The sequence below is a fragment of the Buteo buteo genome, chromosome 6 (genome assembly GCF_964188355.1).
Source record: "Buteo buteo chromosome 6, bButBut1.hap1.1, whole genome shotgun sequence".
Classification (NCBI taxonomy): Eukaryota; Metazoa; Chordata; class Aves; order Accipitriformes; family Accipitridae; genus Buteo; species Buteo buteo.
In genome coordinates this window covers 28,612,188-28,888,569 of record NC_134176.1, presented here as the reverse complement: position 1 = coordinate 28,888,569, position 276,382 = coordinate 28,612,188, and the positions used below count along the sequence as shown (strand labels likewise).

The following is a 276,382-nucleotide window of genomic DNA, read 5'->3' as shown; positions in this document are numbered from 1 at the left end:
AACTGTGGGGAAATTAAGATCTTAATATTTGCTCAGGTTTGTATGAGGATATACGACAAAAGTTGAAGGAAAAAAACTGAGCTCCGATTCTCTGTGCATTCCTTTAGACTGATTTATTTAGGGTGCAGGTAGTGAATTTAACAGACACTTGCTATAATTAAACCGCTCTGAAGCTAATATTTATTTAGGGGAACAGATTCTATATGCAATGTACTTTGGGATTTTGGCTGTCACCTATCTGGTTTTGAGGCTTTGAGCAGTGCCAGAAACAATGTTGAGGCTGGATGGAGCCAGTAGAGAAATCCATCAACAGGAATGTTTCTGGGAAGCAATTCCCCTTGCTCCTTCAAAGGTTCTGGGTGAGGGGAAAAGACTGAAAAAAACTAAGTGAAGGTGAAGAAAAATGCATTTTTGTTTTGCTGCAATTGAGGAGGTTTCAGCCTCAGCAGCTAAAAGGGAGATGATGAAGTTCTGGGGGAGGAGACACTGAAGAGAAAGGGAAGATTACCAGGCATTTTTAGCTGTTGGGTAGACATGAAAGTCTTGGAAGAATGCCAAGCTAATATGACTTAGCTTGTTACCTTCATTCCTCTGCCGTGCTATTCCTGTCTTGGCTTTAATTACTCCAAAATTCTCTTCGATTTTTTTTTTTTTTTTGAGAGCTTTGGGGAAAGCCTCATAAGTCATCAGAAACTGGGATTATTTAATTTTTTTCTTTTTGCTTTACAGTTAAAGCCCCTGGAGTGTCTATTTTTCAAGTTCATTGTAGTAAAGGAGATGCAATTCTGTGTTTGGTGGTTTTAATAAAAGATCATGGTAACCTTATGTGATGACTGAGTTGAGATTTAAATGTATTGTGAATTGTTGACGTTACAAAGCTTCCTGAATTTCCATTGGTGTCTCCAAATTTCAGCTTCCCTCATGTCAGATAGTGTAGTATAGATGATAAGATGAAGCCACCCTTGCTTCTGGTTTTGGGTTGGTTATCTGAGAATTCTGTGTGGTTTTGTGCAACAATTGGCAGAGCAAATGCTAATGGCACATTTGGAAAGGTCTGTGTTGTTCCAAGTGAGAGCTGAGTTTCTGAAACTTCCTAGGACCTTTCTTCCTAATACTCCAGTTGTATAACAACCTGGAATTTTGAGTAGACTTAACTCATTTACTCTGCCATAAAATATAATCCACTGATACTTTATTCTTCATCAGCTTTAGTTATGTACATAAAACTTCACTAATGACTTGTTGAACAAAAATTAAAAGGAGGGTGACAATCAGGAAGCCATATGACTAGAACACATTTGCATAGTATTTAGTATTAAAACTCCCTGCAACACCTTTAATTCTAAATTTTGGAGCTTTTGTATGTGATTGTATAACTTGGGTGGTGGTTCTGAGAGCAACGGGTATTTGTTCATACCTTATGCTTTTGCAACGCAGAACATCCCATCTTGTGTTCAGAGGTGATGAAATAAGCCATCTACAATGTGTTACCTGGGAATGTTGCATCTTTTTTTTTTTTTAATAAGCAAAATTGCACCAACTGAAATGCCATTTTTGCTAGTAGTTTGTCCTGTAGTGAAAATTTGTGGTTCTCTTTTCATACTAATGATGGGGATTTTTTTTTTTTTCAGTCAAAGCTTTTTAAGATAAGGAAGCTACGCAGATGGGGATACCTGACCTAGTGGGAAAACCCCATGTATTAGACGTACACATGATCACATTCCTCACACCCTGGAGCAGACAGCACCTGCAACCAAATTGTACCAGCCACATCTGGTGTTGAACTGTGCCTGGTATCACCTGCTGTTCCAAACCTGGCACTTGCAGAGAAACTAGAGTATGCATGATATGATCTTAACACTTCTGGGTTGGGTAGAGCTTATCAAGAGTGATACCAGACCTGGGCTCACTCCATATATTTGTGGTTTGTTGTGCCAGTGCTGAAGACTCTGGTAGATGCAGTTACAGTGTGAATGCATGAGTAGTTAAGCAGGAATAGGATCAAGTCTTACTTGCATACTAAACCAAGAACAGTGTTTGCCGTAACTGTGTCTGTGTTTCATTCCCAGTGCTCTCTATTTGTGGTGTAGAGTGTAAGGATGCAAATGCCAAGTACATGCAGTCAGCTTAGGTAAATCAGTATTTATTGGACTCTGTGAAAAGCATCTGGATTTCTTATGAGCAACCCCCCCATGCCCCAAGGGCGCCCCAGAAGCAATAATGGCATGTGTTACAGACAGAAATGACTTAACAGGGAATCTTAACATAAATAGTCTGTGGGTTATCAGGAGCTGTCTGCATATTCATCCTGGAACCAAAAGATGTTAAGGCAGGCAGTAATGAACCTCTCCAGGATTTCAGATACTTCAGTGCAACATGTGGTACTGAATCAACTTATAATGCACGTGCACAATGTTAGACCATAGATTTTCACTATAAAGCCTCCAGTGATGACAATCTAAGTGCAGTGAGGTAGATGGGTAGTTCAGGTGGAGTGAGTACATGTAGATATATTACAGCAATTTTAATGACATGGAATGATACGCTGCATTATTTTCTACTTTGTCTGTCCTGTTTCTCATTAAGCCAATGTCCAGGTGTACCAAATAAGAAATATTTTGGTTCAGTGCACATTGTTGGAAGTAAGATCAAAGAACTAGATCTGTAGCTTGCTGGCATTTGAAGAAAAAAAAAAATTAACTTTCCCTTTTTTTTTTCCCCTGACACAAAAGCAAAGTCTGCTATTTTGAGTTCTGGAAAATAGCAGCCTTGTTGGCTCCTGAGAACAAGTTTTGTGAAGCGTATCCATGACAGTATTCATGTTTTCTTCTAGAAAAAAAAACCCTACACTACCAGGATAATAATGGTAGGAGCATTGCTTTTCATTTTGTAATCAGTGATGTTTTTTCAGATGGGAAGTTCTTAAATTGTCATAGCTTGTTCCAGCCAGTTCTTGCTAGTAACAATTTGTTCTGTTCTCTTGTTTTGCTGTAACCCAAACTATTTGGAAACAATGCAAGACATCCTGTAGTGCAGGATCAGTTGGAACAGTCAACTTAAACCTCTCATGCCCAAACTAAAACAAGGATCATCACATGCTTGTGCAAAACCGCTTAAAATAGCGTCTGAATTTTGTTTATCATGATTCTCATGTTAAAAAAAAAAACCAAAACAAAACACTATCTCCTGTCCTTTGTATTCTCTCTGTACAGATAAACTTGTATTTCTTAACTGAGGTTTTTGACAGTCATTTATTAGCAGTATTTGCTGCTGTTCACCGAGCTTTTCTTAGTAATCTTTTCGCTAGTAGTAGTCTCACCTGTGTCACCATCATGTATGAAAATTCTGTGCTGCAATGTTAAGTATGGGAACTGTAATGTACTTGACTGTAAACCTGGTGAATAAATAGACCCAGCATATCACTAAGTCAAAATCCAGCTAACTGCATTTGGCAAAACTGAATCATCTACAAAGTGTGTTCTTCCATTTTTGGGGTTAGCATTTTTCTCCTGGTTCTTTTTAGAACCTGTTAACTGTAGCTGAGCTTCCTGGTGCTGCAGTTGCACTACGTGGCCTTGCTGTGCAGCTCGTTGTGGCTTAGCTGATACATACATCGAACCATAAGCCTCTGGAATAAAGATTCCTAGCTATGGCTTTAGCAGCGTAGTATGCAGTGCAGATTAAGACACACAAGCCAAGGTGTAATTTTTTTCCCAGCAAATTGTATCTGCTTTCTCTCCCAGAAAACTGCCTCTTTTGACACTCACTGGCATAGACAGTTGTGAACATAAGGTATTTAATCCTTTATGGGATTCCTTTAGACTAGAAAGCTACCCTCTCTCAAGTTAGAGTGTCAAACTTAGTAGTTGCAGGTGGAGAAACACAGCATGAATGTGCATGGACTGGGATTGTGTGATCAGGAATAGGGTTGCCTTTCAGTGATGTCTGATGTTGCTGTGATGTTTACCAGGTACACTTGCTCTCCTCCCTGTTTTGATCCCAGCTCTGTCTGCTCTCTCTCTTCAGCCAGCACTGGTGCTCATTTACATTTGTAATGAGCCGTTCTGTTTACTAAACTGGTGGAAAACATTGGGTTTTTTGTTCAGTTCTGTTGGATTAGTGACCTGAATCGGCTCACTGTAGGATCAAATTGTCCATAGTGCTGGTGTAAAGGAGGGAAGAGGGAAATGGGATTGCAATGCCTCTAGTTTAAGCTGCTGTGGAAACGACAGCCTGCATCACCAGAGGAACAGGAGTATCCATGGCTCATTGTCCCCTTAACTACCCTTTGACTTAAACCAATATCATGACACTGGGTCCACCAAAGTGGTATTTGCCTCTGTCAGCAGGTGACACAAGCCTTCATCTGAGCAGCATCAAGACTACCCCGTCTAGTCTGAAGGTTGCTTTGGGGACAGTGCTGTTACAGCAGCTCCTCCCTGGTTCCTCTGCCCCTGTACCCACTGTGTAGCCCAGCAATTTCCAGGGCTACCCAGGGAACCTGACTTGGAAACAAGTCTATGTTTTAAAAAATAAAATTAAATCGACAAAATCGCTCCAGAGAGGTAGCATTAGCTCAGTTTGGACACTGGTTTAACCTTGATCCTGGTCCTGCCGTAGTCGTACCAGTCTCAGTGGCAGCGCGGGACAGGAGCCATACACAGGGTCTGGTTAAACCAGTGGTGCAGCTGGTAGGAGCGGCAGTCAAAATCCTCCCTTGTAAGAAATATTTCCCTCAGGGAGAGGGACGATATCAGTTCTCTGAATCTGCCAAAGCCTCCTTTCTGGAATCTAACTGGAGGCTGGCATGGCCAGGTGGGCAGGGGGTCTCTCTGGGCAGCGCAGCTTTAGGGTGTTTAGGAAGGCAGAACTTCCAAGAAAGTGTCAAGAAAACCTGCAGCAAGTTGGCTGCCAAAGGGGACAGCTGCCTTGGGTTGGGTTTTAGCACATGTGGGATGGGCAGCGTTTCTTTCCTTCCCTTTTCCATCGGTGTCCCTTAAACCCTTGTAGCTGGGCTCACCTTTAGGGTGTTGTGAAGAAATGTATTTGCATTGAATGTTGGCCTAGGTTCAGTTAACAGCATTTGGAAATGCCTGGCTGACAGAAAAAAACATTTCTCACCTAAGGATGTGGTGAACCTTGAAAACAGGCTACCAGGTTAGCTAAGTTACTCACTACCCCCGAAGGTAACAGGATGTGCCTGAAAAAAGGCTGGAGGGTTGCTGTCGAGGCTGTTCGCAGAAGGGACGGGAGAGAAAGGAGGATTTTCAGAGATGACTGGGAAGGCTGCCTGACTTGCCGCGAGGTAGTGGCATGTTGCCTGAACCCTCAGTCTCCAGTGGATTTCTCAGCCTGTAGCTCCTGGTTGCTCTGCCTCGTGGGTGTATGCGCACATGAAAAGTTTGTTGAATACTTGCTAGAAGATTAGGTGAGGATAGTCCCTGCTCTTATCTCCAGAAGAAGTTTTCATTACTAACATCTCTCACCTAGTAACAAACCAAGTAAATAAAGTACAAAATAGTGTAAGATTAACTTTGTAAGTGCAAAAATAGTTGTATCCCTTGGGTGACAACAGTACTCACCAGGAAGTAATTTTTTAAACTTTTTTTTCCTACTTTGAGTACTTTGCACTGACGCCTACATCTTTCTCACTCCAATGCAGGAAGCAGACCTGAGCTCTTGTGTAGGTAGTTCAGTGGGGGACATCTGCCTAAAGCACAGTAACAGTCGATAAATTCAAAGGCAGGCGTTACAAAGATGAGCTGCAAAATAAGTCTGGAGGGGGGAAAAAAAACCAAACAGATGTTGTGAATGTCCTGGCATCCAGGGTAAGGGTTTCGATGGTCTGAAAAAGGGCATAAGGTTGTGCAGAAAAGGAAGATAACAAAAAGAATTTAGTGATAAGTAGCATTACAAGTGGTCTATATTACAAGAATGAAGTAGCAAAGGTCCTTCCCCTTCAATTTTAAGAGGGGGATTCAGTTATTAATAGAGAAAAAGAGGATAAAATGGATTTTTCTGCTCTCTGATGCTAGACCTATCGTCAAATGAAAGCACATGCAATGTATTCAGAAGAACGACTGAGAAACTGCTTCTGTTGATGAAGCACATATTTGCAAAATGATGTTACAGCCCTTATTTCAAATGCAGATAATAATGAGTATGTGATGCTTTCCCACTTTGGTAGCAAATCAGAACACATACCATCACACACACCAACACATACCAATACATGAACACTTGTGCTTTGGAACAAGAATCAACGTGTGTGGATAGATACATGCTGTGATCCAGCTCTGCCGGGAGTGTGGAGCTTTCAAAAGAGCTGGCAAGGCCAAAGTGTGCTGCAAGAGCAGAGCGGGCAAAGGGGCTCGTTTCAGCTTCTGGGCTCAGGTTCATGACGTTTGGCTCTTGGCGTGAACAGGCTGGGGCACAGGTTCACAGCGTCTTTACCAGATCCAAGTCAGAAACGGCTGCCTTCGGTCACTGCGTGGTCCCACGCCATCCCTTGTGCCAGCAATGGCAACCAAGCGGTCGCAGGCTGACCCGGTTCAGGGAGTCCATCGGGGCCAGTACTCGTCCCTCCTTCACTGCAGGATGGACTCTCGTCTGGTTCAGCTCACTGACTCACCACACAGTCGCATGAGCTCCAGTGCTTGTAGAAGGGAGAGGAAAAGATCTTGTGGAAACAGGGAGGCTAGGACCCAGTTTAGCACAGGCTGATGTTTTATCATCCTGTCAGACTGCAAAAAGCACACCCCTCGATTTGGTTGTGCCACATACTGTGGGTTGCCATGGTTATCTTGTGTTGGTATTTTAAACCGTTTTGAGATGGATTGTTACCTAGGAGAATAAACAATTGCTCTTTGCCAACTTCATGCACATCGCTAGCTCGTGGCACTCTCCAGCAGTAAAAGCACAGCCCTCCAGACGGCACTTCAGCCCGCTCTGCAGGTTCCTCACCCATTCACAGCCGTACAAAGCTTGTGAAACTCTTTATGCGTGTGAGTCTTTCAGTTTTGCGTAAAACGGGTGGTTGTAAGGGCTGGATTTAAGAGCTGCGGTTACTGCCTGGAATTGTTCCTGCTGGTGAAAAGCTCGAGCTCCCTCCCTCTGCTCTTGACAAATACCGTGGAGCTGCTGAGGCAGGTTAGCTGTGCTGGCTATGTTGTTGCCTGCTCTCCCGTAATGCCCTGCCTCTGATTTGCCTTCGGAAGGTTTGTTTAAAATAAGTAAATAAAATAAAGCAAAAATCTTAAAGTATGCCTATGCTGAAAGATACACATTTAACACAACTTGAGTATTTGCAATAACTGTGAACAAAACCTGGGCACTCAGTTTTGCACATCCGTTGATTTTTAGAGCTGGGAAAGAAAACAGCGTTGTCCTCAGGAAGCAGGGTCATGTGAGGATAGCTGAGCTCGAGAGGAAACCAGCCCAAGCACCACCGTGCTCTTGCGAGCCTTGTGCCACGAGCTGTGGGAGAGGATTCAGAACAGTGATTAAATATAGTTGCGGCAGAACCTGCTTGGCTTGTTTCAGCTGGATCTGTGCTTTAAAATTTTGATTAAAAATATCCTCGCACGGTGCAGTCTCGCCAATGATAGCAACAGGGCGGACGTGTCTCCACCAGGCTTTGAGTGCTGCCAGCTTACCTGCTGCAGGCAGCTCTGCCGGGCACGGGAGTTAGCTGGCTCCCGGGCAGCCACAGCGTTACACCTCGGGTGGCTTGGGAGGAGCCCTCTGCCGCTGCTAACAGTGAGAAATATTGCTGCCCTTCTTTCCTTCCTCTTCTTAATCATAAGTTATGATTATTCCAACCATTTTTAACATGTTTAGAGAGCAGTCTCATGCCAATCAACCAACTTCTATAAACTGCTCTTGTTTTCAAGTGTCTTTAAAACCTTAAAACACTCTTATGCTGAGGTCACAGGCATACTTTTTATTCTGAGAGAAGGGATCAGTGTTCTTTTTTGGAGACAAAAATGACAAGTTCTGCAGGAAGTAAGTTATACAATACCAGGATAAGGACAGTTTGAAATATGTCAAATCGGTGCTTGTCCTAGTCCTGTCCCCTCCAACTTCCATACATTTAGCAGTTAATTACTCTTCTACTGAACTGTAAACAGCAGAAAAATTTCAAGGCTATTTTCCCCACCCCCAGCCGCTCCGAGGCCCACCCTGAAAGAAGCAGTGAAAACCTGTGCTTGTTTTTGTTGATACCACACCTACAGCACAGGGCTCCACCCTGGAGGGAATTCCCACGCTCGGTAATTGCACCGCAGCACTACGGCCAAATATGCAACAAGCCCAAGACCTAACTTGATTGCAGGTCCTGTAAATAAAGTAGAAACCTATATGAATGTGCACGGCCTCTTCAGAGTCCTTTCCCCTCTGGAGGTTTTCTCTCCTGGTACCTTTGAATTTCCTGCAGCTAAGCCAAAGGGTATCTGCTCAGTGCAGAGAGATACCATGGGCTTTGCAGCTGGGGCAATGTGGTTTTTCTTTTCTTTTTTTTTTTTTTTTTACAAACTGAGTAATGGGGTTTCGTCTGCTAAGACTAGAGCGGTCTGCTCTATGCTTTTATCTCTTGTGGTCAGATGGGCAGTGACATCTTTCCGCCCAGGGGCTGTAGGTCAAACCTAACTGTGCTTGAAATACTACAATGCAGATAATGGCTTCACAGCAAAATTCCCTGCTGGGTTAGCTCCTGCATCTAAGATGAGTGCTTAAATTTGGGTGTTGGCCTCTTCAACAAGCTTTGTAAAAAGGCCTGCTAGGACCAAATTAGAAGACAAATTAAAGTCAGAGGGCGTGAGCGGCAAGGTGTTGCAGGCTGCGTGGGGACAGCACAGCTTATCTGTGCCCAGGCACGTACGCACCCCACCCCGCACTCCCCTCCGTGCCACGGAGTGTGACACGCTCCCACCACCCCACGGGGACCTGGGATGGGAGGGCGCTCAACCATCCCCGCTGCCCTGCGGCACAGCGGGACGGGAGATGCTGGGAAGGACCGGTGGGTGCGATGCTCGACTGGTGGGTGCGATGCTCGCTGCTGGGGAGCGGCTGCAGGCTGGCAGGGCATGGGTGTGGATGGAGCTCGGGGGTCAGTCCCACCCTCCCCAGGGTCACGCGTCAGTCCTAGCCCTGCCAGCAGCATTTTGTAGTGTCAGCGAGTCCACAAGTAAATGAAGCAGGAGGTAATTTGTGCATAATTTGTGTGTATCTTGCTGCTTACGGGGTCCCGCCTGGTCTGCGTGGGCCTGCCAGGTGATTGCCGTGTGCTGTCTGGGGTGGGGAAACTGCCACAGCTTCTACCGGGATCTGAGTTACTGGCTCAGCAAGGAGAAGTAAATGTACCAAAACTCCCTCTTGGTTTCCCTGTTCCCAGACTTCTCCTCCATTCAAAAGTACCATGTACAAAGGCAGCGTCACAGTCCGGGAAAACCCTGTCTTGCACAGTTTCCTTCCTCTTTTCTTCTTCCTAAAACGCAGTGGCTTTGTCATTACACAACTACACCGTGTCCTCTGAGCAAGGAAAGGCGAGAGCATGCCAGCGTCCCAGCCAGGGTGAGCCCTCCGTGCTGCTCCGTTCAGGACAGTCTCTGCAGACTCCCCTCCTCCTTTTATCCTCAATCACTTTGTCAGGAGAATAGACAGTGCCTCGGGGCACAGGCAGCTTTTAAAAACCACAAACTTTCTAACTTTTGGGGGCCAAAATGTTCCTGATTTTAAGCAGAGAAGGAGCGAGGGAAAACAGACTTGGTGTGCAAACAGAGGAGAAGAGGTGCTGTACAACCAGCACTAACAGAGTTTTTAACTTTAGTAGAAATATATTTTTCACAAAGAGGAAAATCCCTTCGAATCCTTCAAGCCCGATTAGTCAGCTACAGGGTCTGGAGAATTAGGGGCTATGAACACATCAAACCGCAAGCCTTCATTCTCCTTACCCTGCTGTCAGCAGGACAGGGACCAGGCTTGACCATGCACTATGTGAAATAGTTCACCCTGGTGAAGCGCATTTGCTCGTCTTCTGGAGGTCAGGGATTATTTACTGGCTGCTGAAGCGAAGCTGGTTTGGCCTCAGTGCTGATCACCTTCCTCTAGAAATCCCCCTGAGGAGAAGCTGAGTAAGCTGAACCAGTGGATGCTGAGGCCAGAGCAATGCTTTCCTCCTAAAGCAGCCGTTGCCACATACAACCAAGCAGAAGAAAAAAAAAAGACAAACAACCAAACAAAAAGCCATGGAAAAAAGGAAGAGAGGGAAAATGTGCCCAGGGAGATGTTCTGTCACCATGTGGGTCTCTTGCTGCGTTCAGCTGCGAGGCAAAGCTGGCTGAAAAAATGGGAGGAATATGCTTTTTTTTTTCACATAAGGACTGCAGCGTGTCCATCCTGCAGTTCCCGTGGGCTTGGTTTTCATCCTTTTTTCTAACTAACCAATCTGACTTTTAGATGTGTGTGTTTTCCGCCCCAGTCCTGCAGGCTTGCTGGAAACACCCTCAAGCATTTCCTCCTCCAGGCAAATGATCAGCAGGAGTGGGGGACACCCTAAGTGACACTTGGATTAGGAGAAGGCGTCTCAGCTTGTGACCAGAACCTCTGCTTCTGCAGGGCTTCAGAGAGCAGAGTGCTACAGAGGGGTTAAATGGGACTAGGATGGGGAATACAACTGATCGTCCCTGACCTTCCGATCAGCTTGTGGCCCTCTGAGTCCGTACACCCAGTGGAAATCAGGCCCTGACAGTGTTTTCCACCCGAACCACTATGAAAGTGGGTGACAAGAACCCTAGGGAAAGGGCTATTAGCCAGAAAGCGGCATAAGGCACCTTATGTGCCTTATTGTGCTGTGCGGGACTTTCCCCCACCCGCCTGGGGACACCTCGGCACGGTGGGCCACGGGAGCACCCCTGCCCCGGCCGGGCACCGCGGGCCCGCCGTAGGCCCGAGAGCGGCGGAGGGCACTGCCTGCCTGCGTTAGGGAACTGAGAGACGCTTTAATAAGACTCGTCAGGTGTGTGCCCTGTTTGCTTTGGTCTGGGTGATTCCCCGGAAAACCACAGTCCAGGCCAAACGGGTGGCTCGGCGCCGGCGCTGGCACAGCTCCACCGCCACAGCCTTCCACGGGAGCCGTGACAGCAGCCTCTCCCCCTGCTCCTGCAGCAGCTGGGCACCCCTAAAAGAAGAAAAGAGTGGGAGGACAGAAAGAGGATCCTCCCAGCTGCTCCCAAGCCCACCAGAAAGCCCTGCCTTCTCCCCAGCATGTCCTGTCAGGGACTCTCCCTGGCAGGCATGGAAAAGCGTCTTCCTTCCAAACCCAAGAACAGGAGTTCGTCTTTGCAAGTTACCACAGGAAACACTCTGCTTTCTGAGCAAAAACACTAAAAAAAAAGCATCTGCGTGGCACACCCATTTGCACTGAAATGCAGTACACCCAGCTAGAAATTGCATCGCCTTGATCCAGGGGTAATTTTGCTTTGAGGACAGCAATTTCAGGCAATGTCTCTGTATGTATCTCTCTGCCCTGATCTGCTTCGGTTGCCTGACAATTGCCTTCTCTCATCGCTCAGAGCTTCTGCAAGTTTCTGTGTTTCTGCCCCAAACCCTGGCCCTTGCTGAGAAGTTTTCCTAGGTTCTCACAGATGTTGTGGGTAATGTCATATAGTTACCATCCAAACCAGGGTTTGCCTGGCTGCCCCAAGGCAATTCCACACTGGCATCTGCTTTTTGCTCTTCCAAAGTGGGATCATCTCCCATTTCAGGGTTTGGATCTTTCCTCTCACAGCTCTTCTGCAGCACCTGTGCTCAGTGCAGCACGTCACCAGTTACAGTGACTTCAAGGCAAATCCACCCTGTAGCTCTCTGCCTTCTAAGGAAATGGAAGAAAGAAGGGCACTGACAGCTCAGCTACGGCATAAAGCGTCCATGAAGCAGAGAAGAAAGATCCGCTCAAACACGTGTCTTGCTGGCTTAGCTAATTAGAGTGGAAATAGCAAAACCCTCCTCGATGAGCGGTGGCAGGTCATGAGAGCTGAGTCACCAAGACACCTATCTGTCAGCAGGTGATTTGGGAAATGTCAGCCATCATCTCTCAGAGGACCCACGCATGTGATGGCACGTGCTGCTCACATTGCAGATGTTCAAAGGGGTCAGATTTAATTGAGCATGTTACTGAGGGGACAGAGGGTGGCCATCACACCACGATTAACACAAGAAGCAAAGGGACACCTGCATATACCACACTACAGATACTTTTACTTTCAGCGCTGGTTTTGTTTGTACAGCCTGGGTGTAGGCAGGAACCCCACCAAAACAAGTTTGCAAAAGGAACATTTCGTTTGTGGAAGGAACCTGGAATTTCCCAAGGTGAGAGCAGCGGGTTTAACTGATTGCGTTTCCATCGAGCAGCTGGCATCCTTTCCACTGCCCCACCTCAGCCTCCCTGCAGGCTGAGAAGGGCTCCAGCTCCTCTGGCTGACGGCCAGCCCCGGAGCTCAGTGCCCATCTGCCTGGTGGCCCGTTTTCAAGGTGAGCCCTTGTATGTGAGCAGAGGCAACACCTGCGTACCGGGACAGCCATGCCACTCGTCTCCTCTCCTCCCGGACGCGTGGTGGCCCTGGGGGCTGCAGGGGCTGGAGATTGATGCTGCCAGTTGCCACAGTCAAGCACTGAGAGCCAGCAGACTCTCCTAATTTTCTGTTTTCTCCGTTTCAACAGGGCAGACACTTGGTTGTGCAAGTTGCCATTTTCCCTGGCAGTTTCTCGTGGCAGCCCCACCTCCCAGCATGTCCAATGCCCATTTCCCCAGTGTCCTCCTGGCCTCGGCAGCTCCCTTGAGGGGGGCCCTCTCCTACCTCTGACCTGCTCTGTGCTCCCAGGCGTTTGCAGGCAGTCCTGCTGGCTTCTCCTGCTCATTCCCATGATAAGCCTTCAGGGGCCTCTCCGTCTTTTTATCCAGCAAGTGCAAAACTTCACCTCTCTGTTCCTCTGGGCTCAGCGAAAGCCTCTTTGCCTGCTGCGAGGAAGGGAGGTTGCTGCTGCCCACCCTAGTAATTTGGTGAATTTCTAGGAAGAGTTTCCTGCATGCATTGGGCCACAAGGACTTTTCTTCCTCCGGACCCAGCTCTGGAAGAGGTTTTCAGTCTCCCTGCTCTCACCTGCCCCTCCCACTGGAGGTTGCTCCCCCTCAGATGGCTGGTGGAGTAATTAGAGTGCAGTTCCCTGTGTTTGCTTCGGGCAAAATTATATAGGTTAATTTAAACCCGTCTAAGCCACCCTGGCTGGTTCTGTCTGAACTGAACTAGAGGAAAGCTCATGCAATGCTCTCTGCCAGCCTCAGTGCAGGTACCGCAGTGGCCAGGCGGACCAGGGTCATCAGCTTTTCCAGCAGCAAAGCTGGGGCTGAAGCAAGCCCTGTCCTGGTGTTGAGCTTCTCCCCGAGGGGCCAAAACCAACAAAACAGACCTGTGCTAAATGGAGCCGCTAGTCAGCCGGAAACACTGAGCACAGGTTCTGCCTGAAGATCTGCTTCCCTTAACACGCAGACTCTTGACTCAGCTGGGGCTGGCTGTTTCCTAGGGTCTGGTGCGAGCACCACCACCCTTTCACAGCCTTTCTCTTTCCCTCCTGCAATATGTGGAAGGCAACAGTCTCTCAGGGGAACATAATAAACTTCCAGCTAGGGCACCCACCCGGGAAATGGGTTTTTTGCTTCTCAGTCCAAGGGCAACCGGGCACATCTCCATGGAAGATAAGCCCAGCCCCCTGGCAGGAGAGCGAGCGAGAAGAGGGGGCACGCTGTCTCCATTCTTTCCCTAATGCCAGGGATTCAGGGCAGTGGCATAGAGTCAGTGCAAGAGTGTGGGATTAGGTTGCTCGGCCAGGAGGGAGGGAAGATCTAGCAGTCCTTCCTCCCAGGAGGGTGCATGCGATGTCCATCGAAGGGTCCTCGGGTGAGGCATCCACCCACGCAGACCCCCGGCTGCTCAGAGACTTCCAAGCCAAGCAGAGAGAAGCCACTCGTGAGTTGTACATACTGCAGGAGGTAAGGAGCTGCTGAACACAGGCTTTCCAGATGGCAGGTTTGGATACAGGCTTTCACAGCCTACCAGCACCCTCATTTAGGGTCTTAAATCTCTTCTGGGATCTGTGCCCAAGTGCCGATTTCCACTAGGCTACTGGAGAACAAGTAGTTTTTCCTGAAGCTGGGATGTAATAGCTACTGTATTTCTGTGGCACTTCAGATTACACTTCTGTAGGCCCTGCAGCCTAAGCTCCAGCTGGGATTGGATTATACTGCTTTTAATTCTCCTGCTGCTGGGTAGTTAAGATAGTCACCAACACAGGCAGAAGCATCTCCCTGCACAGTTGTGCACTGCCAGTTGCCAGGGAGCTCAAGCGATGGCAAAGTTATACCCCAGTGTTTCCAGCACTGGTCATGGCTGAAGACAACACACCAGACTGGAAGGACCTCTGGGTTGGTGATGTGGTGGCCTTATGAAGTGTCAAACACAGCCTGTTGCTCAACGAGCTGTTTTCTTCATGTAACCCAGTGCCCCTGACACAGCTTGAAATAGCCTGGCTAGCAAATAAATTGCAGTGCGGCAAGCAACGTGAGCAGCTCCCTCAGAGGCTCCGCGTGCGCCCAAGGCTGATCATCCGCGGCATAAATTATGGGTTTGCTCAACTCCGAGGATGAGGCTTCTGTTTTGCAGTATAAGAAAGCATGAGCTCAGATTGCCCTAAGCACAGCTTTGATACTCATGTTGTGCAAGTGCTCAGCAAGCATGTGCAGCTACTGCAGCGCCTGCCAGAGAGACATGCTGGGGCTGACGGAGAAGAGCAACCTTGGAAGCTGTCACGACATCCTGAATGCCGAGGATGTTGCAAAATCGCCTGCCGGGGGCTTCCCTGCTCGTGTAACTTCTGGCACCACCTTCCTGCAGAGTTGTCTCTGGTGGCCAATAGAGGTTGCCAGCTCCTGCAGCAAAGCTTCTAGGAACAGACTTGTTTATCCCCTTCAAGCTGCTAAATCCAACCAAACAAAACACAAGAGTTGAGTGAGTTGAGAAACCTACTTTGCACAGTAGCTTGTGTGACCAGAGTGCTGGCTGTCAGAAGCCAGGACTGGCCACAGCTGGCAGCCTCAGAGTGGTAGGGGGCTGGGAGAAAGAGGGAGAGCACTGAGATCAAAACAGCAAAAGCAAACCCTGGAAGCTCTGTCTCCTTGTAGGTAGCTCTGCAGCCTGGGTGGGTGCCTGTCTCCCAGCACTGGCATTACTATGGGGCTGGAGTGTGTCCCTACAGGTGTCCTGCCAAGAGCTGGAACTAGGTTGATGGCCTGTGGTTTAGGGAGGTGACTTTATTTGGGTGATAGAAGGGTTTGGGGGCGGGGGGATTCCCAGCTTTACATGTCACTTGAGTTTGGATGGCTGCAAACTCATGGCAACAGAAAAGCAAGCTGTACCAAAATTAATGATAAGCTACTCCACGCGCAGCCCTGGCTGCTGAATTAGTGGCAAGTTTCTGTCCAAACCAGGGCTCAGACCAGCTAGGAACGCTAACAGCCTGATGGCACGTGTGCGTGGGCACGTGGAGGGGGCCAGCAGGGCAGTGCACAGCTCCATCCTTGGCAAGTGATCTGCAGGGGAGGATTCCTCTGACCTTTTCCCTGGAGGAGATTGCTGAGCACAGACCAGTTACCCCATATCCGCGGCCTTCCTGGACATGCTTGCATTTCACCCTTGGAAATTTTGTCTGAGACAAAGCTGAGGACCTTGGCTGGCTGACATGGAGCAACCCCAGCAAAACAGCAGCTGTGACCAGTCACCTGAGTGTTTGGAAATCCTGGACTCTCAATTGCACAAGTGCAGCTGAAGTACGCCGGCTGTAATGCGCCAGTCGTCCCCTTGTGAGCGGAGATCCCACGCGTGCAACCTGCCGAGCTTACCGCACGCACGCAGCTTCTCTCAGCGCAGGCGCCTTTATTTCAGGCCAGGAAACCCCAAACAGAAATAGGGCAACCCCTGCCTACCCAAGCAGCTTGCTGGGATTTCTCCCTAGCAATGCACTGGGGTTTTTTTGCAGCAAACCATGACCTAGCCGGCTTGCGACAAGTTGCATGCTTTCCCTCACTGCAGAGTCCAAGCCTACTGCTCCGACCTGGCCCTTTTGGGCAGCTTGCAGAGGCAGCCCCGCAGCGTGCCCGGCTGCTGGCTGCAGAGGCAAGGGCTGCAGCTCCCGGTTGCTTTGGCAGGGAGACACGGCTGACGCGCTGGGCTGCCTGCCCCGGAAGATCTTAGCGTTTAGTTGGGCAGGAGCAGGCTGAAGCGGTGGAGGGAACGTTAGCGTGGAGTTCAGCTCCGGGCTCTTTAGCTGAGTATTACCTAATCCTTGCTCAAAGCATGTCCAGATAAAAAATGCTGGATTCTTCTAGCAAGATATCTATTCCTCTCCTGAGGGGCTGCACCCATGGGAGTTGTTGTTATGCATTTTCCAGTAGAAGAGAGAGGGGGCAAAACACTCCAGCTGTTTTCCCCTGCCCTCTCTCCTTCTATGCAGAGGGGGTTTCTGCTACCCAGTATAGCAGTGCCTCGGAGCAAGCCTCGCTCAGTTATCTGGCTGCAGAGGAGGGACAGTCTGCTGAGCCACGTGCTATCTGGGGTGTGCTCCTTTCTGCGTGCCTCAGATCGGGGGGGAAAAAGGAGAGGCCACGGAGAGCACTTCACAGCACAGCTCCACCATGACCTCTGATCCTGACTCACCACCTTCTCCCCGCCGCACTGGCCAGCCTGAGGCTGGAGGGGCACCTCTGGGCCTTGGCATTCCCCTTTGCTTGCGTAGGCAGCTCCTTGCTCCCTGTCCTGGGCACTGGACGTGCTCAGAGGACTCCGGCAAGCAGGCAGGCTTGTAAAAGTGAGGCAATGTAATGCCTATCATTGTCATGTTTATGCCTTTCCAAGGAGCTGGTCTTTTATCTCCCAGCACCACATCCTGCTGCCCTTATGCATCTGTACACACAGAAAAGTCCTCTGTAAGGAGGAAGTGGCTTGTTTGGAAAATATCCTGCAATTCACTCTGTCAGCCGGTCCTGGAAAACAGCTCTGCATGGCTCTGCACTTGCTGAGATGCGGTAAACAAATCTCCCAGGAGTAGCTTGAAAGAGAATGGGGCTTTGTTAGCAGATGCAGCTAAGTGCAGGGAAGAAGCACGCAGCAGGGACCCAAGATGGGAAGGAAACAGGAAGACCTGTCGCTGCTCTATGCATTTTACTCTCAGAGCAGCAGTTGTCTTCTCTATTTCCCTTAAAAGAAAGAAAAGGCAAAGATGATTCACGTCCCATTCCCCAGCTCAGCCTTGAAGCAGCGTTAGTGTGACTAAGGTCCTCGCTGCATCATTTCTTTCTCCATCTGATGCTGAGAAGGTGGTAGCACGGCAGGCTGTGATTAAGTGGAATTTCTCAATGTTGAAAGATGTTTGAGAATGGTCCCAGTGATTAATAAAATGACTTGAGGGGCCATAGGAAAATCTGATCCTATAAATTCTTTTCTGAAGAGCGCAAACCTTTTGAAAGTCCCATGTGTGAAAGCTTAGAGAAGGGCATTTGCATAGAGCGCCTGCCAGCAGGGCTGAGCAAAGGTGAAACCCGCTGGCATGGCAGGGCCCCTGCCCAGCAAGAAATCCTCCTGAATTTCCACGTAGCTCTGGTTACTGGGGTCCACAGCCTTTTACCTTACCTTATTGCACATCGCTGACAGAAGTCTGCTAATTTAGTAGAGCCTAAACCGAGGGAGGCCCAGTGCACAGGGGACAGTCCAAATCTTGGCTGTCCCAGCAGACATCAAAGCGGGTACATTTGCAGCTGGAAGCACCAACTGCTTTAACATCGTAGGTGCTGGTTTTACTGGTTCATATTCCTTGCAGCTCCACGGAGGAGGGGACTGGTAGCACATACTCTCAAGGCAGCTCCGCAAACACCTATTTAAAAGCAGTCCCTGCCCTGGGGAGCTTACAGCTCAAAGCTGAGGCAGAGATGCTGCGGGCCACAAGCCCAGCGCGGGCTGACTCCATGTCCTACGGCAGCATTTTGCCTCTGCTGGTTTGGGGTGCCCTAAGGTGCACGTGTAGGCTGCCCGGGCGAGGAGCAGCCGAGCTGCACGGGGTGGCAGTGGCTTTGCCCCAGTCACACACACGGTGAGCAGCAGGGATGGAGCCAGCCCCGGCCTTTGCCAGCCCGTGCCACTGTTGCTTTTAAGGAGGGGTGACGTTTTACTTTCTCATTATCCTCAGTGCTGTTAAGGAGCAGGCTGAGCCCTCCTATGCTGCAGCATAAACCACTATCTGTACCTCAGTTTTCCCCACTAGGGACTTACAGCATTCATACTACAAGTATTTTGAGAGGCTAATACCACATTCGGTCAGGCTCACTGCTGTTGTTGCAATTTCTGATTTAAATTGCTGGCTGTTTGCTAGCAAAAACATTTCCTTCCCTCTCCCTCATTCCTTTGGTATTGATCAGCCAGTTCTGTCCTGGCTTCTCGCTGGGAGGTTTTCTCCCGGGACATCTGCAGCCCCAGTTGGCACATGCTGGAAGCACACAGCTCTCGCGGAGGCCCCTCCTGGGGACTCTTAAAACCATGCCAGCAGCATATCTGACACTGCACATGAGATCTGTGAGGTGCTGTGCAAGGACAGAGGGCCCAACAGGTTGACAGCAAAAAGGAGATGCTCTGGATTTATGCAGAAGCAAGTTCATTAAGTGTGTGAATACAGCTGTGCGATTACAGCTGTGCAAGAAATAATTTAGCTGTCAGCAGTAAGAGCAGTAAGACACTGATGTAGCTGCTGCACTGCATCTGAGAAGAATCATCCTATCTGCAGCTTGATGCAACTCATGCTGCATGCACACAGTTCAAATAATTTCCTCTTTCCTCTGCATTTCTTGTAATGCCAAAGGCAGCTGTGCGTGTCGAGCTCTCACTTTTAAGAGCAGATCTTCAGTACGTATTTCGATCATGTGAGTAGGAGCCAAAAAACCCCCCAACTCTTGTTGATGGGATAAAAGGACTTACTTCCCAGCCACGAGAGCAGTCAGTCATTGCAGCAAGATCCTTGTCAATCATAAGTCAAACCCATGCAGTTCCCTTATCCCTGTGCTCAGGGACCACAGAGCTGAGCAGGTTCCCTGCTGAGGCCTTGATGTCTTGCAGATATTTGCATTTACCATCACTGCCTCTTTTTCTCACCACGGCTTCATAAAAAAAGGTAAAATGAAATCCCATGCAAAGCAGCTCAGTCACTCTGCACCAGCTTGCACTTTCCTTTCTGAAGAGCTCCTGGAGGCTCAGTTGAGAGGTGGTGAGTTCCTGCTCCATTCAGTGGAGGTTGAAAGCACATGATGCCTCTCTGCTTTAACTCTCTAAAGTGTGATATTTGCAGTGCTTGCTCTCATTTTAGAGAGTGCTTTGTTCTGATTGTCGTGACCGTTTACATCCACTGCTGGTGAGTTATGTCCTGAACTCTGGATTTCCACAGGCCAGGGGCAGATGGATGAGGTTAAGCGGGACCGTGCTCTGCATGCTTCAGTGATCTCACACGTCTTTGACTTCCTCCTGTGGTTTGCTGAAGCAGGTCCCCGATAGCTAACAGGATCGGGCTTGGGGTGCCAGGCACTGAAGTGCTGCAGGGACAGGGACATCTCCTGCTCCGACCACGACCTCTGATGTCGGGAGCACTTGTGCCCGATGGCCGGCCCCAGACGGGGACCGAGCTGCCACCAGGAGCAAACAGCAACCGCTTTGCATGTGTCACAGCGCTGCTCGTCGTGCTAAGTGGTGATAAAAAGTGATTAAAAAGTCTGCCCTATCATTAGGGCACACCTGCCTTTTAGTTCACCCTTAAAAAGGCCCCTTGCGATGGGGCCCAGCAGTGCTGCATCCTTCTTCGCCTCTGCTCTGGGCCAGGGTCATATCCAGCCTGGGCCAAAAGCTCTCAGTCTCCCTGCGGTGCCAGCGGGCAGACGCGGGGGAAGGGACACAGGATCACTTGTGCCGTGCCAGCACTCTGCACAGCAGCAGCATCTTCACCAGCACAGCATTCGCCTGTGCACCCCACCTCGGGTGGGATGCCTAAAGGGAGGCTACTCCCAAACGATTTCTTTGCTCTTCTCAGAGACAGGACTCGGATGCTCTGGAGACTGGAGGTGAAGATGATATTTCATGTGCCATTAAGCAAAACGATTAATAAGGCTCCATGGAGCTGTCTTTATCCTGTGCTTACAAGGAACATGCAATTTCTATTGACAGCGTTCAAGGGCCCAGCTGTAAACTCAGTGAAGCAGAACAGCTGCAAAGATAACATTTTTCTTATGGTGATGTTGAGAAGCCATGTGCAGTGGCATTTCATGACGAACGTGCTTACAACGCAAGGGACTTGCCTCCAGGAAGAGGACACACCGAGCTGCATTTGCTTTATTGCTGAATGAAAGCATCTGCGTGGGAAATACCTAACACTCCCTGGGTCATGTGCGTTGGCTTCACGCCTTGGGTTGAATCAGTCTCGAGACATGGGCTAGGTCATACACTTGCCACGGACTGATTTGCAGCCCCAAAACTTTGAGCGCAAGAGTGCTCTCGGGATCAATTTTGAAAATACCACCTCCCGTGAGCTGAGTTTTCTTCTTGGTATATTTAGAGCAGCCAAAAGATGGAGTCAATGGGTAGAGGCAATAGGATGTACCTCTGTGAGGGGGGTGGATGCTGTGATGGCAAGAGGCAGCCAAGCAGACCTGATGGAAGGCTGCTAGCTGTAAGGCTAATTGAAGACTTGCTCCTATGCAAGCATGAGGAGCTTAATAGATACGATATAGATGGCAGAGGGATGCAAATTTGGGGGTTGGCTTTTCAGAGACGACATGGCAAGCCCCAGGTCGGAGGTATGCCCAGTTCACATGACTCAGGAGAAGAGTGGGAGAGGAAATTCTGTTATGTTGCAACCACAAAAGCTTAGGAGAACAAATTTTTCAGGTGAGTGAGAAAACAAACACCTGAAGTTTCCAATGAGTAAGAAAAAATGAAATACATTCTTGTTTTCTGAGTCTACAAAAGTAATCTGTTTCAGTTGGGAAGTTCTCAATATTCTTTTAATCATACGATTTTTTTAAACAAGACATTGTTTCTAACAAAGCAGAGCAAAACATTTCCTTTGCAAAATGGAAAAAAATGGCTATTTTGAGTTATTCCACTTGTTCTTCAATTTGAAGCAGAAAATTTGGAGATATTGGCACTCACCAGTCTTTGTGAGAAATGTCTGTGGTCCTACTTGTGGCACAGAGCTGCCATGTGCTCTACTGAGATGCTCTTCTCTAATTTTGTGCAATGCATGGGTGCAGCTCAGTCCTCTTGTCTTCTGCTCCTCAGCATGGCTTTTTTTTAGGAAGAGGCTTCCCAGAGTACCACACCTTAGGAAGGCTTGGTCATGCTGCCGTGCACCTGGAACTGCTCATGGAAGGAAGCCAACTGCCAAGTAACCTGCGCCGTTTCCCTTTCCCGCTTTGCCCGGACTTCTGTGAAAAAAGAAATGAAGATTTATTGGTTCCTTACTCCACAAGTCCCTCAGATGCAGGAGCGGCTCACAGAGGGAAGGGGGTGACCTTGGAAGTCAGCTGTGTGCAGAAAGGAAACTGGCTTTATGTGCCATCACGCAGGGGGAGAAGGCAATCCGGGGCAGAAGTCCCAGCCTCTCCTGGACCTGCTCACCTCCCTCCCCCTGGACAGAGCCAGAGGGGACGATGCCGCGGGGGAAGCTTAAGCATTTCTGTGTGAAAAGTGCTACTGCTGGACTGTGAAGGGGACGAGTCCACCACCGACCTGGGGGACCTGCTGACCCGTGTCTGTTGCCGGCGGTGTCTCACCTAGCTTTTGCAGACCGGTCACACTGCTGCCATTTTCCTCTCTGCCTTCTTGCCGTTTCACAGTCGTTGAACATGCCCTCGTGCTGTTCGATCACCTGTTTAAACCTGGCCGACCGCGAGCAAAGCCTGCCAGCCTCCCACACTGCTGCTGGCTAACCCCTTTTCTGCCTGATTATTTCAGTTTCCACATGTTTGAGCTCTGTCCCACGAGGGTGATTGTGAAGGCAGGAGACATGGCAGTTTGTGAGCTTTCCCTCGCCGTGGTGGGGTGGTCCAACAGCTCGGCCCCACACGTTTCAGCCTGCTACTGCTGCTGGGGGTCAGGGCTGCAAGGACACGAACACGGAGAGGTCTGGGGTGGATGAACAGACGATGTTGCATGTTTTACTACAGCTGTAGTGTGCTGTTTGAGAGGAGGTGAAGGTCAAGTGTGCTCGGGGGAGAGTGGGTGGTGTGAATCCCCCTCCTCAGGAGGGTTTTCCCCAAGCCATGCTTGGCACAGGCCCGGGTAAGGAGCTTCCATGCAGATTGGGTGAGGGCTCGTTTGTTTGTTTGCTGGGACAAAACATCTCGGAGAAGCTGCTGCCAGGAGTCAGATCTAAGTTTTTAGATGAAATCCAGAAACATCAGCCTTGACGCACGCCGGAATGGAACCCATCCACCTAGAAAAAACTGAAAGAAGAGAGTCGCTTCATTCTGCGTGCCACACGGGCCAGGCAGCCATCCTTACCGACTCTCAGTCCTTCTCAGCTCAGCACACACGCTGTGTGACTGAGACATGGCATGTCCTTTTTCCACACAGAGAGGAAAAACACCACACGGGTCCTCCCATGCCACAGGAGCGAACACTACGGGCTCTCCTTTAACACCGGTCAGTGCTCCTCCGGGGGGGCTGCATCTCGCTCGACCCCTGGGCACTCCCCGGAGCAAACAAGGAGCATTACTGCAGTGGAGCGGCAGCGCTCACAGAGGTCTTCCATAGGGCCTTGGGAAACTCCCTCCTCCAAGCTACTGAAATTCAGGGGTAATAATTAACCGAGTTAAGTGTTGCACTGTAACTATAGCCGTGCGCCCTTCACGGGGTGCGTGCATGTTAAAAATAGTTGTGTTTTAAGGCTCTTTCTTGCAGGACTTTGCACACATTTGCTTGTATTTTGCTTTCAGCTGGAGGGATGAAGAGCTTCCCTTGAAAGATGTGCAGGAAAATGAATCTAAATTAGCTAAAACTGTGAATGGGAAAAGTATTTAAATTAAAGGGGTGCAGGCCTGTTTCTCTGGAGCAGGGAAGCCCCTGGGGCTGGCGATGGGCAGGCAGGAGGCTGCACTCCCGCTGCTGGAGAGGCGATGGAGCCCGGTGCCATAGCTCATGGCTGCTGTAAAGGGGTAAAAGTGCAGAAGGGAGTGAGTGGGGAAAACCCCAGCTCTCTTCTGACAGCGGCTGGAAAGTCCTGTTTGGAAAATTGGACAAGGAGACGGTCCTGGGAAAATCTGAGTGCTGGAGCAAGGGGAGGGACGGCAGCCAAACCTCCAGTGTGTTGGGGGGAGTCTCTGTTTCAACCCCTCTGGCGGCTTCTTACATTATGGCCTGACGGATCTGTCAGCATTTAAAGGGAGCCTTTTGGCCCTGATGTTAATGCTTCAGAGAGCTGTCTGAAGGGACGCGGAGGTGAGAGGTGCCAGAGCTGTGACAGGCGCTTGCTGGAGACAGGGGGAGGCTGTGCAGCGGCCATCCCGGGACCATGTGCTGTCCTGGCTGGTGTGAGGGGCCAGGTCTTCCCTGCTCCCTCGGGATCCCACGCAGCTCTCGTTCTCCAGCAAAGCACAGTGCTGGGAGCATGGCGATTCTGGAAAAGCCCATCCTCCACCCCCCTGAAGTGAGGGCGGGCTTTCACCCTGAGAGAGAGTCCTCCCTGCCATCCCTGCACTCTGTTCTGCAATTCTTTCTTCTAGGAACAACCAGATGCTTAATTATTTCCACAGCTCAGCTTCTGCAGAAAAATGATCTGTGCTGGGCCCCTGCCCAGACCAGAGTCCACCATCATCAAAGATTTTCCATTAAAACCAGTCACAAATGATGCTTGTCCTCCTCCTCGGATATCACAGTATCTTTCCTCAGGTTTTGTTGCTGGTTCCGCATTTTCCTTTCCTCACTCAACCATCTTGCTCATCCAGACCTGAACTGACGCTGTGGGGCAAAGGCAGCAGCAGTGAGGCTGCCACTTTTGGGGATGGATTAAGGGTCCCGCTGGCCTCACTGCCTTTTGGTGCCTCGAGTCCTGCTGGGGCAGGCAGGTAGATGTGCCCACCAGCTGGATGCAGGGCGCACGGTTGGTAAACACTGTCCGTTGGCCCCTCTCTGGCCCTGTAGTTCATCTTGGTGTGCAAAATGCTGAGTAGTCAATAGGGAGCCCCTTCCTAAAGTCAAAAGGCTGAAGGATGAGGAGGAGGACAGCAAGAGTTAAGGCCTCCAAGTTAGGGCTGTGGCCCCTCGTGATGTCCAAGCCCATCAGCAGGCAGGCGGGAGGGCAGCTCCTGGCACTGCCCGTCCCACCTCTCTCTGCTGAGGGAGCTGAGAGACCCACAGCTGTGTGTCAAACAGCCCACACAGCCCAAGCTGCGTGAGAGGAGCACGCGGCACCAAAACCCGAGAGCGGCAGAGCAAGCAGGCGAGGAGGGCGGTGAACGGTTTTTGCTCATGACTGCAAAGGTCAGGCTGGTGCTGGAGTGAGTGGGAGGATGGACCCCGCTCGTGCACCTCCCTAGGTGCAGGGCTGCCTTTGGACCTTGCTTTTAACAGTTTCCAAAGCTGCAGTGAATGGAAGAAAAAGGTTCTCACTTTACTGGGGGAAAATCAAGGCCCTGGGCTCTGCTCCCCACCATTGCCACCCTGGCAGCCTGCATTTTATCTGTCACCACCATAAGGGTCTTGAGAAGTCCAGGGCTGATGCTGAGTGAGCTGAAAGGCAGGAGAGCAGGGACTGAAGGTCGCCCCTGGGTTGTGGTGGGGCGAGGGAGGCCTGCAGGGAGCTGGAGCGCGAGGAGGAAGAGGAGGGTGTGGGAGGAAATGGGGAGTTCAGCTCTTTGTGAGCAATATAAGGAAATACGGGAATATCCCTGTGGGATTATCAAAGAAATTTACAAGCACGGGCAGTGGGGAAAGGCTAGAAACAAAAATGCAGCCTCATGCTGTGCAATGTCATGATGAGTGAATGAGTTCATGGTGAGCTGGTGTTGCAGGACAAGAGGGACGGGGGACCTGCGGGAAGGTGCTCACCCTGGAAGGGAGAAAAGAGCAGGCAGAGGTGGATATGGGTGCTGAGGGCAGTAAGAGTGGAGGGGCCAGGCATGGTACGAGCTGAGGAAAGGAAGGAGGCTAATGGAGAGAGGAAATTAAAACAGAACTTCACAGGACCTTGATCTGCAGCAGCGTGGTTGCTCTTGAAGCTTGCTGAGCCACCCAGGGCAGGTGGCAAAGGTGCTGAGAGAGAATTTTGAACCCTGGCCCAGTGCAGGGAAGCACCGGCAGGAGAACAAGCAAGAGCAAGCTAGTGCACTCTGCTAATAGCAGCTGTGGTGGCTGAATAAGGAAAAAGCGATGCTGGCAGAATAAATGCGTAAGGAGTTCTTGCTCTGAGTCCTACAAATGGGACCATGCAACATATCTGCCAGAGTGCCAAGAAGGTAGCATGAAGGCAGGTTATCACCAAAACCACTCCCAGAAGGTCTTTCTAAAGACATAGGTGTGGAAAAGCCAGAGACAGGGTGGACACACAGCAGTTAAGGGTGTTTGAAACTGGGGTTGTGGGGTGTGACCTACAGCGGACAATCTTGTTGTATCATCAAGTGAAGAGGCAAAGCTCTGCACTGAATGGCCCCACATTAGCAATGCAAAAATACACAACATGCCCTAACCTATTTTGCTAACAAACACATATTCTCACATTAATCTCCATCCTACCTGCTTTACCTGTGGTTTCTCTGCATACGATACTTGGTTACTTTTGCGTGGCTGGTAGAGGCGAACAGTAGCAAAACCAGCATGCCGTACCTGGGCAATGATTTGTTTAACTGCAAAACTTCCTTGTACAGTAAAGCATTTGCTTCATTTATTAAGACATTATAGAGTTCTTGCAAGACTGTAGCAGCACCTTCCCAAGATACTGTTTGTCTAAATGTTGCAATGGGCAGCAGAAAACTTACTGCTGCCTCCAAAACTACTCGACCAACCTGGTACTGCTGATAAGTGCACTTTCCTCCCTCCCTCTGGCCTTCGAATAAGAAGTATTTGCATTCAGATGTTATCTATTTAAATATTTGCATACCAGGTCCAGCCGTGTACCCAAGCACTTCCAGAACACGGATACCTATAGCTGGTGCATGCCTCTGCAGGACCTTGACAGCATTTCCAGCTCCCATTTTTTGCAGGGGGGGAAACTGAAGGGTAGCCAATGAGACGAACATTGCCTTTTCTACTCCCAGCCCTGGCGACATCGTGTTTAGTCAAGCAAGGCTGAAAGTCACTCAGGATTCTTTGCTGGCAAAAAACCTGTAGCAGCAGGTGGATAAACCGCCCAGTCCCCATCCCCAGCTCAGATTTAGTGGTCGTTTGGAGTGCAGGGTGAGTGCCCAAGAAGAAGAAGGGTTTGGCAGATTCTCACCCAGCCCCACACCTGGAAAACTTTGCAGGTTTGCAATGCAGGCCCTGTCTGCCAGAAGGAAGTTTCAGTGCATACACCTGGGCTATGCTCATGCAATGAGAGTGGAAGGGAAATAAAAATGACTCAGGATGACAAATTCATATAATCCTTTCCACAATGGCCTTTGGCTCCCATGCAAATTAGGAAGTATCCAGCCAGCTGTGGTACTCTTCCTCATACCAGAGAGCCCTCCTTAGAGCAGGTCATGGGTCAGGAACCCCTCAGGAGGAGCAGGGCAGAAAAGGGAGTGGGTGTTCCTGTACAACAGGGAGCCACGGCCTTCTCCAGTGGCCTGAGCTGGGCCAGGTGCCAGCAGCACAGAAGTCCCCTGGCCAACACTCTTGGCAGAGCTCAGTCCTGCGTCAGCAGCTCTGCTGCACCCCATCCCCGTCCAGGGGGTGATGGCACAGAAGGAATGAGGCACGGCCGCCCTTCACGCAACCCATCCTTTACGTGGTCACACACTGGGCTAAAACCTGTGGCTGGAATTAGTCCTGCACCGCAGCAGGCTGCCAACAGATAATCAGGTGCAGGTGCGGATTTGAGCAAAGTGATTCTGTCTGTCTGAATGCTGGAGAGAAGCACACAGGAATAACTGGAGCAGGTTAAAGCCACATCCTCCACCGCTGTGAATTCACCAAGGAGAGCTGTAGCTCCTGCAGCCGGGAAGGGGGGAGGCCCCACGCCTGAATTTCAGGGGCAGAGGGCAGCAGCACGTGCTCCCGGGCGTGTGCTCCTTCTTCCCGTGGAAAACCCCTTTGGAAAATCCGAAGGTGTCCGAGTTCAAACCGGAGCTGAGCCGGATGATAAATGAGAGGGCGAGCGGGTGCGGGGCTGCACTGCAAACCTCCAGCCTCCGCCGGCAAGTCCCAGCAAGAGCTGCCGCCGCGTATTGGAGCTGGAACGAAAGGTGCCACGAGGGCGGGCGGGTGGGTGCTGCCACAGGTGGCCTCAAAACCCCTCTCTAGCGGCTGGGTGGCCGGGTGCTTGGGTGACGGAGGGGGAATACCAGCCCCCCGACCTGCCTGCCGCAACGGGCGCAGGAAACGACGCCTACGTCTGCTTCCAAAATTAGCTGCAGCAGAAGGGCTGTGAGAGCTGTGAGCTGCTTAGATGTCTGACTGCTGTGGAGGTAAACCACCTAAAACCCCTGAGCCTGTGACCCTACCGGTCTACTAGGTGTTAAATGTTTCTTAAAAAGCGAACCAGGTGGATTCCCACGTATATCAGGATGACAAGGTGGGCAACGAACCATAACACAGACCAGGTACAGTAATATTTTTTTAATAAATACATATCTCACATGTACCAAAATAATTATAAACAAAAAATGTACAGTATTTACACAATATACAATTGCTAAAAAGTGTAGCAATTATGACACACATGGTGTGAAACACACAGTTTCCAATGCCCACAGTTAACATTATTGCTACTTTCTTCTAACAGTCAGGAGGTCACCAGTCCCTTGGTTTGACTCCTCCACCTGGGACACCCCACCAAGAGCAGCTGAGGCCAGTCAGTAAGGCCAGGGAGCACCACCAGCCCAACACAGATTAACACGCAGTCTCCGAGAAGATGGGGGGTTGGTATGAGCCTGCCTTGTCACGAGGCGACACGCATTCCTCGTGGTACTTAACGCCAGAAGATAGCTCTCTGTAACCAGCAGGTTGGATGTGTAGTCTTTGTAGGGCTGAGATGATTGGCTATGTGGCTTTTTATCAGGTGGTGTGAATAATCACAGATCTCTACTGATGTTACACATCCCACTCCTGTATTTAAACACAGGCCAGAACCTGGAACCGTCCTGTTACAATTACGTGCTCCTTGCTGGGCAGTGTAGTATTTCCCTCCTGGTTTTTCCCTTCGCATTGCGACTTTCTTTTTAAATGAAGAAAGTCAGTCCTTTTTCTATACATATGTACACAGTCACTTCTTTTCCCAGATAGCTCTGCTTTAAAATGCCAGCTGTCGTCCTCCAATAAGGCAGTCATCGTATATAAGCTGCAAGAAAAAACAAAAGGCTGTTAATGCAAAACTCTTACTGGGAGTATCGTATCCACTCTGGGATAACTGCCAAATTCTGCATGCCCTGACTTCAGCAGCATATAAAATTTCTACACCGAGGTGGTTTCATTTGCCATTTAGCAGCACTGAGAACATTAGAAAAACAAATGCTGGGGAGGAGAAAACCACCCATTAACTTGAATTTTATCTCACAAGGTTCTGTAGGTGTCAGCAACAGAACAGTGTTCAGACAACTGTGTTGCATGAAGCTAACCTCCGTTCCCTCATGTTATTTTTTACATTTTATTCTTAAATTTATTCTATTTATCTGCTCGCCCCAACTGCCATCTTGCTGATGGTTGATCACATAGCCTTACTTTATGGGCTATTTATAAATGTCTGTTATGCCTGTTATGCAGGTAAGGGGTCACTGGAGCGTGTCATCAGAGCAGCATCACCAAAAAAGAAAAACCTACAAAGGGCAAGATTTTCCCCTTCTCTTGAAAAGGTGCAAATAGCTACTTACTTCATCCTCTGTGAATTCAGGCTCCGATTCACTGCTCTCCTCGTCCTCACTTTCTGGCAACATCTGCAGGTCAGCTGTGGTCAGCTGCTTCAGCTGTTCCTGTATGCTGGAGTTGTCTCTTCCCCATGTGAGCTGATAGGGGGAATAGCCCTGGTAGGTCACTTTGTTCACGTCCGCCCCATGTTTCACCAGAAGCGACACCAGGTCTGAATTCTGCAGGTCGACAGCCAAATGTAGTGCCGTTCTGCCATTGCATGGCTCCTGCGTGAAAATAACAGAAGGTTTGGGACGTTAGGAGAGCCACTGCCAGTGCCAGACCTGTTGATTCTTACGACTACACAGCCCTGCTCGGTCAAATTCACAGCATACATTACATACCTGAGCATTTACATCTGCTCCCAAGGACAGCAAGTATTCAACAATAGCCAGGTATCCTTGAATAGATGCCAAATGGAGACACGTATGTCCTGCAAAACACAAATGAAGGGAAAATTTGGGTAAGTCTAACCTAATGCCCTATCATTCAGCTAAAGTCAAGACGATAGGACAGGATGGTATCTAAGTGTGCACTTCATCCATGACAAAAGGGTGTTTTCCAGAAGAGCTTTCCAGCTTCCAGTAAGTACGAATAACAGGGTTGGATTTTGGAAAGATTTCTTGGAGGCTTTATTCCAGTGTTTGACTGCAACTAACTGTAACCAAAAAAAAGGAGCACTGCAAAAGCACTCACTAAAAATGCAAAATTCAAAGCTGCGAGAGCCAATGATCAACAGTAAGGAGGCCTACGAGGCAGTGACATTTTAAAGAGGTCAAACACTGCTGTGTGCTTTGGGCTCCTCAACTCTCAAATGGGCATAATGATCCTTCTCCAGCCCCCTCGAGATCTTTGAGCTCTACGGGCCATCAACCCTGCCCTCAGTACAGCACACCGATATCGATGTACAACAGCGTGCCCGTACCGTTGTAGTTGGTTGCCTGCAGGACGGCAAGGAGGTGGTGCGGCTGGCAGTACTGCGTGAGGACGCTGACGCTCCTGAGGGAGCCCTGCTGGCAGGCAATATGCAGGGGGGTGTTTCCTCGGAAGTCCCTGAGTTCCAGGTCGCATCCGGCCTTCAGAAGATGCTCGGCAATTTCAGGCTGATCGGTGATCACTGCCAGGTGAAGAGGAGTCTGCAGGCAGAAGAGAAAACACAGACCCGTAAGTTACACTGCAAACTTGGCAGCAACATCTAGACAAGCAGACCCCTTGACCGCTCGGTGATTTGTTCCCCCAGTTAAAAACACACCCCCTAAACTCAGGTCTTTATGCGTCCCAGCATGTTGTATAGTTGCCCTTTAGTCTGGAAGTGATGAACTTAGGGCTCTCCGGACACCGAACAGTCAATCCATATGAAGGCTACAATTAACATCCCAGTAAAGAGGGATGCAACCCATTGCATCATATTTGAAAAATGCGGGTGTTAAATGCCACTCTCAGGGGAGAGGAAGCGTCGTACTAAGGCTGGCTGGAGCCAGCTGGGGACTTTCCTGAATGTAGGCTTTGATTTAAGTAGGCTTGACTTCATTGATTCCATCAATTAAAAAAAATTCTGAAAAGGACTTTTCTGGGTGGGAATTCCCCAGAGGGCTCCTGTGGGGGTGGCGGGGGCTGATCCGGCTTTGGGGCCGCAGAGGCGCAAGTACCTGGCTGAGGTTGTTCTGGAAGTTCAGGAAAGCGCGGTCCCCGGCCGCCTGCCGGATCACCTCCAGGCTCAGGGCTTTTTCCTCGTGAATAATCGCCAAGTGGAGAAAACTGCGGAGGGGGGGAGGGGAAACAAACATCAAAACCGGAGCGACGGCCGCTAGAACCCCCACGCGAGCCCCCCCCGAGGCGGGCGCGGGGCCGGCCCCGGGTCACGCGCGGGTGTCGCAAGCCGGGGCTTTCGGCGGCCGGGGCTTTCCACGCCCGCGGGAGCCGCCTCTCCCTGGCGCCCCTCCAGGGACTTTCCGCCCTCCCCGCCGCGCCGCGCCGCGGCCCGGCCCGGCGCCTCCCCGCCGGCAGCACATCCTGTCCCGTCCTCAGCCCGCCCCGTCCCCCCGCCGCGGCCGCGGCCGCGACCCCCGGCCCCCACTTACGTGTCTCCGTCCTCCGTCAGCTGCTGCGCCCAGGCGGGCGGCTCGCGGGGCTGCAGGCGTATGTCCTCCAGCTCCTTCACCAGCTGCCGGTACTCCTCCTCCTTCATGGAGTCCAAGCCGCTGTCGTGGCGGTCGTCGAGCGGGAAGCCGCCCGGGCGCTCCTTCTTGGCTTGCTCGTAGCCCTCCATCACCGGCGGCTCGACGAGGCGGCGGGCGCTGATCATGGCGGCAGGGCTGCGGCGACTGAGCGGCGGCGGCGGCGGCGCTCCGCATATACACCCGGGCGAGGGGATTTCTGCGGGGGAGGAGCCGCCGAGGACGGGAATTTCCAGCCACTCAAAGCCCGACCGACGGGTCTGGTCCTGCTCGGCGCCGCCGGCGGTGGCAGGGAGGGCGGACCGGCGCGGGCCGGCCCCTTCCCGCCCCTCCGCCGCCCCGGGAGGGGAGGGGAGAGCAGGGCAGAGCTCGGCCCGGCCCGGGAGGGGACTTGGCGTTTTTCCACGGCAGGGGGGAAGTACTCGCCTCCCTGGCGTCCCCGTCGGTACTTCCCTGCCGCGCCCCGGGCGGCTGCCCCTCGCCGGCTTTCCCGGGGGGCTTTCCCTGCTTTTCCCGGGGCTCCCGGCGCCCCCTCCCCGGCCCCGGCAGGGCAGCGGGTGTGCGCACCCCTGCGGGCTCCCGTTGCGCGCCGCGGGGCTCTTTGGCCCAGGGTCCCCTTGCCCGCTGCAGGGGTCCTCGCACGCTGAGGACCACCCGCCCTTGGTGGGCACTGCTGGCCGTGGTTGCGCCCCGCTCCCCCGGGGCCCCGACTTCCCACCAGCTTGCTCTTTGGTAAGAGGGGCTGCGGGTGTCTCAGGCCAGAGGGCCAGGCCGTAAGCACCCAAAGTGGTGGTCCTCACGCTCAACAGAAGCTCCCCCCCCCCACGCGAGGCGCGGCATAGCGCGACGGCTCTCCTCCACGGCCCTCAGCTGCGCAATGGCAGGTCTATTTTTGAGGCGTCGTTTTGAGGGCCGCTGAGGGGGGCTCCCCGAGGAGTCGTTGACCGGCGCTCCTTTGACGAGCAGGACCAGGCTTCGCAGCCATCCCAGGGCAGCCAGGTCGTGCTAAAAGTTCAGGGAACCAAACACCACCCAGGGCGACGCGGAGGCTGCGACTGCATCGGCACACGCGTCTGCCCGGCTGGTGCTTGGGGTGGGGGACCGCTTTTTGGAGAGAGTATCGCGCAGGACTGGTGTTGCGCTGTCACAGCACCTGCAAGCATGGAGGTGCTGCCTCAGCGTTCAGAGGGTTTCACGGCTCTGCTGTGGAAGTTTTCACTCCGTTTCAGTGCAGTGGGATCGGGAATGAACAGAATTCTGCACCACTCCTGTACAGCCAGTTCTGGTCCAGGAGTAAACAGGCCTCTCTTAAAAGGTACGTGTCCATAACGGAGCTAACCTTTTTAAGAAGAAATTACATCTTCTGCCATTAGTCTTACTTTCTCTGGCCATGCCTAATGATTCTTCTCTGCTCCTTTTTACTGCTGTCATGCCATCCGTGGGTAGTGAAAACTGGATAAATGTAGGCTCCCACATGGATAAAAGGCATTGTCTGCAGGGCTGACAGCGCTGAATTTTTCCCTGGTGAATTTTTGCGTCTACTTCTTAGATGTGGGGGATTCCCATGAAGAATTTTTCTTCTCTTGCAACTATTGCTGGCCTCGCTGAGTAACAGTGTCTGCACTTTTTCCCCTTTTGTCATTTTCCCATGGGATGGCATCCTTTTGAACAAGAACTTATGAGAAAATCCAAAGATGAAAGGGGGAGCCAGAGGAGAGGGTGAATGCCTGACTTTCTATGAGCAGATGTTCCTGATTTTCAGCCCAGCTGTGCCATTCCTGAACTTTATTATTCATCACTTGGCCTGGGACAACCCGGTGGTGCTTTTGGGCAGGTTTAGAAAAAAGCCATACAACTCCTTCTTTTATAGGTTAAGGGTTATGAAAGTTTTGCGAGCTTCTTGAAACGGTTTCCTCTTTTTAATGTAAATTGGCAGGGGAAATTTAATTAGCAAACGAGTCTCCTCCTACTTGCTTCCCTGCAAAAGAGGGAGAATGGGAGTTGGAAAGCAAGCTCCTGCTCTGACTAGCAGGGGAATCAAGCCCAGCCAGGACCACGCTGCCTCCGGTCGGAGTTTTGCTAGAACCATGCAGAAATTACACTTCAAAACTTCCCGTCCTCGCTGTAGTGGCTGGAAACAGAGTTGAGCAAAGCGAGTTCTTTGCCTCCTTCTGTAAGTGACCTCCAGCTGCTCTCACAGGCAAACGCGGGGCTATTTTTAGCAAGCATTTGCCAGCAGAAACCTCTTTTTGGAGGCATGCGAGGTGCTTTTCTTTTGTGTGCGTTTTAACTTGGCGGTACTGCAGCCAGTTGTAGGTGGCAGAAAGGAGATGGAAAATGTTTTCTGGATGGAAAGTTGCGCTGAGGCCAGCCCACTTCCTGCCCCAGGGAGATGCTGCCACCCCACAGCGGCTCCGCAGCCTGGCCCCAGGCGTCGTGGGGGGGCCCCAGACATGGGCCAGCACCCCTGGGTATTAGGCAACCAAAAGCGTGGATTGAGAAGGGATTCAGCCCTAAACCCTGATCCACATGTACGGCAGCAGCCAGCCGTGGATGTGGGGGCAAGTGGAACCCTCATTACCGTTAAAACAAATAAAGCCACTCTCTTCTCTGTAACTCCTCGCAGCTAACAAGGTTGTCGCACAATATTTGCCTAAAGGGACAGCCTATAGAAGATGGTATAAAGCAGAGGTTTTGAAACAGTGGTGAAGGTCATTGATGCTGCTTTTGTGCTACTGACGTACTGTCCTTTTTTGTGAAAATGAACACATTCTAGCAGTTCTTCTATACAATTTTCTACATGGTCCGCAAGAGGAAAAGAATAGAAAGAAACAAACTCAGCTTTTGGAAATACGGTTTTTGGATATAGGGTGGACCCTTTCACAACTCTTGGTTTCCTACGTGGCCACTCACGTGGGTGTTGCAGTTCTGGGAGGCTCAGACTTGTCCCCACGGTACAGAGCAGCCTACCTATCCAGGGACAGGGGTTAGCCCTGCTGAAACAGGAGCAAAACTTTATGAATGCTGCAGTCATCTGTGCCAAACTGACCCCTCTTTGTCTTCTTGTGTATTCTGGTTTAATACCTCTGCTATGTCTGCATTAATTTCACAGGAGTGTTTTTTATGCTCATCAGCCTGAGAGGGTGTTAACGTTCTCTGCATTTTTTTATTTGGGATTATGTTAGCAGTCTCCGCTGCCTGGTCCAGCAGGCACTTCAAGACCAAGGGACTACCTAAAAGTCACTCCAACAGTGTAAAAGGCTGTAACCTCAAGGGGTGGTTTTGCACCTGATACCTAAGGGCTAGATTTTGCAAAAGCCTCCTCCACTCCAGGTGCCCCGAGCACTCAATTGGCAGGGCTGTGGGGCTGCAGGGATGAGATGTTTGTTTTCATTCTACCTTGCAGAAAGCAGCTGGCAGGGCTCCGACAAGCAGCCTTGCGTGCCTGAATACTGAAAAGGGGCAGTAGGGTTTTAATCAGTTTTTAAAGTACATGAAAGATTCTCGTGCTGCTGCCTCCAGCAAACACATTAAACTGTAATTTCCTGATTGCCACACTAATCATGAGAACCGTCTAGTGGCCTAGTGCTGTCGCTGTGCTGCTGTTGATTTACCAGAGTTGGTCCCTCAACTTCATCCTTTTGTGATTGCTGCTGCAGATACCTATTAACTGTTTCCTCCCATTTAATCTCAAGGACTATGCATGGCGCTCAGTAAACGTCCGGGAAATGTAGTTCACAACATTCAGCAGGATCTTGGTCCGGGCTGTTAAAACCAAAAGCAAAGCAAATCAGTAAAGTAAACCTGCTCTCTGCATGTGTATGTGCACATGCAGATACCCCTTTGGAATAGGACTCCAGTTTATTGCTCCAAAAGTCTATGGACTTTGCTAGTGCGATGGAAGCCAGGGAACACTTAACATTGTCATTCTGATAACATTTTGCAATTAAAATCTGCCTATCTCAGGCTCCCATTTACAGCTGCTGTAGAGATAAGAAGCAGGCAGCTCCAAACAATTAGTCCAGTGGTAAACAAGAAAAACGTGTTTCCCTCCTGCTTTCTAATAATGACTGTTACTAATTTGAAAGCTTTAAAAAAATGGCCGAATGAGAAGAAGGAAGAAGTTAAGCAAAGTCCATTTTTGTCAGCTGGGATGAGGGGTGATGGTGTTACATGTGCCATGTGGCCTGTATCCCTTCCTCCTCAAACTTTTTCATCAGAGGCCATTATGGGACAGTCACATACTCCAAAAAGCGGTGTGGTGGATGCAATAGGAAGCATTTCTCCACCTTATTTGAACTGACATAATAGCCAAGCAAACAGTGCGGGGGGTAATTTTTGGCACGTGAAGCCAAGGTCCAAATTAGGGCATTTAAAATGCTACCCATGTCCCACAGATACAGAAATGGAGTTAACTAGGATATCCTGGCCAGAGTCTAATGGACCTAGATTTCTGGCTGGCTACACTAGTGTCTGTTTTTATTTTTAGACTGCAGCTTATTTTTGGCATCTCTTAAACTGATGTATTGCGTCCCTGGAAAGATCTGCATTTCTCTGCATGAACTGGGGGCTGTTTATATATCAATTGCTTGCATTTCTGGGGATCCTTAGGGATGAGGTGTACTATATCAATTTAAACTGCTTTTATTGTTATGCCTTAAGGGTAAATATAGGTCAAGTCATTTGAAATCGGCTATCACTTGGAAGACAAGTTTTCTCTGGTGCCATTCCCATTTCTCGTGTGGAAGTTTTGTTAAAGCATGTTGCTTGCAAAGCTTTAAGCTGATGCTGGCTGCCTGATGCAGCAAAGCTTGCTGCCAGATGTGTTCCGTGTAGGAAAGAAGAGACTTGAGCTGGGGGAAGAAAAGAGAAGCAGAGGCAGGACTCTTGAGCTTGTTGTACAACTTTCCCTTCAGCAATATGAATAAGGTTGCTCCCCACCAGTACAGCCCCCTCTGTGGTTGCAGACAAAGTGGAAGCACCTGACAGGAAAAATATGAACTGGGAGCACGCTAATAATTAAAAAGGGACTTTCCCCCTGCAGGCAGCTGTGACATTTGGTAATGTTACAGTCTCTACTTCTTCCCAGCAAGTAGGAATCTTGCAAAGGTGGAGAGAATGGCACGGTGGGACCATGCAGAAAACTGACCCGGTGAGAATTCGGGAGGGAGAGCTCTGCCTGGCAGAGGGTGAGCACGGGCAGCCAACGGGGCCATGCCGAGGAGGGAGCTGCTTTCCCTTCCATTTGGATTACGGATTGAGAAGGTCAAACTGGAGCTGGATACAAATTTCCCTGGGGTATTAGATGATATTTTGAGGAAACTAAAGACCTGAACTGAGTTACGCTGGGCTGTCCGAGCAGGTGGCTGCGCATGGGCAGTGAGAACCATCTGTTTCAGCACGTAGTTTGCTCTGAGCCTCCTTGTGTTCCTGTGCAACCCTCGTGCTTAAAGCTGGTGGGTGCAAATCATCCTGGATAAACATAAAAAGCCAGTACGCTGCTTCTCCATAAGCAGCGGGAGCCCACCGCCGTAGACAGGCACACAGCAAGCCTTAATTAGAAGCTGAACTGCGTGTGGGCCCAGGGATTTCCCTGGGGACGGATGTGGCAAACGCAGGGGCTAGTGCACTGAGTGCTGTGGCTGTGTGCCTGAGCTAGCAGGGGAGCTGCCAGGGGAGGAAGCAGGAAATACTAGACAATAGTGAGAGCATAACCCTGACAGAAAAAAGAAAAAACAACAGAAGATGAACTCTGGGCTGGGTGCTTCCTGAAAAAGCCCTGGGACTGCCAGCTGAGGGACTGGCTCGAGGTCGGTTCCTCCTGTGCACACCCTCTTTGGAGGAAGGCAGGCTCTCTGCTCCTTCTCCTGCTGACAGTCCTTCGGAGCCCCGATGCCCAGCAGACTGCATGGCTCTGGGAGGGGTAACCCCGATTTGCCACCCACAAATTGCCTGAGACTGACAACGGGTGTCAGCGGCAGCTGCTGCTGAGGTAGTGGTGCTAAGGGAGGCTTGGCTTTAAACGTTCAGTGCAAAACGCCCATCAGGGTGCTCCGGGGCACTGCTTGGGAGGTTCCTAAGGTTTTAACCTCATTTTTTTCTGGAGTGGTTGTGGGCTGTGCTTGGAGCTGGAGCACTGGCTGTGCCAGCGGGGAGTGTGTGCAGCGCTGCCCAGGGCTGGGTGTGCTGCTGGGGCCACGTACTGGTCCGGCCCATCCTTCCTCCACCCGTACAAATGGCTGTTGATGGGAGCAGGGCTGCAGTAGCGCCTGGGGTAGCTCAGTTATTCTCTGCAGGAGAGCGAGCTGAGAGAAGAGCTCCAAGGGACAGCAAAGAGCTAGGCTGCATTTATGGGGGTGTTAGGTGAGCTCTGATTTACAGACTGAGAAAGGCTAAAGGCAGGGATGTTAAGTGCAGATTCTTCCAAACTCCAAACATCCCATGCTTTGCATGCTCTGGGTATTGCCTGCACTCCCAGGACACAGGTTCTCCAGACCGGGTTATAATAAAATCCTCATTTCCTTGCACAGCTCTCGTTCCCTCTTATTCCTATTTATTTTCATGCAACCAACTGCTTACTCTGAGCACGACCACTCCCGCCCGGGGCAGGTGATGGCTGACGGCGAGTTTGGGGCCACCACGACTTGTGGGAGCCAGGGGATGAGCAGTGCCGCCCTGCAGGGTTGTTTCACCTCTGCCACTCGGGCCGGCGGTCAGAGTGTGGCCTTTCCTGCCCATCCTGCGGTACCCAAGCTGCACATAATAAACGGGAACTGGAAGCAACAGTGCGTCTTTCAGAGGGTGCCGGGGCCAGTGATTCATTACTGGAGCTGCACTGGGGAGGAAGGGGGAGCAGATGGAGATAGCACGCAGATTTTCCAGCCTGGACGGAGTTTAAATTTATCTCTCTCCAAGGCTGCATCTGTTCCTGGGATGATTTCCTGCTTAGTGTGTGCCTTTTTGGGCTCTGATTTCTTCACATTTCGTGGGCATTGTTTAATAACTTATGGCTGTGGTGTTTCCCAGACAGAAGTATTTCTCTGGGATAAGCTCGTGCCTTTCTTGGGCAGACAGTGTGTGCACAGGCAGTAAATTCAGTTCTTCTGCGAACTCCCTCTCCTGTGTGTGTGCCATGGTGATGTCTTGGAGGGCCTGTGCGCAGCATAGCCCCGAGGGCACGCGGTGCCAGCCTTCCCTAGATGTCTGGGAACCCTGGACAAATAGGGAAAAGGTAATCCTGGAGTTCTTCCCAGGCCAAATTTCTGAGCAGGGAAAAATATAACTTGCTTGGGAAAACCCTGACCTCTGGCAACACAGACTTAGGGCCACGGGTTTGGTTTTATGCTTGAGACAGGAATTTTCATGGAGGCTCTGAAACACATTTGTGGGAAAGCCAGTGAGGGAAGCGAGATGGGAGGGGGTGATTTTCCCCAGAGCACTGCAGAGAAGCCATATTGGTCCCTCTTTGAAACAAACTTTTGACAGTCACACTATTTAACTCTTCTTCTGCCTGCATCCACAGACTCGAACCCTTTTTTTGGGCTCTATCCCCTGCCTCCCAAAGCCCAGCATCCCACTATGGCCACCGCAGCTACCTCCTGTATCCTCATCAGCTGGCAGTTCTTTGCCCCTGCAGAGCTGGGAGGTAGAAGACATCACAGTCAAAGTATCCTCGTCTCCCAGGAGCCTACAGGAACCTGACCCCTTGCAGGACTCAGCTGGCTGTACTATTAACTTGTGTCTCACCCTCCATGTATACATACAGCAACACCCTGTCCATCACTTTGTATTTGTATCATCCCTTCTAAGGAGAGTCCGCACACCCCCACAGTTTCTGCTGTTCCTGTTGTGGTGGTGTCACTTGGTGTGTCTGTCTGTCCCACTGGCACTTCTGTGCTCTGACCTCTGCCCGGGAGAGCCTCCTGGTGCTGCTTGGCAAAGCTGTGTGCCCATGTAGTCTTGCACTTCTTTAAGACATGTGGGATGTGTGTGAGCAATCAGCTAGTGAGTAATGAACAGCAAAAGGGCACCTGTGGCTTGTGTGCATGAGATCCCCTTCCCCACCCTTCCTAGCGAGCAGCGTCAAGTCCCCGTCACCTCAAGGTCTCCCAGGCTGTGTGACCACGGAGGAGGCTGAGCCCTCCTGCGTGGGGCTAAGCGGCAGCTCCCAGCTCTCTGGGCTGGGGGTGCAGCCCTCCCTGCTCCCCTGTTGGTTGGGAACTACCTGCAGGTCTCTGTGACTCCTTCCATATGTTTGGCTTAGCTGATCTCAAATGACAACATATAGTAGGAGGAAAACCAGGCCAGATCACCCAGTTTCAGGCACAGCATGACTATATGAGACCTAGTCACACTCCTGTATCCCTTAGTACCTTCCCTCAGCTGCCTCATCTAGAGGTCTCTGATAAACATTGGTTTCATGCTACCAGTCCTGGGGAGCACAACAGTGGTCCAGGGAGACCTCGTACCTGGAGGAAGCTGTTGATCACAAGGAAGCTTGCGTGGGTACACTCTTGCTGCTGGAGCAGCAGGTACTGCTCCTTTGGGCTATTCGAGACAGCTCCAGGTGGGAAAACTTTAACATCAGCTCTGAGCTCTCTACATTGGCGTGGTGCTGTGCAGGCAGAACCTTACCTACGTCCCTCCGCATGTGGTGAGGGACGCCCGTGGGCAGATGCCCAGAGCTTGACCACTGCACGAGCCCTCCCATGTAGGCAGGCACTGCTGCGGGGCTGGGGCTCAGCCCCGCTGCCCCACTCCCCCAAACCCAGGCTGAGCCTCTCTGTGGAAGAGGAGGCAGGAGGGCAGCATAAGCGAGGTCTTTGCACATGGGGGCGAGGGTGGGGTGTGCTTAAGAGGGTGGAGGAGGAAATATCTCAGCTTACGTGGGCTGTTGCACTGCTGCCCTCACAGGTGGCACCCGCTCAAGCGGAGTTTGGAAAAACCCCACTTCAGCTTAGTTTAGCTCAGGTTTTTTTAACCCTGTTGGGGTGAGCTGCTGTAAGAAATCATCCCACGTATGATCAAGCACGCGTTGGCAGAGGCAGGAACAGTTCCCAAATGGTTCCTTTCCCAAGGACCATCCGGAGGCACCCAAATGTGCTGTCTTACAGGAAGGATGGAGCCTCTGGGAGGTGGATTGGGCAGACTGTCCTTGGGAGCCCAGCTGCACACTAGTTTCAGCTGCATCATCAAAGTGAGTCATTCAATAAAAACAATTAGCTGAAGAAATATCACTAAACAGTAATAATTATCCAAATGTCCTAGCATTGACCATTTAGATGACTAAATCCACACAATCAATTGTGTTAGTGAATGCTAATTCAAATCTAATAACGTTCTGGTTTATTTGATTATGTATAAAGAATTCACCTGCAGTGTTATGACAGGATGGGGCTGCGGAGCAGCTGGGTGCTTGGGCACCTGCCTGCCCTGTGGCCTCTGTGCACGTGTTGTCTCCGGGCTGCCAACAGCACACACAGTGTCCACCAGTCAGGCTGGGGAGCAGCAGAAGAGCAGGGCGATGACGTCTAGGGGCCCTTCGACTGGGCAGGCAGCAGCTTTCATGGGCTTCGGAGGGACTTGTGCCTGCACAGAAACGTGGTGTGGCCTCTCAGGAGAGGCTACGTTCTCCTTTCTGCCTCCTTGCCCGAAGGGTCTCACGGGGCTCTGAATCTCCTAAACTGGATGACTGGGCAAAATCACACAAGCACCAGAAATCCACATCATCTGCCTGAGAATAAAGGGGTATGGAGGGAACTCATGCTTAAAAACGACGATTACAGTTTCAGCCAAGAACAAGTCACACTCTTTAACTCATGTTGGAAATGGACCCTCTGGCACAGGCTTTTACTCTCTCCTCGTGTCCTCATCACTGTGGTACCTCAGCATTGGAGGCACACAGGTCTTCTCCGAAGTGCTTCGTGCTCTGGATGGACCGTGAAACATGGTCCATTTTATTACGTATGGACGTTGTTTTGTTTCATCTGGACACTGGCATCATGCTTGCCACCACAGTACCTGCATATCTAGAAATGATGGATGTTACAGATCCAGTGGGATTCAGGTTGGTGCTGGAATTGCCCTCAGTCTTCCCGCAAAGGTGCAGTGAGCTCCTCCGTCCCCGCTGCCAACAGACCTGCTCATCTTAGCTGATATCTGTGGGTGCTCGGAAGAGATGAATTCAGGAAAGCTTGGGTTTTATCAGTATTTCAAGAAAGGAATTGGCAAAGGTACCAAGAAGGCAGCTTGCCCTGAAAACTGATGTCTGCCGTGGTATTTTCACATCTCTGTAGAAATTGTTTATGTTCAGCTCTCCTCATGCTCTGCAAATGCAGGAAGGAGCGAGCGCGTCTGGCGTAGGGACCGGTGACGCACTTTCACAACACAGGGTGCCAGGGATGGCGGAAACCCGGCGCCTCTGAGGTCAGCGGCCGTCAGGCTGCGCTCACGCCTCTCACGCTGATGCCCCATCCGTTGAACCACGTTGTTCCCCTCGGGTGAAAAACAGCGCAGGCATCAACAAGGTGAATTTCTCCCGCTGCCCACTATCTGTTCTCACTATGACATTGCAGGGTTTTCTAAAAGGGGCTAAGACGCAGTGAATCACCACGACGTGCCGCAGCAGGACCGGCTCGGTCCCGCTTGCGCTCGACATCTGCAGCAGGTCTGGCAGCGGGGGCAGGAGCTGCCCCACTGAGGTGGGAACATTTGCCATCAGCTGAGGGAGCCTGGCTATGCTGTTGGTAGCACATGGGGGCAGCAGGAGCAGCCCTTGTACCGCAAGGACAGGGCTTCTCTGCCTGTCTGCTAGTATTAACGTTCATTTGCTCTCTGAGGCAGGCTGGGTTTATTTTTTTTTTTAGGTCATTCTGTGTAACATAATCATATTGGAGTAGAATTCTTCTACCTAATCAAATGAAACTTCATGTAGTTAGTTTGTCATTAGCATTTACTAACGAATGTGATTGTGAGGATTTAGTTTCTCACATGGTTAATAGGAAGGCATTTAGGTAATTACAGCTGTCTAGTGTCTTTCCACTGCTAATCGCTTTTACTGCCTGGTTCATTTTCAGACCAGCAAGTGAAACTCTGGCACGCATTTGCGCAGGGAAACTGCCCCTGCAGTTACATGTTGCTGTATCCCTGATACGTTGCTTTGTAGGTGTGAAGTCACTTCCCAGCTCCAACCTAAGTTTCATATGAACTTCAGAAAATCACAGCCTTGCTGTGATCCAGCTTTCCCACTTGGCTATGCCATGCCAGGTCATGTAGTCCAGCAGTCTCTCTCTGACACTGGCTAACTGGAGACACCTAGGGAAGAAAAAATATAAGCAGATAAATATGTAATGGCCCTGCTCCTCTGCTTTCAGAGCTTTAGGAGCTTCCCATGCACCTGTGTTTGGCAGCTACTTGTGGGTTTAGCTGCAGTGAATTTACCTAATCCCTTGCTGGGCCTCACCACATCTTTGGTCTCCACAATATCTTGTGACAATGAGATTTAACTATGCATGTACTGAAAAGAAAACTACACCAAAACTTCCTGGTGTTTGTTTTAAAACTACTAGGTGGTATTTTAATTGAGAAAAAGGAATACTTCTGTTATGCGAAACAGGGAATGAGATTTGTTCTTCACCTTTTTAGGCCACCTGTGATGTGACTGAGCTGTTACCACCCTCTGCTGTCTCCTTTCCAAGCTTCAGCTAGTCCTGCTTCTAACTTGGTTAGTTTTTTCTCATATGAGAGCCTTTCCATACCTGGTCACCTTTCACAGAACCTATTTTTTTCTGGCTATCTCTTTGATACAGGGTGCAAATTGTATTTAAGAAGGATTTATAGAAAGGTAAAATGATGTTTTCTGCTTTTTTGTGCATTTCTTCCTATTCATTCTGATAATTCTTTCTGCTGTTTTGCCCGCCATGGATCCCTGATCTCAAGTATCCACCATGGCTCTGAGATTTGTTTCCTCGTAAAAACAGTTAATTTAAAACCCGTGACATGTATAAATAGCTTTTCCCCCTCAGGTGCTGTGTAGTGCGTTTGTTAATGTGGAATTTAATGCAAAATCTGACTTCTTACTGCTCTGCTACATCACATTATGAAATATTTCGCACTTCTCAGCTGTAGTTTAATCTTTTCTGAATAATTCGGTATCAGCTGCAGCCTTTGCTGTTTTGCTTTTCACTCCGTTTACTAGATCACTTATGGATAAGGTAAAGAACTGGGGATTGTTTTCTTCGAAGACAAAAACTGGGGGAGGAAACGTCTATTATAGAAGCTAAGCGTAGTATGTTACAATGCTGATGATAATTCTCATAAACTTTTGTGTCATTGCTCTGTCCTTTGATAGCGATCTTGTTAGTAACAAACACTTCAGTAGCGGTTTGGGAGAGTACTGTCTTTTTAGGAGCTAAATGGGCGAAGGGTTTCCAGCCGGCAGGGGAGATTTCCGTACTGGTAAGATGAAGAGACCGAGGAGGAAGCTGTTTCTGGCAAATAATTAAATTAAAATTAAGATGTGTGCCCACTGGTCTGAGAGAGAGGAGTGCCCGTGTACCCTCAGAAAGTTTAGCCCCCCTCCCAGCCGTCGCTCCTCAGTTTAGTAGGGCTTAATTTCAAACGACAATTCTTGTATTTTCTCCTCACTTCCCCCTCGTCCTTTCCCGTTCGCTCCTGTGGCACGTTTGGTGCGGCACCCTCCGCCTCCGCCCGGCTCCCCCCGCCGTGCCGGTGCGGGGGAGAAGGGGAAGGGGAAAAGGGAAGGGAAGGGGAAGAAGGGTGCCGGTGCCGGCGCGGCCAGCCCCCAGCCCCGGCGCCCCGCCGGGAGGAGCCCGACCCCCGGCGCCGCCCGGCGGCCGCTGTCCCGGCGCCCCCCCGCCGCCCGGCGGCCGCCCCGGGGAGGTGCCGAGGGCGGTGCGGGGTTTCCCTCTAGCGGTGCCCGAGCCCGGCAGAAGACCGAAGCGGCCCCGCCGAGAGGCCCGGGCCGCTTTGCGGGAGCGGCGGGGCTTCAGAGCTCGCAAAACGCGTCTCGCCTTCAGTGACCGACCCACGGGGGTGGCGGGGTGTCTCCCCGCGCGTTGACCGCCACGGGGTGTCCCGAGCCCTCCTCGCACGCGTGGAGTCCTCGGGCGCTGTTGCGTTCGGTTCGACAACGGCACCGTTGGGCGCAGCCCGAGTCTGCCGGCCTTGGGCGCGGCCGAAAAGCCCGTTTCGGGGCGTCTGGGTCCGGACGCGCTGGGCTGCCGGGGCGTCGAGGTTGTTCGGTCACCGGATGCGTCTTTGGGCAGTGTGGCTCTCTCGCCCATTTGCTGGTACCTAGTATTGCAAGCGACAGACAGAAACTGAGGAGAATTGGTGAAAATACGCGTACTTTAAATCTCCAGGGAACAAAGTGTGAAACGTATCAGAACTGGGGTAAAATACCATGTATGGACAAGAAATTCTTCGCAAACAGGAACCAAAGGTGTTCTCTAGCCACTACGTGAACCTTCTAGTAAGCTCCTTCTCCACAGCTACTTGCAGGGCCTTCAAGCTTTCTAGAGATGTTCTGGGCCAGGGGATTTTCACACCCTTTGAAAACTATCCCACGTCTCAAGGCAGTTGAAAGCCAGTAGCTAAATCCTCCAGCTCCTCTTAGACCTGATGTAAATGCCACCAACACGTGTATTGCAGAGATCCCTAATGGCAAGAGCTCGGTGCGGTACGGAGCACGCTGGCTTGAGCCCAAAGGTGGGGGGGCCCTGCCTGCAGGGTGTCCTGCCCAAGGATGGGCTGCCCTACACCCCACCTTCCTGAGCAATTTGGAGTTACTCTGGGAAAGCATCATTACACGCCTGCTCCTCCCTGCCTATTGCCTGTGATTGCTAGAAAGCCCGATGCAGGTGTTTGTAACCTGTCCTGTGCACCATGAACCTCATCAGAGACATGGGAGGAGCAAGGAGCAGGACCTGCAGACCTCAGGCTCTAGGGCTGTTTGCATTAAATCGTTGCCTTGTGCCATTGTGTCACTGTATTTTGGAGCAAACCTCTCCCCTTGCTCAGCCTGACTGCACAGTCTCTTCTGAGACAAGCAATACTGTGGGCAGGGCAGGGCTTGAGGGAATGCCACCTCTTGCTGATCCACATTTGACCATCTTGGGACCCTCATGCTGGCAAAGTCACTTAGATTCTCTACTACTGCCCTTGTCCTCGCTTCCTCCATGTACTTTCCTGCTTGTCGTGGTTTAATCCCAGCTGGCAACTAAGCACCACGCAGCAGCTCACTCCCTACCTCCCCAAGTGGGATGGGGAAGAGAATCAGAGGAGTAAAAGTGAGAAAACCCATGGGTTGAGATAAAGACAGTTTAATAGGCAAAGCAAAACAAGGAATTAATTCCCTACTTCCCATGGGCAGGCAGGTGTTCAGCCATCTCCAGGAAAGCAGGGCTCCATCATGCGTAACGGTTACTTGGGAAGACAAAGACCTTCGCTCCAAACGCCCCCCCTCCCCTTCCTTCTTCTTCCCCCAGATTTTATTGCTAAGCATGACATCACATGGTCTGGAATACCCCTTGGGTCAGCTGGGGTCAGCTGTCCCGGCTGTGTCCCCTCCCAACTCCTTGTGCACCCCCAGCTTCCTCGCTGGTGGGGTGGGGTGAGGAGCAGAAAAGGCCTTGGCTCTGGGTAAGCACCGCTCAGCCAGAACAAAAACATCCCTGTGTTATCAATACTGTTTCCAGCACAAATCCAAAACTTAGCCCCATACTAGCTACTGTGAAGAAAATGAACTCTACCCCAGTCCAAACCAGCACACTGCTAACCTTCCATCTCCCTCTCTCAGTCCCTTCCTCAGCAGCTGCTAGAAGCCATTGAACGGCTGCACTCTTCTCATCAGCGTCTTGGTGCAGCTCCAGCTTCGTAACCCACCAGCTGCACTGACTGCTGAATTGCAAACCCTCTTTTTTGGTTTTCATGTGTATGTGCCATCTTGAAAATGGCATTTTGCAAGGATTGTCAAAAGCTCTCCCTAGTAAAGCTCCCTAAGTATGGTGCATCCTTCTTCATATCTGTTTTTCCTCTTCCCCTTCAGAAAGACTTCAGATCTGGGGAGACTATGTGGCACACTTCATTGATTTGGGCAGATGAATACGTGAAAAGATTATGTGGGTCTTCTGATGAGAAAAGGAAACATTGGTTTGTTCCTTGACATCTGGCAGGGGAAGCAGGTGATTCTTCTGATTATTGCTCTTAAAATTAAAAAGCTATTATGGGTACTTCAAAATGTTATTAGTGTGTTGAAGTAGTACTGTTGATAGTTAAAATAAATAATATTGATTAATTAGTGTTCATTAATGTTATATCTTTTAAATATTATTGTTACTATATTAAGTCTTGTAGGAACAGCTTTAAAGGTTCTTAATTGGCTTTTACTTAGGCAAAGCACCAGCATCAGGAATGGCAGAGCAATGACAGGCTGACATGCATCCAGCTCTAGGAGGGATGCAAGTGTGGGACTCGGGCAGAACTCGGACACTTTGGTTCAAAGCTGTGACAATGAGAACTGTCTCTCAGCGGCTGTCTGAGCCCAGCCTGAGGTCTGTGAATGCCACACTTTCATGTGGCAAAGGACTTCCACTGCTGAGAGTCCGATGCTTCAGCCCCCATGCAGACCCAAGGTTCTCCAGGATCATCAACCCATTATTCTGCAGAGCCTTGCTGGAGCGGCCTTGGGACACCGGGGGCAGCTGGTGCTTTCTTTGGAAACCACCTCTGCTCTCTTTTTTCACCAGGTCAGTGGTTAATGCACTGGGGACCTGGGTTGCATCCCTTCCTCCCGCTGTGTCTTGGGAGCACCCAGGCCGGTGGGTCTCCCATGCCTCACCTTTGGCACGGTGCTGCTTCGTGTAGACTCTTCAAAATTTCTTTTATTGTGGAAAAAAGAGCAACTGGGAAAACATTTAGGAAGAAGAGGTGGTGTCAGCTCCAGTCCCTGCTCATGGCTACCCAGTGGCTGCTTCATGGGAAAGACAAGCTCTTGCTGGAACAAGGCCTGCAGCCCTGGACACCCCTCTCCCCAGGTGAGCACTCCCTTTCCTTCATTGTCTTTCACAATCTCCTGAGGATGCTGAATGTTTACAAGAGGTCAAAAGTGAATAGATGGAAAAGCCAACCTATTAAATCTATTAAAAACAAAGCCACCACTCAGAAATTGCCTGAGCCAAAGACTGCTGGCAGTTGCAAGGGTATTCAGAGGAAATACCACTTTATGCCTTTCTGTTCCTGTACTTTTCCCCAAGCACCTGCTTTTGGTCACCGTAGGAGACAAAATACTAGGCTAGATGGGCTTTCAGCAAGCAAACAGGGTATTTTTATAAAAATATGTTTATAAAATATAAAATATATTTATATTTCTAAAGCTACACAGGCCTTTCTGTGCTGCCTTCTTGGTGGTGTGTTACAAAATCCCAAGTTTGTTGTGAACGAGTCTTTGGCGGTGATTCTAGTTGTATCAGAAAGCAAAAAAATTGACCAGATAATAAAGTAATGAAAGTAGCGTCATTAAGGTTGCATTAGAGGGAAGACAACGTCAAAATAAGGGGGCTTGTAATCTTAGGATTGTAACTTGTTGAAAATTCCCAATCTGATGCCCTCCTGTGTGTACTAGGAAATAGACTTACTTCACACAGTAATACTCTATTTTTAACATCGGGTCCCTCCCTTGCCCAGATCACAGAGTGGAGGGTGACTAGAGTCGAACGAGGAGGACAGGGTGAAGGAGAGGGTAGCTGGCGGAGTCCTGCCCCCTTCTGCCTGCAGGAGCTGGTGGGCAGGGAGAGGAGCTGCTGGTGACCACCGAGGATGGCTGCCCAGTGCCGTGAGACCCTGCTCCGGAGAGCCTGCTGGTGCGGGGCTGGGTGTCTTGAGTGAAACCACGTTTTGCAACAGAGGGCAGAGACAGCTCCTCGTTTCTGGGTGCTAACTGAGGGCACCTGGTGCTCAGTTGTAGAAATGTTTGTCCTCACCACACCTCTGGTCAGCTAAAGCTGTGCATGGCTGACAGCTCCACTTACTATCTAGTCAAATTTCTACTTCAGAGCCCAATTGTAAATTTCTTTTTCACAGGAAACAGGATTAACTCACAATAGATACAAGTACATATTTTGAAGGATGTATCTTTGTTTATAGAGTGTCCATGCAGTCATTTATAGTTAGGTACTTTAATATAAAAATAACACGAGAGAAAGTGTTTTGATGGTGACAGTGCTGATAGCCAAAATACTATCTAATGCTCTACGTGCAAGTACACGTATAGGCCATTCTTGCAAAATTGGATGTTTTGGTATAATCATTCTGCTGTTGTGATCAGATAATGTGTATACAGGTAGCTTGTCATGTTGCCAGCCTGATAAATCTGAGCAGATAGCAACTGATACTAAAGACGGTCTGTCCTCTGACATACAAGCACTGTTTGTGGTGTCTAATGCTGCAAAATTAAGCAACAATGGGTAGTCCCTCTGCCCAGGACCTCTCCAGCCTGGTGGGCAGATTTCCTGGCAGCTTTTGGCACCTGGAAGTGGATTCTGCTCCCTTAACCCCCAAATTTTCACGAGCCAACAAAGGTTCTTTGTTCCTGTCATCTTTCATAATATTTTGAGTTCCTTGTTTGAGTCTGGTAACACTTCCACTTACCTTAATAGTTACCTTCCTGCCTCAAACGTAACATTTTTTTGTTATTTTTCAGGGTAATATTTATCAGCTTTTCCCATCTCCCTCTCTTCTGCCTGGGGAGTCTTCCCTCACCAGTAGCACTGCTGGTCTTTGGGGTGAGGTTTGGGTTCAGGGGTGGGTTACGAGTGCCAAATGTCACTCGTGCCTGTACAGCTTCTTGGTCTGCAGTAAAACTAAGGGGGATTTCCTTTGGGACACCCTGGATGCGGAGCAAGACATGGAGATTAAATGTGGGTTCATCACGCCTAGACTGAGTTGCCTGTGGTCCCAACTGGGCCACAGGGAGACCAAAAAGACTGTCCAGAAGGTCTGGTTTAGGCTATGGTGAGTTGCCCCTGAAGGTGTCTGTCTCTCCACTGAATGTGGAAGGCATTTAACCAACTGATTTAGATTACACACCTATTTTTTAAGTGGCCTAACATTCGGTGACATGAGGAGGGACATCTGGACCTTATGTTCCTAGAGTTAGTTATTGTCACATGAAAGGTGCTTTTTTTATAAAAAAACCCCAAACAACAAAACCCTAACCGGTTTCATAATCTATTAAAGGATGGCTGAGAGCTAAGGAAAAGAGTGTATTTTTCTAATACGTTGCCATAGTTGTGCCTTGCCTGAAAAAAACAGTCACCGTGAAAAAAGACACCTGCAACTTGACATGAAAATTGCCTCCCAACAGTTAATGAAGATATCGCTTCCCTCTGTGATGAAGTTAAAATGTAATTAAAGTTATGTTGCTTTGGAAAACTTCATTGATGGTGTGCTGGGTAGAGGGAGGCAAGACTGCGGAGATGAAACGTACTGGAAATTAGCATGAGGTGTTATGCACTCACAGCAATCTTTCGCATGTCCTGGCAGTTTGTCATGAGAGTGTCTGTCGAAGGAGGTGATGCTTTGACTGTGATACGCAGCGTGAAAACATGCGATAAACAGGAAGGCTGGCGTGATGGGGAATTTTCCTGAGTATTGGGTCTATACTTAATGTAAGCAGATTTTTAGGAGGGGGGAAGTGTGTGTCAATAACTGTTGGCATCATTTATCTGTGTGGAAGCATGAGAGAACTTCTTTTCAAAGTGAGAAGAGATATTTCTAAAATAAAATCTTCTAAAAGATTATCTGCTCATATTTTGTCCCAACATGTCTAGAGGTTACAGTGGAGACTGCAGCAGAGAGAGTTAAGTTCTTCACTCTTTGTTTTTATTGTCCGTTCTTATAATTAAAATCACTGGAAACTGTCATTTAGCAGCAAATTTAAAATAAAAAGAACAAAACTTGCACAAAGTCCCCAAACAAAACAAAAAACCCTAGAGGTGTTGACACATCCTATCATCAGGTTTAGAAGGTAAGTACAAGAAAAACGATTGTTATCAGGTGTGAATTAACATATAGTGAGTTTGCTTGCAACTGAAGAAGGTGACAGATATAACATATGCATTAATAAAACTTCAAATGAAAGGTATGGCCGTCATTAGGGATGGTACTTAGAGAAATGCTATTGATTCCAGAAATTGAATTTAATTTGATGGCTTTTACTGTAATTAACGCAAGGGTTTGTACCAGCATAGATCTCTTAACATTATTATCTAAGGTGACAAATTATGAAATTAAATGTTCATTTAAGATGTAATTCAAATTTTCTAAAGGTTTTCTTGAGTCAATGGGTCTCAGTTAATTTCCTTAGAGCTAACAGACCTGATTTTTTTTATCCTGCCATTTTTCTGCCAATGATGGTACTCCTGATTTACATCAATGCTGCAATGAAGGCAACATATACAAAGGAAAAATTCACAGGTTCTGATGAGTTTTTGACAGCCCCTATTGCATATACTTTGCAAGCTTGAAAAGGTATTTCCTTTGTAGCATTAGATTTTAATGGTACTGAATGTAACGTGCACATACAATAACAGTAATTCACTTTCCTTGTGTTCGATCATTTACCTTGTCATATACCTGCTAGATTCAGGGTCTGGTTCTCTTCTCTTTTACACCTGTTTTACCCAGCGGCTGTTTATTTTGATGGAGTTACTCCTGATTTAGACCTGTGTATATGAATCTGTTATCTGAGAGAGGTAAATTAATGCTTTTAATCAAGACCACTCTTCTGCCTACCCATCAACATCAAAGCCTAGACATGCTATTAGTTATTGAGAAAGGAAGCATAGTGTGAGTAAGCAGCCCTCAGCTATCTCTGGCTCCCCATTACCAGAATTTTAGCACCATTACTTCAAAACCATGAATACTTTTATCCTCACAGTCACTTGGAAAGGCTATATATCCCCATTTTACAGACCAAAGACACAAAAGGATGCAGAATTTAGGCAGAAATTAGGTACCTACATCCAAATCTAATTCTCAAGACCACTTTGCCTAGCTGCTACCCAAAGTCACCCTACTTTGAAGGTGCCTCTGTTGTGGACACTGAAGTCCCACATACCTGAAGATTTCTTTCTGGCCATGCCTTGAAGGACCTCGGTCTTGCCAGAGCATAGCAGCTGCATGTCTAAGCTTTCCCCTGTCAGAGCCTGTGGCCTCAGCAGGACTTTCCCCACTGGAGGGTGAATCTGCCACCACGTACTCAGAGTGTGCTGAAACCCTCAAGGCAGATTTCACATTTAACACCAGTGGAATCGCTTTCTTTTTTTTCCTTCGCTTTTCCCAGATACAAAGAGCTCTGGCAGCCTTATCACTGGTCTTATATCTGGTAGTTGAATGAATAAGATCAGTCTTGCGGGATGTAGGTGTGATATCAGCAGACCCTCTGTTTGGGAGGATTCAGATCTGTCTCTGCATGCTTCCAGTTAACTGCCCAAGCCAAGGGTTAAAAAGGAGGACTTCCCAATTTACTGAGATCCACTTATCTCACTGAGGCCTGGTGAAGAAGATGTAGTGCACCCTCTCTGTCTCTGCATGCCATCATCTCAGGCGGAACCAGGCCACTGTGCTGAACTTGTTTCCTCAGAGGTGGGATAATAAATACTGGATTTTGTGCTAGATTCCCTGTGGTCTGGGCAAAATATTCCTGCAGGCAGCCCTGCTATGAGGTACTAGGTAGAACAACTGTTGGATGAAGAAGTAGGAGCCATTCCTGGAGCAGAGACTGGAACAGATGGCTAGGTTTTCCTCTGGTTGTCTTAGCCACTGAGCAACAGAGTTGATCTCCCCCTTCCCCCTTCTCTGTGAGTATTTAAATAACTCGAGAACAGTGACCTCATCTCTACAGAAGGAGTGGAGAGTGCCCCAACCTAAGGAAGGCTGGAAATTAAGATGTAGCAGCCTCAGCATTGCCCACTGGCCACCTTACGTGTTTCCCTGCTCCCTGTGATGGCAGCTGTGAACGTCGCTGCGCGTTGTCCTCAGCTCTCCGGGAGGTGCTGGGCGCTCGGGCGCGGGCTGTGCTACCTGCCAGGGGAAACTGACACCTGCGGGCTGGGTGACGAGCAGTAAGCCGGCACGGCGGCGGCCAGCTCCTCTCCGGGGTGCGGTGGGATTAAGGACCGGATTGAAATGGCACTGAGGCACTTAGAGACGAGACATCCAGCGGGATGGCGGGCCCGCCCGTCGGGGCCTGCCCCGCTCCCCAGACCCCTGATTAACGGAGGGGGCCCCGCTCCCCAGACCCCTGATTAACGGAGGGGGAATAACAAGAGCGGGGGGGCCTGGTCGGGGAGGCGAGGGGAAACCGGGGGGAGCGCGGCGGGGCCGCGGCCGGCAGCGGGGCCGGGCCCGAGGGCGTGGTCGAGGGCGTGGCCGGGCCCGAGGGCGTGGCCGGGCCCGGGGCGCGGCGGCAGCCCGGGCGGCGCCCGGCGGAGCTGTCCCGCCCCGCGGTGCTGAAACGCCTCGTAGTGACAGCGCCGCCGTGGCGGCTAATCCCGGCCCGGCCCCCGCCCTAATCACGGCCGCTCTCCAGCAGAGACCAGCGAGTACCGGGGACGAGAAGAGCAAGGGCCAATTAATTGTTTAAAATACACGGTCCCACGTGTAGACTGCAGTCCCTCTTTATTTGTCGGCTGATTATAGCTGTAATTGCTTTGCTATTTATCCGCGGAGCAGCTTCCCCCGTATTGAGGATAATGGCATTAGGAGGCCTTGTGAAGAATACTAATTACTTAAACCCAGAACCTGAAATTTCAGGTCTTAAAGGCAAATGGAGGAATTAATTAAAAAAGGAGATTGGAGCCAGGGTAGGCGGTTAAATGCACGGAGACAATACACGTGCTAGGCTGCTGACCTGAACAATGTTCCTTTCCAATGGCAATGGCAGAAGAGAAAATGGGGGAACAAATTGATATGCAATTCAGCTATAGATTTATTTTGAGACAGTTAGAAAAGTGCACCTCTATCAAAGCAAACATCGTGCTCCAACACTGTTGTAATGTGAATTGATGAAAAATTAGTAATAGTTACTCCCAAAAAAGAAAGAATTCTTTAAGCTTAAAAACTAAAAGATGAACTCTAATTTTACTTCTGCACGTGTAATTTGTTGGAGAAGTAATGAATAAAATTATAATTAATAATAATAAAGATAATAACAAGTTCCTATTAATGCCTATAAATATCTCTTCGTTAATCACATAATGACTAATAAAAACATTCAGAAAGTAGTTAAGAGAGATTTTTTTAAAAACCAAATGGCTAAGAAATATAATCCTACTGTACCTCAGTAATTGTTAAAGGAAGGACCCATTATCTTAATTATGTTTATGGAGCAAACATTATTTCAATGTGATAAAAGATGACATGGCACTAAAGGTAAAGCTACAGCAGATGTTACATGAGTAACAAGCCAATATGCCCACATTCTGGTAATTTCTTCCCTCCCTCCCCCCGATATGTTCTCATTAATCTGTGATTAATAAGATTTGAGTATAGTAAATGATGTTGATCTATTGTCTGTCTTTGTCCCACATCATAGAGAGAGCAATTTGTCAGCTCAGATTTTGTGTGACTACTTAATAGCAAAGACGGGGAGAGAAAAGATGCTAATCTTCTAATTGGCATCTATAGAGAAAGGTCTAAGAACACTGCCTGCCTGGAAATAGCTTGTGTGCAATTCCTATGCCTGCAAGGCTGAGGTGGACAGACAGCCGTACAATCCTGGGTGCCCATGGAAAAGGAACTGTATGTATCTATCACACAATCACCTGCTGTCCAAAGAGGGACTGGAGAGCAAGGCGTGCCATAGAAAAAGGTGCAATTGCTAACTCTTCAAAGTCTGTTATGTTTCAGCCTGTTACATGTCAAGGGAGTACTTCTTGACTGGCGTGACTTTAACAAAGACAGAAACCCTCCTCCTTCCCAGAGCAGAAAGAAGAACAAGGCGGGGGAGGAACAGGGGGCAGTGATGGAGACCAGAACAGACCTCTCACTGGGAAAATCGAAATCAATGGAGGGAACATAAAGTGCCCAAACACCTTTCCAGAGATGTCAGGTGAACAATGGCTTCATGCTAAGATGATGCCACTTAAAATTCAACTGACCTCCTTAGGTGCTAAGATTACCTAATAAAATGATTGACTCTCCCATAGGACAAAATACAAATAATTTCGCAATTAAGTCACTAGTCCCAATTCAGCAAAGCATGTAAGCCGCTGCTTAGAACTAAGCATGAGGACAAGTGCTTTGCCTTTCCCCCATCCCTGGGTGTCTATTTGATGTCCTCCAAAAGGTCAGAATCAAGATTTGTTTTTTGGGTGCAGTTGAGGAATGGATCCCTCTGGCACATCTACATCTCAGCAAAGTGCAGGTTTGTTTTGTGCGATGATTTCTTGAGTGGTGAATGTAGCTGAAGAGTTCCTCATTCAGTTTAACCACCAGAGCCATTCTGACAATACAACTATTTAAGGCAATGCAGTAACTCTCTAAAAATACCATTTTTTTGAGGACTTATGTCAGTTTTTTACTGGTGCAATTTAGGGCACTTTTCTGTGTGTAGTTTTATCAATCCAATGGGTGGAACCAGTAAATTGCATCGAAGAAGGGTGGGGCTAGTTAAACCAGCTTTGCCACTTGGAAGTTGTGCCAGGGGCCTGAGCATAAAGTTGTTTCTACCTATGTAACTCTTGAGTGGATATAACATAGAAAATCTCTACTGTCTCTGGTTTAATGCTAATGCATGTGAGCAGGATTTAATGGAAACTGATGAAGGATAAATATTGGATAAAGAGATGTTTCACTAGAGGAAGAATAAAACCACAGACACAATTGAATCTGATTTAAAATGGAGAATAGTGTAAGGAAAGGAGTTGATGGTGCGGAGGTTAAAAAAATGGCTCTCAGTAGTGTATATTTAAGTTTAAAATATTTACTGCCACATTTCACAGACAATCACATTGCTGTTTGAGGCCACCAGAATCCACTGCTCAGGTGTATGAACCAGTACTTCGGCATGTACAACAGCCGTTGTGGTGGCTGGGCTCTGCAGCGAAAAAGCTGTTGGGATTTGGAGAGCAGATGTGAGTCTAGGCAGGGACAAAGCAAATGGGGAAGTAGGGCAAATTGTCCCATCTTGTATATGAATTTACAAAAATAGAGCATTTCCCTGCTGCTTGGTGATGTTACTTGTGGGCACGCTGAGCACAATTATCACCAAGCACAGAGCCTAGCCCTTTTTCTGCCTTTGGCGGGGGGTGAGCACTGACATGTGTCCCCATTTCAGGCATGGCAGAGAGAACGCATCCAAACTGTCCCCATGGAAACACCCAAAACTTTCCCAGTGGAGCTCCCTAAACAGAGATGCTGGAGCTGTCCTGGATCTATTAATCCCACAATGGGGAGTGCAGTGCCAAAACCCTTGCCTAAACTGGGACCATGTGAATGAGCTGAAGTGTAGTAGTACATCCATGTTGGCATGCCTCTGTGCTCTAGCTTGTCTGTCTTTCAGAGAAAAGAAAATGTCCATCTTGCTTCTGAAAGTGAGCTCGTGCAGCACAATGCCAGGCTGTCAGGCAATGTAGGTTCGTGGTCTGAAGCTTGGGGCTCTGGTCTGATGAACTCTAATGGCACACTTGCTCTTCTGGACTGCTGCAGTAAAGCAAGGAAGGATTTCATCATCCAAAACTAGAAGGTCTTGGGGCATGCCCAGGACCAGGGTATGGCAGCTTTGGAAAATTGCAGGGTATCCTGGACCATCTGGTTGCCTCCACCACCCTCCTCAATTCCCTTCGTAGAGGAGAGAGGGGACCTGCAGCCTGGGTGGACTGTACTTGACCAGCCTGTTAACATGGAAGTTTTCTAGATTTCCCTGTAGTGGTCACTGGGAGAAGAGGGGAAGAACACACACCCCTTAACTCCAGCCTTCTGCCACCATTTGAAGGTTTCTTGGTGTCAGGATGTAGTGCCACAGAGATAAAGCCCTCCAAGACTGCACACATCTGTCTCTAGGCAGGCACTGCGCGAGGGCAGGGGAACCACAGGTAGCCAAAACAATAACCAGTAGTCATACATTCCTTTTTAGAGGTTAGGGTGCTTTATCCTGTCCAAGATACAATGAAAAATGTTCCAGATCACGGGGAGTTTCAGTCTAAATGCATACACTTAAGGTAAGCTCAAATCTCATGTAATACTTTTGCACAAATATACATTGTGGCCAAGTTCAAATACTGAAAATTCTAGTTATTTTTTAAAAATGAGGTTAGTTTTTATTTTTAAAATGCTCAGAGCTGTGAGAATGGGAAGGTTTGTTACTCCTGTAAGCAAGTAAGTAAGCAAAATGTCCCCAAATGCTTGCTCTGAGTAGAGCAGGAGGTGCTGGGAGGCTGCAGGTGGCTGTCTGTGATCTGGACTTTATCTGACAAAGTCCTCTGCATCAGGATGTGAATTTATTGCATCTGTCCATCAACACAGCTCATTACATGGAACTTGAACTTAAGCTGTCACATATTTTCCAATAGATTAATCTCTATCTAGCATGTGAAGTTGTTGTGAGCGCTATTTGTTATTTGATATTTCATGCTCTCAGCCTGTTCAAAAAGCTGCTGAGTTAAGGAAGATCAAAATGCAGAGTGACATTTCTCTTTAAAAAGCCATTATTACAGAAAGACTGCAGGACTGTTAAAATGTGAGAATACAGTGATAGTAGCGAGTGTTATAAAACTGTTATTTTAAAACATGACCTGCTTTCTGCCTGTCCCTTAATATCACTGTGCTTAGAGGGGGAAGGAGGCTGTATTTGAAGCAGTTATCTCCTAGGCAGGCAATAGCATCTGGTGATATTAAAATGTCATCAGTTGAAAATATATGCAACAGCATCAACCTCATTTGAATATGAAATGCAATGACAATCCAAGGCAGACAACTGCTTGTTTAGAGTGATATCTGAATCCAAAGGCTGGATCATCAATAATAGATTAAGGTTTTTTTGCTTGTTGTAAATTAGAGGTTGGATGGGTATTGTCATTTTGTTTTTTAATTATTTATCACATTAGCAAGGCTGGCTGTTACAAAACACCAGGCAGAGTAAAAATGTAAAATACGAAGTGAGAAGAATTAATTTTAAAATCTGACACTAGAATAAAGCTTCAAACCTCTGTATCAACTACACTGAAAATTAGATAGCAACATTCTGGTAGTTCTGTCAGTCAAATACAGAAGCAATTGTTAAGTGTTGATAGGCAGTGGATAGAAGGTGTAATCCACTGGGAAGGTTTTGATCCAAAATGAAACAGTTTTCTACCCCCGCTAGTCAGGCAGAAATCTAATTACTCTCTTTTGATCTCTATGGAGAGGTAAACCAAAGAGTTATAGGTTATGGACAGTTTTATTGATTTTTATCTCAGAAATCAACAAGTGCAGGCTTTACACTTTACACATACTTGCTTAGCTGGTGTTAGGATCAAATATTTCAAACTGGCTTTCCCTGCTACCAAGTCAATAAGCATTTTAGTTGTTTTGTTCAAGTTGTACTGTTGATGTTAATATTACAGAACTTTTTTACACTCAGAAGCTTTGGGGAAAAAGATAGCCAGGTTTATATTAGGGTGCTTTAAAGCAGAAGTCTAAACATGTGTTTTTCCATCTACTTGTTTTTTTCTTGCAAGACTGCATTGTTATATTATGGCTATAACTGGACAAGCATCTGTATTTTTAGCTCTGTGTGTGAGAAAAGGATCTGCATTGTAAAGGCAGCAGAACCAGAGTCTGAACAGGAAGGGTCTCTCAGTTTCTGGAGGTTTAGCATCCTTTCCATTGACAAGATAGAGAAGGATAACTGCGATGGAGCTGGTAACAACACCTAAAACTATTTCTGGAGTGCTCCCAAGATGTTTCTAAGGTAGTCCTGGAGTGCAAGGGTGGAGAAGGCTTTCTGTTTCTGGAGGTTGCAGTGTACCTTTGAGATAAACCAGACGCAAACTTCACCGCTTGTATTCTAGCACTGAAATATACCTTGGTCCTTTGTCCTTCCTCTGTGGGTGCAGACATTTCCACAAATACGTGCTCTCATCAACTGCCGTTTACAGAAATATTTAATCTCAGAAAAACCCCAACCTTTCTTCTCCAAGCTACTTACCATAAAACCTATGTAATTTTTCAGGGTGAGTTCAGACATGGGCCGAAATGATCAATGGAGAGGCAAGTCCTTGTTTTTCATGCAGACCCTCCATAGGCATTTTTGGTTAAGTTTAAATATATGGGAAAGATTTCACTGCTAGTCTTACCTAAGACCTTGGCATGCAATCATGTCCCCAGTTCAGCAAACAGGAGTTGTGCCATCAAGCTAAAAGATGTCAAGATTTCATGCCTGCTTTTTAGAGGTATAATTATTTGGAGTCTATTGTTGCTAATTACACATTTTCATGCAATCTAATTGGTCTTCAAGAATGTGCATCAAGTCAGGGTCTGCTTGTTCATGCACACAAAAAAGCCAGTCACTCACATTTAACTCCGCTGTCAGAGCCACAGGCACAGACACGGAGCCCGGGATGAGTGTAGCTTCGAGATTATTTTGATAGCTTCTCTTCTTCGTGTCCTGGGAGATAAGGCTGTTTCTCCCACAGCTGCATTTTTTCTTGAATGACTGACAACCCCTTTAGAGGAGATCAACCCCTTTTTGTGCCCTTTCACTCACTCGGAGGTTATCAGCTAAAACTGCACTCAGCATTCAATCACATCTTTCCCCTGTGGCCGTAACTCCTGTTAACACAATTAACCTTCTGATGGGAACATAAAATGAATCTAGGGAGGGAAAAAGAGCAGAAATACATTCCCATGTTAAGGATTAAATGGCCATAGTGCTTATAGCAGTGTTTTTTTACCTCTTTCTCTTCCACAACATTGTGTATAAGGGGCTATTAGCAGGAAGTTACCTGTCACAAAATTCTTCCTAGCAATCCCAGCAGCTTTTATTTTATAGGCAATTTTTTTACATTAAGGTTGATGGAAAGTATTATGGGACATAAAACTGGATCACCAATCAAATGAAAATTTCTCTTTGTTTGTGTTTTGGTTTGCTGACCCTCCCTCCAAAAAAAATCTAAATCTGAAAGATACTGATAGACAGCCAACATTTCCCGTTTTTTGGGGGGGACGGGGAGATGATGGGGACAAATAATATCTGTCTTCTTTTGGGTTGCTTTTTCTACGACAGTGTTTTGAAATGATAAGCAGAATCATTGTACGTTCATCTTTGTTTTCATTTACTGGCTGTGTTTCTGTCCTGAGCTCCGTATATCTCTGCATGTGTCCCCCCGGCTATGCTCTAGCATGTATCTACTCTAAGTGTGTTTTAGCCACAGTATTTTTGAGGTGTCTAAGTACACCCCCAACCCTCCTGAAGCTGGAACATGAATAGTCATTCAATTTTTCCCTTTTTATCCCCCTCGCTGCTCCATGGGTGGCTTGTTGTCCTGAAGAGCCGGAGGGCTGGGGTGGGCGCCAGCTGTGCCCCCTTGGGCACCACGCACAGGCTGCAGCCTGCGCCACCAAGGCTGCTGTGCAGGTCTGGTGCTGAATAAACCTCTGGTCTGGCTCTGGCTCTCACTCTGGTTAAACTGAGCAAGCTAATGCTCTGCCTCGTTTTCCTCTACAAAAATATCTGTGGAGGATTTTTCCTCAGTTTTAAGCACACCAAAGTCCCTGAGCGAAGAACTAGGCATGTATTTGAGCTGCTAAGGTAAAGCACTGGGAGGACACCCCCTTGGGTCCACTGACTCCCAGCAGTGAGGCTGAAGGTGGGACAGGGTTGGAAGGCACTTGTTCTCTGACCGACTGAGTCTCTACCCGCTCGGTGGTCAGGAGAAGGGCTTGGAGACACCGGGCCTCTGACTTCCTCAGGTCTTGCCTATTCTGAAGTGTTGTCCAGCAGCAGGTACTTGGTCCGTGCATGGTTTCAGTACTCCAGGTGTTTGCAGGACTCTGGGGTGAAACTTGTAACTGGACAAGGGATGGAAAATAAATATCACTTTCCTAGCATAGGCGTGTCCCCAGGCACAGATAGTCATTCAACTGAGGCAGCAGTTAAGTGAGATGAGGCCATTTTGTGTTTTCCTGTAAGATTACAATAATGCTGATTTTGACTCTACCCCATCTACCCCATGCATAAAATCAGTAAGCATCCAAGTCTAGCTGCTAACGGTGTGCCTGCACTCTTCCTTTGCTGGTTGAATTAGTTTTATGCAATGCCTCTGGTGACAGACTTAGGGAACTTGGATCATTGTAGCATCAGGTATCTAGCATGCAAGTGCCAAATTTGTATTTTCAGCATCCTTCACAGAAGTAGAGCTAATAGCTTAAATAGTTACTGAAGCAGGCAGGGAAAGAAAACAAGCCACTTTTTAATATCTGTAATTCTTACAGGTTTTTGTATGCTGTGCTGTAAGGAATAGGATTATAATGCACATTGTAAAAACAAATGGAGAAGGCAGAATAATTCCATTTTTGGGACAGACTTTAATAATGCCCAGTCTGATTTGCACATTGTTACATTTCCAAGTTTCTTCCTCACTTTCTTATTACAGCCCTGCTCTCCCAAGTAGGGGGCTAGGGGGTGATCTGCATGTGTGTGGACTTTCCAGTGTTGCTGCCGTAGATTTGGAAAAGTGTCGTGAGGTTAAAACTTACATTGAAAACCCCACAGTTAATAATGCTGGAATGTGTCCCTGGCAAAAGAAAAGAAAGTATTTGCAGCTAGACACAAGTGCCTTGTGCTGCTGAAGAAGTGCCAAGGGAGCGCTGTGAATCTGGCAGTTTGCAGATGAAGCAGCTATTGGGCTTGTAAGAGAAGAATGAGGAAACACAGTTGATGGGAAAAGGAAGATGCAAGAACATCAACTGTCAACCAGAGGTTGGGCTAATTTTCATTGTAGGTTTCTTTTCTCTATTTCATACCTCTTTTGTCTTCTCTTTTCAGTTCAGATCTGTTGGTTGGTTGCCTATCCTTGTCCTGAGAATTGATTGTTGCATCCATGGGAGATTGCTGGCACAAAGAAAACACAGTAATTAAAGTGAGGAAAGCTGATGTCAGGCTTGCTTCTCCCTTTCAAAGGAACTAAGAACTTCACCAGAAAACAGTTTTGTTTCAAAGCAAACTTCATTCCAGTGGATGCAATATCCATACTGACACAAATATGGTTTACTGTAGCTCTGTAGCAATGAAGGACAACTGTGGAGCTTCACAGTAGTGATCACCCTTAAGGTAAGGGTACAACAGAAGAATTCATATAAAAAGGCCAATAAAGGATGAGGCAAAGTTAAATAAGTTTGTGTCCCTGGCTCACTCCAGTATCCCTTGGCTTGCTTTTCACAAGAGATACCAGTCAGCTGTTGCCCTTCCCCACGCAACTGCCTCCAACTCAAGCATCCTCTTATGCGTTCCCGCTGCAGTATCTTTAGAGGACACAAAATCTGCATGCGTTTGGCAGGGTCGCAGGGAAGTAGCCACGAGGAGATGCGGTGTGTGTTGGGGCAAGTGTCGCACCCACGACATGGTGCAGAAGTGCTTTCTGCTGAGCTGAGCCAGCTGTGAAGCTCATAACCCAGCGTGCTGGTGGGCTGAGGGCAATGTTGGTAATTCAGGTTTTCCTGCTGGGGAGAGAGACATGAGTATAAACTGAATGGCGGTAAAAATGTGAATTCAGGACATACTAAGCAGTTCTTATCCTCCTGAAAGACATGTGTGCTGGGGTGTTATGTAAATCCTGAAAGGATACAGCTCTCAGCTCATCCCGTTGTTGAAAGTGATTAAGCCTCTGCGAGCGCTGGGTGCACAGGCATTACGGCTCAGCATCCAGAGGGGGATGCACCCGGGGTGACTTATGGTGTTTAAGGGCTTTATGCCTTCACTCAACACCTACAGCTGTTAGGATTTCTTTTGCTTGGTTTCTGGAGATGGCAGGACATATACTGTTAGTTTTGCCAGGTCCCATTGAGATGCAGAATATCATGGACTCTCTTTCTTTTCCTGGTTCCACACACAGATGTGCTACTGAAAAACAGTATTTGAGAGATGGCACTGTGTCTTTTCTGCTAAACCAGGTCACCTTTACACAAAGCAGCTACCACATATGTCCTCCTTCAGTGCCTGAGACCCACAGCTATATCAGGTGGATCTGTCACCAATCTTCTCCCAGAAGAGCCTTGCTATATTTTTCAGTCCATGGCACCTCAGATTACTTCTTCATGTAAAAGTTCAGTGTTGCGGTCCAGCCCCTGGGAATTACAGCATCTGAGCTGGCTCTGCAGTACCGGGGTGATGTGGTTATTAATCCTTCTGATAGGGCTGGAGCAGTCACTGTCTGGTGGAAGGGCCTGTGTGTTACTACATAATACATCAAACCTCCAGTGTGGCAGCTTCTTCCAAAGAGCAGATAAATTTTCCACTGCCCTGTGTGCCTCTGTGCAGGGCTCTGCCATCCTGTGTACCGGGGATCTACTCACCAGCATTGGGGGACTCAACCAAGAGAGGGCCAGGTTAGGTTTGATTATTCTGAAAAATGTGACCTGCTTAAGATGCCACTTAACACAACTGGGGTTTTTGTAAAGGAGTCTTCTCACACAGTTCTTGGAGAAAAGTAAAAGGGGCTTAACTGGGAAATAAACTGAAACAATTCTGTAATATAAATTATTCACTCCTCATCTTTTTCTGGTGAAGGTGCTGGGACAATCTCCTGCACCAGTGACTGTGGGAAAGCCATACCTCCACCCCGTCTTTTTATTATTTTTTTTTTCACTTGAGATGTACTCCTTTTGTTACAACTCCAGAGGATAACTGAGGCTGTATGGGTCTAGGCTGTCCACTGCTGTTTTACACTCTGCATTATCTGGTTTTGCTTATCTGAAGCTGAAGCTCAGAAAACAAAAAAAGAAAACATGGGAAGACGCTAACAAGGTTGAATCTGCTGTTTCAAAACATCTGCTATTCTCCATTTTTCTGGGCTTGTGCTTCCTATGCCTTTCCTTCCAGTAGGCATCTCGATGAAACAGAAGTAAAATCCATTGGTCTGCATTTCAGAAAGTAGTCTTTAAACTTTCAAACACAGTAGATATTTTCACCTGTATTTTCCATGCACAAAAACTGGATGTGGAACAATATCAGAGCAAAATTGGCTACAGCAATTTACAGTTCTTCTACTTTTTCAATTATCCATTTTTCCCCTTATTGAGATCTTATTCATTTTCATTTACTTCTGCAAAATCTTTTTTCCTGCTCGCAGTACCATTATACCTTCCCCCACTATTTCTTTGAAATTAAGTGCTTGGTTCTTTATCTTTTCATCATTAATTACCAATGTCTTTTTGACCTCTGCTTTGTAAGCTACCATGTCATATTTCTATTTCCTATCTTTTAGACTTGGTTTAGATATTCTTTTTCCTTTAACGACCTGCTCTGAATAGCTTTGTTCTTGTTTTTCAGTCAGTTCCCAGAATGGCCACACAGCTGAACCTTTGCCCTCCTCTCTTGTTTTTCATCTTGTCTCTATTATATCAATGGCCTAGTTAAAAATGTATTTTACAGCTCCCTGTGGGCAAGCCGCTCTCCGTTTTTATAATTATGCTGATTATAATCTATATAGGTATCTCAATAACCTTTTGCTATGATTGGGGGCCAGTTAGCACCTCTCTTTTGAGGGCCAGATGTATTTGGGTGTGAACAGATGTGGGTGCCACTGTAGGACTTGCAGTTTGGTTTGGGAGATGGGAATAACATGAACAGAAGCCACTCTATGAATGTTGGATTAGTGAAATGCTAGTTTAAAGGGCTGAGGATTTTTTCCTGTGGAAAGATTGTGAAATTTTTTTTGGCAAGCTCTTCAGTGAGATGGGTGACACTCTGGTAGTTCAGGAAGATTCAAACCTGTCCTTAGGTATCCAAATTATTTCTTGGGCTGGTTCCACATATATCATTTCACCATGCCTTAGAGTGGCATTTTCATTTGCTTCTTTCTTCAGAATCATTCCCAAAGTTTTTTATTTTGTAATTGAAAAAAATCAAATAGTTCGTAAATTATTTTCCTGTCTTTGCCAAATCTCCCATTAGCGTCAGCAGAGTCTCATTTAGCAAGCGAGGTTAGACTCTACCATCGCCTTTAAGTATTCCTTTCTTGGGGAGGGATGGCTAGGAAGGAAGGACAGCTGGTTTCTTCAAAACCGTGAGAGTGGCTGGGCCTTCTCGCTAAAATATATTTTATAAATGTGTAAAGGGAGACATGATAAATGCAGGCATTTGCTGTCATTTTGTTCTTTTAAATAAATAACTGAGTATAATGAGTCTCAGCCACAGAATGAACATAATGAACCTCCAAAAAAGATGTTGTCTGAGAGTAATATTTACCACTGAGGAAGGGATTGTTACAGAAACAAAAATTGTTTAGACGTTAGTGGGTGAGATAAGAATCTATTAAAGGAATTAAAAGCGAAGATGATTCATCACACATTTCTGCTTATTTGTAAGAGACACATGAAAGGCAGGGATTTCAAAACATTTGTATTAGAAAAACATCAATAACAAAGCCCCCTTATTTAATTTTTCAGTCTCTCAGGCTTCAAAAGAAGATGTGACTTTTCCACATTTGCCTTGAAAAACACACAGCACTGGAAACTAGCAAAGGCTCAGTTTGCTTTGCTGCATTTCGTTTTTAGATTGGTCACCTATACATTATATTTACACCATTTTCTTTGGTGCAAAAATCTAAGAACTGTTTTCATTGCATTGAGAGTCAGATTTCTGATACGTTTGAAAGGGGTGAAGTGTTTCTCCCAACGCTGCTGCCGAGGCTGCTGTGGCACGCCGAGGAAAGTCTGCCTCACCTCCTGCTCGGCCCTCACTCCTGCACCCGCTCCCCTTCTCCAGGCCACCTGCCGCCCTCCCTGCTAAGAAAATCGCTCTGTAACAGAGATCAACAGAGTCAATCAACTGTCTGTGTTTTGCTTTCCCCTGTCATTGGTATGAGACCGTTGCAATGGGTTGGTGTAAAGATTTAGGTTTGACAGGGCCATACTTTTATGAGGTTACGTGGGTACTGGAGCAAGGTCTCACAGCACAACTACGGTAGAAAATTTGTCTTAAAGTGTTTTTCATAGCAGAATATCGATAATATAATAAGATAATATAATAATACTGGATTTTTATGGGTATGTTTGCTATGGGGGATAATAGACAACACAGCAACAAAAGCAAGAAATAGAGAAAGAAGTGAAACCAAAAGAGAACGTGTAAATAAACAAGTAAGCTGTTAGCCAGTGCTGTGACCATGTGAGCTGTTGGAAGAAAACAGGAGTTACAGTTTAGCAAATCCCAATTCCTTTTGTTGTACGGCCCAAGTTTTGCCAACCAATATTCTGCTAGATGTGTCCTGTAAGTCGAGAATCTATTAAACAGCCTTTGAAAATGAACTGGCTTGTACCAGCTCCTGCTAATTTGGACGGGGCAGGGGGGTGTCAGTAAAATCCTGACGCGGTGGAAAGCGGCAATAATTTCCCCAGCATGGGAGTGGTATTTCAAGGACCAAACACACTTTTAAGGCTGAGCAGCAGTAAGGAAAGGCTGAGCCGGGGAGGAGAGGGAAGAGCTTGATTTGGCTGTTTCCCCCAGGGGAGCCGGAGCCGCCTGCCTGAGCATCACCGGGAAAAGCTGGAACGCCGCTCAACCGCTGCGGCTCCGCTGCCTTCCTCTGCCTCTGACTCAGCACAGCACACTGCTACAGACGTAGCATTAGGTCTAGCCCTACAGCTCGCTGGCTTTGAGGAAACCTGCGGCGCGTTCGGGAAAATGAAGCTGTGCTGAGTTCAGGGCCGCGGGGTCAGCGTCAAACTCCTGCCAGGCTTCTCCAGTCTGTCCACTGGGGTTCCGGGCCCCGTGCTCATTCCCCGAGGATGAGAAGGGTATTTGAGGCGGGAGGAGAGGGGACGGAAGGGGCAAGGAGGCCCTGCGATCTCGCATGGTCCTCTGAAAGGGGCTCTTGGCTCTAGGAAGGTGGGTAGAAAGTTAAGGGAGCTACATCTGCGTGTGGCGGTGCCCTCCCCGTTCCCCAAAACACCACGATCCCCTGCACGGGCTGGGTACAGCAGGCACTGAAACCTACTTTCTGAAGCTCAACTTTATGAAAAAAAGGAAGAAGAAAATCCCCATTCTGAGAATTAAGAAAAACTTTATCAGACTTGTTCATTTTAAAGGCAATTTTTCTCTTTACCCCACACCATTTAAAAATGCCAAACTGCATATTTGCTCCCACTTAAAAGTGCGACGAGCCTTGTAAACATAAATTGGGCACATTTCAATGCAAGAGCCGACCATTTTGCAGATTCGTAACTGTCCAAAGAAAAAAATGCCTTTAGGCTAAGAAATACCACACAGCTATAGGAGTCACTGCCTTGCTTGCTACAATGCTCAATGCTTATTTTAAGTCCTAACTACACTATTCTATATTGCTGTTTTCATTTCTGATACAGTTCTGCTTGTGTATCTTCCAACTGAACATACTGTGCTTCTGTTTAACTGTCTATTTATAGTCATAAGAGAAATAAACATATAAAATAAATGCATCTTGATGCATAGCTGTGCAGGAGTACAGATGTTTTATTAATGAAAATGAATCCAGCTTTTTGTAAGTCATGGCAGCAATATAACATATCATTGTTTGCTCCTCCGCTAGACGGTCCCTGCTGTTTTTACATAGAAATTCCTGTAATACTTAATGGACATCTGGAAGAATTCAGCCAATTAATCGAATTCACGCAGGAGCTAGGCTAATGGCTGTCTGAAAGGCAGATTACATTAAATCAAACTTGCAATATGAATGAAAGTACTTAATCATACATGCAACATTCATTAGACGCGGCACAGCAAGTGTTTTGATTACTTTAATGAAAGATCAGGTAAAGTGCATCAACTGAACAGATTGAAGAGACAGCATGCTTACAAATGTTTGATTATGTTGACTATCAACAGAAACAGTGCCAGTAATTTATAGCAAAACATATCTGGAGGAAGAGGAGGAGGATGGAGTCGGTGAACGTGGGAGGGGAAGTGAAATTTGGGCCTCGCCTCCAAGCACTTTAAATAGCGAGATAGTCAGGATAGCGAGACTTTAATCAAACATCACAAAAGAAGGAAAACATGTATTATTTGGAGAATCCTGTACGGCAACTGCTCGGGATCACTTATGTTTGCAGTACTTAATGCCCGATGCTGGTTTTGAGTCCCCTGTGTTTTGTCTGACTTCGGAGTAAACAGAGCTAAGTCCTAACCGGAAAAAATACTTTCAAAACAATGAGATGCTTGATTTTTTGGTCTGCAAAAGGTAATGATTTTGGCTGGGTGCTGCTCTTCCCCTCGGGCTGTGCTGGAGACCCCCTCCAGCCGCCCCTGCCCTCGCCCTCTGCGGCAGGCGCTGGCTCCCGGGGAGGAGGGCGCAGCTGGAGAGGAGCTTTGGCTGCAGATCGTCCGGAGGCACTGCCGCATCTTCCCTTCCCCGACCTCGTCAGCCAGCACAGCGTTTCGTCGTTGCCCCCCCGGTTGCCAATGGGTGTTGACCCACCGAATAAAGGGCCGAGTCTCCAGCCTGACGCGCTTGCCCAGAGCCAGGGCTGCAGCCTCCCACCTCTGAAGCTTCATGCACGATGGGCGTTTGCCAGGTCTCGTCTGGGGACGAGCGGGGTGACTGCCCTTAGAAGCCGGAGGTGCACTTTTGGAAAAGGGCAGCAGGTCTCTGGCTCAGCGCTGCCTTTTCTTTGTCCTCCTCCTTCCTATTCCCTGCATGGAGATGAATCGCCATTTCTTTTGGGAGCTGTCACCCTCCTTCTTGCTTTTGTGAGATGCAGTCACCGAGCTCAGATGTGGCTTATTTCATGGATCTTGCAGTTTTCCGGCTTGTTTCTTTAGGGTGCTGCCCTGCCCAGTTGTTTGTAGCCAGCCTTCTGTGTTGGTTTGCTCTCCTTCTCCCATTCCCTGCCACTGTTTTTCCTCATCACCGTTTCCGTGCTCCATCTGCCCCTTTGCAACTGTTGCTAATGATGATGGCTCCTATGCTGCCATCTGCTTTGCAGTGGCCAGTATGTACCTGCAAATTATTCCTCAATAATTCCTGCCGTTCCTTTGCATAGGCGAGCAAAGCTGCAGTAACATCCTTCTGGAAGGAGCTACCTGCAGCTCGGGCAGGAGAGGGAACTGGGAATTTGGTGGGACCTGAAGAAAATGGAGGGAGAAGTAGACAGGGTACTGTGGAGTGGGGATGTGAGAAATGTCTTGGGCAACAGCCCTGGGGAACTGCTTGTTGCCCCTCCGAGCCAGAGGAATTTTATGGAGGAAGCTGGCCTTGCCACAGCAGCATGAAAAAATTTGGGAGGGGGGGTGGGGGGAGAAGAAAAAGGTAAATATTTTCCTAAAGGCTTGGCTCCCTGCACTGCATCCCCACGGGGTCAGACATGCTCCAGCACCAGCACAAGAAGAGCAGGACAAAACGTGGCCATAATAAAGCATTTTGTGGCTGTGATTGACCTGGTCCTGCTCTCTGCTCTCCGCTCTCTGCTTTCCAAAAACCTCCCGGACTGAGAAAATGTGAATGAAATTAAGCAAGCAAACCACAGGTTTCTCTGTCCTGCCCGGACTTCACTGGAGGCAGGCACAGAGCTGCCCAGCCCCGCATGCAGCACAGGCGCGACTCAGGAGCTTCATTTCTCCCATCCTCCTGCTCTCTCATCCTCTCGTGTCTTCGGTTGTTGCTCTCTTTGCATGCAGAACTGTCCACCTATCTGCATGTACATCTGCAGGAGCGCAGCTGGGACTCGGCCTCGCTGAAAGCCACTATTGCTATTCATATAATTAATAACCATGACCTTTCTGTACAAGGAGTATCTTTTTCAGTGAATTACAACATATAATGATGTTTGTAGGAAACAGACTGCCGAGTATCTCATGCCAAAGGAAGCCAAAGCTTCCTATTTATGACATGGCGAGATCAATAAAGAACTCCATTACAGGCAAATTTGTCATGGCAAATGGCTTCAGCCTGTGGGGTACGAGCTGAAACCAGCTGAAATCTGTAATGAAATAACAAAAGTCATAATGGTCCCATCCCCAATGGATGACTTGTATGAGTTTGGGAATGTCGGGCTGCTCCCTGGAGAAGATCTGGTGTCCCCACAATGGGCTAATGCAGACAGAGGTGGGGAAAAGCCAATATGCAGGAGCGCTCATTTGGCCCTTACGCTGCTGCTGCTCACTTGGGGAGTAGCTGCAGCGTCACTTTCCTCCCAATATCAGCTTAGTGATGGCAGCGTGGCAACACCAACAGCATCACTTCATTTACAAAAAAGAGGAAGGCTGAATGTTTTTGTAGTGTCTTAAAGTCCCTTCAAATCCCTCTGGCCCGAGTACCTTCACAGAATAGTGTTTCCTACCTTCTCTTACAGAAAGCACTTTGTTAATATTTGAGCAATGAAGAAAACACAGCAGCTGTTAGCCTCGTTTTCCCCTTGAGGCCGATTGTCCTCAGGTAAAACAAAACACAATTAAGGTACCAGCAAGGTCAGTGATATTAGACAATCCATATCCTCACAATGCAGATATTTCCTTCAATGTCTGTCACCAGCATCAAATCCCCAACCGCAGCAAGATAATTGGCAGCCTCCTTCCAGGGGGAAGACGAAACGGCTTGTGCTGTCACCAAAACCAGCCTGGATTTTGTTTGCGTAAGTGCCGGAGCCTGGGGGTGGTATCGCTCATCTAGCTATATTGCTGGAGAGTCATGTATCAAGGACAGGCTTCTGAGGCGGCTTCTGTCTCCCTCCTATTTACTGCTCCCTTAATTACAAACCAGATGTCGGGGGGAAGATTTAAAAGTCAACTTTATTTGAAATTCTGAAATATAAAAAACTTGACCACAACAATTTTTTTTGTGGTGGGGAGGGGAAACATGAAGGAGAGAAATGTTCTTTAATCCTTTGCTTATAGTTATTTTCTATTTTATTTTTAACTCCTATTTTTTAAAGTTGCGGTTATTTTTCCTTTTATTAAGTGGCCAAAGGCATTTCTCTTTTTCCTTCTGCCCCCTCAGCCCCCAGAAGAGTTTTTAGGTTTTTCTCTGAGAACCAGACCTCACCCGAGACCTTTTCCCTCCCAGCCCAGATTGCTCTCATACATTCCTCTTGCTGTTTATGCCCCAAGACTGTTCAGAAACATCAAATGCAGCTGCCCGCTCGCTTAACGACGTTTTGTTTGGGGACCACATTACAGCTCCCCTCCAGCGGCCGCGCAGGCTCCCAGGTGTCAGGCAAGGAGACAGCGCTGGCCCGCAGGCTCTGCTGGAGACGCGGCTGGGGCTCGGAGCCATGGGACTCCTTCCTCGCAGCCAGAGATCACGGTCCGCAGGCGGTGCCTGGGCGTTCGGAGGGAGGAGGACCTGGATCAGGAGCTGCCGGTGCCGTGCTCTGGAGCCCTCCAGGCAATCGGATGGAGCATCCTCCAGAAGGCACCGGGAGCTCTCTGCTCCAACAGGGGAAAGTATCTGCAGGAACCTGAAGCCCGTCCTTGCTTTGGACGGTCCTCAAGAGGTTGATCCAGCCATCATTGAGTCCAATTGCTGGATCTTGATAAGGCTTGAATGGGTCTCCCAGGCTTATTTTAGCAGCACAGTTATTGACAAGGGTAGAAGTCCCTTCACATGAAACGGGAAGCTTCTGCCACGAGGGAGGCCGAGCAGCACCGTACCACTCTCGTTTCCATTCCCTACACATACCAGCATTCAACTCCAACCAGAAAGGAGGGAATGGTCTGAGGACGTAAGAGGAGGAACTGTGTCCTCTTGTTCTCACCCCTCCCTACCAGTTCCCCAGGAGTGCCCGTGTCCTTTCTGCTCACCAACTACCGCATTTTTCCACTAGAAGTTTGATTTCCTATTTACCGTGGGATTAACCCTTTGGTTAATCTAAGTTCATCTATGGATGACTCTCATACATGAGCAGCCAGTATGTTTGATCAAGTCTAACCTGATTTTATCAGACTGGAGGGAATGCAGCATATGGTCAGGAGCAATGGCATCGTTCAGTTTCTTGTTTAGGAAAGCCTCAACCTGAAATAAAGTTCCCCTGCTGTACGATGTGCAGATGGGCTTAAGAGCTGCACTCTCAGCTACGTGATGGGACTAATGGAATTTAATAAGTCAGTGGGGAAAAAAATCCAGCAAATTTCCACAAGATTTGGGGGTGTGTGTGCACAAAATTGTTAAATATCCTTATAAATTATCTGAATTTTCTAATGATAAAATTTTGGGACGGAGTGAAAGCCGAAAGCAAGAAGACAAACCCATGTAACCGTTTGGAAAGCTCAGAAGCTGCGAGAGCCGGGTATAATGACAGTCACCAGGGCTAAACTCACTTGTGAATGTGGGGAGGGAGGAGAAATAATCTACAATGACCCTGTGAGTGGGAGCCAGGGCACTGGGAGCAAGCACTGGAGCAGGGGCAGCCTAGAGAAAACAATATGGTTATTGACACAAATGAATCGCAAGGTGGCTGCAACAATTTCAATCCCAAGATAATTTTGCCAGTGTTTCTGTTACAGATCCGTGGGCACTGGCACATGCTAGAGCAAGGCCTATGATGGGATGATGGGTTCTACAGTTTTGGGTCCCACCTCAGAAACTGATAATAACCTGGAGGCAAGCGGAGAAGGCTACAGGAAGGCTGCACAGCGAGCGCGCTGTGGAGCGTGGGGCAGACGAACTCACCAAATCACGGGAAGAGCTGAGAAGTGCAGCAGAAGGAGCAGCGGGTGGGGAGGTGGCACAGCAATTCCACCTCTGCGACTTCAGCAGGGGACACTCTAAGCTACCTCCCCCCAGTCTTCCTGTGACCCCTGGGCCATCCCAGACCCAGAACAGTGAGGGCCTGAGGAAACTCCCTAACGCAACTCCAGCCTGCAGCTTTTACTGGAAAAATGTTTGGAGTCTCAGTAAATGCACTCAGTGCACCTGCTTTCCAGCGGGCACTTCACCTCCCACTGCACCTGCGTAGGAAAAGGCATCGTTGGGTTCCTCTGCCCTTAGGACAGAAGCTGAGCTGGACATTCCTACCACTAACTGCTTTTGCACCACGACAAAAGCAAATGAAACAATACTGGGAACGTTGCCTTCAAGGGGAAACCGAAAGAACTATTTACGTATCGCTTGAAGGAGCAGTATAAAACAGTGGCTCTGTAACCAGAGATCCAGTTGTTCAGTGAGAAATGTAGCTGGGAAGTCCCAGTTACAAAGGTCAACCCAAACGTTAGGCAAAAATCATGCAGCCAGTCAGCGGAGTGACCCAATTGCGCTGCAGCACGGCTCGTTGGTCCCAATTACAGCAGTTTGTACGAACAAAGGGTGATCTCTAGCCCGCAGCCTATAATCTAATCTAAAATTCAGTGCAACCGTGAAAACGGAGAAAAATGGGTGAGGAGAGTAATATAAAACATGACTAAGACTTCGCTAGGCAAATACAACCAGAGTACTTACACAGACAAGTGGCTGAGCATTTGGAGCAGGTGGGGCAAGTTCTGTTCTTGCGTGAAGGCTTCAAATCTTTCTTGCCACTTCTGGGAAGCCCCTCGATCTAGAGGGGCCGGTTCTCCCTTCCTCCCGGTGCCCTCTAATTCCTCCTGCTAGGGGCTGCTCCCAACGGGGCGAGTCCGACCGCGCTACCGCGGCGAGGGATGTCTGTCCCTGGGCAAGGGACGGAGGAGGGCTTTGGCGTGTTCATTTTCAACGGCACGCCATCTTGTGTATACCGCGAGCAGTAGGTCTGCGGGCAGGGGGGCACTGTCCTGCCTCCAAAACCGGGCTCGGGTGAATAAACGAGTGATCAAACGGGAGATGCTGGTAACGGGCGGCGGGGGCGGCGCGGCAGGTGCGCTACGTCCCCCGCTCAGACAACGGCGTTCCTGAAAAGGCGCCGAGGGCTTTGGCGACCAGAACTACCGCCTTGCTTCGGGGGCGCGCAAGCTGCCGCCAGGCTCACGGGCCCCCCAAACGGGCCGGGAGCCGCATCGGGGCGCGGTGCGTGGGGAGGTCGCGGCGATTTTGCGGTTTGTTGCACCGCCACTCGGTCTTGCCTCCCCCGGGCTGCCCGCCCGTGGGTGAAACTGCCAGGGGACCGCGGCCGCCGCCGCTCCACAGCTCGGCCATTTAGCGTTTTGAGCGGCGGTGGCAGTTCTGCTCTTGCGCTGGGAGCTCACCTGAACGCAGCATCTTTCTGGCTGCTTGGGGGAAAACTCCTGAAGCGGCGGTGCCGGAGGACGCAGCGGGCTCCCGGCTCTCGCCCCCTCCAGAGGAGAGCCACGCAGGCCGGCCCGGCGCCAGCGCCGGAGGACGCCTGCCGGCACAAGCGCCCGCGGCAGACGCTGCTGCCGGGACCCCCTGCCCCGGCCCGCCGCCTCGGACCCACGCTCCCGGTCCCACGCCTCGCGCAGTCCCGCCGTTTTCCGCCGCGCCGCGCCGCGGGGTGCGCTGCCGGGGACACGCCGCCCGCCGCCGCAGCCCGAGCGCGCCCGCCCCGCCGGTGGGGAGCCCCGGCCCGCCCGCCGCCGCCGCCGCCGCCGCCGCCTCCCCCCGCCGCCCGCGCCGGCCCCAACTCCTCATTGGCCGCCGCCGCCGGAGGGAGGATGACGCCCGGGCGGGAGCGGGCGCCGGGGGTATAAAGGCCGGGCGGGCCGGTGCCGCCGCGCTCCCGCCGCCCCGCCCCGCCATGCCGCGCGGCTTCCTCGTCAAGCGCAGCCGGCGCCCCGGCGGCTCCTACCGGGCGCGCCCGCGGGAGCGGGACCCGGACCGGGACCCGCCGCCCGCCCCGCCGCCGCCCCCGCCGCCCGCCGCCGGGGGCAGCCCCGCCGCCAGGCAGGGGGCGGACGAGGAGGAGGAGGAGGGCGAGGAGGAGGAGGAGGAGGGCGCCGCCGCCGCCGCTTGCCCCGCGACGTGGCCCCCCGGCGGCGGCGGCGGCGGCTGCGGCGGCCCCGGGCTCGCCCCGCCGGAGGGGCCGGCCGCCTGGGGGGCGGCCGGGCCCTGCAGCGCCGCGGGGCCGCGGGCGGCTCTCTTCGAGCGGTGCCTCAGCTCCCCCGCCTCCGCCGAGTCCTTCCCCCTGGCCGCCTCCTTCCCGCCGGCCGAGAAGCTGCTGCTGCAGCCCCGCACGCCGCTGCCCGCCCCGCCGCCGCCGCCGCCGCCGCCGCCGCCGGTGCCCGCGCTGAAGCGGCCGTCGCGGGCCAAGGCGCCGGCCAAGAAGGCCAAGGCCACGCGGAAGCTCAGCTTCGCCGACGAGGTGACCACCTCGCCCGTGCTGGGGCTGCGCATCAAGGAGGAGGGGCCCGAGGGCCGGCCGGGGCCGGGGCCGGGGCCGGGGCCGCCGGCGGGGCGCACGCCGCTGGGCGAGTTCATCTGCCAGCTGTGCAAGGAGCAGTACGCGGACCCGCTGGCGCTGGCCCAGCACCGCTGCTCCCGCATCGTGCGCGTCGAGTACCGCTGCCCCGAGTGCCACAAGATCTTCAGCTGCCCCGCCAACCTGGCCTCGCACCGCCGCTGGCACAAGCCGCGGCCCGGCCCCAGCGCCGACGGCTCCGCCGCCGCCGCCGCCGCCGCCCCGCCGGGCAAGGAGAACAGCCCCGAGCGGCGGCCCCGCGGCCCCGCCGCGCCCCCGCCGCCGCCGCCGCCCCGTCAGCACCGCGGCGGCGCGGACAGCGCCGGCGGCGCCCCGGCCCCCCCCGGCCCCGGCCCCGGCCCCGCTCCCGCTCCCGGCCCCGCGGGCGGCCCCGGCGGGGAGGCGTTCGCCTGCCCCTGCTGCCAGAAGCGGTTCCGGCGGCAGGCCTACCTCCGCAAGCACCTGGGCACCCACGGGGCGGCGCGGCCCGCCGCCTACGGCCCGCCGGAGCGCGGGCAGCTCGCCTTCGCCTGCCACCTCTGCGGCGCCCGCTTCCCCTCGGCGGACATCAGGGACAAGCACCGGCTGTGGCACGCCGTGCGGGAGGAGCTGCTGCTGCCGCCGCCGGCCGGGCCCCCCGAGGGCGGCGCGGCGGGCGGCGAGCGGCAGGGCTTCCCCTGCAAGCACTGCCCCGCCACCTTCTTCAGCGCGCCCGGCCTGGCGCGGCACGCCAGCAAGTGCCACCCGCCGGAGAGCAGGCAGGTCCTGCTGCTCCAGGTGCCCGTCCGGCCGGGCTGCTAGGCCGGCGGCCGCCCCCGATGGGATTGCTCCGGGAGCCCGGGCGAGCCGAGCCAGTCCCGTCCACGCTGTAATTCCTATGGAAAGTCGCGGCACCCGCGGCGACGCAGGCGGAGGAGCTTCCCGCGGACTCCCCCCTCCGCCCGCCCCGGCCCCCGCCGCCTACCCCGGCCGCTGGGTTGCGACGCTCGCCCCCGGCCCGGCCCGGCGGAGGGGTCGGCCGACGGGCGGGACCGCCGCCGCGGACCGTGCCGAGCCCCGCGCCGGGGGCAGGCGCGGCGCTGCCCGTCGGCGGCCGGGGGGCGGCCGGGGGGCGGCCGGGGGGGTGGGTACGGCCCCGGGCTGGCGGCGGCACGCCGGGAGCCGGGCCCCGCCGGCATCTGCCGGGATGCGGGCAGTGCCGGGCCGGGGGCGGGAGTCGGCCCACCGAAAGTACATCTTCCGTGGCTACTCTCGGATAGAAGTACAGCTGTATATACGATATTTAAAGAGAGGAATTATTTTTCGTGAGAAAGGGAGCCTGATCTAGTGACCTTGTTTTGATAGCCTTAGCCCCCCCAGCTTCAACACTTAAGTTATCGTGAGGTGTTTTGTTTGCTGTACTCTGTACTAAGATAGTCGAGAAGGTAAATGTTCATATTAAGTCAGTGTCGAGTCATATGATAGCTAGCAAAACGTATGGAAAATTAATCGTGCTGTCTGCTTAATTAAAATACCGGGTGTTGATCTTCTATAGCTAAGTACGCATCTCCCGCTTACTCTGTGTTTCTGTACCCTGGCGACCGGGCGGTAGGCAAAACGCGCGTCTCCGGCAGCTGCCCGTTCCAAAACCCGCTCCGCTCCGTTAGTGGCTTGTTAGTGCGGCACGGACAATAGCGAGAAGCGCAGCTGGGTCTCGCCAGGCCGGGCAGTGCGCGGCCCTGCCAGACCCCGCGTCGTGTTGCGGGCAGGCAGAGGGTCCCTGTCCGCAGCCGGCCTTCTTGGGCGGCCTCCGACCCCTCTCCCCCACAAGCTGTGCTGTTGATGTGAGCTCCTTCGAGTCTTGTGGCCAGCTGAAACTAGGACGTGAAACAGCCTTTGGGTATGTTGCTAAAGCGCAGATGACAGGCTACTTTCCTTCTCCCTAACGAGACCTACCTTTAGCAAAGCAACCTGCAGCGTGTATTCCCTGGCTTGAACAGCGGTCTGGCCAAATGCTTTGAAATACCATCAGATTTACCAGCTACTGACATTTCAGCCGGTATTTATTTATTTATTTAATTTCCCCAGGCAGGAGTGCTTGTGTCTAAATGGGATAGCAGATGAGGCCAAAAATAAGGGCAAGCAAATTCAAGAAAGGATTTAGAACAAAGCTCATGCCTTTCTTGAATTCAGCAGGGCAAAGAGGGTTGGCTGGTGACTTCTGAAGAACCGAGTTGATCCCAGCCCTAGTCTTCGTTCTAACTGTCTCAAATCAGCATGCAGAATATTTCAATCTTTTGATTAGCATCCCCTAAAGCAATTATTTATGTCGTTTTAGATTTTGTTACACACAACAAAAGATTCACGTGTATCACGCCCCAAGGCTGAAAGCAAGCGATAAGTGCTTTTTTTTAAATGTGCTTCACGGACTTTTTCGTTTTAGTTCCAGGACCTGGACAAATGAATTAATACAATATAACCTAAAGTAGCCAAGATTGGCTGTCCGATGCAGACGGCTAAACTCGCAGCTCGCTATTCTCATATGCCAGAAATAAAGCATGTTATTTTAAGTTGTGCATTTTTCCATCATTTGTTGGTAACAGAGACTTAGGTAAAAATGCCCCTTTTATGCAATTAAATGAGTTCTCCCTCCTCACAGTGACAACAGAGAAGGTCACTGTGTTTTTTTTAAAATCATCGCTCCCCTTTCTTCACTTGTGCAGTCAAAGACGAAGGGCTCTGGACCACAGAAACCCGATGATTATTAACTGCTCCTACAATTAGCACGCAAACAACCAGCCTGCAGGAGGGAACGTCCTGCGCTTTGCGTTACCTGTGGAGCTGCGTGTTTACTAGATCTGGGGAGAAGTTTTCTGTACGGCGTTCTTGTGATGGGTTGGGAAAAAGCTCCTAGGAACTTGTGTGTACTTTTTAATACAAATGAAAACTAAGCTGTGTATCGCACTTAACTGCTCCACTCATAATATGCTATTCTTCTATAAATTGGAGTAAGAATCTAATCACTGAGGTGAATGACTAATATACAAAAGGTGGTAAGAATAATTTTATTGTATTATTAAATAGCATGTCTTCTCTTCAACCATTACAAATTTGTAGATACTACATGAATGACAATACATAATCTATCTTTTTATTGTTGCCCATATGATATATTTACACATGCAGTTAGTACCGATGTCATGCTACATTTTGTTAACAGCATTTTGTTGTTTGCCAGACTCAAAATGTGAGCATTTCATCTTCTGTAGGAAAATGTCTCTGGGTGGGTGGAACACGTGTACTAATCTGCACTCACAGCGTTGGAATCGTCAGCATTTCAGGCCAGGCTCCTGGAGCATGTTCCCTTTTCTTCCCTAGTACATATCATCAGAGCAATGAATTTCTTTCAGGGAAGTGCTTTTTTTTTTTTTTCTCTTTTTAATGTAAGAAACAAGAATATACATCTAGATCCAGCAGCCCAGTGATAAAGGCTGAAAACCATGAAAACTCAATGGCATTTACTATTGATACCACTTGGAAAAGCAAACATTATAAAAATATTTGGAAGCCAAGCATAAGTAGAATTTCAGCACAGTGATTTTGTTTTCTGGCATAGATTATGGCATCACCTGCACGGTTATGAAATGATACGTTGCTCTGTGAAGAAAGAGTTGGTGCTACGAGCAAGTTATTTTGTTTGGACTCTGTAATGCTTGAAAGGCCGTTGAACTACTTTATTCTTAACATAAATAATCTGTACACATCCTGTGCATTAACATTGTGACATCTGACAAAGACTTTACAAATGCAACTTCAATTTAAAATTGTACATTCATTTTCAAATTGTACATAATTTCTTTCTTTGTTACAGAGAAAATTGCAATGGGGCACAATAAATATAGTGTAATCAAACTGCAGTCTCCAATTCCATATATGACTCAAGATCAATCAGAGTTAAAAATGACTACTGTTAAGATACTGTAATCATCCAGGAAGGTAAAAGGTGCAGAGGACAAACTGCACTGCAAAAAAAAAGAAAAAAAAACCCAGAGAAAAAAAAAACCTAAAAAAAAAAAAAAAGGCAGCCTGGAGTTTGATAAAAAAACCCAAAAGCTAAAATATTAAAGTAAAATTCCAGTGTCACTGTTTAAAATAAACATACAAGAAAAGGGGTAGGCAGGGGACGGGTGCACGCACATTAGAGACATTATCCTTTAACAGAAAGCGGTGAGTTGCTGTGGGAAGGGTGGCCGATTGCTGTTCCCTAGAAAGCTGCAGGCATCTCGCCACTTAGGACTTGTTGGCCGAGCCAGAGGAGCGGCGCAGTTTCATGGACATGCGGCTCTTGCTAGTCCGAGGAGACATTGGAGAGGCTAAGTCTGTTCCATCCACCTGTGCTGTTGCTGCTGCTGGAGGTTCTCCCGGCTGAGTCTCTGGGCAGAAGCCTGCAGAGGACAGCAAGAACCAGATGGGTCAGTGCCGCCTTCCGCGCTCGCAGCGCGGGATCTATTCACAAGGGGCAGAGAGGAATTTCAGTGCTGCTGTCACTCCCACAGCATCTCCTAGCCCTTTACCAGCTGTGGGTGATGGTACTGCACGTGGAGTTAGCCACTGCCACAAATCCACCTCTAGAGAAAAGGCGATGCCAGAAACCACTGAGCTACGGGACTGCAGAACCCCCTCGCTCTCGGCAACTGAGGCAGCACTGAAGTGGGCGACGTTCTCCCGCTAACCGGGAGAACAAACACCTCCAGTTCCCTCGCAGGGATGGGGAGTTGTTATTCAAATCACAACCCAGAAGAATCCAGTCTTTAATGAGAACGTGAAGGTTAACAGCTCATTGCGCATGAAGGGAGCTCTAGGAATGCAGCTGAAGAGGTGGAGTGAATCGGGGGCCGACTGGGAGAGCAAAACCTCTTCTCCCATCGCAACTTCAAAAGGCAAATTCCTACAGGGCCCACAAGGCAGAAGCTTGAACAGATCATACTAACTGGATGCACTATATGTTAATGTTTCTTTGTAAAAGGAACAAGATGAATTTGAGGTAACGGTATGTGGTTCATGAGCCCAGTGCCCAGAGCTACACTCCCGTGGGCCCCCAGTCCTCACTGCAAGAGGACAAGGCTTTTCCTTACAAACAGCCCGTCTCCAAATCTTCTTCCATAGAGACACAAAAGGAAAAGGAGAAAATACAAAATCAAAATTACATTCTCCTTCCCATGTACAGGAAATTAACACTATGAACTCACATCCACAAAACTGAACTGCATTTTAATTAGCCATTTACACAGACTGACAGCCTGATTGAACTCAGCTACCTCAGTCGCCACTGATCGCTTCTGACTCGTATAAATTATGGACAGAAGCTTAGTCCTGCAGAAGTCAATGGGGAAACCCCTGCTGACTTCGGTAAGCTAGAAATCACTTGCTCTTTCTTCCACATCATGTTATTACTGCTAATTCTTTAAAATAATAATGCAATAATCAGAACTGAAGATCTCTCTCCCTCAGTATACGTTTCATATATCAAGGGGTGCAAAAAACATTCAAAACTGATCATGATTTATTTTGAAAGGCTCTTCTAAAATCAAATGAGGTCATCAGGTAAGGAGTCTAAGAGTACATTTAAAATACATTGTCATAAAATTCTGCGATTTAGTGCCCTGGCTGTCCTCCTTGCCTGGTCCAGCACCTGCCTGCTCCAGAGGGATGGCACGGTACTTTCTATCTTTCTCAAACTGACACGACCCATCAAAGTGACTGGGAGGAGAAAGGGCTGTTATTTGTTCCCCAGCTGGTGACAGTAATTCTGTTCATGAACTAGGTACTTCATTGCCAAACAATCTGGAAAAGCATGATAATGCCTGACTCACTGTGCCTTGCAGAAAAAGGCACGCAGGGAAACATGCACTCTCATTCTCTGAAATTCTATCTTGTTCTAATTTTACAAGGAATTAAAGCATTTCAAATGGTGGAAGTTAGAGAATAGAAAATAACCGTTGTTGTTTTGCACAGCATACCATTCACAGCTAGCGTGAAAGACCTTCCGTTTCAAGCCTTTGCCCTTTACCTTGATGTGGCCAATGCTTTCTAGTGGAGGTTTTGGAAGGAGAAGAAATATCACAGCATTTCTTTCTTTGTTGAGAATGAAGAAGTGATGAGGAAGGAGGAGTGGAAAGAAGTGAGGAAGGGGGAGGAGAAAAGATAAAAGATAACAGGTGTGAGATATGAGACACGAACCGCAGAGATTGAAGGGTATTAACAGATGAGCACAGAAAAAGGAAATTCGAATTTCATTATGCAATTGCTGCTCATGCTACAGGTTAAAGAGAGTGATGAGTTAGTTATGTGCAATGAAGCAACAGCTCTGAAATCCGGCGTCATACTTACCAACTAAGCATTACAAGAAAAAAAAGGAAGAGAGAGAGAAAGAAAAGAATTCTATGACATTATCCAGATCCAGCAACCTTATTCATAGCAACTGAGATACATCCTAAACATTGTCTGAAATGCTTGCTTAAAGTCTGTGAAAACAGTTTAATACTCACACACATACACACAATCGAGAAAGAAAAACAAATGGCAACTCGATATATGGCTTCTGCTCCCCAGCTGTTTCACAGTATTAAGTGTGCTAAAATTATAGCCAGTCTCAACATGAGACTCCTGAAATCACGTAAAGAAGAAAAAAACAGAGTATTTAAGCTAGTTAGTCTGCATCAAAGGATCAAACCTTAGTGTGACATTTTATCACGGCTTGTCTCAAGCAAACCTTAACACCCCCCCCCCCCCCGTTATTTCAATTAAGGTGTTATTCTGGTCACATCTTAAAATTTTGTTTCTGATTCCTGCAGACAGAAGCACAGATTCACATGTAATCCCATTTTTTAAAGAAACTGACTTAGAGCTATTGAAGAACAGAAGTCATGTAACATGATTTTCACATCTGAACATATCACACCAGAAGAGTGAAGAATAATGGCACTTAAAATATATTCAAAGTCTGACAGCAATCAACAGACTGAGTAGTAACTAAATTTCTTTGGATTTTAGATAAGCATATATATCTCTATATACATACATACGCACATACACACATGTGGATATTAAATGTGGTATATAGAAATTCTTCAGGTTTTGTTTCCCCTTCACAGTTTTAAAATCTTCAGTGTAAAATGTTACTATCTTTATCTCTCTATGGAATGAAATATTTAGTTATCCAAAATATAAAAATAGGGTTAAATAAGGCAGCTTTATTGACAATTGACCTAGAATCAGACAGTCCTATAAAATAAACAAAATAGATGTGTTAGGATTTTTAAGAAGTTGAAAAATGTCAGGAAGTAATCCATATTTTTCATCTCGTAGGCCTTGACAAGTGACAAATACCATAGCCTGATGAGCTATGGTATTTTGGGGCCATAAGGTAAAGCTGTTTCAATTGCTTCTGAACAAGGAGGTGGATCAACAAAGTTGAAATGTGACACTTTCACACTCCATTGGAAAATTTTAGGATCTTCTACTAATATTGTGTTGGTTATTTGACTCAGAAATTAACTATTTAAATGTCACATGGAATCCTAACTACACACTGGAATCCTAACTACACACTGACTGAGTTAGAAGTGAGGTGAGGTGGAGGAATCCGGAGGTATCGTTAACACACGCGCTGCCATGACTCATCTCGCGCATCACTTCTGACTTTCAAAGAGGTGAAAAATTCACCAAGCAGAAGCCTGACAGGGTGCTGATGTTAGGACAGAGTGCTGCATAGTAAGACTATTCTCAGTGCTTCTGGCTTTATCACACCTTGTGGATCAACATGTTCCTGAGTGCCATCTCTGATAATTTGTGCATGTTGGTACATTTTGATCGTTTTTTAAGATACGTCAGTCGTACCTGTCCATCCTGCTCCCCCCCCGCCCCCCCAACCTGCAGGGAAGAGGGCAATCATTTTTGTACAGCTTGTGCCCTTTGCCACTCTTACAAATTCCAGTCCAAATACAGCCAAGCTGCCTGTCATGCTCAGCAGAACCTTGCTAGAGTCAAGTCAATTAAGCCTCTCACTAATTTTGGGAAACAAGGAAAGGAAGCAGAAAGTGCATGCAGAGAGAAGACTGCAAAAGCAGCTGCAAAGCAAGACGAGAAAGCGAGGAAGAGATGGTCTAAAGATCTGGAAGACTGGAACTGGGTAGGACAGAAAGAACTAAGAGCCAGACATGAGAAAGAACACAGCAAAAAAGATTCAGCTTATGGCAAAAGAGCAGCAGAGCCCATGTCCAGTGAAGAATGCTCTTCAGAATCTGGCTGGAAACGAGTGTTGGGTAAACCTGTTCCTCTCTGTCAACTATTACCTGTGAAATCCAGTGGCAAAATTCCCAATCTTTTCCACTAGTGGAGATTCAGGCAGAGGTAAGACAGCTTACTACCTATTATTGCCCTATCTCAGTCTGCAGGAGGTGGTGGTTGCAGTTTTGCCCATTAATCACGTGGCTGTTAATCAGTGTTAGAGAATTTCTCTTTTGCCCTATGCCTTAAAACAAAAATGGAAGGAATTACACAAGGAAAATGTTGTCACAAGACAATGATTTCATAAAGTCAAACATTCAAAAACTAGGAATTGTCAGGATTAAAATTTAATTTTGTCCCCTTGTGTGTATGCCTGGGATGCTTTTTAGTTGGACAATCATACTCTTTTTTTCAGTGGACCCATTTCATTAAATGTAGAAAGTTGATCCATTTGGGTTTCTAGCAGTCCACACTGAATTTACTGCCTCAAAGTGCTGAGGATCCTCAGCTTATTATCACCCAGGTGGTTGACTTAAGGAGAATAGTTCAGAAACACATAAGGTTTCCAATATGAAAGTTTTGGAAAATTTCAGTAAGTTTTGAGGTTTTTCTCTGATTTGGAATGAAAAAAAAAAATCTTCCTAAGTTTGGCCTGGAAAAGGGATAATGAGAAACTCCTCCCAGCAGAGATTAAGATGCAGACTGCTGAATTTGAGTTTTTCTTGTGCAAGGCTGAAGTATCGTGACCTCTACATTCCCCTGCTTCCTCGCCTGTCCGATGGCATCCCCACTTACTTTGGGAGTGGGGTGGCAGAATTGTTCTGAACACAGGGTTGAAAAATACAGGAATGATCGTTGGGATCAAAGTCTGATGCTTTTATCACAAGGAAAATACTACGACTAATGTAGAGAGGCCCCTTCTTTATAAGGTTTCCTGCACTGAGGTACTATTTTTAGTAGGAAGAGAGGGGAAAAAAAAGAAGATAGAGAAAAACGAAACCCAAGAAATCAGTACATTTTAAAGCTCAGAATCTTAGCATCATGGGGTCAATAAGCCCTTCAATATCATTAAGCTTACCATTGACAGTTCCCTCAATCCATTCTGATGTCACAGAAATCTGGTTTACTCAATAGCTGTATAGGAGGAGTTACTCTATTTAACAGAGTATCTGCAGTTACTCTATTCAACAGAGTCAGCACAAAGTAAAAAACACAGAGGCAACTGAATTATATTCTGTGATTAAGTGCAGGTAAATCTCAATTTTTTAAAATGTACACACCCACTATGCTAGTCAGGTTCCTAAACACGGGAACGTGGACTTGTCAGATATTTTGACAGGGTAAACTAAGTATCTAGATAAATCAGCAGCAGCCACAATCACACTGTATTGAAGAGCAACCACTGTAAGGAAGGAAATGGCTTTTGCTGAGGGCTGAGCCTTTGATAAAATATGTCAATCTGAGGAAACAGAGTTTGTTACCGAATGGCATGTTCTCTATTTGCTCTGATTATCATAGCTCAAATGAAAAAAAAAAGGCATGCTGAAACCAGCCAATGGGATCACAATAACAACAACAAAATTGCAACTCCTGGTAATGGGCTGTAGCAGCTTCACAGTTTCTACAGATCTTTCTTAGAAGAAGACATCGTATATAATATTTTAGAAAAATTAATCACAATCCAATTAAAGAATCAAGTCTATAGTATCTAAAATGTGGATTTTTTTTCTAGTCTCTTCTGCTCAATTATTTTTCATTAAAGAAAACAGACATAAATTAAATATTTTGTATTTAAAAAAAATAATTGTCGTGTATTTTTAGAAGCTGGTCAGAAATTTTCAGATGACATGGGTATGTTTGGCAGGCAGCCTGCAAGGTTTTGTCTGAGTCATCTTAGGGGCGATGAATGTGTGTGGATTCCCAGGCAGGACTCTAGTGCCACTCCTATGTGCAATCCTGGCACAATGCAGAGCTCTGTATCTATTTTTTCAAGAAATCTGCCTGTTGTAGGGACCCTGGAAACTTAGGGGTATCTATTTTTTTTAACAGAACCTCTGATGGACTCTTCCTTGGGATCACAGTCCGTCAAAGTTCTGGGTCATCCGTAGCCACCTCGCTCACAGGTCTGCCTTTGCTAGAACTGGAAACCAGTGGTTTCCAGGCTAACCCCAAGCCCTGGCGTAACCTTTCTGGCAGATGCCTGCAGCGTTAATTTATACCTGCCTCAGGCTTTAGAATTGGTGCCCTCCAGAGTCAGCTTGGAGGTAGATGCTGTGGTAGTACTCCAGGCACTCCGTCCTGGAGCTGAGTGCCAGAGCCCCAGGAGCCCCCAGGCGAGCAGGACTGCCAGAGCATCCCCAGCTTCCCTGGGCTGAAATGAAAGCTCAGAATCAGGCAGGTCTGGGGACAGGTCGTTAGACTCTGATGCATGTCCATCCTAGGAAGCTCCTGACTGCTCCTGACACCGATGTGTTGGTCAGTTCCACTGCACAGCGCAAGGTCCAGAAGAATGTGGCCCTCAGGACAGGACATCATGTTTCGTAGTACGTAAACACACACACGCATACATGCAGATGTGAAATACATCACCTCCTATTAATGAGGTTCCTGCAGAAAATTATTACATTTGATAGAAAGGCTAAGTCTAAAATCAAGTTTCTAAAAATCATAATATTTTTCCAGATCATGTCAGAGAATACCAAGTATGACTAGGACAATTTTTAAAGGAATACAGGAATTGCCACTGTAGAGCACCAAACTAGTACAGAGAAGCAGCTTTGTTTCACCCCAAAAGAATGAACTAGAGGACGAGGGCAGAACAATTTAGTCTGTAATGAGATTTCCAAAAGTGAATAGGCAGAACTGATACAAGTGCCCTAGAATATAGAATATACACTAGCCATACAAAAGTGTCTGGTGTTGAATACTTGCTGAGTGCATTAGGTAGGAAATGGGGCAAGGACTGGTATATCCCTGGTTATTGTTTTTATTGTTTCTAGTTACAGATTTTTCTTATTCAAATGTTTTCATACATTAAATTATGTTACTTTTTTAAAAATACTGATTTAATTAGTTTTAAGTTACTTTTAATTTTCTTTCCTTTTGGTCTTGACTATTTGCACTAGCATAACTATACCACTTATTATACCTTGAAACTGCACCTCACTTCTACTTATGGTTTATACTTTCAAGCGAAGGAGTCCCTACGTTTTAACCTCTCTGTCATTCTTTCTGTAGCCCTATCACAACGCTTCTATAATTTTAGAGTTTATTTCTGCATATTTTTGCAATTTAGAAATAAATTTTGAGATAACAACTTGCCAAATTATTCTTATAAAATTTATTTTATTTTGATTTACAGCTTTTCCACAGAAGCTTTTGGATTTTTTAGTCATTAAATAAAGGTTTTTGAACAAGGAATTTCAAGTGTTACACATTCTTCTTCTCCTTCTCTCCTATGTTATCACTGCAGAATGTCTTACAACATCAATGAAAGACAGTACAGGGTACAAAACACACCACTGCCATCCAGTACTACTTGTTCATGCTGAGAAACAAAGGTCAACACGATAAAGTGTTACTCATTCAACAACTGTCTCTATCATTAGTTACCTTAATCCCAGAACCAGTGTTAGTGCTTCATGCAGACCTGAGGTTAGTAAAAGACTAAAACTTTAAGAAGATGTAGTGGTCATTTCTCAATCAGTGTGAAATTCTTTTTAGTGTGAACAAGGGCAACAAGGAAAGTTCGCATACAATTTGGTTACAAGCTTAGTGCTCTAGTAAAAGTAAGAGGAACAAAGGGGTTTTTTGGACACTTTGTCTTACCTTCAGATAAACAGAACTGATATTTAATGATCTAAAAAGAGGGGAAATAAAATAATGAAATAATCATAAGGAGTTCAAGAAATTTCAGAACAGGAAGGCCTTGAGTTACTCATTTTCTTTTACCGATTTTCTCATTAGTAACTGAAAATGCAGTATCCTCTTATAAAACAGGTATTTTACTGGAAAGCAAAAATTACCTTAAAACCAACTTTGCAGCTAATAACCTGGAAACAAAACTGCTGACTGCAAGGCTCTCATATTTCCAATTTAAAACTTTACGTTCTAAAGATGTAATGAGCCTTAAAAAACTTTCTTATGAGGAAGGTGTACTAAGATTAAAGAACGTATCTACCTGAACCAGCCTAGATAAGGAGTACCAGGGCTTCCATGGAAACTTTATACAGGGGAACGTGATAAAATTCACTGTAAAAATACAGTGTCTGGTTGCTATATTAAAAGCAGCTTCCCAAATCTTAATGCCAGGCATTGGCTCATGATGTCAGGCAACAGAATAAAGATTTAAAGGCAACTTTGCCCGGGTTCTCCAATATGTACATATAGTCTCTCTGATTAATGGTAACTCTTAATGATGTGCAAAGGTCTGATTTTTTAGTCTTTATAAGTAAGGATACTGCATTTCAAGTAAGATTGTATAAAAACAGTTCTTTACTGTACTTCTTACCTGTCTCTGAGGGCAAATGATGGTAAGGTGCTGGACAGAAAACCTGAGCAGCAAAATCCTCAAATGTTGTAGGCTCTAGGTGATGTTGAACAATTGTTTGCAGGTATCGTGCTCTCTCCTCATAACTGGTTTAGCCAAGAATTAAGGATGAACTTATATTATGTACTATAACTGCTAAATATCAGTGCCTAGTAATTCAGAACCCTTGTTTTTGGCAAATACATATAATGTATTTCAGTGACTGTACACACACTTATTTTTAATTCTTTACATACCTATATTATCTGATACACTGAAGTAATATTAACCATAAGATTAAACACGATTCATGTAAACCTTATGGTTCAACTATCTTTTTTTTTCATGTCTGATGCAAAACTTTCTGAAAATTTTTTTTCAAACAGCAGCAACATAAATACTCTCTTTTAAGTAACTGATTTGCCTGTACTCTGGTCACAACTAAATATAAAAACATTACAATTTTTAAGAGGTATAGCATGAAAAATAACCTTAGCATTAACAAAATAAATGATTTTGCACTTTTCCATAACAAACTGCTTCCATAATCCCTAAACACACACACACACACACACACACACACACAGAGTTAAGATAAATACATAGTGAAATTTCAGTATTGGGAAAAACACCTCGTCAATTATGCTGTTAAAACAAGCAAGAATATTTGTAAAGAATCCGCAGGACCCTTAAATACTGGCTAACAGGGTGTCGGCAGGGCACTGACAGCAAAATACTGTACTTCTTCCTTTTCCCTGTGTTCTCCCTCTCTGATATTATTGACAAGAAACTGGTATCTTGAAGTGTTGTTGCTTTTGAAGAACCCTCTCCAGGCTTCTTGTTCCAGCAGGTCTGATTGTGCTGTTAGCACAGAGAGAGCGAGAAAAAGAGAGACTATTTCTGCTGTTCATGAAAGCAACTATGGAAAAGGCTGTCAAAATGTAGAGCAGCAGGCAGCAACATACAATTATCAAGAAAAACTACCATGCTGACTTCATGTCGTATAGTTCCTGAACTGAGAAATCAGTTAACCTTTTCTCTCACAACTTTCAAAGTCCTCCAGCTGGACTCAATATGTTGAATGAGGGAGACCTTCTCCAGTTATTTTATAGAACCGTAAAGCGATCAGAAATTCTCCCTGGCATTTATGCTTGTGCACACTCTTTTTTTCATATTTTACTTGTAGATAGCGAGATCATTTTCTCCTTACATAGTTCTGTTTTCCAAAAAAAAAACAAACCCAAAATAAAACCAACCAAAACCAAACCAAACCGAAACAAATCAGCATGCTGTGGAGGAATGCACTCCGAATCAGTTTCTTGAAGGTTCTTGGTTCTGATTTCAGGTTTGCTGCTCTTTTGGGGGGGAACTACCTTTCTGACTCAATTTCACCACCTGTGAAATGGGGATAATATTCATTGATTGCATCTTTTATCATTCCAAACATAACAACTGCATTACAAGTGATAAGTGTTTTTAATAGCAAGTGCTAACATTTATAATAAATAACAATATTATTTTCAGTTATGATAAGCAGTAAAATTCTCAGCCCCAAGTTAAAGCTGGAAACAATACCCTTCATCTTAGCTTCTAAAACTATACTTCAACAATTACAGAACTTTTCCTACAAAGCCCTTTTTCAGTTGCTTTCCATAAAATATTTACAGTAGATTTTGCAGTATATCTAAATATGAAAAAATGTATAGAGAATATATTATCTGAAAAGAACTTCTAGTGAATAAAATGATCTTGATCATATTTCGTTAGATCGCAACTTGGTTACATAGTGCAACTGGGAAACAATTTTCCCTCCAAAATCTGTGTTCCAGATTGTTTCTGGATCCTGAGACAGCTGAACCTCAGCAGAAGTCCCAGTCTGGAGAAGCTATGATAGAAGCACTAGGACAAGAGAAAATATAAAAATCTCCCATTGTAATGGTTCTTAGGTTGGGGGATAAACACAGTATTGAGCCTTAACAGAGGAGGGTAGTATAGCAGAGTTTTTAAGAGGCTATGTATAAGTGGTAGAGGATGAAACTGATGGTTGAAGTCTAAATAATACTACGTATCTCACAACTTGTTGAAAAGCACTTTTTTCATTGGGGGAGATTCACAGCTGCTGAATTTTCTGCAGTTAATAGAGTCCTTTGATTCACAGCAGTGCCCCTTGCACAAAAAATACTGGCCTTTGTGTATTACCAGAAACTAATTTTCTATTTGGCTGAAAAGGGAAAAATGGGGTTATTGCTTCTCCCTCCTACAGAGCTTTTCATTATGCCTGATGCACTCAACTTCTAAGCTCTTCTGAGAAAAAAAAATAACTGAAGAGGCAAGAGGTAGAAAAATGAGCTTGTTAGCACATTAGAAGTGAAGTATCTTGGTGGGCCCTAGAAATTCCCAGTGGTGTGTTAACTTATCACTCTATGCATGCTGGCACTGATAGTCTCCCAATTGATCACTCTCTTTTCGCACCAAAGGTGCTGCCAGGAAGCAAAGGCTGAAGGCCCACAGGAGAACAGGCTGCTATCAAAACAAGCTGTTTTTAAAAGTCTGCTTGAATGGGTAAAATGTTTCATGAAAAAGTAGGGTGGAGACACCTACCTGCTTTTAAAATGCTCTACTTTCAGAGGTCTCTAAAGGAAACCTTTTAGTTTATCCTATTCTATCCAAAGCTTATACACAAATAAGGCAAAATGAAGGAAAGTTACTGCTTTGAATGTGACAAGGACATTCCCATTCTCCAATCTAGGTACCTGTCTCCTAACCAAATAAAGTAGTCTTGACACAGATGCTGACTGAGGAGAATAATGATGTTTTCATTACACAGTGGAGAGGACATGCCTGTATCAGTTCTAGAAGTCTAATTCAAATGCACACTTGGTACACCCAGAGAAAAGTAATTCAGCTAGCCAGGTTGCCACTCGTCCTAACAATCCACAAAACCATCTGCAGCTTGTTAAAAACAGAACCCCGCTTAAAAACAAAACAAAAATCTGCTGCGAGCGCCAAGTCCAAAACTTGCCGTATTCTGCACTGGGAAATGACACTCTCTCCTCTGAAGAACTCCTTTTCTGTCTCAGAGCCTGAGTAGCTGAGATTGGGGTACTTTTGTCTTCTATTCACTTACACTTTGAGAACATTCTAGTATTTTAAAACTCAAAATTTGTACGCTTTTGTGGCTGAGATAATCTAGTTCTATGCTGTATCTGAATGCAACTATCTGCAAGAGTGACCATAAACCCATGGTAGTTAATTTCTACATTACTCCTAATAGGCTAGACATTTATTTCTTTAAAACGTGGCTCTCTAGGGAAGAGTTATTAGCACCTACAAATTGAGTGGCACATACAAACTCAATGGCAAGTAATAATAGGGCAATGCAAGCGGTATTCTTACTGTGAGTGGATGTTGCCACTGGCATCAGCAATTAAGATGGAATGGGAAGGATGCACGGAGAAACCAACAGAGAAAGACTGGCACAGAGAGTGACTAAACACTTAAAACAACAGTGTTGTGAGCTTTCTGCTTCTGAAGAAGGTGCTAACTAGAACAAAAGAGAACGGTTAAAAAGATAAGATATACATTAATTATACAGGCACTCAAATCTGTCAGCTAAAAACTTGCAGATATATAATCTGCAAAAAGCATAACAAAAAAATCTAATGACTTAATTATACTTTTTCAGAAGATATGGTTCTGAAAAATACAATCAGTACAAGAAAAAAATCAGGAATCGTACCTTTATAGGTCACTCAGGTTGTGGTCACTCACGTTGTAGTCACTCCAGCTAAAATGTCATTTGCATTACAATCCATTTTACTTGTTCTCTAAATCTGCAATTATTTCTATTAATACTGAAAATACTGTACTTTCCATTATTACTGTAAATACACAGGTTTTTTTAGACCTGTTGATTTGCATTTGGGAACAAGCACCAAAATCCTGGCTGTCAGATCACCTACTTTTGCTTAATCTGGCTGAAAAACAACATCTCATGTCTTGACCTAATAGCTCTCCATCACTCTTGATTGTATCACTTTCTTTTTTAACTCAAGTTCTTTTTATATTCCTATGGCAGAACACATCTACACCTTGCAGATTCTTTTTGCATAATCTAAGCTAAAACTTTTTCTAGCCGTCTACATGAATGAATTATGTAGGCTCTTACTTCACATCTCAGTTCCTGCCATGTCCTTTTCTCTGGCCTCAACAAATGAATTTTTACTCCTCCTTGTATCTACCTGGAGCATTGCAGAGCCCACTTTCTGAACATAGTGCTTAGATGGGGCATTCTGTGCAGATATCACCATCAGTCTGCCACTCCCTAGCGCAAATGCAGGCTACTTATTTTAACTTTATAGTCCATACTGATTTGATCAATTTTATCAAAATTACTCTTGCCTCCAGTCAGTTAACGCAGACGGTCACTCTCACCTTGACATTTTTGGACAGGTACTTTAGCACATTTTTCCCATGTGGCTTCTCATGCCTAGCACCAGGTCTTCGTAAGTGTCCACAAAACAATCCCCCTTCAAACTCTCCCCTTTGCTATAATGTTTATTGAAAAAGTAACAAGGAAAACACCTTGGAAGACTTAAGTCCGTTCTTGTGTAGGTCACATAACTATTTGTGCTGTCTACTATTGTTTCACATTTCCCTGAATTTTTTACCTGTCTTCAGTTTTGTATTTGGCTTTTTTACTTCTGGGGGACAAACAACATGTGTCTTGTGCTGTACTCCATCTCAGTATAATGAGACTGTGGTCTATGCGAAGGATATATATGTGCCACAGTAATACAAGCAAAACAGCTCTCCTGCTTGCATCTAAATAAAATGCTTTACAATAAATCTATCTAGTATTTTGCAGTTCAAGAATAGTGGATACATGATTACTATGTTACAATCATCCAGGGAATACTAATCCTAAAATGTCATTAATCTGAGGCAGAGAAAAAAATGAAGAAAAAGCAGTTTCAACATTGAGTAAAATTTCCAAGACTTTAATTAAGGATATGGCACTTCACAATTCTGTAATCTATTACTAGAGCATCTAAGTGCTAGATTCACAAAAGGGCTGGAGAAGAAATCCTTGTGCCTGCTCCGAAGACCATTTGATAACAAATGCTTCCTGAGCAGCGACTGGGATCCAGGGACTCTCCCCTCCCAGGAAAGTACCATAACCATTAGGCTACACCGATGAGCATGTACTTTCCCTGTGATTCAGAGGAGATCTTATTTTATGAAACAAAGAGCAATTTCAGCAATGAACAGAAGTCCCAATGGTTAGAACGGTCTTGTAAGAGGCAGGAGATGGGGCCTCACAATTGGAAACTGCTCTCTCATTTCCTGGCTGATTGATGTAACTAGGGAGTAATCTCCTGTTGTGTTTGTATGGGCTCTAATCCAGTGAGCAGACCTTCAAAACTCTTAGCATGGCTGCCCTGCAGGTCAGATGAGCAAAGAAATACCTACCTACTCATTGGATAAAGAGAGGCATGACCTGGGCATTTGGCTGTTCAGGTTACGGCAAGGACTTAGGCAGCTCTAGTGCGTGCTGATGCGGGCAGATCTCCAGGGAAGGGTGGCACTGAAAGCTTTAGATACCGGTGACCTTCAGAGGTATCCAAGGTTAGGCATTTGCTGCGTGGAGATTCTTAGCACCTATATTTTGGACTCAGGCACTTATAAGGCCAGTCGGGAGGAACTTGGGTCAGATCAACAGAGTAGTTATATGCCTAAATGCTCTCAAGACTTTTGGAAAAAAAAAAATACAGAAAATGCTTTATAAAACAGATTTCCTCAGCAGCTTCTGGAGGGAAGGATTATGCAGGGGAACCTACTCAGTGGCAGAAACTTCAAAAAGGGCTGAAGAGATGAACAGTTCATTAATACACTAAAACGGTGATGGAAATAATTGTAATGTTAGATCAACATTTCATTTGTTCAACAAAATTTAAAAGGAATGCATTTGTGAAGTACCTAAAGTCATCAATGGCAGAAACCGTATTTTTCCAAAAGTCAAAAGAAAGTATTCATCACTTCAGATACCACAATAAAATGTTATGCCTCAGCTTCCATTTTAGTTGATGACTTCAAGATGATGTCTGGACGATTTAAAATGCATCAAGATCACTACAGTTCAGGAAATACCCTAGAACTATGAAGTTCCAAGTTGCAAACTCAACAATGCTTCAGGCATTCCTACACCCCTACCAATGGGCTGGTCAAGTCCAGTAGACTGATAATACAACTTTTTTTTTCTTTTTTAGGAAAAGAAAAAATGTCAGAATTATAACAAAAGGACTCCCTTTGTGAAAGGGAGTAAAAACGTGGGCTTTTCACTCAATTTTTTTCCATCACTGTGCCTCTCATTCAGAAAAACTGAACAAAAATTGAAGTAAGACACTTCCATGAAAGTTTTATTCATAAGTCTTCCCTCCTGATGCTTATGTATTTATATATAGATGCACGCTGGTGTAGTATATCACAATATAACTGTATATTGGAATATGTGATCACAATACTGACGGTATGTAGTACCTGAGATTCTTTGATTCCAGTGCTAGGAAAAAGAGGAGGTTTTGATGATTGCCTAGAAATACCTCTTAGAAAAAAGCCAGAGAACGCATTTCTAAATAGCAGGATGGACTTTTTCAGGTTAAATTGTAAACTACTGTCAGAAATACATGTACAGCTGCATCCCTGGCAGTTCCAACTGTTAGCAAAATCATCTAAGAAGTCAATATATATTGATATGATTGTGGAGTGTATGACTTTGTCAGCCAGGCATTTGGAAAATAATTTAGACAAGCAGAAACCAAAGCACTGCTCCATCCTTAACTGGAAAATGAAAATCCTCCACCCAGAGATACTTGCTTGTAAGATCAATGGACCCTGCAAGAGGTTTTTTAATTGCATGTATACACTATTTATATAAATGAGATTAACAATATTTTAAGAAAAGCTACGTAAAATGGCACCCTCTTGTTTACTACATTTGCCCCCCCAAGCAAATTTAGAAGCACACCACTTCTTTTCTAGAAAAAACCCAGATTTGTAGTATTGTCAACATACAAAAATGCTTCCAGGATATTAAAGACCAAAGGAAACAAAGAAACGTGAGGCACAGTGAATGGCATATGTTGGTAGGACATTTTAAGTTTCCTGCTCTCCGGCCTGAAAAGGTGTGCAAACCCCACAGAATTAACTGCTACAGTTTGAGGCATGATGAAAGCATCAATTTTATTGGGCAGATTTTTCCTAGTAAATTACAATTCCTGACATCAAAATGTGAAAAGAGGACTGCCTCCTGTAAAAACATAACAAATACAGGCTAGGACCAAGGTTTTACGGAAGGTGAAAGGAAAAGTTAGCCATAGCAGAATTTGACTTCCTTCTAAAGGAAGACAGGACAAAACCCACACATCACAGAAATTGAAGTTTTTTCTGGGAAATCTCACTCTGAAAGAAGAGATTGTGCAGTGGTTGTCACAGCAGCTGAACTCATACTGAGTCACAGCAATTTGTACTCTTTGTTGGCTCTTAGAATTAAGGACGTAAGTCGGGCTGCTATTGATCCAGTGTTGGAAGCCCTGCAACTAGCTGCGCTTTGTATGTGGGTGGGTGATCAGTATCAACTGGCCACACTGAAAGGAACAGTTAAAGTTCTCTTATATTCTGAAAAGTGACTCTGCAGAAGTGGCATCACAGTGCTCCCTATTTATTGCATTTCAGTGACTTCCACATCAAGTTTGCCCAGTATACAAATAAAGAGATCTTTTTTTTTCCAGCTGCAACTTCTGTTTACTTAATTCAACTTGATATCTCAAAGTCAGCCTGGGTTCTTTTCTGTTTCTTAAATACTGCCAATATTGAAAACGGCATATAAATATTTTGTTCTGTGCATCTGTTTACACAGCTATTCTGTAAATGAAAGCAGCTTCTGCATATGCAATTGGAACTTAGCCACAACACTGATGATTCATAAAGCAGAATTCAGTTCATTCTCCTCATATCTGATGCAAGTTATTTAGGTGAAAGAGAAGAAAAAAAAATTACTATGCTTGACACTACTAAACAGGTGAAAGAATTAAAAATTTTATAGTCTTCTAAGGTGATTTTTTCTCTACTGAAACCATATTTTCAATACTAGTGACAGCACTTTTGCAGTAAAATGTAGCAATACATTTTCTTACTCATAAAAACAGAACATAAAACTCAGAGGAATCAAAGTTTTACTTTAGAAGTAAACTTTTATGTTGCATTTTGTAAAAACATTTTAAAACTGCAGAATGGATGCAGTGTTAATTATCCCAAATCACTGATTTTAGAAAGTAATGTATATGTGACAGTCTACTAATTAATGTAGATATATCATTAAAAAATGAAAATAAATATGAAAAATAAGTAACAGGCTAAGCCTGTGGAATTTAAGCAAACATAAAATGTAATATCTAGCATCTTTAATAAAAATCTTTTTCAACACAAGTTGTAACTGCAGAAGGTATTTCTGAGGCAATTTCTGAGGTATATTTCTCCATGAATAAGGGAATATATAATAGATAAATCCATACAAATTATAACTCCATCTTTGCAGATCTTGCAATTTGTTTCCAAAGCATATAGTTGCATCAATCTTTAAATGAATATAAAGAAAATTACTTTTCATTTTTTACACTACTGAAAAGTTGAATAAATCTGTGATAAATTAAAAGTTATCGGGCAAATTATAACAACACATACTTTTGCCATTTAGAGGCCTATTTCTTTAAGAGTACTAATCGCACAGCTAAAGGAGATTACTTTCAGTATATCTACCCTATGGTTAAATGGTTAAAAGTCCTGCAAGGTTAGCACAGGCTAGATAAAGTCACAGCCACTGAGCGTTTCCAAGTCAATGCTATTGCTTTCTGCCTAGTTTACCACCACAGTATATACTGAAAGGCATTGACTTCATCTGAATTTATATAAGAATCTTCATTTTTTGCAGTGTGAGCACTTTCAAAATTGCTAAATTACTGCAAGAAATTGTAACCGATGCTTACATTTTCATTGGAAACCCCAATAAATTTAACATTCTGCAACACTGTCCTTCTAAGAAAATCCTTGATATATTGTTTATTTTTATGTTGTTCCATCAGATCTTACAGCTAACTAAATTCTTCAGTGGTTTATAACATCATCTAGGAAGAAAAAGCTGTGATTCATCAGTGCAGACAAAGCTGGGCTTTAATCCATTCCTATAACCATATTGCCAAGTCTATATTGTTTACATTGCGTCTCAATTAAGAGACAGGCAGGACACCTGGTACTTCTTTATCTAAGTCCCACGGGCTGCCAGATGACTCAAAATCCATAACAGGTGCTAAGGCAGTGTGAGTGTAGCACCATTAACACAAGCTGGAATTGGATAAAATTTGGACTATGCTTAACCACTTAAAACACTCAATTATGAAATGAAAAATGTAACCACTCTGCACCAAGCTCCTTTACAAAAGGCACTTCTAAAGCTATGTAGAATCAAAGTGCAAGTGTAATGGACTTAACATAAATTTTAATTTTAGTATAAATATTCTCCAGAATTAAACTATATAAAAGCCAGCTATAGAGAGAAGTTGTGTAACCATATACAAACATATACTTACTGAATTGAATGAATTCTAATTCTGATCATCTGCTTAGGCAGCAAAAATGAAAAAACTGATGCTCAGACTTCTAGCAATTTCAAAGTTAAGGGAAAAAAATCTGCATTAACAATACTTTTTGAATTCTTCAACTCTGTAGAACCCAGAAGCTATTTTATTTTAAAGGACTTTGGCAAATGAAAGCATCTTATGGAAGGATTTTAAAACCGGCAAGGTTCAAGTGAAAAACTATATGATAAAAGATACTCCTTTGCACCAAAACATCTCACTGCAGAGCTCTTTTCAGCACTTTTTCAGCTAAGGTGACTGAACTAAGCATTAAGCTTAGACACTGACAGACACACCTCAGGAGAGAAAAAATGAGTATCAGAAATTTTACAGTGGACAATTACTTAAGAACTATCTGTATCTAAATGTGCAGTAATCCAATTAAGTTTCTATTTAATATTGTAATTATCAAGAACACAATATAGTGATTTTATTACCAGAGTAAGCAGTAACAAAGTACAGTAAACTGTCATTTAAGACAGTGTCACAGTATCTATGATAAGCAGCATATTGGCTTAAACTAATGCACTATATGCCTCTAGGGAACGACAGGCTCAGAGACTGGGTTTTAACATCAGAATCTACCCATTAATCTTGACTTAAATATAATCTACTCTGCAGTAAGAGGAAGAATGGGCATTCAATGAATTATCTGTTTGAAATATAGCAGGAGCATATTAACACAAACATATAGTAGAAAGTCTCAGTTTCGGTACCATGTATTGTGTATCGTTGGTTTTACAAACCCCGAACTGCATTTTAGCATGAAATTAAAAAGACAGTAAGATCAAATGGCTAGCAGTGTTGGGAGGACGAATACCTCAACACTGTAACAGACCGCTCCTTAACTTCACTGGCTGTGTGGTTAGAAGACCAGTGACAGTGTTTACAAACACCCCACTCCTCCATGTTGTAGTAACAGGCTACAGAGGTGAAAACGAAACAGTGAGGGAGGCGGTGCCGAAGCCCTTACGCGGGCAGAATTCCTACTCCAACTTCCAGGGAGGATTTGTCTTACTAACGTATCCACGACGGGAATCGATGACCCTACACGGTACGTTGTGCTAATTGTTCTGAAGCCCGTTACAGCCACCGCTGCTTCGGGCCCTCTCTGGAGCGATGCTCCTGCCGGCAGCGAGAACAGCTCGCGGGCAGCCGCTCGCCTGGCAGCGGCGGGTCTGCCGGAGGCGGCAGGGGCCAGCGGGGCAACAGGCCGAGGGGCTGAAGTTTAAGGGTGCTGCACCAAATGTGCCCACCAGAGCTGTTAAAGGTGTTGCGGTCATCACTTCAGCCCACAAACAATGTGGAACAGTATAGGCCAGGGGGAACTGCAGCCCCACATACTAACTCCTGGTTTTGGGAGGGGGATTTATCCTCACCCTGACACTCAGCTTTACAGCAGTTTTAACTCAAGTAATTAAGGCTGATGCGTGTAAAAATACAGAAGCAAAACTGGCTCTTTGCTCTCTGTTATCAGCATGAATGCTCAAGCCCACTCTTCATACATTCAAATGTTTAAACTTCTATCTTAAATACTTTCTCTCTGCATATATGGACATATTTATTGACGAGAGAAACAGTAAGGAAAACGCCTTTCATGAAGACATCACTACAAACTGTAAAATTACACAAATATGAACTTATATTAACAGTAAATATTGTCCAGCAAAAAGACTGCACATAAAGACATGTATTAATTTGCAACTCCACACTACACAGTAACAAAGAAAACTTCTCACATGAGAAATTTCATCATTAATTCCAATCTGTACTTTAATAAACTTTATGACTACCTTTCTTTTTTTCTTTCATAGTTGAAGAGAATGTTTTTTCTTTACCCTGGGTTGCTGCAGTACTGGTATGAGGTAATCTACTTAGAAGTCTCTTCAGAAGGCAGTAAAGTCGATTTTAAAAATGATTTTTAAAACTCGAAGACAGGCTTCTTCTATTTAAATGAAGAAAACAAGTATTAATTTTCAATTACTTCCCTCTTTCTTTATTTTGAAGGGCAATTAGTAAAGCAGCCCCTTCGCTCTCCTCCCTAGTGCTGTCAAGCTGTTGAGAGCAGTTTGCAGCACTACAATGGTACTATTGTGAACACAGCCTGGGCTTCCTTCCCACAGAGAGTTAAACGGGCAGTTCCTGCTGCCCGTGATTGGTGTCCAGCGAAACAATACTTAAGAGCCAGGTTTTATCAGTTCCACGCCAAAGAAGTGAAGCCAGGGAACCCAAGCCTTCATATCATGCTGAACCATATGCCAACCCTGCTGGCCCCAAAGGTTTATCACTAAGAATCAGGATCCATCATGTCCCCTGTGAAATTTCACTTCACATACCTTCTGTGAAATGCATGGCTTTGCTGAAAACTGACCTTTTTCCACAATTGGCAAGAACAGATGGATGGTAACTAGGGTTTGGCAAGCAGAAATTAAAAGATTTTCTAATAGCTTGCATTCTTCTATGTTTGGGAGGAGAAGCATTCAGGAGATAGATATATTTGTGATCAACAGATCTATTCAGGTGCAGTTAATCAGCAATTAAACTATTTTCTTAATGTCTAGAAAGTATATTGAGATTAATTTGATTGGTCAGGCTATGATTAGGACTCATGTCCTTCGGACTACCATATGGTAATTCCAATTACTGTAATACTAACTTTTAATCCTTGCTTTATGTTAGTTTATTCCATTTTTCTATTAAGTATGTGGCACATACAGAATAAACTATATACACACACATACCTCCTTTTTTGTTATAATTTTGACCTGTTTAATTTGTAAATATTGTTACATGAAGTATATTCCATCTCCAGCTAGATGTTTCCACATACTGACAGGTATTATATATAACCTCTTTTTTCAGTAACTGAAATACAGACCTGTAGGAGAACAAAGACAACCACTGTGCTAGTTTCTATTAATTTTTTTTTTTTTTTGGTACCTATCATCTTCTAATCCCTCTGTTGGCACTGGAAAGCACGTCCCAACTGTCTTGATTACCATATGCAGAATGATGCAGAAACAGTTTGCCAATATCTTATTCAACTCACCCGAAAACATCATTCTATCTCACAGACATTACTGTTTGTCAGTTTTGCTTGTTACAAATCATCTCCCACATTTCCCACCAATTTAAATATCAGAATCAACCATACACAATGGTATATACTTATTCTTTATATATACACAGCTTTTAGTGTCTTAACATACAAATCTTTCAAGTTGCTTGCAAGTCACTTATCTGTTATTAGAGGTGAATTTATGACTAGAAAAGGATCAAATCAATAAACAGTGCTGTCTTTTGTGACATAAAAATAGGGCTTAAGTAGTTCAAAAACATTTCTTTCTTTAAATCTTAGAAATGTCAGGAAAAATTGTTTAATCTTCCCTGCTTTTATTCACATACTTCTGAGAGCTATCAAAGAAATCTGTATGAATTTTAACACCTTAAGGGGGCAAGAGTCTTAACATTTTAACAAAGGGCTTTTGTTATCCAAAATGTTTATTAATTAATAAGGTTAAGTAGGTATTAACAAAAAACCTGTCATTTTGTGTTATGTACAAAGCAATCAACTCTGTGTAAGATTGAACTAGTTTATCTTTTCCATTGCAGTTTAAGGACTCCCAGCCTTCTCCCTGCAAATATTTGTTTAAAAGAGGGATCTATACACAACTGAAACACATTTTATAATGAAAGAGCGATTGCTCTACTAAATTCCAGCTTACAACATACAAAAATTTCCGACCTTAAAAAGATGCAGTAACAAAGAACTCCCCTCCCTCAAGCGATCTGTACTGACAGATCCAAATTCGGAAGTTCTAGGAGACTGATAAAGTATTGCACTGCTTTTCAGGGTAGCCCAGTGACATCCTTTTATTCTAAACCAGAATGCCACCAGCATAAGCCTGCCCATATTTTATACAGAAGTCAGGAGAACCAATACCCCCTCTTCAGATGGGTAAATTCGATTTATGAAAGAATGTAGAAGTAAAAGAACCTAGAATATATTTTTCTTAACAGCAGATTTGAGTCTTCCCCATAATTGTCTACAACATTAACAGAGCACTCAGCTCTTTCTAAGTGCAATTATTAGTAGAAAATGGTATTACTAGAGTCAATCAGTTTTGTCTGATTTGATATTTTGCTTCTTTACCACTTTCAAGAGTCTTATGCATTTCATTAGGGAAGAGTAACTAATAAATAAAGCTATGCTACTAATTAAAAGACAAGTTATAGATATCTTGCGATGATAACATTATTACCCTTAAACCCATGTGCTTACACTAGACCTCTTTAACAGGTGCTCCCAGCATCCTAGTTCATATCTGAAGACAGCCCATAAGAAGAGCTAGAGACAGAAGAGCTACCTGGAGTAGAGAAGGCAGGTTCTGTGGAATTAGAAGCAGGGCAATTACTGAAGAAAATATGTTTACCTGAACACGTGCAAATCCAGAAGTGCTGCTAAAGAAAAGTACGTATGTGTGTTTTGCAAAAAACCTCACAGACTATATACATGAAAATATACTACATTACAACATAGCTTTCAAGCCTCACACTTGATTTATTCCTCATATTAAAAAATGCATAAAACACAATTGAAATGATGTGCATGTCTACATGAAAATGCAGTAAAACCAGCAGCTTGGTACACACATCTGCAAGTATTTCTCCAGCAGTTATCTGAAGTGTCTATATGACAAACACTAAGGCAAGAGTTTAAAAACCTATCACAAATGTTGGTTCAATCAGTTGTCTCTAGTGGCTAAAATCAAAGGCATTTAGAGCAATGCTTTGGAATTATTCATTGCAAAACAATCCTATTCTTTCAACAGGTAACTAATAAACGATGGCTGAGAACAGGCTTGCACTACCCCTGAGGTCCAATTGTTACTCAGAACACTGCCTACTTTTGCTCCCTGGTGTTGCATTTTAACTCTAATTGCATGATCAAGCCAATAAATTGGACTCAGGGGACAAAAAAACCTTACAAAAATACCTACCCTGACAAAACCAGAGGTTGCAAGAAAATGCACTTCAAACAGGAGTGAGGCAAGACCAGACAAGCGAAGGAGAGGTATCAAGGCTTGAAAGACAGTCATTAATACTGACAGATTACTGTAATTCTGGCTGTCAAGGTGATCGATTTAAACAGCATATGCCAATCAATACTCTCCTCATTTACTGAGCAGCATGAGATATATAGTTAGGTAAGATGTCCCTAAGACAGGATTTCAAACCATACTTAACGAACATAAATAACACAATTTATGCTTTGGAATCTTAGCTGTTTTTTCATTTGGCCTTTTTTTAATTGGGCAAACTTCAGTGGGATGTTATCCATAGAAAAGTTACTTTAGATGATTCTATTACACCACATTGCCATTATGTATACAATTCCTTTACATGAGATATTTCAAACTGTACCAATTTTCCATAGAACATATTAAAATACTAATCTTGAGTATGAACATTCTTAAATGCAACAGTTGTTTAAGTACTGTGCATTTTTTTTTTTTTTTTTTTTTTTTTTTGCATTAGTGGTTTGCCATTCTGAGTACTTTAGCCATCCCTGGTTTACAAGAAACCAAATCTTCCTGGTATTTCCCCTGGAATTTTCCTTACAACAGTCTCTTATTGTTCAAATATACTTGTGACATCAGAGGAAAAAACATTAATTGGATGTATTAGTTCAGGGGAAAAGTTCTATAAAGATAATAAAAATAGCTATTACTGTCATTGCATACCTACAAGTAGACACACAGACACACGTGCGTGACTCCATACAGAGATATAAACCTTCCTCTTATATTTAAGTCTTCTTGTAATGCACAGAGAAACTGTTACATGATTCCTTGAAACTGAAATACCTGAACAGTCCATTAAAACAATCAGATATGTAAAAATGCCTTGGAGGTCTTCAGTGTTTCATGTTATACCATTATATGCAGCCATTTAATTAATCACACTTTGAATTATTAAAAGATCAAGTGAGTTGTCAGCAGAACTAGGATTTGGGAGAACAGCAAAACTGAGCAAGTCAAAGTACAGGAAAGACTGAACATCATATTCTGTATCTTATGATTCTTGCTTGAACTTGGAAAACAATTTCCGTTGCTAAACAGTAAAAGGGACTTCAGAAATAACTCTATTTTCTTCTGGAAAAAACAGCAGGGGTCATATGATGAACTCATCCATGGCTCTCACTTGAACTCATATCAGATAAGGCTATAATGGTATGATTCAGGGAAGGGATAAGCATTCACTGAAATCCTGAAATTTTCAATTATTTGTTGTAAAGCATATAGAGTAGTATCTAAAAAGTGTACCAATCATTATTTTTAATGTCTGTTTCTTCTCACTTGCGATGACAGAAAAATCAGTAACAGGTACGTTAAAACTGCATTAAATGTCCCATGTCAAAATTGTATTGCCAGAAATGTAGCAAAGTTTGCTGAGAATCTTGGCAAAAAAAATTCTAAACCAGAACATATTAGAAGAGCAATTATAATGGCATGGATTATTCCTTTCACTATACCAAAATTAATCAGTGGCACTGTGAAAAATGAATTCATAATGTATATTTAAGGAGAGAGAGTACGCCCCTTATGCCTTTTCCATTTGATACACAGTTATCATTGATGCAGTATCGCTGTATTCATTTTTTTCTTACAGATGCTCATGCATTATTGGACTTAGAGGAAATGAAACTGGCATTGCCAAAATCAGTGCTTTCCAGCTTTAACTTCTAAGTTTCTGTATTAGTGAGAAATCTCCAAAATCTTCATTTGAAAATGTAAATCATACAAATATTCTTAATTAAATGAGACAAATATGGCCAGAGAATCTGCAGAATAATACTCTTTGCTCACTAGATGTCATTAATAATGAGTGCTTTCTTTCTAAAGATAAGCTTTCCAATGTCTGCAATTCTATCTTGAAGCAGACAACGATGGTCAAGCAGGCACAACAAACAGCAACACTACCAGTTCCAATAAAACCCTTTCTTGGGGCAGTTGTGTATCACATCAAGTAAGAAAGCTTCTTCTGAGCTATGAGGTTTTAATACAGAAGAAACTTTTAACAAACCACTCAAATACATTATTTTATTCATAAAGAATTTACTGTCTTGTCAGATACCATATGGGGTTAATACTTCCCTTCTCTGGAAGACAGCTGTCTAAAAAGGTTAGCTACAATACATCAAGTACCAACTGCTTAGGAATACAATGTCAAAACAAGATAGGGGGATGTAAATTTTCCAGTTTTGATAAAAAAAGATTAACTTAGCCAATCTTTTATATTAAGATTTATTTTTTAATATTTTGTAGACAGAATAATTACAACAACATTATATTTTTGCTATTGAAATTCATCTGTTTCATATGACCAAAAAAAAGAAATCCCAAAAAAGAAATTCTTGGCATTAGGTCAAAGACTTCATAGATTATTATAAAGAACTGAAAATTATGCTATGATGATTATGGATAAAAGAGCCATCTATATTGCAGGTATTCTAAAATTTCAACAAATTTCAGGTTTAAAAGATGCTAAATAGGTTTTCTTACTGTGTGTCTAGCTACATATTAGGTAGCATCCTTTGGGAGTGGAATACTACGTAAGGCAGAAAGCATGGTGTCTGAGTTGCATCATCTGACGTGCAGATAGTTTGGAATAGTCGTTAACACTCCAAAATTTGTGGACAATGTGCAAAAAGTAACATTAGTTGTTTCACAATTGGAATTTCACTCCCACAAGGTTTCTACTATTTTTTCTGTTTTGTTGCAATAATTTTAACAACTGGAGGTGCCTACTACACCAAGGAAAGAACATTATCCTGGTGTACCTCTTGGCATCTGGTTAACATCTGTTGTTTATCCAGGAAGTTCGAGCAAAATTTTATATCAAGCCACTCTTTCTGTTGTTCAAAATATTTAGTATTGATCTATTTCCTACACAAGGCAGATTCTGAATTCAGAATGTGACAGTGCTTGCTCTGAGATGCAAGCTGTGAATAAAACTATTCCTATCAGGAATCTCAATGCAAATTAGTAAATAAAGACTATTTAACAATGCCCTAAATATTGGCTTCCTTATTCTACATCATAGCGAAAACAATTGTTCTCAACATTCAGTCCCGTTATTACACCTGCAGTTATGAGTCTTAAGAAGTTTTCCTAGCATACATGCAGCTGGAGTGTATTCAGGAGACAAGCATGTACTTCTTAAGACAAGGACAAATGCAATGAGAAGAAGAAACACATCAACTATGAGATAGAGAAGGGGGTACTGCTGTTTCATTAGCAAGAGAGTACAAGTATTTTGTCTGTGCTACCTGCTACTGTGTGCATGTATTGCGCCCATTGGTAAGGGGCTACTGTTACAAGACAGCCAGGCCACCAAAAGATAGTGAGGGACTGCAGAATCCTTGAAGGGGAAACTAAAGCAAATTCCACAAATCAATGCAGAAACTCCACCCAAAATGGCAATATTCTCTTCATGCAGCTGCAGCAATGAATACGTCAAGCATCAAGTTAAAGCAGGATACCTGCCATACGTGACTGATGTTTGCTGATAAATTTAGTAAATTTTTCATCTTAAAATACTACAGTACGGAAACATATCATTATAGTATTCTGAGCAAAGAGTAAAAACACAGAGCAGATGAAACCTTTAAAAATCATTAACAAAATCAAATCTTAAAAGTGTTTTGCTATCTAAGTTTGCTATCAGAAATGTCAAAATAATGTCAGAAAGAGGAAGGTGATTGACAGAATATGTCAAGCTCAGAAAGCTACTTCAGACGGTACAATACGTGCCTAAAGTCAGGGCAGACTATAAAAGGGAGATGAGCAGAATTTCCTGTATCCATGCAACCATTATTATACTATTCACACGTACTACCCATTGCCACATCGTGATTAACAGACTAGCGCAATAAGGGAAAAGTTGCAATCAAGTTACATGAAGAGGACTGAATATCCCTGCTGATTACAAATGACAGCTGATTTTTTCAGTCAGGTCTGCACTTAGAAAATGCACTAACTCAGAGTTCAGATAAGCCCTCCTTGGAAGTAGGAGCGCCAAACTCAGTGCCACTTTCTTCACATCCCATACACAAGCAAATCAACACAGTCCTAGTTTAATTAAGACTTCACTGTGATCCATCACCACAAAGATCCACAATGCAACGTTGTAAATATTCCTCAAAAATAGGTAAGCACAGACCTACATGTAATATCATCAACTCCACACTGAGTCAAAAGGTGCCCACCAAGTATTACACAGCACAGTGAAACGAACCACACACCTGCAGGCACAGAGACATCCTTACACTGATGCTGGCTTTGAAATTAAGTATTTCTGCTGGCCTACTGCAGTAAAAGGAGAGCTAATACAGAAGTGTAGGGCTTGAAAAGTGTTCTGGTTGACAGAAGTCTCAGGTATTCTTGTTCCCTCAAGATCCACATTCAACTGAATTTCTACTAACCATCATCAAAGTTCCTAATAAACTAACACTGCTCCAGTATATGAGATACTCCCAAATAAGTAAACAAAGATTAATTTCGAGCAGATCACTTCAGAATTCTCTTTCACTGACACCATTACAGTCCTGGACACATGGGAAGCCTTGATTATCAGCTTCACTTTTCCAGCTGGGTCTCTGCTTTTGGTGTACCTTCTAAAAATAGCTTTTCTGTTCCTTTTTTCTTCCCTCTTTGAATATAGTGTTTTTACCACTCTGAGCCCTCTTTTTCTTTGCTCCAGCAACACTCCAACACAAGGAAAGACTGCTTTGACCAATAAGTCCTGTCTTCCACAAAAGACATCAAGTCTGGCAGGTTCTCCAGAAAAGCTATTTAACCACAGACCACAATATACTCCTGCCCCCATGCCCTTCAGTCCACAACAAACTTAAAAGCCAATAGTGAACTGCTTCAGCCATAGCTAAAATATGTCAGAGGAAAAATGCAGGAGACACTAAAGACAATCCTTGATGTCTTCAATTCCCCGCTACTGCAGGAACATAATTAGATTCAATTTCCAAATATTCCTAGTTAACAGACCACGTCCATGTTACAGGAAACAGCCACCAGTCTTTGCCATTCCTGTACAAGGGGAGTTCCTTGTTGACCTCAAATCTGGCTGTGGGTTGAACACCAAGAGCATGTCCATGATGTTTTTAATCAAGAGTTACTTAAACCACTGAGAGCTAGGCAAACTTTGAAGTTTAACATTTTTTTGCTGCTCTCCACTGACACAACTGACTCCACCATAACCTAATTCAAGCCAGGGAAGTTTGTAGAGATTTTTCTAATGTCACGCCAAGCAAACAGCTTTTAAAGAACTGCCCACACCCCCATTTTAATTTTTAAAGTATTACACAAAACACTGATTATAAGATACTCCAAGCCAGGTGGAAGAAGAATTCCACCAACTACTTAAAGCCACTCTTTAACATCAGTGCTCAGTCAACTGGTGCTTCACAAGCCTACCAAGTGATGATATGAAACCCATCAACCAACAGTATCTCATATTAAATATATGTAATGTTTTCCAGTTATCACACTAACCATATTAGGAGACAAATATCAACATTTTAATGGAGGCCACATTATGCCATAAATGACATGCAGTGCTTTGATGCATATAAAAAGTACAATTTGGAGAACTCAAAAGTGAATGTGCAATATACAGCTCTTACGAACTGGCCAATTCCTAGACATTGAGCTGGCAAGCTATGTCCAAGGAATTTATTACAACCTCCACATTCTGTAAAGAAGTTTAAACATACAAGTTTGTGGGATTTTTTAAAACAGGAAACTTTTGGTACTAAAGTAAATTGTTTTCCAATTGCTCATCACTATACATCAATATAATGCTATAAGCCATCACTTTTCATAGTATAATGATGATAATACATTTTAAATCCTTTGATTAAGCCACTTGAGTAATGACAAAAAGATCGGACCTTTCCAAACATAAAAATACAATGAATCAACATCTGTCGTCTACAGAAATGGCACAAACGTCATTTAATGTGATCACATCAAACAACATCCATCATTCATCTGTAAATCCACTTCATCATATCTAATCCAAAACTCTTAAGTATTAACAGTCAGCCTTAGAAAAAACCCCAGTATTTTAGCAACAATCTATCACATGAGAAATACAAGTATCTACAGCTTGGGTGGCAATTAAGCACAGAATTTCTCTTGATCAAAATTTAAACTTACCTTTCAATTTATGAAATTAAAAAATAGTATGTTCTTGTTGATTTAACTAACAGGTATATAACAAAACTCAGTCTTAAGAAGGGGAGAGTTATAAGTGACTGACTTACCTTATGTTTTTTAATTTCTGGTTGGTAAATCTATTCTTCCAAGAGCAACCCTTTCAGAAAACTACAATTTCAGTTCCAACAACAACAAAAAAGAGGTAATATTTTCTGACATCTTTACAAAGACACTAACATCATTTTGACAAGAACTTTGTATTCTGAACTGAATAACAAAATCTGTATGACAAAAATGTAACAAATTTCTCATCTTGAAGGAAAGCAGCATTCATATCCTTCTTGGAACTAGATTAATACTGCATAAATACTTGAAAGATTATTAACACCATGACATTGCTATTTTAGAAAGTCTACTCACAAAATGGTCATTAAAATAATTTTGTTAACAAAAAGTGGTAAGTACATGTTATAAAACATTAGAAACAGGCAATTTTTCAGCACTGAATCTATTCTTCACTTAACTAAAAAAAGCTGGTCTTCACCTGAATACTACTCTATGGGTTTAAGTTTCCTAAAGGCACCATCACCATTAAAAAAAAAAAATTCCCAGTATTAATCTGACAAAAATATAAGATGACAGAAAACATGAAGATCATATCTGTAGAACTGTAAGGGAATGTATATGCCTTGGAAACCATTTGAGTGAAAGGATACAAGTTTTGGTATAATGGGATTAATGATTTCAATGCACGGCTTGCATTTATAGCTGTTGCACGAACCATAATAGGAAGAATTTTTCCATTCACAATAGCACCATCAAAGAGAGGACCAAAAAATGGAACCTGAATAAAAAATTAAGAAATTCAACATAAAGCAAGATCTTAGCTATAACTATTAGCAATCAACATTAACAATAGAGCACTCAAATATATCTTTTTTTTTTTCCCCCTCCTCATTGCTAGATAATCAGACCAGTTATTGTGCTCCATGACAGACTTTTTCTCTTGTAGAAATATACAGCCATATAACTGCTTGATATCCTTGGTAACTGATAACACAGCATTTGAAGAAAATTAAGCAACCATTTGAATACTATGTCTCATCAAAGCTTATTGCCAACATTTGCTGCCAAAATCCTAGGAACAGTCATGCATATGATGTTTATGAGGTTGAAAGGCTAGATGACAATATTGTAGGTGGTAGTAAGCAAAAGGAATAATTACTCAAATTTAAAAATAATATTTATCATGGCTTTAGATATAACATGTCCATAAGGATCAACTCAATGTGCAACTGTCATACAATTACTGGTGGACTGACCCTCACTTTCCATTTTCTTTTCTTCTTCTATCTGTTCTTCTTCCTTTCTATGATATCTGTACAAATGGATTGTAAGCACTTTACTGGAGGAATCTGTGGTGAAAGTTTGGCCTCTTTGAGCCTTAAGTGTAAAGCCTTATTTGTGAGATCAATAGAAAACCTTGATGTTTAGTATAGGTAGCAGCCCAAAGGTTTACAGAACAGATGGATCTTATGTTTTGGCATTACATTTTTCTCTAATCAATCATCATTTTGCAATTAAAAAGAAAAAGAAATTAAAGCATGTGAAGAACAAAGTTTGCGCATCAGGTCAGCAAAGGGAGCAGAGTGTACACTAAATTATTCTTCCTGCTAAGATGCAACCAATGCTGCAAAAGAATTTTAGGTCCCTGTATTATTTTTGCCATCAGTCATTTAATGTAGTTTTGAGAATACTGAAATCTGATGGAAGGCACTTCTTTTTTCACATACACGAACCTCTTGTTGGACTAACAACAATCCCTGCTCTCAGCAGTTTTATTTTTCCTTCTTAATCTCTGTACTTAAAGTAGTAAAAGAAAGAATATACTTATTAATTAAAAACATAAGTAACCCAGTAATAACAAGACCATGTACTGGGTATCATTTCACGCCTATCATCAGATAGAGGCAGTCATCGTATAGAGGGAATCAGATTTCTGTCATACCTCATTTATTAATATTAGTGCTTCTAGAAAAAAATTTAGTATTTAAAATATAGACATTCATGGCAAGTGACATCACATGCAGAAATTATGCAGTACATGACTCATGACTACTTTTACTTAGTCAGTGTTCGCTACCCTAAACCACTGTTTTAAGAACAGGGACAGCACACACATTTGAGGAACAGTCATTAGAGTCTGTGTTCATATGCCTAAGAGCTGAATGGTTTTGCTTTGCTGAATTAATCTCCAAATTCTTGTGTGGAGTCAAGGAGAAAGCGAAAACTAGCTTTGAGAAGAAGAAAGGGGAATATGACATGGATGAAGAAAGCTGGAGCAGGCTATTATTCAACTACCAGAGTCACATAACAAATTTGATAAAAAAAGTTTGCCAAGTTTACCTTAATATTTAAATGATTACACAGAATATTCTAGCTTTGTTCCCAGTTTATGATGTTAGCAGATATGCTTGACAGGGTCAGGCCTTTACAATTTCAAGTTACTGATTTTACTATGCATTGTACTCATTGAGCTCCTCCTCTTCCTCCTACCACCACTGCAACTGTCAATGTTAAAGACACATTGCCTTGTTGGATCAACCTATTATACCAAAACCTCAGATCCTAAACAAAACGCAGTTCATATTAAACATACCAAGGAAATGCAAAATTTAAAAAAAACCTTACCTCGGGCTTTTTCATGATCTGGATACTGAACATATGGTTTTTCATGGGATAGATAACTATAAGAACATCACCAAATTCTGTTGGAATTATTCCTCTTCTATAATCTCGAGTATGCTCTGACCAGACAATGTGTACTTCATCATTTCCTAAATGTCTCAGCTGGAAAAGCAGGGATAAAACCCCATCAGTTTAAATATATTCTATAGCCATACAGTTATACTAAATGCTCGTATTTCAAAAGGACAAACCCACTAAAAAGAAACGAAGAAAAATGAATAAAATAACCAAATTACACTATAGTTCTCTCACCATTTCAATGACAGTATTAGTTCACAGTATTGGTTTGTGCTATAAATTTTTATACATTGGTACCAACATCTATTTAAATTAACAGATATGTCAATATGTTTTCTACTGAAAGCTAAAATTTTATTGGTATTATCTCAAGAATGCAGAGTGATTCAATCTGATTTACTAAAATGCTTTCAAGATTACCATCACCAACAGGCAGCAAATTATTAAATTCTATACGAAATTTTAAAGTGTATGAATGAACATCTGTTTAAAAGCTACATATCTGAGCAGTCTTTAACCTCATCATTCTAGCCAAATTCTAAACTTGATACTACAAACAAAAAGCTATTAAAGTAGAATAGCTACTGCATTTTCCATAGCCCCCAGATTAACTAAACTAAATGCTCATTACCCATGAAACCTGTATAACTTCGTAAAAATAACACCCCACCACCCCAAAAAACTCTAAATGGCTCTTGATTTGGCTCATAATGGCCAGACAGGTTCCTCAAAAACCATGCTGTATCCTCAGTTGTAATCATACAACCAGATTAAGGAATATTTTGAACACTTTGGAATTATCTGCACTGCAGCTCCACAATGTTCCTTCTGCTAAACATTACCATCTGATAAATAAGTGTTAACATCATGGAGAGAGGCTTTACGTATAGTGATCAAATACATTCAGATTATTAAAAGTGAGTTTCTTTCCGGTAAGGGTGATTTCTGAAAATTCAAGCTGGAATCTCATTTTTTCCTCCTTGTGCATCACCAGTTACAGCTGACAATTGCCTTCACCCACAGTTTTCAGTTTGTTTGCACAGCTTTAGGTAGGTAGAATTTGTCAAACAATTGCCTTGATGTTATTCAAAGGACAGCACGGTGAACTGCTGTTAACAGGTAACATGCAGATACTAATCTGAGCACTTACAAGAAGTTATTGTATATAAAAAAGGCAACAATCTTCTGTACTCATTTTCAGAACATAACTGCACTTTAAATAAAAGCAAAACATATACACAGTCATCAGAGAAATTTCATTGCAAGTATTCACTTGTTTATATTACAAAACCTCCTGGAATGCTACCTTCATCTTATCTGAAGGCTTATACCTGTTGCCAGCAGCAGACTTTAAAAAGAAAAAAAAAAGGGGGGGGGGGGGGGAAGAAGCTGCCTCTGCTGTTCTCTGCTAGCTTTAAATTGCATCAGACTGAAAAACATTGGTTGCGTTTCTATAAGAAAAGGATTTTCTTCAGTGTTGGACTGGACAAAGGACAGATGGCACCAATACCCTACATCTTGTCTGATGCTCAACAAGTTGGTTGTTTTGCCTGGACTAGATCATACATACATCTAATCTACAATGACTGCAGTTCCTTTGAAGTGAGCTCTTCTTGCCTCTTTTGTAGAGGGCTCAATTATTTTGGACAACACTTAGGGATGCTCCTGTGCCAACTGTAAACCCAGCCCAACAAAAGAATTGGTTATAACAACATTCACTATGCTGAGTTTTATTTGACTAGATTAGAACAAAACCAGGCAGCAACCTGAATGATGTGCAACACGCAAACACCAGCTGCAGAAACCTTGGATGACGCTGAACAATGACGAACGTTGTAAAAGACAACTAACTGTGGAATTGTTCGGAGGGCCTGAACCTCTCCTACCTTCCTCGGTGAAGTGACAAACTATCTGCTGAAATATGACAATGACAGAAGGGTATGAGGGCCTGACGGGCCCGCACTTAGAAGCGAGTGAAGAGCTCAGGGAGGATGAGGCTGCCTAACCAAAGAGAAAACAAGAGGCAAATCAGTTTAGATATGAAATCTTGTGGAACGTGAAAAAACTACACGATCCTAGATTGAGGGAGAGACATCTGGTGCACTGACTGAACTGAACTCATTGAACTGACTGCCAAAAAGCAGAACTAGGACTGATACACCCTTCGCTGCACTGTGCTGTTCCTAATTCAGCAATATTGAACTATTTACTAGAAGAATTAGCCCTCCTTTATTTACCATCTTTGGACTCAAAGACGACAAACTCATACACTGTTAGAAAGAAGGGATGGTGACAGTGTACATGCCAAATAAACGGCTTTAAAATCCAAAGCAGAGAGAGTTTAGATAGTGCAGCTTCTTGAGGGCATCACTGCCTCTGAATTTCATTTATCAAAGGTTGCCCCTGTGCACCTGTTACTGATACCTGGAATAATCAGACAGGACATCAGCTCCTGCACTTCTGCGAAAGCTACCCAGACGGAGCATTACTACTGATGCACGTTTTCACATCAGATTGACATAGATTTTGGTGTGATAAAAGTGTATTGTGTGGTTATTTCAGGAGGAGGACTACTGACAAGGGACACATATTTTTGGATGCCAAGTGTACTGAAGCCATTAGTGACTTTTCTCTCCAATTTCAAAGTTTGCTTTATACCCCTCATAGAGGTGTAAGGATACATTCCAGGCTAAAAGCACTAACTTCATCAGAGGAAAAGGAAAATGAATCGGATTATTCCAAGGAGTTTCGAGTCCTGTCAGGTGTATTTCATCTCATGATTACTACCAAGAATGATTTGGCAAAGATCCAGTTTGAGTAAAGCGTAGAATGGCATCTCTGTGACATATAATGGATAGAGAGTCAAAATCAGTTGGTGCAGGTAGGTGGATGATGGTATGAGCTGTGAATGGTGGTTTATAACAAGCTGTAAGGTACTCAAGATCAAAAATATGATCAATGCTTTGTTTCCTTTATAGGAGGTGGAAGACTGACAAAAACAATAGACAAGTAAACAAGACTGGGTGTTGCTGATTTAATCTTTATGTTTGGAGAATAATTAAGTTCTGGATAAGTCATTCTGTTCCTTTTTCAAGAGTAGATCAGAAGAAGCTCTGACACTAACGTAGTGCTCCTTATTGCTTCTTTCAGATGGCCTCACCTTGGTCAGCAAGCAAAGCTTATGAGAAAGCTTGAATGCTGGTAACTTGACTCATCAACAACACTTGATTCATGGAAGAGATCCAATACCTGAAATTGCCTTGAAAAGCTTTCCAAGGTCTGCTACGTTTTGTATAGGTTGTATAGGTTTCTTTTTAGAAAGAAGAAATTCAGTTTTTCTTCTTCATTTTTCAGTTCCTTATTGAAGGAGCTTGAAATTGAGCAGTGCTCCATGACAAAGCTCTCCTGCAAGCACAGCAAACATTTGGAGAATACATCATTCACTGTAATTATTACACCACAGGAGAGCCAGAGCCCGACCTCTTTCAACTTTAATCTGGATTCTTTATGTCTTTGTATTGAATTGGAAGCATCCCAGAATTCAGTGTCCTGGACACAAGTGGGACTAAGATACTGAGCTACAACCACCTCCGCTCACTGAAACCTAAAGAACAGACAGCAACATGGTTTCCCAAGAAGAAGGTGCGGTCCCAATGTCATCGAACAGAATCAGATTTGGTGCACACAGAATGTGCAGGTGCCAAGACTGAAATCTGCGTCAATAGTTACTCAAAACTTACCACCACTTGGGTAAGCCACTACATCTTCACACTTATTTCCTGACCTTGTCCTCCTAAATTTACAACTTTGCATGTGCATACATCACAGCAAGCAAAACAAAGTGCAAATCCCTATTGCAGACGTAAGGCACAACAGTAATATAAATAATAAAAATCTCTAAAATAATGTTATACTTCACATAACCAGTAATACACTGTAGCTGAAACACCTGGAACTATAGGTTACACACCAATATCCTAAAACACTAAATACTGCCTAAATGCAGATCAAACTGCTCTAGAGAGTTTATTATCTAAGTATAAGGCAAGACACAAAATGGAGATGGACAAATGCAAAGGAACTGTAAAAAGGCATTAAAGATTAGAAAAATGTCTTTTATAGCAGCATTCTCCAAGAATGAAAGTGTCAAGGCCAGTGAAAGGAAGGTTCAGCAATCAAAACAACAGTTTAGGATATAGTTGAGAAATTTTAACTGTGTGTATGGAAAGGCTATGTTGCAAGAAGCGTTACGCAGAAAAAAGAACAGAGTCTTAAGCACAGACTGAATGTAAGAATCCAGAAAGTGGACCAAATTAAAGATGATTTCAGGCTATGGGCACAAGTGACAGGCACAATGGTCATGTTATCCGTGGTGATCCAGAAAGGTGGCAATGAGAAAGAGATTAAGAGCTCTGTTTTAGCCATTTTAAACCTGAGCTGTCGGGAAGACAGCCCTGAGGAGATGTCAGACACAAACAGATTTTTTTAGGCTTCCTTTGAAACTCTACTCCATTAAAACAAATATATAAAAATGACCGACTGTTAGGTTACCTGAAATTTCAAATTTAACTCAAAATACTTTAAAATATTCTTACTCTATAGCCATCATCATGTGTCAGCTCTCCTAATACATTTATGTTAACCGAATACAAAAGAAACGTGAAATAAATATAACCAGGAGGGATGATCAAATCTAATTTTGATACATTAGTGTCATATGCTGTACATGTTACAATAGCAGCCAGACTTAATACTAAGCTGCAGGCTATACTGAAATTTCCAAATGGCAGATTGTTCTAAGTGATACCAAGTATAATTGAAGTAATAAACGATAGTAAAAGCAAAGCACACTGTCAGGAAGAATTTAAGTATTTACTTTTTAAAATTAAATGAGTTAGGTTTGGAAAGGCAAGACAAGTGAAATAATGCAGGGCTCAATTTACAGAAAATTCCTTTTATTTATCTGTTGCATTAACCCTTGAACTCTTGCCAAAATTACTATAATTTCTAATACCCACTTACCTAAAGGAGGGAGAAAAAAGGCTATTATATTTTCTTATGATACAACAGCTAGCCCAAACTTCTTTCTTCTTCAAAAACGAAAGCGTTCATTATAAAATGAACAGAAGGAGCAGAAACATCTGAAGTAATGGCATAATGCAGCTACTTTTGCCCATTAAACGTAGGCAGCACTGCTGTCTACAGCATATGTACCCTCTAGTTTAATTTTTCACAAAACTTTGTTTCAAGAACTATGGTGTGTTTGTTTAGTTGGTTTTATTTTAAGCAACGTGTATTTAATTGTAACTCCAAAAAAATATTGTGCTGATAATTTACATTTATAAACCTTTGAGTTCCCAATACATGTCGATACTACATAAAAAAACTAGCTATAAATACTGGGAGCTATCTTTTACGTGGTTGCGACGATGTCACACATAATCTAGAATCATGTAATACACCCAAAGCCCAAAATGAATTAGTATTCCAATCTTTAACAACATTACTAGTTTTTATTTACACATCTTGCGTATAATATTCTCACCTACAATGCCTTCAGTCCTTTATCAGGCTAAGGAAGGAGGAGCTAGATAGGTGATAAACTGTAGGGGCACACACATAAGCTTTCTCACTCTCTGAACTGAGAGTCTTCACCAGTTTCATTTAATCCCGATATTGCCTTTGCAAATTTGTTCTTGTAAGGGTAGTGTAAATAGTTTTTACTCTAACCTTTAATTTTAAGAAAAACAAAATGGATTGCATTATGAGCATTAAATGCTTAATTTACTATTTGCAAATTAAATACCTATTTTATATATGCATTTCAACGTTAAGTTTCTTTACACATTCAGAAGATTTTCACCTGTTCTCCCTGAATTCATGTCTTTTCTTGCTGTTGTTCATGTCTTCAGAAACAAATGCTTCAGAGGTATCCAAGGCACTTAAAAGTTTTATTTACTACTCTGTAAGACTGATGGAAAATAAGTTTAAAATTGGCTTAGCCTCTGAAACAGCAGAATCTTGATTTTGCAGTGGCTCGACTGGCAGGAAGAAGTTTTGTTTTAATTTAATTTGATTTCCATTTATAAGATGAACCTATCATGCACCTCTAGGCACATTTACAATATAAAAACCAGCAGCAGTTCTAAGCCAACTACTGCAAGTTTGCTTGTTTTTCTCCCATTGAATGAAACAGACAAAGAAAGCACATGAAAGACCTGTAGAGAAGCTCAAAACTCAAGTTTCTCTGGAGGTCATGAACAGTACATGCACTCAGAACAATTACAACTCTTAGCACACACACGGCTCTTAAATGATTTTGAGGTCCCCTATAGTGTGTACGAGCTGGACAGCATCTCATAAAACGCATTCCTTTTGCTGATGTATTCAGTCTAAGCAGCAGGAGTAGTTGCAGAACTAGCAAAAGAATTAAGCCTGCTTTCCTACTTATGTCTCCTGATACCACTTGCTGGTTTCTCCCAAGATGAAAACTTCAGTTGATGCTTTTCTCAAGTTTGGGATGACTTTCATAGCATCTTTCTCTGGTGCTCGTTCCTTGATGTCTAATGCTTCTTCCCATGCAGTCATTACCTGCTGAGTAGGAGCACGGAGAGTCTCTCTCACTCTGTCTCCTTTCTTAGCCTATCTTCATTAAATATACATGAAATTAACACCTTTGAAATATCTCTCTATTAAATTTGATTGAAACGGGCCAAAAAGGTGTTAGGGAAGGGAGGAGAGACAAAAAGGCAGGCTCACAAGCCTCCATTCATGGGGAAACTGGGCTCAAAAAGAAGAACAAAAACCACACACTGAGGAAGAACAGGAAAATAAGTCGCACAAAAATAAAGTAGCTTGATTAAACAGCCCATCAGTAGCTGAACTACAAACATAATCCTAATCTTTCGATACACCTACATATCCATACAGACCTCAAATATTCCAAATTACTGACGAGTGAGATTGTGGGCAAAGGAGGAGAGAAACAGGCTTGCGGCAAGCTGGAGTTGTTAAAAAGTCCAGCTGACACTATTTTCACAAGCTAAATCACAGGAGGCCTGGACCAGCACTGAACCTTGCCTGGCAGGAACAGCTATATGTAGATTCAGGGTGGTCCTGGAAACAGACGTGAGATCTTGCCTATGTGTTCTGCTGAAGTCCATGGCATTTACAAATTATTAATTATTAATTAATTTTTACTGTGACCCATCTTCCCCCTTGTCAACACTCTTTAATGCTCTAATTCAAACAGATTATAAACAAACAATGTAAGGATAATTATAAGCTGTGTTTTATAAAACCAAGTTTCTGTGTAAAAAATACAAAAGCCAATCAACTTGGAAAAAAAAATATACACACTAGATATTCTAGTGTTCTACACTAGAACAACAGCAACAATCTTCTTTTAAAATTAGTTATTTTTGCTATTAAACCACTAACAACCTAAGTATTACCCTGGCTCTACTTCAGGAAATAAAGAACGGAAAGGATCCAGCACCATAGGCATACAAGAAAAAACATTTCTTAATTTAAAAAGAAAAGAAAAGAAAACAGCAAACAAACCAACCTAAGATGCAACAGTGAGAAGTCAGAACTCATAGTCAGTCTATAATAATAACAATAATATTTTTTTCTTCAAGTTGAACACAAAGAACAAAAAAGTCATTAATAATTGAAGCTTGCCAGAGGCATGGCTATTTCTCTCTTTACTAACTGTCTACTGTCTAATTTAATTACAAGTATTAAACTCCATGCTGAGGTCAACCAGCTTCAGTTCCTCCAATATTACACTTCAACCAGTGCTCATTAACGTGTCTACTGAATGGATTAACACATCTGAAGATGTATGTACGCAGGACAGGGGACAGTCTAATGATAGCCAATTGTTCATTTATAATAGGACACATGTTCAAGACTGTAACTTATTATCGTTAATGTGGAATTTATTAAATTCTAAAGAAAAAAATACCAATGCAGCAAACCATTTTTTTCTTAATGTGGCTATGAGAGATCATATCACCGTTGAGCATCTGTGCCTGCCCCAAGACAAAACACCTTATATACAATAAACATTGTTAAATTCTTTATATTTTTAACTTTTTAAAAGGTAAAATTATGTTAATAGCCAGCACATGACTCTGAAGAGAATAAAAAGTCATCTTAGAAAGTACTCACCACATATTTATTAATTGACATTTAAAGTCTCAAAGTACTACAACATCATTCAGATTTAATGCTTTTTCTTCTACACAAACCATTATCTCCCTGCATTTTTCACCAGTACACATGTGATCCTGCCAACAGCTGCAGTGATGGCAAAAATCACCAGTATGGCAAAATTAGAAATTGGTAGAGAATAATTCATATGGCTTAACCTACTTCAGTAAAATACCAACCATTAGCAGGTAAAGGTGTTATGATATTTGATGTTTTTTAGAAAAAGTTACTGGATTTTCTTTGACTCTAATTTCTCTGGGTTTATTACCAAAATAAAATCTGTTATTCAGAAACACCTACCTTTTTTGTTAAAGAGTCATCTGAATCAGAAGGCATTCTTGTTGAGACATGAAACATTACTTCTACTGTCGAGGTAGCAAAATATGGAGTGGTCAATCCAGTGCTTTTGTTTTTTTGCAGTCCTCCCATAAAGCCACAATGATTTGTGAGATTTACCTAGAAATAAAGCCCAGAAAGCGTTATGAGAAAAAAAAATTATCAGATGATAAATACATTCTTTACATTTTAAAATGCACTTTCAATTGAATTTTTAAAAGTGAAGATCCTTTTCACAACAGTACAGTTATGCCTTTCTAAAAGAGCTCAGACTGGCTGACTAGACTGGAAATCAAGTGCAGTGGCATTCCATATTCCATGGTCACCACAGATGCTGCTGGGAAGATGAGATTAGAGAAAAGGAAAGTTTGTGTGAATGAATATATACTGCATTATTCCCTGATCAGTTGACTGTAGTCACTTACATGCGCTTTTTGAATTTTTTAAAATTCTGTGATGCTATATCAGCCTTGACCTGAGCTCTGAAGAAACCCTGTATGGGAGCCAGACACTTTTAAATTGTCTTGTTACCTTCCATATATTTTCTTGAGAAATTTTCATTCTGTGAATATGAAAAAAATCACAGGAAACTAAATGATAATTTGTAAGTAAGTTTGTAAGTCTTAGTTCTATGGGAAATAGTTTGGCACTGAAATAAATAAGCATGCTTAATGTGCTATTTCAGTTTTACCATAGTGCCTAAAGAAAGTTATCTCTCAAACGTGAATATATTTAATCTCTGCCCACATGGGGTATTTTTCCTGTTTTGTTAAAGGATCCAGAATTTAATGTTAAGAGGTTAAAATATTAGATGTCTCATCATGGAATATTAATCCAAATTATCAACTCTTTAATCTAGCTAATAAAGGCTAAGAGAATTAACCCACTAAAGAAGGATATTTGAAAACACTGTGATTTTTTTTTTCTCCTGAAGAATCAGGAATGTGGTAAACAAGCATCTATGTTTGTGACAGCAGACTTCTAGCAGTTTTCCTCTGTTCCTGTGGAAAAGTCAGAGCCATTATCAAATAAGATGGACACTCATGTGGACATTCCTGATGAATGCAAGTTGCAAGAGGAACAGAAAACCTGCAGTTTCTTATGCAGCCACATCCAGCAGCAGGAACAATTCCTGTACTTCTGTGTGACAGTGCTGAGTTACAACTTTACAATGGAATTTAATCTTGTGTGGTCAGAAAGAAAGGATGCAAAAAAGGAAATCCTCAAAGTATCCAACTAGTGACTAAAGAGCTGCAGGCCCATCTAGATAATGGGGTGCATCATGGTATTTCTGACTGCTGGAAGAGACATGGAGTGGAGTGTGTGAACATATACACGCCTGCAGGGGAAGGCAGGAAGAAGGGAGCATGAGAGAAGCTGCTCATTTGTACTTTTTGGATTCCCAAGATTGAGCAAAGCTCAGACTTCAATGGACTTAACACTTTACAGGCTTACAAGGAAATCAAGATGTGTCCTAATCAGTTCATGAAAGCGAAGTAAAGGACTGTTCATTAAAGAATCATGTCTGCCTGCACAAACTTTCTTAAATTGAAAGAGTGTAAAATTAAATAGCTAGTATTGCTAATGAAATTAAACCAGAATTCTTGTCTGCATCCTACTTGCAAACCGGTGTATTTTAGTACCTGTGAGTAATGCTAAAGAGCCAAAGACTTATAATATTTAGAGGGATCTGTAATTTTCTGTGTAAACAAACTTAGGATAGAAATGTTTTAATAAATACCTCCCAGCCAAGACCAGCTACAAAATCCTCATAGGCTTGACTTCCTCCAGTATTTGTAAGAATGGAGTGTTTATCCTCTTGTCCCTCAGCAACATAAAACACTGCAATCTTGTGTGTCTCTCGGCTGTAAAACAGAGGATGGTCACTGCATGACAGTGCCTTTACTAATATGAAATCAAAATATGCAAACAGTACACACAGAACATGGCTTTTAAAACATTGAAAAAGACAGTGAAAGTAAAGTACAACTATAAGGCTTCCCTTTGAATACCTTCTCTATTTTCATATTCCCGTCCTGTCTTTTCTAGTCTGGTCTTCTCTAGAGCCTAAAGCTTTGCTATACATGAACAGTATTTACCCCTTTCATCACTTCTGAGATTTAGGATGGTGCTGGCAGTACCAATTGCTAATAGAATAGGTGGCCTTCTGAAAAGAGCAAAGCCTGTAACACAAGCATTATCGACACTGCACTGCCCATTAACAACAGTGCCTTGTGAATGCTGTGGCAAATGCAGCTTATGCAACTGATTGAAGAATCTTTAGGTACTATAGGAATGTCTTCTGTTCACAGATTGCTGTTAAATAGACACTGAAGCAGCTGAAAGCGGTTTCTCACACTTCTAAAGCCTCCGCTGGATTTTATTTCAACTTCTACAAAAACAATTCAAAGTTCTTAATTCTGTGCTGCAACTCCAACTAGAATTTCATCTCTTCAACTAACACTACTGGAAAACATATAAACAATTAGCTGAAGCTAAAATGTGATTTATCAAATATCTTTATCAAAACTTTGATATATCAAAGTTTTAAAACTATTTCATGTTATACATACAAATGTTCGCAATTTTAAGTTATTTTGGAGTTTCTTGCGTCTCATGGTATTCTACTTGTAGTTTAACTCTACAAATAACACCAATGTAACTTCAGTATAACACCAATAACTACAATACAGTGCAAAATGTATGAATAATTTACAAAACACTTTAAAAAAATAGTTCAATTCTCATATCTATTGAAATTAGAGCGATTTAAGTACAAGCACACTTAAAAGAAATAAGTAGGCAGCCATTAAAAGAATTTACCATTGTCTTGAGTCCAAATTTCGGAGTTCTCGAAGTAACTTCTCATTTTTCTTCAGGAGATGAAAGCTCCTTCTAAATAGAGAAATTTGTAACTCTCTTATCACCTGTTCACTGATAGATACAGAATGGTACAAGAACATTTCCAGGTCCATTCAAGAACAGTCAACAAATGCTTCTGCCTTTTCAATAGTTCTTTCGTATATAAAATATTAAGATATCTTTTAAAAAATATACAAGCAACTTTTTTACTGCAGGAAATCTTCTATATCCATTATGGCCCTGAGAACAACCTTTAATTCTTTCCACTTTCTTCTATCAACCTATTGGATCCAACTGAAATCAATCTTTTCTCTACAGAAGAACAGACAGAACTGCCTTTGATGCACATATAACCTGCACACTTTACTAGGCTAAAATGTATGTGCTTAGTGACAAAAAATGCTCTCATAATCCAGTGTCCTAGGAAGCTAGTGCATTGAACACAAAGCTTTTGCTATTCTGAATTGCAGAGGAGAGCAGAACATAGCTCACTAGTCACCCAGCCAGCTGTAACAATTTAAACAAAAACCAAAACAATATGTTAGAAAAAGAAAGGCACTTTTCATTTCTTTTAAACTGCGCTTAAGATGTTTCCCACAAAACAAAGTGGAATGAATTTAAGAGCAGTACTGTTCAAAACCAGACTTCCTTGAGGAATTAAAGACCCAAATAAGAAGGGTTAGAACACCAAAATTTTGTGGGATTCCAGTGATATCTCAGTGACACAGATTATTTTTGTTTTACAGGATATCTGTTTCCCTTCACAGTAAGAAACTATTTCTAGTACCCAATTTGACAGCTATGGCAAAAGAAGATTTCAGGAAGACCCTTAAATTCTAGGATGCTAATATTTGTACATACGCACATGTACATGCAGACATACACCTAATACACCCCCACAAAAATAATAGTGTAAACAGAGACATTACTTTTGTAACTGAAAGTGGCTTGTCTCCTGTTGTTCTAAACAATACCCAAACATTGCCAATGTTGAAATAAATAGTAGGGGACATATCTTTCTCGTTAGCTAACACAGATGCAATGCTTTGAGGCTGCATGCAAGCATGCTCTTAGCAGGCAAAGCAGCAGGACACTGTCCAGCATCACAATAGCTGAGAATATGACACTTTCAGAGTCTTATTCTGGCATAGAAAGGTAATGATTTTTTGCAGGAACATACATGGGAAGCAAAGAAAGCAAAAAAGATGCCTTCTTTATCCATGGTAGTACCCCTTAGTATAGTTGGTGAAAGGATTATTAGAAAAGATATCACTCTTGCAATTCACCTTCCAACACTGTTCTAAGGAAAGAATATAAATAGCAATAAAGGCAACAGGTTCCTCCTTTCTGTCTCTCTAAACGACAGGTTGAAATGCAGAAGAAAACTGCCATTTTCCCCATAGTTGCACATCCCCTCTCTTCTTTTGTTGGCTGGTGTGGAGTATTTTTGGCTTAACCCACCCTATGATCAACTATTATTATACGGTAAGAATAGCACAATTCCTTAAAAGAAAGTTCTTAAATTGTGAGTCTTTTCTACTTACCTTTTATCCCAAGAATTCATTCCCAGTATACTGAGAAGTAATCTGCAATAGTAAAATGCTGACTGGGGCTTTTGTGAGGTTGGCTCATCCTGCTCCATAGCCCTCATATTTAAATCATTGAAATGCTTTTCAACAAACTCCCTCTCTTCTGTGTGCTGTTTCAGAATTGCATTGATGACATCGTTCTCCTGCTTCTCTGAGATGCAGACTGGTTGAGGAGCAGGAATGTTGAGTGAGACACCAGTTCTCTGTAAGCATTCAGGGCTTGTAACACCTAAATACTGCAGGAGCTCATCAAGGGCATCTTCTTCATCCCTAATGGTATCCCACGTTGGTACAGTGTCTCTAAATTTCCTTTTTACTTGGAGTGTAATTCCATCCCTTGCAGATACATCCTCCACATACTCAAAAGATGAAAGAGCATCTTCTGTTTTATCTTGTTGAGATAATGAAAGTGCAAAAGATGTTTGTTGTGAAGATCCACATAAAGATGACGGTCCATACAAAATGGCTGAATCCCACGAGTATTTGCCAGATAGATCTCGCACTATAATTCTAACATTTGAATTAGCAGATGCAAGTCCAGCAGACAGTCCTCCCCCAGGCATGTCATCTTCTGCTTGGATTTGTATGCAAGACACCAGGGAAGTATTGTTTAACACAAAGAATTGAAGGTTTGGGTTCTCAAAAAGTTCAGGAGAAAGTTCAGGACTTTCACTGTATGGATTGTCGTTGTTTTCACACACTTGACTGGTTAGCATAGCAGGACCTCCGCTCATAGGATAGTGGCCTAAGTGGTTGACTAGATGTGTTATCACAGTACGAGCAGCAACAGAAATTAATCCTTGTTGCATGTGAGTTTTCACTGCAAGAGGAAGAACACAGGTTTTAAAAGAAGAGTTCAGAAAACAACACTGAGATTTATGTATTTCTTTTGGTCTCCTCTTCCTTGTGAGTATTAAACAGAGGATGGGCACTGCAAGGTTAGGATACAGCCAACTCAGTAATGCAAAATATGTATTTTGACGAACACTGGTCTCATATATAAATAGCATGAAAAATCGTAAGATAGTTGAAGAAGCATCTTCACTGTTTTACAGCCTACCATATAGTTTTGTAATCAGCACGGTTCCTCTAAAATACACAGTTTCTTAATCTAGTGAAAATAAATCTTAAACTGCTGATGAAGTAGAGATCATAATTGTGTTGTAAGAAGTCCATTTCCAACTGCAATGGATTTTTATATTTATACACATCATTACATTGTGAAAAACAAAGGAACATAGATGCACAAAAGCTCTAATCCATCTTAATTTCCCTGGGGAGCATACAGCTGCAGGTTAGGTTGAGAATAATACTGGATGATTTTAAAGTACCAGATCAAAGACCAGGCTATCTATACTGAACACAATCTAACAGTAGCAAAGTTTTCAAAAAGCAAATCTCATGCTCCTACTGCATTTTAAGAAGTTTCAGTCTGGAAAAACTTGGAGGGAGAAACAGAAGTTAACTGTGCCTATCTTACATGCCATTCATCTTGTGAGTTGCACTGGTATTTCAATACGCTTTTGCCTCCTCCTTCTTTGGTGCATACCTTCCACTTGCATGCAACGTTATCTGAATTCACAAGAGGTATTTCTTAATGTTTATACCACACGCTGCTGACTCAATACTTTATTGTTATTGGATTCTTCTATCAAATCCACTCTACATTACCCATGAAGTACTGAGCTGGTCAAAGTGATTCTGTCAGGCAAGACAACCCTCAACAGGCTGAGGGTACCCACTGAAGAACCCATACACAAAAGCATTACACTGTAGAAGATCATAGGTAGAAGAGAAAACAGAATCAATATGGCAAAGCACATATTTCTGCAGCCCCTCTCTTATAACAGGACTGGATGCCCTGAATTTGGGACTTACAAGGGGAAGATAAAGCAAGACTGTATTCCTCAGGATTACATCATATATTTTAAACTATATCAAACATTGAAAACTGCTGCAAACACTTCCCACCTTCTTTCTCACCAAAAATCCATCAAATTAAAATGTTCTGAACCACGTTAATTTTTCATTCAGTATTTACTGAGAAAATGTAACCTCTTGGACGTGTAAGTATGGTAGAATTAACTCATTTCCCTTTATGTGGTGTATTTATACACAATAAAAACTTATGTTTAATGAACAAATTTCTTTTTGCAGTTTAAGGTGTCTTAATTGGTTTAACTGGAAGAATAATGGCAGATTCATAATGTATACTGACTGTCATGACAGATCTTTAGTTTCTGAAGCACTGGATGCATTCTGCATCAGCAAAAATAAACAATTAATATATATTTGCCCCCCCCCCCCCCCCCCCCAAGGTTTGGGTAAAACACGTAAGAGACATTTAGGACTCTGGCTCTTCTCTACCTTTGGGGAGCACTAGATCTGAACTGCAAAAAGGGAAATATTTCATCCAGTTAATAGTTGGCAAAATCAACTTAATTTTTACACTATTCCAAAACTCAGATAAACTCAAATATTTTAATGAATTAATGCCTTGAAAACCAAGATAAAAAATTAGATATTATGTTTTTATTATCTATGATCTTCTTAATTTTTAAAATTTACAAACACAAAAACATTCAGTGAAGCTGAATTAAATGTCCAGATATTGATAGCATACAAGGAAATTAAGTTATAGTGCCATCTGCTGAAATACAAGAAGGAACTGTAAGCAAGTTTATACAAGACAAAGAGAAAATGAGTTGGATGCTTGGAGAATAATTTATCAGTGCAGTACTAACCAGCACCTGGACAATGCAGAGGCTGGCTCATCTTTGTCAGGATATTTATGCCAAGTGTTTAGCACTTGGCACTGCACAGATAAGTAAGGGAATATTCTTCTTGGGTTCCTAGGAGCAAAGACATGTGAGCTTCCCATTTGCCTGAACTCTCACACTGCGTAGGTTAATGCCTTCAGTTAAGTTCTGCTGAAAAACCTGAAGAAATGAGAGGGACCTGTTAGCATGTAAGTTATTACTATTACTGTCTTGTGGCAAACCCTAAAGATCTCAAACCTGACCATGGCTGTATTGTGTCTGTGCATAGATTTACTCCCTCAGGACCCTAAGGGAGATATGGAAAAGAAAGGTGATACAGTGATACAAAGAGTGGAACATCAAATTTAAATTTGGAAGGTCCATTCCCAGTCCTACCACAGTCTTTCTCTGAAGATTTTGGTCCTGAATTAAAATAAAAAATAAAAATAATTGGGATATAAATCTGTTATTGCCTCTTTTATAAAATGAGAACAGTACTTCTCACTGAGACTTCTCTCAGAATACAGTATTGTTGATCTAAAAATGACACAGAAAACTTAAATCAGAAGTATTAAGAGAAGCATACTGAAAAGTAAAAGGTAAGATGTAACCTGTTATGTCAAAATAAAATAAAGCAATCTTGAAACATTATTGCCACACAGCAAATCAGATTTTGGTGATGGTTTCCCTTAGCAAAAAAAAAAAACAAACCAAAAAACCAAAATCAACAACAAAAAAACCCAAACAAAACCCCAACTCTCCAAAGCCAGTATGTTTTTTGAAAATGTGATAATTTAAAATTAAATTAATGACTTAAAGGATACATATTAATAATTTGTTCCTAGAAGCACATCTCCTCAATGAGGAACAACCGGACATTCAATATATTAGAACTCTTAAAATGAGTATCTAAACCATGCTCTTGGTTTCTGGAGGGCAGATCGAAATATGCAATAATGCAAGCCATCACAGCTTTACAACAAATTCTACAAACTAAGTCATACCGTTACATATTAAAGCAGTCTAGCTGGCTGCTTTGCCAACTTGTCTTCCTGCGTGAACACATCTCTGCTCTCTTTACAATGGTACAGTCTTTTGCTTGGGCAATGTAATTTACACGTGTACACGATCATTTGGTAATTTACTAGAAGCATGTCATATTGGCTATTTTTCTCAGTCCCTGAAATTACCTCTTTTGTGGAAAGGCTGAAGGTCCATCACCACTAATTTGTATCAGTGGCATGAATGGAGGATTCCTGAATTTCCTTAAGATGTGTTGTTAATTCTTTAATTCAACTTTGGCTGAACAGCTTCTAAACAACTACAGTTATGTAGCAGAAGAAAAAAAGTAATGACTGAGGGCGGAATTTAACTCTCCACATCCTTTTAGCTACTTAAAGAAGGATGCACCTGTACAGACTGATTCATCTTAGTTAGAAGCCCAAACAGGAGAATGGGATGAATCACTTTCTGGAAACTCTTCTCTCTCTCCATTACATTTAGAGGGACCCTAAGAGAGTTCAGTTCAGCTTAGCTACCTGTATTTTACATTAGCTTAAGGAAGTCTCACTCCTGTCTAATTTTAAGCTTCAGGTGTAGAGAGATGCGGTTACAGAAAACCCACCTCTAGAATATCCCGTACAAAACACAAACTGTGCTAATCTGGATGTACCATGTATAAAGTATTTTTTTTTAAAGCGTACTTTTTGTCTCCTTTCAGTAAAATGGCAAACAGCAAAGCCTTAAAAGAAAAGTGCTTTATATTTCTGTTTTTTAAATAAAAGCTAAGACTAAACATCAGATGGGGGGAAACTTTCTCTTCAGAAATTGAAATACATTAGGGAAAATGATCGATCTATGCAAAAGAGTTTAAAATATGTTTGGAGAAATACGACAAATGGGGGAAATCCATGAAATGAATAATCGATAGACCACTGTATCTATGCAACGTAACTACTACCTTCCAATCACAACCATCTCTAACAGATTTGTGATCTAAGAAAAACAGGTTTCAAAATGTTTTTGCCCATAATTGCACAAAAAAAATCCCATAAAATATTATTTCCTTATGACTAGACTGTTCAATAGTCTGATTTTGCTATCTATTAATATTAGAAGATGTATAGCACTTCTTGTTTAATGCTACATATTTTCATGTAACCAGCTTCCCTGTTAATACAAGGGTCACAAAACCCCCTCAGTTTTACTTTTTCCTAAATGTTTGCATCATTTAATATAAACAAGGAAAAAGCTCTGAAGGAGAGGGTCCATTTTAATTCTCCCTCACATTTGTTTATGGTCCTGTAATGACAAGTAAAAGGCCAGAAGCAGGTAACCAGATCATGCCACAATGCAGTCCAAGTTAGCTTTTGCACATCTAAACCATACAGTGAATAGCTATAATGCTATACTATCCTTGGAGAAAGCAAGCCTCTGTCAGTGTGACACTGAATCCAGGCTAGTTAGGTGCAGTTAATTAGCACAGGCAGCACCTGTACGCCTGTACTGTAGCTAGAGGAAGCTGTTGTCGATACTAGCTAGAGGAACAGTTCATCAGCCTTCATGTAGACGAACCCTGTGTGTCCTTAGATGTATGAAAGCACCACAGACTTGCTGTCTGCAAGTTCTGATGATGCAAGAGAAGCTTCCTACTGATGTCTTTATTGTCAGCTGTTAAAAGTTCATTCTGTTTTAAAGATAACATTTTAATATACTTAACAATTTCAAAGTTATTCTTTGTGTATCTTATACTGCAATCTACCACTTTACCTGTAACCTGCAGAAAGGAGGACAAAGACAATTTCACAGATAATCCTAGGTGTAACAGATTCCTTGTGAGAGATAGCACTTGGAAAATTACGGAAACAGAGAGGGGAATAATCCTCTTCTCTCCCCAAATAGCCTGTTTCCAGAGGATTTAACAAATCTTTATAGCAGGGCTTGCTCCAGCCTCTCAAAAGATCCTGTCCCCACTACGCAGCTTATCACTGAAAGTCACGTATCTTCATAGTCTCATACCACATCATACTGTGGCCAAGTGTCCATAAAACTTGTGATGGATCTGACCTTGAACAATGAGAGGCATAACATGGTTATCACAATCACATCTATTAAACTGATCAAAAGCAGCCTGTCTTAAGAATTCTGGCGTTTCAGTAGTTTCAGCTTTGCTTGTGACCTAAGGAGAGTCTAGCAAACCCCACCCTGTCTTTGTAGAACTTCCCCGATTTCCCTACAACTGCTGTCGTGCCCATTTCCATTCCTTCATAAAAGATATCATGATAACACTTTTACTTTACTAAAAAAGAGGGTGACCCATTGGCATACTGCCCTGCAGCTAGCTTGTACTAATTGACCCCCTGTCTTGATCGAGTCCCAGACTTGTTATCCACTAAGTTTACTCCTCTCACTCCTCCAACAATGCCAGGGAGAACAGATGCTGTGTGATCAGTTAAGCACTGCCAATTTTATTCTCTGCCTGGTAATGTGGACTAGAAGTGCCAAGGTTGCAAGACCACGGTTGCATTATAATGCTGTAGTTTGCCAATTAAATTTCACGATCTGACTTACAATTCCAGAGCCCTGAAACTTTAAAAACATATGGGGCTTCTTTAATTCATCTGGAGAGATAAAAGGAACATCTGAAATTACTTTTATTTAGAAATTTAACAAGAAATCATAAAAGAACAGATCACATACGGAAATGCAAAATGAAGATATCGATGCTAAGGCTTTGTGCAACTACATTCATTCAAAGAGAAATCTATTCAGGGTTGTCTTTTCAGATTGTCAGATTAAACAAGCCACACGGCATTTGCTGCTAACCCATAATTACAGATTATTACAGAATACAAAAGATGCCAGGCATAAAAAGCTACTACAATACACTACACTGTAATGAACATGCAGTGGAAGTTAATTTTGGCAAATGCTTTAAATATTAGCTTTACATAATATGTGTAGGTGAGACTGTAATTAGGACAGAATGAATCCTTCGAAGCCTCTTTCATTCTGACCCACCAGATGATTACTTTTTACTAATAATACCACAGCCATTTGACAAAAAGCCAACTATAGTACCTTGCTTCATTCTTCAGTAAATTTAATAATTACAGCTCCTCCTGCCAATAGTTCTCAAATCAGACTTGTTCAATCCAATACTGAGCTTATTAGGGGACAGCTCTATGTTTAGAATTCTTTGGCCAAAAAAGTACTTGAGGATGATGAAGCATGCCTTAGACAAGGGCACAATGATTAGCCATTTTCTCTACATAAAAAACAGCACGTAGTCACTACAGACCACAAAATCACCTGCTGTTAGCACACAGCTGCTACAAAGAGCTTCTGCATTTATCTGGTTCTTAATACCTTTAAGGAAGCCTAAACGGAACAACTTAATATGGAGGGAGAATAGCACTACACGGAGTTTCTGGTATCAGTATTAATCTCATCTTTTTCAATTTTCTTCTCAATGTAGCCATTTGATATTTACTAGATACACTGCATAATACACACTGTTCCTCTGTAGCTTAGTTTCTTGATTCTTTATTTTTATTTTCAAGTTCTGAAGAAAATGTTCATTCCTGGGTCTCTTAAGGTTCTAAGCAGATGACAGAAAATTTCTCTCTTTTTAGGTAACTCTGTGGTTTTAAACAGTGTAAACAGATTGACAACAAATTAGGATAGGTTAAAAAAAAATTCAGAGAGCGCTTTCAATATTGCAAGCTCATATAGGAAAAAAATCCAGAATATTCTTAGAAAAAGGAGCAAAATTAAGGAAAAGATAAATTAATTTACTGCAAGTAAAATGAAAAGCAACATTTATCCATGTTGCAGTACTTAATGCTTTTTGCTGATACACAGAGCACAGAAGAATCCATATCAAATCAATCTTCATGTTGTTCAGAAGATACTTATTTCAGTTAATCGAACAATAATTGCTTAAAATTATGTTAGCTCATTCCATACTAATGGTTCTTACCTAGTGTCTAGGTATAATTTAAAACATGCTTTAGACTAACACTTCAATACTGGAAACCAAGATAAAATCTTTTTGAAAGAAAATATATTTAGGCAATTTGACAAACCTTCAGTGACTGGCTGAAGTTTAGAAGACCTCTCCGAGTCTGGAGAATGCAGTGGTTCTGGTTCCTTCAAGCTTTCTAAATGCATAAAAGGATCATAATCCACACATGCCAGATCAGAAAGGCTTAGAGGAAAATATTTAGGGTTGCTAAAACACTGAGACCCATAGACACATCCATGCAGAACCTAGAACAAAACCAGAATTTCATGACATTAACTAGTGAAATTTCTACTTGATAGATTTGTAAGAAATGAAGTTTATTTTTATTTAAATTTTTAAATTTATTTGTTAGAACCAGGCAGGCAGGACAAAATGTTGGAAAATTTTATATGCTTAATGTTTACAGAAACAAACGCTGGTCTGCAAAGAAAATTGTTAAAACAGCATCTACACTGAAGTGGAATTTAACAATGAAGAAACAAGAAACAAAACAAATCACTAAACTACCTTTATTTTTAGATCTCCTATCTTCTTTAATTATGTATGCTAGGTCTAAGCTGCTGGAGGTTTTAATCCCCTTCCCTTGCAAAAAAATACCTATCTTTGTTCTGTGTCCCTAAAGACAGTAATTACAACTTACTGCTTTTTACTTCACTTATTGCTAAATAAAATTGCTTGGTATATAAAGCTACACCCTCCTATCTTAAACATATAGCTGGTCTTCTACAACACAAACATCTGCTATCAATATAACATACAAAAAGGAACTTGGTTAAACATCACAAAATGTAAAACAAAATCAACAAAGAACAAGCAGTTACAGTAGCATGTACGAGAACTAAGATAGCACTCCACATTTCAGCAGTAGAATGGAGGTCAGCTTACATAAAACTTGCTGTCTTCACTTCCATGAAAACTGACACTACCTCCATGCATAGAAATTCTCATTTAGCGAATAAAGAAACAGGTACCTTATATATACAATTAAGAACAGATCTTTCAGTCTTATCATTTTCTGCTCCTGTAGTGTGAAGAGGCTGCAGCAAGGTCTTTAACGGCAAGGCCATTATCCAATCCAATAAGCACAGAAGTAAAGAAACCACCAACTGGAACAAACACTTTCAATTACAAATCAATTAAACCAGCACCTGCTACTTCACATTTATCACTGCATTTTACTTCTCTGTTTTACTTTTCTCAATTCAGTAGAGTCAACCTTCTGCAGTAATGGCAGGTCACACTTGTTTAAAAGCCACTGTATGTTCAAAACCTACGGCATCAGTAAAAACTTTGGCTACTGAGATGTTTAACAGAGACCATCCATACAACAATTTCTCATCATGGTCAGTCTGTGAGCAGATATCGTGCCTAAGAGGATACCCATGATTTTCCAAAATTGATTTGTAGGGCGCTGTTTTTAAAATGACAGATTACACAGGTACAAATTAAGGCTGATGCACTATTCTGCACATAAACGTCACTGTAATTGTATCAAGGATTACAAAAACCTGAACTATTTCAGCTGCATTTAGTGCTTTATAAATAACACAGAATTTCCTTCACAACATGTCAATAACACTATGTAGCATCAGGTACCATCTGAAATAAATCCAACTGCCTCCTGTATTGTAGGCTACTCAGTCAGCAAAAGAATCAACACCCTCTAGGGGATGTTTTTAAAGACTGTAGAACAGAATTAGATTAAGACACACATACACACCAAATTATTAATAACTTACTGGCTTCAAATAATTATTTTTATTTTTTAAAACTTAGCTGTGGCAGAGGAAACAATTCAGATAAATAGCTGCAAGATTCTCTAAAATATTTCCCAAGTTAAATAAAAGTCTTTCAAAGAAAATCCACTTAACTAATTTACTAATAAATAACATATAAACATCACACTCATTTCACAAAAAACATTACAACTTTGTCTCTCTGAGGCACCGTAGAATAAACCTAATGATGAAGGGCTCTGAGTATTTTTATATTAAACCAATTTTTAAGAAACCCATTAGGACTAAGTTTGTCGAAATAGGTAAGCCTATTTTTTGTATGATATTTGATGTAGAATGATCAGCATTAGTTCATGGGGAAACTTAGTGATTTATGGGAAGCATCTCAGGTGGAAAGGTGGCTAAGCTTGGCATATCACTGTAGTATACAACAGCCCCTGCCTCCTTGCAAGCAGAGAGGAAAGGCAAAACGGAGCTCTGGAAGCCAAAATGAGCAACAGGCGAATGCCAGCTCCTGTGGGAATGGGTAGCCCAGAATGACAGAGCTGCCAGTGACAAACTGCACCAAAGTGCCCAAGCTTAAATGACCATTGAGCCCCACAGTCCTAGAGAAAAGCCAAATAATTCAGAAGAGATACAGCTTTCAGGAGGTAGAAAGTACTACTGTATCAGGTGAAGAAGGAGCCTGTCTTAGCTAGGAGACCCAGGCCCACTGAAAATACAAAAGGATAGCAATCGTTTTGAAGGATGACAACAATCAAATTCATCTGAAGGTTACGGGCTATCTTGCTCAAGAATGTATTCACAATACAAAGTACAAAAAATCATGATCTTATAAATAATCTGAAAGGTATTCTCTACAAGTTGAGAATATATTTTCACTGTAAGACAAGTATGAAAAGTCTACATTACTGCTTGTAAGTACACTGAGGATAAGGAAGAAGACGACTTTCTAAATATTGAAAACAATCAATCAATCTCAATTAATTGTAAATGCATTTTTTCCTACAAAAACTTCAGAAATTCACTTGTATAAAGAATACTGCTGGAATTCTGAGAAGACTATACTGTATTACACTTAAAAAGCCGAATCCCTACTTTAAGGCACAGCTTAAATTTTATAACAATGCTATGTCACACACCTTTTTAATTAAACTGACACATTAAAAAGAAATGAAAAATATTTACCCTCTTGTCTTGTTCATAAGAGGAAGCTTCTGTACTGGGTAGTAGATGGGTAATAGTTGCTATCAGAATCTGGGGAAAATATAGCATAGTTTCTTTAAAAATGCTGTTTAAATATTTAAGTTTAAAATAAGTTTTTAAGCAGGTAAATGTGACACAAGACTAGATTCATGGTTAAATTCTATTAGAGTTATTTTGAGACAAACTACAGTATACCTTACGACTTTTTTTTTTTTTTTTTTAAGTAAAATCCTTTTAATTGAATTTCGTGGAAGACATTGAAGGAATATGTTCAGCTTGACTGACGTAGGTGCATTAAGGACAATGAAATTACACAGCTACTCCAAATATTCAGGCGTGAAGAGAACTTAACTCAAGACACTTGGTAGGGTGCAGGAAAGAGCCTGACGTGTTTGTGTATGGGGCTATTTGAGCTCCATTATTTCTTAGAACTACTAGAATTTGTAAACACCCTGCCTCTACTTAATCAACAATATGACTGCAGAAGAGCAGAGAAATACTTGCTATACCTCTTAAGAAGCTTCCACATGATTCCCTTTCCAGTTACCTGGGAGACCTCTATCTTTTCTCTGTGGTTCAGCCTCACAGAAGCCATACTCTACCTCCTCATTATTTAAAGTGTATTCAAAATAGTTATTTTTTTATTAATACTGAAACACTTTAATGCAAAGTATTTTGCATATGAATATGCAAAATACAATTGTAGATATGTATTTTAAATAATCACTTTCTCACTAAACTTCAATAAACATATTTGAAGATATTTAATATTTTAAAAAAATTGCATTTTATTGACAATATTCTCATGTAAACAATGACATAGCTCTACTGGAGAAAAAATAAGCCTAACATAGCCATTTTACATGTTAATATTGGAGTCAGCAAGTAAGTACAATGTGAACCCACACAATTAATGTTTCTACTAACTTAACATTTTGTGAAACAAACTTGTCAATATTCTGGTATTTTAATTTCAGTGAAATACATTTTACTGTTACATTTAACAGAATTAAAATTTTCAAATTTTTAAAAATTACTTACTTGAATAATTCTTAAAGGTGAATCAGCTTGATAGACTTGAAGTCTATGTACATAGTGTATCAGCATGTTCAGCATACTGCAGGCAACTTGGGCTACTGTTTTATTTGGAAACTAGAAAAGAGAACACAGCACAGTAACAATGACCACATTTCACATAACAGTACGTTAGGTGGTAAGGTGGTCAGGAATTTCGGTGATGGTTTTATACATATAGTTTATTGTGTACCTATTTATTGGAGGAACCAAATTAAATTTTACAAAATTTAAAAGGAATTAGTTTATAGTCATAATCAACTGTTAGCAGCTAACATCAAAGGTTTGGGACAGACAATTAGGGAGTTGCACGGAATGAGGGAAAGGGGAGAGGAGTCTCCTAACTAATTTCAGACCGGTTAGTACAGTATCATGAAGCCAGAAAGAATGAATTTGTTTTCTTGTTACCTTAATGTTTATGCATGTTAATGCATCACTGCAAAAAACCAAGGATCTCATTCTGAAATCAGAGGTCTTTGTTGAGAACCAAGGCAGGTGAACTGCTATGTATCCAAAATGCCAGGCATAGTACTAATAGCGAGACTAACTGTTCTCTATTTGTCAGTGACTGCTGCGTACAGCACTTGTCTGAATGGAAATGAATGCAGCTCGGCTTCTGTGCTTAATTCCTCTTTTCTCTGTTTTCTTTTAAAGGCAGGAGAACGTTGCTGCACTGAAGCCTGCCTTCAACAGTTACTAAAATATTTAAGTTACTGTGTTGGTCAAGGCAAAATGTACAATTAGTCCCCAGCCTTGGGAGTGGATGCACATGCTGCTGTATGCTCCTAAGTGGGAAAACAAAGAAATGAAGAGACAGGGATATGTTTCCTTCAATTATTAGTGCGCAGGACATGTAACTGAGGCTGCTTCTTTTGTTGCACTTGCCTTAAAACATTATGCTGTGCACCAAACAACAAGCACAAAGCGAATTTTACAAGTGAATTTTATTCATCTAGGACATGAAAATCCTACAAAGCTGTGCTAAATGCGAATCTGAGCAAAATGGTTACCAGCACAGCAAAACTACAGACTTGAGAAGGCAGCACAAACCACACAGAAGAAAAAATAACATGCAGCAGCCCCAAGAGAAGGATTTCAAATACATTCTTATTCAAGAAATTACTCTTGAATTCTTATTCAAGAATTACTCTTTACTGAAAACAACTTTTCCAAACCACAAATCTGATGAACCTCAAATCACTCAGAAGACAATTAGTTAATTCATGCTCTAATCATGACAAATCCTATTCTGTTTCTCTAATGAAGATGAGTGACATCAGAATTCCTGCATTATTAAAAGAATAGAAAAGTAGTTTACACGTTTTAACTTCACTTTACTTAGCAGTGAAGCTGTCACAGGTGTATGCTGCAAGGTGGCTAAGTGTCTACCTCTGAACTCAGAAAAGGGTAGTTATGTTGCCAAAATACTTAGATTTAATTTCTTGGCTTCTTAGACTGTTTCTTAATCAATCCAGTTCTAGTAACTTTTCAGGGCAGGGTACATCTCACAAACCTAAAAAAAAAAAAAGCTTTAAGAAAGCTGAAATGCCTGGGCAATGAAGCCTGAGCAGAAAATTACGGATTTCAGAATAAAATTTTTGGCAAAAATTTGAAGGTGGAAAATACACTTGAAGAAAACTCTGCCCTGGGCCAGCTTATCAAAGCAGAGCTTTTTTTTACATTTAAGGTCTTGAAAAGAAAAGGTACAAGCATAAGAAAAAGTATGGAGTACAAAGCTTTAATTAACATTTTTTGTGTTATCTATGTAAGCATAAAGAAGGACTATGAGCGGCTCTTACAAGCCAGCCACAGAGACAGAAACCAGAGTACACACGGCAGTTAATTCTTGTTCTGACTTTCCTTGTTTCTCAGTGGACGCAGTTTCATGTTATTGTTGGCTTTTAACTAAAACGTGGCAGGCATCTTACACCTTCAAGTCTTCCCAGAGCTTATGACAAGAACACCACTATTTTTTATCCCTCGTGAGACAGCCTCTCTCCATGCTGTGAAAGTACACTGTAAGAGCACAGTAAGCAGGGTACAGATTCTAATGTTCAAGCTCGACTGACAACCAAAAAAATTAAATGAAATTGAAAGCATAACAATTTGATTATAGAACTTGAGATCAAATCCAGATTGCTGGAAACATCCTTACAAGCTTGCAGGAAAACCCCAAAGTCACTGGAAAGGACAAAAGGGGTGGACAAACCAGAGCAGCTTAATAAGGAATATCCAGATTACTGAATTTAAGAAAAAATTACCTGAGAAAAAGGCCTGGAAACTTTTCAGAGTGTTTGAATAATCAGCTGTTTACTACTTAAAAACAGGGAGCTTTTTTTTTTTATTTTATTTTTTTTATTTAAGAGGATCATGAGAATCTAAAATGGTTTACACAAATCATTGAACCTCTATCTGTTGTCTGGTTGAAGAGAGTTTTTACTTTTCTTTTTAATTTAAGACAGGGTACAAAAGTCAGTGGAGACCTAAATTTAACAGAAAGGCTGAAGGGTATAAAGTAATGAATACAAATAAAGTTCAGAACTTGTGCACTCAAATTTTCAAGTCTTATTCATGGGAAGAGCACTGATTAGGAAGTTTTAAAATCAAGAATATGAGGATTGGCCCAAAGGGATCAAACCCTTCATCTGTTCCTTAAATCTATCCCAGCATGGTCAATATATCACATTTCAAATGAATGCACTGATACTTCAGAACAGACAGTTATAAAGCTGTGTGTCCTGGAAGGACATTTTCCTAAACCCTAGCAGAAACAGTGGATTTATGCTGAATAGCAAAACAATTCACCCATCTCAAGTCAGCTGCTTTGTTCTGACTTCTTGTCCAAGAACCTTCAGAGGTGGCACAAAGGCGGCTGTGCAATGCTACAAACATCTCACCTGTCATTTTCTATCTCTGGAAAATGCTGTGTGTTACAAAGCATAAGAATTCACTACTTCTATATGATTTTATATTTAGTAGTGTAACTGCGGACATAATTTTTTAAAAAGTTACTCAATGGAAAAAACAAACAAACAAACAACAACTTTCAATGAACCAGCACTTTGCCTGGTACCCAACTCTCAGGGTTTTTCTCAGAAGGGTAGTCTTACCATTACTTTTCATCTTTGCAAAGATCCTTTGCTTTCTGGATGTTACATCAGTAGTTTAACCTTGTCCGTACTTGCAAATAACCTATGTTTAGCACTCACGCATCTAAGCCTGCACAACACAATTTTGTGATGTATCTGCAGCATTTTTGAGAGGAGCGGGGGGTCTGGATGGCTGGTTAGGATCCTTTGTGCTCAGACTTCAGCAGAGGTTAATGCAGATATAGCAGTATCACCACACTGCTGGGAGAAGTGCTAGCTATATTCAGAGCTGGACGGCAGTTCTGAGTACACTTGTTTTTCAGAAATAGGCATGTAATTGTTGCTAACATTTCTACTCAATGTTATTTGCTCAATTGTACTTATCAGTAAGTTGGACTAGGACTATAGCTCCCTATTGATTCATTTCTCCTGAAAATAAGAAAATAATCCATTCTGGGAGTTCAAATCTCCGACTACTTGGAAGCCAGGAGATTGCTTAGGTAACAAATTAGAGCTCATTTGTTTCTCCCATGATATATTTATGAACTTTTCATTTCATGATTAAACTCGATTGTGAATGTATACCACTGCTCAGAACAGGAGAAAAGCCAACATGCTCTGGACACTTTTGCCAACATAAAGCAAAGTAGAAATATAAAGATCTTTGTCTTTTCATTCAAGAAGTAATTTATGTTTAATATAAATGAGATACAAATAATTGGTTTAATAAATACGTCAAAGAAAAGTAAGAGAAATCAGAGTGAATGTCAGGATTAAAAATAGTTCAAACTTTGATAGATTGCAGAAGTAAGATAAAAACAACATAATTTACCTAACACCAAACCTCCGCAGGAACTTGATAAAATGCACTATTTAAGGGATATTAAAAAGCAAGGGGAAAACCCTGGAAGAGAGTATTAGTGAAGCTGCAAAGGATGAATGTGATTTTGCAAAACAGGAAATTGCAATTTAGAGTCTAATACTAAAAGCCCTGCAGCTACCCATTTTAGACAGACCCAAATCCTGCTTCACAGGATGTGATTCGCTAAGACGCTTTTCAGATTCCCACTGCTGAAAAGAAAAGTTAGTCCCCAACATCTGACACAAGCCATGTATAATAGGTGTACACCCTGATTTTTATCAACATGTATATACAGAAAGACTAGACTATTCATTGAATTTTCATGTAAACAAAGAGCATGTAGAAAGGTTCTGAAAATAAATTGGGAAATATTTAAAAAGTTGAAGATATTGTTCATAAATATGCAAGTTTGCATAATGCTAGAAAATAATATGCTTTTTAATAATATTCTAATCATTGCATAAGATATGAACAAATATGAAAAAGATCTGAAAAAAGTAGGAAAACAAAAACACTCAAGGAAAAAAAAAAGCCAAAAAAAGTGCAGCTTTTTAACAGAGATGATGAAAGGAATATACTGTTGATATACTACCACCAATACAAAATCTTGTGACCAGAGTTCAAAACCAGTGAGACTAGTTTCAGAATAGTGTAAACTGTCATTCACAAAAGGAAAGGCAGACAAATGTCAGAAAATCTCTTCTATTCAGAAGCATCTTATAAGCATTGCACCACAATGAACTAGCTGTATCTGAGCAAGCTGCATTTCCAGGTGAGAATCACTGTGCATACTAGCTATGTTTAACAGATTCAATTAAAACAGCAAATACCAAAACAGTAAATCATCCTAGATTTCAAGAACCTAGTATTAAGTAGTTATACAGAATTGTATGGCGACTATCAGAGACTGTAAAGTTTTATCTTACAAATTAGTTTCAGAACCATTGTATTGAGTGCAGGTGGGAAGGTTTTGGTAGCAGGGGACTGCAGGTGTGGCCTCTGCGGGAAGGGACCAGGGACCCACTGCTGTTCTTCCTATGTTCTCCCCACTCCTGCTGGGGGTGGGTAAGCGAGCATTTGGCTGCTAGCCGGGCCCAACCCACAACACCCATTAAAATGGAAAAGTTAAATCTTTCTGAAAAATTGTAAAACTACCCAGTGTTGCAGCATGCTTCATAAAAAATGGGAAATACATTTAATGATAGCCACAAAAACAGGTGCTCTTTACTTCTCACCAAAATTAGAGGTCTCATTATTCTCTTTCAACAGGTAGTTTATTCACATAAACTTTGATGCCAACTCTTGACCTGTCTTTGGATGCAGATTTTTTCTAAGAGGTACTGGCCTGAATGACATGTCCTGGAATGAGCAGAGAAAAGCACTTTGCCACAGGAAATCAAACAGCCTCCACCGCTTCCATGCATGCAGCATAAGTACTCTACATCTCTATCTAAATATCTGACCAGAGCTGAGAAGCAATACTGCATAATGCAATGGCTCTCAAACTCAGAAGAGAACAGGCACAGAATGTAATGAGGACATGGGGATAATGGGATCTGGTTGGTGGAGGGAAGAAGAGGGCAGGTGAGCAAGAAGTACGAAAAGCTTTGGGAAACTTCTGCTTGTCCTTTGCATTTATCACCTTCCCACTTTCTTCCCTGTCCCCCTCTTACACTAAATGCTCTGCTCAGTCTGGTAGCCAAAGCGTACAAGGCAGCAATTTGGCTTGGGACAGGCTTTTTGCATATGATGGCAGATGGCTCACAAAACTGGGATCCCTTCCAGTTACCTCTCTACCCTGGCCTTTCCCTTTTGCAATGTGTCAGGAGAATGCACCATGGAGGCTTTAAGAGTACTATTAATCAGAGCTGGGGAACCCAGGATGCCAATTAGCGAGGAATGTGACTTCCCTCGGCATCCTTGTCTAGTCTAGACAGGAGACACAAATGCTGGAGAAGGAAAGACTCTGATGTTTCTGTACTCCAGTGTCTTTGTATGGATCTGTACTGGCTGTACATGGCAAGGTTTTGTAATGGAGAGGCTACAGGGGGGCCTCTGTGAGAAGAGGTTAGGGGCTGCCCCATGCCAGACACAGGAGCTTCCAGCCAGCTCTGCAACAGACCCACCAAAGAATGCAGCTGAGCCCATGTGCCAAGTGTGTGGCGCCTTCATGAGAACATATTTAAGAAAGGGCAAAAATGCCGCACAGGCAGAGAAGTGGGGGAGAGGGGGAAGGAACAATAAACAGCTGGCAAACATGAAAGCCAAAGAAGGAGGACGGGGAGAAGGTGCTCCAGGTGCTGGAGCAGAGATCCCCCTGCAGCCTTGGAAAAGACCATGCTGGAGGAGATATCCACGCTGCAGCTGTGGAATACCCCACACCGCAGCACTGGATATTTCCTGAAGGAACTGCAGTCCACAGACAGCCCACATTGGAGCAGGCTTATCCTGAAGGACTGCAGCTAGTGGGAGGACCCACATTGGAACAGGGAGGAAGGAGTGGCAGACAGGAACTGTTACGGACTGACCATAACTGCCCATTCCCCATCCCCTGTGCACTACTTGGGAGAGGGCAGGAGGAGAGAGCAGAGTTGGGAACAAAGGAGTGAAGTTGAGCCTGGGAAAAGGGGAGGGCAGAGAAAGGTGGCGTTTTAAATTTTTACTTTCTCATTGCCCAAATTATCTTAATTAAAATTAAATTAAATTTCCAAGTCAAATCTGTTTTGCCCATGATGGTAGCTGGTAAGCATTCTCCCTGTCTTCATCTTGACCCACAAGATTTTTCATCCTGTTTTCTCCCCCTGTCTTGTTGAGGAGGGGGAGTGAATAAGTGGCTGGGTGGGAGTCAGGCCCTTACACAAGGTTAATCCACCACAGGCTCCTAGATCTAATTACAGTCAGATGCGGAAAATCCTCTTGGAAGCTTGGGTCCAGGATGTGGGAAGGGGTATAGCTGGACAAAGTTGGGCAAAGCCAGTAGTGGTTTGCTGGAACCTGAATTGCAAAGATTATTTATGAAAGTTGGGATGATGGACAAACTATTATGCTCCAAAGGGTGGAGGTTACAGTGAAGTGGCTAATGACATATATTAAGATAGCAATCCACTATCTTATTTCCCAGCACATAATTTCCTCCAAACTTAAAGAAGGGTAAAGATGTCTTTTGACAGAGTTCAGAGATCCACCAATTAAACTGAATTCAGTCTTTTGTAAGGATTGAAAATGAGACTGTGAAATGAGGATTCTAAAATGTGACCATGACTTTGAAAAGGTAAAGTATCTTTACATGTAAAGGCAATATACTTTGTAAAAGTGTTAGTCTCTCACCTTTAAAGAAACACAAATCACATTCAATGCTTCCTTGATCTGAGGATGATGTGATTCATGAACTAGCTCCTCACAGATCCAAATACCAAGGCTGCAAAGAGCAACACATCTGCAAAACAATGTTGGAGGATAAGTTCTTGAGAAACATGCTACAAGAATGTGCAATTTTTATGATTCATGGTATGTCTTGCTAAAATCTAATAAATGTTTTTAATATTTCAAAAAGAACTACACAAAAACCTTTATAATGCTGTAACATTTAAAAATGAGAAAGAAATCCCAAGTACCCTGATGAAGGCATAGGAAAGGACAGAGGAAGCACCCTTCTGAGCAACTGAAAAATCCAAAAAACATCAAGAACTCCTGACAAAGTAAAAATTGTGGTATGAGGTTCCTCCTCCCTAAGTGAGATTTTGCTTATATTTGTTTAGAGCTTCTGGGACACAGAGACATGAGAGGGGAATGTTATTCATTCATAGATATTTACCTTTTTTTAGATTGACAATAAACAAGGATGAATAGAGGAGGGGTAGATGAATGCTAGAGACAGTGTACATATTGTGATTAAATACTTCAAATTTTGTTGTTTCTTCATTTAAAATCAGGAAATAGAAAAGTGTAAAGGTAAAGAGTATTTACATAAATGCATTCAAATCAGCAGAGATGGATGAAATTTGTTCAGAAATGTTAAGGAGCTAGCTTAAGCAATCTCTGAATCATTAGTAATTATCTTCAAGAACACAGGCTGCAAATATATTGGAAACAACTTCAGAATTCAAAAATCCTCTGGATAAAATTGGTGAGCAGTCCAAAATTGACAAGACGAAAGCTGCTCATGGGAACTGCAAAGCATTACATCTGGGAAGGAAAAATCATATGCTAGAATAAAAACAGAAACAGAAGTGGCTATGAAGCCTGTGCTGCAGAAAAAGGATTTTAAGGCTACACAGAATCATGAAACTGCTAACAAGTAGCAAAAATTCTACATGATAGTGTAAATAAGATGTCAAACCACCCTGTTTTGTGCATTGTTGTTGAAATCTCAATTGCAAGACTGCCTTCATTACATCCTGATTAATACAATTTAAGAATAAAGACAAGCTTGAGAGAGTCTAGAAAAAAAAGCGACAAAAATAATATACACGCTTTGGGAAATATTACATATGGAGAAAAAGTTGAAGAGACTACTGGGTCAAGATCACAATTGAGGAAGGAAATCATAAGAAATCTTCTGATGTGCAGTAAGTCACTGAAGAGTTTAGTTTCCAGCAGAAAAGATTTCTCCTATACTGTTCATAAAAACAACCTGACTGAAAAAATAAGGTAAGTATTGGAACAGTCCAAGATTTTTGTAACTTTCTTCTTGGAGAAAATTTTCAGGACCGTTTAAGCAATCTACTGCCAGGAATGTTTTAGACATACTCCAGCCTTGGAGGAGGGGGAGCTTACAGAAGTGCTCCTGGTCCCTTCCCAATCTACACTTCTGTTATTTCCACAGTATGTGTTTCAATCCTTTTTGAACAAAAGAAAGAAAGAACATGGCATGGATTTAACAATGAACATAGTTTGTGTAAGCTGACTCAGAAAATAAACCTTTAGTATATAGAAGAGTAGACAGCTCTAAGTCCATGTTACAATTTTAAGTTTTCCTCATGGTATTGAGATCCGTTCCACACCTGATGACCTACTGATGTGAAAACTATTCATGAGTTTGTGAGGTTTCTACTAAGAACACTGGTTTCACTATCATTATTCGGAGTAGTCTCTGAAAAACTGTAGTTATGTGGCTACAATGTTGTTAGCAAAGAATCACAGCCTTAACAGAACAAGCAGGAGAAGAGAACACAGAGTTCGTTAACCTATCACTTCTTTTTCAGACTGAAAGCAGCAGGAGAGGAATTTGATTAATACAGTTATTAATCTGTATAGATGGAGGTCTGAGAGTAGAATGTATTTCAGATAACTGACTTCCCTGAAGCTCAGCTGGGTCAAGTATGTAATGAAACGCAAAACATCGAGCCTCTGTGGAAGAGATAAGGAATACAGATTTATAGCTTGGATAATAATAACAGCACTCAGACTTGCTGGAGATATAAAGCTATGTACCTAAGTTCCAAGAAATCTAAGTTTTTTCGTAGGAAACTGCAAAGACAAATAAGCCTCTATCAGTGGCTGAGCTGACATGGCAAAATCACAACGCCCATCCTGAATACGACCTCTGATAGTATCCAGGTGAACTCCATACTGCTGTGGAGCAGATGGTATCAGAAAGGTTATTCCCAAGAGAGACAGTGGATAAACTACTGCCGAGGAGTGAGGCAGTCAGGCTTCAGGAGCTGTGGAAACATCATTATCCCCACAACGAAGACATACCCATCTCTCTCCCAGAAGGAGAAGAGGGACACAGGCAACCCAAAGAGACATTGGGAATGTATTCCTTTTTAATCTTCATTTAATGTTATTACACACAATGGTCCAACCTTGTATTGTGGGGGCAGCATAACTCAGCTTTCTGAAAGGCTGGGCATGCACATGTGCCTGTGCTCCTACATACACAACCTCACAGCCAGACAGGATATGGAGACATGCAGGATGTTCCCTTCCTCTTCCCAGCCACACTGCCAGAACTGAAGATGCTAATACTGTGTTCTTCAATGCCACAGGATCAGTAATAATGTTCTGAACCAAACGAATTTAAATCGCCTTTTTCAAAAGCAAAGTGGAGAATGTTGTGCTTTTTGGAACTCAGTTTCATAAAAGAACATGAAAAATGAAATGAAAATTATCTCAGAACATTCCTTCCTTCCCCTGTGTTGAGAGAGATTATCAGCTCAAGTGAAGAACAGGTAAGTGGGGTGATGAAAACTGCTCTTTGTTTTCCAGCAAAACGTTTTAAGGTTCATTGAACCTATCTTTCCAATAACATTTTTCAGGCACTTGGTTCTAGTATCTTGCATTTGTTAAGTAACATTTATTAGCTGAGCATGTACAGACAAGGCACATAAGTGTGCTCTTCCTTGGTAGGCATTACAGATTCTTATTCCAGTTCCATACACAAGACTTTATAACTGAAAGCCTCAGGGGACAGGGAAGGAGGAAAAAAATCCTAAGCAAATTAGGAAACAGAAGAGAAAACTGCTAACTATCTTCTTTGAAGTTCTCTATTTGATGAAGATGCCTAAGTTTAAGCATCAGAGTAATCATTCCCAGTTTAATGCTTCACTCAGTATCTTCTGCTTCTTTTCCATACCATAAAGAAAGGCTCATGTAGCTTGGATTATTTCTGTTTTTCTAATTAAATCATGTGGTCTAATAAAAATAACCATACCTCCCTCGTAAGTGATCTTGTCCTTAAATCAAACTCAAAAATGCCTCTCTAATACAGAAAATCCCTGAGCCTAACACCAGGGTAGGCCAGGAGAGCATACAGCTTATATTCTTACCCATATTAACACGCTTTTCTGTCAACCGCTATCAGAGAAAGGATACTGGGCTAGACCAACATTTGGTCTGACAAAAAACGTCTGTTCTGTTATTATCTTTATTTACAAACAATTTCACATTCACATGGTAGACGACAGTTTTGATAGTGGTAAAGAAAACCATGAACAAAACATATACAAACTTTTACTTTAACCTCTTCAATATATCCAACTCAAAACAGTATAATAAAGAAAAGAATCTTCATTTAGAAGCTCTTTGATGACCTACCGTGCAGGACCAGATGGCTCCTCTCTTGCTGAACTTAACACGGTTTTAATTATGAGTTCCTAAAACAAAGAGGAAAATATTCACTGGTTTACCAATAACTCCATGACATGAAGTGTGTAGAAAATTAGGATTTTTTTATAGTACACACAGGTATGTTGCTTAGCTGAGTCTCTAGGTTTGTGGTCAGATGAACTGTTTGCTTACCACTGCTCCAAGCTTCTAGTCTGCCCCAGATGCTCATTATTGTGCTACCCCAAGAATATACCACAGATTACTGTCCTAATGTTGGCTGATTAACCATTTATCCAATTCTTGCCAATACATTTCCATAAAATATCAAGGCTAGGGGGAAAAAAAAAAAAAAAAAAAAAAGCGTCCCCTAAGCTAGCTTCTGTGAATAGCCCTGAAGGGTATTACGGAAAGTATCTATTACCTTGAGGTTTAAACAAGCCATTTTTTCCCTTCCCAAACTATATTGATTTAAAAAGTCTTTGGAAATAGTTGCAGAACAAGTGACTACAGTGCCTTAAGAAGGATGTCAAGAAGAATTCTGACTCAAATACAGTGAAATGCCCTAAAGCTGTAGGTTGCTCTCAACAAAGCTCAAGTAAACAGCCATTTATGCAATAAAAATGGGAAAGAAGGAATTCAAAATCAGTCCCCAAAAGGGAGCAAGGTGTAAAGCAGTTTCTGAGCCATCATCTCTCTCTAAATTGAAACAGTTTGAAAACTTGTGGGGAGCCTTTCTTAGACATAGTAATCACACCTGACACACATACAGCAATTAATCACACAAACTGAGCTCTGCCCAGTTTCAGTATACTGGCACACTACCCAACTCTGTGTTACGATAGAGAGGGTAAGGTCTCCATTAGTCTTTGCTCTTTGTCTAAAAAGAACATACTGATGTACAGAGGTTTTGTAAAGCTCCTAGGAACACAGGCAGATTTCACCAGTTGTGAATTCCCAATAAATTAAATAATGTATCTTGAACGTCTCAATCTTCTCCTTCTCAGCTGATTAAATCTGTGAGACTGCAAAGAGCCATAATGAGAGTAGGCTTGAAAAGGTGAGATAACACATCATTTTCTTTTACAAACATATGAAAACACTTTATAATTAAGTTAACGGCAATTATAAAGTATGTTTAACAAGGTAAAGTTTGACAAGATTTTATGGGATCTTAAGCCTTATAATCTATTCTAAATGATTTCTGAAAAATTTTAGACTCTTAAAATTTTAGTTAATGTTTCCTAGAATAACATCATATTAAACATATACTTGGTAGCTGAATACCATCCAAATATTCTTAAAATTCCTACCTTAACATCCGTAAACTGAGACACAGCAATGTCAGGAATGTTTGGGTGAAGAGCTGGTAGTTCATGATATAAATTGGGAAAACAGACTAGGGATCCTAAAAGAACTTGTGCTTCAACTCTTGGTGCCTAAAAGAAAAAAAAGGTGAAGAGAAATATATATTCTTACTGCAATCAGGAAGCTGATGTTTCTAGCTGCCTATAAAGAGAACAATGGCTGAACGTCTGCACAGCTATTTCCCTTCTCCTTCTGTAAATTTTGTAGAGAAGCAAACCACAACCACAGCCCCAGGGACTGCTACTCAGGCACACCCCAGACTCCCATGTTCCAGGATGGTCAAAAGGAAGTACAGGAATTGTTAGGACTACAAACAAATGACTGAGCTGCTAACTAGGCTCAGGTCTTCAGTTCACCTAGTTGAATAGGATGTGGAAAACTACGCGAGGCATTGCTGGACACTACAGCTAACAGTGTAAGAAGCTGACAGAGGTTTCAGATAGTACCTTGAGTGAAGCTGGATTTCATAGTTGGTTAAAGGGGGAATGATGTGAGAAACAGTCAAAACTCACAGACAATTGGAGGGGAGTATTGAGCTTTGAGAAAGTACAGTCATGCAAGGCCAACAGCACCTAGGTAATCATATCAGTATTACTATATAAGGCTGAAGTTGCCTGGGTAACAGTATCAGAAATACATCCAAAATAGTGCAAACAGTAGCAGATTTGAGTTCTCAAACCTGATCAAAGTCATTGCATAGCAGAGATACGGAGGAATAAATATACTTTTAAAATGAAGGTACAGTCAAAATGGACATTTATTTTAAAGCGCAGATAAATGGCAGTCACAATTCTGAGAACTCTAAAGTAAAACAAGATTCTCTGCTTCAACAGCAATTTTTGCATTCTTCACATATTTTCTGTAGAGGACTTGCACGAGTAGTGTTCTAGAATAAACCACTCACAACATCTGTACTTGCTAACAATTACATTGACTACTGGGGACAAGTTAACACCTTAGTCAAGGAAAAATACTGCTCAGTTTTCTCTCAAACCCCTTGCACATAAATGAGAATGAACTGATGAATACTTACATTGAGGAAAGAAGACGCAGCCACTCTTCCTGCTGCTACAATGAAATCCATAATAAGCATGGTGGCACCAGGCAAACCAAGTGAAAAGAACTGAGGAGAGCAGTGCTTGATGATTGTATTGACAATATCCTTGCAGGAGGAAAAGGGAAAAAAGGAAAAGAAGAGTATCAACAAGATGACCAATGAATGAAAAAAAGGCAGGTATTCACCAAAGGTAGAAAGTAAAAAAGCAAGAAAGCAAATTCATTGTGGCAATTAAGACACTCATTACTGAGCAAAGAGTAGCATAAAAAGATAAATTCCTTAAGTATACTCATATTAATAGAAGTAAACTGTGATATACTTTATAGATCAATTTACCCTTAGACACTATTGTATGAGGTTGGTACCAGGTCACATCTTATAATCATTTACATTTCACTTTTAAGAGTTCTATAAATGATTAACCATTCATTTAAATATGTACAGAAGAGATATAGTGACAATATGAGCTATTATACCTTCTTAACAACATACTTAAATCCTCTCCAACAAGAATCACCTGACTATAACTTTAAAAAAAGGTGTTAGCGTCTTATGTATATATCCATAGGGAATCAAAATATAAAGAAAGAATTATAATCAAGTGGTTTATAAAATTTCTGGTATATAGTTATTCAACACAGCATACTGCATTCTTGTAGACTTAGGCAGTTTTCTAAATTAATGTAACATGATGCAATTTCTTCAAAAGTATTGGAAAAAGTGTAAAATGTTTTAACTATTAAAAAACATCCCAAGTTCACAGACAGGCAAAAAAATAACCCTTTTCCTCCTTTGAATAATTCTCCAATAATAGCAATATCCAACTAAATGGCAGTATGTTATAGGAAGATTTGCAATCTAACAAGAAAAGCATTGTAAACTGGTTGTTAGAGGACAAAAACTGTCCATCTGTCCTATGCATAGCCATCTGTGAAATAATTTTGGACTAGTTCTATTTTGCCCAGTTAATGAAAACAGGATTTTTTGAACCTTTGATCTCTCCGTGCCTCTAACTGCTCCTCAAAAAAGCTCACGACCCCAACTTTTTCACACTTCTGATGGAAGCCTTTAAAAAGGGTGTTTAAGCTATACAATATTTTCAGACTTGCTCATATTAAAACCTATGAAAAAGATCTAGTCCCACTGATTATAGATATACTCGGTATGTCTCAGTTTGCTAGTCCCTATACTTGCTGTAGAAATAAACTACTTCAATGTAGTGAGCACAATTTACTTTCCCTCTAGCTAAACTGCTGCATCTGGGAACAAGTAAGAACAGTAGACCTTAGAGAGATCTGCTTCCTTCTCTTTCTTTCCTTGCATGCTTCAATCTGTAACATACAATCAGTAGAAAAATGAAAGAGTACCTTTTCTGCCCTGGTATTTGCTTGAAATGGACTACAAAAAAAGCACTTCTGATTACAACCAAGAACATGAGGGCCATTTACCAAAGTTTAGAAAAAGTATCAATCACATAACTATTTTCAAAGACAAAGTTAAATTAGTCATCTGAAAATCCACTCAGTATTTTTGATAAAACAATTTTATTTTTAGTTATACTATTTATATTAACCTGAATGTCATAATTAAACTTACTTGATCAACATGAAGAAGTCCACAGTGCATTATATTGTAGAAATGAGTTAAAAAATCCCTGTTTGGAGAAACATCTTGTCTTCGCTTCATTGTCTTACAAATGAGTTTATAAGCATGTAGCTTTCCTTGTTTGTATTTATCAGTCAGCATTGTTGCCTACAGTTTTAGAATGATATTTATTATTCATAAATTAAAAAATTACATTAAACACTATTCTACACCTACATGAGCTTTTATTTCTGTTTCACTGCTCAGTGCTCAAATTTACCTTGAACAGCCATGGTGTTAGGATTCTCAGTGGTGGAATTAAAACTGGTGGAGATGGTGAAGTTAGGTTATCTGTTGAAATACCAAGATTGTCTCTTATCTGCAATTATTAAAAACAAACCAAAAAGATAAACATTTAAGGGAAATATATTAAGGTGGTGTTTTTTTCCTTCTGAAAATCCTGCCCTATCAGGTCAGGTTGGAGAAGAGGTTCAGTTCTTTTACCTTGGCCAGATTCTGCCACAGTTCACACAGGTAATCAAAAACCTGGGCATGAATCTCTGGATCCATGATGCTGTTGACATCTCCCAAAATTCCTAGCATTCGTCTCCACATCACAGTAGCAACATCTGCATGCCATCCTGTAAGTGTTCCCCCAGCCATCACGCTGCAACATTCTGAGGGGAATTCACTAGTTTCTGTAATGGAAGAAAAAAGTATAGTGAGACCTACCTCTCCAGAAAAAGAAAAGTTCTGATATAACTATTACATACATAGTTTTCTTAAAACCAAAAGGAAAAAAAAGATCAGGCTTTCAGAGTAAGATATTTCTTACCCATTCAGCCACTTCAACGCTGGACGTGTTTAACTATATGTCTATTATCAAACTCTGTAGAGGAAGAATTGTCCTGTTTCTTGTATTCTTTCCATAAATAACATTTAAGGTCACTACTGGAGCCCCAATAAGGATCTGATGGACCTAGTAAGGCCCCTCTTTTTGTAAGTGCTGTCTTACACTCTTTGGAGTCAATGTATCTCCAGAACTCCACTTGCCTGCTTTCCAGTAAAATTACATTTCAACTTGACATTTTTCCCAACAAAACAGAAAGACTATTTTCCTTAGAATCTACTAGGAATGTATGAAGAGAAAGGTGAGAATAAACTTGTCTCAGGCTACTGTTCTTTAAGCAGTAAATTTGTATGAGTGGAGAGGCAACATTCAGTAACCTGGCACCACAGTCTAACTCCCACCTAGCTCTCTCTACACATCAGTGTTATACGAATAAACGTTCTTTTTTAGGTGGAAGGTGATTAATCCACTTTGTCCATACAAAGAAAACTTCAATAGATTATGATGGCTACGGTCTACTTGGCTCTCACTTACCTAGCTAAACAGCCACACTAAACTAGCTAACGAGCCACAGTTTTAAAGCAGTAGGCATTGAGAATCTCCTTTCCGCCCCCTCAGACAGATTTTCAAAACACCTCAGCACCAGAATTTGCTGACATCTTCTGAAAATCTTGCAGCTCCCACAGGCATACAAAATCAAAATTAAATCTGAATTCAGCCTAATCATATAGCCTCTTCTTTTGAAGATCTGGACCACTGTGGTAGAGACACTAATGGTTTCTAGGTTGTAGAGTTCAAAGTACAAAGCAAAATGATGATATTTCTGTCTATCAGTAGGCCACTTAAAGGAAAAGAGTCTCAAATATACATCAGAGACTCTTCTGTTTTCATGAGACCAAATAAGGGAGAAATGGGAACTTACTATTTACAAAGTGAATGTATCCTAGAATTCAATAGCTAAGATAGCTGAAGTAATTATAAATTTGTTTAAATATGAAAAGGAAAAGAATCAAACTTCCAAGGACAAATTATAACATTACTTTAAAATTACATCTTATTATTTGTACATCAATGATAAAACAGTCCATGGCAGGGCCACATACTAGATTAAGCTGCCATGACTCTAAGCATCAAAAAGAACAATTATAAATATGTAGACTATTAATCCACTGCTAACAGTTCCAATGAAATGCAAGATAAAATGCAAAAGGTTTTTGTTTGCTTTTAAATCACCATAATTAAATATTTTTAAAAGTGCAGATGAAATAGCCTTGTACAGGATTGTCTACAACTAATGTGACACTAGCTACTTCACTATATGGCATTGGAAAGAAAGAAAGTAGTTGTTTATATTTTCTATTCCAGATATTGCCTAGGTCATCTGGCGTCTGTAAAACAGAGTGGTGGAGCTTCTCATCCAGCTGCAGATCCTTCTGCTCAATATGATCTGCATGAAGAGTGGCAGGAGAGGGTGTCTGTGATCGGGATCCAAGAGCAGATTGGATTGGAGAAGCACTTTCAGACCCTGCAAATGCAATTTTTAACAGTTACCTTAAAAGCCTTTTCTATTTTCTTGAGCTACTGAAATGTTGTCTAAACATAGCAATAAAAGAAAACTGAACTACTTCTATGTATTAAATCTGGGCAAAAAAAGATATAAAAACTGTAAGCACATGTCCCTGTGAATGGTGATCTGAAAGAAAACTAATTACATGCAGGAAAGCTGAGTGATGAACATCAAAATCAGATAGGTAAATGGATTAATAGAGCTCTATTTTAGGTCCAAATAATTTTAAATGTGTTTGTTCTGCAGCACTTTCAGTGTTCTGAACCAGTCAAAATTACCTCCGCATTCCCTCACCTAAATTTCTCTCCAGCAAGTTTCCTGGAACAAGTGCTCTTCAAGGTTTATGGATGCATACATGTTTATTTATAAATAAAAGCTCAAACCAGTAATGGACAATTTTTTATGTTTATCTGCCAATTGAGCTGTGAAAATCCATATGGAGGGAAAGTTCTGTAAAGTTAGAGGAATGTTATTTCCTCTAAGACAGGAAAATACAAGTGTTTGAATGGCAGTGCTGCAAAGGCATTTTTTCCATGATAACCACTGAGCAGCATCTTCTCCAGGCAACTATTTGTTCTCCTCTACCAAGAGATCTGTGGAGAGGGAGCAGGTACTTGTACTTTTCTTCTGCGCTACCTTAGTTCCACTTCCTGAATTTGCCTAATGATCATTATAAAAAGCTGAGTTTGGTCAGAACAGTCAGATGGCAGAAAAAAAGAAAACAGATATTCACCACATACTTCCCTACACATCAGCACATGTTACAATGAAAGAATTCAAGCCTATTAATTTTAACTCTTAGATAAATGTAACTGGGATCCAAAAATATTATAATGATATGTGAAGTTCAGTATTGGAGATAAACTGAACTTTAGGGACAGCAATGAAAAACTGAGTCTTTTAAAATAGTAATTTTCTCAAATTATTGGCTGCAAAGCGTTCTTTCTTGTAAAGCAACAAATTTAAATAACTTGACAGAAAATGTCAGTGTTATCAGAACAGAAATTGTGGTAAACAAACTTAATTACATTGTTAAACTGCAAAGGTCCCTATCTCATTTAAATGGCAAAGCCAACGAAGCTTTCACCATCAATTTAAATCAACACCTCTGTGCAGGAGAGATGGACACTACTGCTTCACACACAGACTACTGTTTAACAGCAACAGGTAACGATACTCTCCTCTCGCCACTGACCACTTGTTTTCCACATGCTAACAAAGATAACGTAAAATACACACTTAAAAGCTGTTCAAAGAAATACTTTCCTACTTCTCTTCCATTCTGCTCGTTAAGTGGGGATGGATGAAAGCAGATCAAGAGAAAGAGGGAGAAAGAGTGATGGGGAAGAGAGAAAGCAAGGGAAGTGGGATAGAGAGGAAAGGAAAGGGAATGAGATGGGGAGAAAGAGCGGGCAGGGGAGGGAGGGAAACAGACCTTCATATGATGAAAGAGAATGGACTGAAATAATTATGGAAAATTTGCTGAACTACTGGAGTCTTCTAAGAAGCACTAAAAGATACTCCAGCATATGCGGATCCAAATTTGACTGAGACTACTATGGGTTCAACTTGTTCTAGGACTAGTAAACAGAAATCAATAGTAAACTCAATCATTTGCTAAAAATATGAAATAATGCCTACATGCCAAGAAATCTGCCTCCCAAAAACCTTCATAGCAAAACTATTTAGAAAAAAGTAGTCTTCTAAGCAGCAGAACCACTGAAAACTCGTTTCTTACGAGCATGTTTTGAGGTTGAGTTTCTGCATGGATTTGCTGGTATCTAATACACTGAATTCACGTTGCAGCCTCCCTGTCATGGGACTCTACATACATGCAATTTTCACTAGAGAGCTGCCTATCTTTCATAAAACTTCAAAAAAATAGCGTCCTCCTGTTTTCTTCTATGTCAATTTAGCAGAAGTTAGACAATGGGCTCCAACACTGTTGGGGGCATGGAACAGTCACACAGAGACAGACAGTGTAATTGCACAAGTCTTGCTTCCTCAGGAAACCCAGCTAAATGCATGTGACACACAAAAACTGCCTCTCTAAAACAGTGGTCCAAACAACAAGAAAAGACAGCCACAGAATCTCTCAATGGACAACTCAGTCATTAATTGCAATCTTATCGATTCAATTACAGTGCAAACTTGGACAAAAATATCAAACAGTAATGAAATTATTAACATATAAAACCAAGCAAACAGAAAAAGAACAGATTTTCTGTGGGGACTTTCAATGAGCACACTGTAAAGGTAAAAATGAAGAGAACAAAAGTCAAGCTGAACATTGTTGAACAAGCTGAACAACAATGTCCAAGAAAGCTCACACATGCTTATTTCAGCAGAAAGGCAATTTTAGAAAGTGAAAATTGTGGCAGGGGAAGTAAAGATGTCTTTCAATATCTCTGAAAATGCAGAGTTTGATTTCTTACAGAGAACAAGACATTGAATGTAGGTATAAGTTTTCACAGATAAACAGGTACTTGTTCCCAGGGTTGTAACAGGAATGGTAGTGCATAACGGTCATGGAACAAGGAGTGTGAAAAAGAATATGGACGTCTTTACTTCTCATTTACAAAATCTGGCAAGAAACCATTCTTCCAAATGCTCCTCAGAGAGGAAGATTCTCTCTTTCAGAAAGGAGCCCATTCAATTTGGATTAACTGCATCACTCGGTGGTTGCTAACTGAATTGTTATCTTCCCTCTCAAGAAACAGTTGCAAAGTAAACTGGTGGAGCCTCAAGCTCGTCAACTGAGGCTGTGAAACACTGCTTCCTTAACAGGCTTACTTTTTCATGAAAACAACAGGGAAGGTACTAAACGAAAAAGAATTCTTAAGTTACACAAATGACACTGATCTTACATGGCACAGTAACTAACATTTTGCATATTAAAAGCTCCCAGTTACACAACAGACAATATAGAGAGAGGTTACGATGGATGTATATAAAAGAATCCCATGATGCTTCAGTGTGATAAGCTGGTTTGAAAGTGCACTGTCAAAGCCTTCCAAGGAAAAAACTCTTCCTGAAAATTAGCTATTTGACTACTAGTAATAGAAGGACACTTGTAAGAAATCTAGCATACATTATGGGATAAGAGTTTTCTCACTGGTAATTGTATAGATTTTTCTCATGAAGGGTTTAAAATACATTTAGCACCAAGCCAAGGATCATATGGGTAACTAAGTCAGACAAAGGTTTTCCACTCATGTTATTTCACACACTACTTTTCAAGAGCAATCAAAAAATAACTGAAATCCAAGAATCATCTTATATAGAGTATAGATTCATTGCAGAAGCTGGATTCTTCAGGATGGGTGGAAAATTTCTGAAATAAATGCCCCCTTTTTTTTTTTTAACTTTTTTTTTTTTTAACTACTTTACCAGTAATAGTTGCAGCTTCAGCAGACAATGGTTGCTGATTGAGACTACTTGTTTCTGAATCTATGTGGAGTGTAGTTAGACTGGCCACTTCTTGCTCCTCGGCGCTCTGTTGCTGTACTGAAATTGCATCAACGTCAGTGGAAGCTGGTGTCCCTGCCTCAGTGCCAAAGCTGAAATCTGTATGAGGAAAGCACTGTATTAACTTACAATCTAAAAATACCACTAATAAAAATCAAAAGCTCAGGACCTCCAAAATCCTCCATGGAAAACTTGTATGTACATCTCCTATGCTACTAACACACAGTTGCAAAATTCACATAAAATGTAACAGCAGAAAGTAATTGACTATTATGAATATTCTTATTTCTGTCACAAAACTGTGACTACTTTGGAGAAGGCATTCCTATTGCATGTCCTGTATTCTGTTTAGTTGCTGTAAGTGCACCTACATGAGACGAAAGTAAAAATAATGGAAACATACATTAAGGAATTTATTTGCAAGCTGGAAGAAATATCCAAGTTCATTGTTAAAGCACTAACTTCAAACTAAAAATATTATGGCAAATGATATTCTAACAAACAGCTTTTACAACACTAAAGAAAAAGCATCACACTGAAATTTCGGTTTAAATACCATCACATAGTTGCATAACATCTACATATCTAAAATTTGTAACTTCTTCAATAAATTCTACCATATAAACATTATTTCTCTCTTACATAATACATGAAGTCATAATTCCTAGCAAACATAATGACCCCTTCTGTTGAACAAGAGCGGGAATGGATAAATGAAATGAATGAAAAGCATTATGTTATTACACAAAGCATATTAATTTTACCAAACACACTAATTTTACCATGATATTACATTTAGTATCTCGACTAATCTATAGCTACACAAAGACCACTGTAAAAATATCAGAAGCTCTTCTTTAAGTTTTACCTAAATATTTTCAAAAGAACTAAAATAACTTCCAAAATAAGTAACTTTTCATTTTTACATTTTATACAAAACAGACGGATACACTCCAGGGAGAAGACAATATTGCTTTCTAACTTCTGTTCACTGTTGTTCTGCTTTTTGCACAGTAGTATTCCAGTGCTGTTTTGTTTAGTATACTATAAACACAATAGCCTCTCTCAAGAACTCTGCTTGCTCCATTAACTTGCTAATGATTTCAATGGGAAATCAAAATAAGCTCACTTTACAGAAAACTGCTGGCATACAACTTTACCAAAAAGAAAAAAAAAAAGAAAAAAAGAAAAAAAAAGAAAGAAAGAAAAGGGAAATGTACAATCAATCAATCAAAAATACTATTACTTTTGGAAAAATATACTTGCTTTCAAATTTGCGGCCATCATACTGGAAGGCACTGAAAGAGTCTGAATGGCTATCTGAACTGATGAGGTCACTGCTGCCTGCGCTGGCAGGTGAGGTCCATTCAGAAGGCACGCCTGGGTCATCTATAGGACGCATTTGGTTCTGTTTGTTCAATATATCAGGAAGGTCTTTAGGAACTTCCAGGCTGCCAGGACTGCTTCCTCTTCTTGTCACATTCTAAACATTGAAGAGACATAAATCAGCTTACAAACCCAGTGGCTTATGTACATAAAATGGAAAAAGCAATCCCACATTTGCAAAGATCAGAATATAAAAAATAGTTCACAAGTACCTAAACCAGAAATTGTCGTCATACTTCATACATAGCCAAGGCTTTCCAAAACCCCAGACAGGCAGCAGTAAGTGAAGAATCCATGCAGTCACAGAATTTCATAAATACAAATTTTATTTGCACAATGAATTTTTGGGCACATACCTTAAAAGGCTAGGATTCAGACTAGCATGTGCCACAAATGCATTAGGTAAGACTTGAGAGAGAAAGACAGTAAAAAAAAAGTACAATATCCCCAGATTATGTCTAAATTACTAAAGAAAACTCGTTAACCTTGGTTCCAGACACAAGCAGAAAAAAATGTCAAGGAATTTTGTGTTTTCTGGCCTATAGGCTACCATGCTACAAGCAAAAATTTTATGTACACTACATGCAAATGAAATTACTAATTCATGCATTAATTTTCTTACGATGAAGTGAAAACCTTGGTATTGACTTGGACACCAAAGACAGTATATAGCAGAAATAAGGCATATAGATTTGCTCATGTAAGTGAGGTGGTATTCTATTTGAAGTCTTTTTTTAAGCCATTTTTTTTCACAGATAGGACTGTTTTCTTGACAGGGAAGACAGATAAAAGTATAAAAGCCATTTTATGGAACGGCTTGAAATCTTTATGCATTATGAGACTGAACATGACTTCCCTTTACACTAGGCCCAGTCAATTCTCTATTCTTTTACTACCCTACTACTGATTATTTACGCAGACTGACAAGCTTTTCATGATACAAGGTTTTAGCATACAATAGATATAACAACCTAGAACTAAACTTAAGTTGGTACTCTGTTTTAAGAAAGCATATCTATTTTTGTGTGCTAGATTCCAAAAGCAGAGGCAGTTTCAAAATATTTATTCAAACTTATCTTGGCTATTTTTTGCTACCTAAGAAAAGTATCAATTCTCTTGTCTGAACTATTAATAATCAATATTCTTGCCCATCTATGTATTCTCTCTCTTCTTCTGTGGCCACCTGCGATGATTTCTATTTTATTAATTTGCACACTAAGTTAACTTTTTTTTTATAGACATCAAGTTAGCATTTTTGTCTGGTAACTCAAGACTTACTAACAAGAACACTTTGCACCAACAAGTTTCATAAACATGAGTTCAATACAAAAGAGAAAAAAAGCATACATTTAGACAAACTCTATAGGTCCTCTCTTGCCATTTATAAAAGATGATGATAAATAAACAAAATTTTTCTAATCACTTCAAAGAATCTTCTTCTGCCCCTTATTAGCAACAACTAAATCACTTGTTGACAACCTTCTACAGAAGCATGTCTTAAAATGATCTTCTTAAAAAAAAAATCTTAAAAACTTCTAAGCAGAAAAAAGAACAATTTTGAAACACTACATTTAAATTGTTACCCATTCTGTTCTTCATTTGCAACTTCTTTTTTTTGTATTTCCCCTTATCTCTTCAAATCAGTTGTCTCATTCTGTAAGCATTCAACAGTAACCAGAAATTCTTCACTTAAAATTGATTAAAATGTCTCATTATGACATTTCAAACAACATGACACTTCTGGAAAAGTGTAGGAAGAAAGCACATGAAAAGCTGGTTCAACTAGCAGAGAACTATTTACAAGAAATTATTCAATGCTTCTAAGTGAAATAAAAAAATGAAGGAAAAACATACACGAGTGTAGTTTCGTAGCCCATTGGCACTGACCATACCTGTAGAGAATAGTACCATACTACAGCACAGCACCTAACTACATACCACACTGAGGACTGCAAATTTACAGATAAACTATTATTCTGAAAGTGTCTGTGTACAAAGATCTTTACAGCTGAAATTAAGGCTGTTTAATGCAACGAGACTGTTCATCTGACAGTAACTTCTGCATTGCTTCCGCAATGAAGACTTATTAGATATGAAAACACAAATGCCATAAAATGGCATGAATCTATGTCAAAGGCAAGAAATAATTGATATTCTTAATTCTTCCCGATTCATGAAATCCAGAGAAATAAATACGTTTTAGTGAACTGATTTGTAATGTCATTGACAAGTTCACGCATATGTGCAGACTTATATATTGAAATGTAGGAAGTTTAAAGGCTTACCAGTGCACTACCACTGCGGAGTCTCTCAGCTATAAATTCATCCATGAGGTCAGGAACATTTGTATTGCTATTGCCAATATCACTATCAATAGGGTGCAGTTTTTGACTCATGTCCTCTCTATTAGCTAAAAGCAAATGAACAACTGTATATAGTAAAGAACACATCAAGACGTTTTCAAAACAAAAGGTAACAAATGAAAAAACCTGCTAATTAACAGAAATAAAAAAAATCAAAATGGCCAAACATGCATTTTAAGAATTTCCCTCTTTTAAAGCAGATTCTACTTTAAGAATTAGTACGGCTTCTTCTTCCCACTAAGCAGGGGTTAGTCGATTTCCAGTACCACCTTTAAGAGCAAGAAGCTTATAGGTAAGCACTACTCAAAGTTGTTAATGCTTGCTTTAAGGATACAGCATATATTCTTCCTCCATATCACAACAAGTAAGTAACAAATCCTAAAAATTTTGTATGATTCCTACAGGGTCCTTCTTCATTGCATTCCTAATGAAGAGCAATGTAGTGGAAAAAGTAAACTAGGCTGTAGTATGTACTAATGACAAATGTCAATGTGGCACTGTATACAGCTAGTATAAATAGTGCGAAGAAAATGTTACGTAATAAAATTACATGCTAGTACATGGAATGAAAAGTCAAACTCTGGATGGTCAATGGTTATGAACAATTAATTAAGTTCACTCATTTATCAGTGTTATATTTTTGATATAACTATACTGTTCATATTTAACTGTGGCTGTTACACCTGACTTCATGATCTTCACCTTGAAAGTCTTCAAGTTATTCCAGTTCATGTTTTCTCTGTAAGAATTTTTCTCTCAGTGTCATCTCTCATGAGATCACAGTGTAGTTTATTCTAATCACGAGGCTCTGTTAAATGCTATAGATTTCAAACAAAAGGTACTTCTAAAATTAGTGCTTTCTAGATATCTCTTTTTCAGAAGTCTAGATTCTGCAGAGCAGCAAATGGCTTTTTTGAGACCCATGACAGTCACGCTCTCGAGGTGCTATGCTTACAAAGCCTGCCCTCAGGTGGCATTAACATCTCGATGCAGGATGCATTACAGAACCCTCTGTTAATCATGCCAGCATAACAATGGGAAAAAAGAAAACCTACATTACTGCTGAAAGTTAATTTATTGTTCATTTAAGGTTACGTGAACTAAGACAATGGATATTAGGGTGACAGCCTTCTTTTTTGATCAGTCCATAGAGGTCTCATAGTTAGCAGGAGAAAGACTATCATGAGACCTTCATGAACATCCATGATTCCAATAAAAAAGAAAGCAATGAAAGATGTTGCAAAGATGTAACTGCATCCATTTTGATGAATGAATACAGAAAGGCCTACAGCATGTTTTGAAAAAGACTCAAACAAAACCTTATGATTAGACTCACAGAGAACTGTCATAATGAAATCATTCCAGTAATAGATTTCTGTTCCAGATCATTTTTTAAAAGTTATCTAAACTGACCTCCAAATGTAAATTTGAGGGGCTTTTTTGTTTTGGAGTAGGAAAAGGAGGAAGAGGAGGAGGAGGAGGAGGAAGAAGAAAACACACTAAATGAACCAGAAATACAATTAGCTTAACCTAGCTGGTCGAGAGCCAGGCGATTCTGACAAACAAGCTACACTCAGAGTGGAATAGCACATTCTGATAAAATATAAATATGCCAATCATTCAGTAGGCTGAATTTTAAGGCTTTGCATGGTGGATGAAAATTCAAAACTCTCAAGGCTTAATCCTTTATTAGGTCATTTACTGTCTCTTCCTCTTCCCTAACCTGACGGTCTTCAGCAGCAAAGAGGTTCAACTAAATATCTTGAAAAGGGAAATTAGTAATTTAAAGTATGTAAAAGTAACTTATGCTGGGAGAAAAATCAGCTGGCTGTAGGCGCATGCATAACCAAACAGGGAAAGCAGTGATCATCCCAAAGCCTTTTGATTGCTATCAGAGCTTGCTTCAGTTGCATTAAGCCAAACTGGTGCTGCCTTTCTCCTTTTGCGCTCTGCACACTGTTAGTGCTCACCTGCAGCTTTCCTTCCAAAATAGCCCATTACATGACTGTACAGATCCCTCAGTGGAGCCTCTGCTGGCATTCTGTTCTGCCTCTGTGGGGAAACATTTGCCTTCGGCTTCGAAAGAGCATGTACAACAGTTTTATAAACACCACCCAGGGAGCCCTGCTGTTGTGCTGACTCCTGACCTGATGCTCTAAAGGCACTACGATTATGGAGCTGATTAACAGCAATACCTTCTTTTTGCAACATGGCTGCTTGAGTTTCTGTAGATTCCTTAATTTGCTTGCTGCCAGCTGAAGCAGCATTGATCGCATCTAGAGGTCTATATATTCCAGGTCTAACCAGCTCTGTGACAGATGATGAGCTGGTGCTTGCACTGGTACTGCTGTTGCTGCTACTACTACTGCTACTACTGAAGCCACCAAGTTTACGAAGTCTTGCTTTCCAAGCGGCCTCTTTGCTCTCAAGAGGGTTGTAAAATTGAACCGATTCTGTAGATGGCCTAAAAGTAACATGAACACTATTTCTTTTTTTAGTCGTTATTTTCATGATTTTGGCCCTATGAGTTACAGTTTCAGATATACTCCTTTTAGTTGGTGACAGTTTGCTTGTGCCTGTGATGTGAGGCATTTGAGGGTTAACTTGTGCTTTAGGAAGAATTTTCTTTGCATGCATAACACGCGAGTTGGTTACTTTTTCATTTAACTGGGCACTTTTATGCTTTTCAGCTACCGCTGCTTCCACAACTACATCTACATCAGCTTCAGTGGCTGCTTGCCTGTACAGGTATCTCTTCCCTTCTTTGCTGCTAGGACTACTTGACCCATGATCAAACACGCTTTCATATTGTTGATCAATATTTAACTGCCTGGCTTTATCGAGTGCTTGATTTCTTGTAAAAATGTCTACTTGAGTAGGTGCAATATTACTTATAAAGCCACTTTGGTTTTGTTCTAGGTGCAGCTCTGTGTTACTGGCTCTTTCTGTAACAATGATGCTATTCGTGCATTGACCAGTCTGATCTCTATTTTCTAATCCATCCAGTGGTAATCTATCATTCCTATTTACTGATGTATCAACTTCGTGAGCAGAAGCCTCACATTTATCTATCTCAAAGTTACCGCAAAGTTCTTCTTTTTCTTTAAGATATTCTCTCAGAGAGGAAAGGAGATCATCTTCACCTTCAAGGTCAACATATTGGCTTTGTTCAAAGGCTGTGTTTGCAAATTCTACCGGCCCTATTAAATGACAAAGATGGTCATAAATACTATCCCCAACTTCCAAGGAGGACTCTCTGCTATTTGTATCAGTGATATGGCTTTCAGTGGATTTATGCATTGAAGAGGTCTCAGCGGAACTCTGTAAGCTTGGAGCATGATGGGATGAACTGTCAATGACAGGAACTGCACCTTTGGCTCGTTCAACTGCGAATGGTTCCAGGATGTCAGAGGTGCTGCTGCTTCGTGGCAGTGGCTGTTCCTCATTTAATGCACCAAAAACTTCACTTGGAGCATCCTCACTCTGTGAAAAATGTCTGACTCGAGGTGGACGTGGAAGAATTTGAGCATCATCAATGTCTGTAGGAAAAAAGTATATGTAACATGCACTAAAATTTACATACAGAGACAATATTTATTTACCACTACATCCTAATTACGTGACTTTAAAAGCCAGGAAAGTCCAGAGCCTTGTTTTCTTAAGTACAACAAAAATACTTTTTCCAGTACTAGAGTGTTAAAAACACACGCACATAATATCCAGTACAGAATGTAATATAAATGAGTTAGACCATCAGAACACAGTTTTAAATGTTAACATGCATGAGAACAAACAGTGAGACCATGGAACGTTTGGAAATACAGTTAAAGCTAGGGCTGTGCCAATAAGTTCAATAATTCAACCAATATTATTCCAGCTACTTTGTTCAGGAAATGGTTACCTGGAATACAAATTAGTTTAACAGTAGTACCCTTCAAGGAATTTACATCTTCAGAAAAATGCACAACTCAAGAGAACCAGTAAGCTTTCTAGGAAATTAGAATTGTCTGTTGAAGTGGCAAACTATTGCTTTTTCATAACATGTATGAATATACATAAATTACTGAAATATCAGAAAGAATACTATCATGCAATATGACTATTATGGCATATGTAATACAGTGTATACCTAAAGACTAAAGCTTTTAAATGACAGGGAAGAGCTGGCCCTATATAGAAAAGATGACTATACATAATGGATAAAGATATACCCTTTTTCCCTAAAAGGATGTTTTGTCTCTCATCTTCAAAATGTGAAACTAAATACTTAATGGAGGCTTACCTCCCCCTCTTCTTCCAGTTTCACTCAAGCAAATGTGACATTTATGAGAATTACCAAATTAAGGACTCTGCTACTGAAAAACATCCTGCAACCTCAAAACAGTTAACATTAGAGTAAAACCACTTTTGTTTATGAAAAGACCAAAACATTTGTTGTGACCATTTAAATTAGTGATTCCTTGTCTCTCTGAAGACTGCTAATATGTTAGCATCAGTACAAATCATAGTTAACTGTAATGAAAGCTGCAGTTCCAACATGGATCACCTAGGAATTGTACAGAAGTATCTTCAGCTCACTTCACATCATCCACCGTAATAAAGAAGCTTCACACTCCTCTTCAGATTTCCTGATATGTTTGTTATACGAACACTACATACTATCAAATCACCAGTGTAGGCAAGACTAAGTGTCTCTTACAGACAATTCAACTAATCGCAAGAATTCATGCTATCCCTTGCAGTCTTTTTACGGTATAGGCACTTGAACAGTAAGGTAGTAACAGACTCCTCAATTTTCTATTGGTTTCTTTTTGATAGAATCCTTTATTCCCCAGATTTATTTTTTACTACCTACCACTTAAAAAGTTGTAGATACGTTTTTAAAGTCAGGAATAACAATAAAGAGCTTAAATGAACACCAAGAGTTATTTGCCACAATAAACAGACTTACCTTGTTGTTCTATCTGGAGGGTTTATCTTCAGAACGGCAATGGTGAATTTACTTAAAATCAGCACAAAATTTAAGCCCCTTTCCCTCCCCTAAATGTGATGTTAGTGCCAAAATAAAGAAATTATGTTGAATTCATTTAAAAATATTTCATATTATTACTTCATGGATCTCTATACCTATTTCAGTAATATTTAATAATGATAATCTGAAGTCACCTTAAAAACCTGTTTTGAAGTGCTCACTTTTCTGACAATGTTAGGGCTGGAGCTGAATTTTCTCATATTTTCCTTCTGAGCAAAGCATATAAACTGGAGGCAGGAGATACATCTGTACTTAACTAGAAGTATGTGTTGGAAAATGATGAAAAGTGGTATTTCCATGCTCAATTTTTCAGAGAAGTTGAAATTTGAACGCTAAAGTTTGGCCTGATACAAAGTTTACTAACTGTGAAGAAGTTATTAGACAGGAAATAGAGGTGACTGTATCGGAAAAAGAGAGTAGACATCCAAGCTATTTCAGAAAATAAACATGAACTGAAAATCATCATGTAAGGCACAATTTATTATCCCTTTCCTCTCTCTTCAGCTTTGATAAGCAACAAATTTCTCATTATTGTTCTTGTTCAGCTTATTACTAACTACATGAATTAACACCATCTGAAATGAATGGTGTCTCTCTCTAGTTGGAGCTGTTATTTCAAACTCTCTATTGACTTAGGCAGAGATTAACACAGGCTATGCTTATATAGCCTCAAAGCTATTTCTTACAGCTGCAAAGAAAGGACCATAGGATTCAGTCAAAAATACGTATGATAGTGTTATGTATGAGATTAATGTATGTAACTATGATACACCGATCTCATCTCGAGCCCTCAATATGCATCTTTCATACCTTTTATAAACTCAAGCTTACCTAAAGCAGCAGCCTAAGGATTGCACACTGTGCATGCATGCAGTGATTATGATTTTCTAGGATGTGAAAAATTACTGGAGAACTCCAAATGCACGCCAAGCAGCTCCACAGATTGAAATAAATTCAGCTAGATTTATTTCAATGTTGATCCAGTATTAATTTTAGGTGCTCATGTATGCATGACTAGCACATACAAGTACACAAACATTTTCAAACAAACATGTAGTGCTTGTGCCAATAGAGATTTCTTTTTTGTAGAACAGAGGAAGAAATTAAGGAAATGACAAGTATACTGCTATTGAAATATCAGCACTGAAAACACAGACAAAGTTTAAAAACCCAAAGAAACAGCTCCTTCACAACCAGGGCTCACCCTTGCACACAGGTATACAGTCAGATTGGGACAGCATCAATTCCTAAGGAGTTTTTATTAACTACATTGCAACTGTGCACCAGAAGGCTGTGTATCTAGCACACAGCACGTCCTTAGAAGAAATGCTGGCCTGGTTCCTAATATGTTACAGTGAGGAAGAGATTGAAATTGGTAGTTCTAGCTAATCTCACCCAATCACAACTTTCCTTCAATCAACCTTACTTCTCCTTTTTCTGCTAAAAGGCAGAAAGGTAGTTTTTCAGCATCAAGTGTGGAGATAGGTAAGCTAAAATACAAGCTCATGGAGAGACACATTCTGGCAAGGCAGAATGAGTGCAAGTAGAAGATTCCCATGTAATGTTGAGACAGGATTATATTTCATCATGGAAAGTTAGTTCAGAAAGTGGAGAAAAAAATAACATGTTTTGCTTCTCAGCTTTCATTTCAATTCTTTTATAAGAACACACTCATTGTGTGAGTTTCAGGTATTAAAGAATAACTACAGCCATACTGACAATACAATTATGATTTCTTTGTATTTCATCTTAATGATTACTTACTGATTAGGAAGCAACGTTGTAAAGAGCTAATATACATCTCCCTTTCATGTTAATATTTCCTTTGATTCTTTTAGTCCCAGTGGACAAGGAATAGTCTCCCATCTGCAATTCATTAGTCTGCTGTTGTGGCCCATTGCTTCCAGGAATCTTGCCTACATCTCACCGACGCTTTTTTTCATGAGTGGTCTTGTACTTGAATATCCTCAACACTTCCAGGAATGAATGGTTATTTTGCTAGTTATCCTGTAAATGTGCAAGACTGGATTTCCTATGATTCTAACAGGTTAAAAGAAAAGCTCTTTGAAATATTGCAGATTTGCAACAATTGCACTATACCAAATCACTTTCCTAAGTAAACATGTTAAAGCATAAATCTCCACTTCCACTTTCTGAATCCTATTTGAAAAGTTGCAAATGTTCTGCACACCGAAATATAGCATAACTTAGAAACTACATGAAGGAATTACAGTCTCAAGAAAAGCATCCTCTATGATGCTAGATGACTAGATGTCAATATTGAGCTTTTGCAATAAATTTTGTTAACCTACTGACTGATCTTCAAGCAGAAACATCATGTCTCAATAAATAACTAATTATAGTGGGGTGTTCTGCCTTACTCTTGAAAATTTATATACTGTACTATACATAAGGTAAAGGTTTTGCATAAATGCTTTCTTTTGGACTACCTGTCAAGATTCCCCAGTGTTCAGTGAGTCAATCCTTCAATGAGGAGTCACAGCTAAAAAGGACCTGAATACTACTTCAGAAAACTTAAGATTAGGGCATCCTATTAATTTGAAATATCCTTTCCTTCAAGTTATGTTGGATCTGAAAGTCAGTTTGGATAACAGGAACATTCATATAATCGTGAAATAAGAGGAAGGGCTGTCACAGCTAGCTAAACATCATTCATTACCTAAAGCATGCTTATGATAAAAACAATTTGATTACTTCCCAAATTACATGCTGTATATCTAGACACAGAAGGCTTTCAGATACAAATATATTTACTGTAAGAAGAAAAGGCAAGGAAAATTATAAAGCTCCATATTTAAAAAAAAAAAAGAGAGAGAGTGCAATAAAAAAAAAATCAGAAAATTAAAAGAGCAAAGTGCACTCTGATCCAGTGGATAGTTTTTCCTTTACTCTGCTACTTCCCCATCAACACTATAATGGCTTGCTTCCTTCACTAGAACTTTTTAGTCTTCTGTCAATATTCAAGATTCTTGGGCACATTGTGAAGCTCCTTCAACATCCATCTGTTTGAGAAGACACCAAATCCAGGAAGTGCCTAGGACTTTCTATGTTAGAAATGCAAAGGTCTGTAAAATGATTTCACTTTTAAGAACTACATTGGTCGTGCAGTTTTTCTATCAGATGAGTATCAGCAGAAAGGATAATAGCAAGAGAACCATCAGGTTTGGGACACATTAGAAGTAAGATGCAAGCCAGGACTTTTCAGAAACACGGATGATAAAATTGACTGCAAAAGCACTTTTGCCTTCTTTAAGACAGGATAATTAAGTATCAGTGACTATATGACAAAATAATACTTCAATATGAAAGCTCATTCCCTTCTGCAGGTGCTCTTAAGATCTTCATTAAGAATTGACTATTTCCAACAATGTTATGGCCAGGTAAGATATATTTCCTAATAGGGTTTTTTATAGGAATGATACATGAAAAACCTATCTTCTATGTTTTAATAATTTATATCTCAGAAGAGATATCCTTTGCACTCACACATTTGGTAATTTACTACATATAATTTGTATTTTATTATTCTTTATTTGTGGTGTCAAGATTTGCGTTCAAATACTTTATAATTTTTCACTGTGAAAATCTGGTCTCTCTAGAGTGGGTTCCCTGATTCTCCATTTATGTCTTCAGATTGAATACTAAGGCACCAAGTTTCTGTTTCACAACAAGATGACTTAATTTTGGACACATAACAAAATACAATTATGAAAATACAGTTCTTGATACTTCTTGAGTAACAAAGGCAGGCAGGAGAGACAGAAAAAAAAAACCCGCCCGCCCCAAAAAACGTATCTTCCTTAGAGAAATTTTGCCATTAAGTCCTTATATTTATACATAGTTTTGACTCTATATACAGTCTTCCGGCTGTACTTTCTTTTTTTTTTTTTTTCCACTCAGTGAGACAAAGGCATAATATGATTGTCAGTCTTAACACACCACTAATTTACACCTATGTAATAGGTGGAGCGCAGGAAAAAGAAAAAACCCCATTATTTGTAAACTTTCATGCATGCATTTTTAAAATATGTGCTAATTCTAATCACTGAACCTATTTGTTCAAACAAAATTATCCAAAGAAAGCTACTGTCAAACTTCTAGCCAACCGCCCTGCTGGACCAAACATGATGTTGAGGAAAACTACAACTCCGTAAAAAATGGATCATTTGGAAAACACCACCAAAACACAGCACCTCAGAATTCCAAACTTTAGAGATTTTTAAATGTTTTTATATATTAATGAAAAACAGGCACACTGTAAAACATATTATATGATACCATATACTTCAGACATTCTTCTTTCATGGGAGCTAAAGTATAACATTATCATTCATGACACTGAATTAAAACATTTACGTAGAAAGATGTAAATGGCAAATCAAAGTAAAATTAAGTTCTTCCTTTCTCTCCCTCACTCATCACAAATAAAAACTTTAGATTAATTGTACTCTCTGGTATACAGATGCTATATTACTGTTTACCAATAAATTGAAAAAGCAAGAGATTTCTCCAATTTTCACTTTTATGATAGTAAACATTGGCACAGCACTAACTTCTAACAGTTCCAGAATGAATTGCAAAATAGCATGGTATTTTACATAGCTCAAAATATTCATTCTTAATCTCTTCCCCTCTCCCCCCATCCCCCAAGTATTTTTACTTTGAAAAATTTAATGATTTAGCAGAATTTGAAAGCAGAAGGTTTAAAAAAGTGATAAAGGGGGTGCAGAAATTAGCAGAGGTGGCACTACCTGAAAGCTCATCAGAAAGGGGAGTGAGAACAATATCAGGCAAGAAGGGTTTGGAAGTATGGATCAGAACAGGAGCACTTTTAGCACTGCGTATATAGGCCGATGGCAGAGCACATTCACCAATGGATCGGCTTCTCATGGCTTTAAAAAGGAAAAGAAAGAAGTGGGGAAGGAAAAAAGAAGAGTGACTATAATGAAAGGCTTGTGTCACAGAAAAAGCAGCAACAGAGAAAACAAAGATAAAAAGGAAGAAAATTCAAAAATTAAAACATTTCAGCACGGCAGATATTGGCAGAGCTGTAAGAAAGAAAAAAATCAGTGGACACATAAGACATTTTGAGTTTTTAACTTTTATGTAAAGCAGCAACAATGCCTTTATTATGACGATTACAGAGATTTTGCATTCAAAATCAAGAAACCGATTTACACTTTTTTTCCCATTGCATCAGGGGTTGAAAAATCAAAGTCACTCCACAAGCACTCAGAACTTGAAATTTTTTAACAGAAAAAGCAACTTACACTACATTTGCATTTTTCTAGTTTCCTTTGGTTTACTCCTGAAAAACCATCTCTGTATTTTACATATACCCATACTCTTGAATTTATGATTCTCCAAAAGAGATTCAAAAGCATAAGGAGAAAATGACCAGTTCTGTGTGGAGAAATTCGCAATACAACTTGTTATAGTTCCAAATTAAAAATGAAGTGACTCAAGTGAAATGGTTTGACAACAAAAAGCATTAAACTGTCTCTTAACCATAGGGTCTGGCTTTTAATCAATACTGGATAAATCTTGCTAAACTGATCCTAGTTCACCTTTCCGTATTTCACATCCTGCCAACAGTCCTACGGAATGGAAAACTTACATGGGAATTGTGGCATCAGGATGAAGGTTATGCCTGCAGCTTTTCTAACAGATTTAAAATTAATCTTTATGACATCTGTTTTCCTTTGTCAGAGTAAGACATAGCAAGAACTGATACTGCATTCACTCTCAAAGTACACTTGACGTTCTTCAAAAAGTAATGTTCATTGTTTCAAGCAGCTTCCTTTTCAAACTGTTGCAAATTTGGTAACTTGTTTTAAAATAGTTGCTGATAAACTTCTTTTAAGGAAATTTCAGTGCATCTTACATAAATATTGTCAGTACAATATTTAATATGTCTTTGATCTTTTCTGTGTATATTTTCAAAACAACATGGAATATAGACTTAGAATCTTAGTGCTCCTGATCTGTATGGGAATCAGAAGTACATAAATGGAGTGCAGTGAAAGTTGAGCACATCACACTTCTAAATCAGGTTAAATTGTCCCTAACAGCAACATGCAGATAACTTGAGTAGGTCAATGTACATAGAGCTGAAAACACATTTGACAAATGCAGCACAACTTAAGTGGAGTCTTAACATCAGTTTGAAAAAACAATTCAGAAAGACAGACATTTTAAGACTGAAGCCATTCTCTGTTAAACTTAGTTTATAAGACAGAGACAAATTTAAAAAAAAAAAAAAAGGCAATTATGTGTAAGGCTTTAACATGTCTTTGTTTAAGAGATACAGTAATAAGATTCAGGATACAGTGATAGATGCATTACATTCATCATTGTGCATCTTAAAATTAACGTAGGCAAGAGAAAAAATAACAAGCTATGTAGTAAATCTTAAGGGTCTTTTCCAACCTAAATGAAACTACAATTCTAAATAAAGCAAGCTTTTGAGATCAGATACTGTGTTGACTATAAATCTTAACATAAAGCGTCTCTTGTAATTTGACTGGATCTCTTCCACCATGTTACATTGATACTAGCAAGGGGGGGCAGAACCCATTTAAAATTTGGAAGGTGGAAATTTTATGGAAACTTTTTAAGGAAAAATTGTAGTGTATTATTATTGAAAGCAAAATTAGCTTTGAGATCCTGTAAAAGGAAAATGTGATCTCAGTGAATTCTTATTTTAAATAAAATCTGTCACATTCATTGAGGTAGTTAAGTAGACACAGACTTAATTAATACCAGAATGTAGACTACTTATTTAACAGTTTATAACCTTCCACTGTTGTCTATAGACAAAAGCAGAACAATAGGTTACTAAATTCTTTATGATCCGCTATTTTTGTAGGACTAGAATCTGCTGCCTAAGTCACAAATTCTGTACCTAGCCCTACAGAAGATTTTTCAACCCATATGCATATCAAGTTTGAAGGCCCTTTTCCAAAAATTACTTTACATAAGTTCAGGCTAAAAATGTACACACTGCATATCAGAAAAGCTGTGATTTTTATTTGAGTAACACACACATAACACACAAATTTGGTGCAGCAATAAATGTGTGCTGGCATGAGGATGGCTCAAGAACAGAGGTGCACAGGTGTACACAAAATGTGTACAACATAAAACAGATGAAAAAGAAACCCAGCTTTTTCTTACCATAAATATTCAACATGCACATCCCCCCTACTCAGATATAAAGAGTATATTACTCACAATCAAAGGAAATATACTACATATCAGATATGCAACATATCTGAGGTCTGACTCAGTTCCAGGCTTAGCTTGTGGAGCTAATGTTAAACTGAAAGAGAAGATCTGAGCAGCAAAATGTTCTATAGAAAATTTTACTTGTTGTGACTATAAACCAGTTTTTTTTATTATGTGACCCTGTGTTAACTGGCACAGATTAAGAAGCATCCCAACAGCTCTCTTAGCAGACCTGAGAGACAATAACAAGCAACTGTTTGCAGACAGTTAAGACATACGCTTTTGTAATATATTCTTCATTAGTATTTTAAAAAACTGAACGGTTTGGGATTCTGGCTCTGGCAACTCTTTTTGGGCTTTTCGTCTTTTAAAATCACCCTACTAATGCTGTGGTGCTTGTCCACAGATGGTATTCTACCCTATGAATGGAGCTGAAATTTTAAGTGGTGACAGTAATACAAACTTGGCTTATTAATATCAAATATGTAAGATAATTGGAGGAAAGGAACAAAACCATGGAAGCTGAAGTACAGTGAAACTAAAATCAGATTAGTTTGCTGCTAACCAGGTCAATATATAGCTTGATTAGGATAAATTGCAGTCATTTTAGGGCTAACATCATATAAATAGCCATCTTTCAAATAGCTGCAAAACAAAACCATTAATAAATTGACCAAACAACATAAGCTTTTGACAGAATATCTGAAATATTAACAATTTGGGAAGGAGAAATTTTAACATAAGCTTTACCTTGTTAAGATAATTAAGATTCAAAACAAAAACGCCGCAACAGTTAATTGCAGACTATCTACAGAGAAGTAGAAATTACATATAAAGTATCTGTGATGCATAAGAAAAACTTTAGTCAAACTAGGTGCTGTCAAGCATGAGATACAGGAAAAGCTGTGTAGCATTTGAATGCATGAAAAGACAGGAAATTTTGGAGTAGTGACTTTATTTTCTCATGTGTTTGTACTGCTTATAGACCAATTAACTCTCTCACGCTCCCAACAGCCTAATAAGAAAACAATTTTTTTAAATGGAGAATTTTGAAGAATATTCAAGTAAAACCTTTGGCTAAATAACCTCTGTGACTTAAAAAAAATTGCAAATTAATTTCCAAAAAAATTTTTTTTTAAAGAAAGAAAATGTTAATTTCTGAAACACAATTATATATTCAACTGCCAATATGCATCCCCAGTTTCTAAAACTGTCAGAATGTACCTGCTTCCAATAAGTATCAGTGAAGCAACACCACACAATGCCTGAAGCCACTACTACTACAGAGATAGTAAAATAGCAAGAGATAATCCTTAAAAGTTTCTTCTTTTAAATGAAAAGTAAAACCAGCTTAATTTTCCTTCACATAAGGAATAGCACTGAGATCATCAAGATGAGACAACAGGAGTAAAGAAATTTGTAGTCCAGTTCATGTTAAGATATTCTAAGCAAATCATACAAACATAAATGAGTCTTCTTTTGAGTGATCCACCTAAAGCACTGTTTAGCATCACTCATTTCTAACACAGGAAGTGCAAGTAATGAAGTTGAGAAATCGATGACTTCAGAAATGGAGAACTGCACACACCTGTGCCAATCTTTCATTAATGCAAGATTCAGACAACACGTTTTATAAACTATGCAGACATATACGTATTTGTCACACTTTTCTTTGCACAGCTGGAAAATACTCAACCTATTTTTTTGCACAGTTTATGAAAACACACACTTAAAAAGCCTTCTATTACCCACCTATCCATACCATTGCTGTAACCATCACAATTTTTTCTCTTTCATATACACAGAACACTATTATTTTTCCAACCCAGCTTAGGCATGTGATCAAACTTACTTGGGGTAACTGTGATTCTAGCAACCACAAGCTATTCAGCTACCCTCTAAGCACATAAGGCTGCATAATTTACACATTTAACTCATTATTATAGATAGTATACTTTGTGGAGAGAAGTTATCCACATTGCTAAAAAAGTCAGTTATTAATTCCTTACCCTTTCTCAAATGTCACTTATATTAGCTTTTACAGATACGTACCAACTGTTTTCTGCCGTACTATGCTTCTTGCCTTTTCTGTTCCTGGAGACCCAGTGGTTGTAGCACTGCGCTGCCTCATTGGTGCTTGTCCAGGCTGATCACGGCTCCAGCCTCTAGAAAAGGACTTATCAACGGAAGATTTTGGGAATTCATGCCCAACTCCTGCAAAAATAGAATTGCAATTCTATTCACTGCTATTCTGATATCATCAGATATTTGTAGCTGTGCTCTTTCCAAGAGTTTTAAAGCTGGATAGAATAAATTATGTTACCAAAGCAAGCATGATTTCAAAAGCTAAACAGCTCATTACTGTTTTTTAAATATATAAGCCTACTCACAGCCAGCATTAACACTGAGGGATACTCAAACTTTTTCAGAAGTGTTGGTGCTATTAAACTATTGTGCTTTTTTTTTTCCTGACGGATCAAGTGCAAAACCACAAGAAAATTGGGTTTACAAAGGTTGTAGCCTGATAAAATATGTAACTAGAGAAATTTTTCCTTTGCTGTTCCTGTTAGAGAAGACACACAAAATGATACATTACAGACTACTAATATTGTGGGTTTTTTTCCAAATAATCCCTGACTTTTGAGGAACATGAAATAAAGATGACAAAATATTTTAATATGAAATGCAAAAGCAAAAAAAATGGGATGATGGGTTCAGAGAACAAGGCTCTTTGGAAATTCACAAAAAAATACTATACTAAAATTAAGAAAAGATGGACCAAATTCAGATTTGACATTTATATTGAAGTAAATAAAGCTCATATGAGGAGCTATCAAGAACAACTCCCTAAAAAAAAAAAGTGAACTAAAGACTATTTGCAATGTATTTCCTTATCCACATTGAATCATTGAATAGTTTGGGTTGGAAGGGACATTAAAGATCATGTAGTTCCACTCCCCCTGCCATGGGCAGGGACACCTTCCACTAGATCAGGTTGCTCAAAGCCCCATCCAACCTGGCCTTGAACACTTCCAGGGATGGGGCATCCACAGCCTCTCTGGGCAACCTGTTCCAGTGCCTCACCACCCTCACAGTGAAGAACTTCTTCCTTACATCTAATCTAAATCTATCCTCTTCCAGTTTAAAGCCATTACCCCTTGTCCTATCACCTTGTAAAAAGTCCCTCTATAGCTTTCTTGTAGGCCCCCTTTAGGTACTGGAAGGCTGCTCTAAGGTCTCCCCGGAGCCTTCTCTTCTCCAGGCTGAACAACCCCAACTCTCTCAGCTTTTCTTCATAGGAGAGCTGCTCCAGCCCTCTGATCATCTTTGTGGCCCTCCTCTGGACTTGCTCCAACAGGCCCATGTCCTTCTTATGTTGGGGGCCCCAGAGCTGGACGCAGTACTCCAGGTGGGGTCTCACCAGAGCAGAGTAGAGGGGCAGAATCACCTCCCTTAACCTGCTGGTCATGCTTCTTTTGATGCAGCCCAGGATACTGTTGGCTTTCTGGGCTGCAAACGCACATTGCCGGGTCATGTTGAGCTTCTCGTCAACCAACACCCCCAAGTCCTTCTCCTCAGGGCTACTCTCAAGTGAACTCATGTAAACAAAAATTATGCTTGATAAACAATTACAATCATTAAAAGGGCATCTTCTTGGAAAGCGAGCACTAGTACAACATGTTCATTATTATTAGCTAACGAACAGGGCCAAAGAAATTGGCATAATTTGTATGGTATTTATTACTTCCAAAGCTGGATTTAACTCTGCAACTCACATATAACAACAGAGGCTTTCTCTGGAACTCTATTACTGAAGGCCAACACGAACTCTTCTCATGTGGCTCTGTATGGGTGATACAGATGATTCAGAATGGTTTTTAAGCCTATATTCAAATAACTATACACATTCTTATCTGACATCAGACTTCTCTCTCTTTTTTTTTTTCTTTTTTTCTAAACCACAAGAAAAAGAAGAAAGATATATAGTATAGGAAAACAAAAATGCACGGTGGTCTGAACAACCTCTCAGGGTCAACTACAGAGAAATGTATTTTTGTCCAGCTGTCACACACCAGAAGAACAAAAGTGTGAATAATGCTTTTGCTCAAGATGAGAAATTTGGAAGCATGTGAAATGTTTTTAGCAAAAATAGTCTACAGGGACATCCTCTTTAAGACAGGGAATCCACATATATTACTTCTCACTGACAAACCATAAGATATTAGTAGAAAGTACCTTCCCTCAGGTTTGACTAGAGAACCACATCAATCAGAATACAGAAAAATAAACAGTAGACTAAAATTTATACTTTTTTTCCATTTTTATTACTCACCCTAAATATAATCCTGCTTCTATTAGATATCAAAGCACTTTTTAAAGCAGAGCAATATCGTTAGCCATGTTTTACAGAAGTGGAAACAAAGTTAGAAATGATTGCTCATGGTCACATGCAGAAAGTCAGTCTCTGGTCTGGGAAGGGAATCCTGGTTTTGCAACTCTCAATCCAGCCCTCTATCCAGGAGGACAGACTTCCTGTCCCTTACCCATTCCAGAACTGTACCATTATAAGCAAGTAGCCACCTCCTCTCCCCATATTATGTCCTACAGAGTATTTCCTGCATTGTTTAGGAATCAGTTTAAAAACCGGTACCATTCATATGGATTATTAAAGGTATCCTTTCTCTTAAATAGTCCAACAAGGTCACTTTGACAAAACCTGTCTTCACCATGGCTTAGTGATGAATTAGTACCCAAACAAAACTATGTTCACCTTACATTTCATCTTTAAACAACATTCATTGGATTTCAGGATCAATATTCCAATTGTGCTTGCAATAGCCACTTGCTAGCTAGCTATTTTTTACCAGACATATAATCATTGTTACTTTCAAGAAGTTATGATTCGGACTCAACTATTTAATTGCTCTGATAAAAGGAGAAAGGCATAACCCACTACAGTATAACATTTTAGGTTAAATTCAACACACCTTTAAGAACTACATTCCATATGTGCCTATTTGCAGGACTGAATCTGAACGTGAGGGTTTTGTGGTGGTTCTAAAAATCAACCTTATCTGAAAAAAACTGGGTTATTTTAGGTGATAGAGAGTCCTAATTAGGTATACTAAAAAGGCTAAACCAAAATTATGCTGTGCCAAACATCTCATTACCCCATCCCAAATTCAAATGATGTGTATACAGTGTTGTCTTACCTTTGCCTTTGTGTTTTTTCTGCTTCTGCTCACTCAGTTTATCCAACGGCAAGTCACTGAGGTCCAGGCTATACAAGTTTCTAGCTAGCACTTTAGTTAGTGTCTCCATTGTCAGTGACCATTCAGTGGCAAGCTCTTCCCAATATGTCAGTGATGACATTACAGACAGCAAGTCATCCCAAAGTTCTCGAGAGATGTACACATTTAGATTCGCTTTGATCCAAGCTACTATAAGAGTCTAAAAGAATAAAGTGAGAAAAGTTGGGTTCTGAATGTAAGATGACAACATTCAAATCTTACTGCTTAAAAGGAAGCTTCTAACTGCCACAGAAATTTCTGCATAGTCCTGACACTCTTGTCATCACCAGTACAGAGACTTTTACTTTACAGATCCTATTTACAGAGAAGCCACAACAGCACTCTGCAACTATAAAGTTTGAAAGGATATGCTACAGCTTACTGCAAGGAATAAAAAAAAAAAAACCAAAACCAAAACCCCCAACAAACCAAAACAAATCAGTTGGTTAGGAATGGATGGCATGGAAGATTTTGTGCTGACCTGACCTAATTTTGCAATGGAAGCAGACTAAAACTGCACACATTGCCAGTTATCCCAACTCAACTAAGGAACAGCAATTTTTTAATTTCATAGCACCCCAAAAAACATTGTCACGGTGTCATTAAATATAAGGACAGAATGTAACAAATGTAGCCAATTCTTTAACCCACACCCTTCAATGTTACCTGGGTAACATGATCAATGATTTAAGATGACAAACCAACAGTGGTTATTGCATCTAATCTCTTGGTCAAAATTAAGCTGAATTAATTAAAGTGAATTTATGTTTAATTGCCTGGAAAAGAGGTCCTGCAAGTCTTCCAGCTAAAGTGGAGTTTTTTCTGCCTTGATACTGCAAGAAAGTTTGGGGTGGTATTTTCAGCACAGATTCAGTAACCCTGAGCAGCACAAGTAGCATCTGTTCCCTGCAAAACAATATTAAACTTAGAGTTACCATTTTGTTATACTTCTATATATACCAGGATACTTTTAAAGATAATAACCAAGCTTGTTTTGCTCAAACAAATTCCAAACAGGACATAGTGATTACAAGCAGCCTAACTTGGTTATTGCAAATGAAATTACTCCAATCATCTTTTCACACTTGAGAGTCAGGAATCCCTGTCACCCTGTAACATCTTCTGCCAGGTCATTCAAGTGCTATCACCTCCAACAGCCTGAAATTACAGGCAAAGTTTTAATTATATATCCAATGTGAGCCTTTACTTTTTGGTTTTGGGGTTTTTTTTGTTATGAATGACAGGTTTTGGCAATGTTACATTATCATTAACATACTTCATCAATTATTTTGTGTTGTGCAATCTTTGCCATCATGGTCTAGAGTCACTTCTTTACAGGGATGTGAAACTGGGAAGAAAATACTGATCTAGTGGTATCTGTTTGCTGTTATTACTACCAAATTTCCCAGTGGCTAGCCTTGAACTGACTCTATTTCCTCACAAGAGGAGACAAGCTTCACATGACATGTAATGCCAGCTCTACTTACCCAGAGTTCAGGAAATATTAGTGACAGATTGAATACAAGTGAAGTTAAAATGGAGTACATCAGCCATTTGAAATCCCCTTGCTACTGCTTCCTTGCAATGGAGAATGGTGGCAATATACTGAATCATTAGAGACAGCTCTTTAAAGGATAGGGGAAAATAATAGAAATTAATTTGAAAGTGGGGTCCCCTGTACCTGCTAGGCACCTTAAGCACTGGAAAGGAACAGAACAGTTAAACAGTATATGGACTCCTGTACACAACTACAGATGAAGAGCAACCCACATCTGTATAATAGTTATCCATGCTTATCTGAGGATTTTTTGTTTATTTTTAAATAAGGCTGTGAAGCTTCATGGCTGTTTTCATATTTTAGCACTTTGACACATAAGCAAAATGCCCTGGAAAAAAGTCATCAGTAGCTCCTTAACGGTAGTCTGTATAACCTAGCTTGCTTCTTTTTTCACTGAGGGCTGAACTACCTCAAACTAACTAGGTGCTTACTACTGGCTTTAACAGAGCAGACAACCTCTTCCCCTGTGGTAAGTTGCCTGTGATGTTAAAGTTCATGTATTTGCTGATTTAGAACAACTGATTCACATAGTCAATACCACTCTACTGGGTTTACTACCAAGTAAGTTTTCACATTTATCTTGTGAACTAATAATCTAAGATAAAAGCATTAGCATTTTACCATGTCTTCTTGTCCATAGTCACTTGGACTACCATGTGACGGTAGATATTAAGAATGCGTTTACACATATCAGTGTGTTCATCCAGCAGAGCCTTAATTTCATTTGCAGGTTCAAGAAAGAATATATTTGAAGAATTTATTATAAAAACCTGTAAGTAGAAAAGATTGGATGTTATGAGCTTGAAGCACTTTGACATTTTCAGCAGCTCAGTTAATAGTAACCAGGAACAGAAAAATCTACGATTAACAGAAAAGGCTGCATATGCAGTCAGAAGTATATATTTAAATATAAGTTAGCTTGACATGATAATAAAACAACAATAAGACTGATTTTTTCCCTTTTTTTTCTACAAAACATATTTCTGTATTTTTGCTCTCATAGACAGATGGTACAATAAACTACTCTATACAATTATTTTAATATGATGGACAAAAATGACCCAGTAAAGTAGTCCACTGGACAAAAGTTCCACCTGTAAACCAGGAACTGACTAGTATAATATATGCTAAACTACCTGAAATAGTCCTGGTACACACTGTGTGCTTCAGCATGACGAGGCCTGTATTATGTTCTGGGACACTAAAGCGTTCATCCCACTGTGATCAGCGAGGCTTACCAAAAGTAGGAAACACTTCTCCAAAGTGGCTGACTTCAGTGGACAGTGAATTAGGGCTTTCAGAACAAAAATGATGAAAACAAAGTAGGCAAGGACACTGTAGGAGTTACAGGAGCTACTACTAAAGTGTTGTTACATTTTTACGTAAGTTTAAGAAGTATTTGAATCACAGTGAGCCCTAGATTTCCAATTATTTTTTACCTCTCTTCCTTAATCCACATGTACAGGAAATCATTGGTTCTACAGTTGTAATTTCCCTCTACTGAGAACTTGGATTTTAGTAATTAAAAACTATTAGTATGTAGCTTTACATTCACTAGCCTCAACTAACGAGCCTACCCTACTCTAAGTGCCTAGAAATAAGTCTATGCAAAAATTAAATGCGTCAAATGAACCTTCGTCTAAAAAAACTTCAACGTGAACAATCTCCCAGACATTCTCAGATGTTTAAAACTTGGTATACATTGCAAATAGAAAAAGTACTTCACCATTTCATTTCTCAGAAACGGTTCATATTCTAGTCATTGTATGCAAAGATTATGAAGCTGAAATTATTGTAACATATGTGAATTTAAAACTGATTTCCGTTACAAAGTTTATTTCTATATATAACAGTGTACACCACAACAGGAAACCCTATTCAGGAAATCATTCAAGCTGTGGTAAAAATAATGAGTTCCAATTAGCGTGGTCACCCATGGTAAAAGCACACACAGTGGAATGGCAAATGCACATCTGTTTTATTTTGTTCAGAATCAGTTTTCTTACGGATAAAAGAGTATTATGGAGGCTAGAGTCACATACACACATATATGTATGTTCATGCACATATTATACATAAAATACACACGTTTTATACGACCGTAAGAGCTTTTCAAAGACCCTCAAATTATACACACTTGATTTTCTATATCCTCAACTTCAGTGAAGCATTTTGCTGAATATTTGAAATTAACACAAATTCTACCCTGCCAAATTTCCCAGAAACAGAAAACTTCTGTTAGGGAATTTCTGCAACTCTCCATTCCTCAAGGATATCACTGAAGTACAGTGTTGTTGTGTCTGATCAAAATTTTGAAACGCTTATGTACTTATCTAGTCTGTAATTCAGATAAAGATGAGAAAATATCCCAGTACACCTTATTATTGAGATTAGGAAAACCACAGGTAATGATGTTTTGTTTGTGGTGACTAATAGCTTAAAGAAAAAAAAGCTTCTAAGCATTCTCATTAAACACTTAATTAGAATAATTTGAAGACATGGCACTCAAATGAGAATTATTTTTTCTGTTATATGATGAAGAGCAGAATACATGCCCTAATGCAAAATTAAAAGCTTTTTTTACTGTGTTATCCAACACTTGTATATACATCGTCCTACTTAAGGTCACTGAAGATATAGTGAACCACTGCCATTATTCTAACACTATTTATCATTTATCATCAAATTTTTAAAATCTAAAATAATTTAAAAAATTCAGAGATGCTTTGAAGGACCATGGGATTCCCTTGCAGGAGTATTACATTATATTCCACTCTTTATGTGCCGGTAACAAGAGCATTATTATTAGGATGAAAATTAGATATCAAGTCTATTTCATACCTGCAATACTGACTGTACTCCAGCTCGTACATTTTGCTCTTCAGTATCAATTTCGGACATTTTATGCAAAGTGTCTTCGTAACAGCCATTTCTTGCCCAGTTTGAATTTCTAACATGACTGGAGTTCATCCCTTTTTCCTGAAAAATATTTTTTCTTAAAATCCCATAGATTTGTAGACAGGTATTTTGGTTTTATATTAAAGGAAAAAGGATATAATAGATATTAAACAATGGTAGACAGATGTTTAAGATGCATCTTAAAGACAAAACTACATTTTAAGAAGTTTGTAGCGATTATTTTAAAGTATCTGGATGAAATAACTACTGTTTTCCTCATCCTTTTATTTGTATATAATTTTTACACAGCTGAAGGTTAGCATGCTGTATAATCCACATCTTGAGAATAGTTCATAGAACTGTATGAAATTTTAAATTGAACCAACCACATTAAAAATCTACAGATAATGGATCAAATTGGTAGCCCATTAATGCACTCTTTAATTACCATTGATTTTCCTGAACAGATGCTCTGACATCAAATTAAACCACATATAATCTGTCGAGGAGGCCAGTTCTCTGTCTACTAGCATATCAAAAAGATGCACAATTAACAAACAATATTTTACCTCTTCTCTTTCTTTTGCTTTGTCTGATGAATTGTGGTCAGCAACATTTTGATCACAATCTACAGTTGTGCACTGCATTATTTCTTCAGGTTCCTTCATAAATAAAGGCTTGTCTTCTTGCTGAATCCATTCCTGATACACCTTTACCACTTTCCTCATGGCAGCTGCTTCACATATCGGCAACAGAAATGCCTGTGAGTAGAAAAAGAAACAAACAAAAAAACAGTTACAATACTTGAAATCAAGTTGGACTCTATAATGTACAGGTTCTAAGGGATAAGGTGGGGGGGGAGGAAATACAGCCACTGTAGGATCCTAACAAATAAATTACTCCTAAACCTAAATGTTTGCTCATTTTCTTCATCTGTAAACTCAAAACATGAAAAAAGTGTTTTAACAAGAGAACTTGTCAAGGAAGTACTTGGAAAACTTCACTGCCAAAAAGAAAGATATGAGAATCCATACGTGCATATCTACTCAACACCTAATCTGCTGAAATTAAGACCCAAACACTCATCAAAAATACACAAAACAAATGAGAAGAAGTTTCTATTACAACATCTTCCATTCAGAGGATTTGGAAGAGTAGAGTTAAATCAGTTATAAATGACTAAGAAAAATTCAAGTGACACACATTACTGGTAGCCACGTATCTTATTTTTAGCTAAATGAGTTTTTACAAAACAGTATCCTTAAAACAAATGACTACCTGAAAAGCCTTCAGAATTATTGTTTCAAAAAAGCGTGCATTTGTGTCAGTACGATGGCTGATCACTGCCCTCTTCCGGGGGTTTTCTGTATCTGCTGTCCTGGTAACAACTAGTCACAGATCAGAAACTTTTAACATTAGTCAGATTTTAACTAACTATAAATACATTTACCAAAGACCATGATGCCCTAACTGTATTAAAAAAAAGAACAAATAAACTACACTAAAACATAACTTTATGGACCCCATGGTATGAATGTTGAAAACGCATTGCCCATGTCTTTAAGGAGGGCCCACTTGACACAAGCAGTACCTTCTCTCTCTGGACATAGACATTTCATACCAGCATCACACCAAAAGAATTTTTCTATGTATTACAGAATTCAGCTGACAAGTTTATCAGTCACACACAATCACTCATCAAGTCCAACAGTCCTCTGCAAGACCATATACATTTTTTGTACCTTGGAGCCTAAAGTGCATAAAACTTTTTTTTCTATAATCTTCCCACCATTCAGTACAACTTAAATTTCCTCCTGACTGGAATAACTTAGCCCTAATGTTTTAGAAATATTACAAACATCTGGCATATTAGAAATGAACTTACACTGAAAACTTCTGGCTAAACAAGGACCTAAATGAGATCTCATAACCACACATGAAAGCCAAATAATCTACATAAATCACAGAGTGCCTTGTGAAAAGAACAAAGACAATTACCTTTGCTGTCCCTTGGGCGGGGCGGGGGGGGGGAAGTTTCTAAATAGACCATCAATAATTTAGACTCTACATTCAATGTCTCAGACTCTGTAAACTCCTGAGTGGCAGTTGAATTCAGGTAACTCCATTATCTCCTTCAGCAACGTACCCAAGCTCGTCAACACATTGTATGTGGATAAGCTTCTGACATTTATTTGCTTCATTTGAAAATATCCATTTCATCTAGATATACTGGAGTTTTAAAATGTTTTGTTTTCTTCTGTTTAAAGCAATTAGTGTCATGCATTTCAATTGAAAGTTAGTATATTTTTTCTTTACTATTATTCAGAAAAATCTCTTCATCTTTTGATCTATAGCATGGGGCATAAAGAAGGTCTATCTTGTTCTGTTCTCCCACATTGAACTCAAAATTATGTATTTTCACCTTATAAATAAAGACTCCATATTCTGGCATTTATTCTCAGTTTTAATTTGTTTAATAGTTTCCAGTTCAGAAATACTATTTTGAGTATGCTCAGCTAACATTTCTGGTTGCAGTAAAGTCGGAAGCAGAAGCTGTTACCTTCTATAGCCATCTGTCCCACTCTTCTGATGAACACTGTCAAGGTAAGGACATTTGCTCCTAAAACAGCTCTTTAACAGCTGCAGACTCCCATAGGAGGCTTATTTTAATATGCTTGGTTGTGAGCTCTAATAGGTACAGGGTTGATGTATGAAAAGATCAAACATTCCTGCCTATGGGGAAGTAAAGTCTAAGTTAAATGTTGTCAAACTGGTTATTAAAGAAATAAAGTTAGAAAAATCAGGAGCCAGGGATATTCTACACAGAAAATATTTCAGAGCGTGTTAACTTTTCAATTCTTAAACCTTAAAGGCAAGATGACAGAAAAAAGCCTGTACATTTATATAATCTTCTGCTTAGCAAATGCTCCTGAAAGAAAACTATGACATAATCATCATTTACAATAAAATAATCAAGATTCTTGCATTCTAAAGAGGGTTCTTTACCTGTCGAAAAATCTCAGTTAGAAAATTAACATTGCTTCTTTTAGAAGAAAAGACTTTCCGGACAATTTCAATATCGGTTAAATGCTCTTCATCAATACTGCAGAGGCTGGAAGAACTTGGTTCTCTCTCTGTTAGAGTACTTGTATTAGAATGAGATTGTTCTGGCTCTGCATTTTTATCCTGCTTATCAGTACTGTCATTTTTGCTGTCCTCCCTTGAAACCATGCTAGCAGCTGCTCTCTGAAAAAAAATTAAAGAATAGTCCATAGCTCATTTTTAGTACAACAGTTGAACAGTACAATTTTAAATTACACTGCTGTATAACTTAAACAGTACAAAGAATTCAGGAAAAAAACCCCAAACCAAACCAAAATAGGATTCACTGCATTTCAAGGCTTCTCATGTCTACTTGATTAAAAACAAAATAGCAGAATTTGAAAAAAAAAGATCATAGCAAGTCCTTCTAAAGTGAATTCATAAGCAGAAAATTGTTTACAAATTCCGTTTTTAAAGTTCTTCATTAGTTATAATTATCAGAGGAGTACACACTACTGACATAACAATTAAGAGAAAAACATGAAATCAAACACTTTTTTCTCTATTTGGTTTTACCTGAATATTCTTTGGCACATTTTCACCTTCCATCCCAGGAATATGAGGTCCTGTATGAGGTTTTGGCTCAAGCCAGAAAGACACCAACCATCGAATGACAATAACACGAGCCTTAATAAAAGGTTCCTTTGTGCAATATATTGCCTCATTGGTTTCAGCATCTTTCTTAACCATTACATAGTGTGGCTTTGGTCTCATTTGTGGTATATCTGTAAGGAAACACAACATCTTAAAAATATGTGCAGAGGGAAAGCTCTATATAAGAAAGATATCCTAAAACCATAACTAATGTACATGAACTTTCAGAGGTGCTGTTTTTTCATATTCACTGTTGCAAAACTCATCCCAAGACGTGCCAAAATGGACATGATAGAGAAAATTTCAAGACTAGACTATAAGACATCAAAAGGCTGTAATTTTCTCCTGGAGGGAGACAATATTGTCAGTCCAACAGACTTGTTTCTGCTATGCAAAACCTTTAATTTTTTATCTGAAAGTGATTTCTATAGCCTTACATCCTTGCTTGCATTTCTTTTCTAAACAAGTAAGCACATTTCTTTTCATTGTTTTCAGCTTTAAGCTACACGCTATACTCAATATTTAAAGATAGACTTCAGCAAACTCACTACTTCACACTCTCATTGAAAACTACAAAGGAGTTCTAAGTATCAAAATAACTGTTAACTAGACTAGAATATGGCCTATACAAAAAAACTATTTTCATATAGAATTAAGATATTGTCAAATTTCTTCATTATTAAGAAGTGTTTATAGTTAAGTTACTAAGCAGCAATTTATGTAACTCACACCATTTTACAGCCTTTTAAGAGTCCTATATGTCACTTACCCCTACTACCAAACCTACTGTGAAAAGCAGGTGCAGTTTAGATGCAAGGGATCACCACATTTCCTAATGCATCCCTAGAAAGATCTCTATGTTTGCCTGCAGCAATCCGCAATAAAGGAAAATAATTAGTGATAAGGGTCAAAGTTCTTTACTGACACAGATCCCAACCTCTAATCATGGCTACAATGGGAGAGCTTTAATTCTAAACTGTATTCTAACAGCAGCTGCAATAAACACAGCCGCTTCTGGCCCTCTAACAGGTGAAAGATTAATAGAACAGAGAAATCCTGTTCCAAAGCCACATGAGTTTCACAGCTTCATCTAATGCCACATGTGCACTAGCTACTTTTGCTGGACTTTGCTACCAGAACAAGGGTACCTGCATCTTCCCATGATTTAGCTGAAAGATGATTTTGTGGCAATAGCTTCTGTACTGGCTTGAAGGGAATGCAATGAATGACGCCGAGTGGCATGCCAGCTAGCAGGAACTGTGATTATTTGGGGTCTATAACCTACAATTCCATTTTCTCCATCCCATGTTCTACACAATTGTTCAGAACTGTTCAGCTCTTCTGGTTCTCTACTGTGCTAGTGACAAAGATGCTGACATGTGTCACCAGTATTACTGAATCTACCTCACAAAAAAAAGTGACAGTCCACTCAATGTGGATGGAAATGGCATGTGCAGTAAAAACATTAAAGATGGAGTTGGGGGTGGGGTATGAACTGACACGGACAGTTTTTAAATTGTGCATAACGCACATTTCTGCAGGGACAAAAATCAACAGCACAGTTCAACTCCAGCCACGTATCAGCCAACTCAACACTGCAAAATGTCATTTCTGCATTTCACAATGCAAAACAGGGTGCAGAACAGTTCTGCAATACCAATCATCAACCTGAAGCAGCTACAAAACTTTCAAGTGTGAATGACATTTCGCTTGGAGTGGTGTGCAAACTCTATTCCTAGTTCTAGAAGGGCAAGTATGAGATCAGCTCCAATACAAAAAGTAGATGAAAATTCGTCTGAGGACTGATTATGACACGTGCTGTCAGAACACATCCTGCTGCTGGTGTTTCAGTATCATGGTTTTCCACACACACAAAAAAGCCCCGCAAAAAAAACAACAACAGAAAAGCCCCAAAAAGGAGGCGGCATGGGAAATGATGGTCCTATGAAGAGTGATAGATTGGACAGAGATGGTATTTCAGCACTGACTCAACTCTTCTATAGCTTGTGGTACATAAGTAAGAGATATATTCCATGGTTTTATGGGCCAGAAGGTAGTTCGAAGATACTAAAGGTGGGAGTCAAAGAAGATACAAAGTAGTCATGCTGAAGAACATAAAGTTGTTTCCTGACTATATCTTCCTAATGCAAGGTCAAGAGTTGTTTTAAGGAATCCAGCACAACTTCTATGAGGTTATGGTATCATAATTCAGAAAGAACAAATCTGGACAGCAGCAAAGAAATAATCAGCTACTATCTAGGCAATTAACTTATGACAGCCACATACACTTTTAGGCATTTGAAGTGAATACAGCCTACCTGCCAGACTGCTGTAAAGGTTACCTTGTTAACATTACAACTATACAACACAACACCAGGCACCAGCACTGAGGGTATCCAAGGTGGTATATCTCAGTGTCATTTCAACAGCCACATATAAAAGTAGTGATAAACTCTTCATGGTGCTGCTAAACTGAGGAAAGTTTCCAGAACAGACTTTAAAGTCACATCCACTATTTTTAATGGAAGCATTATTTTTAGAGGAAAAAACTACATGACTCTTGCATACCATCCACCTAGAGTAAGTAACAAATGCACAGAATACTTTTTAAAAAGCTTACAAAGAGTTTATTTACTACAAATAAAAACCAGTACATTGTTTTCATTCTGTGGAAAGCAGCAGGTTAGTAGGAAAATTAAAAATTAATATATCTTAAACAGAAGCATGTATAACAGCACAATCAGCAAAAAAGGAAGCAAATGCCTGGTAGCGCAGTATTTAAAGATGCAAAAATCGGTTCTCTCTGCTATCGATTAGCATTCAGCAGGGCGTGAAGACTGCAATACTAACAATATTTTCAAAAGGACAAGACATCCTGTAGACATGAAGTAAACATGTCCTTGCAGCACACTGTCTCCTTTTGTAGTTTCATTATATCCTCTCAAAACATTTTCTCTCTCTATTCCCTCTTAACTGTATCATGTGCTGCAGCTGCTTCTCAAATGTATCTTCCTTCAGTCATTTCTTGTATTTTTGTATTTCTGTCCATCTTGGAAATAGCTGTCAAGGCTCCAGATGAGGACACTGATGTAAAACCAAAGCAAAACAGAAGCTTATTAGATTGACTTAAATAGCCCAAGAGGAAATACTCCCTTCCCCCAGCTTTCGATTTTCCTTTCCATTTTGTTTTGGGCTTTCCCCACCCGCTGGCCTTGCCCCTCTGAGGACTTGATGTAAACTGGTGCCAAAAAGGCCAGGAAGCTGAGGTGGTAGAAGACATATACAGGGTAGAAAATTAAAAGGCTAGCAAAACCACATTTATAATGGTGGACACTTGTAGTTTTAACCACGCTTAACTTTTTAAGGCAATAAAGGGTTCAGAAGGAATGAAGAGCTGCAGAGAGCTGTAGGACACCCACTTTATTGTTTCCCTGTAAATGAAGTTGCCCATCTAAATGGCTTGGAAATGGCACAGAAAGGCAGGTTACTATGACTGAAGAAACAAAGCCCCTAGAATCTTACTGCCATATCTGTAGATCTTACTAAACAGTTTCTAAAGACTATCTTACCGAATCTAAACAGGTGTTAAAAGGCATTCAAAACAAAACAAAAGAATCTCATGGGCTCTTCTAAGCCTGTATTGCTCTTCTAAGCCTGTAATACTCAAGCCAGAATTTGGCAGAAGCACAGTATTAGCCTCTTGTAACTGGAATGCTCAGCACTTGTTACTGTAACCAATACACTTATCTGAAAATCTACCTTAACAGAAAGAAAAAAATCTCAATCCAATATACTGTCTCTAGTAAAGCCCTGTACCAATGCTTGCTTACTAAAACTACTGTTTTGATTTATACCTCATGAATTCTCCTAAATTAAACATTACACCAGTAGCATAAGAACTGGTTTTAGCAGCAGGCTCAGTGCCCAAGTTTGCCCTTTTTTCTGCCTCAATGCTGTCAATTTTGTTCAGAACAGGCACAGGATTGTTTTCAACTAAGGTGGAAAGATACAAGCCAGAGAAGAACTTCTTAGAGGAGAAAAGACTATTCTACTTACCAGTGTTTCTATTGCTTTCAATACTGTATTCTTCCCCTTCCCCAAATCCTTGTCATTGTTGCTGACTTTGCACTGTTTAAGGCACTGACAGTAGTTTTGGAGATCTGTGCCTGTTTCTTCTTCTTGTTCCCCATTGTCCTCTTCTTTACTAAGGCCTTGGAATTTTCTTGTTTATGGTTCACAGAAAAAGAGAGGACTACAGTAACACTTCTATGGAAGACACAATCAAGATCTTCATAGAAAGAGAATATACTGTTCCCACATTTCTTGTTTGAGGACGTCAAGCAGCAGTAGGTTTGCTTTCTCAGCATTGCCTACCATCCCTCTTGTAGCTATTTTATCAGTGAACCTCTTCAGTATCTTCACACAACTCTTGTTTTACTGTTCTTCATGGCTGGATTTATACTGTTTCTTCCCCCCCAGATGAGAAAGTCCACTGTTTGTCTTTCCCAGGAGAACATGGTTTTGAAACATCCATCTCTGAAGAAAGCCACAATCCAAACACATGTACATGGACCGACAGAAACTAAGACCTTGTCAACAAACTTCCCCGACAGCTTGAATTTAGAATATGAAATTGCGTCTGGAGATCACTACTAATCCTTGTGAGATGCTGCATCAACAGGTAAGAGGAGCTGTGAGGTTTCCATATTATTCAAGTAATGAAATGGCAGCTTAAAGCCTGTGTACGTGGTATTGCTTTGCAAACTAGAGTCTTGAACTCTTGTCGGCTTACAACCAACATGTGCATGGGTGTGTGCAAACCTGAGCTAGCAAAATCAAGATTTGCAAACAACGTTCTAGTTTAGAATGGGCTAAAAACCTCTGAGCAAAACTCTAGTTAGGTTTGCTTATCAAACACCTAAAATTCCACTCTCTATATGGAAAGATATATTCTAGCACCATCAGCTTTAAAGACTGTGTTAAACCCTAGCTTCCTCTTCCTACTGCAAGCTCTTGACAAAACATAGTTGACATAAGCCCATAACTAACTTTGCCCTGTCTGAACTATGAGCAAGCACCATATGATCCAAACATTATGATTCTGTACAGATAAAGCCAACATCCCCCAAAGAACAGCACATGAATACCTTTTATCTCAGCAGCCGTAGTTTCTCTTCAGAGCACAACTTAAATCAACAGAGGTCACATTAAAGAACTGTTTTACAAGAACATTTAATTTACCTGCATCAGGTTGACGCTAATGAAAGGATCAGGTGCCTCCACAAACAGAGAATTGAAAACCATGAACAGGAACCATAACATGCTCTTTCATAAGAAATACTTTTGGAGAATGTTCTTTATGGGAAACACAAGTCAAGCAAAAAAACTGCTTTGCTATACTCTCTATTACAGAAAATGTAATGATTTCATCAGCTGTATTAACACTTACCAAGTATAGGGTTATACAAGCTGGTTTCCTTACAGATGTTTGGGAAAATAGAAGGTAAGTAGTATTTCTTAAAATTTGAGAATAAAAATGAAAATCCCTTTTCCTGGTTTTCCTTGTTCTTCCATTCTAAACTCTTAACCTTAAAAAAAGAAGTTGGATAAAGTAAACATCTAGAAGTAGAAAAGAAACATGACTGATGAAATGTCTTCTTTATAAGTTATTTCTCTGGAACAAAACCATACACATTTTAATAAACACTTTTAGAAAGATGGAACAGAAACTGACCAGGAAATGTCAATGGAACAAAGACTATCTACTTTCAGGGCAATGGGCCTTTAGAATAGAATATACATACATGCATACATATCTCCTCAATGTAATTGAATAGAATGGGTGACTAATATAGAGATTAGTGACATGAAGTTCTTTGGCAGAACTTAGTATCAAAGAAGTAACTATTCAGCTTGAAATTATCAGTGCCTCTACAGAGACTTCTGCAAGACTTTAGCATTCACGTAGTGAACAAGTTCTATGATACCTGTTTCAATGACTTACCTAAATTTAAACGTAATACTTTCAGTTCATTACAGAGAGGGCAGCTGTCTTCAAGAATGTAAGGGGTATTTTTATTCAAAATGAACAGTCATCATTAAGCTTACCCTACAAGTCACAAGTATGGTGACCTCTATTCAACGTGGGAGATGCTGGGGGCAACAAAATGAGGTTGCAAATTATTCCAGCACCGCAAGTTCACAGAGTTAAGATAGATAAAGGGAAGCCATTAAATGTTTCAGTTTAACATTGGCCATATTTGTGCACTGTCCATCTTCTCTAGCACAACCTGCAAAAGTGTGAAGAAAAACTTAGGGATAGATACCCAAACGGGTTCTGCTGGACAAGTCTAACCCAGAAGGCAGTACCCTGGAACACCTACAGCATGTTACGTAGTCAAGCGGTTCGCTGGGCATACGACAGCACAGCAGGCTCAGAAGCAGCATGTGCTAACTGGCCAGCAAATCAATTACATAAATTGATAGGAGCTCTTGAAAAGCCTAGGACAGGGCATGGCAAGTACTGGCTGAGATCATGGAAGTGTCAAAGTACGAAGGCAAGGACATAGTGTGCACCTGAGCTGCACACCGTGGACTAGATACTCATTCAAGTCTTCATTTTCTGTGCACAGTTCAGCTCCATTATCTGCCTTTTAGGTAGCTTGGGATCTGCAAGACCTTTTATCACCTTGTGTTCACAGAGTAATGCCCCCAAGCAAGTGTAATCTCAGCAGTGCAGCTACTGTCAAGCAGAACTCAACTCATAACCTTTGTTAGATAGTAAGTATTCCAAATATGTACTGTTTCCCAGACTTGCTTGTCTTTTGAAGAGGTTCACTTGCTTAGCTGTAGCAGTAATCCCAAATTTTCTCTGTGCAGTGTACTATATTACACCTGAGCTTACAAGTCTCCTAAACCTAAAGTCCCAGAAAATACAGTTAAGACATCAACAGGAGTCATGGCACCATCCCTGCAAGATCTGCGTGGTAAATATCTTGTTGATCCGGGGGGGGGGGGGGAGGGGGGGAACAAACCACCACCCCCACCCCCCCAAACCAACCCCCAAAAACCCCAAACACACAAGCTCTTGCTAGAAAGCCATAATCCCTGTATCATGCTCTAAACACCCTGGAGCATTTCTACTAACTAGGGCTTTCCAGTAGCTCAGTGTTTCCATTAAAGAATAGAGAAGCTGTATGGTTAATCTACAGTAACAGCAGAAATTCCAGAAAGATAGCTGGAGGAAAAATATGACCCTAAGCACAGACACTGGCAGTCCCAGTCTTACAGAAATAGGATGTCAGACTCAACAGTTTGTTTGGTTTTGTCAGCTAGCCTGAGTACAAACCTAGAAAAAAGGCCAGCAAAAGTTTGGGACTTGTTAAAAGCCTGTATCACAAAAATCCAATGCCTTCAGTTAGAAGTTTCCCCTTAGTCTGAAAAGCAAAGTCCCTGACCACCACAAAACCCACATAATAAGAGCAAGCCCAGTTGATCCTTCTACTGGTTGAAGGCAACAGGGCAGGGAGGGGGAGATGAAAATGGGAAGGGAGATGGAATTAGCATTGCTGAAAGTGACAGACAAGTCTTGTTTTTTCTCCATGCTGCAATCTGATGCAAGACCCTGTGGTAACAGACCTATGAATCTTCACACAGAAGGCAAGTGAAGATTTTCTAGGAGAATTCACTTTTTATGAAGGACACTTGAGGGAGGGGCGAGGGGGAGGAATGTTTAAAACATTTTCATATACATTTCCAGTGCTACTAGTAAATGTCTTCTTGTAATGAAGAAACAGGTGTTAGTTGTTTCATATTTGTTTGCTTGAAAACTATTGAACATACCTGAATTACTATGTATTTCAAAAGTGCTTCTAAGAAATAGCTTGTTAAATCTTCTTGTCCTTTATCTCCTGATTGTGGAGGAACAAGTGGAGTGATCTCCTCTATAGTCACTTGAGCTATTTTAAAAGAAAAAAAAAATAAAAAAGGAAGAAGAAATACACTAACATTTAGACATTTCTTCCCATGCATAAATATCTACCAAGTTATCAAAGTAGAAATGCACTGGGATAAGATGAGACAGTTACAGGCAAAACAATCGACCCACAGATTCATGAAAAATAGGATATTTTAGGTAATAAACCACCTCAGAACTAATTTCTTACATATATAAAAACACTACAGATAATAACTAAGTTCTCCCTATGCACCTTGGGAATCTCACCTGCCAAGACCCAATTTTTCCAAAAGGTGTAATCCATTTCTTCTGGAATTTATGCAAACAATAGTGTAACTTGTGTTGCACAAATGCCAAATCTTTATTTACATCTCTCGTGATTTTCTTCATTTAGCAGATGATCAGTTACACTTGTGTTAAGTTTTACTAGCTTTATCCTTCCTTTGCCTCTACAGTGAAGCTAATTCAGAGTTTGTTTTTCTTTTGTTCCTGTAGTTAGATGTTCTCATTTCACTCTGCTTTTCTATGCTGTCTATATCCCCTCTAGATTTGTTCCTCCTTTCCCGCTCTAGAGCTATAACACAAGATAACTCCAAAACAGGGCTTAAAGTATGTAGTAAACTTTTATCTGCAGAGCTATACTGCCACAAAATTAATCTGCTAAGTTTCAGTAAATTTAAATACCAGTCAAGCAGACACTGCTTGCTTCTACAAGCAATGCTTGTGTCAGCTCTAAAACATTGGGTGGAGGTGGAGAAAAGGCAACAGCACTTAACGTTCAGATAAAAAAGTGGTTATCTTCTTATTCACATTTATGTGAAAGCACAGTTTGCACTTATGACCCCATCCAATTGCAATTCATTAATAAATTAGCTTAAATTCCCATTAACAGGAATAAATTTAGTTAGGATGCAAGAGGCTCCCCAAAGTAACCAGTATCTGATACTTACTGCTAGAGTTAAGTAGTCAAATGAAAAACTGTCATAAGAATCATCTTAAGAGAAAAATCATCCTCACTCTATTGATTAGTGTCAAGATAATGATCTTCACATTAAAAAAAAAAATCTAGAAAGTATAAAAAGCTTATCTCAGAATGCTCAAGCCTTTCCACTGATGCAGACCTTTCTGACCTCAGGTTTTGCAGTTTACAAGGTCCAATTCTTTTGGAAGACACCAAGCCTCAAGAATACCACAGCTTCAATTGCCTGCTCAAACACAGGCACAGCAGGAAAAGCAACCATTTGGCTTTACGTATTGCCCTAACAACCACTATTCTCTTGAAAGCCATACCAGAAACTGCTTTGTATAGCTTGCTCCTTAAGACTATGGCCAAAGCCAGTGCAAATGTTCAAAACAAGCAGAACCCACCTGTGCAAGTTTGCAGCAGACGCAGCATCTGCTTGTAAATCTTAAGAAGAATTACATAAAATCGGTCAGTTTATTTTCACCCACTATGTGTTAAGCTGCTATAGCCATACTTCCTAAAAAAACACAAAACAAAACAAAAACCAACCCACCCTGAAAAACAACAAAAAAAGACAAAGTTACTATTGCAAGAAGACCTGATAAACTGCCAAGAAACTCATTAACAGCTCCATAAGCTCCCTGGGTACATATGTATGTTACTGCTTTGTTACTTCAACTTGTCTCTTCCGTGCTGAGAATGGAATTATGGAGAGAATTGAGTAATATTAAAAATTACTTACTTTCTTGAACATTAAGTGGAGGGTTAATGAGATTATCTAGTGTTCGAGGGCCATATTCAGACTGTGGTGATGAAAATCCAGGAATCAAGCAAGAAAACATCCACAATTGTTCTTTACTACAGTTATTCTGAAGTGCTTGCAACCACAAAAGAAAGAGACGCACACCCTCTCGCCGTATCTTAAAGGTAAAAAGCAGAACAAGTTAACTTGTCCCAGAACATAAAAAAGCATTTCCATTTGTCCTGGAGGGAGAAGGGGAGTGGTAGAAAAAGACAAGAATAGACACACAGTATGACCACCAGCAATCAGCAGAGCCAAGCTAACACATCTGCTGCTCCTGCTGAAATGCAAGGACAACCCTGGCACCTTCACTGCTGTTTGCCTCACAGAATCCCTTACACAGGGTTTTTGAAAGAAGAGGAAGAAAACCAACACATCTAGTTACTTGTTTGACTACTGTACTGGAAGAATTTTTCACAAAACACGAAGACCGTCGTAGAATTTCTAAATGTGTTCCTGAGTTATAACAACAGAGTGAGCTTTTTGCAGCAGAAGGACCCGTTCTACCCTCTTCTATTCCTTCTTCAAGAAAGGTGATGGAGTCCTAGAGCTGTCCCCTCATGGCACTCACACTGGAGAATTTCAGCACCAGGCAAGCCTGCAGGTGGTTTACAGGGGAGTGGCATGGTTGGTTGTTCCAGTACCAAAACTACTTGTTACACTTGGGTGGCTTTAGTCCCATGGTCAACCACTATTAGACTACCCACCAACAGGTCTCTTTGGCATAGGTAATCTTCCACTTCTAAGACAGCTGAGGCCCAAAACCACAGCCTGAGCTCCCAAAACAGTTTCCTTGCCCTTAACAATGAATGCTTAAGTCTTACTGCTGCTTTAGTGCAAAATCCTTCAAACCATTTGCACACATTCTTAACTTGGCTACTCAATATAAACACATTACTACTGTGAGTAGTTCTACCGAGATAAAGCTCATGATGTGAAGTCATTCCTTCATGACACACAAGTCATGATCTGGTTCTCATTCCTGTGCTTTTACCATAAAAATTCACCCTTTTGTTCTTATTTGTATTTTAAAGTATTTTACACAAAAGTAGCATGCAACTTTTTCCAATACCTTTAATGAATTTCCAGTATGAAGAAGCTTCTTTAAAATCAAACCTGAAAAGAAGAAAAAAAAACCCCATGTGTGTGTTTGTTTGTTATTTCTTTGTTAAGAGTAAGATGTCAGAGTTCTCGGTCAGACTTGATAGTAACTTTTAAACAAGTCCTTGGCAATCTCCAATTTAATCTTGGTGAACTTGATATCCTCAGGCAACTCTCTCAATGCCAGAAGGAAAAAAAAAACAAAGATCACCTTTCATAGCTTCCTCATGCTCCATACCATCTTTCCACAAGGACTTTTTGGTATGTGTACATTAAAAGTAAATGATTCTCAAGTCATTAATGTGCATAATATCAACATCGCCCATTTACAAATACATACCTCACCCCAATTTTGAAATTTATTGCCAAGGGAAAAAAAATTAGGGAAAAAAATATAAATTACAAAGCAACTTGCCACCTGCCCTTGTTCTCTCTCAGCCACTATTCTATTTCCAGATTCCCAGACTTAATTTTAACTAGAAGAGCATTCATTACACTGGTGGGTTTTTTGTTGTTTTTTTTTTTTTTGTCCTTCCCCTAGCTTGCAAGAGTTTCAAGACCATAATCCCTGTTACGCCACTTAAAGGTTAAGGAAATGAGTAGCACAAACTACTAACAGCTACTAATAAAAAATAAGGTTTAAAAAAGAAAAGAATCAACTTACCAATACTGTGAAATTGCCATCTCTGATGAATCCTTTCTGGAAGGAGCTGCAAAATTTTCTACGAAAAACAGAACCCAAGGATCTATGTTGCAGATATCACTCTCAGAAGACCAAAGAGCACTTTCACAAAGGCCACACATCAGAAGCTGAAGGGTTAACTTATAAAATTTCCATACTGCTTTCCTTGGAAGCATTACTGTTCTTTCAAGATAATCCCACTCCTAAAGCTAAGAAACCCAAAAGCTCTGACAGACTGTCTGGCAAGTCCTGCATTGGAGACTTCAGATGTTACTGCAGTTTATCTGGCTCTACTGCCTCCCTGCTGGATATTGCTGCTTATAGCATAGGGAGTGGAATGGGATGAGTATCTGTCTCAGTTGCTCTGGTTCACAAGTTGTATTAGGTTATTCCACCTCTCTGGTGCCTTAAGCTAGGACGCTCAGCTGTCAACTTGCCTCTGTGGGACCTGCAAGCATTTGTTTCAGCCTTCTCAACAGAGGGGTAATGAGCTACAGCAAAATAACAAAGACCTGGGGCAATAACGGTCTAACACCTCTCCAGCTAGATTGGAGGATGATCATCTTCAGATGGTAAAAAATAGAGCACAGTTAGTGACAGAGGCAGTTAAAAAAATCTATTATGTAGCACTTCAATGTTTATGCTAGAGGCAGTAGCAATGTGTAAGTAACCCGATTTCCCAAATGAATTCCTGGCCATGGCCCTCCAGCAGCCTGTGCAACTGCTTCCAAAGCACAGGTCACCTAACATCCCTTTATGTAGGAACTAGTGAACAAATGAACTAGCTCTCTTCAGATTCACTATCCTTGTAACAGCTAACCCTACACTTCTAAGCACCAACATACCCCCCCCCCAAAAAAAAGGAAAAAAAAATCTTGAATTTGTATTCAACCATGTGATAAACATTCATCAGCTTTCCATTATACATATTTCTAAAAACCACAATCCTTGTCCTATAATTAGAAGCCTCCATCAAAAAGGAAAGACAAGAACTTGACATTCTAAGCTATTTCTAAACTATAGTCTCTGCTCAGAAATGTTCCGATTTCATTAAATGAGTTTCTAACTCAATTAAGTCAAGATATGCTTTTGGTAAGGATATTGTGAAATGCTATCTTCAAATAATAAATCTTTTAAAAAATAAAAGGGATCTATAAAAACTAATTCTGCAGTAGTAATCTATTATGAGAAAAATCAGAGATAACATGCAATCAAAAGGTGAAAAAGATCATGACTAATCAGAGATCACCTTTATAAGAATTTCGAAGTGTATAATACATTGGAAGAGGGGGGGGAAAGACCACCACCAAAAAGCAATGAACTATTTGCAGATACAGAAAACATCTTTTTCCAGTTAAGACATCTTCCTGCAAAACAAAGTCAAATTCTTTTTCTTCTCACACAAAGCACATATATTCAACTCTAAGCAAAATGAAAAAGGGATGCAGTTAAATGTAAAGTGTATTTCCAGGCAACTGTAGAATAGCTGTACTGTTACTATTTAACAGGACTTAATTCAAAGCAAAAAACTCATACAGGAATATTCAAGTTATCTTACCTCAAAAATAAAAAGAATAGAATCTAATTCTTCTCTCTGAGACTTGTGACCTAGATGCAATTAGAAATAAATAGAAGATACACTTTCATTATCAAAATAAAACATAAAGAACACTGACAAAGATCCTTACATGTGTAAAACAGAACCATGCATTTCTACAACCATAATTTTGCATTTCTTCTGCAAATTAAAAAAAAAAAGTGTATTTCATAGTCATGGTTTATAACAGTTACAGTTTGTATAACTTTCTATTATGGCATCAACAGCTGGTAGAGATTAAAATACACAATGTCTTGTTAAACAAAACTTAGAATAATTCTGCAGAACACAAAAAAGTATAACACCTTAAGAATCCTCACTTTGCAAAAGGGCAAAGCCAGTCAGAGAATAAACGCCCCTTGCCCACCTCCACTGCATGCACCTCTAATTGCCCTGCCTTTATTTGCAAAGTTAGTGCTCACACATATTTCTGCACAGCTACTGTTGCCATTTGTGACAACAGACACAGTTATTTATAACACCCTGCTTTATAATAAAACCACAAGCATCAAGACAAAAAGTGTTCTATTTGAAATACTTACCTTTCTGTTTAAGACCTACTTCAATAGTCACAAAGTTTTCAAAGAACACATAATATATATGTGAGAAATGTAGGTCGAAAAACTGTTTGAGATCAATTGATTCTGCATTTTCTGAAAAATAGAACAGAACATTGTTTTTATTTCTTTCAAATACTCAGTCAATCACTGCACACCATTATCCAGTAGTAAGAACTGAAGATACTTTAAAAAATATATTATTATGGGTAAAGAAGTTCTTAAAGTTTTTATTCTTTTAAGCTGAAGCTAATGATGGCATGCCATAAGTGCGTAGTGAATTTTAAAACAGGAAGCAGTGTCTTGCACACTCATTGTTTGCATGACAGTAATGCCTACAAACCCCAGTCATGAACCAGAATTCCATCAGGACTAGCACTGTACAGATGAATGTTGTTTTAATTGTTAGTTTAATAGAAATAAAGCTAATAACGCTGCCCAAACTACAGCAGAAAGACCACCCCTGTCCCCAACTAATTACTAGACACAACTAAGCTTACTTAAGAAAGTGGGAGAAGGATGATAAGTGACGACCACCTCTGCTCTGCAGAGAAACAGGTTGGGAGGAAGGAAACAGCAGCACTGGATTCCCACTGCTGCCTCCTTACTCCCTCCAAACTCCAACACGCACTTTACTTTTCAGCCTGGCCCAGTCCCCCCTGTACTCCTTTGATTGTGTGGTCTCAGGAGATCAGAAGCTGGGACCTCAGGGATATCCTGAGGTGGAAACATCATCTTAAGCGTAGAGGGATGAGCTTTCTTGTGTATCCCAGGAAGGTGTCTAGACTCTCTTTCCACAACACCCTAGATGGTTTTGTGCAAATCTTCAGTTAAAGAAATACATGATGATCTATCTAGATTAATTTTAAATTGATAGTTTTAAACAATCAATTCTTTCAAGCCTTAGTACACACTGAACCAAAAGACACTCCCTATCCTGTTATTTAACTATATAAGACTAGAGAAACTAGGTGGACAGAACAATAGTATGGAAGCACAGAGGAACAGGGAGACAGTATTTTAAAAGGCAAAACTGTCCCCTTCCAGAATACTGATGTGAAACAAAATTAAAAAAAACATGAAGAAAGGTGAGGCAAATGAAACCTTCATAACCTTCACCTGCTCTATACACTGAGGCATTATCTTTCACTGTAGATATATCTTTCAAGTCCCCCTCTAATTCTTTATTGGATCATGGTTTTTTAACCCTTTTTAGAATGACATCAATCTTCATCTCACATGACTGGAGATACAACTGGTGGAGTATAAAGCACACAAACAATCTATTGAAAGCATGGCCAAAAGCATGGCATATTTTCAATTCTATTTTATTATGTAGATCTAGAGGACCATCAACTCAATTTTATCACAAATATTGCTATAAAGGTTTCCAAGACATGTTCAATTTTTGCAGTACCACATCATTCTGCCAACGTCTTGCATAATCAGTGTAGTGGAGCCAGAGTGCTCTTGGAGAAGACAGTGCTATATTAACAGCTAATATCAACTCCTAAAGCAAGGCAGCTTAGCTAGCAATAAACTTAGTGGTCCAGAGTGGCAAGCATATGTCTGACCATCTACAAGATTACCAAACTTCCAGTTTTGCAGAAACCGCTACACCACTTACAGATCAGCAGCTGAACTGCTAGAGTTTAGAGTCTGAAATATTAAAGGACAACAAAAAACAATTCCACTTTAAACAAACTAGACCATGATTTTCAAGTGGTCAGGGCAAGTGCACAAGAAACAGAGCTGTGACTGGAGCATAGACACAACCATTATAACCATTTCCACTCATGGGACAGAACCCTAAGTGAGTTCTAGACTATGGACAAGAAAATAGAGCAGAAAGCAAATCAAACGTGTTTTGAGATAGGAGGACTGAAGGGAAAAAGAAAGAAACATTTGAGACTTTCCAGGGAAAGGAGGGTGGCAGAAAATAATCTTTTAGTCCATGTATTTAACTGCTGTAGGAGAACTGCACGTAGAAAGCAGTGGAACGGTTCACCTGATGTGAAAGAGCAGAAAACACTAGTTCCAAACACTGAAGGGACTGGAAGCAGTTAAACAGGGTCTCTGCCAATCAACACGCAGGAATGCTGCATTTTTGCAGGCACATTAAATGTTTCGTTTCCTGAAACAGGCCCTCATTCTTTCCCCAGACATGGGTCAACTATGAAGCAGACAAATAAGAAACCCAAACCAAATGGACTCTTTTAAAGACTCAATCTTAACACAACAGTTTGCAGTTTTTGGAGACACTATTCCTACAGGCTTCAGGCAACAAACAAAAGGCTTGCCCACATAATCAACCGAACACTGATTCTCATTTCACCACATAATTACTGTGTGACACTTGCATACATACAACTAGCACTGTGTTAAGGTATTCTGCCTTTCCAGAGTTTGGGGTGTGGTGTGGTGGGGTGGGGGGTGGGCAGGGAGGTGCAAGAATTTCAGAGGATGGTCTCCCCCCCCCCCTTTTTTTTTTATTTATTTAAGAACAATGTGGTGCCAATCACCTCAGAAAGACTCAGAGAAGCACTGGTAAACCTGTATTATAACCAGTAACACCCAACTAACACTAAAAGCATACCTTCAGAATACAGCTATAGCTTTGAACAGTAGGATGAAAGTAAAAAATTCCTCGATGTACCTTTTCTAGCAAATGCATTTCACCCTGATTTCTTACTAAGATCACACTTGGTAGGATAATCAAAAGCAAGTTTTTGGAATTCAAACCAGTTAACAACTGAACTCTTGCAATAAATTCTATCACTTCAGATGGAAGAAAATAAAAATATAACATTTTATTTAATGAGAATTTTTTCCTGGCATTACCTGAAAATACTACTTATTAAAAAAACCTCAGAGACTATTTCTGTTAATGCTGAAAACCAGCATTCCTTCTAAGGGAGGGAAGACACACTTGTGCATCTGATAGGTTTGCCACCTAGAGCAAAAGAGAGTATCTGCTCATCATCAAGGGACACCAATAGTGATTCAGCAAGCTGTTGGTCCAGAAATTTGGAACCTTGCATTGGTCAAAAAGTTTGGAACTCGTTATGCATATAACCTGACCAAGAATTATGGCAAGAAGGGGGCGGGGGGGGGGGGGGGGAGCAGATACAGCATGGAGATAATAATGTAGACCTCAGAAGAGTTTGATCTGGAAATCGTCTAGTCTGGCCAGCTGCATACATCATTCCATTTCACAGCTACCTCTATACTGAACACAATCCACATGACGAATACATGCACGGAGAGACTATTGCTCTTCCCGATTACTTTAACGTTAAAACTTCCAGCTATACGCTGCTGTTATAGCTTTCTTCATTAAGGAACTGATATTTTTTCCCTAATGAAAGTGTCTCTAAAACATTCAGTTCACCTTTATCCTTGTGATCAACTAAAGATACAGCTCTCCAATTCTGTCATCTTAAACCATTTTCTCCAACACTAGGTCACTGTCTCTTCTCTATGCTCTCCCAAAGTATCATGAATGCTGCACACAGAGGTAAAAATAATTTCCTCTACAAGGACCATATGTGTGTCCTTTTCACACAGCCTTGAACTGGGAATTTGCAGGAAGTTGCTTGTCTGCTTTGGCTACTTAATCTTTTTTGCCTTTTTAAGAAGAGACATAGCCTTGTTTTTACATGAAGTGGGATTACACAGAAACAGGCTTTCCTCCCTAACTTACAGTGCATTTATTTATTTATTTTTAAACAAAAGAACTTCATATTCTCCTGCCACAGATTCATGTACTAACACAAACGAATGTATTCTTTGCGTTCTTGGTACTTATGACCACATTGGGAGGAGGGAAGGACTCAGAAATAGATCTGGCACCATATAAAGTAGTTAGAAGTTTCTCAGAATGGGAGAGGGAAAAATGGGACATTACTGGATTCCGACAATGTAAAAACTAAAGCTTCTACTGTACAAAGCATAGTTCCGGTACACTAAATCCAGATTTCCAGCATCATTTATAGAAGCTGTTTGTCAAGAAAATAGTTCTCTTCATGCTTCACAAGAGCAAAAACCATGTATCTTTGCTGATTTTTCCTTAATTTTCTGTAACCTAAAAATTGGTACAAATCTGATCTTTGCATTAAATCTGTGCATTCAGTGGTGCTTTTGGTTTTTTGTTGGTTTTTTTTGTTGTTGTTGTTTTTTAAAGGAGAAAGTTACGTTTAAGCACAGAGGCAACATACAGCTGCTCTGTCCTTCCTCGTAAAATTTTTCTAAAAGTAGCTTTAGTTTTTTCTAGATTCAGCATTAAGAGGGTAAGGTATCTCTTTTGGTTTAAGTTTTAGAAGTTGCATTCAGCTTATGATTTCTGTTCTATTTTGATGCATCAAACAGAACTGGACTAAAAATGGAAAGCTAGTTATCTAAGCTATCTGTATGACACTCACGATGAGAGCATTCAAGTTCCAGATCAACTGGAATTCATATTTCCATTAAACCCACTGAAAACTGGAAGTTCTACTATTCCCCACCCTACAGACTAGAGCTGTAGCAAAGAAAGACTAAAGAAAAAAACCAAACCAACAATCCAAACAAAAACCCCTCCACCTCTCCTACTAAATTCTGTGCTTACATGTGACTGTATTTTTAGGAACTTACTTTCCTATATTTTCAAGTGGCCAACTCTTTTCTTAGGAACTTATTTTAATGTATTTTCAAATGGCTAACTATTTTGAAGATTAATTTTTTTAAATGTTCTGAAAGGTTACATCCTTTTCAAGTATCTCAGTAAGATATTAAAAACTTAAGTGCCCACAGTGTTCATTTTAGGAAGGGAAGATTCTGGGCCAAAATTTACTCTCACACAGAGTTCTGTGGCAGAGCAAATTTTCTGCAATAAATCCCATTTGCTCCAATGTTTCAATTATCAACACATTCTTTTTAACCAGGAATAATTTGCAACCACAAAAGTATTTCAATAAAAATGTAACCCTTTAATATTACACATTAGAAGGGTAATATTTGAATAGCATATCATACTTAAGAATTACAATGCAGGAGTACCACCTCAGAGAGCTTAAAAAGTGACTTTGTCAGATGTATATTTAAACTTGTAAGGGATCACCTGAGCCAGATTCTACAAAGCTTACAAGTTTGCATGTACAACACACCAATCCTCTGTAGGAAAGGGATCTCAGTGGGCTTTAACTTACATTATACACAATTTACCCTCCCTATCTCTTTTGTTTTCTACATATTACCCTATAAATGATTATAAACTAATCCACAACATCTATTACATATTTATAAATTAGTTGAGTTAGCAAAGGGAAATGCATCTATACTATTTAGATGGTTGCCTGCTGTATGAAATGAAAATATTATAAAGTACTTTCTGCACAGGACAGAACTTTAAAGGTAAACAATCAAAATACTGAACTTAAAACTAAAACAAAAACCATCACACAGATCTTAAGATATATATTCACTTTTCTGAAGAGTTCACACAAAGCATCGCAGAAATTTACTGTAGCATTTAACAAAATAGTCTACATCATTACAAATCAAGTTGTGGTTTTACATTCAATTTTAAGCATTTCAGAATTTAATAGTATGTTTACACATAAAATTGTTACAGCACATAGTATAACAAAAACATTACCCTGTCTCAGTCCTAGACTTACTGGCTTTTAAGTCACTTTCCCTCATCCTTACCCAGAAATAAAATACCAGTGACAACTGCAGCAAACAATGACCTGGAAGATGGCCAGACTTCTATTTCTGTAAAGCAGAGGCCTGCTATACGCTGAAGTATTTCAGTATCAATTCTCATAACAAACTGATGTCATTAGAAAGCAAGAGGTTTCTAAGCATCCTCAATTTCAGTTAAAATACAATCAAAATAGCCAATAGAACTCACTCATTCTTAACTCTCCAAGCTGAAAAATTTAACGGCTGCTTTACAGCAAAATAGTACAGAGGTTCAGTTACATACTGACAGCCTCTAGAACAGAAAAGCATGTCATTTAGAAAAGTTAAGTGGAAAACCTCCGGAACTAACTGGTGGCTCTGGCATAGTTAACAGACTGTCAAAGTGAAAGAGACCCAAAGTGATAGCAAACCACATTTCAAATAGTGAGCTACAAATGCAAAACTATTAAACAAGGGCTTCACATTAGCCCTTACTGTTTCAGATCACTAACAGCTACTTAACAAAAACAATTCAATTTTTTTTAAAATGTGATTTTGTCAAAGAAAATATTCTTGATGTTTTTGGTACTGAAAAAGGAACACACTTCAAGAAATCTTTTAATGGACTTCTATTTTGCATCGGACAAGTCTGAACTCCTGACCACCACCATCTTTTAGATACAAACATACAAGGAAAAAAAAAAAAACAAAACCCACAAATGAATAAGCAGGTTAACAACACTAATGAACATCATCTACATACAACCTGTTACAAATTTTAACACCAGCACTCTATAGGAACGAGCAGAAGCAGTTGACAGGTCTCCAAGCTAATTCTTTCAGGTTGCTTGCAGACTCCAGAAGAGTTACACTACTAAACTTTTAAGAAATGCTTCTGTAACAATTCACCCGTGTTCCAGAACTTAAGCTTTTATTTAAGCAACTTCAAACACTTCTGTAGTAATGCACTTATTTTCATTCTGACTGCCACAAGCTAAACCCATAAACCCACACAGACCGTTCCTCCAGATCCAAGCGTCAGAGCCACCTCTTCATCTAGCCTGGGGCTTTGACCCAACTCCATCCCTTACCCTTCCAAGCCAGCAGCACTGGCCACCGGTGCTCTCTGCAAGTCGAGTGTAACATTAGCCAAAATCCTAAAGCAAAGCAATTCTTCCCCCTTTTCTCCTGGCCAAAACAGAACAGAATGGGTTCAGGGTTAAGTCAAGACTGACAGAACATCAAGTCTAATTTCTAAAACTGCACTCAACCCACAGCCAAATCCATGAATTACAGTGGTGACATGTCCTCTGCAGTTAGAATTACCGGAAAACAAAACAAAACAAAAATCTACAGCTCTTGCCAAAAATAACACAGCTTTGCACATCCACAGAAACTTCTGGAACAGTTATCTCCAAAGAAAATTCCAGGCAGCTAGTTTTGCTGTAGCTTCTTACTCACCTCTCACTTTAACAACCATAAAACATTTATCATTTTTTATAGTATATAAGTGATATTGTAATGAGTGATGTTGATGATGTGCAACACCAAGGAATGCCATCCAGCTGAAGCATTAGGGCTGACTGCCAGTGAAATAGATTTCTTAAATTAAAATCCCTTTAGACAAATGCAATCTCTGTTTAAGTATATTGTTTAATATTAAACAATATATCAGAATGGATGTCCAATGCAGCCTCTTTCATTCTGTTTGGTATAGCTTGACTTTTCCCTTTCAGAGATTGCTTACATGAGATGACGAGCACTAATCAACCATGAACAAAACAAAACAATAAAAAAACCACACCACACTTCAAATACTCTATTCTTTTAGTGTTACATTTTACAAGCATTCTCTCCATGGTTCCAGAGATACAAACAATGTATTTTTAAGATATCAGATGCAAATAAAATAATTTATGGGAAATAATATATTCCTTTTTCCTTTAATCTGGATTAACAGATTACAGGCCTGTAACTCCTACTCTACAAAAAAAATGAAGAAGGAAAAAAGAAAAGAAAAAATTTTTAAGAATTCAGCCCTAAAAGCAAATCTTAAACCAAGTATATTCATTTGACTTGCTTGCACACAGTAAGATTATGCAGAAGTCATTAAGTATTTAAAGGTTTTAGCTTTCCTTTTTTTTTTTTTAAATACATATTTACAAATTCTGCCTGAAACTACAAATTCAACAGGTAGCAGCAACATATGCAATATCAAAACTAGAATAAAACAAGAAGTCAATATTGTTAAGGTATGACGCTATGAAAGGGTCACATATTTAGCTGCCTTAATTATTTACAGAGTTCTCAAAGCACTGTTTTAACACAAGGACAAACCAAACTTGATTTGGTGCTTGAAGGATTACTAGAAGAAAATTTATGAACTACCATTTAAAACCATAGAATTTTAGTTTGATGTTGAAGTCTGATTAAACAGTGCAACACTGATTATAAGAACAATGCAATATTATTTCCATGTTATTTCCTCTTAATCATCCTAAAAATTGCAATTAGCTGCTAAATCACTGGGGACTGCTAAAAATACATATTTTTCTGGAAAAATCACAGGCTTCATTCTGCAGGCAATATCTAATTCCGTAAGGCACACTATGTGCCTCCACTTCCATCTGCTAGAAAAGTCTCAGTGATCACACCTGCACTAACTGCAGCTGGCAGCCTTCCTTATAGCAGGGCCTTGCTTCTGACAAGGCTGAGCCACTGCCATACAGACCGCAAGGGAATCCCATTCCACGCTCCAGCTCAAGGCTGATACGCTCTAACCACTGCAGTAGCTCACAGTAAACAAAACTGTTACAGCCTTTCCAGCGTTTAGTAAGAAGACAGAAGAATAGTTTGATAAAAAGTCACATACGGACCAAGATAGCATTAGGGAACTGTACAAGACTTTAAGGTACTTCCCAGAACTAAAAAAGGGGGTGGGGGGGGGTGGGGGGGGAAGGAGGGGGAGGGAGGGGGCCGCGATGAACACTTCCCTACAGGAAGAAACTAGTAACACCTCAAAAGAATCACATCTCTTAAAGCGGATAGTTCCAGCTGTTTCAAGAAAAATACTGCAGCAGGAAAACAACGAAAGGCAGATTACCTTCACTTACAGACTGGTATGTCCCAGGATATGAGACTTCAAACTCTTTAAAATTTTTCTCAGCATTTCTTAGCAATAATTATTAGTACTTGGAGGTTTCCGAAAGGCTTTAACCTCTATTAAAAAAACCTTATGCCTGTGACATGCGTAAACTGGTCACACATGATATTTACTTTAACAAATAATTTAATCAATTCTGAATTTGTCACCTGACGGTCACTGAATTTTCCTTGGTTCCTGAATTACAAAAAAGGCTCAGTAGAGCGATACTGAAGCAGAGCAGAGAACCAGCCAGATACAGGAGACTGGAGTGAAGTGGCAGTTACCTACAAAAGAGTTCCAGCAAAAAAATACAAATGCATTTCCCCTGGTATGCCTATAACTGAGTTAGTCTAGCACTCAGGAGCTTTCCAAGCCAAAAATCTTTTACTGTATCTTCAAATTTGGTAGGCCTTAATAGACTTTTTTCCCTAGTCTTTTTCATGTATGTTACATATTTTTCATGATCTACCCCTACAGAAAGGGATTCCAAAGCTTTCAGCATCTTTTCACATTAAAGTTTTACTCTCATCCGAGTTGTTCCCATCTCTAAATCTTCTATACACTGACTATAGCAATAAGACTACTAAAGCTGCAATGATATTTGGTGTAACGGTACACCACTGTTTTACAGAAAATTTTGTGTCTTTGTATCTCTTATGCAGACTAATTTGCATTTTTTACTAAATTTAAACTGAGTTGTCACCAATGACAAGATACTTTTTTCCTGAAATGATACAACTCACTGCAATCTAAGTTATCTTGTAAAAGGCATTTAAATAATTCCATCTAAAGGACACTACTTTTAATTTGTTAAAAATAAACGTGACTTGCCTCTGTGCTATCCACTCAGTTTCATATTAGGTTCTCTGAAATTGTTCAGTCTCTTATGGTTTTTACTAACAATCATATTAAACTATCTTAAATATTTTTAGATAATGCCCAACTTGCACCATTGCCTTGCAGGATCCAACTGTCAATCTTTTATCATAATGAATTTTTTTAGATTTCTCCTCTTTTGCTAACAGACAACCAGCAGTCTATAATTCACAAGCACTCTGCCTCTTTTCATGACTACTCTGTTATTTTAGTTTACTGGAGAACTGCTGCTTTGGATGCCTTGAAAAAACAGAGGGAAAACGAACTAGTACTCCCTTTCCTCCCCTCAAGTCTTAACCATGAATCCAAGGCCATGCTTCAGTTTATCATTGCTGAACCAAAGACTAAAAAGTACAGCAAAAAAAAAAAAAATTAACTCTGGTTCAATACACCTTGCAGGCCTACTGAAAGGATTTTAAGTTTAAAAACAAGAGAAAATTCTCTCCTTCTCCTGGACATGAAACAGCAGAGAATTCTCTTCTGGATAGTATTTTAGTCTCCAATATGCAGAGGCTAAGAGCAATAAACCAGACAAATCATTTTTCATTCATAAAGATGCTGAAGAGAGCTGAAGTTAGATTTCCTCCCTTATACCCTTGGATTGTCTGTTGGGAATAGCTAGGTTGGCTCCCCTGAGCACATGGAAACATGCCCATTATTACGGTGGGGGAGTTGTCACCGAAGAAAAAAAGATCAAACAGGAAAACGCAGCACTACAAGCTGCAGGATGGTGCCTCCATGCAAAGCCACCTCAGATAGCAGTCTATCTTATGTGGGCACATTATTTTTTTTTAATCTGGTCCTGCAGACTAGTCAAAGAAACAATTGGAGAAGAAAGGGCACAGAGCTCATGCTTTGAAAGCCAGTTTAGGGAGCAAACAAATTTAAGGAATAAAGCAAGGAGGTGATCACAGCAGAAGGCAGACTTCAAATAGTCTGCTATATACTGCTCTTCCACTACAGTGGGAATACATAGAGAAATATCCTACTCCCCTGCCCCCCAAAAAGACCTTGGTTTTGTACCTTGCGCATCTAAGAATATCTGCATAATGACAAAATCTTGTAGATGCATCTAAGACAGATAAGCTGAAGAGCACTGTTACACCTTTCCCTACTGACAGTCACACACTGTATTCACCCAAATTTGGAGAAAAGATATGTGGGAGCTGTGCTTCAATGGCTGAGATATAGGGGGGGGGGGGGGGGGACACAGCCATCACATAAAAACATGCCCCAGCAGATTTAGTCTGTCCTACAGCCAGTAAGCAGAAACCTCAGATTAGATAAGAATGTCTGCTTGACATAAAGCTCACGGCTTGCATCTTACAGAATGCATCCAAGTATTAACAAAGCTGAAGGAAAATCTTGTAAATAAAAGACCAAAAACAGAAACATCAAATGTAGAACAAATCAAAATCACACAGATTGCTTTGCAGACTAAAGCAAAAGTAGAAATATTCAACATACATTAGCTAGGAAACCTAAATTTAGAGAGGTACTTAGTTTCTGTATAGTGCTCTTTCCTTTTAAGTTTCAACTGATGAAGTAGCTAAAAATAAGTATAAATCAACATAAAACAAGCCACAACTGGCTCAAGCCCAGCTAGTTAAGAAGAGTGGCAACATGCTGAGTGAGGCAAGAAGATACACCTAACTACTGAATTGTCTTGGATAGCTAGCTACCCAATTATTCTCCATTTCAAAAGTCTAAATAATTATTATGTTGCAGAAAATAAGTCATGCGGCAGCAGATGCTGCCATACAGGAACACCTGTTACTTCAAACACCAATACAAAAGAAAACAGGGAGCAATAACCGCTTTCCCTTGAAAGAATCCAGCTTTGGAGGCCAAGGACAAGGTACTTAAATACCTCCAGACTGTGGGCAGAAGCCAAAATAATCCATTCAGTACTCTGCACTAAATACAGAATGCAGTTGCCCTTGACCCAGCCCTGCTCACATGTTTATAAACTGTCAGAAGCAACGCATACATTTACAGAACTGAAGGGCCCAAGAGACGCTCTAGTGCAAACTTCTTTTCTCAAGGACAGCTTGATGACAATGACTTAGATTTTTACAGACACATGCATCTAAAAGATATTTTGGAATGGTTAACTCTGTTTTTTTCCCCACTGTTTTTTCATTAGGCAATTATTCCATATAATCACAATTTCTAATTCACTGGTCAGGTTAAACAGCTGTTTGCATGGAACTGCAGCAGTACTTAAGTGCTTATGTTCCCTCCTTGACCAACTGGTGAAGCAAAAGTGTTTCCAGACTAGCTGTATGAATGCTCCTCTACATCTACTCTAGTGAGCACTTCTTGTTGTAGCTCTTACCTTAAAAACATACACAAACGTAAGTCGTTACTGTAAGCATTTATGGGAAATGGACTAGGGAGTGACAGGCACCATTAGCACTCACCAGCCTCTCTTATTCAAGCGTACCGACTTAGCAGCATTTATGAAGCTCTAGAGAAGAATTCACGGGGGAAGCACACCAGCTTTTCACCTCCCTCCACAGCTGCCAAACGAATTCCACCTTCAGATGCGGTGGAAGTGTACGTGCCTCCGTACAACAGCGGGGAGCGAAGCATCCCCCGCCGGGTCCAGCGGCCCCCAGCACACAGCTGAAGCCTCGCCGCCGCCGGCCCCGCGATGCCGGGCGCGGGGCCCTCCCTCCGGCCGCCGTGCCCCGGCGAGGCCGGGCCGGGTGGGGTCTCTGGCCGGAGCAGAGCCCCGAGCCCGCCTCCCGCCCCGGCGCCCAGCCAGCCCCTCGCAGCTCCCGCTCCTTCCTGCGCCGGGACTCGGGGCCGTAGCCCCCCTCTGACCCGCTCGCTCCCTCCCGGCCGCCTCACCGATGAGGACGCGCAGGTGCTTGAGGCGGGTCAGCGGGTCCTTGCGGGTGTCCAGCACCTTCTGCGTGGATTTCCGCACGTCCCCGTGCGGCTTCTTGGAGAACATCCCGCCGGGCCCGGCCCCGGCGCCGCGCTCCAGAGGCGGACAGCGGCCTCCGGATCCGCCCGCTCCGGGGCCCCTACATAGCCAGCGGCAGCGGCAGCACCGCCCCCGCCTCCTCCTCCTGCCTCCGACTCCGATGCGGCGGGGGTGGAGGGGCGCGGCACGGAGCCAACTCCCCGCGGGGCCGGGGGGGCGGCCGGGCCGGGCCGGGCCGGGCCTAGACTCGACTCCCCCTTCCTCCTTCCCCCGCTCTCCTCCCGCTGCTTCACGACAGCCGTCAGGTGCGACCCCAGGCGTCCCTATGGCAACCGCGCCGTGACGTCACGGCCGGCGCTCCCCGGCGCACCTCCGAGCCGCGGCGGGCTGGCGGGCGGGGCTCCGCCCTCCCCCCCCGACCCCGCCCCCCGCCCCCCGCCGGGGGCAGCCGCCCGGCCGCCCGCCAGGTCGGTCGGTCGGTCGGTCGGTCGGTCTCAAGGCTGGGAGAGGCGGCGCGGCGGTGGGCAGCTGCTTCTGCCCGGGGCTGTCACGGGTGTGCTTGCCGGAGGATGGAGAGCAGGCACCGGAGCGGGACAATTAGGGGCTCGCTGCAGGATCCTCCGCGCAACTCGGCGACAGCAACCGGTGCCGGAAACTGTACTTCAGCTGTTTATAAGTAGAATGTAAAGTTATCCCATTATACGGCTACTTCTGGCTAGAGAGAGGCGCTGAAGTGTAGTGAGGTAAGGGGGGAATCCCGTGGGGAAAAAAGAAATAAAATGCAGGCGGGGACCGTGTTCACCAAGGCGGTGACTCCAAACCTTTACTCAAGCCTCAGTTGTGCAACCGGCAACGATGTGTCTCACAGTTCCTCTTTCCACACCGGTCCTCAAAGTGCCGCAACTCCTCACCCCGAGCTCTTGCCCAGAGTCGCTTCTTCCCGGTTTTGCTGCCTACGCCTTCGACGGCAGCGCTGGCATCGAGACTGAACCATCAGGCATGGCTGGGTCCAGCGTGACGGTCAGGCGCGTCCTCATTTCGTCTGCGCTCCGTCGGACACTCGTGCCCACGTTGCTCCTACAGCGAAGGCCAAAGTGGGCTCAAGAGACCGCAGGCGTCCCAGTCCCACGCGGAACCTTGCCAGCAAGGCCTGCAACAACAGCTGGGGAAGTATACGAGGGGCCGCAGAAACTCTGCTGCTGAGGGCTGAACTAGTAATACTGAAAAAGCCCAAAGTTTCTCCTAAAAGCCTGACATTGGTTTACAATCATGAAATTTATGAAAGAGAGAATTCTTGGACTTTTCAATAGACAGCTGCTGTTGTATCACTTAAGACTCATGATTTCCAGTGTTTCTTTGCCTGGACGTTTTTAAATAGTCCCTGGTGCTCAGTTTTGCTTTGAGGAAATCGAGTTCCCCGAGCTAAGGGTCTGATTAGAGCAGCTGGAGTTTTTAATATTGGCAACATTTGAGACTTGTAAAATTGTAAGAGTTGTCAACATTTACATACCTGTTACATAAATAATGTAACCTGAGTATTTAAATGCATAACCAATAACAGCTAATATTACAAGCATAAGGGCAGTGGGATTTAGTCAGCAGGGCATCAGTGAGGGAGTCTGTGTCATCTGCCTACCTATGTGGTCTGCCCCAAAGCATCTCATATTCTACCATCTCTGTAAATGAGATCTGAAGATTAGCAGTGATAGGTAATAGCTAGTATTACAACAATTTATTTTACCATAACGCAGTACATGTTCGTTCTCTAAGATCTGACAATGATACACTGATTTATGTACTTTGTTTTCTAAATTTCATTAATTCTAAGCACAGTTTTATACTTCGATGATCTTTAAAAAATATCTCTTCTTTCGAGAATTTGCTTGCTTTTCTGATAATTTTTAGGTCTTTAACTCAAGACAGAGCTTAAAAATAATAACCAGAGTAAGAGATCACCAAAATATTAAATGACAGGAGGGAGTGGTGCTAACCAAGCTAATAAAGGCTTCTACGGAGAACCTCCTCATACAGAGCACACCGGGCAGGAAGGGCATGTTCCATGCACAGCAAAAGCCATGATCTTGCAAAGGCTTGACTTCGAAGCATGTGACTTCGATGCCTTTGATTACACATGGAGTACTAGGTTAGGAAATAGCAGGATTAGTTAGGGAGGGGTTAGGTTCTGCTGCATTCTAGGTGGCTATTGCTGTACCCAATTCTTTGCGTTTCCACTTTAAAGAAAGAACTTTTCAAATATTTTTGTCCCTTGTGAGGGGACCCCCATAATTAAGTTTAACTGAACTTTTAAAGGAGTAGTGTAGACAATTAAGTGCTGCAGAACTTTTTCCTCCTTCTTTTAAGTCTCTCTACAGGGCCCCATAGGGCACTCAGAGTAGTGTGGGCAACTGGGTCGCATTCATACCATCAATTAACTTCTCACAATTCACCTAGGATTTATGATTTCCAAAGAATTCAGCTGTTGCCAAGTTCTTTGAAAAACATGAGTATTTTTTTGATATATCAAAGAGAGCACAAACCCTTCAGTTCTAGCCTGCTTCAGCAGTCCACATTTCAAATGGATAGATTATGTTTTGGATTCCTGCATCCACCCCCAGAAATTCAAGTTTCTGGAACTCCTGCTTTACTAATATTTACAGAGCATTAAAGTCCATGATTAAAAGTGAGTTAAAATTACTCAGAATTTCACTGAGTATTTCCCTTCTTTCAGGTAGCTAGCATGAGTCTTAAACCTGATCCCTCAGAGGTGGATGCTTATATTCCACTGAAGAGCTATTTGCCCACATGATCCTTCAAGAGACAACAATAAATTTAAAATAATTTTTAAGAAGCGTTCCACTGCCGCTCCTATCTTCCTATTTAGCTCAACAGCTGATCCCTCTGAGGCTTTTCTCTAAGTACTCCTATTTCTACTTTTCTCTGCTACGTTCCATAGTTTCTTTCCTATGGGGGTTGTCTTGCTTTTGAGAAAGAAGCCTCTCTAAATTGCACCCTGGGCATTAGGATGGTGTGTTGTAATCCTCTGGGTATATATGGCTTTGCCTGTGCCACTGTATTGCTGTTTGGGAACCATCCTGAGTAACAAATTTTTAGTCAACTTAATTGGCAACTATTTAATTTGAGAAAAAGACCCCCAAACCTAGATATTTAAGGTTTGAATAGTCAAAACCAGGGTTCTGCACAGTTTAGTACTCTAGGGTAACATATTGATACTGGAGATATCAGCCACTTTGACCTACACAGTCAAATATGAGGTTACTGGAAGTTATTTCTAATATGACAATAATGGAACAGCTAGCTGTTCCTTTGACAAAATCCTGTTCCTGTGCAAAAAAGCACAAATTCCCATTTCATTTGCACAACCCCATATCTCACAGATGAAAACTGGAATCTATATGCTTCTGTAATTAAGGCAAAGAGCTCTTCATGAGCATATACTCTCCTGAGCAACCAATTCTTGCTTTATTGCTTTTTTTGTTAAGCAGTATATTGGCATTAGTACCTTTGCGTTAGCATCTGATACAAAGTCAGAACACTGCAGCCTTTCCAACGACCAAAGATCCCAAGCTTGAATAAATTTTTCATGAGCTACAGAGTTAATGAAGCCAGAATTCCTCTGAATTTGTATTCTAGCCACTGAATGCCATGAATCACCTCCTTCCATAACCATAAACCTTCCTTTGCTTAGTCCTCCCCTACCTATTTGAGATGGGCAAGAGGCCCGAGTGCAGCTAATTCTTAACTATGTGTACACAGGTTGGCGAGCTGAGTGCTGTCCCTTGGAAGGGTAAAATCTAAGTTACATGTTTCCCTCTACGGGACATTAATAGGGCTTCTCTGTATCAGATACTGTTTCACAAAACACGCAGAAACTTGGTATCTTTAACACTTGTGCTCTGGTGTAAAATTACCTCTAAATTAGACAATGGCTTCCAAAGTAGCAGGGAGAGTGCAAGTGAAAAAAAACCCAAACCAAAACCAACCCAACAATCATTACCTAAGCTCTGTTTTCTTAACACGCTAGGACTATGTCAGCCATGCTCAAAGAACAGAAGGAATATATGGCCCATCATGATGAGAAAATTTCATACACATGAAAGTTATTTTCAACCGAGATAACCATTACTAATTCCTGTCCAGTGGTGCCAGAGAATTTAGACTTTTGCTGTGCAAAGTCACCTCCAACTCACAATGTTTGAATTCAAATGTAAGCACTAGCACTCCATATCTGATATGAAAGAGGTTTTGAAATGTGAATACACTGATACAGTGGCAGTTACAACAACTTTTTTTTTAACCAAAAGTGCTCAAACACTCTCTCTCAACCACTCAGATGTTTTCTTTTTCTTCCTCAACTTATGAAATAGTTTTGCAACATTAACAAACCCACAAAAGAACTTCCAGAAGAGAAAAGCCCTGCAGAAACTCTGCGTGTCTGCCAGCCTTTTGGGGAGAGCCAATTTTGCACAGATTGTTTCCTTTCTATCAAAGGAGATATTTTGGCCCGATCTCTCCCCTTATCTCACCTGCAGGAGTAAGCAGGGTCTTTTAGAAATAAGTCATATCTCTTTGAGTTTATTTTGATTAGTAGTTTTAAGCTTACTTTACACCATTTGCAGCATATACCAGAATATCTTGCCTACATAATATACGAGTTGATGGAGGAATACGATCCAATAGCCTTCAACCATAGCTAGTAACTTGCACACCAAGACTGCTACTTTAACTTGCTGCTGACCTTGTCCTGCAGGGAAAATAGTCTTTTCAGTGTTCTTGTTACCCACCTCCTAATATTGCACTTTGAAATTGAGGGTGAAGAATCAGATTTAATTTGATAGAGCACCCAGTGTATAATTTCTTTGTGATACTGGATAAAAATTATTTCAAGTGACATAATTTTGTTTGCCAGGGTTCACAAATGAGTGCTACCAATTCTTTCTTAACCCATACTACAGGTGAGACCCAAGAACTGACTAAAACCTTGCATTTATGTTCCAGATAAATTTCTCTCAGGACTCTTCTTCCATTGTTAATAACACATACTGATAGACCTGGCTAGTACGTTGATGTCTTGTCCCCTTTGGAGGACCTCACCCCCCACAACCAAACTTGTGATGACCAGTCCAAGACAAACTACATCTTTGAACTGGGAGAAACTCCTAATGAGAAGATATTTCAAACTCATTAAGATGTAGTGCACTATGTTGGATCAAACACAGTGAAAGCTCTTTCATCCCTGCTTCTCCTTGAAGGTTTCCTCTATACCTGTATCATACTGACTCACATTATATATCTTTGGCTTCTCTCTTTACAATCTTCTTGTCAGAAATACTCAATTATTATGCAGTTACTCACTGCAACAAAAGCTGGCAATCAGGTTGATAATCAGAAAGCTAGTAACTGCTTTTCAGATTCTAGAGTGATACATGTTTCCACTCACTGTCTCCATTCAACAAATTAGCTGTAAAATCACAATTCTGCTTCCTAGTTTTTTCTGAAGATGTCTGGTCTAACAGCCACCACGCTTGTGCCAGGTTCCACTTTTCTGTGTGTTTCACAGATGTGATTCAATAGCCAGCTTCAGATTATTGGCTTAGAGTGTCCAGATTAAGTCCTAGGAAGATGATGCCTGCATTTCCAAGCTTTTCCTTTTCATGTGTGTGAGTTCCCATCTTCAGACATCCTCTCCCAAACTGGGAAAGGAGATTTCACCATCTGTCAAGGGCTGTGCTGGCCAGCATTTTATTTATAATGATTGTTATCACATCCAAATTTTTTTCAGTACCAGCTTTCAACAGAATTGCCAGTTTTGAATTTTACATTGTTGCCAGCTGTCCCTGTTAATGGACTATGCTTCTTTCTAATTGTTCAAAAATACCACATACCAGCTGTTAATCCCCACTTCCCCATTAAATGCAGAGCTGAGCTCGTGAGGATAATGACAATCACCTTCTTCTTAACAGCTATTTTACTCTGATGGAGGCTATATGTCATGATCAAGAAAAAATCATAGCTTTGTAGGCACCTAATGCTTCCTTTCACTTATCTTGATAAAATGGTCAATCCACAGACTGGTCCTCTGGTAGCTGACTGGATTCCTAACTGGTATGTACACACAGTAAGACACAAATCTTTGCAAGTCCTCTAGTAAGCCAGCCAGAATTTCTTCCTTCCCCCCTCCTTCTAGCACACACCTGGCCCTAGCTAGCTGATTAAGATAGGTGTTGCCACTTTTTATCTTAAGAGCTTATAGGTGATCTGATTAATTAACTTTATGATTCTGGGAACAAATGATAAACTGCCACTAGCACTGTGCCACCATATATAGCTCCTGGAAATACCCTTTTCTCTTAGCTTTTCTAGTACTCCATTTGGGAAGTCAGGTTAACTTCAACTAGTACCTTTTGGTGTTTTTTTTTTCTCAAAGACAGTAGATACTTGTATTGCTTTAGCTAGGTAATCTGCCCCTCTCCTGGCTACAAACAGAATAGAAGCAGCCTGTAAAATTCTGTATTACTAAAAAAAAAAAAATTGGCTCAATTCCCCATCCTGGTTGCTGATTTTCACTGTGCTATGGGAACTTGGATTTCCTTCTGGGGCTTATTTTTAGCTCCCCTAGACCTAGTTCCAACTGTTTGGATGGGAAATTACAATCAGGCCAAAGGTTTCCTGGTTTCCTGCCATTCCTCTCCCTGCAACTGCTTCCAGTGTTTTTTTTCTAGTCCAGAACATTTGATTTCTAGTCTTTTTACCTTGCTAGTCCAAAACACAATACCCGAATTCGAGATTGTTAAGACCTTTTTTATTTCTGGTTTCTTTTTGTCAAAGCCCTGCGGATCTCTTAAGAGAGATCTGAGATCCAGTTTGGGAAATTGGCTGGTTTTCTCTGGGGACGCCTCCTGCTCTTGTTTCAGGCCTTCTCCCAACTCCTTTCAGCCATTTGAGTACCGGACAGCACTCCTAACACTTTCGCCGCCTCAGCTCAAAGGAACACCGGCTTAAAAAACAGTTCCGTGGTAACCGCCTCTAAGTTTTTAAAACTATATGAACCGGCACCCGGCCGGATTTTGGGATCCCGCAAGTCGTTTCTAAACAGGGAAACACCTGAGGAGGTCGCTCCGTCGAATAACCAGGGACGTTAAGGGCGGCCCGGCCCAGCCCCCTCGGGCAGCGCCCCCTGGCGGCGCTCCCGGCCCCGCGCCCGCCCGCCAGCACGGAGCATGCGCCGGGCACGGAGCATGCGCCGCCGCCTCGGCGGGGCGGCCCGCGTTCCCCCGGCAGTGCCGTGCGGTGCTGGGAGCGGGGGCCGCGGGGAGCGGGAGGGGAGACCCCGGGGAGAGGCCCGGTAGAGCGCTTGGGGGACGCGGAGGCAGGAGAAAGAATCATGTCTTCGGCAACGACAGCTGCCCACTGCTGCGGAGCTAGGGAAGGACTCGTTCCTGCGTGCGCAGCAGTTCTTTTAGAAATCATGGGTGTTTCCTGTCATATACTTAAAATTATAAAAACTGCCATGGGTGTGGAGAAAGCACGCCAGGTTCTGCTGGGTCCCCGGTTGGCTACAAAGCCAGAGACGACAGAAAGAGAAGGGAAGGAGTTTGCACAGCGAAGGATGGGAGGGTGTTAATTTTGTCTAATATTTCTCTCTTGGTGTTTTTGGTGAAGAGGTGGTATACCTACATACACTCCTCTTGGTGGAGATACAGGGAAATCAGTTGCTTTGGATATAGAGAGATGTGGGAGAAAAGAAGTGGCTAACATACAGTGATGGTTATTGTGGGCGAGGTGGGCAGCTCTTGCCACAGAGGTAGAAGTCCACAGGGAAGCTCAGAAGTTACTAACTGCCTCGCAATATAACCTGTATAACATCTTTCCAGACTGCGGGGAGTGACTAACTCTGGATCTCTCGAAATGAAGAACTGCTGCTGCCATGCAAATACAACCTTAACTTCATTGGAGCAGCACATTGCGTCGCTGAGACACACGGTGCTTCTCTACTGCTCCTTCACCTGGCCCAGACTTCAGAAGTGAGCCTGTGCTGTACCAGCAGGCTCACCTTTGCCCCAAAGGTACTGCCCATGCTTACCTGCAGGCCACAACCAGCTGCGTATTTTGTGACTCCTGACGATCCCTGCTGGACTTCCCTGTGCATGCGTATGTCCTGAAGTGCAGCTAATCAGTCCCTCATAGCAAGGGGACAGTTGGGACAGCTTGCTACAGTAAGCATCATTTGTATTCAGTACATCTTACAGAGCACAATTAACGGCAATCGGTGAATGAACAGAGAAGTACCGATACTCAAAGCCAAAAAAACCTATCCCAACCCTGCACAAATTGCAGCGTATCCATTTAGTCCCTTCTCACATCTGCTCTCCATGGTTGCTGTCAGCTTAGGGGACCAAGTCAAGTCTGATTTAATTTAAAGCCTATCACAGAACGTGAAACTGGGGAAGAAACAGGTTCTGGTGGGGAGGTCGCTATTCACAGGGACCTCTGTCCTCTGGAGCCCAAGCGGGAAGGTGAGAGGGAGGTGCCGAGCCTCGAGGGACGCCTTGCCGGGATGCGAAGCTCCTGGGCAGCAGCGTGGGCGCGGCAACGGTCGAACCCGCAGGCCCGCTCCCCCGCCCGGGCCACCCGCGGGAGACGCGGGCAGGTGCGAAGCGCTCTCAACTCTGCCTGACCGCGACAGAGCTTCTCAGTGGCGAGCAGCCCCGCGAGTGCCCCGGGACGGGGAAAGGGGCGCGGGAAGCCCTCGCTCCCGGCCCGGCCCCCCCACGGCCGCGGAGCCGCGCCGCCTCCTTCCTCCGCGCCGCTGCCGGCGGACGACAAGTCCCAGGGTGCCCCGCGCGCGGGCTAGCGCGACGTGCTGGCGGGGCTCGGCCAATGGGAGGGCGCGGAGGGCGCCGGGCGGGGTAGGCTGCGCAGGCGGGGAGAGGCGGGGCGGAGCGGAGGGGCCGGCGGCAGCGGCGGAGCGGCGGCGGGAAGGGCTGTCCCAGGGCTCGGCGGCGGCGGCGGGGACGATGCCGGTCCATTCCCGGGAGAAGAAGGAGAACAACCACGATGAGATGGAGGTGGACTACGGGGAGAACGAGGGCAGCAGCTCAGAGGAGGAGGAGACCGAGAGCTCGTCCGTGTCCGAGGAGGGGGACAGCTCAGGTACCGCGGCCGCCCGCAGGGCAGCGCCTCTGAGGGGAGCGCCGCGGCCGTTGCCTCGGCGCCCGGCGCGCTGCCCCGGGGGAGAGACCGGTCCCGCCCCCCGGCTCCGGTGGCTGCCGGTGCCCACCCCCTCCGTGACCCCGCCCCCCGGCCCGGCCCGGCCCGTGCTCCGGTCCCGCGGCTCCTCTTCGGGCCGGCGGGGAGGGACGTGGCGGGGCGCATGGGCACGGAAACCCCACTTCGGCCCGAGCCGCCGGCTCCGGAGCCGGCTGGCACCCGGGCTTGGCTGGCCGGGCCGCTCCGCTCCGCGGGTTGTGGTTTGTGCCCTGCTGGGCTTGAGTGCATGGCCTGCAGGGCGGGGGGTGCTCGCTAAGGTCTGCACTTGAAGGCTTGGCGTACATACATGCATGTGCATGCTTGCACACGAAATACAGGCATACATGTGTGTACATATGTATACACGTACGTATTTCCTCATACGCAAAATCGTGAGTTTCAGTTAGATGTTTTGAGGCCTGTCTTTGAGGGGGTATTGGAAGCCCTGTCAGTACCATTGGCCTCCTTTGCAAAGCATTTCAACCTCTGCTCTGTTGAAGGTCCCTTCCTTTTTTCATAGCTTTCTCTGGACTGTAGATTTTGAATGATATTAGTAGGTGAAACCAGCTTTAAAGGATTACTTTTTCAATACTCGATTTCCACTGTGTTAGAAGAAGGTTATTATCTGCTCAAACTTCACTTGTTATTACAAGGGATAAATTATAAAATGGTCACTTACTGGGAAACATACCGATCATCAGATTCGTACATTGCTACTCTGGAATCACTGGGGCCTATAAGTAAGTAAGTTCCATAAGCAGGATCTTTGTCACTAGAAGGGCTAGCTGAAAAAACAGTAGCTGTGTTCAGTGCTAGTTGTTGTCCTGATGTGTGTTTCTGGCATCTTAAGTGATTTAGAGTGGTCTGCTGGGATTCTGTCCCATGCCTGTACTAGCACATTGACTTGTGGCACAAGTGCTGGGCTTGGCACAGTGGAGGGTTTGGAATGCCATGAACTTGACAAATTAGGCAGCTGTCAAATTATATTTTTACATATGTTGCCTTCTGATTGTTTTATCCGTGTGTGTTAAAGTCCTCAATGTACAGTTAATTCTTCATTTTTGTTGTTAAAAGATCTGGGAGATCTTGAATGTTAAATCCTATAGCTTTTATATTCACAGTGACTGATGCAGTTTGGGGAAAGCCCTCCTATGGTGGTTCTACGTGGGCTTGTGGAGCTTGCCCTTGTCTGGGCTGTGCATGGGCTAGCAAGTTGCTGGAGCCCCACAGGTGTGGTACAGAGACAGCCAAGCTGACTCTGCAAAAAGTAGAGTGAAGACTCTAGTGGTGCTGGGAAAGTGTGGCTGCCATACTGGGAGAGAGTATAGTCACTCCCTTAGACCCTGATCTGAGTTAATACTAAGTCTGCACCAGAGTTGGTCCCCCAGTAAAGGCCATGGTTGATCCATAAATCCAGGTAATCTGCCCATGGTTTATACAGAGCTTCCTGTGTTTTGGTTTATATTTTTCCTTTTTCCCCTTCTTGTCCCCTATGCCTTTGAGCTGGCAAGTATTGCTGATTGAACCCCATTTTACAAGTTAGGCTGCTGGTCCGTGGCTGTCCACCTGGATAGGATTGCTGGCTGCCACTGTTCTGCCTCTAGTCCTTACCCACTGTTCCTGGTACGCTGTGCTTTCCTGTCCCCTTTCTTGCACTGCCTTCAATGCTTGATGGGCCTTTGTATGCTAAGCTGTCAGAAGAACAACCCATTAAAGAAGTACCTAGTGAAAACATCTCAGTGAAGAATCTGATATGTAAATGGGAGGCACTGGGGACTGTGTAAACCAGTGGTTAGATAACTGCAGTTCGATAGCAGCAGAAGTCATAAATTGCAACTTTGTGAGAATATGTGAACACCTCCAACTTAAATCAGTTAACTGGACACCTACACATTGTTGTGAATTTGGGACTAATGATTTGTACGGGTTTAGACAAGAAGTCTCCTGGAGCAGGGAGTTCTTTACTTCTGGGCTGTTCCCTCATCTGAGGGAAGATCTTGCTTCTCTTATCTAATGCAATGCTACACAGGAGATCTCTTCAATCAGTGAACTGTGGACCACATCCAGGTATGGGCTTGAAAGAGTCAGCAAAATTGTTATAAACATAGTGATTTTATTTTTGTCTGTATTAGCGACTGATTTAGCAAAACAAGAATAGAGAATAAGTAGCTCTTATTCTAGAATAGAGTAGGTAGTGCTGAGGCCCCTACATCTCCAAAGTAGTTAGGGTTTATTTCAGATTATGTAGCCTGAATTGAATATGTTTGGTTGGAAGCTGCCTGAAGGACAAGTCATTGTTTCAAACCCTTGTGTTCACCATAGATTTTGGAATACATTTGACAAGTATGTGGAATGAAGCTATGGGTTTAACTCGATAGGAAAATAACTAGGTTTGTGTTCACCAAAACTGCTGCAAACTGACCCAGTGCCTGATAAGCTGGACTGGTCACGGGACTGGCTTCAAAGCTATGCTGTACTGAAACTTGAATGTGTGCACAGCTTTTATAAACAGTTGGCCTGTTGTAGTTGGAGAGTATATTGATAAGAATTACAGATCTGCTGCCGAGTAAGGCTGATCAGTCTTTCCTTACCCTTGTTCTCTCAAAGTGATTCCATTGAAAAATAAGGCCAGAAAAATGTGCTTAAACTGTCTCGTGTTGTTTTGATGAAACCTAAACTAGGCAGCATCTGTGTATGCTGGTGGTTATGCTGGAAAAAAGGTGAACTTGAGTGAGGGTACCAGGGCAAGCAGCTGGAGGTAATCATGTTTTAAGTTGGAAGAGCATATCTGATTATGTCCTTGTTTGCACAGCAACCTGCTCTGTTCCTTTCAGATGTGACTTATGAAAGCATGCTTCAGTTTTTTTATTATCAGAATTATACATGGACTAAAAAGGGAATACTGTATTTTGGATAAGAAATTCACGGAGGCGGCTTTTCAAGAAGTTCTGATATACAGATATACTCTGTTACATCTTTCAGGGGAAAACAGAGAGAGTGCAAAGGAGGAACATACAAGCTTATTGGGCAGTAGGTGGGTGAGGCACAGGGTTGTGAAGGATTCCTTAATGAGGTCCAGGGGCAGCACTGCAACAATAACCACTGCTTACTTAGCCCATCTTACCCTTCCAGTTTGTATTGTAGCTAGGTGCCGTCTGGGAATGCCCTTTCTTCATCTTTTATTCTAGCTAATCTTTATGTCTAAAAAAATGTAATTTTCTGTGTGAGAAAGGGAGCTTGGTATAACAGATGTAAACTTAACTCTTTCTCTCCTCCAACTCCCTGACTGGTGAAGAGAGAAATGTCTGTTAGTTCTAGCTTTGAAGTTTGCTCTTTTTCAAAATTTGCCTTTTCTCCCATTTGTAGTTGTACTAATTGATATTTTTAAAGAAAACTTTGACGTTTACATGTCCTCAAAGACACTTTGGTTGATTTTTCTTGAAGGCAAGCAATTGTGTTGTCTTGCCCTTGTCTTGGTTTCTTCTGGGATTAGGGGGTAGGAAGGGGGAATTGTGTTTTAAGTGAATGTAGTCTGTGAATGTTTCTTAAAAACAATACAAGAAGCTCTCCAGATAATTTCTATTGCATTCCACAGAGGAAATGCTTTTAAGGGAGCACTTAAAAAGAGATGATTACAGGAAATTACATGCTTGTCTCGGTGTCTTGACAAATATGAATGTACTCCATGGAAGTATATTGCTCCTACAGACATAAGATGATTAGCACCACAAGAAATAAGTCTTAATTAAAAATAGTAATAATAAAAAAAGAAGATTTTGAAGGAAAGGAGTTTTTTTGTTAAATTTGTCATTTGCTTTACTTGCATTCAGCCTTCTTTTTTTTTTTTTCCAGTAGGTGCCTGAGAATACGGAAGGTGCAGTTAGAAGAAGCATAACTTGCCCTTGAGAGCTGGCACTGTTTCTGTTCAATTTCTCTTGCTGCTTTGTATTTAGTATTGGGTTTTTTATTGACCAGGATATAGGATAGCATATTGGAGATGAATAAAAAAGCCACAAGTTATGCTCACCATCCCAGATGAGAATTTGGCTATTTTTTAGAGAGCTTTATATAGCCCACAGCTTATTAAAAAAAGCTATTTTAGGCACTGTTACGTTTTAAGTACTATGGGGTTTTTTGTCTTTAAACTGGGCTGCCCTAGTTACTGAGTTGGACTGCTTGAATACAGTAGGAAAAGAATGACTGTGATTTTGGAAGTGTTTAAAAATACCCTAAATACTTTGTGCGTTATGAAACTTTATGGGAAATCTGAAGTGTTGAGACAGGATGAGCCTATTAGCAAGTGTTTTAATTTGAAATGAGGACTCTTCTACCTCCAGTGATGTAAATTTTCGACTGGAAAGCCATGAGATCTGATCCTAAAACCTCTTACTTTTTCAGTACTGCATATTCCCCAATCTGTATGTTGTTTAAGGCCACGGGGAAGAAGTTCCATAACTGGGGAATTAAAGATATTTCAGGACTCTGAAAATCTTCATTCTTTTATGAATCTTACTGGAGGCAGAATAAAGGTAAAACAATTGAAGAGTGACTTAGCATGTGAATTGCCATTCAGTATGCATGATGGGTAGAATGTAGACTTCTAGGCAGAAGGTCAAAGACTTTTGAGTGTATACATAGCTGAGGGGAGATTGGAGAGAGCTATGTGTTATTTCAGTATCTACAAGAGAGTCAGCTCTGTCCTCCAATACCAACGCATTATAGTTTCCTTGCAACACAAGTTTAAAATTTAAGATGCAGTCCCCTTCCCCTCCAACAGTGGGTGTTGCACTGATCCTCAGCCAAGGTTACAGTTCGAATCTGTTTTCTTTGATTTGTAGTCCCTAAATTTACACAAACAATAAAATACATGTTAATTTAAGGAAAAGCTTCTGAGTTAATTCCTTACTAAGACATACTTAGAACCAAAAGCGTAGCTGAACACATCTGAAACATGTATTTGAGTTTGGGAATGAAGCGGGAGACCTATCAGTATGCCAGTGCTTGTTCTTGTCTGGCTTCACAGGGAGGTGCCTTCAAATTTTAAAGAAGCTTTATTTTTATAGCACATAAATGCTTTAGACAACTCTTCAAGTAATTTGACTGCCACATTCCTTAAATCTGGCCAAGTTGAAAGTTGCCTAATCAATTTTGGCTTGAGTATTACGTCGGACAGCCAAATAAAACTTTGCTCTTTAATCTAATTTTCAGCCTTATTCTGGGATTCAGGATCTGCCTTACTTTTGAGAACAGTATTTTAAAATAAAATAGTATCTCTTAATGGCCTGATACTCTTTTCCCTCACCCTCCCCAGTGTGCTAAGCATTCAGTGTATTTTTTTGAAATTCTGTCTTTAAATTTTCTCATTCTGCTTTCGAATACTTCAGGTTGTATCATGTTTTAAAACTTTCTACATACTCTTTTTTGCTTGTACTAACTGTAGCATGACAAACTGCAGTAGGTCTCTGATTTGGACTCGTAGGTACCGTTGTAATACAGATTAATACTGCTCCACTGCCTGCTAGTTTTCATATCCAGGCAGAAAGGGCTAATGTAGTTTTTTGTCTTAAAAGCTTGTAATAATTTCAGGAAGAAGCCATGTGCAGAAAACTTCATACGTTGAGAAGTCTAAGTGGAAGATCTGAGTTAATCAGATCCGCCAAAGTAGCTGTGCTGGCCCTGAAGCTACTCCTTTCACCTCATCGCCTTTGCAAATTGCCATATTCTTGCAACAGTAAGGATGAAGACTTGCGTGCTCCTTTCTGTACTTTGTGTAGGGGACGGCATAGAGCAGTTAACTGTGTCTGTTGGAAAAATGCGAGTGAGGAAGAAGCAAAAGGCTGAGGATTGTTTATGGTCTAGAGGAGTGAGTTCAGGCTGTCTCTGCTTGGTTCAGGATCCTACTTTGCCTTTCTGTCAGGAGTTAGGATTTTTCTTGACAGAGTAACTGCTTAGATGGATATGGCCTCCTTAGGACAGCCGCTTCTCAAACACTTGGCTTCTTTGTACCAGTTCAGCGCCAGTTCCTGACTGCGTGGCCATCCCTTCTTCTGCATGTCTTCTACTGGCTGGTAGTTGGTCAGTTGTACCATAACTGTAGAGAGCTAATTCCTGGAGATACTGCTGCTATAAAGCAGTTTCAGGACATCTCTAACTTCTGAATATGGCTTAACAAAGCTGCCTTTTCTTCTGGGAAAGGTGGGAGAGAGTCAAGAATTTTATAGCATAGTTTTTCTGTTTCTTACTCTTAAGAAAAGGCAGTGGAGGTAACAAGTGATGTTTAGTAACATCAGATTTCTCTATGGCAAGTGGTAAAACTTTTGGCCAAAAAGTGGGTATGTATTATACTTTACAGTTATGTGCACTAGGTAAATTAAGAAAAAAAATCAGGAATATAAATTGAAACAAAAACTGTGGAAAGAGTTTTATGCAGCAAGAGTAATTAAATTAAAGCATATAAAATCAAGTTTCTGCAAAATTCTAGACTTTGCAGGTTAAGAAGTGTTTCATTAGAAATGCAGTCATTAAGATGAACAGATATTTCTACATTAATATTTCAGCTTCAGAGAACTCTCCCAATTGAACAGGATGAAACCTGTTTTCAAAACGAAGTGTTGCTTCTTTTTTTTTTGATGCACATTATTTTATATGACAAATGTAACATTGAACTGTGCTTGCTTTGCAGGGATTACTTTTGCTCATACTAACTCAGGATAAACTTGAATTTTCAGTGGTGGCTAATAACTCTTCATGCTTAATGGTGCTTTTTGTCTCCTGTGGTATCCAGTGTTTAGTTTCTCTGTTTCACACATTCTGAGGTACACTTTGTATTATCAGTCATGAAATTTAACCACTCGAACTCTTACAGTGATGTTGTTTCTTGTTTTGAGGAAGAAAAATTGCATTTCTTCTAGAATTAGATCTAAGTTTCTTACTTTGTAGTTTATACGGCAAATGATTTCTCATATTCTGCTGTAATATAATGGCTAAAATTCAGGCTTGCTTCAAATTAATTAGAAACAAAATATCCAGTTTATTTGGTTGTACGTTACATTGCTCAAAATAAATTACCTTTTTGTTTATTCTTAGAAATGGATGATGAGGACTGTGAAAGAAGAAGAATGGAGTGCTTGGATGAAATGTCCAATCTTGAAAAGCAATTTACAGACCTTAAAGATCAGTAAGTATTTTAATGTTTTAAGTGCCTCATTTGAGGATCCATTCTGTGAGAATATTGTGTGCAGCTGGTGTTTCTTGTCTTTCATATATGTGGATGCTACTTTTGGAGAAGAATAAGGATTGGGAGTTCTGAAAGTATTTGCAGGCAGTTGCTCCAGAATACCTTTATTTATTTATTTATTTATTTATTCTCTCTTTTGCTGTAAGAAAGGTTTTGAAGTGTTGTTGCAGTGAAGGGCTAGTGTGGGTCTATTGCATCAAAATCCTTAGCAGAACCAAGGAATTGTGATTTAGGGAAATTTGTGGATTTATTTATTTAGTTATTGAAGATCTTTCTCATCCTTTTATATATGTGGGACAGACTCAAGCACTGTCTTTGCTAAGTAAGAAATTAGGGGTTTTTTTTTGCAGGGTATCACAGCAGCTTTTATAGTTGGTACCAACAAAAGTTTCTTGTGGTTACTGCAAAACAGTTGCCAATACTAAAAAAAAATGAAAATACTGTTAGCTCTCTGTAGTTTGCCATAATATGCATATCAGTAGTAAAGAGCTAGTAATTAGAAAAGAAAATTAATAGCCACAGTTACTCAGAAGTGAATCTCATTTGTATTAGAGCCAGTCTTTTGTATGTATTTTAAGTTGGCTTTTTTCACATGCCCAGACAAGCTAGATGCATCTGTTCCAATTTAAATAGGTGGTAATCTGTCAACTAACTTGATCAGGTACCTGACAAGTGAAACTTTGAGGAGACCTTGTCTATTCTTGGGCATGTATTTTAATTGAAAATCTAGTCAGGTGTCATTACAGTTCAGATGCGTGTTTATATTGTGAGATAGTTCTTTCTACTGCAGAACTGAGACAATTTGCTTTGCCGAACAGGATGCTGTGAGTTCTATCTAATAGGGTCTGGAAAGAATTGCCCAACAAGCAATTTCTTGCTGCAGTGTCTAGAGAAGACTGTTTGTCCTGCTGTTGTTCTTTGGGCTGAGCATGGCGCAACCTGGGAAATAGAGCCAACTGATGAGTATTGGAGCCAGTCAGTACTGACAGGTTTGGCATTTGGAAAACTGCCGGCTTTTGAGTTCAGTCCTACTCTTCCATCTGTTGGACAGCTTGGATGACTGAAAACAGTTTGCGGAAACAAACCATTAAGGGGTGAATATGAAGGAGGGTGGTCTTGGGAGGAAGGAAGCAAGTATTTCGGTGGATTTAGGGATTGTGAATGGTGTTTGGGAGGTGGTAAGGCTGTGTTATATGAGGAGGAAGGCACTGTGTAGGCACTGGTTAGTTGAGAGATTGGGATGTTTGTAGGGCTGGAATAACTGTGATGGTGGGAATACTGGGAGAAGCATTAGAATGATGGAAGAAGGATGAGTGAGTAGGGGCGTGATAAAGTTGGGAAAGAAGAAAAAGATGCATAAACAATGGGATGTTTAGTCACAACCAATAGCAGAGATGATGAAGTGATTGCGTCTGCCTCCTCTTCCTTTTCAGGGAAACTGGATACAATGGGATAAGTAGGGTTTACAGTGGTTGATAGCAGTTACCCATTTTAGGCAAATCACTGTTTGAAAGTACTGGATAAACAGTTTTAGTCCATCAACTGCTGCGTGGTACCAAGTGCTAGCAGCACCCAGTCCCTAAGTGCTTGCTCTGATGGAGCTGGAACTTGGTGCTGTGTAATCGAATGCTAGTGATCCACCCAGTCACGTGTGCTGTGCACCTGTGCTTATATTCTAGATAAATAATTCTGCTGTAGTGCTGTGTTAACCATTGTGTGCATAGCATGCTCATCAAGGATTGAGCCCAGCAAATGGGGTTTCGATCAGCTGCAGGCTATGTCAGTTGACTGCAGGACAGATTGCGTGTATCATACTCTTAACAGTTTGCGGGTAAGAGTGAGGGGAGTGATCACTGACTATTGCTAGGTAGGTGTATGTGCTTGAACTATGGAGTTGTCATCAAAGTAAAATGATGAGCAGGCTGGTGGCAGATGAATGGGAAGTATTTCTCAAGGAGGTCTTGATGTATCAGTATATATGAACTTTCTGCTGTCTAATTCATTACTTAACCTACGCACTTTCAACAAGTAAAAAAGCAGCGTCCCTGTCCCAAAGACATCTGTTATATCTGTATAAACCCATATAACAAAGATATATCTGTGTAAACAGATAACATCTGATGTGTTCTTAGCACATACAACAGGGTTTGTACGTTTGCCTTAATTCTACAGCTTTTGATTATGGGGTGCAAGGTAAAAAATGAGAACAGGAAGAACTGTTTATATTGATGATTCTACCATTGAACACTATATTTAAGTTATCAGTTACAAAGAGCGGAGCTTTATTGTGATTTAAATACTTGTAATTGATATTACATTAAATTCTTCAAAATGCAAGCAGATTTCTTCATTGTCTGCCAGCAAATATCAGCTTTTACAGAAGAAGTGAATTCTAGGTAAAAATATTTTAAATACGCTTTGGCAGGAATGGAAGATGTCAATTACAAATCATCCCTTGATATTTGTGATAGTATGCAATATGTGGATTTTCACAGGAGATTAAATGAGCCTGCCTCTCTTTTTCCTTGGTTTATGGTAGGGTGGGAGCAGATATGTGAACACGAAAGTGAATGGGTGTTTCTATCCACAAAATGTCTTTCTCTCCCATGATGTAACCATATTGTTATTATGTATTGTAGCACCCTTTCCTGTCCTCTTCCATGTTGATTCACCTCCTACTCTGTCTCAATCCTATTAACAGCTCTGCGATTTTTTTTCTTCTTCCTTAGACATGGAGATACATTTCACTTTATCTCTACTTTTTACACTTCTGATTGTCTGCATGTGTTTTTCAGAAACGCTTAGTAGACATGAGGAATATTGTTCAAAAAGAAAGTATGTATTGGAAAATTCAAATGGTAACAAGTCTTAACTTTGCTTCAGTGTGTGTTCCATAACATTAACAGAGAGATGCAGAATAATAGTTCTTTTACAAATATTCTAACTTGTGTTTGCTTTTAAATAAAACACATATTTTTTTATTTCTATTATTTTAAGACTTTACAAAGAAAGATTAAGCCAAGTGGATGCAAAACTACAAGAGGTCATAGCTGGAAAAGCACCTGAATATTTAGAACCATTGGCAGCTTTACAAGAAAATATGCAAATCCGAACCAAGGTGGCAGGTAGGCATGTAAAATGAGTATTGCTGTTTCAACAGTATAAACTTGCTATGCATTTTAAGGTCAGTCTTTTTTTTTGCTTTAGAATTGTTGAAGGAGAGTGTTTTAAAGTTAGAAATACTGTGGCATAGTTTTAAATGTAAAATATTTTTCAAGTAAAAATGAATAGGTTGCTTACCTCTTTGCACAAGTTGCCCAATAACATGACACTAAAAATATGGCTTTTTAATGTTTCATTTAATGGCTGTCTGTCTGTGTGTAGTAAGCACAAACATACTGAATTAAAAACAGTAATAATTTTTATTAGAAGATTTGGGATCGAGTCTGCGCACTGGTCAGTGTTGAAATGAAGAGATATGTAGGTGCTATGTCATGAAGTTCTTGCCAGATCATCTTAGATGATCATGTTTTTTTCTGTTCTTCTAGTCTGTTTCTTCTACTCCTCTGCTCCCATCCTCCGGTTTCATCTGGGGAAGGAGGACAACTCTTGTCCTTAGCAGCTTTATCATCTAAGCTGCATTTTAATTATTAAAACTAATGCTTAGATAGGCTTTTATGCTCATGGAAGAAGCAGACAAGAACTTTTATCTTCTTCTGGGATACAACCGTACAGTCATATGGAATGGTGGTATTACAGGAAGACAAAGTTCTGTACTTCCCTATTGTAAGTTCTTTTCATGTTATAGCTCAACTCATTTAGGAGTAATTCAGGTGTTTAGGGGTTACCTAACACAGGCTGTCAGAGAGCCAAAAGGCAGATAGTCATGATCCCTCCAGCCAGAGAAGCTATGCTAATGTCTTTTCTAAGAAATTCAGCAGAAGCATGGTGCAGGCAAACTGGAAAATGGCAAGCCTGCTTATACTTTTTGTAGTACTAGTGCTACTTCAGTGCTACTCAATATGTCATCATTGGTACTTTTGACTTCAGGCTACGAAGAGAATTTGAAATCTTTTGGTCTGTTGCATTTCACTCCCTCCTGGTCTTCTCCATAAAGCTTTTCCTCAGCTGGTGAACCAGAATTTCTGTGGTTTAAGATCTTAACTCAAATTTACTTGACTAGTCCTAAGTAGCCCACTTGGGTTTCACAGAAGGTTTGCAGATGAATTTGCAGAAGGTTTGATATAAAAGCAACCTTAATCCAGGCTTCTGATTTTCAGTTTTAAATGTGGCTGGCTGTAAGTGCTTTCATGTAGGTGGGTGTGGATAGGCAGAATATTACAGGCTCTCCCGATTTGTCTTCAGCAGCATTGAAGATCCATGTTCCAATGTAAAAAGAGCCCAGGGTGAAAATTAAAAAGTTTCCTTGAAGTTGAGGGGTTTTTTTTTATTTTTCCTTTTTTCCTCAACTGAATGAGATTTGATAAAATTATTCCAGAGAAAGCAAGTATCCTGGTTTTGGCCAGAAAAAAGTTAATTTTCTTCCTAGTGGCTGGTATAGTGCTGTGTTTTGGATTTAGGATGAGAATAATGTTGATAACACACTGATGTTTTAGTTGTTGCTAAGCATGTTTATAATAAGTCAAGGACTTTTCAGCTTCTCATACTGACCTGCCAGCAGAGGCTGGGAGTGCACAAGAAGCTGGGAGGGGACACAGCAAGGACAGCTGACCCAAACAAGCCAAAGGGATATTCCAGACCATATGACATCATGCCCAGTATATAAACTGGGGAAGTTGGCTGGGGGACACAGCAGCTTGGGGATTGGCTGGGCATTGGTCAGCAGGTGGTGAGCAATTGTATTGTGCATCACTTGTTTTGTATATTCTATTATTATTATTATTATTTTTATTATTATTTCCCCTTCCTTTTCTGTCTTATTAAACTGTTCTTATCTCAACCCACGAGTTTTACTGGTTTTTTTTTTGTTGGTTCCCCCCCCCCCTTTCAATTCTCTCCCTCATTCCACTGCGGGTGGAGTGAGTGAGTGGCTGTGTGGTGCTTAATTGCCGGCTGGGGTTAAACCATGACAGCAAGAAACTGCAGAACAGGCTTATTTGCTCTTACTGTTTGAGAGCCTTGAGAGAAGTGAGTAGTAGCAGGGCTTGAGCTCCAGCAGGTAACCCCTAAGGACCTACTTCTACCTGAGAGAGGGGAGGAAGGGGTGAAAGAAGAAAGAGCTAAACTATGTTTAGCTAAACTATGGATATAATTGCATCTGGGGTAGAAAAGAAACTTGTGTTCCTCTGCTTTCTAAGGCACTGAGCACTATTCACACAAAATTTGGATCTTGACTATTTCAGCAAGTCAAGAATACAACTGTTTCTTCTAGAATTATTCATACCGGTACTGCTCAATTTCAGGCAAGTAAGCAGTGATTATAAATTGGTAGACCTAGATATGCCAGCCAGCCATAAATATTACAAAAAAACCCCAAAGCCAAACCAACCAAACAAAAAAAAACCAGCTTGACATACTGATGTAAGAAGAACATTTTGAATTCTAGATCAAAAGTGACTTCGCAGCAGAAGGATGATTGACATAATATTTTGTGGTTTGTTTTTCAGAGGAATTGCCAGTGGCAGTATTGTTCCTCTTGTACTGTATTAATTTATAGTCAACTGAATTCTAAGGGAAGTTGTTTTGGGGAGTTCTTCAGTTGCTAGGCAGCACCAGCGTGTGTGCAAACTTAACTCCTCAAGATGATGATCTGGAACAATTTAAGTATTTTGTGTTGAATTCATTGAATATATTAAATCAAGTTCTATCTGTACTTGCCACATACTACGTTTCAGATACCTTTCAGATTTTTTCAGCTGTCTGTTTAGTAGACACGTTTTCAGAAAGGCATAAGAAATGCTTCTAATACTCAGAAGCAGTATCTTTTGTATCACAAGGTAGCTATTTCTAAGAATGGAACAGTCTTGTTAGTTGAGGTGATTTATTAAGGTCATGCATTATAAAGTAAGCCTTATTCCAAATATTAATTTGTAAAAGCTTATTCTTTCATTCAATTTTCTAGCTATTTAAAAACTCTAAAACATTATTTACAACTCTAATTAGAAAACAGAAGAGGCTATTAGTACTTCATGGTTTTGAAAACTGAGGATATACAGGACAATTTGATCAGAAATATGAAATAGACCTATTTTTTAAAGTTAGCCTGACTGCTGGTGTAATTTGTTGACTGATAGGGGAAAAAGTTAAAATAGCATTTATTTTTTCCTCAACTCTTTAAGAGATTACTTGTTCTTATTTTTACTCTGTAAAGCAGCCAGCCACTGTACATGCCCAATATAATATATCTGTACTTTCCAGTATGTACATGTTTTGGGACTTGCAGGCAATCTTAAAAGAGAATTCTGAAATCAGATATACTAAGGAAAGTAATATTGCTGTGATTTGTCTGATTACAGGTATCTATAGAGAGCTTTGTCTGGAATCTGTGAAGAACAAGTATGAATGTGAAATTCAAGCCTCTCGACAGCACTGTGAGGTTGTGCCAGCTATTTTACATTGATAGCTAATCTCATCTAACTTTACTGTGTGTCATGGTTTCCAAGTGCAGTGCATGTTTTTATTATTGCTATTATTTGCTATTTGAATGCAATTGCCTTGTGATATTTAAGCTCACGTAAGAGGTTATTCAAAGTATATAAAAATTAGCTTTATATTAGTTTGGCTTTACATATAAGTGTAGCTAAGGTTTCTTATTTTTCATTAGCAGGTTCTTATTCCTACATGATTTTTTTTACTTTATTCGCATTCCCACATGATTTTTTTTTTTACCTTTGTTATAAAAAGATTACAAAGGACAGTAACTAAAATATCTGACATAATTTTAGCACAAAGCACCTTACATTTTAACAACAACAACAATAATAATAGTAATAATAATGTCTTTTTAAGATGGCTTGGACAGCCAGTGATAGAGTTGTCATTTCAAGAGCAGTTACAGGAAGAATATATTTTTCTCCTTGAACATAAGCATTCCTGATTATGTGTCTAACTACTAGATACCATAATACAGATGCTCAAGTATGTGTATGTCCAATGCTGTAACATAGCTGCTTATATCCTGATGTTTACATCATAGTACTCCTCAGCCCCCCATTACAGTTGCTTAAAGGTGTTTTCTTATGAGTGGTTCACTACATTCCTGAAGTCTGTGGCTCCTATTATACCAGTAAAGCAAGAATATGCATGTGGACTTCTAAAAAAATTGCCATTTTCTTGATGCCTTGGGAAAGAACAAGGTGTAATGAAGGACCACTCATTACTGACTGTCTTTGCTCCTGTGAATATTCCTGAGGTTGGACAGAATCCTGTAGAACTTGCAGGGTTTCTCATCCATGATTGAATGATTTGCTTTGGCTATATATTATTTCTCTTTAAGGTGGTCCTTGTCCCTTGTTTTACTATTATGTTTCTACTGTGAAACCTTCAGAATTCAAATATTCACCATCCAATAAGGGTCTCTTTGGGGAAAAGCTCTTTAAAGTCAGCAGTGCTGCTTGTAGAATCACTGTTCCACTGAAATATAACCATTCAGCAAGAATGCCTCTGATGCCTGTAACAGCTTTTCACACCTTATTTGTCACCAAGTGCTTGAAGCAAAACAGATGTCTAAACACAAACACTATTTAACTTTAAAATGGTCTCAGAACAGATAACACTCATTTGACATTTCAGGTATATGTAAGAGGCTTCCATCTTTTCAATTCTACTGGGAAATTTTTTTACAATTAGGGGTTGAAAAATATATGAAAGGAGGTCTTTGGAATTTAAATACTTTGTAACTTGAAGGGAATGGTAAACATGACAGCCATTTAGTAGAACAGGGTTCTTTGTTCCTCAACTGTTTTGCTTCACTCCAGCATACTAGTTCAAACATTGGTAAAGGTAAGTTTCTGTTAGTATGCTATGCTATGGACAGAAGCAGTTGAGATACAGACATGTGCTGACTTGGCTCTAGGGACTGCAGCTTCTGGCAGAGACATAGTAGCAAATAGCTAGAGGCAGCGACTTGTGCTGCTTAAGCTGTTTTTTCAGTAAGTCCAAGCCCTCTGTTTTCTAGAGTTGTTAAAGAAGTTGCTCAATGAAAATTAACTTTAAAATGTAGTAATCAGCTGTATTTCCTATTTGTGTTTTGGGAAATGTGCAAGCTTATGAAAGAACAGTAAATTTATTTCCTTGAGGCTGGAACTCAGCTTAATTCCAAGTTACTGGTTTAGAGAGGTTAGTGTTTTTTGATGCTGCCTTTAAAAGGGTAACTGATCTATATAGACACTATGTAATTTTGGTATCAGTCCTATGTGGTGGACTGTAATTGAGAGCAGTTTACTACAAAGTTGATTTTCTCATTCTGAAACACTTAAGAGATGGAAGAAAGTGTAGACTGCACAAAATGCTGTAGCAAGTTCACGTCAGAGTGTGGTTTTGTTTGTACATAAAAAGTGGTAATGATACATCTAACATTGAAGGCATTATGTTAATCTATTTGGATCAGAAATTGCCTTTTAATAGGATGAACTGGCTAACTTTTCTAAAGCACTGCTTTAGAAAAAGTGTTTCTCACAGCTTTAAGGTAGACAATTTTGCTCTCATAACTATCTAGATTATTTTATACACTCCATAAATTTTTCTGTGGGAAGGTATTTTTCAGATGTATGAAAAGAGACAATTATAAATACTGTGGTAATAGCTGATAATTCTCTATAAAAGACTGCAGGCTTATTAATATTGGAGGCAGCTTAATAAAAAGCTTTCCATTAAAACATTAGTTTTTCTGATTTGTAATGAAAGATGGCATAGAGGTCACTACTTTTGTTATTCACTGTGAATAAATCTTTGCTATCCAAAAGGAAAATACTGTATTTGTGTCAAAATACAAACAGTTATTCTGGAGATCTAGCTGCATGCTTTTATATACTTAGTTATTCTTGGTACTGATATTTGATAACTATATTTACACTTAGGCCAAGTGAGCGTGCTGTCTTTAAGGAGTTAGGATCTCATGCTAAGAAAGTGGATGGGGGAAATGTCATATGCTTTATGGCTTCTGAAAAATTTTCACCTAGAGGTACTCTTACCTTCCTTCCACTGAGGCTTTAAATTGTTGTCATATATATTTAGATGATAGAACTTAGTAATGTAAAAATGTGTAATTTCTTGCCTTTTTAGAGTGAAAAGCTTCTGTTGTATGATACTGTACAAAGTGAACTAGAAGAGAAGATTAGAAGACTTGAAGAAGACAGGCATAGCATTGACATTACCTCAGGTGGATGGAAATTCAAAGTTGTTGGGTGCTTTTTGTTTGTTTGGTGTTGCTTTTTTTGTTGGGTTTTGGTTTTTTTTTAATCTTCTGGTAGCTACTGATTAGTTGACTGTAGACATACATGTCTAGTGAGTTTCAGGTTATCCAGTAGAATGCTATTCAGCTGCAGACTTTGGGTGGGGGGTTGAATTTAAGCTTAAAACGAACTTTGCTCCAGTAATTCTCAGCATCACTTGTGTGTTTTGAGGGTGTTAATCTATGACTACATAATCATGTAACACCTTCATTCTGTTCAGAAACAGCATCTCACCAGAAAGTGTGTTATTTTTCATTTTTGGACAATGTTTTCTGCTGTAAAAATGCTAAACATGTAAATGTTTCTGATTTGTAGCATATTCTTGTTATGTCTTTTCAGAATTGTGGAATGATGAGCTACAGTCCAGGAAGAAAAGGAAGGATCCATTTAGTCCAGATAAGAAGAAACCTGTTGTTGTATCAGATATCCTTTTACCGAAATCATTGTTGTTTCTAGTAGTGTTTACTGTTTTATAGCTAGTCTTATTAAATACTTAATTAATAAAAGTTGGAGTGATAATGCATTCTCAAAATTGATTTTTGCATGGCCGATGTTATTCTAATTCAGATTAGAGAAACCATGTTGACACATCCCATTATGAAAATTGAAATTAAGATTCTCTTATCTAACTACTAGTGTCATATAGAGAATATTTCTAAAAGTTGCTTTTTCTAACTCTTTAAAAAATACAGCTTTAAGGCAAAAGCATATAAAAGTTAGGCATTATGTTTGCAAAGTATAACTTGACTTGTGTAACTTTTCCTGTACAGCTTTGCTTTCCCTACTGGGACATCTTTACCTCAATTTATTACTTCTTAACAATTCCGTAGACTTTAGAACCCTCTTTGATTAAAAGTTTAAAATTTCAAGAACTGAGATGGTTGCGGGAGGAGGGGGGGGTGTTTGTGGGTTTGGGGTTCCTGTAGAGCGAGTATAGTATTGAAGAATTTTGCACTGATGACTTCTTCATAGCTATTGACAAGCATGCTGTGCAGCTGAAACTTTTTAAGGTATAATACCTAAGAGACGGTATCCTCTTTCTCCAGAGAAAGAAGGAGATTCCTTTGCAAACTGAGTGTTCTCTCTACTCCTACCCCCAGTCTAAGATTTTTATAGGATAGCGATGTGATGGCTTAGAAGTTGCCAGAATCATGCAGACTACCTAAAAGAGACCAACTTCTAAGTATTGACATGATACGTTATAAAGGCCATTTTTTATTGCTAAGCTGCTGCAAAAAATTCAGCTACTTCCACAAGGTTTTATAATGTTAGGAGAAGGTGGGAAGGAAGAAGTTTCTGAAAAAACTGTCATCATTGGGACACCCTTCTTCAGGATGGTTTTTACTGGAACACACTCCAGATGTCATTATTAGGACAAATCAGCCTCTTTTTCCATTAGGATGTGTCATAAATTCAGTTTAGTAGAGATGTTTTTTAACTAGTGCTTAAAAGCCAAGTGGTAGTAACAATGCAGGTACAACTGGCTTCATTAGTTTCTTAACTCCTTTTAGTAATTTCAGTGCCAGGTTGTGTGAAAGTGTATTTTCTATAGCTCTCAGTCATCCCTGTGTTCAGGTTGTCCATATAAATAGCATCAGATTCTGTGAATTATGAGCTACCTTGACATTTTAGAATACATTCCAAACAGAAAATACTAATATAGTATTAGGTCTAAAACCCCAGCAATTTCAGGCAATTCATAAGGCTGAAAATACTTTCAGTTGTGAAGTAAATTAATTTGCTCTTTTTGCTTATGATTTTAAAATAGTTGTGAATTTGTCAGTTTGTACACATCTGTGTAAAGCAAACATGTAGAAATTTTACATGGCTTTTGATTTGTAATTCTTTGCTATTTAGAGGAAAACAAATTTGAAAATGGCTAAAGATTCTTAAAATTTCAAATGGTATGTAATTTAAAGCTCTCATATCCCATTTTAGGGCATTTAGTTTTTAAACATTCATAGCACCTTTTTCTAAACTTGTTTTTCAGAGTTGAAATGGGGAGAAACAAAATAAAAACTGAAGACTGTTGAAATGGAATAACTGTGCTATGTGGAGTTTTGTTTTGAAGTTCATGTATTGTTCTAATACACAATTTTTACTTTACAGTTGATAGTTCAAGGAAGAGGCTTTGTCTTTCTACTTCCTGGTTTTTGAATATTTGATATTCAGAGATGTGGTGCTGTCTACACTTTTCTGTCAAAGAAATATCATGCAGAATACTTTAAAAATAATGATTTTATTAAAGCTGATACTAGTGTAGATGCTGATTTGCAGTGGTATATTGAAATTGCAGTGAATTTTAATTGTAATTTGTAGTATTTCAAATAGAATGGGATAGAATGGTTGTATCACAATTGTTTATCTCATCCTCCTCTTGAACTCCAGTAGTCTGAATATCTACATACTATTACTTACCTCCTTTTAATAAATTTTAAAGTGTACTTCTAGGTTGCATAATTCAAAGATGCATTTATCTTTGCTGAGCTTTCACTTCATGTAGGTGTTCTTTCTGTGAAAGATGGGCAGAACAGAGCTATTAATATCTTTCTACAAACATTAGAGTATTTTTATTATTGCTGTTTAAAAGAGTTTTCCCTAACTTTTCACGCCCCTATATAGTTTATATGTTACAAGACCTTGATATACTTGAAGACTGGACAACAATAAGGAAGGTAAGATGAAAGGATTGAATGCCAGGGGCTGTGGGGTTTGGGTTCTTGTCTAATCCTTTTGCATCTTAAAAATATGTAAATGTGTTTCTTACATGATCAAAACTCTAAATAGATTTTTATTTCTTTAGTAGTCAGCTAATCATTCCAGTTCAAGCTATGTTATTTATACTTTTTCTGATTCTACCCAAATCACGCAGAGGAATCCAATAAAGTGGTGAAAGAGGTTATCTCTGAAATGGGTAGTCCATCATTTTCCATGATAAAGTGAGCCTAAAGCCTGTGTCAAGAGGGTCTGCTTTCTCAAGAGTCTAGCATAATTGGGTAGAAACTATGATAGAATAGTTTGATAGGATTTTGTTTTAAATTAAGATTTTTTTAAATATATATCATATGGTATGTTTTCACATAGTAAATAGTTTATTTTAAGAAGATTTCTATGCTTTGACCTCTCTTATACTTTTTTTTTTTTTTTTTAATAAAGTCAAATGCTGGGTTTTTCCCTGATTATAAGACAATGAGGGTTTTCAGGAAGAAAAATTTGTTTGACCAGTTGATGTATTTGAAAAAATAAATCCAGCTTTTAAGTGCAGAGTGCCTTTTGTCATATCATTGAAGTAACTTGCTGTAATGAAGCGCTACCCTTGCCTTCCACCTGTAGTCAGAAAATTTCTGCTAGTACCCTAGTGCTTCCCAGCTTACGGAATAGCAAACTACTGAGGTGAATTCAGAAACTTGGTGGGAAATGGCTTTGAGTCAGTTTCCATCCTGCTTTTATACTTGTACGTATTTCCTAAACAAGGAGTAAAATGTGATGTCTATGTGAATACTTGTCTGACTTTTCTCTTCCTATCAGGTCAGATGAACAGACACAAAATAGCTTTCCCTCAATTTCTTTCCTGTAGTGTAACATGATTTTAAGCAATAGCAACAAACCCAGAATCTACTGGGGATTTTGCCTTTTCTGGAAATAATTTAAAAAAAACAAAAAGCAAGCAAGCAACCAACCAACCCCAAAAAACTCTTAGAATTTTTTTTAAACCTACCTTAATACTATGTGTAATCTAGAGTTTGCCTGAGAGAAAATTTGTGAGCTTATAACATATAAATCAAAAGAGTAGGTTGTTCATATAGCATTTTGTTTTTCAGAATGAGTTAATGTAATTTTGTATTTTCTTGATGGAATTACGTAACAGCAAATTTGAGGATTTAATTTAGAAAACCTCCTGAGTTATTTGAAGTCAAAACTTACTAAAGAAGGTGATTTTTTCCACCCTCAAAATGCTGTTTTATTTGGTTACCAAGTCACTGTTGAATACACTTTTATTTTAGATTTGTTCTGATTGTGATTTTTGCATGTGAAAACAAGTATCCTGAGCTACACTGCACATAACTTCACAATTAAATCCAGCAGTTAAGGAAAAAAGACTATGCTTGCTGACTAACTTCATTTTCTTTTGTGTTTCAAGGCAATGGCTACACTGGGGCCACACAGAGTAAAGCCAGAACGTAAGTAAACATTGTCTGGCTTCACAAGACAGAACTTGCTGTGTGCAACGATGCAAACTCCATCTAGGCAGATCATATTTATTTTATCCCTGGTATAGTGATGGAGGGTGGGGTGAGGTAGCTGGAAGATGTGGCTTTTATCTTTACCCTCTCTCAGGTGCTGATACTTGTAGATCGATTGCTGATGATTGTGTTGATAATTTTCTAGATTTCATGTGTCAACAAAACCTTAAACTTCTAAAAGTGGTTGCATTAATTAATATTAGCAAGCTATGCTGGTGTTTACACAAGATGAGGCAGGAAACTGAGAGCATCTGGACCTTAGGTGTGCATTCTAAACAATGCTCACATTCACTGCAAGCAACAACCCTGAAAAAGTAGAGCTATGGGAAAGGAATGGTAATTGATACTTGGCACTGAGGTGAGAAGCACATTAATGCTAGGTAAAATCAAATACTTGGAGGTGGTGAGTAAGGAGGAAAAGGGAGCGGAGGCAAGCAGGTGGTGTATTTCTTTAGCAATGTATTGCTACCTGCATGTTGTGGTAATGAGCTGATGAAGAGGTTTCAGGTTCTGCCATTTGAAGTCTTCTCTATATTGCATTAGTTGATTTGTGAAAATTCATATCACAGATATGAAGGTTGTGGGGAAGATAGCTTCTATCAGCAAATGGAAATATAACTTTTAATTTATCTGACTGGAAATAAAAAGGTATCTTGCTTCCAATTTTCTTGCATTCTTGAAATTATTAAGAGAGAGGTTACTTTTGATAATGGAAAAAAATGTGTATTCTATGTAAATAACTTGATGAAAGTGTATTTAAACATCTAACTGACTTCTGCCAAGTCAATGTTAAATTATTTTATTGATCATTTTAGCACCTGTCAAAATAGAAAAGCATCTACATAGTGCTAGATCTGAAGAAGGAAGACTCTATTACGATGGAGAGTGGTATGGACGTGGACAGACAATATGCATTGATAAGAAAGATGAATGTCCTACAAGGTAAAGATAACTCAGTTTATGCAACTCTGTACATTCATGTTAAGCATTAGATAGGATGATGGCATTGAAGAATAAGGCTTATTTAGAAATACTGCCACTTCAGGAACATGTGTAGTTCACCTTGGGAGACAGGCATTATCAAAGAAGGTTGAGTGCTGGAGTTCTGAGAGAGGCTAGTAAAGGTTGGACTTCACTGAAGGTAATGAGGTGTTTGTCAAGTTAGGATCTCACTAACAATTTAAGCTCTTACTAGTTTCTGAATAGCCTTTGAGTAAGTTGGTTTTGGGGTTTTTTTTGGTTTCGTTTTTTTTTTTTAGTATCTTGGGATTTTTTTTGCTTTGAGATTTTGATCTGTTGGCCCATCCAAAAATACTTTATTATGGAAAAACGCTTTATACCATTAAAGATGAGCTTTGTTTTCAGTTGATTAATGCTCTGAAAGAAAAGAGTTGGAACTTTCTTTACAGTATTTCCTTTTCGTAACAAAGGTTCTACTTGAGAATGGTCTAAATATTACAGTGCAAATTTGGTTGAATGTTTAAGGTATCTAAACGTATTTTCTCTGTATGGATTATATTTGTAAATTCTAAAAGATGGGTATATTTAAAACAATATTTAAAATTAAATTTATATCTTACTCTTACTGAATGGGGCAAATCAGTCTAAGTGCAGTGTTGATTGAACATGCACAGCTACCCAGGAAAATTAACTTTAACTTGATATAGCAGTAGTTTACCGGAAAACTGGCTATTTCTTTTCTTCCCTGTGTATGGTGAAGGGGAACAGATTTGGGTGATTTTAGTGTTTATTCAGGGCTGACACAGGAACGTATTTTAGTAAACTATATATTCTTTCTGAAATTTAAAAAAATCTGAATTAGTTTAACGGAACATAGCAATTATACCGGGCCAAGAAAAGATCTTGGTATCCAGTGTCTGACAAAAGCCAAAAGCCGATGCTTAACAGGGCAAGCATACAGTGGAACTTCCCAGCTTTTCAAGATTTCAGCAACTTTTAAGGCTGAAGAGTTCCCTGGAGGGAGTTTTGTCACAGTCAGTATGTGATAGATCTTTCTTCCATTAACTGTTTTAATCTCTGGTTTTGAGCCTTTTTTTGTCATCAGTTCTACTTGAATTTTTTTTTCCTAGGGGGTATGGGGAGGGGGTTGTTTTCACTATTTGTGTTAAGGTTTACCACAAGGAGCATAAAAGCAGGGTTCATGTAAGAGTGATTCAGTAAATCAGGCTTTGACTTTATTTCCTATGTTCTTGGTATAATGACTAACAGTTGAATACTTTTTCTGCTTTAAATCTTGGGCTTGAATCTGTTTAACTTTTTTCTAAATACTTTGTATTTGAACTAATTTCTGGGTATGTTTTCCAACAGATCTGGTTTTTACCATGGGTAGTCTGTTGTTGTGTTTTCTATGGGTGACTGTTGTTCTTTTAAACAATTAAAATATTTGTACATGTTGAGGTTTTTCTCATAGGAGAAGAAAACAGATAGATGGCTGAAAAATTCAATACCTTCACTAGGCACACATGCAGTTACCAAAGAATTCTGTTAAAACTATCCTTACAATGGAGCCAGTATCTTTTGGGCCTAGCATTTACAACTAATGCATATTTTCATTTACTGTATGGAAATATAGCTGCAGTTTTGAGGTTATTTATTAGCTTATGAGGTTTCTAAATTCTTGTTTTTCTTCCCCTGACCTTTCTTCCCTCATTTTCTGTAGTGCCATAATTACAACAATCAACCATGATGAAGTTTGGTTTAAAAGACCAGATGGAAGCAAGTCCAAGCTGTATATTTCTCAGCTACAGAAAGGAAAATATTCAATAAAGCATAACCACAACTGACTGTTGCTAACCAGATATGAAAGAAGTGGTATTGCCATGCTTGATGTGCCATGGGGTGAAAGTTGTATTTAATAGTGTTTTGTATTCCTTATAAATTTACAGCAGTATCTGATGTGTATTTGTAGTGCTGTATGTAAACGTCATATGGATGGCCTTCAGAAACCTGAGGATGTTAAATCAAGTTGACAGACATTTTACCTCTAAATTGGGTCCAGTGCCTAAGATATGAAGTATGCTCTTCAAGTATAATGGCTCAGAACTTCTGGTATTTGTAAAATGGGGGGGGGAGGGGGGGATATTTTTTTCCATTGGTGATAAGTTGGTGTGATAAAAATGATAAACATAGTTACCAGCAACTCACTTCATTTTCAATGAGCATGTCATGCTTCTTTTGTGGATGTAAATTTAGGCTGTTCAGCTGTTGCTTTTGAATAGATTGTAACATGCATAAGCATTCTTTTATCCAAAGTGGACTGATTTATTAAAATTATTGCCCTTGACAGCTCTGCTAGTACTGACTGTGTTATATTTTGTAAGGTTTATTATATTGCTTGTAATGAGACAAAGCCAATATTTTGAGCTATGTTTTTTGAGGAGCACTTTTCTAGTTTAGGACCCTATTCTATAGTAAACACATTGTTGGTGATTTTTTTTTTTCTTGTTCCCCAGATTGCCAGCAAAATTTATGCATAAAGTAGATTTTTCTTCTTCCCCCAGATTGCCAGCAAAATTTATGCATAAAGTAGACAGTGTTGCTCCAAATTGTGTTATATGTAGCCCAAAAAGAATGACTGCGGGGATGGTTATGTAAATACTGTTGCATGCTCCGCTTGTTTGGTGCACAGTTATATGAAATACTATGAATCTTTTTTTCAAAGAGAAAATATTTTCCCAGGAATCATATATCTGGGAAAATTTACACTGACTTTTTCACCAAACACTATTTTCCAAATTTCTGTACCCTACTTCTTGTACACCAGAATTATTTCATCTAGCTTAGAAAGCTGAATTTCTCTTAAATGTTACTGTTTAAGCCACGGAGAAAAGTCCTAAATCCTTGATGTTACTGTGATGTGCTTGGAACATCTAGAATGATAGATGGGATTGCTGAAGAATTATTAATGCGTTAGTTATGTGCACTTTAATCTCCACTTACAATGATTCTTCTTGGAGAAAGAAAGCATCCATTTGCTTTAAAAGATCACAGCAAATAAGTATTTTTATTGTAACATATAAATGTTTTATTCCTGTATTAATTGTCTCTTCTAGTGCAGGGTGGTAACTACTTTCCAAATGCCAAATCAGTTTCTTCTGAGTGATGCTTTTCTACAATTGTATGACATTATTAATCAAATGTACATAAAAGTATCAATTGACATGTTGGCTTTTAACAATATGAACTGTATGTATACAGTTGTTTGATAAACTTTTTGTAATAAAATATTCGTATTTTTTAACTTAGTATATAAATAAATGATCTGTGGTAGTAGACATCTTTTATATTGTTTTGCTCTTTGGATTTCTGGTCTTGTTGGAATTGCTGATATACTGAATGCTAAAGGGAAATCTATCTAAGTATTCAGAAGGCCTAAATCTTTTTGAAGACCTTTGACTTGCACTTTCTTCTGAATTTTGAGAGTTTGTATGTATATATTTTGTTTGTTTTTACAATTTTTTTCTTTAATATTTTATGGAAGCACTATTCTGTGCTGTTTATAAATCCAATGTAAGCACTGTTAAGAACCTCTTAGCTATTGACGTGCTTGAAATCATTTGTATTTAGGGCATGCTGGGGACCCTAAACTGTTTCCATAATTCACCCTTTTCCTCTTTCCTCTCCCCTGTTCTGAACCCCTCTAGCTGCAATTGATTATTTCTAAAGCTGTTTCTGATCTGATCTCCTTGGGTGCAGAACTTTGCTTTGTACGGCCCTGCAGTTTGGACTAATACTTGGTGAGTGTGGCTTCTTTATTCAGAATAAACATCATTCAAATCAACGTGACCGGTAATAAGCACAGCAATATGTGTTAATGATCGAACAGCTGGGATCTACCTGTTCCATTACTAGAAGTCCAAGAAACCGAGCTATGGCTTTCCATTTTACATGTAATTACTTCTCTGTATATGATTGGAAAGGTATGAGGTTGGTCTTTTTTTATAATTGGTTAGTTGTTTCATGCCTAGACAAATTATGTTTGGTACATGCTATATAACTTTTTAATATTTGAACAGTTAATGCGTTGCTTGTTCCATCATAAAATGTAAGAGGTGTCTTCAACAGATTTCAGTCCTTTGAAGTACAGAAGTTTTTAGCCTGTTGTCCATCTGTTTTATCTTTTACACTGCTACAGTAAAGCTTTTCAAGCCTTGGTAGGATTGTTTTAACCTACAAATAGGATTAAGGTCTGTAAAGTGCTGAAAGGAAAAAGATGTTGGGCATACCATTTATTCCCTGAGATACAGTATGTGAAAAGGGAAGTAAATGAAGAACAGGCATTGAGTGACAAAAATAACTTTCTGTACATGTATAGAAAAGGCTTCTATATCAATAGTTATGTTTCAGAGGAGATGCAGTTTGTTTTTTGCCAGTCACACAGAGCAAGCTGATCTGTTCATCTTTCTCATAATGAAGTTTCTGGTATATTTAGTTGAAATGCAATTGATTTAACCTGACAACGCTTAATGCGTAAGTATCATGTGGAATTTAGCTTAGGTACCTTGTAACAAGCAGCTCTTAAACTTTCTAAATACACTTGGGTTTTGGCACTTTGTTGCACTGTGTTTGCTTTAAAACTATAAAAATTGGCTATTTATAGTCCATGGAACATCTTGTTTTAGATTTGTAGGCTGAGGCCTGCATAACTAGCTCACCACCCCCATCAAGTGGCAAGTGACTATCAAGTACTAAAATTTTCACTTATTTTGAAAACCTACACTGTCTTCCACCAAGAGGTTCAATTTGTTCTGGGTGGGGGTTTTTGTTTGGTTTTGTTGTTTTTATTCTCTTTGAAGTGGAAAGAAAAAAATAGGTTTGGGCTTTTACCAAAAGAGAGAAGTACTAATACTGCTTTTAGTGTCCTGGAGAAATTCTTCAATTATTACTGTGGGCAGAGCTGCTTTTTTTGAGGATAAGGTAAAGCGGTAGGGACAAAATGTGTTCAATAGACCTTGCATTTAAATAGCTAAAATCTTCAGTGCTTTTATCCATACCAGGTTCGTTGGAGCCTTTTGCTGTTCCTTGTGGTAGCTAAATGGGACATGCTTTCTTCTGTCTCTGCATACGACAGCCCTGTCCAAGCACCCTTTTACGAGCGGCCAAGTAAGCTCTGTTCTAAGGGCGCTTGATTGTTCCTAAGGAAGTTTTTTACAAGGCCCTTCTTGATCGGGGGCCTGGTTACCATTGGAATTAAGACCAAGTGGCCAGTATTTTACCTCTGGTACCTAAGGTACCCGAGAGGTGTGACAGTCGGGACGCTGTGGGTGATGCGTACTTCCAGGCAGCACAGCAACTGCCTGGTGTCTGGAAATACTTTGGTGTTTCAGCAGCACGTGTGTAGGTCAGCTGCACGGTACATCTGCAGTAAATCAGCATGGGATTTGCAGTGTACGATTTAATCAAAAGCACAGCATGTATTTAGTAAACCTAATATTTCCTGGAAATGCCAGCCTAACTGTACTTGCATGGCATTGTGGATGCTTTTATTTCTCTATATGGAAAATCTGGTCTTGATGGAACAAATATGACTTCCAATGTTTAAGACTCATTTCTGGTTTTTCTGGAACTGTCAGACTGGAAAGCCAGAAAGTGATGTGCTGTGCTGGCTCCTGTAGACCTCATTTCTAGAAATCTAACTTTCCCAGACATTGTACGTGGAGTTTGAGTGCTGAAACTGAGCTGAGAGATTGGCTAGCAAGCAGAGGACCTGAGGTTAGGTGAAGTGCTGAATGCAATGTTGAAAGGAAGAAATCCCTACTCTGGAATAAAGATTGGAGGTATAAATGGAGCACATGAAGTGTGTGTCAGACACCAGCATTTAAAAAAAACAAACAGTCAGATGAGTAACTTAGCCCTAGTTACCCTGGGCCCTGACAGAGCCAATTTCTGACAGGAAAAAATACTCCATGATTTTGTAAGGAAGGATTGTTTCACATGGCAATGGGTTTCAAAAAAAAAGCTTTGTAGGTAAACTTTGTATTTGGCATTTCCAAGATTTAAAAGTGTCAATGTTACTCTTTCAATATGGTTTTTGTGTATGAAAGAATATAAATGTTTAGGACTCAGGCCATTTAGTAACGCAGTAAATTTTAGTAAACTCTGTAACAGTGTTTTCAGATGTTTTAACTACAGACATTATCTTTGTTGTAAGATCTGACTTGCTAGATTTTTTAAAGACCTGGGTTATGTTTTTGAAGATAGTAATTTCTTTGAACAATAGAAAAATACAGAAAGCACCCAGTGTTTCAGAGGTCATTAGCAGCAGTAGAATTTGTACCCTTTTTTAGCATGTCAGTTCAGCAGGAAAATCTTCAGACATTACCACTGTCTCCACGAATAGAAGCAAGCTGGAATAGGGTAACACAAATGAAAATAAGCCGCATTATTTCTTTGAACTGGGCAACGTTAGTGGATCCTCCTTTTCCTATAAGCAAAATCAATCTGAATCTGTTGGCACATGCAGGAATATAAAATCTGCCTTCCCTCCAGGGACATGGGGTTTGTGGTGCGGGTACCCTTGCTTCTGTGCTCTGGAGACCCATGTTGCTGAAAGCCTGCAGGTGGCAGTCGATTTATGCTGAAGTTACTTAATGGTAGTTTTAGAATTTTCTGTCTAGATCCTGTTAGGTTTTTTTTACTCGGTTTCTTTTAGTTGGAGCACTACTACAACTGATTTTAATCCTAATGCATACTAATTAAGGGATATTTGGAAAGAACAGATAGCACCCGGAGTTCTAAAGAGGGATTATCTTTTGCTACTGTATCGTGAAAGAAAATTGCTATGTAAAGGCTTAGGAAGGAATAGAAATGGATTAGGTGCTTTCTAGTTGCTATAGAAACAAAATATGTAATTAAACAAAATGAAAAATATTACAACTCTTACACTGATGAAAGTACTTAGGAAAGGTTGGACAATGAATGAGTGTTTTATATTGCAGCACCAAACCGAAAAATAAACAGAGGGTTCAGGGTTCAGGTTTATTTTTCTAATGTAATTTTCACCTACTGCATTTTTTGTGCTTGGTTAACTAAAACCAAAAATGTTTTGTTTCCGACTGTGAATCTATAAAAAGGAATGTCAACAATAATAAGCAATAAGTAATGCAGTGTGGATTTGCATCAATACTGTTGAAAATTAATAACGTTAATATTATGTGATAGTAATAATGTGATGAAATTAGTACAAATCTTAAATACACACTTTTTAGGGAAAAAAACATCATTTTATGAGTTTGAACTGTGTAATTACACTTGCTTTAAAATAACTTTTTAACAGATCACTTCAATGTTTCTTATTCTATAAAAGTATATTAACAGTTTCATACCCTTGCTCTATAGCCCTTAAAGACAATTCATAACACAAACTGTGTACCAAAAGAACTTTCCTTTAATTGGAGAGAAAGTGCTGCGGGTTTAGGATGCATTTCAGATAGGCTAGCAGTTAGTGCCAGCTGCCAGAAGAGGGCACTTTGAGGTTTCTCATGAAATGCTGGTTACTTTTAAAGTTTAACTCGAATTCTCAGAATTTTGTTTTGCTTCCTTGTACGATAAAAATTCCCGGTTTAAAGTTCAGAAATGTAGCAGTGATTGTTACTTCTCTTTGTTAGCTTAACTCTGAAGGTGACCACATTCTGCTGTTCGTAAATCGAGGAGGCACTTTTCCATGGAAGGATCTCTTATTTAGCACATGTCAATGTGTGGTCATGGGAGGTGGATGGAAACTGGTTGGCTTTGTATTTTACACCACCACGAGTCCCACGCCACCCCCTCCCCCCCAAAAAAAATTATATGTGGAGAATGATGATACGTGATTCTTATCTTTATTGGTCAGAGTGAAGGGAAGGAAGGAAGGTTAAAAGAAATCCTGCACTCAGTTCAATGTATGATTTCAAGTTCAGGTGATTATGACAAAACATGGCTAAAATATTAGAATCTACCCTATGCAGACAACGTTTACGTTGAAAGTACTTTATGTGGTACATCTGCACTTGCTTGCCGGGCTTCTATGTGGAATGAATCTGTTTTATCCTTTCTTACCATCCTGATGAGCTCATTGCCTGCCTTGATTTAGCACACCTATTCCCAGGGCTCTGCACCTCTCGGTGGAAATAAACAGTAGGAACCATCAAAAGGGGACACAGAGAGCCAGCTCTGCTGCAAAGGCAAAGTGTGTCCAGTGTATCTGCTCACTCAGGACCAAAAGGGAAATAGAGGAAAAAAGGAGAGAGGAGGAGGAAAATACTGAATTCTTGGAATTTTCTGGGATAGGAATTAATTTCAGATCTGCCTGCCTGCCTTTTGTTCTTCCAGCAACCAGTTGCTTCAACCGCAGGTGTGTTTGTCCTCAGGTCCTGTTGTGTTTGGCTATATTTAAACTGATTTCTAAAGCATCTTAAGCAATAGTCCCAGTAACCAACCCTATCAGTATAAGTATCTTTAAACAAACAAAGAAAAAACCTGAAAAAGTGTATTGATTTCCCCTTTGCTTTTCTCTTTTTTAGGGAGGAGGTGAGGGTGTTTAAACACATTTAAGTCCTCCATATTTTATGATATCTGCCACTGCTAAGACCTCCGAAGGCAAAATTTTGCTTTTTTTCATCAGGCACAGTTGCCTGGAGTCTTTCATAGCTATGAAGTAAGCCTACTGTAACTGCTACACTGGCTTTTGTGTTTTGAAAAAATGTTTTCAGGTTTTTTTAGATAGTAATAAATACATGAAATAAACATACATTTTACAATCAAGACCCAAAATTTCACTGAACTGGAAAGATCAGTAATATCACTGCAAACTAAAATGTAATAAACCCCCATGAATTTTGCAAAAATGATTAAAAGTGAGGGGACAGTCACCCAAAAGTGGAGTGGAGATGATCCAGAAAACCACTTGGACAGGTATAATTTACGTGTGTTTTAGTAAAAACTTTGGTTAATTAAGAAACAAGTTTGTTTTGCAATATTATAGAAGCTTCTTTATAGGCATTTGAAGACTCTGAAGTGAAAATATGTTTAATTAATACTGCCTATAAAATTTACCTCTATGTCTAATAAAACATTTCGCACTTTTTTTTTTTTCTGAACCTAAATGGGATTTTCAACTCACCTCTTTTGTGTGGTGTCCATACTTGTCTTTTATGGAAGACGGTGACATTTTCCTGAGAAATAACACCTGCAAAACAAAAAGTACTGAAATGAGACTGTCACCAAGGTACTATGAAGTCTTTGCTTAGATTATGGAGCTGAGAGAATTGCATCTCCAATGGTGCATGTATGTTAAGAGATCCTTGTCATTCATCAAGAGGTGAAATGACAGCACTGTGGGGAATATATTCCAGCTAAAGATAGTAGGTCCAGTGAGAAGAGAGAAACAAGACAACTGGAGTTGTAAAACTCACTAAAACACTCAGAAAAAGATCTTATTGGATGTCTGAGTCCTCTGATCTGCTGTGGATTCCAGTAATGGATAGCTTGTCCTGTCTCCTTGCTTGGCTGCTTTGGCATATTTGTCTTAAGGCTTCCTAAGACATTCTTGCAAATTCCTTGTTTCTCGCTTTCATTACCCCACCTCTTCCAACTGAATTATTTCAAATGCCTATAATGAATCGTCTGGTGGCCACTGCTTTCTCTCTTTGTTGTAAGACTGCAGTGCCCTGGGCTAATACAATACCCTGCTCACAGGTAAGGAGAAGTACTTCACCACAAGCAATGTATTTCAGTATCATCACTAGAAATTTTGTATTATCTCACAATGATGCAAAACTGTCGCAATTTACCTCTCCTTTTAAATGATTAACATCATGCTCCTATGCTATGCTCCAACACTGTGTGTTCAGGATCTGTGAAATACCAAATTCCCAATTTTCTGTGGCTAGCACTACACCATTGTTCTTATACCTACTAATGTTATTACAAATTACTTGACCCTTAAACCATCTACAGCTTCCAAAAGGCTGAGACAATTCACTGTTCTCTTGCTCCCCGACTTTCTTTTAACCAGCCAAATCATTTCCAACCTTGCTTACCTTGGTAAAATGCTCATAAAAATTGTTCTTCAGTTTGCAACTCAGCTCTTGATTGTTTTGGTGTGAGGTGACAGCTAAAGTGTTGCAGTCAGGGTATTTATTTGGTGGCCACTGTGTCACTCCAGAGCAGTTGGTGCAGCTCCTACGATAGGCACAAAACTGTGATGACCAGTAGAGCTGTGCCGTGGTGGCTGAGAGGGGAAAAAAGAAACTGGGAAAGGCTACAGGGTGTAGCGGTGTTCTCCAGCTAGTCTTGCTGTGTCCGGAGCAGCAGTACTGCTGGGCAGCTGCTGCAGGTCTCCTCCACCGCCTGGTCTTGTTTGTGTGTGTATGTTGTAGACGAGGGAGATGTGCCAGAAGTAGAAGAATGCTGGGCTTGGAGGGACCCATGTCAACTGAGGTGGATGCCTTGGGTGTGATGTAATTAGCAAATAAATTAAGGTAATCTTCAGGGCTGGTGTTTTCAGCCTTTGCAACTCCCAAATAGCAGAAATGCAAACCATCACATCTTTGTGACAACGGAGAAGAATGTATCATGGAGAAAATCTTAAACACACAAAAGTTAAGAGTAGTTTACCTCTTGCTGATAAGGAATTACAGGTTTCCTTCTAGTGTGGACAAATTATCTGGTGGGCTGTCTCCAAAATAACTGAACTTCAGTTGCCACTGGTAAAATATATAGTTTGTTCTGCTATCAGGTCCTTGACAATAAGAAATAAGGTTATGGTAAATCATTTGTGCTTTATTAGTTGAACCTACCTTGCTGTGAGATGAAAGCACGGAGGGCAGCCATAACTTTGATGTGTTTCTTTTCCCCAAGCTTTGTTAGAGTAAATATTGAGATACCGTGTCAACTTGCCTTTACTTAGTTTTACTGAGCCTCAAGACAAGATCTAATGGTGGTTGAGTATTTTATTTCTAAATGTCTAGTACACAATCTTCATATACACTAAAAAGAAGAAAATCTTGTCATAACCACCATTTGGAGAAAAAATAAAGGACAGTCTTCAAGAAGGTAGGGGCTGGAAAGGTATATGTTTTCAGATTTCATTGAAAGAGTAAAAGATGTGGCAAAGAGTATAAAAGCTTAGTCTTTTAAAAGAATCTATATAGTACTACTTATATGTATTCTTAAATATTAAGGAAGACCATAGGATATCATAGCACATCCCATTCCTTTAACTGAAATAAGCTGGGATGCTCACACTGACTCCATCATGAGGCAAGGAGGGGTTTGGACCAGGAAATACAGTGCTAAGTATTAATCGAAGTGAGATAGTGGCTGGATGTGAAAGATACCAAAGTGCCCGAGACGCGTGCCCAAAACCTTGGGGAAGCAGAGTTGCAGGTCCTGTGCTGTCACCGCTTATTTCGAGCCTCTTGTGGGCAGGACCCAGAGCAGCAGTTACGCAGCTGAATCTGTTCTCAGGCTCGCTGGGTAATTACAGCGGAGCCGCTGCCTCGCGAAGTTGCCTGAATACTGATGGTGGCCTAGAAATGAGAAATTTAGTGCAAGCCCGACCCCTGAAATGGTGTGGGGGTTGGGGGGCTGTGTGTTTGTTTGTGTGTTTGTTTGTTTTCTTCCTTACCCTATACTGCTTGTTTCTTACCTCTATTACCAGCCTTTCTGGAAGCTGGAGGCAGGCTGCAGAAAGCATAGGGTGTTGTCTAGTAGCAAAAGCAATTGTTTGGTATGCAAACGACCTACATGGTAGTGGTAACTGCGTACTAACATGTGTCCAGTAAGCATTAATGATGACATATGCAACAACTTCAACAAGCTGTGGAAGTGCCAGTCCCTGAGATTTGGTGCTGATGACATTGCCTGCAGGTCTGGGATATGCAGCTTCATCTCTTCAGTACCTGTCCAGACGTGGATGCGTGTTTGAATCAGGGGTGTTGTAGCCACCTGCAGATGATGATTCTCTCTGTGTGCTTGCTCTCTCCTCAAAATCCTGCAAGGCTTTGCCACTTGGCTCCTAAATACCACTGAGAGTTTGGTTCTTAATCTCTGTGCCTGTCGGTCCCCACTTGTAAAATAGCACTTCCTCAGTGGAAGCCATGAGGTTTAATGTGTTCAACAATGGTTTGTCGGATGATTTGGTTGTGGGAACCCTAGAACTAACAAAAATAGCCAGTTATATTACACAGAATGGATTTTGAGCCCAACACAATAAACAAGTTATTTTGCATGTAAGACTATAAAGTGGGATCCAGTTTTTAATCATACAAGGACTATTTTGCTGAAATGGTTATTGGATTGAGCTGCATGAGTGCCTTGAGTGAGGCAAAGTCTGTGCATGGTATGTAACAGCTGACCGTTTTAATATTTTACCATTTTAACAGCAGGAATCAAATCACAAATCAGTTTTGTAAGTGTATCATTTCTGTTTCAAGAATGCACTTGTGCTGAGCAGCCTAAAACTCAGCACCTGTGGAAAAAGTTGTGAGATGCTGTGATAAAACGTACTATTCATTGCAAAACATGGTTACTAAATTCTTGTAGTTGTCCAGGTTCTTTCACTCTGATTGTGTGGTCTTGCTGCTTGTATGACTGGAGTATTCATTAAATCTCTAAATAGAAAGCAAAGGAAAGATTTTTGGGCTGAAATGTGGGGGTTTTTTGTTTGTTTGTTTTTTGTTGTTGTTTTTAATTCTTTCTTCCAGTGTTTCCCTTTTAAATAGTTTGAGATGCATATAAATATTCCTAATGATTAGGCAGTAGTCAGCCAATTCCAACTTGCCTACAAATGAACCATTTTTAATCAGGCTTCATCTGAATTGGGCTCTATCATAAAAATTTCATGCGCAACTTGGAGAAAGCCATTTCTCATTTTAAGTAATGCTCACTCTTTGTGGGTTTTTGTTTGTTTGTTTTGTTGTCGTTGGGTTTTTTGGGGGTTTTTGGTGGTGTTTTTTCTCTTCCTGGGTTATAAATAGCCCAGTATTGTTTGGAATAATATAGAATAAAAATGTTTTCCTGGCCATGTAGGATTCAGGATGTGGGTTGCTTTATTATTGTATTTTATAATACAAGAAAGATTTTTGTTACAGGAGACTAACCATATCCCACTCGTATTTTATTCTATGAAGAAGGCCATCACAGCAAAGGTTATCTCCTGATACCTAATATCAGGCTAATCTCATTATCTCCAGTTTTAACTTTGGAAACATACCTAACCAGACTGTTGTTAGCAATCACATTTGGTGATAATAATTTGGAAAGATTTTCAGCATCACCAGCTTTTGGGATTTGGCGTCCTTCCCTTGGAATGAGTGATTCCAGCCTGGGTGGGCAGCCACGTTCCTGGCTCTGAGGTTACAACTCCCCAGCCAGGACTGGGCAGCAGAAGCACTCCTGATGCTTTAAAGACAAGAGGCAGAAGGCGTCGTAGCTGGTGGAAGAGGAGCAAGAATGACCTTAAACAGCAGCCTTCAGGTCTCCTCTGCCTCCCTCCATAGGGAACAGCAACGTAAGTCGTTCTCACACACTGTGTAGTGAAGTGCTTTCTCTGAAACCTCTCACTGCCTTGTTAGATGTAATTAAAGCTGATGAAGTTCAGAAGCTGTTAGAGTGAAAGGACTGATCGACAAACAGGTGGTATAGTTGAATAAGTCTCATTTCTTTAGAAAAATAAGCTGGGTACATGTATTTAATATCAAAAATAGTGAGCAAGCAAACCAATGCCAGGAATAGGGTTTTGTTTCTTTTGCATCTTCAGCCATAAGTATTATAATGCTTTATGTGTTAATTGTAAATTTAATCCCAAATACTCATACTGCTGCCTGCTGTCCATATTTGTTTTCTTGGGTTACCATAGAATATGTAATTTCTTTTTTAAACTGCTAGGAAGTAATCTAACATAATCGCATAAAGAGTGTTACGGACATATTTGAGAGTTTTCTATGTATAACGGCATCTTCAGGAACTTAATTTTTATGGTTGGTGCAACAAGTTTAAATATGTGTAATAGAAATTCTTCAGTAAAGCAGAAAAATAAACAGGATATAAGGATTTGCAGCTTGGCCAAGTGACAGGGAGTTGCCGTGTACATCAGGAATGCTAGCAGGCATGCTCCGTGGCTCCAGTGATCCCAGCCAGGAGACAGGCAGCTTTGCACCGAGGAGGTGGCGAGCCACATCACCGTTAACCTGAGCAGCTGCAGGCCTGCACTGCACTTATTTAGCAGCTTATATATTGCCTTTACAGCTTTGCTTTCAGGCATGTGCTGAGCACCTATGCCTTGGCCACAGGATAAATGTTGCCAGTGAACTCTAATGATGGAGCCTGCAGGCCTGTCCCGTTCGGTACCAGTGGTTACACCACTCCCGCATCCTTGTCTTTATCTGAAAATATGACAAGTTCGCCTGTGAACGTCCTTTTTGGTTGACAGTAGAAATGAAAGGAATTGTTTTAAGAAAATCCCATAAAAGCTTTAAAGTCCCAAATGGGGTAGGGATCCACACAGCATGCTGTGCACTGATTGGAGACCCACCTGATGCTGTGCAGCTCAGGATTCCCAGAATCTGAAGAGATGTAAAATCATTTTTACTACCCTCTGCTTTTTTATAGTATTAGCTCCACTAAATGGCATTTTAAGTGATACTTCAGAGAGTCTGAATGCCTTTCTTACCGGGATCATAACAAACCAGGACCTCTTGGTGCAGAGCAATGACACACTAATTTTGAGGGAGAAATGTAAAACCCAATGATACCAGTCTGTGTTGCTGGTATGACTTGCAGAGGGTAAATGTACAGAGAAAAGAAGAGTACTACTCTAGTTGCTCTGAATGCCTGCTATTAAATTCCAGATGATTAGCTTCTCTTTTTTTATGCTGTAGGAGTTTATTGATGTTTTATCTCTGTACACATTAGGTACTCTCAAAATAGGAGGCCTGGTTCTGTACCTGAGAAACCTGTGGATGAACTTTTGCATTCCTGGAAGGCCTTCCTGACCTGGAAGTAGGACTGCAGAGGTTTAAAATCTGCTTGTGTAGGTACGCAGGTGCTGGACAATCTGGCTTTCAGTGTTTGGAGAAGACAGAGAATTACCTGCCATCTGTCCGATCTTGTATTTAGAACTTCTGTACTGCTGTAGTGCTAAAGCTACTCTGACTCTGTTGTGTGATTGATAATATTCCCTCCATACTGGTAGGTACAGGTGTGAGCTATAGCATCATTTGAAATTGCTGTTGACTTTGTGTAATATATAATTTGTCTTTTAATATTTTTCATAAGATCTGTTTGGGAAAGCTATGGGAATTTTTTTCTTAGTGGTCTGCGATTTAAAACAAAAACATTTGCTAGTTTTACATATGCTAACAGAAAATGAGGAGTGATGTGACTAGCTGTAAAATGTGCACAATGTGAACATGTGAATTCAGGTTTGGGTATCAGCACGTAGAGGAGCGCAGAGTTCTTCTGGCAGCGCAGTGACTGAAGGACCGCATGTCCTTCTGTGATTTATTACTCAGTGAAATCAAATCCTCCTCGCAGTTTGCCACTGGGTCTTGTGAATGCTGGGGCTGGTACAGCGAAAGAAATGGGAAGTGAACTCTTTTGTGCTCAGTGCCTGCTTAAATGTGCCTCAAAGGATAGCCTGAGGCATCCAAGCTTTGTGGTCCTTGGCTAAGGACTTTGGAGGAAGCCACGAGTGCATGCTTTTAAGAGCTGCGTAGTAAGTTGGGTTGAATTCCTCTGCAAGGTTCTTGATTTTGTGGAATGATGGAAGTTTCACAGCAGGTTCTCTTGAATAAACAAAATTATTGAATTAAAAGTGAAAATACAAGTGCAATTGGTACATTAGCATTTGCATATTTTCCTTTTAAAAATATTTATTTTTCAATCTTAATTTGTGTGCAGTGAATACTCACTTCTAGTAGCTTTTATCTGCCATTAATTTGTTAACATTCATGTCCTGTAACCCAGAAACACAAATTTTGTGATTCTTGGAATAAATGTATATGTGGACTGCTAGTATTTTGAGCGTAAATGGATACTTGGTTATTTGGTTAATGTAAGAAAATCTGATACTCTCATTGTGCAATTCCCTTGCAGCTGCAGACGATGCCAAAAAAATACTTGACCAGCGAAAGAGTGTGCAATCTCTTTACTGTACTGTTGCTATCTATAAGTGATAAATGTTTACTAGCATTTGTTAGTAAATCCTCAGATGCTCAGCACAGTGTAACAGCCCTGTTTTAAAGGCAGCTTCAAGTGTAGTGCACTGTGAATGGGAGGGAATGATAATAAAGGCACTGGTGTGTAAGATTTGCTCCACTACAGTGTCATCACATTTTCCTGGATCTTTATAAAAAGAAACTGTGAACTAATCCTCTGTATTTTTGTCTCAAGTATAAAAAGCACGTTATATTTCGAGAACCACAGCTGAAAAAGACACACCAGAGAGAAGTTACCTTTGGGTTTTAGTAAAAGTTGAAAAGATTACTTTTGAGGTGTAATGATTCTTATCTACACAAATTGTTTTATGGTATAGCAGGCTTTTCTTTTTCCTAACACCGGAGAAATACACTTGTTTATTCTTAACAAATGTTTTTGAGTACTAAATTTTAAAAAAACAAGCAACACCTTTTTGGAATGCTATTCAAGCTTCTTCATCTTTTGGTCTTGGCTCTCCACAGTTGCCAACTGCTGATTTCAGCCTGGCTACCTGAGATCTGATACCCAGTGTGGCTGTAGGTGTCACCTCAAGTACACTTAAAGAATGTGTGTATCAATGCAGTGCATGAAGGTAAAGCAGAGAAATAAATAATTGTAGTGTTCTTTGATGTATATCTCCATTTCCCTCTGCTACTCCTCTTCCTTGAATTATGTGTGTCCTAACACAAGATGGTGACGTTGCCAGTTAAAGCCAGTTTAAGTGGCACTTTCTAACTTCTCCCTGTGGGTTTGTTTTTGCTTGTTGGTTTGTTTTGTTTGTTTTGTTTTTTTCCACTTGGGTTCTCATTGCACGAGACCCTGGCTTTAGCTGAAATTTCAATAAGTAGGTTTTTCTTAAGATTTAGCCCTAAGTACCATAGGTTTGGAAAAATGAGTTCTAGGCACTGAGGTGTTTTTGAAAATCTGCCCAGAAATCACTGGGTATTCATGAGAACCAAGCTGTTAAAGAACAAAAGATGTTTGTAGTTGTATGCCAGTTTGCATTATGCTATTGTTGATCTCTCTTTTATTCCTCTTTTGGTCAGTTGGTTCAGCTCTTTTTTCAATTATTAATAAAAAGTGCACAATGATTAAAAAAAAAAAGGTATTCACAGGTAGCTTGGTAATAATTAACTTTAAAAATAATGGTTTAAAGTTCTAAAAATAAAGTATTAATAAAGAGAAAGGACAGATGCTCAGGCATGCACATACAAACAAAGGCATTAATGCCTTTGCAGTTATGCTTCTGCTGTTCCAGAAAACCAAACATTATGTATGTTAAATCCGGAGACACAATCCATAGTCCTTCTGCCTCAGAGTAGCTGTAGATAATACTAGAAATGGCAACTACTTATCTCATCCTGAAATATCTGTTCCAACTCTTGTGAACTAAAACTGCAGTCTAGTTGAAACTATCTCATCCAGTGATCTTTTTATTTATGCCTTTAATAGTCATGCAATGGGCTTGTAATGCTATATCAGTTAAAATGCTTTTCAAAACTGAGTCTTCAGAGGATAAAGATGCAGTATTACATGTTGTGCTCATCTTTATGACATTTCCTGAGAGACCTAAAATTTCACCCTACAGCAGTTTCTCCTCTTTCTGTCTGTCTCTTCTGAGAATGGAACAAGGTATCTTGCTAGAAAGTGGTTTTTGGTTGGTTGGTTGATTGGTTTTTAAGTCTTTGATATGCTTGAATTAACAGTAAAGCTGCTAAAAGGTAAAATAAAATGAAATATTTTTTTCTTGCTTAAGTCCCTTTGTCAGACATCCTTACCAAATATATTTCTGTGTTTTCAGGGTCATGTTGGCCTCTAGTTTTCTCCATACAACCTGCACAGAAAATGAATATATGCTAATTATATGTTAACTATTAAATCCAAGGATTTCTATTATTCTGGGAAGAAAGGGCTGCAGAAGCCTTACAGAAAAAAAGGTGCACAAATATTGAGTATCCTCATTGTCCCATTCTGATTTATGTGCTGCACTGTCATTTATGAATGGCTTCCCTCTGATTAGATTTGAAATGTAAAACAAGTCTTACTGATCCGATAAAGATTAAAAAGTACAAGCACAAGCATTAACCAAAATCTTCTAGTCTGTGTAATTGATTGTATACCACAGAAAAGCATTTTGAACTATTTTATATGATTGTTAAGACAGTTTTATGGGAAACAGCATCAATCACTAAATGAAAATCTAGTTTCTGTTTCCAAAGGTTCTTCCCCCCCCCGCCACGCTGCAGTGTGGAAAGTTTGAGTTTTGCTCCATGCTGATAAAAATAAAAAATCTTGCAGGGTTGCTCTTTGCAAGACAGAGGGAACACTTTGTATTCATTAGGAAAACTGTGGGCCTAATGTAGAACGCGTATAATCTGTTATATCCAACTGCTACAAAAATAAAAGCCTCAAGTGTTGTTAGCCAAGTAGGCATTTTCTGCTTCAAAATACTTTATAAACTCAGGTTCACATCTCCTTGTTGAAGACAGGCCAAAAATAATATTATGGCAAAATTATATTAGGGAAGCACAAGTCTAACATTCCAGCATAATTTACACTAAGATTACAAGACACCCACACATATGTGTACTTATACACACATGTAACCGCACAAGTATGTACAAATACACAGCAGTCTCTCCAAAGGGAGACTGCAAACCTACTGCGCTATAATCCAATGCATGTAACTGACCCCCTAAACTGCTTATCTGCTCGGATTTATCACAGCTCAGAAATAATCTTATTTCAAGAAATGAAGTATTTTGTCCATGACCGCATAACAGTTTAGTGTTTTATTTTTGAACCTATTTTATAAGCAGAGTCGCTTGATGCAGGATGTACCCGTCTGTAGGAGCGCAAGTTTGGATGTTTCTTGGTGACCCCATAGAGAAGCTGAGCTGCCTTCCCGCAGGTACCGCCTGCTGCTTTGGCTGCCTGGTGCCACGGGCGTGCGTCTGCCTGTAGCCTGAGCACGTGTCGTCCTGCAGCCGGGTATTTCTGTTCCCCTCGGCATCCCCACCTCACGTGTCTGTCAGTCTCCTGGTCGGTCAGAGGAGCCTTTGCTCAGGGACGTGACCCCGCCTTGAGATACAGGCCCCGGGAAGGACGAGCTTTCTGCCGCCGTCTGAATTTGGCGCGGGTGCGGTGACCGAGGTGGAAGGGCATGGTGCCCAGCTCCAGCGGGGCGGCGGAGCTCTGCCCTGGCCAATGCCTGCGGCAGGAGTGCAGGAGCCTGCTGGTGGGAGGCCGCTCTCAGCTGAATCCCCGCTAAATGTGCCACGGTTGTACCAGGCTGCTCGTGACGCAGTAAGCCACCGGCTCCCAAACGGCAGCTCTGGGGGAAGGAGGTGATGCTGAGCCAGACCCGGCCGTGGCAGTCCTTGCCTAGCTCTAGACTCACAGGCAAAGGCTCAGGCTACGAGAGGGGCTGTTCCCAACGTGTGCTGAACCACACACTGCAATACGACGTGGTGAGGGATGTTTAGGTATGTCCTGTTGTTCTCAGCTTTTTTTTTCTTTCTTACCTTAAAGCAGTTTTAACATAGCCCATACTCCCCCGCCCTTGCCTTACCTATTCAAGCTCAATGTATAGCTTATATGCAGCCATATCGGAAATTTGCTCATCATCTGTTTTCAGCAAAGGCCACGTGTTCTATGAGTAGCATATACCACTCCTGGGTGCAGTAGACCAACGTATCATAGAACAAATCCACATACATAACACTTACATTGGTAATTTATAGCTTAGAACAGCAGTCTGTGGCAATTTCATACTGGAAAATATGAAGAAAGAAAATATCGCATCATCCCTATGCCAAAATAGATGCAATGCACATTTTTAAAAACCCATTAGTTTTTTAAACACTGTGATAATATTAACAGATACTTTTTAGAATATTAACAGATGCGTGTTTAGAAAAGAGTGTTCTTTCCCCAAATAAGATCCGTAAACAGATGGAATGATGACAAATTTAATGAGCTACTGAGTAGCAGCAGTGTTTCCTTTTTGTTGGATAAGAATTATCCTTACTGAAAAAAGGAGTCAAATGTTGCAAATGTGCCTATGTATGTATATATTTTTTTAAAGTAAACTTGGACTGTCAGACTGAGCAATAGAATGGCTTGTCTGTCTGATCCTCCTTTTTAACATCCAATTTTGAAGACATCTGTTGTCTTTGCAGGAAGGTGGACCTGAAGGTGACAGTGTCTGGAAATTCTGCTTGTTTTCTAGCAGACAAGAAATTAACTCTGGGCTTCACCCTTGCCCAGGGACTGAGTGCTGAGAAGCGGGACGATGTGGAGCCCAAATGCCCAATTGCCTCTTGGAGCCAATGTTGGAAACCATAAAAGCTGCCAGGGCTGGAAATGAGACTTCTTCAGGAAGGAATGTTTTTATCTGCCTTTTGTGTCATGGGAATATTTTCTATTTGCTTTCTCTTTGCAAAGAGATACTTCATTGGTCTCATTATAGCTGTATGCTCTAAAGCTTTGAGCAGTATTATGTACTTACAGAAAAATCATCTTTGATTGTTATGTGAGCTGATGCACTTGTTTACAGTTAACATGTCTTTCATCTTAAACTGCTATGAGCTTATGAAATTAAAACCAGTACAGTTCTTAGAGCTCTTGCAATATACTGTGCTTACTATAATATGGTAAGATTTAAGAAACATATTTAAATCAACTAATCCTAGAACTTTGGTAATATTTCAGAGAAACATATGCATCATAAAGCTCTGTATGTGTTGATCTCTTGCTCTTGGACACATGCTTTTCCTTTTTATACCCGTTTCATTTTAACAGCCAGTGCACGTGCTGTGGCTCAGCTACAAAACACTTGAAAAAGTTGTGTGACACAGGTATTCTGCTGGATGACTTCTGCTATGTTTTCTTTATTGGATGCTGTATTTTAATTTAAATTTTCATTACTGATTTGTATTACAGTAGCTGCATTTTTCTATGAAGGGCAACTAATGTACTGAACAGTCAAACCCAGAGCAGTAATTAGTCTGGGAGAGATCAAAGGGTGAGCTTCTAAATCCCAACAATTTGATGGGGGTGAGCAAAACCAACAGTCTTTCTTTTGCCTTGGTCTCCTATTAATTTTCACTCTCATTTGCTGCAGAGCAGCTGCTTTCCTGTCAATCCAGTGCACTGCTTGAAAAAAATCCATTTGGATGTCACAAATGCAATTTCAATGGGCATAGCAAGAACAACTACTCTTTAATTTAACCTTCTTCTTCTGTGAGGGACTCACAGGAAAAAGAAATTCCTTGAGCAATGGCATCTCCAAAACCCATCAGAACACATCACAGCGGGAAAGTGTATTTGAAGCCAGTGCCACGTCCAGAGACATGAGTTAGTCTGATTCTTTGCTGAGTGACAGACCCAAACCATGTGTGATTTAAAGGGTGGACAGGGAGGTGGAAAGAGTGAATGACAGACAAATACTCTGATGAGAAGTCGCAGAGCTGGAATGGTAGCATTAACTGCCCACCATTAGTATTTTCAGCAGAGAGATTTCTTCCTTAATGCGCCCTGCTGACCTAGATGATCTCTTGAAATCTATTTCAGTCCAGTATTTTTATGGTTTCATGAGAATATCTCAGTATTTTGGCTAGTATTCAAAATCCTGTTCTCTCTGCTTTCTCTGTCCTATATTGTCAAGTGGCTAGGGCAAAAAGAGAGGTTCGATTCAAATCCCTTGCCCTTAAAAGCAGAGGCTACTGCTGCACTCTGCAAGAAGCCAGAAGATGGGAACACATCTGTGCTCCCATTCGGTGCGGATGGAGAGTGAGGTGGCAAAAAAGGAGATCCTTGCCGAGCAAGGTGGAAAAGCTAACACCACACCCCTCTGGTCATCACATCTTTCCCACAGAGGTTCGTGGCCATTTAAAGGTATGCATATTTTCTTAAGTATTTTTTGTGAATGACAGAAATCCAGATATGTTTTTCCTACAAGTTATCCATAGGCGTACTTTTGCAACAGTTTTTTTTGTTGTTGTTCTAGACTTTGCGTTACGGAATGGTCAAGAATGTGCTCAGCCCTGATTTGACTGGAAAGCTGCCCTGGCCTGTGCTGATGGGACAACTGCATCTCCCTCTCAGTCTGCAGCACGCCCGTGTCCCTCAATGCCAAAAACTTCCCTGTTCGAGACACTGTGAAGTTGGAGACAATTGATTTACGGTTGGGTTTGGGTTTGTTTGTTTGTTTGGTGGTTTTGGTTTTGGTTTTTTTTTTCCATTGAATGCAGACATTGTAGTAAAACAGGATTATTGCGTTGTCAAATGCTGGGACAGGGGTTATTGTCTCGTTCAGCACCTGTAACACGTGGGCCAGCCGTGAATCCTTAGGGCATGCTGACCGCCTGCAAATACAGCCAAATGGAAATTATATCTGTCACTGCAAATGTTCTAATATAGGTTGTTTTAGTGGGGATAGTGGTTGTCAATTTCAACATATGAGCAATCTCTTTGAGTTTAATTTTTAAACTGTCAGACAATTGTAGAGACGTCTAATTCAGGTAGCCATAATGCAACTTTCTTAATGTGATATGCAGGCTTTTAAAAGCACCTCTTTAAAAAGAAGCCCATTTGCATTAGAGAACCTTTCTCTTAGTGCTTTTGTTCTAATCTCCTTTGAAGTGACAATGTCTGAGATCTATGTAAAGCTCAAGTGCTGTGTATGATTATAGGAATGACATGATATTAAGTGGTTGACCTACCTATTATAGAATTTGTAAAGCACAGAACTTTTTATTACATGGTGATAAATATCACACTATGGAGAACTGAAGCTGCTACTTCCCGTTTGAAATGGAGTCATTTTTAAGCCAGCTGTAATACTTTAAATACAGATATCCTTTGCTTTTTCATTAGAATAGAGAGAAATAAATCTTGATCTTTTTTCCCCATCTCTTCACGGTACCGACCAATATTTCAGAAAACAATCCTGTTCTATATTTGAATATATTAAAAAGTGTAAGAAAAAATTGTTTTAGCCAAAGCCTGCTTTAGTTAAATGAATTATTCCTCTGAGTGTAAACAGGCAGGTATGTTAAGCATGTTTGTAGGGGTGAGGCCTTACACATATGACCTTCCAGTCACTCTGTGTTCTGTTTCTAGACAACATTGTGAGAAGACCTGCGTGAAATAGAAGCAATTAGCATTGTAAATCCTAATGTTTTGAAAAGCAAGTAAGAGCTATTAGTTGTGATTTTTAGGAAGATTGAAAAAAAAATCTGAATATAAATGTTATCCTATAAAACACTTTAGCAGGTGCTTTAAGACCAAAAGTTGTGTAAAACGAGCCATCTGTGCCAACTGGGTACTGAAGCCTATGGCTCATTCCTCTGGGAGAGGCAGCACGTTCCTCGGTCTGCCGGCCGTGTGGGGCAGCAATGCGAAAGAGCAGCTTTTAGAAGTGGAGAATTGGAGACGTGGAAGGTGAAGGCCAGCTGTGAAATTATTGCAGTTTGTGGGTTTGTGCACATTTATAAAGGTATTGAAGACTAAGTCGTACAAAGCAGCAGGAGTTTCTTTCCCGCTTCATGATTTAAAGGTCCACAGAGATCTGCTGAGCCTTTATGGTCATAGGCATACAGAGTAAAAGAAGGGGGAAATAATGAAGAGCAGGTGATTCTACACTAAGTAAAAGCAGTTTTCCTTGGGGCAAACTAGTTTGAAAAAGTTTCTCCTGGTGTTATTCTGGTAGAATCTCTTAGGATATCCTTTTGAAATTGTATAGCAGCATTTAAGGTGAAAACATGAAAAAAACCCCATATTTTTTTTCTGAACAGCAAATCTCTGACAAATTCCAACTGTAATGAAAATTACTACAAAATGCATAAGGAAGATGAACACAGCTTAAAGGGTTCCTCAAGTCTGCAGGTTAGACCTCTTCTTAGACAAAATTTCAGTTAAATTTTCTGGAACTTTTGTATGCTGGTTGTGAAGTGGAAAGCAAGTAGTAACAATTAGTAAACAATTAGGTACTGGGGAAAATATTTATTTTATCAGGATATCGGTTGCATTTTGTTCCGTCTTTCAAAAGCTCAGAGAAAGAAAACAAACATGCATAAGATTTCATGGAAAGGGTCATGGAAATCCTGATGTAAGTGGATAGATGTCAATAAAGGACTCATTTGTAACTTACAGTAATTTCTCTGTATTTTTATAGAATTTAAAGCAAAACCTCTTTTTTCAATGGAGCTGTCCTATTGCTTTTAAGAAGTAATCACATATCCCACAGCCAGGTTGATTTAATGATTATTTGAAAATGTTATCACTCTGTATCATAATTTTTTATATTATCAGTTTGAATTTGGAATAGGTTAATTATGCATGACTGAAGAACCCATCAATAAATAATGCAAATCATATGCAGACCATTAAACAAACAAGTAAACTAAAATCTTAGTTCAGTGTTTGTATTGACATCATGAATTCTGTATTCACAGTAATGGGTTTTTTAAAAAGTTACAGCAGCTTGGAAAAAAACCCTGCCTTCTGACAGTAAATCCATGTACCAGTCCACGTGATGCCAATGGGAAAAAACCACCTGTATCTCATTAATCTTAGCTCTCTTTATCAATTCTGCCATTACAGTGGATTTTCTTTGCATTGAAGGGGAGGAATGTTCATTCTGTTGCTTGTGCAGGACTGGCTATTGCCTAGTTCATGTTTCTGGCCCAGTTTCTCTCCTGCCTATATTAAGTTGAAGGTGTCCCCTGCTGGGAAGCAGGGGATTCAAACAAGAGCCGAAGTCCAAATAAGAGGTTTTTTTCCCCCCAGTTTGGACTGCCAGGAAATTTTTCCTCTCGCCTTTGTAGTGTGGTGCTCAATTCTCTTCCTAAACTCGTCTGGGAAGTGTATTTAACCAATTCCCTGTAGCATAAAGACCTAGAACATTGGTGTGGTTTCTCCTGTCTCTTTGTGTGACTCAGCAGTCGTGTTTTTTGGTTTCAGGTTAGTTGTAGAGCTGAGGAAAGCTTTCTGGTGAGTAGCCTGTGTCCATGACCTGTGGCCTGTCCTGACTGATTGCCTGTAACTGTGGGAATCACTTTTGGAAGGAGTCCTAGCTCAGCCTCCTTAAGTGCTGGAATTTCCCTCGGCAGGGGAATTTTCTTTAGTGGTTTTTGTTTTCTGCCCTTCTGCCTCACATGAACGATTTGAAAATGAATGCAAGTCCTCAGGCCTAACAGAGGAAGGTGTCTGTCTTGTTGAGAAGTAACGGGCTTTGTGGAGATGGTTACTTCCCTTCTGCTGCACATTTACCACCTACTATGAGCACAGCAATGGAAATCCATTGCCAAAGTTATGAGTTGTTAATTAGAGCAGAAACTGTGGCAGTTCTTTGCAAACTCACTTTGTATAGATGTTGCATTCAGGATTGTTAGGAGCCCTGTTTTCATTGTGCCCTGTTTTTTCTGCAAAATGTTAGAGGTGAACATTGTACTCAAGAGAGCAGAAAAGACGTTCCTGTTCATAGTGGTTGTGAGTTCAACCATGTTTTGATTTAATTTCATTTTTTGAACTAAAACAAAATAACTTAATGTGCCCTCTAAGAATTAAGGAAATGGCATAATAATGGGTCCTGTACTGTTGTGAATACCGAAACAGTTCCCTTTCTTGCTTGCACGGTCCATTCAGCAGCTCAGAAAAAAGTAAAGGAAATTATTTATGTGTACCTTAAAAACTAAGTTTCCTGCTTCACGCAAAAACAAGACTTTAACATTGCCTACAGTTGGCGTGAATAGTAAAAGAAACAGGAAACAAAAAAGTCCTTTGGAGCTTGGCTCAAGGGGTCTGACACACTACAAGAGAGCCACATGACATCTGCACATTTTTCTGTACGTTAGCGCTGGAAAGAGGATAGAATTACCAGGAAATGTTGCCCCGTGATTTCTGTATTGAAGTGGCTGCATCTGTGCCACCTGTTGATGACATGATTGGAGCATTAGTTCTTGCTCTGCCTCAGCACTATTGATAACTCTGCTTAACATCACCACAGGGGAGGCTTTGTCGGAGGCTGCAGTCACTTCGCCTGAGCAATGGTGTACATAGGCTCCTCCATTCAACTCTTTTTTCTGACATTACCGCATTTGAATGGGCCACCAGTGAAGCCATTCAGTGAGAACATGCAGCAGGGCTCCTGGGTGGCCCGGGGCTGAGCCGAGAAGCCCCGTTAATGGACTGCCGGCCGCGGCCCATTGAGCTCCATGAACTCGGTGACCAAAGACAAGCGAGACAAAGATGTCCCTCAGCGCAACGTGTAGGTCAGCGCCGGACAAAGGCAGACAGTGACCAGTCCGACCTGGTTGATTACTCCGCTGAAAAGGGGACGCCTACCGCGATGGGAGCCCCGCTCCGGCCCCGCCGGGGCTGCCCTGCGCCCATCACCTGGGCGTCGGGAGCGCGTCGGCACTGCCGCTCTGCCGACTTAGCTGAGCTCTTGCTCTGCTCACCGTGGGACGTGTGTTCCCCTCAAGCCTGCAAGCGCCATAATTGTCGCTGCAGATTGCTTATAAACATGCATATAGCCCTCCTGTATATTGTCGGCCTATATGGCGCAGACACATCTCCATGCACGTGAAACGACAGCGGCAGCCGAGTGAATTAAGTGCAGAGTTAAACTTCTCTCATCTGACTATTTGTGCCTATTATTTTGATGAAGGTAACAACCTTTTTCAAACATTGACCAAAGATCTGGTAAATTGAAGATGGAAAGTGGCAGATGCTGTGTCGCTTCGCTCTCCTAAATAACAAATACGTTCGCTATTAAAATCCCCTTCTGTTGAAAGAGGATTTTCATTGCATTTTGCCAGCGATTACAAAATATTTCTTTCAATTTTTTTGTTTTGCTTCTAACTCCCAGCTGCTGGAACTAACAGCTGCCATCTGCAGTCATCAACACCGCTCCGCTAAGTCAGTCGGACGGCAGGTAGTGAGAGCTTTCCTTCTCCCAGTTAAGGAAGGAAGGCCAGGGGGAGTTGTTGGCTCTGAGCTCTTTACTCGGCTACAGCTAATATGGTCCGAATTGGATCGGTGGCTTGAAAGCAGCTGGTTAGCTTTGAAGAGGGATAGTATGCAAGACTACCCCTGTCCTTACATCTTTGTGTGCTCTCCCTGTGAAGTCCTTTGGGGAAGAGATTATGGTTTTCCATGAAGATTAACAGAAGAGCTGTGAGAAACATCCTGAACCCCAAGCATCAAGTAGGTGTTGTGAGCTCAGTTGTCAAATTTGCTCATTTGATGAACTGATGGGGATACAGCTCTGCTCTTTATCCGTGTGGATCTTTGCTTTCAACCTCATGAAAATATCCCTCAAAAATTTCTATGGGTGCTAAATGTCCCTGCAGCTAGGGGAAACCGTGTAGGTATGAATTTATGGTACATTGCCTGCACCTTATTCCCCACTTGCTTCAGGAAAAACCCTTGGGCCTGAGCTATCTGGTAACCAGATGTGTACTTGCTTTGTAATCAACCTCCCACAGATTTAACCCTGCCTTTTCTAGATCACTTCTGTCTTCAAGGTGTGTGTGAGTTTTCTGCAGCAGAAGACAATATGACAAGCTCTCAGCTTCTTGTAAATAACAAATTTCCATTTTGATTGAACATGAGGGACAGAAGAGAAATGAGTAACTTTCTTTCTTTGACATTTTAATACCTTACAGCACATAATCTCTACCAAGTTTTTTGTTTAGTTTTGTGTTTTTACCAAAAAAATCAATAAAGACAAAGTGGACCGAGACCTCAGCAAGAAAACAGGAGGTATGTGGATGTAGAGGTGGGGAGAGGATGCTAAAGCAGCAGGAGTTAGTTGAAAAATACTGTGGGTATCTCACCTCCACACTTTATTAATTTTGAATAGACTGTGGTTTCAGGATTGTGAAACATACAGTTGAAATCAACAATATGAGGAGAGAATTCTATGAAGAAAAGACATGAAGGAGAAAGAAGTCCTTTGAGAATGCTCAGGTTTGTTAAAAAGATGAGGGGAAAAAGGGGACCAAAATAAAGAAAGAGAGGGAGACAGGTAAAACAGAGGACCAGGAAGGGGGAGATACTTGAGACTGATTTGCTCAGGGAAGATTCGAGAGCTCTAATGAAAAACCAAATATATGTAGAATGGCAGGCGCGACTGAGCCAGCGAGTCAGCTGTAAGTGTGTGAGGCCAGAGGTCTTACTTCCTAGGCCTATTTTTTTAATGACAAAACTATTTCCTACATTATACAATCATCCATGACTTTGTATACCTTTTGGTGCCATTTCGGTTGTGATATTTTACTGCTTTTTCCAGGCCAAGCAAGAACTCAGGCAGCTAGAGAGGCTTTGGAAGAATGAGTGGGAAGCCTTCCTCACCTTGGTACATTTTGATGGCCAATAAGCAGGTAAGATAAGATGTGGTCAGATCTATCATGTGATTTTCTTAAATGCAAACACAAAGCAGCAGTACATGGGGACATGTGATTCTGTATGAGCAAACAGTAAATATCCAAATTTATTTTTATGACTGCAAATAAATTTGAAACTTCAGATACACAATGACAAAAATCATAAGACACGGCACCTACCTATTGCCTTTAGAATCTGATTTCAGCTGCAGGAGTTAAGAAAATTATTAGTTTCCCTCACATGGCTACTAAAGACTACAACAGCTCAGAACTAACTAGATCAGAGCTGCTTGGGCCGAGGGCAAAGCAAGGACACAAGATTTTGCTGCTAATATTAAAAAAAGCGAGTGTTAGGAGAAGCAATCAATGCAGTCTCTGGGGGGCAGCACACTACCACCTCCTGTGCCTGGATGTAACAGCCACTTCAACTTCACACATCACCTTAGAAGAATAATTACTTCTACTGCTAAGTCTTCAGAAAACTTGGGTTTGATTTCATTGGGCTTCCTACAAGTACCTTGCATTTATTTTTATACACTGATTATAGGACTATGTTACTTGAAATCTTGTGACTTTGCAAACATTACCAGTTTTATGCATGCTCAGCGATAGCAGTTTAATTCTTCTGTTATGCTCTTGTCTCCTGTGGTTACCCTCTGGTATAAAATTTGACAAAAATACCTTGATCAAAAATGGTTCTGGTCATTTTTCCCCTGCCAGATTCCTGCCAGATTGTTTTCATCACTGTAAAGTGTCCTGACACATGGAAAATCAGTCCTTTAGAATGGATGCTCTTTTTTTGCTTCTTGCCAAGTGGTTTCTGTATTGGGTGTTATGGGATCTCTTCTGCACACATTACTGGAATCCCAGAGGGGCAGCTTATCTGCTTGACACTCCATAAACCTAGTTAGAATCAAATAGGTCTATGGGATTCCCAGCATATATTTGTTCCTATGGTGTTATGAGTAATCTACAACTGTGCAATGAATAAGGAAGAATCCAGGGGTTAACTTAAGTCAGAATTTTTGGGGGTTAACTGTCTTCAAACATGTGTGCTATAACTGAAAATGGCAGGAAAGTAAAGAGGATAAATTCCCTTCATCCTTCAATAGGTTCTATGGTAAAACATCCTGCTATAAAGTAGTAAACAGCACTCTCTTTGTAGCTAGCAGATGTTTCTTCAGGTATTAATTGTGGTTCTCAAAGCTGGAAATGAACACCTGTGAGTGCCCTCTTTAATTTGATTGAGAATTCATATGCCCAATAGGATAGTTTTTCCAGGAGAAAGTTTCAAGAGAAAAGAAAAACTTCTCAAATTCCAGTGGAATTTGATGAATTGGTTTTGGTTGAATACAAATTTTAAGGTGTTGGGGAACATTCACAGGAAGAACAAGGAGAAAAATCCTGAATCTATTTGTAGTCAGTAACCAAGACTCCCACCAAAAATGTATAAACCAACATTCAGATCTTCATGTTGTTTGAGTCAGGAAAGAGGTTGCAACCCAGGTCTCCTGCATCCCAGTAGAATACTTAACAAGCAGGTCAAAAATATGTGTTTTAGAGTAGAAATCTGTGCCCTGCTTGATCTTGATTTTTTTTGTGTGAGTTACAAACTATTTTAAATACTTATTGGGCACAGAAGAGAGAGATTAGCAGTTCAATCACAGTTCTGGGAGACCTGTGTTTCAGTCCCTGATCTTGGATATTGAATTTTTTATTTTTTAATATGAAGCAAGGTAGCTCCAGCTGGAATGACCAGAGCATCACATGAGTGCATTGGGGACTTCTTCAAGGGACTGCTTTTGTGAAACAGATCAATCTTAGTTCTAAAGTTGTGCTCTAAATCACACAGGGAGAAGCTGAACCCTGAGTGTGACTGTCCTCGTTAGTGCTGGAGCACTACCATGGTCTCCTTCTCAGGTTTCTGGAACATTCTGAAATGTTGGCTTTAATCCAAAGCTTGCATACAAAGTACCAAGTGATAGGTATACAAATAGAGGCTTAATTTTCCAAACTGATACTGAATCAACTGTTTGCTTAGTCTTACTAGCAACTGTGGTGTGGTCTAAACTATATTAAAAAAAAATAATCCAAAGAAAATGGAAGAGAAAATGCTGAAACTTGGTTCATCATTTCTAGACCCAGAGGGATGCTGCGAAATTCCTTGGGATGTTGGAAAGCCTTGATGGCTTTTGTAAGTTTGCGAAGGGCACACGGCTTATTAATTGCTGTTGTCAGAAAGTGAGAAAGACAAGAGAGAGGTGTAAGACACCATCATCGTGAACAAATAGAAGACAATAATTCTTTCCATAGCATTTTATTAAACTTTTGGAACAGCATCTAATTTAGGACAACACTGTGACATGATTAAGGCCTTAATTTTCATGTCCATCATTTCTGCAAGCTCAAACAACATTAAAGGGGTTAATTTACAATGCATAATGGGAAAACAGACAGAGAGACTATTAGTGCCACTAGCTAAAATAGCATCTGCATAATACTTAGCCCTTCTGCTAGTCAGTACCGCATGTCTCAGAAATGCCCAAATCCCCATACTTCTTCTTCAAATGTGTTATTTTCAATAGAGAAATCTTTCTCTTTAAACATCTGCACCATCCTCCTCCCTGGCTTCCTGGACACATCATTGCATCCCACTAGTCCATAATAAGTTCTTCTAAGTCATCTTTCACATCAGTTGTGAAATTCTTTCCAAGGTTTATCACTTGGATGCTGGAAATTGCCCAATACCAATGTATTTAAGTATTTGCACATACATCTCAGCTGTTGAATATTGCTGCCTAGAATTATGCCTATCCTACGATTTTTGTATGAAGCACAGAAGAAATTGTCTAGAATATGTGTCTGGCATAACCATTTAATATGCTGTGCTGTACTATACTGAACATGGAATTCTGTGTTGTGCAAGAGGAAAAGTTCCTCTAATACATGAAAGCTACAGAGATTTTCTTCAGAAGATGTGATGGCTCAGAATTATTCTTTTCTTTTAAAAAAATTGCATTTTAATATAAAAATTAATTTGAAAATAATTAAAAATTGGGTCATGTAAAAAGCTTTTGTATCTTTTCTTTTGCTGTGAATGACTGTAAGAATATCCATTCTGTTGCGAGGTCAAGAAAACATAAAAAATGAAGTGTGCTTAAAAGAGGATTTTATCTGGGAGTACAAGCGCTAGAAGCCCCCATGATCTAAGAGCCCTTTTTCAGTTGTGGAAATTTTCACTTTCTCATGATCTGCTATAGGACCTATTATTATACTTTTAAGAACAAATTCTCTAAAGGCTATGCTAAAACTGTAAGTTTCAATATAGCTCCATGGAACAGCTGCAGGTCTCTTAACTTGGCCTCGACAACCATATTTGCCTAATCAGAATCTCATGATTATTAGCTTGTGTTATTCCAGGCCAGTATGTAAGGACCTTGAACATGGAAAAAAAACCCCAAACCAAACCAAACAAGCATATAACGATCCCCTAGATATCTTCATATATTTGGATTTATTTCAAGTGTGACTTACCCTGATTTTCCAAGGGTTTATAAAGACTGGTTTTTAGAATGGTTACAGTTCAGCCTTGTAATGGTTTTTCCCCAAGTCATCGCTGCTTACATCTTAACTTCAGCTCCATCATCCTCTAGTTTTTGTCTTACAATAAGCACTGATCTTTGTTTCAGAGGGAGGTCCAATGCCTATAGGTTTACTTAGAATTTGCAACATGAAATCCTATGTTTAAATGTAATCATGAAATGGGGACAAACACAATAGAAATAAGGCTTTTATAAATCTAGACCATGGCATCTCTTTGTTGC

General features: G+C 41.2%; 4 protein-coding genes and 1 long non-coding RNA gene across 16 annotated transcripts; 3 read left to right on the top strand and 2 right to left on the bottom strand.

The window, feature by feature from the left end:
• Positions 1–27,875: 27,875 nt before the first annotated feature.
• Positions 27,876–31,543, bottom strand: NFKBIA (NFKB inhibitor alpha). The gene is given in 7 exon segments (XM_075030271.1): positions 27,876–28,611; positions 29,141–29,401; positions 29,519–29,607; positions 30,100–30,310; positions 30,824–30,932; positions 31,256–31,495; positions 31,497–31,543. Coding segments are annotated over 7 exon segments (990 nt in total). The 5' UTR covers positions 31,529–31,543; the 3' UTR covers positions 27,876–28,563.
• A 111-nt stretch (positions 31,544–31,654) lies between these two features.
• Positions 31,655–46,868, top strand: LOC142032106 (uncharacterized). The gene is made up of 3 exons (XR_012650739.1): positions 31,655–32,666; positions 46,419–46,554; positions 46,764–46,868. It is a non-coding gene; the product is annotated as an uncharacterized LOC142032106 (long non-coding RNA).
• Positions 46,869–74,203: 27,335 nt separating this feature from the next.
• INSM2 (INSM transcriptional repressor 2) lies at positions 74,204–75,664 on the top strand. The gene has a single exon (XM_075031100.1). It carries the CDS (start codon positions 74,204–74,206, stop codon positions 75,662–75,664), a length of 1,461 nt encoding a protein of 486 aa, XP_074887201.1.
• Positions 75,665–77,884: 2,220 nt separating this feature from the next.
• On the bottom strand, positions 77,885–213,071 carry RALGAPA1 (Ral GTPase activating protein catalytic subunit alpha 1). Of its 11 annotated transcripts, none has more exons than XR_012650737.1 (43): positions 212,725–213,071; positions 200,169–200,279; positions 199,588–199,637; positions 198,012–198,069; positions 197,319–197,362; positions 196,187–196,364; positions 194,366–194,481; positions 191,973–192,111; positions 186,446–186,654; positions 185,834–186,073; positions 183,397–183,588; positions 182,771–182,908; positions 180,551–180,699; positions 179,148–179,277; positions 178,294–178,531; positions 175,133–175,294; positions 170,605–170,745; positions 162,771–164,339; positions 160,723–160,847; positions 158,318–158,534; positions 156,974–157,150; positions 153,389–153,541; positions 151,671–151,864; positions 151,447–151,545; positions 151,179–151,334; positions 149,559–149,687; positions 148,471–148,596; positions 147,149–147,207; positions 143,438–143,546; positions 136,127–136,237; positions 135,068–135,136; positions 133,115–133,249; positions 132,205–132,388; positions 124,314–125,178; positions 122,731–122,802; positions 121,649–121,772; positions 119,872–120,027; positions 111,280–111,438; positions 109,305–109,432; positions 87,642–87,766; positions 86,960–86,990; positions 80,913–80,977; positions 77,885–79,287 (listed from the first exon to the last, which is right to left on the bottom strand). XR_012650737.1 is itself a non-coding variant. In XM_075030264.1 (42 exons), the coding sequence occupies exons 1-41, from the start codon at positions 212,828–212,830 to the stop codon at positions 86,983–86,985; spliced, it is 7,650 nt and encodes a 2,549-aa protein (XP_074886365.1). In that variant the 5' UTR covers positions 212,831–213,071; the 3' UTR covers positions 77,885–79,287; positions 86,960–86,982. The 11 variants fall into 11 exon arrangements, 9 of the variants coding, with proteins under 9 accessions (XP_074886365.1, XP_074886371.1, XP_074886362.1 ...); XR_012650738.1 differs by having other exon boundaries at positions 80,913–80,973; XM_075030264.1 differs by lacking the exon at positions 80,913–80,977.
• An 8,681-nt stretch (positions 213,072–221,752) lies between these two features.
• BRMS1L (BRMS1 like transcriptional repressor) lies at positions 221,753–247,259 on the top strand. 2 transcript variants are annotated; one of them, XM_075030259.1, is made up of 12 exons: positions 222,259–222,810; positions 226,469–226,599; positions 227,657–227,801; positions 229,157–229,247; positions 232,305–232,432; positions 235,784–235,863; positions 238,551–238,647; positions 239,060–239,143; positions 241,331–241,395; positions 242,862–242,901; positions 243,780–243,906; positions 245,645–247,259. In XM_075030259.1, the coding sequence occupies exons 1-12, from the start codon at positions 222,615–222,617 to the stop codon at positions 245,766–245,768; spliced, it is 1,308 nt and encodes a 435-aa protein (XP_074886360.1). In that variant the 5' UTR covers positions 222,259–222,614; the 3' UTR covers positions 245,769–247,259. The 2 variants fall into 2 exon arrangements, with proteins under 2 accessions (XP_074886361.1, XP_074886360.1); XM_075030260.1 differs by lacking the exons at positions 222,259–222,810; positions 226,469–226,599; positions 227,657–227,801 and adding an exon at positions 221,753–221,974.
• The last annotated feature ends 29,123 nt before the right edge of the window (positions 247,260–276,382 follow it).

Coding starts and splice junctions, on each gene's coding strand:
- INSM2 (XM_075031100.1), top strand. CDS start 74,204: ATGCCGCGCGGCTTCCTCGTCAAGCGCAGCCGGCGCCCCGGCGGCTCC.
- RALGAPA1 (XM_075030270.1), bottom strand. CDS start 212,830: ATGTTCTCCAAGAAGCCGCACGGGGACGTGCGGAAATCCACGCAGAAG. Junction 164,340..170,604: donor CCTTTCTGATGAGCTTTCAG/GTAGTGCCACCT, acceptor TTTTTCCTACAG/ACATTGATGATGCTCAAATT. Junction 151,335..151,446: donor TAACACCATGGCTGTTCAAG/GTAAATTTGAGC, acceptor CTAAAACTGTAG/GCAACAATGCTGACTGATAA.
- BRMS1L (XM_075030259.1), top strand. CDS start 222,615: ATGATATTAGTAGGTGAAACCAGCTTTAAAGGATTACTTTTTCAATAC. Junction 226,600..227,656: donor TTACTGGAGGCAGAATAAAG/GTAAAACAATTG, acceptor TAATAATTTCAG/GAAGAAGCCATGTGCAGAAA. Junction 227,802..229,156: donor ATTGCCATATTCTTGCAACA/GTAAGGATGAAG, acceptor GTTTATTCTTAG/AAATGGATGATGAGGACTGT.